The 288,358-nt window shown below is 41.1% G+C and overlaps 6 protein-coding genes and 1 non-coding gene across 14 annotated transcripts in view; 3 read left to right on the top strand and 4 right to left on the bottom strand.

Annotated features, from left to right (window-relative positions):
- Window positions 1-27,173, bottom strand: part of LOC149317996 (zinc finger matrin-type protein 3-like) — a 36,476-nt gene extending 9,303 nt beyond the window's left edge. The window contains exons 1-6 of the mRNA XM_089508802.1: window positions 27,112-27,173; window positions 23,589-23,918; window positions 21,413-21,532; window positions 10,353-10,519; window positions 10,110-10,213; window positions 1-1,550 (exon numbers count right to left, since the gene is read on the bottom strand). The exon at window positions 1-1,550 is cut by the window's left edge and continues 9,303 nt beyond it. Coding sequence (XP_089364928.1) covers window positions 1,339-1,550; window positions 10,110-10,213; window positions 10,353-10,519; window positions 21,413-21,532; window positions 23,589-23,918; window positions 27,112-27,159 — 981 coding nt within the window. The 5' untranslated portion in view covers window positions 27,160-27,173 and the 3' untranslated portion in view covers window positions 1-1,338. The remainder of the gene's footprint in view (window positions 1,551-10,109; window positions 10,214-10,352; window positions 10,520-21,412; window positions 21,533-23,588; window positions 23,919-27,111) is intronic.
- Window positions 27,174-38,039: 10,866 nt separating this feature from the next.
- PIK3CA (phosphatidylinositol-4,5-bisphosphate 3-kinase catalytic subunit alpha) lies at window positions 38,040-104,400 on the top strand. Of its 2 annotated transcripts, XR_016279958.1 has the most exons (23): window positions 38,040-38,154; window positions 56,677-56,936; window positions 58,749-59,163; window positions 60,720-60,929; window positions 61,684-61,934; window positions 63,186-63,431; window positions 65,214-65,299; window positions 71,314-71,419; window positions 71,658-71,810; window positions 72,012-72,146; window positions 72,286-72,410; window positions 78,971-79,052; window positions 81,500-81,664; window positions 83,998-84,101; window positions 84,802-84,973; window positions 85,201-85,307; window positions 85,611-85,732; window positions 89,686-89,764; window positions 90,418-90,588; window positions 90,951-91,068; window positions 91,562-91,713; window positions 93,450-94,414; window positions 103,738-104,400. XR_016279958.1 is itself a non-coding variant. In XM_089508800.1 (22 exons), the coding sequence occupies exons 3-22, from the start codon at window positions 58,812-58,814 to the stop codon at window positions 93,718-93,720; spliced, it is 3,207 nt and encodes a 1,068-aa protein (XP_089364926.1). In that variant the 5' UTR covers window positions 38,040-38,154; window positions 56,677-56,936; window positions 58,749-58,811; the 3' UTR covers window positions 93,721-96,275. The 2 variants fall into 2 exon arrangements, 1 of the variants encoding a protein (XP_089364926.1); XM_089508800.1 differs by lacking the exon at window positions 103,738-104,400 and having other exon boundaries at window positions 93,450-96,275.
- On the bottom strand, window positions 53,630-53,735 carry LOC149317995 (U6 spliceosomal RNA). The gene has a single exon (XR_016280355.1). It is a non-coding gene; the product is annotated as a U6 spliceosomal RNA (small nuclear RNA).
- An 8,923-nt stretch (window positions 104,401-113,323) lies between the features above and the next one.
- LOC149317993 (uncharacterized) lies at window positions 113,324-114,490 on the bottom strand. The gene has a single exon (XM_089507567.1). The coding sequence runs from the start codon at window positions 114,488-114,490 to the stop codon at window positions 113,324-113,326; it is 1,167 nt and encodes a 388-aa protein (XP_089363693.1).
- Window positions 114,491-129,807: 15,317 nt separating this feature from the next.
- On the top strand, window positions 129,808-143,690 carry LOC149317992 (zinc finger protein 639-like). Of its 3 annotated transcripts, none has more exons than XM_089508797.1 (7): window positions 129,810-129,933; window positions 131,679-131,770; window positions 135,437-135,523; window positions 136,755-136,842; window positions 139,147-139,254; window positions 140,893-141,024; window positions 141,971-143,690. In XM_089508797.1, the coding sequence occupies exons 4-7, from the start codon at window positions 136,785-136,787 to the stop codon at window positions 143,119-143,121; spliced, it is 1,449 nt and encodes a 482-aa protein (XP_089364923.1). In that variant the 5' UTR covers window positions 129,810-129,933; window positions 131,679-131,770; window positions 135,437-135,523; window positions 136,755-136,784; the 3' UTR covers window positions 143,122-143,690. The 3 variants fall into 3 exon arrangements, with proteins under 3 accessions (XP_089364925.1, XP_089364923.1, XP_089364924.1); XM_089508798.1 differs by lacking the exon at window positions 129,810-129,933 and adding an exon at window positions 131,342-131,357; XM_089508799.1 differs by lacking the exon at window positions 140,893-141,024 and having other exon boundaries at window positions 129,808-129,933.
- A 2,246-nt stretch (window positions 143,691-145,936) lies between these two features.
- On the top strand, window positions 145,937-185,417 carry MFN1 (mitofusin 1). Of its 5 annotated transcripts, XM_089508793.1 has the most exons (20): window positions 145,939-146,084; window positions 151,175-151,245; window positions 151,442-151,514; window positions 151,849-151,970; window positions 153,880-154,015; window positions 155,143-155,305; window positions 159,105-159,229; window positions 161,427-161,535; window positions 162,527-162,634; window positions 163,191-163,344; window positions 163,489-163,556; window positions 169,673-169,794; window positions 170,679-170,805; window positions 171,444-171,548; window positions 173,670-173,772; window positions 174,506-174,735; window positions 175,567-175,722; window positions 176,682-176,878; window positions 179,906-180,040; window positions 185,072-185,417. In XM_089508793.1, the coding sequence occupies exons 3-20, from the start codon at window positions 151,456-151,458 to the stop codon at window positions 185,139-185,141; spliced, it is 2,289 nt and encodes a 762-aa protein (XP_089364919.1). In that variant the 5' UTR covers window positions 145,939-146,084; window positions 151,175-151,245; window positions 151,442-151,455; the 3' UTR covers window positions 185,142-185,417. The 5 variants fall into 5 exon arrangements, with proteins under 5 accessions (XP_089364920.1, XP_089364919.1, XP_089364918.1 ...); XM_089508794.1 differs by lacking the exon at window positions 151,175-151,245 and having other exon boundaries at window positions 145,937-146,084; window positions 171,444-171,488; XM_089508792.1 differs by lacking the exon at window positions 151,175-151,245.
- A 1,935-nt stretch (window positions 185,418-187,352) lies between these two features.
- Window positions 187,353-248,877, bottom strand: LOC149317990 (guanine nucleotide-binding protein subunit beta-4-like). Its single transcript, XM_089508791.1, has 10 exons — window positions 248,687-248,877; window positions 212,760-212,866; window positions 211,445-211,483; window positions 209,750-209,856; window positions 207,985-208,048; window positions 206,090-206,252; window positions 201,795-201,861; window positions 201,501-201,702; window positions 198,831-199,047; window positions 187,353-194,187 (listed from the first exon to the last, which is right to left on the bottom strand). Exons 2-10 carry the CDS (start codon window positions 212,814-212,816, stop codon window positions 194,081-194,083), a joined length of 1,023 nt encoding a protein of 340 aa, XP_089364917.1. The 5' UTR covers window positions 212,817-212,866; window positions 248,687-248,877; the 3' UTR covers window positions 187,353-194,080.
- Window positions 248,878-288,358: the final 39,481 nt, after the last annotated feature.

Raw genomic sequence — 288,358 nt, 5'->3', positions numbered from 1 at the left:
GACACCAAGTGCTACCAAAATGCAGCATACCCTGAGGACAGCCATTAATGTCAAATTAAAGAGATACATGGGAACAAAAACCTTTTTTTTCCTGCATGTAAACTGAAAAGGCCAGCCACAAGAGGCCAGGGATCCTGAGATTACATGATCTGAAAATACACACACCAAATTCTGTACGGAAGATGGCTCAAATCTACAGGAACATGTGCAACTTTGCATACTGATTTGGGTTCTCTTTTGCTTTAGACTGAAGATGGACAAATGCAGGGGGGGCAGAGGACAAATCACACACACCCCACAACCTTCCTGTGGACCCCACAACAAATGCCTCCATTTTCCTTTGCAGTTCCTCTTAAAATAATGACAGAAGTGTTTGGGGTAATAGAGTTTTGGAGTAAAGGTAGGGTGGGGTAATTTCACCTATTTTTACACAATTGGTGGGGCTTTCTGAGTTATTGGTGAGCAAAAAAATGCTCAAAAATAGTAATTGGCAGTTCAGGGGACTTCAGGAGCCATATAAGTAGAGTTCAGAGACCGCATACTATGAAGCAAAACTACTCCCCATGCTCACCAAAATCAACTTTGTAGGATGGCAGGGCAGATAAAAGGAAAATAAACTGACAGTTGACAGGGGGTGTCTGTCAGATCTTTACTAAATCAGAGGAAAAGATACCTCTGAAAGGTTTGCGTAGATTACAAATATAGCTTTCTAAGTCCAAACTGAAGGACCAAGGTTTCCCCTGTATACCAGTTTTCCCTAAGCAGAGTGCTTCAAGGTATGATGGACTATGACCCCCATCAGCCCTAAGCAGCATGACCATTCCTCTCCTATCAAATGGATATTTCTACAGCTGTATTGCACATGTGCCACTGTGCAGGGCAACAAAAAAAAAAATATCTAAAGAAAGAGAAAAACCTAAAGAAACCCCAGGCTCTTTATTAGGGTTTCTCAGACCAAGCTCACTCATGCAAAGGTAGGGCAGAGATAAAGAAGGGTAGGAAAAAGAAGAGGCAATGGCAAGGATTTCCCCTACTCCCAGCCCCACAAGGCAGTGAAGAGCCTTAGCTAATGAACAGATATAACAAGAACACTTGGCCTCCTTCAACACATACGCCTGCCAAGTGGGAGCAAAATAAAACCTCTGACTTCCCCAATTCACTGTCAGGTTCACAGGCTGTTAAAAACATGGGAGAGTGCCTGGGAAGCAAGCCTCCTAAGGCACAGAGCACGAAAGCAGGGCACACAGCAAGCAGCAGGCAAAAGAAGCCGCTCCATATCAGGCTATTGGAGGCTGGGGTTGCAGGGGAATGACAAGAGCTGCTAGCAGGAATCATGTCTCATTGTACATAGCCAAGGTTCTCCATCTCGTTCTTGTACCGCTGTTCAGACACTTTACTCTTGTGCTGTTTGCTCTCCAAGTGCTGACGAAATTCTGCCTCCTCGCTGGCACTGGCATTGCACATGGAGCAGTAGAACTGGCCACTAGGAGTGACGCACATGGCGAGGTCACGCGGAATTCGCTGACGAGATCGTGGGTTGAAATATGGGCCTAGAGGAGGGAGAAAAAATGAGAAAGAGCCCACTTAGAGCCAGGGAGTCAGGGAGAAAGCTTAGGGCCTGTTCATAACCATAACTACAATCCATCCACCACAGAACACCTCAGGAGCACATGGACCACTATGAAACTGATGCTCAGAACAATAACATCAAGGTTTTTGTTGATGAAAATTCCACAACTATATTATACGTGAAGGTGGCTGTTATCTCCATAGCAGAAATAGATAGTTTTGGTTGGTTGGTTGGTTGGTTGGCTGGCTGGCTGGCTGGTTGGTTGGTTTTGCCTTTTATTTTCCTTGTTCTATTCTGTACTGTTTTGTGGGGAAGGATTCTCTAATGAGTTGGACCTCTGCCACTAGGCAGATGAGTTTTGGATACTTTCTTAGCATCCTAGCCAAATGTTAACAGCTATCCAGTCTAGATACAGAGTTCACTTGTTTTAGTAACCTTGTTGGATACTTTTGCTTTGCATTCATTAGACAGTTTGAGGCTGGGAAAGGCCACCCACAAGAGGCCAGGAATCCTGAGATTACATGCTCTGAAAAAACACACACCAAATTCTTTATGGGGGACAGTTCAAATCTACAGGAGCATGCACAGCTTCACATACTGATTTAGACTGAGGACAGACAAATGCATCGGGGCCAGAGACAGTCCCCCCACCACCATCCTGTGGTCCCCACAACAAATACCTCATTTCCCTCTACAGTTCTCAAAATAGTGACAGAGGTGCTGAGGGCCAAGGATGGATGGAAGAAGCGAATTTTCTTCAGTTGCTTACTTGCTTGTACAGTTCTCATAGCTATGAGGGGCAAAAACAGATCACACTTTCTTTGTTTGATTCTGCACTATATAAGCCTTGGAAGTCCATCTTCCATCACTTTCAGCCTGGGAGGGATGCACTCCAGCCTAGGCACCCCATATACCAGTGACGGGGACTTAATTTGATTGCCATCCAGTGGATAATCTGGGCAGAACTAGTTTGGGGGCCCAGTTCTACAGTCAGTTCTACTACTAGCTGTGAAAGGATGTTGGATGCCATTAGCAAAAGGCTGGAAAGCTTTGCTGTTGTACCAGCTGCTGCATCATTTCCTGCCAATAAACTTTATGTCATAACAATAATGCGTGTAAATGTTCAACATTAAAAGAACTCTTGGAGGCCTAGAACTACACCCAATTCCAGAACAGAAGTGCAGAAATGCAAATCACGACAGTCTCATACACAACCGTTTGGGGAGAGAAATTTTTCACAGAGAGAGGCTCCGTAACTATTTGTTGAGGCTCTACATCAGCAGGCAGGTAGTTATTAATTTTGTCTATTTGCAGACAGTTATAGGGAGAGAACAAATTACTTTTCCCATCCATGATCACTGAAACATCCTTATATAATCAGACTCTTACAAGCGCAAGAAGTGCCCTCTGTGTGTCCAATGTGGCTTACTCCTAAGCAGGTGTGCACAGGATAGATTCCAGGCAGCTCTTATTATTCCTAGGAGAGGTTAGTGACAATAGCTATCATAATATTTCTTAGCATTTAGTACAATTCTGATTTATAATTCCTGAGAATTCTCAATTGCACAGAATTCTTAGTGGTACAATTTTGCCAGATCATTTCAGGGGGGCTTGGCCTTACCTCACAAGGGATTCAAATCCCTCTGCCCTGCCCCCGTTCTAGAACCCAGGTTCACAAAAGTCACTTCCATTTAAGTTGTATCAGGCTCCAAGCCAGATGGCCCCCTACTAGATCGAAGCATATGCAATCTGTTTAAGGACGAACCTCAATAAGACAGTAGTTACAACATAGTGAAATCTGCCATCCACATGCAGCAAATTGCCACAGAGTGGCTCAGGGAGCTGAGAGGAAAACAGGCCACAAAACAGAAGGAAAAAGTTGCAGTGCTCCGCAGGATGTCTACAGAGCAGACTGTGACAAATGAGACAAGCCAGGGAACAGAATCAAGGCACTACAGGGGAAAGGAAGGAAAGTAGCCAAAGTGGTTTCCCTGACTGAAAGAAAATCTAAGCATTTATAGCTGCTTTTGCTTACATTGCCTCTGAGCATTGCTGGCTTCACAGCAGTCCAAAGAAAATGTTATGCCCTTGTGGTGTTCAAGTTTATACATCATGTAACAACTGTATCTTTCTGAGGTTATCCCTGGAAGAGTATATAAGATCAGCATAAGCCACATTAATAGAAACTTCCCACAGCTTGAAAATCAGTGCCCATGCTGGCTCAAATATTCTGGGAGTTATAATAATAATTTCAAAAGCAATTTCTCCCTTCGTCTATACTTCCGTACTGATTTAGGTGCATAAGAACCCTGCTGGATTGGACCAATGGCCTATGTGGTCTAGCATCCTGTTCCCACAGTACCCAGCTCAATCTCCCAAGCAGGACATGAGTGCCAACACCACCTTCCACTCCTGATCAGGAACTGCATACAATGCATGCTTCACCACAGCAGGGAGCATTCATGCAAACAGGAGCCTCTCCTCTTCAAATACCTCAGTTTCTACATGAAGAAAGGAACAAGGGAGGCTAGACATTTCCTTGGTCCCAAGCTGAAGAAAGAGTGGCAAATAATGCCTGAATAAGGCTGCTGTCTTATATTCCCCAGCTCACATTTCTCAGGCTATCATGATATCTAACCATTCATAACTTTATCCTTCATTAATCAGCCACATTTCCTTTTAAAGGCATCTGAGGTGGTCCTAAATCAGAGTGAATTCCACTGAAGGTTTGCACCCTAAGGATTCCTGGAATTTGTAGCTTTCTCTTGCTAAAGAACTCCCATTCACTCTCTCGAACATTTCCCAAGTGGCTGTCTGTTCCCCAATTTATCTCTGTATCTCACAAAATTGCAAACCTTAGGAGCCCTCACGATGAAGCTAAGGCATTTAAAGTTATATACAATTGATATATCTTTGTAGTGCAAATACACCTCAATCACTTAATCAAAATAATTCACAGGGTAAGAGTACTGCTTGGAACAAAGGCAGACAATGCTGCTGAAAAGTAATAGGTGAGTTTCAGGTAAACTAATGACCTTCTCTCCAAGGCCACATGCAGTGATACACTTCTCACTAGGGTCTCCAGATAGCTCATGTGCAGATAGCCTTCGTACATTTATTTATTGAATTTATTGAATTTATGTTGCTCCTTTCTCCCAGGATGAGATCCAAGGTAGCATAGAATCCATATGCAAGACAATTTCAACTCTGTGTATGAGAGATAGATGGTGCAGTTCAGCCTATGAGGTGGGTTTTATCCACATATTTATTTAGCACTATCGATGTACACGCTTTAAATGTACTACATGTTGTATTTGTTGTGTGCAAGCTCTAGGTGTATCATCTAGCAGACACACAGGCAAATGAAGTACTCCTAGTAGGCCAGAAGGCACCGTTTTAGTTCCTTGCTGCATAATTCATAATACTGTCATCTTCTGGCCTGAGAGGGGAGTGATCAGGCAGGCCCAGCTCCACCAGGGCTAGCCTGAAGAAAGAGGCTCCTCCCTCCTTAACTGTCATCTTCCGGCCTGAGAGGGAGTGATCAGGCAGGCCCAGTTCCACCAGGGCTAGCCTGAAGAAAGAGGCTCCTCCCTCCTTAACTGTCATCTTCCGGCCTCCTATTCCCCTCCAGCTATGCTCTGACTGTGTGGGGGAGAGGCTTGCGTACCCTAATGAAGTTGTGAGCTATGCTGGCGGTGGTATAACAGCCACCAGTAGGGCCTCCCATGCCAGACAGGTCACAACCGAAGGGTCTGACCAAGAGCGCCAAAGGGCAGGATGGGCTCTCTAGCCTTATGGCAACCATCCTAGGAGAAGGAAAACTCTAATCCCAAACCCGGGCAGATGGTGCTCGTCTAACCCTGTAAGGTCAACCATCTAAGAGAAGGAAACTCTAATCAAACCTACGACCCGAGGACCTCGCTGCCACTGTCCATGCCTGTCAAGGCCTCAGCAGACGAACCTCTGGTTTAAAGGGTGAGGCCAGTTCTGTGCATGCTGCGCTCCACCAGAAAAATCCATTGCGCAGGCTCAAAGGATACATCCAACGTCATCAACGCGCTTGTAGAGAGCACAGATGAGTCCTTCCTGAATCTTTGTTCACAAAGTAAAACCAAGAAGAAGAAGAAGAAGGAGCATAATTCACAATCTCTATTTGGGGAAGGAAGTTAAAGAAAGAGGGAACAAAGTTTTCTGAAGATATGTAGGTTACTTTTCAAGCAAATCAAAGCATGTCTTGAACCATTCAAAAACAAGGAAGCAGATTGTTTGTCCACTGAATTGCTTCATATTCAGCATCTCAAATGCCAGGGAAAAAGAAAATCAGGATTCCCACAACAGATGGTGTTGGACAGCGGCTAACCTGTCTGCCATTCTGAGCAACAACCATGCAAAGAGGATTCAGAAGCAGTTCAGCAGGAGTCAAATGACCTGAACTCAAGCCAAGGAAACAGAGCAGAAAATTGCCCCCACTTGAAGCAGTGGCAGAGAAGGGCAGATGGTAAGTGAAGATGTGAGGTGAGGAACCAAAGATATTTTGGATACTGAGAAAATGAAGGCAGGAAAGCAGAGGTCAACAGCAACAACAAAAATCAAACAAACACACACACACACACCCAAAAAAGAAAAAGAAATCTGTAGTGCTTTCAATGCTAATTTTCTACCAAAAATAAAAACACTTCCTGAATTCTTTAAGCTTCATAACCTCAGGCCAAAAACTTCAGATAAGCCACAAAATTAACTACTAAACCAAACAAGACTCCAACAATAGCTGCTACCCTGAGAGACTGGGTCTAGCAAGCTGTTGTTTGATGATTTCTCACAGTTCCCTGACCTGTACCTGGTCTAGCATTGTTCCGGAGCAAAGAAGGAAATTCAAGTTGCAGCTTCCCAGCCAACCTCAGCTGCTACTGAGTTAGTCTCTAGCCAAGGGCAGCCCACTAACATGCAAGTGGACCAGCAAGAACCAACTGGGATTTGCCTTGATCAGATCCCCCAGTTTAAAATGAGCAATCCCCCAGTTTAAGAAAAAAATACAGAAGAGTGCAACCATGGAAGAACTGGAGCCACAACTCTGGTGGGATGGAGTAAACATTTTCCCAAATAAGACTTGTTCCTTTGCTATTAGCCACAAAGGCTAACAGAATACTAATATCCATATTGCACTGGATTTGACTCTGGAAAGGTGTTTTTTTTAACTATTTCTCCACCATCACAACCATGATAAAAGTTATCCCATATCTCCATAGCTGCTTTTAAGTCTGCTTAAAAATGCAGGAAACTATAGACCCCTCATGTTGTACAGCATGCGGTTGGTCTTCCGCCTGCAGCTAGGGACTCCCATCCATTCATGCAAAATTAAAAAATACCTGTATATAGAACTAAGCATGGCCTTCTCCCTCACAATTTCACTTTTTATATACAGCAGGAACTGGGCAACTATGAAAAGTTAGAAGGCTCCATTAGCCCCTCTTCCCTGGAGACCTTGGAGAGCTGCTCACTCACCCTGTTGTACCTACACTGCAAAAAAAATAAAAATTATTTTTGTGCCCAAAGACCCCGTACACCTTCTAAGGCAAGGGGGCACTACTTCTTGTCAGACCTAAAATCTAACTCAACCCATCTTTGCTCTCTTGCCTTTCTTTATCTTTGGAACATTCTGCCTTCTGACATAACATCTCTATCCACTTAGATTTTTAAGCAGTTGAAGTGTCTTCTTGTCCTCTATTTGCCTTCCCCAAATAGAGATTGTGAATTATGCAGCAAAGAACTAAAATGGTGCCTTCTGGCCTACTGGGAGTACTTGATTTTCCTATGTGTCTGCTAGATGATACACCTAGAGCTTGCACACAACATATACAGCATGTACATTTAAAGCATATTCATCGATAGTGCTATATAAATAAATATGTGGATAAAACCGACCTCATAGCCTGAACTGCATCATCTGTCTCTCATACACAGAGATGAAATTGACTTGCATATGGATTCTGTGCTACCTTGGATCTTATCCTGGGAGAAAGGAGCAATATAAATTCATTAAATTAAATAAATAAATGTACAAAGGTGTTGTCTGCATATGAGCTATCTGGAGACCATAGTGAGAAGTGTATCACTGCATTTGGCCTTGGAGAGAAGGTCATTAGTTTACCTGAAACTCACCTATTACTTTTCAATGGCACTGTCTGCCTTTTTTCCAAGCAGTGCTCTCACCCTATGAATCTCTTCCAGTGGGTGTATCCATCTGACCTGGTATAGAACAACCATCCACTCTTATGCTCCACCCCTCTGATTATGATTACTGAGCAATTTTAATGTTAATTATCACTGTATTATGATACGGTTTAGCTTTTTATCTGAATTATTGTTGTTTGTATTTTACTGATTGTACTATTGTGTGTATTTTATCAGGTTGTACTCCCGCCTCGATGCACAGGGAGAAGTGGAAATCCAAATATTATTATTATTATTATTATTATTATTATTATTATTATTATTATAGGTATTTGCTATCAAGTCGGATTCAACATAATGGTAATCCTATGAATGAAAGTCCTAGCCTCTTGTCTCACTGGAGCACACAATCCCACCACCACAGAAAAGTAGTGCCATGGTGGGCCTTGATGTCTAACCATTATTTTAAAGTCTGCCTTCACTGTCTTTCCTATTTTGTCATTTCCTTATCTTTTAAAATCCATTTGATTCTAACCTTATGAGAAAAAACTGCCTTAAATTTTATCTGATGAAGTTAGATTCTGCCTTTCAAAGAATTTGATGCTCCCCATCCCTGGGGGGGTTTAACCTCCAAACAATCCTATGAGGTAGGTAAACTGAGAGACTGTGACTACTTTAGGGTAACCGTGTAAGATTAATGCCTTAGGATTTGAAATTTGTTCTCCATAGTCCTAGTCTGATATTCTCACACTATTCCACACTGAAACTGTTTAGGAAGTGCTTTTGACACATATTAGGAAGCATGTCAACCGGATGTGTCCCAGGCTCCCACAGATCTGACAACTACAGTGATTCTGGAGGTGGAGAATCACGCATTCAGGGATAACTGGATGTTATCACATTCAAAGATCATGTTCAAGAATAACCACACAGTTACAGCAGTTTGATGATATACCTAGAATTATTATTATTATTTATATAGCGCTGTAGATTTGCACAGCGCTGTACATAAAAACAATAAATATAAAAGAGTAAACCTGCTTATGGTGTACAATCTAAGAAATAATAGGATAATACATATAAAAATACATAGCAATACAGGAAATGGTTCAATAAAACAGGCAACAAAAAAGAACATCAAATAGCAAGTGACAATCATACAATGCCTGGGAATGCTTCTCTGAACAGGATGGTCTTCAACTCCGTTTTGAAGCTGGTTAAAGAAGTGATGGCCCTTGCTCGTGGGGGAAGAAGGTTCCAAGAGTGAGGGGCAGCAAGTGAGAAGGGGTGAATCCAAGATGGGGCAGAGGAAATCCTGGGCTGGGACAGCTGACCCTGACTACCAGAACGGAGGGCCCGAGTGGGAAGGTAAGGAGAAAGAAGGTCAGATAAATAAGGAGGGGCCAATCCATGGAGGGCTTTAAATGTCGACAGCAGAAACTTATACTGAATACGGAAAGGGAGAGGGAGCCAGTGAAGGGATGCCAACAAAGGAGAGATATGGTCAGAGCGGTGGGCAGAGGTGATAATGCGTGCAGCTGAATGCTGGACAGAAATTAAAGGATGGAGGTGAGAAAGAGGAAGCCCAGCCAGGAGGATGTTACAGTAATCAAGTCGTGAGACCACTAGGGCATGGACCAGGATCTTGGCAGTAGAGGCGGAGAGATATGGTCAGATTTTGGCAATACTGAATAAAAAGAACCTACAAGCCTTGGCTGTGGTCTGGATCTGAGGGATACACGACAAAGAAGAATCAAAGATAAAACCAAGACTACGGGCTTGCTGGACTGGTTGAATAGAAATGTTGTCCACAGAGACAGAAGAGGAGTATTGAAGGGTGGACTTAGGAGGAAAGACAAGAAGCTCCGTCTTGGACATGTTGAGCTTCAAACGCCGATGGCACATCCACTGCGAGACAGCCGTGAGACAAGACAAAACTTGCTGTTCAAGTCTTGGAGAAAGGTCAGGGGTGGAAAGATACATCTGGGTGTCATCAGCATACAGCTGGCAGGAAAAACCAAAAGAGCTAATGAGTTTACCTAAGGACAGTGTGTAGAGAGAAAACAGAAGGGGACCCAGAACAGAGCCCTGGGGAACTCCAACAGATAAGGGAACAGGAATTATGTGCTAGGGAGCTTTAATGCCACAACTCAGTGGAGTGCACTGAAGGTCTCTAGCAGAGAATCTTAAGTAATGCGCTAAACTACAGATCCCAGAATTCCATACAATAGAGCCATGAAAGTTAAAGTGGTACCAAACTGCTATAACCCATGTAATACAGATGCACTCCTTGATATGCAAAACAAGCTCTGTTGTTAGAGTTGCGGATAAAATACCACAAATAATAGGAAGCAAGCATGGAAAGTACCTGTGTTATTCTGGGCAGCATATACATTTCTTCTGTTCTGCATCATCTTGTATTCATTCCCTTCTTTCCGAACCCTTCTTTTGCCCACAGCTTCCGATAGCTCCCTGATAAAGAAGAGATTGAACAACAGAATTGGGAAGGGCATCAAGGAAGAGATATGTGTTACATGGGACGGGGGAAGGTATAGCAGAAGTTACAGGAATCACAAACCAACTACACTCAAGAAAGTTCAGCAATACCTACGAGAATGAGTTGTTCTGCGCTTCAGCCAGACGCAGCCTCTTGGCATGATTCTTCCCTTGATAGTGAGCCTGGGCCACAGCTGGTGAACTAAAGGATGCATCACACAGTTTACAGTAGTCATTCTCTGTGGCCAAAATCACACGCCCTCCTGGTTTTGAGAAAGTCCCCTAGACAGAAAGAACAAGATATTAATCCTCATGCATCAGAATTTGCAATAACAATTCTAAAGTACTGAAGGTTTGCCATTGTGGTTTGACTTAGCAGTAAGGTTTAATACGCACTTCTTGTTATCTAATGAACTCCCAAATAATTCCAGCATCCCACCCCACCTTGATAGGGCCCAACATACTGACAGCTAGAGTTATGTCACTTCTGGGCCCATTCCCACTACCTAAAGCCTCAAATCCAAACTCGAGTTAAAAGGCCACAGTTCCCAGTGAAAATCGATTCAGATCCTCATCTGATCGATTCCAGTGGGGAAAAAATGGGGTAAACACAAAAAAGCCAGGGTATTTTGTTAGCAATTATTTTACACTCTTTTTGGTAAGAATCGATTCCAACCCGCATCCAACATGTGGATACATCAGATTGGGATTGATTCTTCTCCTTTTCCCAGCTCCCTTTCTTCCTATCACCAGTGCTTCTGTCCCATTCTCTCTTCTTTCCCTCCCCTCCCCTCCCCTTTCTTTCTTTCTTTCTTTCTTTCTTTCTTCCTTCTTTCCTTCGTTTCTTCTACATCCCTCCTCCCTTCTTCTTCTTCTCCCATCATACCTTCTTCTTCTTCCTACTTCCTCCGCCGGGCACCCGCCACTTTCCTGGGGCTGGTGGGGCTGCCGGCGCTTCAGCCGGGCACCCGCCGCTTCCCCGGGGATGGCGGGGCCGCTGGCACTGCTGTCACACCGGCCAGCACGGGGCAAGTGGTGGCAGTGCAGCAGCAGCAGCGCCGGCAGCCTCACTAGTCCCAGGGAAGTGGCGGGTGCCCGGCGGAGGAAGTAGGAAGAAGAAGAAGGTAGGATGGGAGAAGCAAAAGGGGGAAGGGATGGGGAAGGAAGGAAGGAAGGAAGGAAGGAAGGAAGGAAGGAAGGAAGGGGGGAGGGGAGGGGTCCGGGGCCTTTTGGAATCGATTACAATAGCAGGGCAGACCCAAATCAGGACGCAAGTTATTCCTTCAGTGGGAATGGGCCCTCTGTTTCATGATATCCCAGTTTGCCAAAAAACTGGCATGTCCCATTACAGTTGTTAACACTGTTTAACAACTTTTCAGGTGACAATGGAGAAGAACAACTCTACTGTCTCCGGGAGACTAGGTAGTGTGTGTGTGTGTGTGTGTGTGTGTGTGTGTATTTGGCAAGTACATAGGTGGTGACACTTGGGCTTGAAAGGGCATCTATGAAGGGATCAAATAAGATTTCCAAATTCAAAGATACAGAATTCAAAATCAACATCAGGATGGTCCCCACTAGAGTATTTCTGATTCCTATATACTGATGTGAAAAGTGGATAGTGAAGAAATCTGACAGGAAGAGAATTGGATCATTTCAGATTTGGTGATGGAGGAGAGTTCTACCCACACCATAAACTGACAAAAATACATATTAATAGGTCCAAGTACAAAACAAGCCTGAGCACTTCCTGAACACAAAAATACTAAACTGAAGCTATTGCAATTTGGATATTGCTGTCTGGTAAAGTTTAAGGCAATAGGAAAAGAAGAAAACCACATCACAAAGGATAGACTCAATCAATGAAGTCACAGTACTAAGATTACAGGACCTAAGCAGGGCAGCTGATGACCAGGGCTCCTGGAGGTTTCTCATTCATAAAGGTCACCACAAGTCAAAGTCAAGCAATTAACAACCAAAGCAAAAACAAAAAACAATGTACAGACATACACACACACGCACATACATACACATACAAGTTGACAGATGCACACATCTAAGAGACAGGAACATAGATACACGTTCCCATGTATTGTAGCCTACATTCACTGGGACATCAGAATCTAGCTCTTCATAGAGCTGTACACTTTGTAAACCTTAATATATATGATAATGTATGCAGCATGTAAAGTATTCTGCCGCACCTTAAACAGACAAACAAACTGAATGTGGCTATATTGCAACAAAGCCGTTAGAACTCGAACCAGAGATCACTGTCCAGTACAAAAATAACCCATATAAAAGCAGAGTAGGGAGGGATTTCTGTCCTTACAATGGGACTGCCATAATGAATTTTCTTGATGAATTCTAGCCAGTGCAGCAACAGCAACAGCAACAGCAACAGCAACAACAACATGGCATCCCACCAGCCAAAAAAGCCATATTTAAAGAACCTCTCCCTATATGAACCTGCCCAAATCTTAAAATCCTCAGGGAGGGCTTTTCCTCAGTCCCAGCATTATCATAGGCCCATCTGCTGAGGACATGGTAGCTTCAGTATTTTTTTCCCACAGAAACCAGGCTGCCTTCCTCTCTGCTCTCCTTCTGCTGGCAGGAAAGGACCTGTTTAAACAGACATGCCATGATTAATTGCTTGTGCAGAGGAGTCTTCCTATGGGGGAGACATATTGTTATCTCTGTTGTTTTTGTGTGCCTTCAAGTTGTTTCCTACTTATGGTGACCCTAAGGTGAACCATCACAGAAATTTCTTGGCAAGATTTGCCTTCCTCTGAGGTTAAGAGAGTGTGACTTGCACAAAGTCACCCAGTGGGTTTCTATGGCCAATTCTGTACAGGGATTCATACTCTAGTCTCCAGAGTCATAGTCCAAAGCTCAAAACACTACCATACTGACTCTCTTTTTTCTTTCTTTCTTTGGTGTTATGCTTTTAAATTATTTCGTACTTTTTAAATATTAATGAAATTTTAATATGATAGCTAGTTCAACTGTGTTTTAAGGTTTTAGTAATCAGATCTTTAGGTCTATTTTGTTTCAGCCTTGTGGTAAGTTGTCTTGCATCCCAGGCCATGGGAAAGGCAGGATAGAATTAAGTAAATAAATAATTCTGGTATATTCATTGTTGTTGTGGTGGTGGTGGTGGTGGTGGTTGTGTGCTTTCAAATGTTTTTGACACTAAGGCTCTATCATGGGGTTTTCTGGGGCTAAGAGTGTGTGATTCGCCCAAGAGCAGGGAATCAAACCCTGATCTCCAGAGTAATAGTCCAATGCTCAAATCACTACATCATATTGGCTCTCATGAACATACCAAGAACTATAATATATCAGAAGGGCATATATATGCCAAAAGCACCAGATTCTGTCTTATCTTGGAAACTAAGTAGAGTTACTCCTGATTATTATTTGGATGGGAGACCGCAAAGGAATACCAGGTGCTGTAAGTTATATTTCAAAGGAAAGCAATGGCAAACCACCTCTGAGAAATACTTGACTAAGAAAGCCCCATGAAATTCAAGGGTCAAAACTTGAAGGCACATATACATATGCACACTATATATCAAGATAATATAAAGGACTGATTTGGCTTGGCAGCTGTTCGATCCTTACAGACAAGAAAATGTCAGAGACATCATAGGGTTTAAACATTTTATATGCATATATAGAAGAAATTGTCTCCCCCAAGTGGCTGACCTCATCCATTACTCCAATTTTCAAAATCCAAGATACACATTGGAGATCCCTTTATTAAATTAGGAGATCCAAAAAAAAAAAAAATCTGTAAAGCAGGGAAACCCTAACCTGAAGACAGTTACCGTAACTGTTCATCATCCTATTGAGAAACTTTATTCTCCAGACGAGATTGGCCTTAGTGGCAAACTCAACTCTCACAAAACTAACATTTTCCTCCAGATCTGACAGTTCTCCGTTCTCAAAAGAAGATATTTCATGGTTGCTTGGAAAAAAGAAATGCTATTGCCTTTGAGGTGGAGGGGTTTACTTTGTTCCTGTCACTTCTCTGCCTCTTTTGGGAGTGGGGTGGTTGGATCTGCTGGCTTTTTGTCTGTTCATACACTTTTCCCTATAACATCAAAACAAACAAAATGTAGACCTGAAGTCTGTGACTTCAATATTACTTCTCTTCCCCAGTGAGCTATGAAAGCTGGCATGTTATTTTTATGCATGTGTTTTTCTTGGGCTAAGAAAGGACTCATCAATGTGTGTTTTGGATTTTACTTAAAGGTCAACATAGCTATAACTGCATTTTTCCAAACAATTTTCACACCCAAAGTACATTCCTTTAGATCAGTGGCCTCAGATATTTTGGACCAGTTCCCAAAAGCCCCAAACAGGATTGCTAATGTCCAGGGATTCTAGGAGTTGAAATACAAAATGTCTGGAAGGCTAAAGCTTGAAAACTATGGCTTTAGTTAAAGTAATGAGAGGTCTATATCCTTTTCTTCCCCAAGTACTTGAGACTAGAACTTTGTGGTCTGTGACACAAGGATGCACCAAAAATGAAATCTCTATCATGCTGTCCTCCCTCATCCTAGAGGGAGAAAAGTGTGGTCTCAACCCATTTTTATGTTTTCCTCAATCCCACAGATCACCCAAACATTTTTGCAGGAAATAAATTACTCCAAACAGTAAATTATGACTTCTAGTATAGCAGTTTGCCTCCCAACACACCCTGAGTTGACCACCCCAAAACCCCAAAACAAAACAGCATCAGAAGCTTTAAGTGAACTGAAGTAGACTTCCAGTCACTTCTGGATACAGTCAGCCCTCCATATCCATGGATTCTGCATCTACGGATGCCACCATCCATGGCTTGAAAATATGCTCCCCTTGCCCTGCAAAAAAAATATGAAAAGCAAACCTTGATTTTGGCATTTTATATGAGAGACACCATTTATTACCCCACTGTATATAATGCAACTTGAGCATCCATGGATTTGGGTATCTACAGGAGGTATTGGAACCAAGTTTATACCAAGGAGCCACTATACAGCAGGCCCTTCATATCAGCAGAGATTCGGTTCCAAACCCTCTCATGGATATAAAAAACGTGGGGCCTCAGGTTTCATTAGTGTCAACAGATGTACATGTGTTAACAAAACTGTGTGTGCGTGCCACCATTGATGATGACGAGTTGAGGTCATCCATAGATGCTCCAATCCATGGATGGCTAGCCCAGTGATATGAAGGGATGACTGTACTACTTTTAACCACCTTGAGGCCAGAAATAGAAGAGTGTGGCCTGCCTCAGTGCTGTGGGGGTGAAATCCCCTCCCATATTTTAATATATAACCATACCAGGGTGGCTTTTATATGGGGTGTATGTTTTAGTTATGCTTTTTAACTTCTATACATTTTTATACTGGTTTGAAATTATTTTAATTGTTTTACATTTTTATTGTAAAGGTGTTTTTTTTAAGTTTTTATCGGTGAACCATCTCGGGTCCCCTTCTAGGAGAAAGGTGGAATAGTAATGAAATAAATAATATAATATAATATAATATAATATAATATAATATAATATATCTGCCAGAATGGCTAGGCCTTGAAGAATCATTTCCTCCATGCGATACCACTATTTTGCAAAGTTCCCCATTCCTTCATCACTGGTTGCTTTCAGTTAGTGTAGAGAAACATGCAGATTCATCATTTCACATCATAAAGTAAAGATTCAGTTCCTGCCTATTTTTCTTCATCGATTTAATTAAAAGTCAGGCAATCCAGAAAGCCCTTTTTTACACCCCAACCCATACAGAACCTTTATGTGAGCAGGCTCCCACATGGGAGGACAAACTCCACGCAAGCATGCCTTGGGAAACCGAGCTTCCACATCCATTGAAATGAAAGGGAAAATATTTTTTATAAGTTGGGACTTTGGGTGAACCCTCAGAAAGACTTGATGATACACACACACTGTTTGCAGCTCAAAAGACTGCAGAATATCTGACAACCTAGGTTACCCAGCACTTCTTTGCAAAATATAAATATTGCCCAGGAAATTCATTCCTCATCCCCATAGCCACTTTGAACCTGTAGCTCAGATGTGCTCAGATATTGCACCTTGAAGTATGCAGAGCTGCAGAGGAAATAGCAGCCCCAACTGCATACTCTCAAGTCAGCCTACTATTTTGCATGTGACCATTTTCAAAGTAGCCATGTTAGTCTTTTGCAGAATAAAACAGAGCACTCTAATCTAATGTCAGATAAATTTCAAAGATATAGCCATGCTAGTCTGTAGAATCATAGAATCATAGAATAATAGAGTTGGAAGAGACCACAAGGGCCATCCAGTCCAACCCCCTGCCATGCAGGAAATCCAAATCAAAGCATCCCCAACAGATGGCCATCCAGCCTCTGCTTAAAGACCTCCAAGGAAGGAGACTCCATTACAATCTCCAAGGAAGGAGTGTGTTCCACTGTCGAACAGCCCTTACTGTCAGGAAGTTCCTCCTAATGTTGAGGTGGAATCTCTTTTCCTGGAGCTTGCATCCATTGCTCCGGGTCCTAGTCTCTGGAGCAGCAGAAAACAAGCTTGCTCCCTCCTCAATATGACATCCCTTCAAATATTTAAACAGGGCTATCATATCACCTCTTAACCTTCTTTTCTCCAGGCTAAACATCCCCAGCTCCCTAAGGCGTTCCTCATAGGGCATAGTTTCCAGACCCTTCACCATTGTAGTTGCCCTCCTTTGGACACGCTCCAGTTTCTCAATGTCCTTTTTTAATTGTGGCGCCCAGAACTGGACACAGTATTCCAGGTGGGGCCTGACCAGAGCAGAATATAGTGGCACCATTACTTCCCTTGATCTTGACACTATACTTCTATTGATGCAGCCTAGAATCGCATTGGCCTTGTTAGCTGCCGCATCGCACTGTTGACTCATGTTCAACTTGTGGTCTACTTGGACTCCTAGATCCCTTTCACATGTAGTTTCATTCAGCCAGGTGTCCCCCATCTTATATCTGTGCATTTCATTTTTCCGCCCTAAGTGCAGTACCTTACATTTCTCCCTGCTGAAGTTCATTTTGTTAGCTGTGGCCCAGCTTTCTAGTCTATTCAGGTCATTTTGAATTTTGATCCTGTCCTCTGGAGTATTAGCTATTCCTCCTAATTTGGTGTCATCTGCAAATTTGATAAGTATGCTCCCAATTCTGTCATCCAACTCATTGATAAAGATGTTGAACAGTACTGGTCCCAGGACAGAGCCCTGTGGGACCCCACTGGTCACTTCTCTCCAGGATGAAAAGGAGCCATCGTTGAGCACCCTTTGGGTTCATCCTGTCAACGAATTACGAATCCATGTAACAGTTACCTTGTCTAGCCCACATTTTACAATAATAATAATAATAATAATAATAATATTTATTTATTTATACCCCGCCCAATCACTAGGAATCCGGGCGGCTTACAACAGTAGGGAAATACAGAGCAATAGCAATAAACAATAACAATACACATAAGATAATAAAGAAATATAACATAGCAATACATAGCAAAAAACATAACAACAACAATAACAGTAATATTGTAGCAATTCAATAATGACAATAGCCTAACACTGATTATTACATTCAAATCAATAATTATCAAAAAGAATTTACAAGCTTGTTTGCAAGAATATCATGGGGAACTTTGTCAAAGGCCTTACTGAAATCAAGATATATTATATCCACAGCATTCCCTTCATCCAACAAGCTGGTAATTTTATCAAAGAACGAGATAAGGTTTGTCTGGCATGACTTGTTTCTCTGAAACCCGTGTTGACTTTTTGTGATTGTGCCATTGCTTTCTAGATGTTCCCAGACTCTCTGTTTAATGATCTGCTCCAGTATCTTTCCTGGTATTGATGTCAGACTAACTGGACGATAATTGTTAGGATCCTCTTTTTTTCCCCTTTTTGAAGATGGGGACAATGTTTGCCCTCCTCCAGTCTACTGGGACTTCTTCTGTTCTCCAGGAGTTCTCAAAGATTATTGCCAATGGCTCCGATATTACATTTGCCAGTTCTTTTAATACCCTTGGATGTAGTTCATCTGGTCCTGGAGACTTAAATTCATTGAGATTAACAAGGTATTCCTCTACTATCTCTTTACTTATTCTGTACTGAAATTCTCCTATTCTGTCCTCTGCTCCATTATCCTCAGGTTGAGCTCCCTTTTCCTTTTCTGAGAAGACTGAGGCAAAGAAAGTGTTGAGTAATTCTGCTTTTTCTCTGTCTTCTGTTAGCATTTTGCCATCTTCTCCATGCAGTGGCCCTACTGTTTCCTTCTTCTTCCTTTTGCTGCGGACATATCCATACAAGCCCTTTTTGTTGTTCTTAACCTCTCTAGCAAGCCTGAGTTCATTCTGTGTTTTAGCTTTTCTGACCTTATCTCTACACATGCTAGCTATTTGTTTGAATTCCTCTTTGGTGATTTCCCCATTTTTCCATTTCTTATACATGTTTCATTTAAAATTTAGCTGAGTTGAAAGTTCCTTGGTCATCCATCCTGGGTTCTTGCGACATCTCCCATTTTTCTTCCTCACTGGAACTGTTTTAATTTGTGCCTTCAGTATCTCCCTTTTGAAAAAGTCCCATCCGTCCTGAATGCCCTTCTCTCTTAGTATTCCTGACCATGGGATCACCCCCAGTATTTCTCTAAGTTTTCTTCCTCACTGGAACTGTTTTAATTTGTGCCTTCAGTATCTCCCTTTTGATAAAGTCCCATCCGTCCTGATTGCCCTTCTCTTTTAGTATTCCTAACCATGGGATCACCCCCAGTATTTCTCTAAGTTTACTGAAATCAGCTTTCCTAAAGTCTAGAATGTGTGTCTGACTATGCCTGGCTTCTCCTTTCCACTGTATAACAAACTCCAGGAGAACATGGTCACTTCCACCTAAGGATCCCACCACTTGCACTTCATTAATCAAGTCATCCTTGTTGGTTAGGATCAGATCTAAAATAGCTGACCCCCTTGTTGCCTCTTCCACCTTTTGGACAATGAAATTGTCTTCAAGGCAGTATGTAAAGAGATCTTGTAGCACTTTTGAGACTAACTGAAAGAAAGAAGTTGGCAGCATGAGCATGACTTCAGAGGAAGTAGATTATGCTGCCAACTTCTTTCTTTCAGTTAGTCTCAAAGGTGCTACAAGATCTCTTTACATACCAATGTCAGATTAAGTCATTTGCATTGCTTACAGGGAATGCAGAACACTCTTGTTGCAAAAGCTTTACTGGTTACCAGTCCATTTCCTGGCACACTTGAAAGTGCTGGTTACAACCTATAAAGCCCTAAACAGCACCAGATTGTCTGAAAAAACTGTGTCTCCTCACACAAGCCTGGTCAAGTTTTAAGGGGAAAGGCTTTCTCTCACTTCCACTATTGCCAATATAATTCCCTTTTCTATAAAGAAAAGCAATGTAGTTTACAGCAGTACTTCTTAAACTATCCAATGTGGGAGTCTGAGAGGTGGATATTTCCTGTGAATGATCATTCTAGGAAGACTGAAGAAGCAATTCTGCAGCCAGGAACAATCCATCAACTAGTATAAGCAAATCGTTCACTAGTTATGTGTTGCTCCTTCAGCCATCCTAAGGCAGGCCTCCTCCCTACCACCACTGCCCAATGTGTCAGGGACTAGTATTACACCGGTATTAAAATCTTTACACTGGCTGCCAATTAGCTTCCGAGCCCAATACAAAGTGTTGGTTATGACCTTTAAAGCCCTACATGGCTTGGGCCCAAGTTACTTGAGGGAACGCCTCTCCCTACACAATCTGCCCCGCACTCTCAGAACAACTGGGAAGCTCCTACTTGAACATCCCAAAGTGAGATTAATAGCCACTCACCAAAGAGCGTTTACAGCTACAGCCCCAACGCTTTGGAATAATCTCCCAGAAGATATTCGACTCATTTCCACTCTAGATGCCTTTAAAAAGACACTGAAACCCCATCTCTTCCAGAAAGCATACCCCCCTGACCCTCTATAAGGGAAATCACCCCAAATATATATCTACCTCAGGACGTTTTTAAATTGTATTTATAAATGGTGTGTTTCTTAGGTATATGTTATTTTTTGAGCTGATTTTAAATGATTGTAATTATGATGTATCATTGTCTTGATACTGGCTGTAATCCCGCCTCGATCCGTAGGGAGAGGCAGGAAAATATAAATAAAAAATTTATTATTATTTTATTATTACCATATATACTCATTTGACCCCAAAATCCCAGGTCGACTTATTTATGAGTCACTATGGAAATGTGATAGCAGCTCTTTCAGATTTCCCCATGCGGTTCAGAGCAGAGTTTATTTCTCTCTGAAGCCAAGCAAAAAGAGTCCTGGGTGATTGACTCATATTGTTTAAGAGTCTATCTCCCACCCATGTGTCTGGCTGAAACAAAAGCTGAAACAATGAAGCAAAAAGCCTCCATGAGAGTCTCTCTTGCTATACACACACATACACATACTGAAGAAGCCTCCAAGTTTTACCTTTGACCTATCCACGGGTCATGGCAAAATCCATAATTTTGGCCCCAAAACCTGACCTCGACTTATACATGAGGTTGACTTATAATTGAGTATACAGTTGTCCCTCCATATTCACTAGGGTTAGGGGAACAAGACCCCCGTGAATATGGGGAAACCGCAAATAACAAAAACACTGTTTTTACCTGAGAGGACACCTCTCTAGGAATCTCTAGATCCTCCAGTGCAACTCTGTGGTCAATGTCCAACATACACTGACCACAAAATGGCAATGGAATAGTTACAAATGGTCCTTCAGTGCAACTTTTAGTTAAAGTTGACCACAGAGTTGCACTGGAGGACATAGGCAGTCCTAGAGAGAACATATTAATGAAATCCATGAATAATCAAATCCGCAAATATCAAAGCCGCAAATATGGAGGGATGACAGTATATGGTATATTTGTGCACATTGGCTACTTTCCTTTCTTTCTTTCTTTTTTCTTTCTTTCTTTCTTTTTCTTTTTCTTTCCTGGAGGTTCTTCAGGGATCAGCAGCAAATAGCTCAAGAACAAAGTGGACTACCAATTTGAGTAGCACTGGCTTACAATAAAACAGAAGAAATCAATGTGAAATAGATACACACACACATATGTCAATCTAAAAAGCAGGCCACAGTCCTCTCAACACTTACCTGAACTTGAAGGGAAATCACTGGTTGCGTTGCTGGCTCAAGGGTGTCACTCATCCTGGTAGGAGCAGGGCAGCTGTTAGCAGCATAGTAATTCCGAAGTTTCTTACTGTGGTTTTTCCCCTAGAAAGAGAGCTTGTGTTAACAAGTGTTGTGAGCAGCAATGTCAACACAAAAAGGGTAGGTTTACTGTGACAGTTGATGCAATTCTTAATTAAGTAATTAAGTATTACGCAAACAGCTTCCTTGTGAATGCAATGGTAGTTATGGGTCACTAAACTTCCCTTTACATATTTTTATAGTTGTAATATATGTTTCTGTCATGTGCCTCAGGCTATGCATCTTCTGTACTGTTAATCTTCTTGGGGACACTTTCTTTTCACTCAGTGCATCGTATCTCACTCTGATGGTCAAGCATACTAGGATGAACTTCTTCAAGGAAGGATCATGAATTATGCCAGACAGGCAAGCCATACTGTGGAAGTAGGGAGGGGCAGAAAACACAGTTAACTTACTCTCTAATGAGAGGCAGAAGATGACCTTGATAATATAGAATCATAGAAAAATAGAGTTGTAAGAGACTACAAAGGCCATTCAGTCTAACCTCCTGCCATGCAGGAACACACAATCAAAGCACCACTGAGAGATGGCCATCCAGCCTCTGTTTAAAAACCTTCAAAGTAGGAGCCCCCACCACTCTCCAAGGGAGTGTGTTCTTATGTCGAACAGCTTTTACTGTCAGGAAGTTCTTCCTAATGTTGAAGTGGAATCTCTTCTCCAGTAGTTTGAATCCATTGCTCTGGGTCCTATTCTCTGGAGCAGCAGAAAACAAACTTGCTCCATCTTCAATATAACAGCCCTTCAAAATATTTAAATATGTGACTCTTAACCTTCTCTCCTCCAGGCTAAGCATACCCAGCTCCCTAAGTCTCTCCTCATAGGGCATGGTTTCTAGACTCTTCACCATTTTGGTCACCCTCCTCTGGTCATGCACCAGCTTGTCAACATCTTTTTTGAATTGTGATGCCCAGAACTGGACACAATATTCCAGGTGAGGCCTGACCAAAGAAGAATAGAGTAGCACTATTACTTCATTTGATCTAGACACTGTACTTCTATTGATGCAGCCTAGAATCACACTGGCTTTTTTATCTGCCACATCACACTGTTGACTCATGTTCAACTTGTGGTCTACTAGGACTCCTTGATCCCTTTCACATATAGTGTTGTCAAGCCAGGTGTCCCCCATCCTATATCTATGCCTGTCATTTTTTCTGCCTAAGTGCAGTACCTTACATTTCTCCCTGTTGAAATTTATTTTGCTAATTTTGTCCCAGCTTTCTAATCTATTAAGGTCACTTTGAATTTTGGTTTTCTCCACTGGGGTATTAGCTACTCCTCCTAATTTGGTATCATCTGCAGATTTGATAAGCATGCCCACTTTTCCTTTATCCAAGTCACTGATACATTGTGGGGGTGGTGTGCCTTCAAGTCATTTTTGTCTTATGGTGACCCTAAAGAAAACCTACTATGGGATTTTCTTGGCAAGATTTGTTCAGAGGGAGTTTGCCCATGTCCTCCTCTTAGGCTGAGTGAATATGATTTGCCAAAGGCCCCTCAGTGGGTTTCCATGCCCAAGTGGGGATTTGAATGTTGTTCTCCAGAGTTGGAGTCCAATGCTCAAACCATTACAGTCTGATAATATGTACCACTTTGATCATATATTCTGTATTTGGAATACTTCACATAGATTGCCTCAGAATTTGGGAAATATCGAAAGTGCCATACACAAGGTCTAGCTTGTCTCCTACTGGTAGGATTACTTCTTTTATACATTTTTAAAAATAATTTAAAAATATGTATTTTTTTAAAAAAAATAGATTAACTTAGAAATCCTTATAAAAGCCCCACAAGGTAGGAGAGAAATATCACCCCCAGTTTGCAGATCAAGAAGACACCACACAGTCAATTCAGGGCTAAGGTACAGTCTGAACTACATCTTCCTGATCCACACTTTAACCTTTTGGCAACCACATCATAGCAGAATTGCTCCCAGACACTGGAGTTCTGTATGCCCTAATCGAATTGGATTTCCTACAATTTCCACCATCATATAGAGAAGCAGCACCCCTTGGATCCTGGAACTGGACATGTCATCTTTCCACAGCTTCCTACTTACCTGATAATGAGCCTGGGCTTGCTGCGCAGAATTCAAGGTGACGTTACATAGCCTGCAACACAAAGGTTTACAGAGTTCCTCCAGGACCGAGTCCTGCTCTGCCCCTGGAGCAAGTTCCTCATCTTGTGTAAGTGGCAGGGATGGGCCTAGTCCAAGTGGTTTCTGTGGGGAGAGTCGCAAGTTGGCTGTGGGCCTGGTGGCCACTGACATAGGAAAAGGTGGGAGCTTCTTAGGAGGAAGAGGAAGATGAAGTCCACCTTGCTGCAGGAGAATCATTGGCTGAGAGACTTTCTGGCATGCTTCTTCTGATGACAAAAGATGACGTCTGACCTGGACCAGACAAAAAGAAGAAAATAAATTCAACTAAACAGGAGGGGCTTCCACAACTTACTTCTGAGAAGAGCTTGGAGAAGTTACTTTTCTGGATTACAATACTTTGGGTGACATTGGGGAAGTCATATGCTCAAGGGAAGGCAATGGAAAACCTCCACTAAACAAATCTTGCCAAGAAAAACTCATGATACGTTTGTCTTAAAGTTGCCATAAGCTGGAAACAACCTGAAAGCACACAACGACAAACCCAGAACCCTCTGCTAGCTACTTTCCATGCTCTGTCTCAAGCAGCACAAGGAAACTTGACAGAATGTTTTACTAGAAGCTGACAGGCCAAGAGTTTGTTGTTAGTTCTCTCTTTCACTTGTATCCCCTGTGGACTGTCCTAAAGAGGGCTGAGACAAATTCATGGATGATATGGCTATCCAAGGCTATTTGTCTTCATGACTATATATTACCTCCAGTATCAAAGGCTATATGCTATTTTGCTCAGTTCCTATTTAAAGATTTTTCATTAGCATTTGGCTGGGCAGTAGAAAGCTGGACTGGGTAAGAGATGAGGAAGCTATAGCCTTCCAGACATCACTATATTCTCCATGTTCTAATCTACAAGACATTCCTTCAGATATTTAAAGACAGCTATCAGGTTACCTCTCAATCTTACCAAATATAAATATATCTAGTTTTTTTTACCCATTTCTCACAGGGATTTGAGTCTTGGTCACCCTCCTCTGTACATGTTCTAGATAGATCTGACTACAACCTATCAATCATGTACAGCAGTATGGCAGGATTCCTATGGATCTCTTGCTTTTGCTGCCTGTTAGAAACTGCAGGAATGTACTGTGACATATACCAAGCAAGGAAGAAATGATGCGGAACAATTCTTTTTGTCAAAATTATTATCAGAATGAAAGAAAGTGGACTGCATTGGGATTGTTTCATCCAAATAATTACACAGTGTTTTACTCTGGAAATGGCAAGCTAAAAAGAAATGGGGCGGGGTTAAGAGCAAGGGGTGATGTAGCAAAAGCAGTCACAGGTTATAATGCAAAATCTGACTGAATGGTATCAGTGACTGCATGGAAAATCTAAAAACCATTATCCAAGTCAAGTGTATATATGGACATCATTGTATAACCAATATGAAGATCAAACAGGCAACACAATTATAAACAAAAGATGTAGAACCTCCATGCTGTCTTCAAGACCAGGATCAGACAGACTATGGCACAGACCATGAACTGCTAATATCAAAAATTAAGATTAAAGATAAAGATCTGCACTCAATCAACCATAGACCCAAAATATAATCTAAAATGAACATACTTGAAGAATTTAAAGAATAAAAACATATGACCCTTGGTATTCACAGATTCTGCATGCACAGATTCAACCATCCACAGCATGAAATATTCCCCTAAAAAATAAAAAAAGTAAACCTCCGTTTTTATTTCCTTTTTATATAAGGGACACCATTTTATTACTCCACTGTATATAATGTCATCATATTTCCCATTTCTATGTATGATTGTGAAAACTGGACAGTGAAGAAAGCTGACAGGAAGAAAATCATCTCATTTGAAACGCGGTGTTGGAGAAGAGATCTACAGATACCATGGACTACTAAAAATAAGCAAATATTTAGACCTTAGGGGGCAAATCAAGCCTGGATCCTCCATAGAAGGCAAGATGACTAATAATAATAATGTTTATTTATAAACCGCTTTTCCAAATTAGATCAAAGCGGTGTACAACAGGAAGTACAATACAAAGTTAAAATAAAACATAACAGGCCTCTCTCCCCCTCAAGATGGTGGTCGGAAGAAGGACTTTTTCTTCTTTCAGGCAGGCAGTTGGAGCTAGCCTGCCTCTCTCCCCCCAAGATGGTGGCTGAAGGGAGGACTAAACCGAGCCTATCATATTTTGTAGATATCTTGATATGACATCTCTCACTTTATGTCATCACAGTGATGTTATGGATGGATTGGTTCAATAAAGGAAGCCACTGCCCTGAGTTTGCAAAAACTGAGCAGGATGTTAAGAGTGAGGACTTATTCATAGGGTCACCATAACTCAAAGCTGACGTGATGGCACATAACAATTGTCATATGCCTGAACAGAGAAGCATGTAACAGCAATTACCTTTGTAGTCCACCTATCTTCCATGAAGCTGAAGGTAGTATATGTGGTTCTCACCACTTCTTTGTTATCCTCAGGCTAGAGTGAGACTTGCTGACTGGCTCAAGGCCACTCAGAAGTGAGCTGGGTTTTAAATCTGAATGTCCCCAGTTTTAGTTTAACAGTATTTAGAATGCATTCTTAAGACTACATGTCTGGTTGAATCCCCATTTGTTTCAGTTAGTGGTACATGCTCTAGCTATATTTTTTCAGTACCCAACCCCAATATTCAACAACATTCTTATCTGTTTCCACTATTTTGCAGAACCACAAGGTGTGTGTTGTGTGCCTTCAAGTATTTTCTGACTTATAGTGACCCTAAGGCAAACCTATCGTAGAATTTTCTCAGCAACATTGGTACAGGGGAGGTTTGTCATTGCCTTTCCCTGAGGCTGAGAGTGTGTGGACTTATTTACCCAAAGTCACTCAGCAGTTTGCATGGTCAAGGAGGAATCAAACCCTGGTATCCAGTGTCGTCGTCCAGTGCTCAAACCACTACACCACACTGATCCAATACAGATTTCAAAATATGTCTTGCAGTTTAGAAATTACTGTATATATCATGTGTAAGTCTGGACATTTTAGTCAAAAAATTGACCCAAGAAATCTGAGTTGACTTATTCACAGGTCAATGTAAGTACTGTACTTTAACACACATATATATATATATATCAGGAACTATCCCCTGGTGAAAGGGAAGAGTGTAATCTGTCCTGGAAGCATTGACCACCTTCAGCTCTCTCATCCACCCAGCATTTAGTGTGAGCACAAAAGTTATTCCTCCTGGAATTTTGTAAGTTCTTTGGCATTGTTTTCCTTTGCTTCATAGATCTTTTGTTACATGCCCCTAAATTTTACCCTTGACGTATCCACGGGTCATATCAAAATTTTGGCCCCTAAACCTGCCCTCAACTTATACATGAGGTTGACTGACACTCACGTATATACAATACACCTGAAATGCTTTCACCTAGGCAAGGGGAAAAATTAAAGAAATAGAGATTAAAACCTCGCCTGCTGAGCCAGAGATGTAAACCATGACAATCTGAATCTGCATAGTAGCCACATGGATGTCACATCTCAGAAGTGGAACCTCGCAGAAAGATAAATATAAACAGTTATAATAATCACATTATATGGGGTTAGGGGTGAGTGTGTAAAGAAACCAAATAACAAAAACACAGCTCTTCTAATCTAAGAGAACACCTCTCTACGAATCTTCAAGACATCCGGCGCAACTCTGTGGTCAACACCTGCCAAACTTTGACTACAGAATCATGCTGGAAGGCCAACAAATGCCTAGTGGGGTGTTTTCTCTAGGAATTTCTCTAGGTCCACCCAGGGGACAAAGGGGCGGTCAACTTCCCGTGGAATTCCTCTAGTGATTCCTAGTGTGGATGCCTTCATCAAATCTGCAAAGAATCCAATCAAGGCCGCAGAGGTGTTGGGCCAAACGTGCACTTTGAATTCTAAAAACACATGTTGTCGTATTCATATGGTCGGTCCAAGAAGCAGCGTGCAAACTGCAATGCCTGGATTTGGACAGCCTGGAGACATGACAATTGTAGGCTGTATCTATATTGTTAAAGTAATCCGATTTGACACCACTTTAACTGTCCTGGATCAATGCTATGGAATTCTGGGAATTGTAGTTTGTTGTGGGCCCACAACAAACTATAGTTCCCAGAATTCCATAGCATTGAGCCAGGACAGTTAAAGTAATGTCAAACTGGATTATTCCTGCAGTGTGAATGCAGCCCAAGTGGGGTCAAACTGGATCAATCCTGCATCAAGGAGAACATCCAGGACCTACCAGCTTCCCAAACCCTGGAGGAGGAGGAGAGATGGAAGATGGAAGGGATGCAGACTCCAGGGATGCTGCTTGGAGGTGATGGAGGCTGGTCCTCTTTCAGGGCTGCCTCTCCATCATCTCTCTCTGCACTTGGAGCCCTCCTGGGTGGCAAGGGCTGCAGGGAGGCTGAGCATCAACCGGACTCCGATGGAAACAGCTGCAGGAAGTGACTGCAGAGCAAGCCAAGCCGGGAAGGGAAGGGAGGAGACTGGGGAGAGCTGCCCTGTCACGTCTTTCCCAGGGCGCATGAGTCTTGCGAGCAACAGCTGGTCCTCCTCCTCCTCTTCCTGGCTGCTGCTGCCAGCCTCTTTCGCTTTGCAGAGGCAGAACAAGCCCTTCCCTGCCAAGCCCAGGGGACCCTTCCTCCCACCCCCAACAGCCTACTCCCTTTGCCTTGTTTGCACCCCACGTGGTGGGAAGGCATGCCCTGATAGGATCCTACAGTGGGAAGCGTACCCCAAGGGGTCATCCAGGCCAACCCCCTGCCATGCAGGAACTCAGCATCCAAGCATCCCTGACAGATGGCCATCCAGCCTCTGTTTAAAAAGTCTCCAAAGAAAGAGACTTCACCACCCTCGGAAGGAGTGTGTTCCACTGTCAAACCGCTCTCACTGTCAGTTCTTCCCAATGTTCCAACAAATGCACCATCCAACCCTCTGTCATGCAGGAATACACAATCAAAGCACCCCTGTTTTAAACATCCAGCCTCTGTTTAAAAAGTCTCCAAAGAAGGGGACTACACTACTCTCCGAGGTGTGTTGGGAGTGTTGTTCCATTGTCAATTATTATTATTATCATTATCATGCATTTACACAGCGCTGTATATACAATCAATTAAAATAGATCAAATGAACCCGCCTATGGCGTACATTCTACAAAAATAATACATACTGACACATCCTAACATTCAAACAATAAAATATAGCAAACAGTTCTCACTGTCAGGATGTTCTTTCCAACGTTCCCAACAAATGTATCATCTAACTCTCTGCCATGCAGAAATACACAATCCAAGCACCCCAGCAAATGGCCATCCAGCCTCTGCTTAAAGACCTCCAAGGAAGGAGACTCCACTACACTCCGAGGGAGTTTGTTCCACTGTCAAACAGCCCTTACTGTCAGGAAGTTCTTCCTAATGTTGAAGTGTAATCCCTTTTCCTGTCACTTGAATCCATTGTTCCGGGTCCTAATCCCTGAAGCAGCAGAAAAGAAGCTTGCTCCATCCTTGTTTGATAGCCTTGTTAAAATATTTGAAGGGATGTCATCTTAAAAGTATGGAGGAAGCTTGTTTTCTGCTGCTCCAGGGAATAGAACCAGGAACAGTGGATGCATTAGGAGGAACTTCCTGACAATAAGAGCTGTTCGACAGTAGAATACATTCCCTTGGAGTGTGGTGGAGTCTCCTTATTTGGAAGTCTTTAAGCAGAGGCTGGATAGCCAGATGTTGGGGATGCTTTGATTGAGAGTTCCTGCATGGCAGAATGGGGTTGGACTGGATGGCCCTTGAGGTCTCTTCCAACTCTATGATTCTATGATCCTCAATCTGACACCCCTTCAAATATTTAAACATATCACCTCTTAACCTTCTCCTGGCTAAACTCCCAGCTCCCTAAGTCTCTCCTCATAGGGCATATGGTTTCATTGTTGATAGCATCTAGTTCACAGGGCACATTATGTCCATAGAATCATAGGGTTGGAAGAGACCCCAAGGGCCATCCAGTCCAACCCTCTGCCATGCTGGAATACACAATAAAAGCATCCCTGACAGATGGCCATCCAGCCTCTGTTTAAAAACCTCCAAAGGAAACTCCACCACAATCTCCGAGGAAGGAGTGTGTTCCCCTGTCGAACAGCCCTTACTGCCAGGAAGTTCTTCCTAATGTTGAGCTGGAATCTCTTTCCCTGTAGTTTGCATCCATTGCTCCATGTCCTAGCTCCAAAACACACTGCAGAAATAATCCAATTTGAGGCCACTCGAATTGCCCTGGCTCTGTGCTAGGGAATGCTGGGAATTGTAGTTTGTTATAGCACCAGAGCTCTCTGACAGAGAAGGGTGAATGTCTCACAGAACTACAGTTCCCAAAAAACACAACAACAACAACAACAACAACAACAATCCTCAATATGATATTACTTCAAATATTTAAACAGGGCTATTGTATCATCTCCCAGGCTAAACATACCCAGCTCCCTAAGCTGCTCCTCACAGGGTATGGTTTCCAGACTGTTCATTATTTTGGTCGCTCTCCTCCAGACATCATCCAACTGTCCAGATTTGGCAGGGACACTTGTGATTAATTCTCTACTGTCCTGTTTTTAGTCACTTTTAAAATGTCCCAGTTTCTGGACAATTCTGGACACAGATTGTTCAATTGATGTCAGACATCACTAAGCAAAAGGTTCAACCCAGCCCAGAATTGCTTCTCTTGTCAATATTTCAATTTGACAATAAATTTCTCCATCATAAAGAAATTATATCCTTTTCAGTTGCTATAGCTAGATTAATCATTGCTAGAAACTGGAAAACAGGTCATCTGTCCATGGATCAATGGTGGATGAAGTTCTGGAAAGGATGGTTAATGGAGAAGCTCGCAGACGATGCCAGGAGAACCTCTGAGGCAAGGAACTGCAACCAGTTCAAGGAAAAGTGATTACCTCTTATAGATTATGTTAAATCCAATTCTCATGCTCATGATCCACCACAGCACCACAGGAGATTTTGGTTTGGAGTTTTGAATGAGACCTCAGCTCTGTAAATCTGTAAAAAAATAAAATAAAATGTCCCAGTTCCTCGGTCCTCCTACTTTCCCTCTGTCCTCAGCTTACTTCAAACTTCTGCAAACTGGGCTCAAAGTGGTAAACGGAATTTGCAGTCAAATAATTCAGCCGGGGGGAAAGAAAGAAGTGGAATCTTGCCCTTCCTAGCAGGCTTGGGTAAAAACAAACTGCTGCAGCCTTTCCTAGCCATCGCTGTTGTTGTTTTAACTGCCATCAAGTCGACTTCCACTTACGACAACCCTATGAATAAAAGACCTCCAAAGTTGTATTTGCACTGCAGAAATAATGCAATTTGACACCACCTTAGTTGCCTTGGCTGAATGCTATGGAATCCTGGGATTTTGTAGTTTGTTGTAGCATCAGAGCTCTCGGACAGAAAAGGCTAAATATCTCACAAAACTTCAAATTCCTGAATTGCATCATTTCCAGTGCACTTGGGGCATAAGGATTTGACCACATAGACGTAGGGGAGTTCTGGGAGTTAAAATTGATCCTCATCCTGTGCAGAGCTGTAAACTCTTTAACATGTCTGTCTTAAATGTGTGAATTAACATGGTACTGAATGCACAAAAAAAGAGCTAGACTGTCCTTCTTGAGACTACAGATGCCTGCCAATAATGTCAATGTTCCTTGGAGAGGGTTTGTACGTGCTTCGTGCCCTCTTCTTATCTCAGCATTTTCCTTGCCGGGTGGACTGTTGTTACCGATAACTAGACTTTCTTTGAGATAATGGACAAAAATGAAAGCAGAATATTGATGGATACAGACAAACACTCAGCAAGGCACACCATCGTAATCATAATAACTTCATTAGGTCCAGCTAAAAACCACAATAAGATTAGCTAACCTATGGTGCACTTTGTGTTAAAAGCATGAAATTTGGCACAAAAACTGATATTTATATCACTACAAGATCTTGATGTTGTAGCCACCAAGTTTAACTCCACCTTTAAAGGAAAATACATTTGTTGCCACTATAATGAAATATGGCAGGTAGTGCATAGTGCGACATTGTCCTTCAATGCAACTGTTATCTATAAAAACAGGAGGGTTTTTTTTAATCTCCTGGGAAGCCAAATTGTTATCCACAAAAATGGGATGTGACATTGTAAGCTTTGCAGGCCATGTTAATAAAACCGGCTGGTTTATTTGGAACATGTCCTCAGAGGTATCATAAGCATTATTGGAGGTATCCTTAGCACCAGTGGCATCATTGGAAGGTGCAGGGTGTGTGGGCTGCACCAGGTAACACTATAGAGGAGTGATGACAACTAGTCAGGCCATCCTCCTGCTCCATGGTGCCAGCCCCTTTCCCACTGACTGGCTCTCTCCCTTCAGAGGAAACAGAGCAGCAGAGGAACAGGATGGGTGAACCAGGAACAGATGGCATACTAACAGAGCTGCTTCAAGCTACAAAGACAGAATCTAATAATAGTTCTAACTGAAATCTGTCAACAGATACGGAAAATGTAACAATGGCCGGCAGATTGGAAATGCTCAATATACATTCCACTCACCAATAAAGGGTATACTAGGCATTGCAGTGACTGCAGGACCATTTCATTAATTGCCCGTGCAAGCAAAATGATGCTCAAAATTCAACAACAAAGACTTTTGCCATATATGGAGCAAGAAATGCCAAGTGTCCAAGTTAGGTTCAGGAAAGAAAGAGGCACTAGGCATTATAGTGGAAACATATGTTGGATAATGGAGCGTGCCAAGTAATTTCAGAAGGAAATCATTTGGTCCTTTATACATTATAACAAAGCCTTTGTGTAATTATGAAAAATTATGGATCGCTCTTAAGGAAATGGGTGTGCCACAACACTTGATTGCCTAATGAGTAACCTGTATTTAAGACAAAAGGCTACCATCAGGACAGAATATGGAGAAATTGAAAGGTTTCCAATTGGCAAGGTAGTTAGGCAAGGCCACATTTTATCACCCTATCTGTTTAACTTATACACTGAACATATCTAGGGATGCCATATCCCGGTGGCCGCCGGGAAAATCCCACTTTTGGGGGGCCCTCCCGGTCCCGGTCTGGTTTGGCCCCCAGCCATGCATTGGTCCCGGTCCGGGGCCCGCTCCTGTGGCCATTACCACTGCCGCTAATGCGGCTGGCCGCGGCGCCAACCCACCTCCTTCCCCTTCCTGGAGTGGTGGGCAGCGCCCACCCACCTCCTCCTCCGGCTCCGCCTTCCTCCTCCTTCTCACCCGCAGCAGCGCCGCCGCCACCACCACCGTGCCTCCAGTGCCAGGGCTTTCCCACCCACATGTGCGGGGGGCTCTAAAGCAGGAGCTCGTCCCCTGCTTTGACCAGCCAGCCATTGGCCGGCTGGCCAAAGGGGACGGGCTCCTCAGCGCGCGCCACCCGGGCCTCAGCAGGGGCCAGCGGCAGCGCATGCACCTGCCCCGCTTCCCTGCACGTGCGCGCCTGCCCTGCTCCCCTGTGCGCGCGCGCCTGCCCCACTTCCCTGCGCAAGTGCGCGCGCGAGCCTAAAGAGAAAGAGGAGGAGGAGGAGGAGGAGGAGGAGAAGGAGGAGGAGGGGGGAGCAGAAGGAGGAAAGGTGAGTCAGTGGCCATTAGGTCTGCCTTGGGTTTTTGGGGTTTTTTAAATTAATTTTAAAAAATATAAAATACTCATTTTATTTTATTTTATTAATTTTATTATTGCTTGTTTTATATTTTATTTCATTAATTTTAATTATTTCTTAGTTTTATTTTATTAATTTTTATTATTGCTTTTTTCATTATTTTTATTATTAAATATATACACCCCTGTCTTGATTTTTATTTATTTTTTCATTATTTTTATTATTAAATATATACACCCCTGTCTTGTTTTTTATTTATTTTTTCACTATTTTTATTATTAAATATATACACCCCTGTCTCGTTTTTTAATTTTTTCATTATTTTTATTATTAAATATATACACCCGTCTTGTTTTTTATTTATTTTTTCATTATTTTTATTATTAAGTATATACACCCCTGTCTTGTTTTTTATTTATTTTTTCACTATTTTTATTATTAAATATATACACCCCTGTCTTGTTTTTTATTTATTTTTTCATTATTTTTATTATTAAATATATACACCCCTGTCTTGTTTTTTATTTATTTTTTCATTATTTTTAGTATTTTATAATACAGTGGTACCCCGGGTTACGAAATTAATTGGTTCCGCTGCCGCTTTCGTAACCCGGAAACTTTCGCTAGCCGAATAGCCCATAGGCGCTAATAGCGAAAGCCGCGATTTCGTGTGAAATCGCGCCGAAAAGCACCAAAAAATTTTTTCGTAACCCGAAAAAAAAAACCGTAACCCGGAACAGTTTTTTTCTTTGGAATTTTTTCGTATCCCGGGAATTTCGTAAGGCGGTGCTTTCGTATCCCGGGGTACCACTGTATATAAATATGGCCAGAAAGGGAAGTCCATTTCTGCCATCTGTCTAGGAATAATGCCAAAATGTCCTCCATTTTGATCATGCCTTAGAAACATGCATTTAGATTAACATTTTTTAAAAATCATCAAATTTTTCGCGTGTCCTCCATTTTTATAAAAACATGTCCTACATTTGAAAATGTTGTCCTGCATTTGTCCTACATTTGTCCCGGTTTGGAGGTCCTGGTTTATGGCAACCCTAAACATATGTAAAGCGGGATTAAACTTGAAGGAAGGAGACATTCTACTGATTAATTTCTTGATCCTTGACAGAATTCTCCTAAAATTTTTGATTCTGCTCTAGTTCCATTCTGCATTCCAGTTTCCGATGACTAACAAGAAGTCCTGTTTTGGATGTGTGATCAATTTCCTCCTCAGCTCCAGCACAGAATCTTTTACTTTCTTCTTTTGCCTCTGTGGTTGCAGCATTAACTTGGATTGTGGTTATGGTTATTGTTGTTGTTGTTGTTGTTGTTGTGTGCCTTCAAGTTGTTTTCAACATGGTACCAAGCAAAACCTATCATGGAGTTTTCCTGGCAAGTTTTGTTGAGAAGGCACGCACAATAAAACCCCTTTGGTGCTTTAAATTCACTTTCTAAATGTTCGGTAGATTTAGATAGCTATTATCAATTTTAACGCCCATGCTAGCCAATTCAGCAACTTGACATTACTCTGAAAAATACAACCGTCAAAAAGAAGAGTCCTTGAGAACATCACTAGATGGCAGTCATCAATTAGAACGCAAAAGGCAAAGAGGCTTCCGCTAGAGTGGAGAGACATCTCAGAAAATCTATTTCCAGAGGAAGATAAATCCATGCATTGATAATAATGTATTCTTAAGGAGGCAGAAGGGGGCTGAAATATTTATTAACATTTTCTTCTTGGAGAAGGTTTGTAGAGGAAGTGACTGATTTTTCATTTTGTACAAGTAGGCTCTTGAAGTTAAGAGCGAAACAAATTTATCATATACCAAGTGGTATCTAGCAACGTCAGGGAGATGTTCCCAGATGGAACATCATCCTCTTCAAATCTCATACAGCATAACTATATCTAACTGCAATATTATTTCACGCTATTACTCATAATAGGCCATAACATTACACACAAATGGCATTAGAGTATGTCTATGCTTGATCAACAGCATAGAATGAACCCACAAAGAATTCTAATCTATGCAGAATTAATTTCTGAACCCTACTGAAGTCAAAGAGAGCCAGTGGTATAGTGGTTTGAATGCTGGACTATGACTCTGGAGACCAGGGTTCGAATCCTCGCTTGGCCATGGAAACCCACTGGGTGACTTTGGGCAAGCCACACTCTCTCAGCCTCAGAGGATGGCAATGGTAAACCCCCTCTGAAGAAATTTGCCAAGAAAACCCTGTAATAGGTTCGCCTCAGAGTCGCCACAAGTCAGAAACGACTTGAAGGCACGAATAAAAACAACTACAATCTGAAGTCACTGGAATTAGACAGGCCCAGCCAAAGCAGTCCCCAAAGTGTCTTGACTCCTCAGACATAGCAGTTTCTCCCAACCAATTCTGTTGGAACAGATCAAGGATTAATCTACTCCAGAATTTTGTTTTCAGCAGCTGTTAGACAACGTCACTATACTCCAGGCATTGTTATTAGCTTTAGCATCTGGTATTTTAATACCCCATTTACAGAGGTGTGTTCCTTTATTTATTTTTTATTGAATTTACATCTTGCCTTTCTTTCTCCCAAGATGGGATTCAAGGCAGCTTTTGAAAAAAGGATTTGTTTTTATTTAATTTTTTATTCTATTTTTAATTCTACCCCATCCGATCATATGTCTGGGCAGCTTATAATAAAGTTTAAGTTTAAACAATAGCAAAATAATTTAAACATTCTAAATCACTTAAAACAATTTAACAATATAAAAAGTTGAAATCGTGCAGATTTGAACAAAACCATTAGGCCTCAAAGGCTTCAATAAAAGCTCATATTTTGCCCTGGCAAGAGAATAAAAAACATTGTAGATACCTACTGGGCCTCTAAGGGGAGGACATTCCATATATATAACTATCTATCATAGCTGTGGCATATTGAAATCACGAACAATCAAATGAGGAATGAGTGGAAACCTTAAGCTTCCTCTTCTAGCAAGTGCCCCCAGCATGTTTAAGCTTCTTAGAAAGGCGCAACCTACTATTTTTAGGCTGTGTAGTAAGCTGCTCTTGTAGAAATGGAGCAACCTCATATTTTCACCCTGTGTACAGATTCCTTTAAAAGCCTGGTCTTTTGTAATTCTCCACGATTAGATAAACACTTGATATATACATGAGTAATTGCTCTATATTCTACTAAGTGATGGCAACAGTCATAAGACGATGCGCTATTGCAAATCATTACCTGCCAGGCCCTCCCAAACTTGGTGATATCACACACACAAGCACACAGGATTGTTTGTTTAGAGGATGACAAGTAACAACCCTTGATGACTCAGTAGAGAATAATCACTTGTACCCATTTGATATTTCAATGGTGTCAACAATTGACTGGAATTGACTGAACGTACCCCAACCTGTATCGTCATGCACCTAGGTGAAAGTGCGCCTACCAAATTATTGCCCATCACAAGGACATTGAGAGACTGGAATGCATCCAAAGGAGGGTGATGAAAATGGTGAAGGGTCTGGAAACCATGCCCTGAGGAATGACTTAGGGAGCTGGGGGAGTTTAGCTTGGAGAAGAGGAGGTTAAGAGGTGATATGATAGCCCTGTTTAAATATTTGAAGGGATGTCATATTGAGGAGGGAGCAAGCTTGTTTTCTGCTGCTCCAGAACAATGGATGCAAACTGCAGGCAAAGAGATTCCACCTCAACATTAGGAGGAACTTCCTGACAGTAAGGGCTGTTCGACAGTGGAACACACTCGTTCCTTGGAGATTGTAATCGAGTCTCCTTGTTTGGAGGTCTTTAAGCAGAGGCTGGATAGCCATCTGTCAATGGGGATGCTTTGATTGAGAGTTCCTGCATGGCATGGGGTTGGACTAGATGGCCCTTGTGGTCTCTTCCAACTCTATGATTCTGTGTATTAAGGGCATCAAGAATGTAAAACAGCAGACAGGACAGTGCCACATTAGGAACCGAGAAATTTTATTTGGCAGAAACTTCCATGGACTAAGATTATATAACAAGAGCATTTGCTGGTTTTGCCATAGCAGGGTGCCTTGTGAGGGGAGGCTTAGGCTGCTGGGCATGTTTAGCCTGGAGAAGAGAAGGTTAGGAGGTGACATGATAATCATGTTCAAATATTGAAGGAGTGTTACAGTGATAGAGACTGAGAATCCATCCACACTGCAGAAATAACCCAGTTTGAGACTGCTTTGGCTGCCCTGGTTCGATGCTAAGGAATTCTGGGAACTCTAGTTGCGTGAGACATTTAGCCTTCTCTGTGAGAGAGACCCAAAAACACACTGCAGAAATAATCCAGGATGACACCGCTTTAACTGCCCCAGGGAACTCTGGGAACTGTAGTTTTCTGTGAAGCATTTTTTTAGACTTCTCTGTCAGAGAGAGCGCTGGTGCCAGAACAAACTACAATTCCCAGCATTCCCTAGCACTGAGCCATGTGGCAACGGTTGGTATAACAACAGCCTGCAGTTTAAAAAAAACCCACACACAAGGCGCCTCAGGGCACTCCTCCAGTGCGCATGCGCCAAAACAATCCCCGCCCACCTACTCCCCGGGAGTTGCGCATGCGCCTTAGAAGCCCGGTTCTGTTTATCTAGCGCTTGTTTTCCATCCCGAGTCGCCGCCACCTCCAAGAGCATTCTGGCGGGGATCTGCTTCCGGGGTCATACCTTTTTAACTTCCGGTTCTGGGCGTGTGGGTGTTTTGTTTGTGAGACAGAAGGAGTGGAAGAAGGAAGGAAGGAAGGAGCGGGGCGCGAGGAGGAGGAGGAGGAGGAGGAGGCCGCCTTCCGGATGTCAGGCGCCGAGGGGGGACGCGGAGGTAAGTAGCCCCCAGGAAAGAACGAGGGCTCTCCTCTCTCGCTCCCTTTTAAACCTCAAACCTCGGTGAGAGTCATCAGGTCCAGAGCAGCACACTGCAGAAATAATAACCCGGTTTGAGACCGCTTTAACTGCCCCGGCTCAGTGCTAGGGGATCCTGGGAGTTGTAGTTTCGCGAGGGAGAGCTCTGGCGCCACAACAAACTACCGTTCCCAGGACTCCCTAGGACTGACTCAGGGGCAGTTAAAGGAGTTGCGTCCAGCACCGCTTATACTGGCAACCACTGATAGAGACCCAAGGCATGGGAACCTATGGGAGCTTGTGTTAAGCAGATATAGGAAGCACACACAGGTCGGTCACTCATCCAGACGACCAACACAGAGCTAACTAAATGAGGGGGGTGTGTGAGTGATATGAAATAGCAGAAGCATGATAGGTTCTCTTTAGGGTCACCATAAGCCAAAAATGACTTGAAGGCACACAGCAACAACAACAGCAACAACAGATGTGAAGAAGGAAAGGCCTCTTGAGAAGAAGCTCAGAGGGTGTGTCAACATTGTAGGAATAATGGAGTTTGACACTGCTTCCAATGGCCTGGGAGTTGCAGTTTAGTCAGGCACCAGCACTGTTTGGCACAGAAGACAAAACAAAAAACTTGTAGCACTACAAATCCCAGGATTCCATAGGATGGAGCTCTTGAAGCCTTTTCTGAGTTGTGGTGACCCTAAGGCAAACCTAACATGGCATTTCCTTGGCAAGTTTCTTCGTAGGGAGTTTGCAGTGGACGGCCCTGTGAGGCTGAGAGAGTGTGACCTGCCCAGGTTCACCCAGTGGGTTTCCATGGCCAATGGGGATTCAAAACCTAATCTCCAGAGTCCTGGTCTAGCGTTCAAGCCACTAGCTCCATCACTTGAAGTGGTGTCAAACTGCATTATTTCTCCGGTGTAGATGGACCCTCACTTTTAGAGTCCCCCTTAAGGCTCTGGAGAAACCTTGGCCCCAGTTTTGGGTGTCGATATTTGAGTTGGGAGGGAAGCTCTGTTCCTTTCACCTGTAGGAGGGGGTCTCCATGATAGGTTCAGGAAAGGCAACCTCAGTTTGCCTTCAGTGGGATTTAATTTCAGAACTGCTGTTCGTTAAGAGTGGCCGCTTATGAAGGTGCGGTCAGGTAGACATATATATCCTGGAGTAAGTTGTGTTGAAACTAAAATGGCATGTATATTTGTGTTGTTCACAACTGTTTAGGAGGGAGGGGTTGTGTGTGTGTGTGTGTCCATCCTCGTCCTGAAAATCCAACAATCACAGCTTCCTTTATGGTTCATGCTGTTTGCTCACGGTTTGTCTCTGTTTTCCCTCTCCTAGTTTCAACTTGTTGTCTACCTTAAGTACTTTCCTACTTATGGCGAACTTATCATGGGGTTTTCTTGGCAAGATTTGTTCAGAGGTTTGCCATTGCTTTCCCTTGTGGCTGAGAGCATGTGACTTGTCCAAGGTCACCTAGTGGGTTTCATTGCTGAACTCATAGTCCAACACATTTAATGGTGTCATCCCTTTTCAGCCCCCAGTGTGGGAAGCCGTCTCTCAGCCCCCTCCTCTTTCTTTCCATTTCTGACCCCTAAAATTCCCACTCTCTCTCCCTAGAATTATACAGCCTGCCCTCCCCAACCACGGGCTTGTCATCTGCAGACTTAAGCATCCATGGACAGCAAGCCCCATTGATGCTAATGGCCACATGCGGCCGCACATGACGCCATTGAAAACCATGGGACTTGAGGCCCTGTGGGGTTCTTCATCCATGAAGAGGTCCGGAACACTATAAGAAGGGCCCACTATATTGTGTTGCCTCTCCTTCTGCTGGCCTAAATTACCCTAAATGGATCAGATATGACCTGATCTTAGAAGCTAAGCACTGTCAGCGCTGGTTAGTATCTGGATGGGAAACCACCAATGAATATCGGGTACTATGGGTTCTGTATTTCAGAGGGAGGAACTGGCAAAAGCACTTCTGAGTATTTGTTGCCTAAGAAAATTGTGAAATTCATCAGGTCACCATAAGATATGACAGGTGACTTGAAGACATGTAAAAACACAGATAACGTATCTTCCATTCAAAGCCCACCTACTCCCATAGCTCTTATTATTATTATTACACTTTTCTCCCATTCTTTCGCAAGCAACACAGGGATGTGAAAATGATCCCCTCCCTTTTACTCTTACAATAGCACTGTGAGGTGGGTGGTTTCCTTTCCTTTGCATCTCCTGTGTGCATATTTTAACTCTTCTTCCTCATACACAAACATTCTTAGTTCTCTCTGCCTTTGAGAAGATTCCATCTCTGTCGTCTTCTTCCACGATATTCTGTAGGGTTATAACAATATTCTGTTGTAGGGGGAAACAAGAGAGACTTTTGTCAGCTTAAAAATGTACGCCCTTTGTTGTGGATACATTTGAGTGAACACATTTAGTGATCTTATTTGCATCACAGGATGCCTATGAAAGAACATGCTCCATTACACATGTTGCAGCCAAATCCTAACCATGGTGCGTTACAGAGCGACCAAGAAGGGCGCTCTGCCGCCGCCGCTGGTTGCTGGGTCCAGGAACCGCAGCGGCCAAACCACACGGTTCCCGGGCACAGCAAGAAAGAAGCGCCAAAATGGCGCTTCTTTCTGCACCCCGGAAGTGGCGCCTCAAGGCACTAGTCACGCACTCGCAATGTCACTTCCGCCGCACGACGTCTGGACGCTACGCATCCGCGTCGTCAAAATGGCGGCCCCCATATGGACAGGTGCTGCCATTTTGTACAGACTCGGTCCGTACTAGGGTTGAGGGGCATCCAGAAGGGATGCCCCTTCTCAACCCTAATACGCCCCTTCCTAACCCTAGCACGCCCCTTCGGCGCATCTGTAACGCGCCCATGTTAACTCAGACATAAATCTGACTATGTTCTATTGTACTCTTGGTGCACATTATGTACATCAAATCCACCCACCCCACCTATATTTCTTATATTTAATATCCTTCTCAATTTTGTTTTAACTCATCATGTGTTCTTTCACAGCTTTTTGGCAAACTTTATGAAGAAGCTTTTTCTGACCTCTTTACACATACTGGGTTTGTCCCATTTTCTTTTCTTATTCCCCCCTCATGTAAACAAGGGCCTGCATGTTTTCCTGTTTCCTCTACCTATGCACTCTTCCTCTCTTCCCACCCATCCCACCATCCTGTTTTTCTGTCTCCTCCCTTGTTCACCAGTTTTCAGTCTTGGCCACTACAGCATTCCTCACCAAGTGCCCCTTATAGATGAATGAATGAATGAATGAATGAATGAATGAGATAGGGAGGGGTTTCTGTTCCCTTCATGGGATGTTTACATGGTTGCCTGTGTGTTGGGGCTTGAAAGAAACAATAGAAATGTGGTTGGAGTGGTTTAAAAACCACACTGTTCCTGGCCACTACCCTTTCTTTCCCCTTTGGTATGTTTGTGTCTAAGCAAGCAATAGAAGCCGTTTCAAACAGACTGGTGGAGAGTAATAGTGTTGAGAACACCTTCTTGCATTTGTTGTTCACTGTTGTAATTTAATATAAGATTAGAGGGAGGCTGTTCATGTAGTAGTTGGGAAGCTAACCATTTTGAAAATCAGCGTATTGAGTTTTAGAAAGGAGATATCCTTGTGATAGGCTGATCAAAGGCAGATCATTGTCCATGAGTGTATTCGTACATAGCTTGAAGCCATGCAGCTTCCTCGTTTTAAATTTTGTTTCTGAGCGCTCTGAAAAACAAATTGTATAATTTCTGACCTGAAAAACAAATTGCATAATTTCAGTAAGTTTATTTCATGCAGACATCCTTGAAAAGCTCCAGTACCAGCAGCATGGCTGTAAATCGGAAGATAAATCCTTTTAAATCTATTTCATAAGCATGTTTTACATTTTACAAAGCATGCTTTGTAAGGATATTTATTTGAAATGAATTGATTATAGCACTAAAAAAGTTGCATTCAAAAGCTGCCTGCTTAATAGCACTGCATTTGTGGAGAATGTAGGGGATAAAATAATGTGTAGGACTTGTTGTCTTGGTGCTTTAATGTATGTTGCATTGTAATTAAAATAAATGCTACTGTTTTAAACTAGCAAAGCCAGTGGAGAATGACTGAATATTCAAAATGGTAGTGCATTTAAATAACTATGGTAATATTTATTTAAATTGTTAAAGCATGTGATGTAAGAATATCTGTGTCTGTTGAATAATCTAAGGCAAAGCAAAATAAAATAGACAACAGAATCTTGGAAGAATGTGGATTGGTTTAGTAAACTCTCAACAGGTATCTTGCAAAACAATTCCTGAATATATGTATATTGTACTTTGCACTGTGAGAAATATACATTTGCATGTAAAGTTTCTTCTTTCATCACCACGAAACTACCTCATCCCCCACCCCTGGTGCTATATTAGAAACAATTTGTGGGCAAAATCTCTGCTATGTGTGTATCTTCTTGATACAGACATAGTTGATTCTGACTGTATTAGAGGAGGAACTTTGGAAGGCGTGGGGCCCAGATTCCACCCTGCCACAGGCCATATACCATCAGAAGGGACCTGACCATTAAATCACTTGCTGAAGAATTGGCCAGAGCTTCTCAAGTTAGTATCACTTTGTTACTACTTCACCTTCACACCTCAAGGTGGACTTCGGGTGTCAGTCAGTGTGCTGACCATGTTTGCTGAGGGCACAAGCAGCTTCACTTGTCCTTGGCCTTTCCTACAGGGGAAAGTGAAGGAGAGGACATTTGGTCTCAGAAGGCATACCGAGGAGACATTTGAAGACACCTGCCATTGCTTCATTCCACTCTGCCATTGCAGAGCAGAACTGACTTTGGGAAGAAGTGAAGTGCACTTAGATGTGATTTTGTGAATCAGGCACTCCCCTGTTGCTTCTTCTTTCTATGGAGGTGGGCCTTTGGGAAGGGTGAGAGCCTCATTCCAGGGCCAGAGGGGCCAAGCCAATGGGTCAGATTTTGCGTACAGGTTGAAAATTCCCCATCCCTGATCTAGTTCATCATCTGTGTAAAAATGTAAATGTGCAGCCAGGAAAGTATAGCAAAGATGAATGCAGTGTAGATTGGATCATGTGTGTGCAATGCAGTCCTACATGTGATTATGGAAATAGCTTCCAGTGATTTCAGTGACATTTACATGTGATGTTTGCATGTAAAATTACAGGCATATTTCCCAATCCTGTGCATGTTTGCTCAGAAGAGCACTGTATTTATCAATAGTACTTGCTCCCAATTAAATGTTCATAGGACTTTATTTGCCTGCTTATCCATTATCTGAAGACGCATATAGTGAAAAGCTAAAGTGACAAACAATTTGGAAATTAACATAACCCTTGTTTTTGCTACACTCACAGAAAGTTTTGTTTTTGTATAATTTGGAAGGCACATATTATTTGATAACAAATTAGCATCTTTGCCATTGAAAGATAAAATATGTGGTGCTGATGCCTTTCTCCTTAAGAAGACGTTATGCAATGTTTTTGGGTGAAACACAGTGTTGCATCAGCAAATGTGTGCTTGGCTAAGATAATAAGAGTGTGGGGGCAGGTGGTTTGAGGCTCAGCAGGTGGGAAGGGCACTTATTTATTTCAGCACCCACTGATAGTTCCCCAAACCTACAAATCTTATTTGGACAGAGGGGAGTGCCAGTAGGGGAAATTTCAGGAGAAAAAGTGGGAGCTGGAGAAGGGTTAAGTACCCACTTCTAGGTTTCCATAGGAAACTTGAAATTGGGTTCATTGTATTTCTGTCATAATGATTTAATTCCATTGCCAAAAATTTCTAGCATAGATGAGTATAAGATATTAACTCTTGTGAACTTACTTGTAACAAAACATATAAAGTAGATTTATATGGAGTCACATGCCAAGGAGTCCACTGGATTCCAGAGTGGCAACTTCCGGACCTACAGTCACATACAATGAGGTTCCTTGGTTTAAACTTGCTTTTGAAATTAAAGGTAGAATTGTATGTGGATTCCTTGGCTGTGACTCCATATAAGTCCATTTCATATGTCTTGTTACAAGTAAGTTCACTAGTTAATATCTCATACACATCTATGCTAGAAAATTTTTGGCAGTGGAATTAAATCATTTTTTTAAATTACTCCTATTTAGATGATATACAGAATTTCTCTTGTGAGTTCATAACATTTCATTGTATTGTAAAAAAACATTTTTTCTTTATGTATTCCATAATGATAGTGAAGTTCCCCTATCAGAATCACCCATACTACTCTTCACTGCTCTTCAAGGTGTGTAAATGCCTTGAAATCTTCAGCTGTGTATTGAATGCAGCAGTACTTGGTCCAGGGTAAAGATATGAAGCTTTTGTAACCCAGGTTATGCAAATAGTCATTGTATTGGGAAAGTCAGAAGCTTTACTCTGTGTCCTCAGTTTCATATAGACCACAGTTTGTTGTTGATGTGTTCCTTCAAGTCATTTCCAATTTATGGCAACTCTAAGGAGACCCTAGCATGGGACTTTCTTGGCAAAATTTGTTCAGAGGATAAGTTCAGGATAAGCCTTCCTCTGAGGCTGAGAATGTATGACTTGCCCAAGGTCACCAGTGAGTTTCATGACCAAGCTGGGGAATTGAACCCTAGAATCCAAAGTCATAGTCCAACGCTGAAACCACTACACCACACATGCTCTCAACATTTTAAGTGGAATACCAAATAACATCTGAAACATACTGCATTCTGAAGGGGTTTCAGCCTGCAATGTCTCTTAATCACTGGGTAAACTTTTGATTGAGAAGACAAACTTTAAAAATGTTACATAGAGGGAAGAATATCGAGGAGGCTTTTTCAGCAATAAAAACAAGGTAATTACAAATCCCTGATTTTCAAAATACATATGTAGATATTTGAAATTATCAAAATATTAAAGTTACAGAGTGGTGGTAGCACTTCCAATTCCTCTTAGCAAATTTTAATTTGCATGTTTTAAGAACAGCATTCTGTTCCACTTCCTCCACCCACACAATTTTAGGTGACAGTCACAATATGTTACTTTTGGCCAGGAAATAAAGCTTGTAGTCCATTTTTTTGATCATAGAATCGTAGAGTTGGAAGAGACCACAAGGGCCATCCAGTCCAGCCCCCTGCCATGCAGGAACCCTCCATCAAAGCATCCGCAACAGATGGCCATCCAACCACTGTTTAAAGAGCTCCAAGGAAGGAGACCACCACACTCCGAGGGAGTGTGTTCCACTGTCTAACAGCCTTTGATGTCAGGAAGTTCCTCCTAATGCTGAGGTAGAATATCTTTTCCTGAAGCTTGCATCCATTGTGCCGGGTCCTGTTCTCAGGAGCAGCAGAAAACAAGCTTGTTCCCTCCTCAGTATGACACCCCTTCAAGTATTTAAACAGGGCTATCATATCACCTCTTAACCTTCTCTTCTCTAGGCTAAACATCCCCAGCTCCCTAAGTTGTTCCTCATAAGACATGGTTTCCAGACCCTTCACCATTTTAGTCGCTTAATAGTATCTGCTATCGGTATTATATATAAATGGGTGCTGGAGGCTGGTACTTGGACAGATATCCCCTCCCACTCTAGCTTGCCTTGGTTGAACATCATCATTGGAGGTGGGGGAAGCGCGGAGTAAGGTGAAAGGGCTTTGGACATTGCTGCCTTGGCAAATGCCTGCTCCTTTTGTGTTGCCCCATCTGCCCTCTCAGTGTAGCTGTCTTTGGTTTAGCATTGGCATGGGGGTGGTGTGGGCTACACGCACTATGGGCTGGAGGGGGCTGTTAGAAGGAAAGGAGACAGAGAAGAGAAGGACAACAACACTACAGGAGGTTTTTGCAGCAGTGTTGTTGTTCTAGAAGGTGGAGTGGGGAAGACTTGAAGACTGATGGCAGAGACAACTACAAACTCACAAATACAGTGGTACCCCGGGATACGAATTCACCGCGTTACGAAATTTCCGGGGTACGAAAAAGTTAGATTTAAAAAAACTGTTCCGGGTTACGAATGATTTTTCGGGTTACGAAAATCTTTTCGGCGCGAAATTCAAACCGCGGCTAGCGGCTTTCCAGCGGCTTTTTCGGGTTGCGAAATGTATCGGGTTACGAACGGCGCCGCGGAACGAATTAAATTCGTAACCCGAGGTAGCACTGTAATCAAATCTGCAAAAGTAAAGCCTGTGAAAGTTGAGGACTGACTGTAAAATCAACCAGATCAAAGCAATAATTGTCCATACTATGGAATCTACATATCTCCTAAATAGTCATCACCATAATACATAATATTAACAGGATGGGAAGGGGATCAAACAATTCAAAGCGCTAATTTTTCTCACAATGAGAGGAGCCAGGTATCTCCTGAAGTCTCCAGAATCAATCCACCTGTGAAATGGCCTCCCTAGGATGACTTACCTTGTGCACATTTCAGATACCAAACACAGTCTTTTTATAACTTACTACCATTAATTATTACTTGCGTATATTATCATAGATATCTGTAATTCAACCACGGTCTTTCCTTCAGTTTTTATAAAAGAATCCATTTCTCAGCTGTAGTCTATTTATGGGAACTTCTCTCTTTCCAAAGTGCAAAGTCCTAACTGTTCCAGATTATATTAGAAATGTTACAGAATCCATTCATTTTCAGCAAATTTAATTCATTTTGAGTCATTTTTATGTTATTGTTTTTGTATTGTTGTGGTCATTGTATTGTAATTGTAATGCAATTTTATTGTATGTTTTTTAATTCAATAAAATTAATTTAAAAAATGAACAAATAAAAATTGTTGGCTGGCTTTAATAGCTAGCTTTATTACCATTGATCTCACTCATTTCCCAAGATTTCTGATGTGGATTTGAATGGGACAAGAGGTTATCTCTCATTTCATGCTGAGTTTCAGTCATACTTGAAAGAAATGTATACTTTTGAGTGTTCCCCAAAGTCCATTGTGAAATGAGACATGTTTCCTTTCCCTTATGTTCTGTCTGTGCACAAAAACAAGATATTGCTTCTGTCTCAGATTCCACATTTATGGAGAGCTCAAGAAATGGGATTAACTTCACACACCTCGTTGGGCAAGCAGACATAAACAGTAAACATTGTTAGACTTGTGACTGCTGGCTGGCTACCTAGTGAGGGTTTTGTTTTGCTTTTGGGTCCTCTACCTGAAATGTTTGCTCTTAGCTGCACAAATATGCCATTGTTAAATACACAGGTCTTCTGTTTCTTCTGCTCTCTCTTCTCTCAGCCTCTGTGATGAAAGAAAGGAGGAGTAACATTGCAGCCAAGTTATAGCAAAACTCACAAAGTTTTGAGTAGGGTCTGAAATTTGAAAGCTTCTTTTTGCGGCATCTTCTCCCCTGCCCCCACATGCTTTTAATTCTTTGTTCCAGTCAGTCTGTCCCAAAGTCGTGCTGCTCCAAGCCACAGAAGCGATGCCCTGTGTCCAGGTTTTCCAACCACCACTACTAGCAAAAAACAATGTTAAGGGGGTGAGCTTGCTTGGGCAGGTGAGGAGTGGGAGACACCACCACGTGAAGTGATCAATGAGGCTTCACAGTGGTTTTAAGGGATCCTGACAAAAAGTTTCATGCAAAAAGTATTCCCACCATGGCCCTAAAGGCCACTGGTTCTTGTGCATCAGTACCTTGACTGAAGACCCTTTGCCACTCCTCTTTCCTTCACCACCACCACTCCGCTGTTCCCTTTTTCCCTCACCACCCCCTAGATCTTTTCATTGCCCTCCAAGGGGGTATATCACTTATTTTGAGTATCACTGGTCTAAGCAAACGATGGGCAGTCTTTAGGCTTATGGGATCTACTTTTTAAAAAGAAAAACCACTAAGCTCTAAATGCAAGCCACTAATTCAGGTGGGCAGATGTGTGCTAAGAAACAAGAAAGCTGGTGCCCATGAGACATGCTCAGCCCAGGAATTTATACTTGGTATTGGAATCAAGCTCATAAGTCTTTGATGAAAAAAAAGTTACTCCAGGTTTTACCCTAGTGTTCTTTTTCAGTAATTTGTCTTCTGAGAGAAAAATGTTTAGCTATTGCTGTTGTGAAATAACTGGATCTCATCCAGAGATTTATAGCTAAATCCCAATTGATTGTCTTCCCATCCCAGATCAAAGCAGTTACCTCTTAGAATGGAAACAATAACTTCAATGTTATAAGTGCCATAGAGGTGAGAAGAACTATGCATGGAAGGTGAAATGTAAAAACATTATTTTGGCCATTTCAATATATGCAGTTCAGAATAAACAAGAAATGCTACAAGTCATTGCACACAGAAAGTGCCATAAATTCATATTTATTTTAGTAGATTTGAGTTCTTTCCTGTGATGGATTGAAGACTTGTGTCTTGACTTGAGGTTAGCTTACTGGCTCATCATAGAAGGTGCACATGGAAACAAAATGTACAGATGATCAGTACTAATAAATAATAATAATAAAAGTTTTATTTCTATACTGCCCTTCTTAAAATCAGGGCGGTGTACAACATTATATAACATTATACAAACATATCACATACTGTTAAAAACATTACAATTAAAAATCACATTAAAAAACCAATTCTGGCCAGCTTGCCACTGCTGTCAGAGGGGGGGAAGATTAACTGGAACCTGGGTCCGAGAATGCTAGCTTGAATAAGAAGGTCTTTAATCCCTTCTTAAACTGGGCCAGGGAGGTGGCCGAGCGGAGCTCTACAGGCAGCGAATTCCAGAGGGTCGGGGCCGAGGTGGTGAAGGTCCTCCTAGTTGTGGAGGCCAATCTTGCCCCTGGGACCCTCAATAGCTGCTGCCCAGATGTTCTGAGAGTGCGGGGCGCATTATATGGGGAGAGGCGGTCCTCTAGGTATCCTGGGCCCAAGCCATTTAGGGCTTTATAGGTTATAACCAACACCTTGTATTGCGCCCGGAAACGAATAGGCAGCCAGTGCAGCTCTTTAAGCACTGGTGTTATATGACTGGCCCTGGATATGCCAGTGACCAGTCTGGCTGCCATATTCTGTACCAGTTGTAGCTTCCGGGTTTGGTACAAGGGTTGCCCCATGTAGAGCGCATTGCAGAAATCCAGTCGAGAGGTTACCAGAGCATGTACTATCGTTTCAAGGTCCCTCTGGCCCAGGTATGGGCGCAGCTGGCGAATCAGCCGAAGCTGATAACAGGTGCTCCTGACCGTCGCATCCACCTGAGATGTAAAGTGGAGTGACGAGTCGAGGAGCACCCCCAGACTGCGTACCGAGTCCTTCACGGGAAGCGTGATCCCGTTCAGGACAGGTGGAACCACCGCCATCCCCGGGCCAGGGGAACCTATCACAAGTACCTCCGTTTTCTCTGGATTCAGACTAGAGCTATCTGCTTGAACTTTCCTCCTTGAAAAGCCTTTATCTTATAGCATTTTCTGCAAAATATTTTTTGTTCTGAATGTCTTCCAGGAATTGTCAAGAATAGATACCCAGGGGTATATGTAGTTCTATCCTTTCAGTTTAGGACTGGAAAGTTAAACATCTATGTTTTATGACTAAAAAACACATTTACTTAAATGCAAAGCAAGTATAAAGGGGAAATGTGAGTTCTGTTTCCTTTGAAAGCAGTCAGCTCTGAGAAACGGTGTTTTGGTTGGATTGTACAGTTGTTGATGTCTTAAGATGTTGTCTGTTGTACAGTCTGGAAGAGAACAACAGTGCATAGAAGCATTAAGACTTCAAGCAGTGCCACTGTCTCTATGCAACAGATTTGAAGTGCCACAAAAGCAAGCAGGTTAGCAACCCTGCCAGTTCTTGTGCTGAATTCTGGAATGACATCTTTAAGAAGGAAACGAAAACATTTTGTTCTTCGTCTTTTACGGTTTGCGATTTCTAGGCTGAAATGTTGGCATCCAGGGACAATAGTTTTCTCAGGCAAGTATTTTGTACCCTTGGGAAAGTGACTCATGCTCTTCCCAAGACTTGGGTTTGGGGAAATATTCTTGAATCCACTAACCACAAACTGATGTTGAAAATACAGTGGTAAAAAATGAAGAGTAAGTACAGCAGTATATGGGGATCTATTTTCTGCTCATTATACAAATGTCATATGCCTTCCATGTGAGGCATAGTCATTTCTTGAATGAGTTCCGGACAAAACTAGGATGTCTTCCTGTTGTCATTCAGATTTTAGTTCATATACAGTAAGTAGTAGTATGATGTAGAAACATGACAGCATCTTTGTGAGGAGTTCACATTGTGGTAAATAAAAATTTAGTGGTAGTAGTAGAAAATAGCCAGAAACAAAAGTGCATAGGAAAGAATATTGTAAGGCAAATGCTAACGTGTAGCATCTTGTGTGTTTAAGAAAATGTACAGAAGTGATTTTGATGAGAAACTTAAAGGACATGGGCTTTGGACTGAAGAATAAAGAAGGAAGGCTATACATTGGAGAATGAGTTTTGGCAAAGAGAAGTCTGCATTTGGTAAAATACCTGCTTGAGATACTCTGCAACAGAAAAAGCTTGTACCATTTCTGATCCCTAACAAAGCGTCTAAAATAACATCTACAGCTGGGCAATGCCTTTATAAGATCCATCCCAAATGCCACAAAAATATGCAAGCTTAAGGCTTTTTGAGAGTTGTCACAAAGCTATATAGTTCAAATAGTAAACTATGGGGTATGAAACAGAAACATCCAAAAATTGGGCTTGGTGTTGGGACAATGCAGTCAGCAGTTATCTTCAGATAGAGACTGCAGACTGTATGAAGACACTGATGCATAAGTATCAGATTACACCCATTGATACAATCGGGGATGAAGAAGCAATGGCTCTGCTCTGTGCTTTGCCACAAGAGAGGCAGGGGTCTAGCAAAACTTGGAACAAAAATAAACAGTATTTTAAATAAACAATTGAAATTAAATACAGCGCGCCCGCACCATACGCGGGCACGCCATACGCGGCTTGAGCATACGTGCTCAAGCCGCGGGGCGGAAGGGGCGGTGCGTCCCATTCAATTGAATGGGCGCCCGTGCCCGTTGCGCCCTGCGCGCCGCCGCACCCACTGCACACGAGCCCCATTGGAAACAATGGGGCTCGAGCGTAGGCGGAATTTGCCTTACGCGGCGGGATCCGGAATGGATCCCCGCGTAAGGCGAGGATGCACTGTATATTGCCTTGGGTCTTAAGATGTTAATTTGCAGAAGTTCACATTCTTTCCTCCCTTTGGCAACTCTGCTCTCCATAACTGCCATCCACCGGCCTGAGAGGAAGGAGACTCCGCCCTCCATAACTGCCATCCATCGGCCTGAGAGGAAGGAGACTCCACTCCCCTTAAATGCCATCCACTGGCCTGAGAGGAAGGAGACTCCGCCCTCCATAACTGCCATCCACCAGCCTGAGAGGAAGGAGACTCCACTCCCCTTAAATGCCATCCACCGGCCTGAGAGGAAGGAGACTCCACTCTCCATAACTGCCATCTGCCAGCCTGAGAGGGAGTTCACCAGGCAGGTCCAGCTCCATCAGGGCTAGCCTGGAAGAAGGAAGAACCCTCCCTCCAATCCATCTGCCTTGGTCCAGGCCTCAGAGGGAGAGAAGAACCACTGGACCTCATCCCCTTTCCCTCCACCATTCCCTTCTCCTTTTGTGTCGTGTCTTTTAGATTGTAAGCCTGAGGGCAGGGAAATGTCTGATTAAAAATAATTGTAAGCCGCCGTGAGAGCCATTAGGGCTGAAGGGCAGGATATACCTAAATAAATAAATAAATAAATAAATTTCTGTCTGAGGATGGTTGAAAGTCCCCATGAGTAGGGTTACCATATCCCGCCTGTGGGCGGGACTTTGCCGGGCTTGGGTGTGTCTGCACGGTCCCGCCCCGGGTTGTCCCCGCGCCCTGGGCTTTGTTGCAAAGTGTGCAACAGCGGTGGCGGGGGAAAGAGAGAGGCCTCTGTAGGCCTCTCTCCTTTGGTGAGGTGGGCTTCCCTCCCCTCTTTGGCTCCGCTGGAGCCAAGGGAGGGAAAGAAGCCTCACCGGCCGAGGCCAGACTTCTTTCCCCGCCTGAGCTCCGCTGGCAAAAACGGAGCCCAGGCAGGGGAAAAAAGCCTCCCTGAGGGGAGGATTCCTTCTCCGCCTGGGCTCTGTCCTTGCTGAGAACTGAGCCCAGGCGGAGAAGGAATCCTCCCCTCAGTGAGGCTCCTTTTCAAATGTAGGGCACCAAAAAAATGTGTCCTACATTTGAAAATTTTGTCCTACATTTATCCCAGTTTGGAGGTCCTGACTTATGGCAACCCTACCCATGAGCAATGTGAATTGGGACATGAGGATAAGTACAGGAAAAAAGACAAACACTCAAATGATCCTCCCAATTTTGAGTGCTTTCTTTCTCTCCCAAAAGCCACCCTCATAGAGATTTGAAGGCCGTTACAGGTTTTTGGTTTTTTTCTGTTTTTGTTGTTTGGTTTGGTTTTTTGTGTGGAATTGAAATCTGCAGAACACCAGAAGTAGGACTGGAAACCTCTTTTGCAAAACATTTTTCTCTTTCAGAGTGAATAAAATGCTTTTTCAAGCAAGGTTTTGGATGTTCAACACCTCACCTGTTTTTGTGTTTTGATTTTTGGTATGGTGATGCATAGAAGAATTAAATATTCTAATATTAATTTTTTTAAATCTTACTGTAAATTTAACAATAAGGTGTAATATCTATTTTCAGCATCCTTTTTTAGTGAGCTTTATGTTGTCTATAATGTGATGGCATGTTACTGAATTTCATATATATGTAGCTGTCAATACCTTTTTTATAATTGGGTCAGGCAAATGAATGGTTATGGAAGCAAAATCTGAGTCTGTTTTCTGGACTCTTATACAGAGGTGGAAGAATTAGTGAGGCAGTTTTCAAATTTACGTTGTATCAGCTTGTCTTAGAATCAGCATAAAGGAATTGTGCTTTAATTGGTAGCTTAGCCAACTATTGCTCGAATAGAGGGAAGTAAATTTTACTTTGGCCTGTTACAGACTGCCAAAATAAAGCTGCTTCGGGTCTCTTTGGAGGTATGCTGTTTAAATGATGCATACGTCCTAAGAATCCGGAAGCTGCACCAAAGCTGCACTCCAGTGCTTAGGAATGGAGTGTGGCTTTGGCGCAACCTCCAGACTCTTAGGCCTTTGTCTGGTTTTAATTCAAAGGCAAACTTACTTGCATTTTGTATTTTGTATATTACTGTAACAAGAAATAAAAAGGAGCCCTGGTCGCACAGTGGTTAAATGCCTGTACTGCAGCCACTCACTCACAAACCATAAGGTTGTGAGTTCAATACCAGCAAAAGGGCTCCAGAGTCCACTTAGCCTGGCATCCTTCTGTAGGTCGCTAAAATGCGTACCCGGATTGTTGGGGGCAATTACCTTACACTTTGTAAACTGCTTAGGGAGTGTTTAAGTGCACTGATAAGTGGTATAGAAAGGTACTTGCTATTGCTATTTAAGAATTTTTAGTCTACAATTTGAGTTTCTAAGGCCTAAGTGCAGGGCCATGCTAATCTTCTCTGTATTGTTCCAATTTTAGTATATGAGTTGCCAAAGCGAGACCTAAGCTTGGTTGTTGATGACCCAGGCACATGGAGGCAAATTTGATGGCAAATAACAAAGTCCACAAGCAGTAGCTTTAGGGGACTTCAGTCATATATAATGATAGCTATTTTCATCTCCTCAGTAAGTTATTTTCATCTCCTCAGTAAGGCATCTTTACAGATGCCATCTTCTCTGAAGATGCCAGCCACAGATGCTGGCGAAATGTCAGGAATAAACTCTTTTATCAGACCACATAACACCGGTGTTAAAATCCCTTCATTGGTTGCCGATTAGCTTCCGGGTGCAATACAAAGCGTTGGTTATTACCTTTAAAGCCCTTCATGGCTTGGGCCCAAGTTACTTGAAGGAACACCTCTCCCTATACACTCTCAGAACATCTGGAAAGAACCTACTGGAGTACTCAAAAACCAGGCTAACAACTTCTTACAGAACATTTGCCACCGCGGCCCCTAAATTGTGGAACAGCTTGCCAGAGGAGATCCATCTTATCACCACCTTAGATGCCTTCAAGAAGGCACTAAAGACGGATCTCTTCTGGCGGGCTTACCCGCCTGATCTTTTATAAGAGATCTTAAATACTCTACTTCTGATTTGATTGTATGAATGTTAGTGTGAATGTTAGTTGATGATCTGTTATTTTAGTGAATTAATAGTAATGTCATTGTTTTAACGATTGTATTTTATATGGAATTGTTTAATTGCTGTAATCCCGCCTCGATCCGCAGGGAGAGACAGGAAATATAAATAAAAATTATTATTATTATTACTATTATTATTATTATATCTAGAACATGGCCACATAGCCTGAAAAACCCACCAAAAACAAATTTACAGAGATTTTGTTAACTTCTGCATTTGTTTTCATTTAAGGCATAGAACCACAGAGTTGGAAGGGGCCTCATGTGCCGTAGGCTCCAACTCTCTGTTCATAACAGGATCTCCAGCTAAAACATTCCCTCCAGGTCCAGTCTGTTTTTGAAAATGTCAAAAGAAGGAGACCCCACCACCTTTCTAGGCAGTTACAGTGCACCTGTGTCATACGCGGGCGCATTATATGCTGCTTTCAGCATACGATGGAAGAAGTGGCACCACGCACCAAAAGGAGCAATGGCTCGCACCGCCGTAAGCATGAGCCCCATTACTTCTAATGGGGCTCAAGCATACGCAGAATTTCTTTTACTGTAGTTCAACTGCCGAACCATTTTTCCTGTCGGTTAATTAATTATTTAAAACAGGAGATGAAGTACATTAGGCTTGTCATCCCAGTCATATATTTGTATGTTTTAAGTGCTGTGTCATATTTCTAATGTTTCACTCAAACACAGCCAAGAAAAAAGAATTGAGGATAGGGGGTGAAGATGCAGGAATGCTTCATTCTCAGTGGTTATTGAGATTTTTTAATTGTACCCAAAAAGTTAATTCATCTGTTATTAATAACTGCATTTGAGTCAGCCTTGACTCATGACAACCCTATGTATGAGACATCTCCAAGACCCTCTGTTCCCCCATTGCTCTGATTAGGTCTTGCAACTTCAATTGAGTCTAACCATCTGGTTTGCTGTCTTCCTCTTTTTCTACTAACTTCTACCTTCTCTAGGATTATTGTCTTTTCTAATGAGTCATACATTCTCATGATGTGGCCAAACTATGACAGCTGTGGTTTAGTAATCTTGGCTTCCACTAGGATATATTTGTTTGTCTTTCTGGCCGTCCATAGTATCCTCAGCAGTCTTCTCCAGCACCACATCTCAAATGCATTTATTTTCTTTCTGTCAGCTTACTTCACTGTCCAGCTCTCACATCCATAGATGGTGATGGGGGAAATAATGGCTTATATTATTCTAACTTTTGTGCTTCTGTGTATTGTTTCCCTTGTCTTTTTATTGCTTCTTGATATTGTAGTATGTTTCTCTTCTGATCACAGAGGATGCTCGCTCTTGGTTTGAACTTTACTTTCTCAGATCTTGTGGGAAAGGTCTTCCATTCTCCCTTTTTTGTTGCTGTCTTCTATTTCTCTGCATTAATTATTATAATAGTTTACTTTATCTTTGCGCACTAGTCATTGGACAGTTGCATTCATGGTATTGTTGTTGTTGTTGTTACTTTTCTTCTTTACTGCTTGAAGCATTTCATCTGTTATCCATAATAAATTTAATAATAAATTTTATTTATATACCGCCCTGTGGCAAACCAATCCGGGCGGTTTACAACATTAAAATAACATACAGCATAAAACAATATATTTCCCTCCCCCCTTAAAAAGTTATTAAACTGCATATCTAAATTAAAACCACAATAACCAGTTAGAACAACAATAAATTAAACAAAATAATACCAACCGATAAACCACTGCAACTCCAGTTCTTTTTGGCCACCATTAGTGACTTTCTGGATTCTTCCATGACTTTGGCTTTGGCTTCTGGTCAGTTATGCTTAATAGTGCAAATCTATTTCTTACATTGCCTGTAAATTCTATTGATATATTGTTCAGATCTTATTTTGGTATGGTGTCTGTCTTTCTTCTACATTCAACCTTTTGGAGACAGTCTTTGTGTGGTGTTATTATGTGCCGTCAAGTCATTTGTGACGTATCACAGGGTTTTCTTGGCAAAATTTGTTTTCAAGGAGCTTGCTTTTGCCTTCCTATGAGGCTGAAAGAGTATAAAGTGGCACAATGAGTTTCCATGGCTGAGCAGGGATTGAAACCCTAGACTCCCAGAGTCCTAGTCCAGTACTCAAACTGCTACACTGGTTCACACTGATTCATACTGGCTCTCCTGTATACAGCCTAGTAAAACAAAATAAGATATAATACTGTATAATCCTTTAAGGAAACTCCCCATCTCATTCCTCTCAGTATTCAGATCTCCCTGTCAAATTTTTGTATATGTTGAATACCTGTTGAGTTGATTTTTTTTCTTTTTCTCTCCCTTTTCCAGGTTGGTCATGCTTTGTGAGCCTCAGAAATAAAAATGTTGAATATAGTTGTAGATTTAAGTTTCTGCAGTAAAGATTCAAATAATATGGTGTCCCAGAGTTGGGAAAGAGTTCATGTCAGCAATGTTTCTGGATAACGTCAGAGACCTACATTTTTGCATGGTACAACATGTGGATACCACAGAACTTTCAATAAAGTAACATCATGTGAATTAAGAGACTGTGTTGGATCTACCTGATCCAAGAGGACAAGAAATTGCAGGTGGGTAGAAGCTGTTTTATTTGCAGTTATTCATTTGCGTCCACAGATCGGCAGAGGGCCCTGCAAATTATTTACCTTGGAAATGAAAGGCTGGATCTGAATCCTTTGTGTGTCTCCTGGGTGCAAAGTGAAAGACATGTCATGTACTCCTATGCTAAGTAGGGAATATTTTTAACTTCCCAAAAGATGTTTCAAAGGGGGGTGCCAAAGTTTTAAGTGCTGTTTTCAAGGAATCCTTTGACCTCTTGATGCTGTGACAACTTTTAACAAAGACTGACAAGCGTAAAGCTGGAGTTACTGTGTATCTCTATAACAGGGGTGTTTAAGTATGCATTAGCCCCAGGTGACTTGGCACCTTCCACGCACCCCCATTACCAAAACTTAATTTCTGTCCCCAAATGCCCAGGAGAAGCCATTTTTCAAAACAGGAAGAATATCCAAGAATACCTTTTGATTCTCGTTCTGTTTTGTTTTGGTTTTTTCTGTTTGTTTAGAAATGTACTTTGCAAGTTTTTAAAGTTCATTTGCTGTGTTCATTGATTTGAAATAAGGAACAAACTCATGTTTGCTGGAAGAGTCTGTACATAGAAGAGGGAAGCTAAACACTTATTTTCTCAATATGTTAGTATTACTAAAAATGTTCTGCTGTAACCTGGTCTACAGGCTATAGTCATATTAAAAAGACGCGGAATAAGATTCCCAGAAGTACTGGAAATAAAACATGGATCTCTTGTAGCACACATAGTTTGTCACTTAGTCTGGTATTTTCTTATTGTATAACAGAAGCATATTTACTACACAAAGCTAGATACTTTAAAGAAAAATACCATTCTCAAGAAGGTAGTAAGGACTGTGTAAACAGTGCACTTGGCATGAGACAGGTGTCATTTTTCAAATTTGGAATATGAAGAGCTGCTCAATGATGGTTATAGGGTCTGAATGCCAAACTTTGGTGATAGAAAGCCAAGTCAGTTGGTGGAAAGAGTACAGTAACTTTAAGTCTCAGTTCCAGAAATCCCTTGCAGAGAGCAAGGGTTTTATGTTGACTTACGGGTACAAAAAGATTAAAATAAAATACAGTAGACTGTGAACAAGGTTCAGAAGTTTGTAAAACTTGCATATTTGCACACAGCAAGGGGTTTCCTGGGATACCAGAAAGTTTATATGTCTGAGAGCTAATAGATTTTTGCCAAGCAAACACAACACTGTTTTCATGTCACTTTGCAAAAAACTTTTAGAAAGATTATTCCCAGGAAGGGAATATATAACTGCCGATATACTCTGAATCATTATGTAGGAGATTTGCTTCATTTTAGTTATAGCAAAATCTTTCCAAATAATGTCAGCCAGAAATTCCCAGAAGGAGCACCTTTTCTGTGCTTTCCCCCCCTCTGCTAACACCCAGCCCAACTTGGTGGTGGCTGCTGGCTTCTCCCTGCCTCTCCTCTCCCCCCCCCCCCCATTTTTTCTTCTCTTTGCTTTTCCTTGCCTGTCTCCAAATATTTAGAAATCTAATAGGGCCATGGACTTTTTGTAGGTGTCTGTCAGGCATGCTGCACACTCTTGAGCTACCAGTACAAATATACTTCTGTTCCAAGTTCCTTTGCTGTATCTCTGCTCATCCTATGCTGAACTGTAGCTGGTGTGATACCTTTTGTATAGAAGATGATGGGACAAAAAGTGGTTAGAAAATCATTCACATTTTGTGCCATGGTAAGTGCTGAAAGTCTAACATCACTGGAAAGAGTGGAAATCATACCTGATTATGAGATTCTTATTTGATATTTAAATATTGCTTTTATCTTTTTTTAGATTTTCCTGCAGGAGACTACAAATTTAATCTTTTGATAACCTTTAAGAGAAGATACCTACAAAATGCCTCCAAGACCATCATCCGGTGAATTATGGGGCATCCACTTAATGCCACCTAGAATCTTAGTGGAATGTCTTCTACCAAATGGTATGATAGTGACTTTAGAATGCCTCCGTGAGGCCACTTTGTTAAATATTAAACATGAACTCTTTAAAGAAGCTAGAAAATACCCTCTCTATCAACTCCTTCAAGATGAGTCTTCTTACATTTTCGTAAGTGTTACACAGGAAGCAGAAAGAGAAGAATTTTTTGATGAAACACGGCGACTGTGTGATTTGCGGCTCTTTCAGCCTTTTCTAAAAGTTATAGAACCAGTAGGCAACAGAGAAGAGAAGATTCTCAATCGTGAGATTGGTGAGGCTTGCTATAATCATTTACTGTAAATATTTACAAGCATATACTGCCAGGATGGGGAACTGCCCAAACAGCATCTAGAGATCACATGGACTGCCAAAAATGCCAACAAACAAAAACAAGTCAAAGTCCACTTCTGGTCTTGAAAATCTGACATTTCTTAGTGTTAGAATGGGGGACAGGGGTCAAAATCTATTTAAAAGAGTGTTGTTGCTTCTAGAGGCTTCCAGGAGTTCAGCTGGGGTGGGAGGAATGGGTGATCTAGAGTGGTTGTGGACCACAATAACAGCCTTGGCAGCAGTGTACAATCCCAAGGCTGTGCTTCCCCCTGTAGTTTGAAAACAATGAGAACCGAGGATATAAAATGCATAGAAATATTTTTCCTCCAACATTAAGAGCTAGTCATGTGATAATACTTCATATAGTAAATTCACTGTCTAGTAAATAGAGCTGTGATTGGGTGAATGAGCATTCTCTGTTTTCTGGATATTCAACAAAACCAAAACATTGGTTTCTGTTGTATGCAACAGTGGTTTGATGTGACAACCACTAGCAGTGATGAGTTATGAGTTATAGCAAGACCTAGACTTCTACATGCAAATTCCCAAGCACATTAGAAAAGCAGAGCATTTGCTTGCAGCTACTGCATTTGATCATGTTATATGAACTATAAACTTGTACTTCCGTTAACTATGGCTAGCTTCTAACAAGACAGTATCACACCATGGCTTCTGAAGCTGACTAGATTGCACACGCATTGGGTTTTTCACCAAAGTTAATAAATATCTGTTATACTGATTAAAACATATAAAACTGAGACATATAAAACTTAGAACAGAATGATGACATTTTGCGATGCAGTGTGGAATGTGCACATATTTGATTTATATTATAGAAGAGCCCAGTGGTAAAGCTATTAATGCTATTGGATTGTTGTTCATAATCCAAAATTAATAGTGGGATATGAAACCCAACGTAGGCGCTACTTGTACAGCCTGAGTATTTTAAATGTATATCTTGCATCTGTACATTATTATTTAACAATAGCAGTTTAATAAGTGCAGTTAATTGATAATATCTTTTCTTTTTTAAAAAAAAAGGATTCCGCCACCACATTCATTCTGGCTTTATAACTTGTGGAATGCTGCTGTTGTAACCATGGATTTGGAAGCCTATGGGGCAAGAGTAGGGGGAGGAAGGAAAAACAAAGTTTTCCTGTCATCCTGTTCCCCATTTACCTTTATCCATTTTACATGCTCCATGGTGGCAACTTTGGTCAGAACTACTACTGTACCCAGCTTAAGCTCTCCCACCCACCTTGTTCAAGCAGAATGACTAAAATGGTCATTCTCAAAGTCACATCCAGAGAATGGGCTTCACTGCTGCAATCCCTGAGAGTTGATCTTTAGTGGTAGCTGGTGAAGAATACATGTCATTCAAGACAGGAAGAGCTGAGCTTGGGCAGAAGGTTTTCAAGAGGGTTTGGCACCTAGGAAGACGAGTGCTTGCTTTTTCTGATAATATATCAAGGATCATTGTTGTTTTTTCTCCTTTAGGTTTTGCTATTGGTATGCCTGTCTGTGAATTTGACTTAGTTAAAGATCCAGAAGTTCAGGACTTCAGAAGAAACATTCTTAATGTTTGTAAAGAAGCAGTAGATATGCGAGATGCTAATGCACCCCATAGTAGAGCATTGTACGTCTGTCCTCCAAATATAGAATCTTCGCCTGAGTTGCCCAAGCACATATACAATAAACTAGATAAAGGTAAAAATTAAAAAGGTTGTAGCAATTCAGTACACTTGTCAGTTTGGTACTTGGGTGAATGGGACAGTTCTTAAAAGAGTAGAATTTGATGTGTGCATGTTCTATAAGTGTAATCTGTTTAGTACAAATCAATGTTTTTAAGAACGCATCATAGTTTTCTTGGTATAGTCACTTTTTTGTAGTTGAAAAGATTTTATTTGGGCCTTTTTTTTTGTATCATTGGCCCTTTACAGACCGCCCGAAAAGGGCAGTCTGCCGGCGCCTCCGCTTGCTCCACGAGGGAGCTGCAGCTTCCATACCGTGCAGCTCCGTCGCGCAGCAAAAAGAAGCCACTAAAAGCGGCTTGTTTTTGCACCATGGAAATGATGCCTCAAGGCACCAATGGCGCACTCACAGCATCATTTCCGCCGTGCAGCATGCGGACACTAGAAATGACGCCCCTTTCTAACCCTAGTACGTGCTGAGCACGTACTAGGGTGCCCGTCTATAATGGGCCATTGTTAGGCTTTGCATAAGTAAATTACTACCAAAGCAATCTTATTGAAGTGTCTCTAGTTTGTTGCTTCAGTCCTAAACATTCATAAGTAGGGCAGAGTACTGAATTGCTTTTGGGATGTAATCATTTTCAATTGCCCCGGGAGTGTTTGGGGTTTGTGGAAAGGGGCAACAGATGGGACATGACTTTCTCTTTTCTACCTGTTGTTGTGTGAATATAGCCACTGATGTTACCTCACTTAGTTTCCTTCTATTTCAGGGCAAATAATAGTGGTGATATGGGTTATTGTCTCCCCTAACAATGACAAGCAGAAGTATACCTTAAAAATAAATCATGACTATGTACCAGAACAAGTAATTGCTGAAGCAATCAGAAAAAAAACACGAAGTATGTTGTTGTCATCAGAACAGCTAAAACTCTGCGTATTAGAATATCAGGGGAAGTATATATTAAAAGTATGTGGTTGTGATGAGTATTTGTTAGAAAAACACCCCCTGAGTCAGTATAAGGTGAGTATGATCATTATATTCTAAAGATGTTTAAATTCTAGAATATAATGTTGTGTGTTAGAGCGTTTCTTGTTATAGGTAGATCAGTGCTTGATATGGAGACATTTGTATTTAAAAAGTGCAGAAGAGGAAGCACTGAAGCTAGTTGGATGTGCATGTGTGTGCGTAAAAGAAGAGAGAGAAAAGAAGAGTGATTGAGCACTTGTGTATAAGAGGGAATTGTGTAGAAGAGATTTGGTGTGTTTTAATAAGAAATACTAATATTTTTGGTGCTTTTGTAATGTTTACCATACTGGTACCTGGTAGGCTAAATTTTTAAATCATATTTCTTTTTCAAACAGAACAATTATTTCCTTGAAACTATTGAGGTATGATCAGATGTTGTCTTGTGTGAGGCATGGAAAGTACAGCTGGACAGATTCACCACACATGAACTGAGCCTCGATCTGAGGATTAGAACAAAGGCAGAGGATTGGACACTTTATGCTAGTACTGGAACTGTAATGCTGGATTCCTGTGTTGTTCTATTATTCTACAGAACCCAGAAAATCCAGGTTGCTAGTGTCATGTTGAGGATGTGATCAGTATTTGTCCAAAGGCCTTTAGAAATAAGAGGTGTTAAGCTCATTTGTTCCAGTTTTACGAACTTGGCCATAATTAGTTGGACATCAACTTCAGTGAACTCAGCGGACTTACAGCCTAGTGCCATGTATGTTTCCTGTAGAGATTTTCATGGTTACAGCTAACTGGCATAACCCATATTTATGTGCCTGATCATAGTTTTTCTAAAGTAAGTTCAGTTGGAGGTGATGATATTACTAAATAATACTACAATAAAGGAATAATTGAACAGTTCTCACTTCCAAAAATTCTGCATTCTTTCTCCTTCCCCCATGCCCAATTTTGCTTTCTTTTTCTCTTCATAAAGAAAAGACAGGGGGATATGTGCTTCTTCCTTTTAACAAGGAAAACAATCTGTTTGTGAGGAATATATTTTTACTAACATAGGACCAGTACAAGAGGGCAATATTGACCTTTGGAACTCCTTGTGAATATCAGCTAGTAGAGTAACCTGCCATTACTCCATCATTTGTGTGCTAGCTAGTGTCATTAGAAGCTTACACTATTGTGCCTTTTTGTTTTTGAATAGCAAAATGTTAACAGTGCTGGCCTTGTAATGTTTGCAATGAAGCCATGATGCTACAGAAGCAACATTCAGGATAATAATTATGTTTCTCCCACCTATTTCAGTATATCCGGAGCTGTATCATGCTTAGTAGAATGCCCAACTTGATGCTAATGGCTAAGGAAAGTCTTTACACCCAACTGCCGTTGGATACCTTTACAATGCCATCTTATTCTCGGCGTATCTCTACTGCTACACCATACATGAATGGAGAAGCTTCTGCCAAATCTCTTTGGGCTATTAACAGTAATCTTAGAATAAAGATTCTCTGTGCCACCTATGTAAATGTAAATATTCGGGACATTGACAAGGTAAAAACAAACTCTCTATAGAGATGTCATTTTGTGATATATGGGAATTACACTATGAGTAACATTAGTTCAAAAAATTTTTGCAAAGGATTCTGTATGGTGTGGTATGAAAGGAGTTCAGTGGGGAGTGGGGTGACACCATGCGTTACCGCACCAGGTGATACCAACCTTAGTGGTGCCAATGCCTCTATATAAGACTTGTGCACATGTGCTTTGTGGCTAATGAATGATTCTTAAAAATACTCTGCTTTCAGTATTTTGCATTACCAGCTAGGACCCTCTCAATCTTGAACTTTATCTGGCTGTGGTCTACATGTAAGCAAACTAGTCAAAAATAACATTGTCTCCTAATGAACAGGAAAGTGAGCTTTCTGGTAGTAATAATAATAATAATTATTATTATTATTATTATTTATTTATTTATTTATTTATAGCCCACCCAATCACAAAGAATCAGGATGGCAGCCACACCTTTCATCAAAGGTTATCCACTTGAGGTGGCTCAGAGTCATAACTTGTGTTGCCTTGCAGTGGCTGTTCCACAGTTACAGAATTATCCTCTGTACACTCTCCAGAGTCTGGCATATTTATATATGGGCTCAATTTCATTAATTAGAATTAATCAGATAAAACATTATTTTAGTCAGGAATTTATGAATAGACATACATTTTTGCACCTTTTGTTGCTTGGTTATAGAATCACATTGAATCAGCTGCAAATACAAATAAATAAATAATAATAATAAAAATTTTATTTATACCCCGCCCTTCCAAACGATCAGGGCGGCTTACAAAGGCAGCAAAGTGCAAACATCATACAAAGTTAAAAACACCCAAAACCATAAACATAACAACAATCCTTAAAAACAATAAAAAGCCCCTTAGCCCAACCTCACGGCCACGAGAGAGGAGGGAGGCCCATAGGATATTTAGTCGGGGAATGCCTGATTAAATAGGAAGGTTTTAAGACCCTTCCTGAATTGGGCCAGGGTGGTAGATGAGCGGAGCTCCATGGGCAGCGTATTCCAAAGGGCTGGGGCAGCTGTGGAAAAGGATCTTTTGGCAGTAACAGCCAACCTGGCCCCAGGCACCTTCAGGAGTTGCTGCCCAGATGTTCTGAGGGTGCGAGGCGGAATGTACGGGGAGAGGCGGTCCTTCAGGAAATTTCATAAAATGAAATTTTATGTTTGAGTTATATCTAAGCAATTTGTTTCCTACAAATATGAATACTACTCTTGCCAGGGAGGGCAAGGGGCTTTCTTTAAGCAACCAATTGGAGATCACTTGTCTTATTTGGAGCAAAATAATACTGACTGATCCCCATAGCAGTCTTTGAAAATAGATTGTGACTCTTTCTTTGTGAAACTAATACTTGTCATGCAACTCATATTTTTATATACTTTTAAAATGTACTAGTTATACTGTATATACTTCTGTATAAGTTGAAAAATTTATACTACAAAATTGACCCAAAAAACCTGGGCCAACTAATGCATGAGTCAATACAATAATAAGTTGGCAGGAAGAGTGATGGTTCACTCCCCAAGACTTCCCAGCCTGGTTGCCTCCAGAGTGGGGAGGTGGGCTGGGAAGACGCAAGAGGAGGGAGCAGGGCATCCTTTACATCCATGGTTACATGCCCTTAAATTTTACCCTTGACTTCTCCACAGGTCATATATAAATCCAGAATTTTGGCTGCAAAACCTACCCTTGATGTATACACGAGGTCAACCTATGCATAAGTATATACAGTAATTACATTTCTTAATGTTCTTCTTTTAGATCTATGTTCGGACTGGTATATATCATGGAGGAGAACCATTGTGTGATAATGTGAATACACAGAGAGTACCTTGCTCCAATCCCAGGTAAACAATACTTCTGAAACAGTTGAAGTAAACCTAGTGATTAAGTTCATGGCTGGCATCTTGTTGATAAGTTATAATGGTGTAAGTCAGATTTATGCCATCATATCTCATATTTTGGTCATTGCAGAGGTTGCCATTCTGTTCTAATATGCAATGACTGAGATCCCTCCAAATGCATCTTGTCAACAGTCCACCCCGCCCACAATACAGCCATTTCTGTGTTGCCGGGGGGGGGTGTGGGGGTGTGAATCAGCAGGCGTACATCTAGCTATTTTTCTTTTAGCTGGATGCAAAGACATTGTCTGTATGGACCTCTGAAGGACCTCTGGAGGTTCCTGTGGATATCTATGAAAGCACATCCAACCAGAGGAAAATAGCTGAATGTGTTCCTATTCTCTAACAACTCAGAAATGGCTGTGTTGAGGAAACTGCACTGTTTACAAGATGGTTTGAAGGGGTAGCATTGAGAGATGTAAACTACGTGATATACATATGTCTTCCAATACAGAATATCCACCCATGTTTTCAAAAAATAAAGTGTGGGAGGTCAGAGATCTAAAATGGTCAGCAATCACTTTTATGTCTACAGTATGGTGAGTGGTATCCTCTTAGTTTGAAAACTAGCTTAATTTTTTAAAAAGGGAATGTGTTACATCATTTTCTTTATATTTGTGCTTTTTTAGATTAACAAATTAAAGGGACAAACATTTTCTTGTGGAATGCTATCTGAGCAACAGAAAGTCTGCTTTAGATCAGGGGTAGAAACCATGCAGTCTCCAGATCCTGTTGGGCTACAGCTTCCAGCATTCTCCATCATTAGCTATGATGGATAGGGTTTTGAGGATTTGTAGTCCATTAACATCCTGAGGATCATATGGTTTCCCAGCCCTGCCTAAGACAAACATTTTTTTCTTTCATTAATAGTAAAGCTCTGTGTGAATCGCGTAGGATTGTCTTAGGCAAGGAATACTCAAGAGATGTTTTGCTGGTTCCTTCCTCTGAAATATAGCTCACAGCACGTGGTATTTATTGGCAGCCTCCCATCCGAGTACTAATCAGGGCTGACCCTGCTTAGCTTCCAAGACTAGAAGGATCTCATGCCTATAGCATTATCTGCTACTAAATATTATATCATAGGAAATGACTAACCCCCTATAACATTCTATAGTTTAAAAGGTGAAAAAATGAAAAAATATATTTTTAAAAATACTCTGCTTCTTATTACAACGTAAGAAAGGCACGTAGTGGCTCAGTGGTTAAGATGCAGACTCTGACAATTGCAAGATCAGAGGGTAAGCAGTTCAAGACCCAAGTGCCACGTGAAACTGAGCTCCCATCACTATTCCCAGCTTCTGCCAACCTAGCAGTAAGAAAGCACATAAAAGTACAAGTAGACAAATAGGTACCACTTCCGTGGGAAGATAACAGCGTCTGTGCAGTCAAGCTTGCCACATGACCGTGGAGTTGTCTTTGACAACACTGGCTCTCTCAGCTTAGTAAAAGAGATTACGCCCCTACAGCCGAACACGACTAGACATTCATGTCAAGGAAAACCTTTATCTTTACCTTTACTACTTATTAAACATTCTATTATGTGAGTGCAAGTTTACTTCATATCAGAACAGACTGAACTCTTGTATTCACCTCTAACCACCTTAAGACACTTAGAATTGGCTTCATGAACAGCAGCAGCAAGATTCACCAGGAGTATTCTAGGTTTGCTAGTTGTTATGCTATGGTCCAGTAGGAACTGTATTTATGTTCAAAGTGTGTAATGTCAGTGGGAAACTGAAAACATTCTGACAAAACTCAGCAGCCATGAAAGCTTCTCCATAGTCAAATGTTGAATCTTACTTTCATTGATTAACACCTTGATTTATTGGGTGGAGAGTAGTTAAAAATACTTATCAGTTTCAATTCATCAAAGCCTGATATAAGGCCTATTCATTGATCAAGGTCTTAGAGGCCTGTGTGTTGGATGGAGAGTAGTTAGAAATATTTACCCATTTCAGTTAGCCAAAGCCTGATATAAGCCCTATTTCCATATGTAAAGTAATATGAGGAAAGTTCTGGAAGATGAGAGGCAAGACCTGTTTAGCCTAGCATTTGGTTTCCTGTACCAGCCAATCAGAAGTTTATAAGAAGTCAAGAAATAAGTCATGGGGACCCTACAGATGAGAGTGCTCAGGTCTTGCAGACTCAGGGCAGTGGCTTCCTTTATTGAGTCTATCCATTTGGAATGTGGTCTTCCTCTTTTCCTACTGTATTCAAAAGCATGTTGTGTTTTCTAGTGAGTCATATCTTTTCATGGTATGTCCAAAGTATAAAAATTTCAGTTTTGTCATATTGGCTTCTAGGTAGAGTTCAGTCTTGATTTGCTCTAGGATCCATTTATTTCTCTTTTTAGCAGTCCACAGTATCAACACAATTCTTGTGAAGCATCACTTCTCAAATGAGGTTAATCTCTTTCTGTCAGCTTTCTTCCCTGTCCAGCCTTCACAGCTATACATAGAAATGGGAGATACAATGGCATGGACAATCCTACTTTTAGTATTCAATGCTATATGGTGACACTTCAGGATCTTTAGTTCCTTCATAACTGCCTTTAGTCCTAGTCTCCTTCTGATTTCTTGATTGCAGTCTCCATTCTGATTGATTGAGCCTAGGCAAGGAAAATCTTGAACTATTTTTATGTCTTCACCATATATTTTCAAGTTAGGTAAATAATCTAAGGTCATTATTTTTGGTTTTTTAATGTTCAACTGTAAACCTTCTTTTGCACTTTCTTCCTTGATTTTCTTCAGTAATAACTTCACTAGCATTCCCTGCTACTAATATGGTGTCATCTGTATATCTTAAATTATTGCTCTTCCTTCCTCCAATTTTCATGCCACCTTCCTCTCAGTCTAATCCTGCTTTATGTATGATATTCTCAGCATATAAATTAAACAGATATGATGATAAGATGCAGCCTTACCTTGACCCCCTTGCCAGTTAAAAATGATTCCATTTCTCCATAACCTATTCTGACAGTTTTTTTCTTGTCTTGAGTACAAGTTATTCATCAGGACGATCAAATGTTGTGGCACATCCACTTCCTTAAGAATGATCCATAGTTTTTCATGAGCTACACAATCAAAGGCTTTCCTATAATCTATAAAGCACAGACTGATTTTCTTCTGAAATTCTTTGGTGTCCTCCATTGTCCAACGTATGTTTGCGATATAATCCCTAATGCCTTTTCCTTTCCAGAACCCAACTTGAATATCTGGCAGTTCTCAATTCATATATACTGTATTTTCTGGCGTACAAGACGACTTTTTGACCCTCTAAAATGGGGTCAAAAGTTGGGGACCGTCTTGTACGTCGGTAACAAGAGAGCCCCAGGAACCCAGCGCACTTACCTGGTTGTCCTGCCAGCTTCCAAAGGGCTCCGGAGCCCTTTGGAAGCCGGCGCGGGGGTGCCTCCCTGGCTGCCGGCTTGCAAAGCCCTCCGGAGCCCTTTGGAAGCCAGCGTTTGTGGGCATCAGGCCCCCTAAACTTGGCCTATAGTAGGCCAGAGCACTGCCTGCATGCAAGGCAGGCTTTGCAGGCCTTAGCAAAGGCCTGGGGTAAATAAAAATAAAAAATGAGAGAGAGAGAGAGAGAGAGGGAGGGAGATAGATAGATAGATAGATAGGAGAGAGAAAGAGAGAGAGGGAGGGAGGGAGGGAAATAGAGAGAGGGGGGAGAGAGAGAAAGGGAGATAGATAGATAGAAATAGATAGAGATAGAGATAAATAGATAGATGAGAGAGAGAGAGAAAAATAGATAGAGAGGGAGGGAGAGAGAGAGAGAGAAAGATGAGACAGAGAGAGAGAAATAGAGAGAGAGGGAGGGAGGGAGAGGGAGATAGACAGAGAGAGAGGGAGAGAGAGAGAGAGAGGGAGGGAGATATATATAGAGAGAGAGATAGATGAGAGAGAGAAATAGAGAGAGGGAGATAGAGAGATAGATAAAGAGAGAGAGAGATGAGAGAGAGAGAGAAATAGAGAGAGGGAGATAGAGAGAGGAGGGAGAGAAATAGAGAGGGAGAGAGAGAGAGAGATGAGAGAGAGAAAAATAGAGAGAGAGAGAAATAGAGAGAGAGAGAGAGAGATGAGAGAGAGAGAGAGAAATAGAGAGGGAGAGAGAGAGAGAGAGAGAAATAGAGAGGGGGGAGATAGAGAGATAGATAAAGAGAGAGAGAGGGAGAGAGAGAAATAGATAGAGATAGATAGAGAGAGAGAATTAGAGAGAGAGGGAGAGAAAGAGGGAGGGAGATAGAGAGAGAGAAAGAGAGAGAGATGAGAGAGAGAAATAGAGAGAGAGGGGGGGGAGATAGATAGAGAGATAGATAAATAGAGAGAGAGAGGGAGAGAGAGAGAGAGAGAGAGAGAGAGAGAGAGAGAGATGAGAGAGAGACAGAGAGAGAAGCAAGCAGGCAAGCAAGCCAAGATTAGAGAACGAGTTGGGGTAAATGCAGTGATGTTTTTTAAATTTTTATTTGGTGTGCATTGGAAGAGGGGTGGTCTTATACGGCAAGTATATCCCAAACTCTATATTTTAACTGGAAAAGTTGGGGGTCGTGTTATACGCCCAGTCGTCTTATACACCGGAAAATACGGTAGTTAAAAAAAACCTGGTTGTAGAATTTTGAGCGCCATTTTACTTGCATAGGAAATTAATGAAATGGTCCTGGGGTTACTGCAATCCCTGGTGTCCCCATTCTTATGGACTAGAATGTGTATTGAATGTTTCCAAACTGTAGGCCATTCTTTTGTTTTCCATATTTGTTGACAGATTTAGTTAGCGCTAGAGCAGATTTTAACTCTGGAGATTGAAGTAGCTCTATTGCTATGCAGTCTGTTCCTGGTCATTTGTTTCTCCCAAGTGCCCTTTCTTATTGATGCCCTGAGGAACTGGTATTTAGTGACACAATGCCTCTATATTATATTTATTTATTTACTGTATTTATACCTCACCCTTCAGCCCTAAAGGCTCTCAGAGTGGCTTACACTTATTATTTTAATTAGACTGTCCCCTGCCCTCAGGCTTACAATCTAAAAAAACGCAACACAAAAGGAGAAGGGAATGGTGGTGGGGAAGGGAATCAGGTCCAGCACTTCTTCTCTCCCTCAGAGGCCTGGACCAAGGCAGATGGACTGCAGGGAGGGCTTTTCTTCTTAATCAAGACCGGCCCGATGGCATTGGACCTGTCCTTTCACTCTCCCCGAGCCAGAAGATGACAGTTGGCAAGGAGGGAGAGCTCTTCCTTTTCCCTGAACCTGAAGGTTCCATTTAGCTCTTATGTTGTTACCCTTGTTCATATATTAGCATGCCCCTACTAGAACTGCTACCTTGCATCAGGCAAGGCTTCAGTTCAGCATAGTACAGGCACACTTTTGTCAGTTACTTTTAAAAAAATACACACGCTTGAAGGCATATTATGGATAATATTTCTTGTCACATTGGGAATGGATAGGAAAAACTGCTTTGTGCATCCCTAAACTTCATGTTTAGAGTTGTGTGGAAAACTCTGGCTAACACTGGCATTGCTGTATTCAAAAAGGAAGATTTTTTTAGGAGAGCCCCAATATTCTTTTGAGCCAACAGAGGTAGGGGATGGGAAATAATACAAGGACTGCCTTGTTAGAATGGGCCTGGGATTTGAGCATGACCTTAGAAGAACTAGTACATGCAGTGTTCAAGAGGCCTTTGTTTAGATAATTCTTTTACAATGTGCTTTGTAGCTTTCCCTTCTCCTCTCTACTTAAAGTGCATGTGTAGTTGTGCTGGTTTTTTAAGTGCAGAAATATTTTATACTGGATATTCATACTAAATCTCAGTATTCAAAAAACAGTTTGTTACCAAAACAAAAACAGAACGCTAAAGAGTCCGTTTTGAAACCAAAATGTTGCTTATTTAAAACTGCAGTAGCAATTGTATATTTGGGTCAAATTTTCAAGTAACCCCTCTTTTTTTGTCTCTTGCAGATGGAATGAATGGCTGCAATATGAGATGCATATTCTTGATCTTCCACGTGCTGCTCGGCTTTGCCTTTCTATCTGCTCCGTTAAAGGCAGAAAGGGTGCAAAGGAGGTAAAGTTCTGATTAGCTATTATAGTCATTTGAAAAGTAAAGAGAGCAAATGGATTTAAAATTATTCTTCAGTCTTGTACTGCATCGATCTCTAAACCAATAGTGACAATTGTAATTTGCTTTGTGATCCCATTTGTAAGTTTAAAGTACCCCCCCTTAATTCCTTTAAATCTGAGCTTGCCTATGTAGTGTGTTACTGATAGCTGAGACTAAACAGTGATTATTTGCTCTTTTTAAGGAGCACTGCCCATTGGCGTGGGGGAATATTAACATGTTTGATTACACAGACACTCTTGTTTCTGGCAAAATGGCTCTGAATCTGTGGCCTGTACCTCATGGGTTGGAAGACCTGCTAAATCCCATTGGAGTTACTGGATCAAATCCAAACAAGGTAAGATAATGGTCAATGTCTCCTGTCCCTTTTTAGCTTATTTATACACTGTGAAGTTTATTTAGAATATTCCTCTGTACATTAAATACATTTTTAGCTTTTTAAGGATCACCTCCTAATATATCTTAGCAACTATGTCTTATTTTTTAAAAATGCCTACCTTATTATAATATATATAATTTTACTTTTATTTTTTCTTAGGAAACTCCATGTCTAGAGTTAGAATTTGACTGGTTTAGCAGTCCTGTAAAGTTTCCTGACATGTCAGTAATTGAAGATCATGCCAATTGGACTATATCTCGAGAACTAGGATTTAACTACAGTCATGCTGGACTGGTAAGGGAAATTGTTCTTCTAGGTTTTGTTGTAAAAAAAAGAGCATGGTTCTAATGAGATGGTGCAAAACATAAAGTGTCTGCTACTAGTTCTGAATAATGTGCCCATTGTACGAATCATGTATACCCTTGTTTTACAGAGTAATAGACTAGCTAGAGACAATGAATTAAGAGAAAGTGATAAAGAGCAGCTCCGTGCAATCTGCACTCGAGACCCTCTGTCTGAAATAACTGAACAAGAAAAGGATTTTCTTTGGAGCCACAGGTATGACAGCTCTAGTTAAAGCACCCTCCATCGTGATATTATATCACAAGTGAGTCTGTGAAAAATAGGGTGGGTAGCAGTAGGCATATTGCAGCCAGTGCCCTTAGTATTGCCTTGTCTGCATTTTAAGTGGGAATCAAACTGGAATAGGTGGCTTAGTCTGTCTGCTACTGTATTTAACTCACCACAGCACCAGCCCTTCAATGAAGTCTTCTGAAGAACCTTATCTGTTTCTAGGTGCAGTTCAGAGTATTGGCTATCACTTCTAAATTCCTTGAGAAAAACTACTGACGGAACATCTCTCATGTGAATATTTTAAGACCATCTGATATGGTCTTTAATGCAGGCTATAGCATATAAATTTTGAGGTCAATGGTGAGAAGATCTTCCCTGTGCCAAAATATTCACTTCTTCATTTGTATTCTGACAGTTTACAAAATTCTTTCCAATAAGCTTTTAATTCTCTTGCTGTTTTATGTTAGCTCCTTCACAGGTTTTACTGTATGCCTGTAACATAATAGTACTTATTTTGTGATTTAAACATAATGGCCAATTGTTTTCATTTTTGGCTGGATTTTGTTAGCTGCTTTTTCAGCAATGTGGGAGAGGGTTTCCTAGTGAGTGGGAGAAGTTATTTCCCAGCAGACAGGGTCCTAACCGCCTGTATTCTGGGTTTAGCTCCTCCTATTCGCTCCTGTAGGCAGGGACAATAAACAAAAGACCGGCCCCTATATAGGGAGAAGCTAGCCCCCCTGAGCCTCAGTCTTGTTCCTGCCTACGCTCCTAGCAGGATGTGTCTCTTCGAGCCAGCAAGGTTTTTCCTTTCTCCGAAAGCGGTTTGAGAGTTTTCTTGGCCTTCCCTTCTTCTCCTCTCTCCTGCCTTTCCCCCCTTCTTTGGTGGTGGCTGTGGCAGAAGACCCCAAGAGCACTGGCTAAGGGTCATCCTTAGCTCAGGCTTCCCTAGCTCAGGGTCTGCCAGCTCAACAGAATGAGCTGGCTTCAGAGGAAGAACCATTGGGATGTATTTGCTGTTGCTCTGCAGCTTCTTCACTACTGCCACTCCAGTCCTTCTCTTCGTTTCTCTTGATGTCTTGGAAGCATGAAGAAGGACTTAATATGGCAAGGGCTCTCAGGATTGAAGAAAGGTCTTGGCTTTGCCCATGACTCCCCCTCTCCTCCAAAGCTGCCCCCTTTTCATGGTGGGAGCACAGGATATTTCTGCAAACAGCACTGCAGCACATGGAAGCCGTGGGAACAGATGGTGAGGGGTATCCCCTCCATGTCTCTGTTTCTCCACATCACCTCTGCCCAGCCTGTTTAAGGCCCAGGATCAGTAAGGAAACTGGCCAGAAGTCATGGAAACTTTCCTTCTCAGCATCTCTGCTCAGCCCATTGGGGCCAGAGTTCAAAGGACAGGCCAGCCAAAAGCCATGGCAAGGGATTTCTCTGCATCACCTCTGCACAGCCTGAAACAGAGCCAAGGTCAGAGAGGCAAGCCAGCCAGAAGACACAGGAGAAGGGTGAGTACCAGGGTCCCTCTCTCTCGAGCTCCCAAATAACCTTTGCCAAATCTAATGCCCTCGCTCAGGGCAGGCATTGCCATGAGGCCTCTGCCATGGCCATTGCAGGCACTATGCCTAGCATAAGGTTTAGGACTCTGCCAGGAGGGCAGATGGGGGCATAAACCCTTGGTCTCCCCCTTCCTTCCCATCTCTGATCCCAATGGCACCCAGGACACCAACAGGTGTGGGGGATCCTTTTGCAGACTGGGAAACACATGGTGGTGTTGCCAGGGCTCCTGCACATTCCTTTTGAATTCTTATAATGAGATGGCGTGTAAGGAGGCAGAGGACTCTTCCTTTATGTTGTACAGCTGTAAAGGAAGCTAGACTGGGCCCAGCAGGAGCTGAAGCTTCCAACTCTAAAATGGTCTGTTTTGGCTGCCACAGAGCATCCCACAAAAAAGCACCAAATGGCTTCATGTCCTCCCCAGAGAGATCATGGCCTCTGCCACCCACTTCTAAACAGAGGTTGGAGGGCCATCTATCGGGTATGCTTTGATTGAGAGTTCCTGCATGGCAGAATGGGGTTGGACTGGATGGCCCTTGGGGTCTCTTCCAACCCAGGGATTCTATGAGAGAGCACATGGATACAAATCCTCCTGTGTTCCCTCCCCAAAAATTACAACAACAAAAAGGAGGAAACCACTTGCAGATATCATGGGTGGAGAGTTCCCTTCACCCCCAATTGTGTTTGGCTGCCCCAAACTATGGCACTCTTGAGAGAGCAGTTTGAGCGCTTGACCTCTCCTTTCCATCAGAGATTATCCTTTCTCAGGACACAGACATACCTCAGGTAAATGTAGAACCATGTCCCACAGTAGCCCCTCTTCCCTTCCCAGCTACCTATGCAAGTGGGAAGGGAGTTGAGGACCAAGCCAGCTTCTATCATGCAGCCAGGTTACTATAAAGCCTGCCTGAGATAAAAGGGCTAAGCTTGTAAACCCCAGCTTGAAGTTGGGGCTGTTTTAAACATAAATAAAACAAAATTCCCTGTGAGTATCAGGGCTACACTACAGGCCATATGCAGCTATCTACCCATGATTAGCAATGGTCTTCAGTCACTGCTAACTTGAGCAGTTTCCTCAGTGCCTGGAAGAAGCTACTGCCCAGGCAACCACCCTTGATGGGGCAAATAAAGGAGAGGAGAGCCACCACAGCAACAGGTCTGGGGGCTCAGATTTACAAGAGATACTGGCTAACTTTTTCTGGTGTTCATTTTATTACTGTTAGCCCATGAGATTTGAGTTGTGCTGTTTCTGCTCACCCTCCTCTCCTTTTTCCAGGCCAGAGAAGATGCCTGGAAACTAATTCAACAAGGAAAGGGGCTAGCCATAAGCCAATATGATGACTTTTCTTCCTCCCTCATGGGCCTCCATCCTTGTCTCCATTAGGACCAGAGCCTTTTTGCCTTAGCTAGAACAGCCTAAGACATAAGATGAACACATGATTCTACCTCCTTTGTGCAAACTGTTATCAGCCATAGCACTTCTCATTAAGAGCATAAGCTTTAACAATACAGATTCATTTAAATGCTAATAAACAGGGTGACTCAAGCAAGGAGAAGGCCTCTGGCTACTCAGCAGACCTCTAATGCTTACATGCATTGAGGATCTTTGGTAAAAACATCTCATATGAGGTGATAGATATATTGGATTAAGGTGACCAACCAAGCTCCACTTTATTGGCAAAAGGGTTATGTTCCTGTTATAAAACACCGGGAACCTCAGTCAGCTAGCTTCAGAAGAGGTGGCTCCCCTTGCCTTCCCTTCTTTCATAGGAGAGATGTCTGTTAAAGGGAAAAAAACTAAAAAATACAGTTTCTTCCATGAGATGGTTCTCACTAATACAGGGGGTTAAGAAAAATTCTTATCAAAAACAAACAGACAAACAGGCTCCTCTCCATGGGGGGGGGGGAGAAAACCCCCCTTCCTCCATGAGTGTTTTAAAACAATATAATCAGGCTTTTCTGCTAAGGGGTTGCTTCAAAATCCCATTCAGACATCCTACAGAGCCCTGAGGGGTCTGCCACAAAGATCACAATTACCTCTTACCTTGTCTAGATAGTTACATTTTAAATAAGAATGCCTGCTGATGGGCTTGCCATTCAACTGCTCCTTGCCTTGGATAGGCATATTGTAACAAGGTCTATCATGCATATGATGAGTTGGGCTCAAGGTTCATGCTGCCAATCTCTTTCTTTTAGTGGTCTCAGGGTGCTACAAGATTCCTTTGCATACTGTTGGGCATGCTTTGATTGTGATTTCCTGCATGGCAGGGGGTTGGACTTGATGGTCCTTGTGGTCTCATCCAACTCCATGATTCTATGATTTTAGTGTTATAAAGTTAGCTGCTGTGTCTGACTGGATTTTCATGCCAAGGTCTGGCCCAAACAACACCATTGTCCACTACCTTCTTAGGCTGGGAAAATGGACTTCCTAGTGCCTATGCCTTGTTTTTCTGCTAGCACATGTGCTCAGATGTAATATACCATACAGCACCATATAGAGACTTACACCAGCCACCTATATGCCCACAGCTTGTAATATATATATACACACACACACACCCCAAAAAAACCAAAACCATGAAAACCAAACTGTGATTTTACTATTTTATACAGGACACTCCATTTTACTATGCCATTATATTTTATGTGACTTGAGCTTCCATGGATTTGGTATCCATGCAAAGTCCTGAATCCAACTCCAGTACATATTGAGGGCCCACTATACTATTTAAAATTTAGGTTTGTGTTCCTTTGACAGATCCTTTTTGTGGAGAAAATTCTCTCCTCGAAATTCAGTACCAGAGGGCTATCCTTGCCAAGCCCTCTGTTCCTGTTTCATTACTCCTTAATCAGCAGTTCATTCAGCCGGGAGACCCCTCAGCCTTCATACAGGTTGATGATAGTCTGCTACATGGAGTTGGGGTGATTTTTGAAGCCTCTAGACAAGTTCATCCTCAGATGAAATCAGACTTAATTCTGACCACAGGCCCTGTTAACACAGAGTGCATCCACGCTTCTGCATGGACTCACCAATGTCTGCGAGGTAAAGGTTAATCCAGTGTCTCCCTTGCCTAACCATGGAATTCGTCTTATTTTACACAGGTTCACAGATGTTCCAGTAAAGAACTGCACATTGTTTTGAAATTTTAATTGGAGGTCAGACATTAACATTCCTCTTTCAGAGCGTTAAGTCTTAATTGCTACACATGAAATCACCTTCATTGCTATAACCAGTTGACAAGGTGATCAGTGATAGGCTGGAAGCTGCCATAGGTCCAGATTAGATCAGGTTCTATTCTGATTGATCACATCATCCACCATAATCCACCTTTTAGACAACTTCTCATCAACTGCTTCAGGTTTTCAGTGGCTGCCCTGCTATAGTCCATCCAAGATGACATTAAAAAGGGACTTAGACCCAACATGATTATAAGGCAGGTGTCTGCCGTCACGTTGGTTCTGCTCCATAAGAGAGCAGCTAGAATGGCGGCCATCCTCACATTAAGAGGCTGTTGAGGGGAGTTTCCAACAGGGCCAGCCCACCAGACATCGTTTTCCATCTTGGGATGTGAACACGGTCTTAAAGGCGCTGATGGTTGGGCCAATCAAGTCCCTTCGGGATGAATGAAAGATCATTCCAATGATCCCTCAAACACCTCTCCCTCAAGGTCATCTTCCTCACGGCCATTACCTCCACCAGATGGGTGTCAGAGCTGGGACCCTGTCGGTGCATAAAGACCTGTGTATTTTTAGGCCAGTCTCAGTGTGCCTTTGTCCAGACCCTACCTTCATGCCTAAGGTCAACACAGCCTTTCTCCTGCCTTCATTCTGCCTTGATCCTAAGAAGGACTTGGAAAAGACCTGGCACACATTGGATGTGCGCAGAGCCCTCAAAATCTACATCAAGAGGACTTCAACCTTAAGGTCATCTGAAATGTTCATTTCCTTTCTCCCAGGCTCTTTGGGGTACAAGGTATCTGCCTCGATTCTGACTAGGTGGATCAGGTCTTGTATTGAAGAGAGCTACCAAACTCTTGATCTCACTCCACCCGAGGGGGTGATGGTGCACTCAACCAGGAGTGCATCGACCTCTGCGGCCCTGGCCACTAGCGCCTCCCTGTCAGACATTTGCAGGGCGGCCACATGGAAGTCGCCTTCCACCTTCATAAGACATTACAAACTGACGTGTCTCAGTCCGCTGAAGCATCATTTGGAAGGAGGGTCCTCCAACAGATTCTGTCGGGGGCCACAGTCTCCTAGTAGCACTTCCCTCCCAGTTTGAGAGGGCTTTTGTAAATCCCAGAATACAGGAGGTTAGGACCCTGTCTGCTGGGAAAATGAACGTTGGTACTTACCCGTGATACATTCATTTTCAGCAGACGAGGGTCCTAGCATCCTGCCCACCCGAGTGCTGCCTGCGGCCTCCGACCCTACCTGCCTGTTGGTGGACTTGCCTTGTTCTTCTTGTTGCTGGATTGGTTTTTTCTGAGTCCTTGTTTGTTCTTGGACTAGTTTTTTCTAAGGTGTTCTAGTTAACCCTTTGCTGAGTTTACTAAAGTTCAGTTCCTTGATTTACCTTACTAGTCACTTGGCTTGTTATTAACTGAGGTTCAGGGGGCTAGCTCCTCCCTATATAGGGGCCGGTCTTTTGTTTATTGCCCCTGCCTAAAGGAGCGAATAGGAGGAGCTAAACCCAGAATACAGGATGCTAGGACCCTCGTCTGCTGGAAATGAGTGTATCACGGGTATGTACCAACGTTCGTATCTGCGCTAGGATACCCTCTGCTTGTGAAATAGGATCTTCATAGTAAATAACTGGCATGTAATCTTCAGATATGGAAATGTGGGGTAAAATCATATACTAAATTAATGCATTGACGTAAACAAGTTTTTGTTTACCAGCCAGTATGCTAAATAGTATTGTATGATCTGAAAATAACACCCAGTGTGTGTGTTTTTTTCCCCAAAATGCCTTTCTTCTTTCTTTTCAGGCACTATTGTGTAAATATGCCAGAAATTCTACCTAAGCTGCTTTTGTCTGTTAAATGGAACTCAAGGGATGAAGTAGCCCAGGTAACACATTCATTGCAGAACAAAATTTTAAATAAGCAATGACTTTTTAAATTTTCTGCAACAGCTTTCTTTATGATAACTTCCATACTGAATGTAGAATGGAAGAAAATGAGCTTATCTTCCTCTCCAGAACATTTGTACCAGTTCCTGCTACAGAGAGGAGGAGGAGAGAGGTAGCTGGGCGGCCATTTTGAGTGATAACTGTTTTGATTGATTGATTGAAATTTTATTTTTATACCGCCGTTCCCACGATCACGGCGGTTTACAAACAGTACAAATCCAATACAATACAGATTAAAAGAAAACAGATTTAACAATAACAATTACCCTAAACAAAACCAAGCATAACTATACCTCATTAAAATCCATCATAGAAACAGTTAAAAATTACTAATCAGTCTTTAAAATACAATACAATACAATACACAGGCAATACAAGACAATACAAGACAGTCAGGGCATGTGAAGGAAGGCTTGACAAAATAGATGAGTCTTCAGGTTCTTCTTGAACGACTCCAGGGAGGGGGCTAAGCGGAGCTCCTCAGGGAGAGCGTTCCAAGATTGCGGGGCCGCAACAGAAAATGCCCTTTGCGCCGTTAAAACAAATCTTGTCTTGGGAACGCTCAGAAGATTTTTCCCACCTGATCTGAGTGTGCGGGGCGGATTGTATGGGGAGACGCGGTCCTCCAAGTACTCTGGGCCCAAGCCATTTAGGGCTTTATAGGTAACCACCAACGCCTTGTATTGGGCCCGGAAGCGGATTGGCAGCCAGTGCAGATCTTTCAATATCGGTGTTATATGGCTGGCCCTGGAACTACCAGTGACCAGCCTAGCGGCCATATTTTGAACCAACTGCAGCTTCCGAGTTTGGTACAAGGGTTGCCCCATGTAGAGCGCATTACAGAAATCAAGTCGAGAGGTTACCAGTGCATGCACCACTGTTTCAAGGTCCCCCCGGTCGAGGTAGGGACGCAGCTGGCGTATCAGCCGAAGCTGATAACAGGTACTTCTAACTGTCGCATCCACCTGAGGAGTCAGGTGAAGCGACGAGTCAAGAAGCACCCCCAAACTGCGAACTGAGTCCTTCACGGGGAGCGTGACCCCGTTCAGGACAGGTGGACAAACCTCCTTCCCAGGACCGGGAGAACCTATCACAAGCACTTCCGTTTTCTCTGGATTCAGGCTGAGTCTGTTTTCCCTCATCCATAAACTCTAGGGAGAGTGTGCTTCTTGCAGAGGGGGTGGAGCTTCAGTGAGTCATATCTGTGAGTCACTAGGGGTGGAGCTAGCAGACTAGCTCTATATCACTCCTCCCAGAGTGATGTAGAGCAGTTCCTGCTACAGAGAGGAGGAGAGAGGTAGCTGGGCGGCCATTTTGAGTGGTGACTGTTTAGTCCTGGTTTTGGTGACTCAGCAAATGCAAATGAGAAACCACTCAGGGTCAGAGGCTTTCCCAGCAAATAATGATCACCAATTAGCAGACCTAATCTTTTGCATATCCTCCTACCCTGAGGATGCTATCAACAACAGAACAATACACAGATTAACATGGGAATCACTCCTCCTCAACCAGGGTCACACAGTGTGTGTGTGTGTGTGTATACCCACTCTCTTCCAGGTTAGTATTCTCTGAAGATGCCAGCCACAGAGGCTGGCAAAACTTATAGAACATGGCCACATAGCCCAAAAAACCCACAAAAAACTAATACCCGTATATACTCAACTATAAATCAATCTCATGTATAAGTCAAGGGCAGGTTTGGGTGTCAAAATTATGGATTTTGATAAGACCCTTGGATAGGTCAAGGATCAAATTTTATTTAAATTTTAAATAAGACTTAAGATACAGTACTTACATTGACCCGTGGATAAGTTGACTCAGGTTTTGGGGGTCAATCTTTTGATCTAAATTTCTAGACTTATACATGAGTATATACAGTACTTACTTCTCTCTTACTCCATTTTGCAAGCCTTGGCTTCCTAAGTAAAAACCTCTCCATTTAAATCCAATTACTTCTCTTTTGCAAGATCTGGCTTTCCATGGAAAAACCTCTCCATTTAAATCCAATTGCTTCTTTTTTGCTCCCTTTTGCAAGACCTGGCTTCCCATGGAAAAATCTCTCAATTTAAATCCAATTGCTTCCTTTCTCAATCGGATGTTAAAACCTCTCCTGCAGCACCTGGGAGAAGTCCAGAGAAGGAGGGACAGAAGTGGTATTTCCCCCTTTCCATTCTTCCTTATAGCTCCCTAGGTTTTACCCTTGACTTATCCATGGGTCATATCAAAATCCAGGATTTTGACCCTGAAACCTTCCCTTAACTTATACATGAGGTCGACTTACACACGAGTATATACAGTAGGTTGAATTTGGTCTAGTACAGCAAGGCCATTCATGTATTTTCAAGACTGTAGCTGTGATGTATTCCCATTGTTCTGTATTGCCCAGATGTACTGCTTGATAAAAGACTGGCCTCCCATCAAGCCTGAACAAGCAATGGAGCTTTTGGACTGCAATTACCCAGATCCAGTGGTGCGAGCATTTGCAATTCGGTGTCTGGAAAAATATTTGACAGATGACAAACTCTCTCAGTATTTGATTCAGTTGGTACAGGTATTATATTCTGTTTTAAACAACAAAGTCTTTATTGTGTATGCCTATGTTTAAACATTTTATATTTGAACTAGATATGCTGAGGAAGAAAGGATGATTTAGTAAGGGTGTTTTGTGTGGGAAGAATATGGTCCCAATGTCCCTGAAAGGTTACAGGTAACCAGGTATACTGCATTGTTTGGCGACTTGATTTAAACTATTATCCTCCCCCTCCTCACAAATTTAATACTACAAACTAAGTGAACAAAGCTATGTCCCATCATACTTCCACACCTGAAAAAAGATAGGAAAGTTGGCCAAAAATGGCTTTGAAAATCTAAAAATAATCTTGAAAAAAATTGCTAGCCAATCTGTGCATTCATGCATAGATTGTTTAAAAAAATAAAATATTTTAATTTCATATACTTAGAATATACTGGTATATAACCAAAATACACAGTTGTGCTATGCATTTGCCAGGACTGATTAAAAAGGGAAATACAGTACCACAAAAATGTGCTGCAACCTTTTGAATTTAGTAGAACCTTTTATCAGGCCAGGTGGTAAATAAATACAGGACATTTTATTAATAAATCTAATTTTTCAGAATGGTATTTGACCATCAAAGGACTGTTTACTTCACAAAGCTTCTATTTCCAAAACTTAGGTCAGGTTTTACAACCCATCACTGTGAAACCATGCCTACAACTATGATCAATGGCAGATATTCTCATAACCCTTTGACCTTTTTTGTGTGTGTATTTGTGGGGGCCTCACAAATTGAGGATTTGCTCCATTATTTGTTTTTGTTCTTTATATTCTGAACCAATAAATGTTTAGGATCTATTCTGTCTTACCTACAATTGTCTGTGTGTATGTGCTTTCCAGTTGCCTGTCAACTTATGGTGACTCCATTAATTCATTGGATTTTCTTAGGCAAGAGGTGGTTTTGGCAGTTGTTTCCTTCCTACAGCACCTAGTATTCATTGGCAGTCTCCCATTTAAGTACTAAGTACCAGGACGCATGCTGCTTAGCTTCCAAGAGCAGACAGGATCAGATACCTTTAGAGTATTCAGGCCTACACTTAACTACTGTTCAAGGAAATATTTTCTATCTCCTGCCTGATACTGGCTCTTCAGTAACTTACAAGGTTTCTCTTTTTTTATCCTGGGAGCAATGAAAATTCAGGCAAGATTTATTGTTAATATTGCAACTGATTGTTCTAATCGTACAATTTTGTTCATATTCAAAGTTTTGTAATCTTAACTGAATTTTTAAAGTACAGTATCCTAAATCTGTATACTATTTATTTCATGTCGTAGTTGTTAGTGAGCCCATTTGTTTTGTATGTGAATGAATAGCCTATGGTCTAAGCATTAATAAACTACTTCCACTTTAAAAAGTGGAGGAGGGTATGGAGAAACAAACATGAGAGTCTAAAAATTAGGCCAAATGAACTGTAGAATGAAATTCGGTTCCAAAATGGGGACTGGGACTAAAATCAGTCACAGATCATTGAGTAGGCATCAGATTACCTAGACATTCCAGAGCCAGTCAGTATACACAGACAGTCAAAGCAGGACAGGCCTATATAAGCAAAGCTAGAAATTAATTTTAGGTGGTACACTGAATAAAAACAGTGCATTTTAAGGATGAGAGAATTGGAAGGGAGATAACTGTTTCCTGGGGAAAGAAGAAATGATTATTTCCTCTTTTTAAAAAAAGACATCTGTCCCCCCCCAAAAAAAAAACTTCTCCTAAAGCATATTTGCAGGGGGTTTCAAATTGCCATTGATCTGAGAACAAATGTAATTATCAACAGAGGGGTTACCTTCATGTGAACAGTGATTATGTGTGCACATACTTGGAAATAAGAAATGTCTTTGAAATCTTCATGGAACAGGGATCCTGGAAATAAACTGTAGTCCTCATAAGAGATAAATCACTAGAAATGCATGACCTATTTGACTTCATCTGACTTTTCTATGAAGCACATAATGGAAAATAAACAGAAGAAAAGATAAGCACACACTGTGAAACCAGTGCAGGAAACCAAGCCCACATTTGAGGCAGAGGATGGGGAATTACCAGACAGCTTCACTGATTGTAAAACAAAACAAGAACCTTTAAGGGCTAGATACTGCTAACGATAAATGGGAAATGGGGAAATCGAACCCAGTCCACCCTGGTCACCCTATTCTCCTGGGGCCAATATGTAGTCATCCCACATGACCAAGTCAGTGGTTAATTTTGAAACCTGGGATAATGTCTAATGTCAGGAACAATGACATGATTTTGACAGTAGAGAAATAGAGCTAAATATCAATTACAATTCAGTTCTTGCTTCATCTAGGTTCTGAAATATGAGCAATACTTGGATAATCTGTTGGTGAGATTTTTACTTAAGAAGGCTCTAACCAATCAGAGAATAGGACATTTCTTCTTTTGGCATCTGAAGTAAGTTTGGATTTCCACTTTAATATGCATCATATTATTATAAAGGCCTGAAAGTTTAACCATCTTGTGTCTAAGCAGCTGTTTAGTTGTGAAGACTGTTTTAAGTTTATTTGTTAGGAGATTTTTACTGTACTGTGTAATATTGCTGATGTAATGGATATTTTATTGTATTGCTTGAGTGTTGTATTGTTTTGTATTATATTGTATGCTACTGTGAACCGCTTTGATCAGACGGAAAAGCAGTATACAAATAAAATTTTTATTTATTATTTAAGTGGCTGAAAATAACTTGATTCACATCACTAGAATTTTTTTGTTTTCTTTTCAGTTACGTCTTGTATTTTAAACCATGTTTACGTTACCAACACAGGAATGTACAGTATATGCAAAATATTTCTGTTTATATTCTATTTCTTTAGAAGAAATAAAAGTTATTATACAGTAATTGTATCGAACCATTAGAAACATATCTCTTTTGATATTCATGCAAATATCAAATCCTTTCATATGTTAAGACAAGTTCCCCAGTTATCACCAAACTGTCTGTATTGACCTTCCCAGATCCCATGTATATTTCTTTCCCATCCTTCTAGAGGAGATTTTTTAATAGGTTGTCTGGGTGGGTGAGTGAGTGAACAATTTTTTTTCCTTGACAAATTTATTTATTTAAAAATTGCCTATAAATAATCTCTGCTATTAGATCTGAAATGCACAATAAAAATGTGAGCCAGAGATTTGGTCTGCTTTTGGAGTCCTTCTGCCGAGCATGTGGGATGTACCTAAAACATCTGAGCAGGCAAGTGGAAGCTATGGAGAAACTGATTAACCTCACAGACATCCTTAAACAGGAGAAAAAGGATGAAACACAAAAGGTAAATCTGAGAAACAGAGAGTCTAAAATGTGAACATAGTAGAAATAAGAGAGCAACTTCTTTTATAATCAGTTCTATTCTTCAATACTTCTAGTTTAAATACTCTGTTTAAATGATGTTTAAAAGAACATTTTTATGTAAATTAAAGACTGAAGCTAGTCACAAAACACGGCTGCCATTGGCATATGACTGAACCTTTAAATGCTTGGATGTTTTTTATCCATTAGGTACAGATGAAATTCCTTGTGGAACAAATGAGACGGCCAGATTTCATGGATGCATTGCAAGGTTTTATATCTCCTCTCAATCCTGCTCATCAGCTTGGAACTCTTAGGTATTGTCTTCTTTTGCAGAACTTATGACAGTGGTAAACAGTGATTGATATAAAGAGCTTTCACAGTAGTCTTCTTGTTCAAAAAGTACATAAACCAGTAATCTTCAGTCCCAGGGCACCCAAGCAAACTAGTTGTCTCTGTTGTTATTCTTGTAGCATATGTTCTTTGTAGTTGCATCATATTTGGAGAATGTCATTTGGCAGTGGTGACATACTGGTCTCTCTAAAGGGTCTACAAAAACATAAATATTTCTGTTAATTTGAAAATACACTTGTCAAACCAGCAATCTTCCTGTTTCATAGGCTTGAGGAGTGCAGGATTATGTCATCTGCTAAGAGACCACTATGGCTGAATTGGGAAAACCCAGATATTATGTCTGAGCTGCTGTTTCAGAACAATGAGATCATCTTTAAAAATGGGGATGGTAAGTAAGAATATTTTTATGTAATGCAGATGTTTTTCCAGTGACTAGACCATCTTATACATCCCTCTTCAAATTATACCTGCCAGTGTAAAGTTTTATTGAACTAAACTTATAAATACATATAATACTCTTCTTTATCCACAGCTTGCTTTTATTTAGAATGTGGACAACTAAGTAATTAGTTACTGTTAAGGCACCAGTACCTTCTGAAAGTACTGATTATTATTATGGTTGCAGATTTTTAAAAGGAGGCTTTTGCTTTTCATAGAATCATAGGTGCGTTACAGACCGCCGGATTGCGGCAGTCTGGCTCCGCCTCCACTTGCAGCATCCGGGAGCCGCAGCAGCCAAACCGCGCGGCTCCCGGATGCTCAGAGGAAGGAGCGCGCGGAAGAGATGCCGCGAGGCGCTAGTCGCGCACTCACGGTATCATTTCCGGGGCACGACATGCGGACGCACAGCGTCCACTACATCAATATGGCGGCGGCCATGTGGAACGGCCGCCGCCATTTGTCACGGACTCTGACCGTGATAGGGTTAGGGGCGTCTGGAAGAGACGCCCCTTTTTCAAACTGGGACATCCTCAGGACGTCCCTAATGGCGGTCTGTAACCCGCCATAGAGTTGGAAGAGACCACAGGGGCCAATCCAGTCTAACCCCATTCTGCCATGTAGGAAATTACAATCAAAGCATCCTCAACAGACGACCATACAGCCTCTGTATAAAGACCTCCTAGGAAGGAGACTCCACTACAATCTCCAAGGAAGGAGTGTGTTCCACAGGTGAACAGATCTTACTGTCAAGAAGTTGCTCCTAATGTTGAGCTGGAATCTCTTTTCCTGTAGTTTGCACCCACTGTTCTGTGTTCAAGTCTCTGGAATAGCAAAAAAAAAACAGGTGTGCTCCATCCTCAATGTGACACCCTTCAAATACTTAAACAGGGCTCTCATATCACCCCTTAACCATCTCTTCTCCAGGCCAAACATACCCAGCTTCCTAAATCTTTCTTCATTTTCTGAAAAGTACTGAAAATAGTTACTTTTTAGTAACGTTCCTTTAAAAATCTGAGTGGTACTTCCCACTGACCTGTAATACAAAACAGTCTTCTCATCTCAACCCAACACCCGCTCATAACAGAGCACAAGACATGGCAAGAGCCAGCACTTGGACCATGTTATATTCCTCCTCCACCTGTCAGTAATTCTACACCTTGGTAACTGTAAACATAACTGTAAAAGATGCAATTATAACTACAAGAGGAGTGGTCCTAGTTGTACTGTTCCTTTTGGAAGAAACTTTTGATCACAAATAACTGGTTATTTGGAATAACTTAACTATTTGTGAATTAATTATTTTTTTTCTGTATTTCTGATTACAATAGAAGAGTGTGCATGTGAATTCCTATTGTTTTCTAAATATGCAACTTCTTTCCCACCACAACTACTGCCACCCTTCTAAAAGATATAGGTATTTTCAGCATGCCTCTTTTTTAGAGAGGATATTTAATAGCCCTAAATTTACTGATGTTTGTTGTCAGGCAGAAAAGCTTAATGCAAGAAAATTTGTTTTCCTAGAGTGGAGGAGGGTTGCTCCTCTCACTTACTGCAGGGGCAGACTGATGTAAAACAGTATTGTGCATTCTATCCTCTGTCAGAGGTTCCCTTTCTAGTCTTTATCCTGCCTAGTTGCAAGCAACAGAGCTTTTCTGATTTTTCTTGATATGGGCTGGCATATTTTATTTCCTTCTCTCCTCCTTTTTGGATGATTTGTTAAGGTGGGAGAAGGTTTGGTGAGGCAAAAAAAGATTAAGAGAGAATTGCTTTGCTTCTTGGTCACTGCAAAGCTGCATCAGGCTCTCATGGTACAAAGTTTTTGCTGATGTGGAAGTAGGTCTGAATCCAGCCTGTTGGATTATTTTGTTTGAGAGACATGAGATACTATGTCTTGTTAGTGATAGAAAGCTCTAATGCCTCATGTTGTGCCACTGAATTTGGTAAGTGTTGGCAAAGGATCTGGGTGCAACAAAGCTTAAAGAGTGATGAAAGACAAGCTAGAGGAAGATGGGCATTCACTGCCTCTTTTCCAGTCCCCAAAAGGGAATGGTTTCCTTTAGCACCAAGCTTTCTTCATATGGTCCTAAAATTATATTTTAATTATATAAGAAGCAGAGTCATCAAAATATAGTAGTGAGGATCAGTAATATTTTGGCCAAACTTAAAGTTACATTGCTGGAGTGAAAAAAAAGCTATTGTTCTAGTTATGCCAGATGGGAGAGGCCTCAGCCCAGACAAGAAGGGTAGAGCCATCCAGCTGATGGCAGTAAAGCATTCTCTTCCAGCATCCAAAATGCCTGTGGAATCCACTTTACTCCCATTCAGTAACCATCATGACTCAAGGGTAGAGGCAGAGCTGTGCCTAGGTAGCCAACTGACATTTAAGCCCCTCTATTGCTCCTTGTGATTTCTGTTGTCACATGGATGAATGGCAAGTATTGGATTTGTCCTTTTACAAGTTGGTGTGGCAATATTGACATCATTAGGTCCAAGTCCCTGTTCTGAGCACTGAACCATTTTAGACAGTTGAACTATTATTCTGAACTTTTCAGAATCATGCATCTGGAATAAATACAGTCAGTCCTCCATAGCCACAGATTCTTTATCCACGTATTCAACAACAACAACAATAATAATAATTTTATTTCCCGCTTCTCCCAAGGATTGAAGTGGGATTACATCATTAAAAATATAATACTAATACAGATACAAACTATAAAATAGTAATACTGAATTACAACATTCCTATTAGTTCCTTAAAATATCTAATCATCAAGAATCCTATAGTCATCATCAGGGTGGAGCATTTATCATGGTCATATATAGAATCAGGTGGGTACACCTGCTGGAAGAGATCCGTCTTAAGTGCCTTCTTAAAGGCATCTAAGGTGGTAATAAGACGGATCTCCTCCGGTAGACTGTTCCACAGTTTAGGGGCTGCGGCTGTAAATGCTCTATGGAAAGTTGTTATTAACCTGGTGTTATAGTGTTCCATTAAATTCTTCCTGGATTTCTGAGTGTGCGGGGCAGATTATGTAGGGAGAGGTGTTCCCACAAGTAACTCGGGCCCAAACCATGTAGGGTTTTAAAGGTGATAGCCAACACCTTGTACTGCGCCCAGAAGCTGATTGGCAGCCAGTGCTTGACTTTTTTTTTAATTTAATTTATAAATTCCATGAAGCAAACATTGATTTTGCCATTTTATATAAGGGACCATTTTAGTAACCATTATGTTTAATGGAAATTGAATGGATTTTGGTGTTGGGGGGGGGGGGGGGGGATGGGCTGGAACCAAACTCCAGCAGATACCAAAGGTCCACTGTAGCAGTTACCTAAAATTGATGCACACATGCTTGCCCATCTTTGCAGTCTTACTCATGTCACCGTGTTGCTGTGTGGTGTCTCTCCAACAAGGAGACATAGCAGAAAGGAGTACCTATTGCATACCTGCAGTGGTTGTCTTGTAGCAGAGGGAGAGTTCATACCCACACTCACAGGTTGATAACAATTTTGCTGTGTTTGCCTGGGTAAGAAGAGCACGGGGAAATGCCATAGCTCCTGAAGATGCACCTTTTTCTGTTGTTGGTGGATGGTGGTGGTGACAGGGATTAGGGTGAGGAAGGATGGGTGAAGAAGCCAAAGGATTTAGCTCATTGCAAGTTGATCTATTTTACCTGTAGACTTGAAGCAAATTAATTAATCATTTCCTGAAACTTTTAACATTAGTTTGCTTTAACAAATTTGTCACAGACTGTGTTTCATTTTTTAATGCCAAAAGCATAGTTAAAAACAATGCCAAAGCACAGTAACCAGTTATGAAAAACTTTGATCTCTTGAATTGAAAAGAAAGTTGTTAAAAGTGTATTTTTACAGCACTTACATTCAGTTCCATGTTTTCAGATCTGCGTCAGGATATGCTCACACTTCAAATAATTCGAATTATGGAAAGCATTTGGCAAAATCAAGGCCTTGATCTTAGGCAAGTATTCTTAAATTGTCCTGGTATGCTCCAGCTTCTGTCTTTTATTATGTCTGCCCGATTAGGAACCTGGTTGGATCAAGTTTGCAGCTAATTTTAATCTCTTAATAATAGTCAATGCTATTTACTCTATAAACATTTTGGATTTTCTTCTGTATCTTTCCAATGAGTTGCATTACAGTTTAGCTTTGCAATGTTTGTGCAATGAAGATGCAAGAGATGCCAAAACCAAAGTTCATTACAGTTTGATGTATGTTTGTCTGTCATACTCTTGAACAGAGATCCAAAGAGCTACTTTCAGCATACCCAAATGAATATTTGACTTTGAAGAATAGAACTCATACTACATAGCATTTCAAACTCTTTTCTGTTTCAGGAATAGCTTATTTGGCTTGCTCCAGAAACACAAGTTAAATGTGTGCCTTGGTCTTCTGGAACTACTTGTATAATTCTTTAAATCTAATTTCTGTTGGTTGTGTATCCAAATGACTTGATTATTTACTGGATTTCCAGGAGAAAAGCAAAACTTGATCATTACTCTTACTGAGGTTTCTGAGCCTGTTACTTCGGCATATTTTGCTTACTAGTCAACTTGATGTCTTAAAGCATACATTCTGTATTGACAAAAGAACTTTCTCACATTCTGTTTCTAGGATGTTGCCATATGGTTGTTTATCTATTGGTGATTGTGTGGGACTCATTGAAGTAGTGAGAAATTCACATACAATCATGCAGATCCAATGCAAAGGTGGCCTTAAAGGTGCACTGCAATTCAACAGTCATACTTTACACCAGTGGCTCAAAGACAAGAACAAGGGGGAAATGTAAGTCAAATTTTCTTTTCAAGTTCCTTCCCCTTCCGTATATACAAGTTTCTCCCCTGTATGAAAGCTAAGGATCTTACATTCTTCCTCTGTTAATATTCTTCCTATGTTAAGCCGTGATATTTTTATAGTTGTTCAGATGTTAATGGGCATAGTTCAGGCAAGAGCTGGTTAATTCCTAGATCAAAAAGTGGCCTAAAATGTTTTAAATAAAAATAAATATTTTATCTTCTTTGTAATATTGTAATGCTTAGAGAATTCAGCCATATTGTAACCATCTTCTTTGTTTATGGAGATCAAAAATCAATGAAGCATGTAATATTCCATTTTTGATAGACATGTTTATTCTCTGTTTTTGATAGGTATGATCCTGCTATTGATTTGTTTACACGCTCTTGCGCTGGCTATTGTGTAGCTACTTTCATTCTTGGAATTGGAGATCGTCACAATAGCAATATTATGGTGAAAGATGATGGGCAGGTAGAATATTTCCAATCTTTCTTTGTGTCTGTATTTGTGAAATTCAATAATTTTCCAGCTTTCTGTTTCGAGAAGCTCTTCACACATTTGTTTGCGGAAGAACCCCTGAGCATTTCCCCTAGAATCACTGTGCTTTGTGAAGAGGCATTTGTCTATGGTTAATATCCACACTAGAAGCAAGCAGGACATCACCACCACCACCCAGAAGATTTGAGAGTACACCCAGTATTCTTCTGTGGTTGTGGAAAATGTATAGTGATGGGCAAGCTGTCCTTATGGAACGCTTCCTCTCATTACTAATATATTTGTTGAGGGACCCTGAACAAGCTTTTGAGGAATCCCATGGATCCCTAGAACCGATGTCATGTTTGAATAATTAATTATGCTGTGTATTGACATGTTTGAAAAATCAGTGCAGACATTTAAGAGGCAATTTTCTCTTCTTCTGTCTTTTCCAATATAGTAATAGCCTAACAATGTCTTTTCTTCAAAGCTGTTTCATATTGATTTTGGACACTTCTTGGATCACAAAAAGAAGAAGTTCGGCTATAAACGGGAGCGTGTGCCATTTGTGTTAACACAAGATTTCTTGATAGTGATTAGTAAAGGAGCCCAAGAATGTACCAAAACTAGGGAATTTGAAAGGTGAGCTCTCCTGTAACTCAAATTTTAATTGTGATAAGCAAATTAATCAAAGAAAGTTCTTTACAGTGCGCCCGTGCCATACGTGGACTTGAGCGTACGCGCTCAAGCCGCGGGGCGGAAGGGGCGGCGTGTCCCATTCAATTGAATGGGCATGCGCGCCCGTTGCGCCCCGCGCACGCCCGCACCGCCACGCCGCCGCGCACGAGCCCCATTGTTTCCAATGGGGCTCGAGCATAGGCGGAATTTGCCTTACGCGGAGGGATCCGGAACGGATCCCCCGCGTAAGGCGAGGACGGACTGTAGTTATATTTTATTGCGATGAAATATCGGGGGCGTGGAGGAAATTTCAGATAGGGGGAAATCATACTTTGCTTTCACTAAGCTTTCTTCAGAAAAACCATATAAATGTACATACAGTGGGGCCTTATTATCTGTGGGCTTGCCATCCTCTGGTTTAAGCATCCATGGATAGCAAGCCTCATTGTCCCAACAATTGTGCACACACATGGCTGCACTACCATTTTTTGGTATCCACGGGGGGGGGGGGGGGGGGGGCGGCCCGGAACAGATCTTCCATGAATACCAAGGTACAAATGTAACAATGACCGTGTGGCTTATTCTTTTCAGTCATGCTTTATTTTATAGAAGTGAATAGCTATAAGACTCTCTTACTGTATTATATACACAAAACTTCTTAGAAACATGATGAAAATCCAAAGGGCCAAGGGAAGCTACTGTATGTGCACATGGGAAACTGTATTTCCCTACAGACAGACACCTTTTCCAAGAAGCTGTTCCATGAATGTCAATACTAGCCATTTCATGAACCACCCAGTCAAAAAGGAAAACATGCATTTACTCTCCTGTGCCCCAGCATAAAGTCCTTTTTGGACCCTAACCTACATTTAAAACATTACATATTGTTATTCAGGTGGTCCCTAGTCCTGAACATACAAAGCTTTGGACAATTTGCAGTATAACATTTGGGTCTTATTGCTGGAACATGATAAAGTGCATGCTTACTGCTTCCCTACCCTCATCAGATGGTTCTGGGAGGCCCATCTCTTATTTGTCACAGTTGTGAAGTAAAGTAGATGTTTGCATTGCTTTTTGTCCTTAGCACACAAAAACATATTCGGCTAACTAGTTATTGACACACAGGGAATAAAACATTTGTAACCCTATAATTCGTAAAAGTAAACTAATGTGCTTTTTTTAAAAAATGGGCTACTGATTGTAAGGATATTGGGTATACATAGATGGTAAATTCCAATTTGTAATTTGATAGGTTTTGTGTCTTGAATCCTCAGTAATTTATACTTTTATACTACCTGCATTTTTCAGAAAACATTAAGATAACATTGGCCTGTTACAGACTGCCAAAATAAAGCTGCTTCAGGTCTCTTTGGAGGTATGATGTTTAAATGATGCATGCATCCTAAGAATCCAGAAGCTGCACCAAAGCTGCAGTCCAGTGCTTAGGAATGGAATGTGGCTTTGGCGCGACCTCCGGACTCTTAGGACCCATGCATCATTTAAATAGCATACCTCCAAAGAGACCCGAAGTAGCTTTATTTTGGCAGTCTGTAACAGGCCATTGTGACCTTTTTAAATAAAAAGGGTTGGCGCCATCGTTTTTAGATTGTCATTTTTTGTTGTACTGATCCTCAGTCTTTTTTGTAAGTCTGATAGGATGGCTTGGGGAAATTTTTTTACTTTCTTTTCTACTTTTCAAGATTCCAGGAAATGTGCTACAAAGCTTATCTCGCAATCCGACAGCATGCCAATCTCTTCATAAACCTCTTCTCCATGATGCTGGGATCAGGGATGCCAGAACTACAGTCTTTTGATGACATTGCATATATTCGCAAAACTCTTGCTTTGGACAAAACTGAACAGGAAGCACTTGAGTATTTCATGAAACAGATGAATGATGCTCATCATGGTGGCTGGACAACAAAAATGGACTGGATCTTCCACACAATCAAACAACATGCCTTGAACTGAGACAAAAATAAAGACAATGGAAAACTGACAACCCATTTTGTGGATATTCCACTGCACTGCTGATTGTTTGGCAGTAAGGAATTCATTGTGTTGTAATTGCACAAACCAAGAACAGCATTTGAACTTGTAGAAGATTAAAAACTTAAAAGTTATAAACCAGGTTTTTGAACACTACAAATTGTGCATTTCAAAATATAACTTTCTTATGTGTACAGTCATATTATGCCTTAAGTCCACAAACTTTGAAGATTTGTTTATCTTGGTTTGTTTAATTAGATAATCTGTACTAGCATTAAAACCAGTCTTTCACATGTTCCATTTAGCCTGGTGAAAATTGGATAAATGTCAGTTGCAGAAGATTGAAACAAAGAAGGTTTAGCAATACAGTTTATTGCTCCTGAATGAGCTCTACTCAGCAAATTATAGGAGATGATGCCTTTTTAATGTCAGATATAATTGGTGGATTTAAGAATAGCAATCTTTCTCAGTTTTTGACTGACCATCTAGTCCTTAGGAATAGATTTTAAGATTCTGCTGGACAGTATTAAAAGGATTTTAAAAGTACCTCCCTTTCACCTCAAACATCTGGCTAATGGGGAGGATTGGGTTTAGTGCAACACTTTGCATTTTATTTTATTTTTTAACCTGAACCTCAAAACATTTTTCATGCATGTTTTCCAGAGCCTAAAAAGAGGTGAGTTGTTAGAATTAAAGATTATTTTTATAAAGGTTATTTATATAACAGAAACTATTAATATATAATATTTCTTTACATTGATTTGTCCATTTTTCTGTCATTTTAATGCTACAGACCACTTCTCTGTCTAACAACCTGATTACATAAGCCACTTAAGTTGATGCATTGACCTGTAGGATCAGGTATTATATTCCCTGTGCTGGTCCAGGGTGTGATGTCCATGTGTGTTGAGACTTGACTCTAGAGCCATTGTAGGTTCAGCTGTCCCACAGACCCTGAATGGCATAGTTTCCTTACATCAAGGTATTTGTTCAGCACTGACAGAAGCAGATTTGGGGCCTTTTAAATGGCATTGGACAGAACTATGTAGGCATGCCCACTTCGCATGTTTAAGATGCTGCTTGAATACAGTAGCACAAATATGTGCTCCTGCAATTGCCCTATAGGAGCAAGCCACTGCCTGCTGTCCCAGTTCACTTGCCCAGAAGGGTGTTCTACTGAATTCAGTGAGACTTGCTTCCAAATAAATGTGTTTTGCAATCCATGTATCCAGTTCTGTTGATTAAAGCAACCTTGTCCAACCTTGAGCCCTTCAGAAGTATTCACCTACAATTTGCTTCCCTCTCAGTCAGCATCACTAATGGTTGGGGAAGGATGGTTTCTAACAGTGGTCCCCAACCTGTGCCCCTTAAGAGATTATGGACTTCAGCTCCCAGAAGCCTCAGCCGTGTTGGCCCATAGTCTGGGATTCTGGATGCCGAAGTCTAAAATCCCTTAAAGAGCACAGTTTTCGGACCACTGGTTTATAATAAAATGTCTCAAACTCTGATAGTGATTTTAAGTCAAGCATCAATCATTTGATGAAATTCAGGAAATTAAAGAAAGGAAAAATGGATTTGGGAATAGATCAGTGGAAATCAAAGCAGATCAAAGACTTCAGGCTTGATGCACAGTATACTAAGGAAGAACTCCTGGAAGATGTTGGCATTTTGCAAAAGGCAGGAAACTCTTGGATTGGTTTTCAGTACTGTTGATTAACACAATCAGAAGAGAGACTCACACGAATTGGGAATTAAAAAGAGGAGAAGCAGGGGCTTTGTTTCCTGACCTGGTGGCAGCACAAACTGAAGCGGCTTGTTGAAAGAGCTTCACTTCTGCTGATAGTTGCTTGCATTGCTATAGGAAAATCGGGCTGTGGAAATTCAAGAAAGAATATAACTAGTACTTCCATTGCCAGTATTAGATCTGGTAGTGTGAGGCTCTTTGGATCTTTGTCCAAACACACTCTGGCTACATTTTTTAAAATGATATTCTGGGTTATTTACTAATTCCTAATTTTGCAGCCCACAGCCCTTTTCCTTGGACTGTTAGAAAGCGATACCTTAATCATGATTATTGAGAAATAAAGTATCTTTTCAGCCAGATCATTAAATAGTCCTTGTATTGCAAAATACATGGTAATTTCTAGCATGCAGAGCTAACCAACCAATATTTTATAATTGGGGTAGGTATTCATGTGTGTACATATCTATATGTATATTTCTGTATAACAATATGAAACTGATAAAATTGGCGTAAACTAGCAGACCTGCTGGTTCAACTTGTTCCAAATATATAACACCAAATATTTTGAACCCTGCATACACAAGGTGCCATTTTTTTCCACATTAATGTTGTTGTCTCACTTGACTCATAGAATCTGAAAATGCTTTAGAGATCTGGATAATTGAATACACTTGCCTTTTCTTCTGTCCCTCAAATCTAGGTATGACTCAGAGTGCAATACCAGTTGGAATATAATGTGCTGATGTTAGTGTTAGAATATAAACATTACAAATAAATTTGTATAGACTGTGAATGGGTGAAAGGCTATATTTCTTGAGAAAACTAAACTTTTGAGTGTGAAATCTTAGAGCAAGTTTGAATTGCTTTCTGTAGATACAGAATTGTCTATTCTGTAGGTAACATGACTGAATGATGAGTTGACACTGATCTTGAATACTGATCTAGGAGTAGATTATGTTGTCAGGGTTTGTAGAAGCTTGAGGCAAATGGGGAAAAATTGTGAAGCAGTCTGACCGTGTTCAGATCCATGTCCTGAAGTCCAAACATATATGTGCTCAAACCACCAAGGTTAAGCTCACATCTTGGGTTTGATGTTTTCCAAAAAGCATCTTCCCATGTCACATGGAAAACCATGTTTGAATCTGAGTGGTCTTTCAAAAACCATTTGTAATAGGGCATGTTAACAGTTTTGGTGAAGAAGGTGTTGATCAGATGTTGCATTGGGGATATCTAAAGTTGCTCTCTGGACCACAGACGGTTTCTTGGGTTTATTTTTTAAAATTCATATTTGCATACTTACTGTCAGATTATAGCAAGGTTTTGTAGCTTTTTTTTGGATTCTGTTCACTAATAACAAGATTTTTCCAAAGTATCTTTTTATAAGAACCATGGTACCTTTATATTATTTTATAAAAACATGAAATTGCTTTATACTAACAGAGTATTAGTCTGTCTACCTTAGTACTGTCTACACTGACTAGTAGTCCTCCAAGTCATATCTGGAGGAGATGGCAGAGACTGAAGCAGGGGCTTCTGTATGCAAACTGTATGTTTCACTATGGAACTACAACCCTTCTTGATCACAAGCCATCTTGAATTAATAATACAGCAGTTCTAATCTGTTTCATTGTAAGGATGAGCAATATCTTCAGTTACAAAATTTTACTTACTACTGTTCTAGTTCTCTACATTCACTTAAAAGATTAGTGAAAGACCTTGTATCATCACATAAACTATGGCTTTCTTTCTGAAAAGTATTCATTACATTTCTAAAGAGGAAGGAGATTATGCTTTTCTTGGCTGTGTATGAATATCAACTGGAAAAATATACAGTGTCTGCTGAAGATTCAAAACCACTGCAAGGCTTGTCAGAAAATAACAATTCAGTTCTTAGATCTGTGTTGCTAACAAACATAAGTCCGTAAGAAAGGTATATGGTATACATCTTACAAAAGACCCCACATCTTTTGGGAATGCTTTAACTGTATATTCCTAAATGGCAGCAAGTTGAATTAGATAATCCTTGCACTCCCTTTCTGCTCTATAACAAAGCGAAGAGTCTCCTACAAAAACTTAATATTCTATTTATACTTCTCTGGTGATTCCCAGGTACTATGGACCAATAAAATGTTACAGAAGTTGAAGATCAACAATATAAGAAATACAAAGTCAAACAGGTTTTTCCCTTTAAATCTCATGGCCTAAATTCACATCTTTTCCCCATTATTTCAATGGGTCTACTCCAGATGACATTTAAGATTGAATTTAGGGCCAAAGCACACTGCAGAAATAACCCATTTTCAGACTACTTTAACTGCCCTGGCTCAGTGCTAGGGAATTTTGGAAACTAGTTGTTGTGGCACCCAAGCTCTAACAGAGAAGGCTCAATGCCTTATAGAATTCCCTAGCAGTGAGCCAGGGCAGTTAAAGTGGTCTCAAGCTGGATAATTTCTGCAGTCTGTTTTCGCCCATAGCCCCTTTTCAGACAGTAGCTTCTCTGGAGGGTTACTTTGAGAAATGCAGATTGTTACCTAACAGTAATCTTTGTGAAGTCAAAGGCTTTCATGGCCGGCATCCATAGTTTTTTGTCGGTTTTGGGGGCTATGTGGCCATGTTCTAGAAGAGTTTCTTCCTGACATTTCACCAGCATCTGTGGCTGGCATCTTCAGAGAAGGGTTTCCTCTTTCCTGTTGAAATTGTCCAGGGGTTTGTGGGTTTCAATGGCTTCCCTGTGCATCCTGATAAGGTAGTGGCTGGCATGGCCCAGAATTTCAAACAGTATTTTATGCCTAGGTTTGTGGCATGTTCTGCTACTGCTGAAACCCTTAAAGTAAACAAGTTTGGCTACCAGTCCTGAAAAATAGCAAGATAAAGACTCAACAAATGCAAATGAGAACTCTCCCAGGGTCAGGGGGTTCCCAGCAGACAATGAGCACTAATCAAGCAGACACTCATCCTCTTTTGCAGACCCTCCCACCCTGGGAGCAACAGAACAATACACATGCAAATCACTCCTGCCTTCCCAGGTCACACAACATATATACCCAACTCCTTTCCAGGCAAGCATTCTCTGAAGATGCCAGCCACAGATGCTGGCGAAATGTCAGGAAGAAACTCTTCTAGTAATCTTTGCCATACCTTGACTCTGCAGGCTCTTTTCCCCCCGATATTGTACCTGCTGTCCACCAAGTGGGGTGACTTGCTCACCAAACGAAGCACTTTGGCTACACCTCTTCTCTGGATTGACAATTTAGATGGTTGGGCCTCACTTTACTATTATTATTAGATAATAATTTTTCACTCTTAACATTTTTGAATATATTACATTTGTGCTCCGAATATGGATGGTGATAAGAAAAATAAAAGCATTTTGTTGTTGACTGTCCTCAAGTCAATCCTGACACATGGTGACCCCATGAATGAGATATCACCAAGCCTGTCTATATTCCACTGCGCTGCTCAGGTCCTTCAGACTTAGGCCTGTGACCTCCCTAATAGAGTCCAGCCATCTGGTGTGCAGTCTTCCTCTCTTTCTCCTACCTTCTACCTTTCCTAGCATTATTGTCTTTTCTAATAAGTCATGCCTTCTCTTGATGTGGTCAAAGTATGACAGCCTCAGTTTCATCATCTTAGCTTCCAGGAAGACTTCAAGCTTGTTCTGTTGAAGGGCCCATTTGTTTGTCTCTTTGGTATCACATATTTTACATTTTCTATCCAAATCTCCACGCAAATAAATCTTCCATTTTTATCCTTGTTTAACAGTTTTGCTTCATATTTTTTATTTACAAAGATTGCGACCCCTCTTTTTCTTTTGTTTACTGTTGCACAAAATAAGGATCCCAGTTTATTATTTCTCAGGTATTTTACATCTCCATCCCTTGTCTTGGTTTCTTGCAAGCAGAGCACATCAAAATTATTTTTCTCTAAATAATGCATTACATGCTTTCTTTTTCTTTCTTGGCTTATCCCTTTTACATTCCATGAAATAATTTTAAATCCCATTTTCCTTTTCTAATTTCCTTAAGTGTCTTTATTTCTTACAGACCTCTCAACAAACTACTCTCAACAGGCTATTCAACCCCTCCTGGGGTCACTCCTTTGTTCCCCTGATTATCAGTAATTATCACCTTCGCTTCTTGTTTATCCTTCTCTCCCTGACCTTTCTTTTGAGTCTTTTCTTCTCTTTGTCTGGGGGTACCTTCCTCTTCCTTTTTATCCCTTTCTTTCTTTGCTTGTTCTTGTTCCCTGTTTTTCCTGTTTAGCTTTTCATAGAAAGTTTTTGCTTGCTCTACTGTTATTATTTTATATCTCTTTTGATTGTAATTAAATATTACTCCATCAATCTTATCTCATCTGTAAAATATTCCATTTTTCTGTAACAATGCCATCAAAAACTTGTATTCCTGCCTTTTCCTGATTATTTGCAATGGTAAATCCTTATAGATCTCAATAATCCTATCTTCCACAATAAGCTTTTTTTCATAATTTCTTTGCAGAATTAATTCTCTCATCCGTGAACTCGTAAAACAAACAGGAATATCTCTATCCATTTTTTCTCTCTTGCTATCCTTGAGCTGACTCTAAAAATTTTATCAACTTGAGCTTCCATTAAATCATCCTCAATGTCAATATAATTTGCCAATATTGGTACAGTGCGCCTGCGCCATACGCGGCCTTGAGCATATGCGCTGAAGCCGCGGCGCACGCGCGGGGCGGAAGAGGTGGCGCATCCCATTCAATTGAAAGGGCGCGTGCGCCCGTGCCACTGCACACGAGCCCCATTGTTTCCAATGGGGCTCAAGCATAGGCAGAATTTGCCTTACGCGGAGGGATCCGGAACGGATCCCCCGTGTAAGGCGAGGACGGACTGTATAATTTTTTCATATAGGTTCTCATCTTTTTCTTCTTTAAGGCCTCGGACCTTAATAGCGTTTTCCCTATATCTTACCTCCTGTAGAAGGGTACTTTGCTGTTCTCTTTGCTGAACTCTCTCTAACTCTTCTGTTTTCTTTTCTAGGTTTTCAGTCCTTTCTAGTACCTCCTCTATCTCCACTTTGATTCCTGAAAATTCTTTTGTTAAATTATCAATTTTTTCCCCTAATCCATCTAATTCTTTCTGCAAGTCTTCCCTTATCTCATTCCTCGTATCTTTCAGTTCATCCCTTATCTCTTTCTTAAAAGATTTCTTAAATTCCCTCAACTCTTGCAATATCAAGGCAGAAATATCTGCTTGCCCCATTGATCCTCTTCTCGCTGCCATACTTCTGGTTTGCATTCACCTGCAAATTGTCTAGGTTTTTCCTATCTTTCCCTTTCTCTTTTACTTCACTTTATACAATTACAGGATTTAGCAGTTACAATGTTTCAGAAGTTCCGTTCCCAACAATTTCCAAATATACAAACTTCAAGTTATACAATTTCCAAATATACAAACTTCAAGTTATACAGTTACAAGATTCAGCAGTTACAGTGTTTCAATAGTTCCGTTCCCAGTAAATCTCAGTTATGCAAACCAGATCCTTCTCAAATATATTCTTTAGTAATCAGTCCTCAGAATTGGATTCCTTCTAATATATCTCGTGTCAATTTTCCTCTTCCTCAGTATCTGTCCACAAATTTTATGTCCAGGTGTTGTCTTTAACTTTATTTTAACTTTGTTTTAATTTAGTTCATTCCAATAGTAAAATCTCCTCCTTTGTTCTATTCTTGTTTCCTTTCTTATATTTCTTTAAGCCTTTAGTTTCACAGTCCTTTCAATTCACCAGCTGTCCACAGTGTATCAGCTTGTAATAGATTACAGCTGCTCTTAATTAGTTTAGTCCCATCCTTTGTGATCGTTAACCTTCCAGTGTCCTCAGTATTTTATCAAATATCCAAATTTTGCCAAGTCTATGAAATATATTTTCATTCCTTCAAACTCAGGCTGCCAGCTTAAATACTTTCTAAACCAATTCAGGTCTAATTAACACTACAGCCATTCAACAAACATGCCAACACATTCAGCTCTTCTTCCTCTTCAATTTCCAAAACAAAGGCAACACAGATCAAAGTCTGTTAAGTATCCACAAACAAGTCTTTTGAGACTTCTTCTTTACAGCTTAGAGTGTCAGCAGTTTCAAAGTATCTTATATGGAGAGCCTTGAATATTTAACTCTTGACATTCCCCAAAACTCCTCTCGAGTATCCTTTGGTGTTTCTATTGTTAAGTAAATATAAACCCTTTGGCTTTTTTACCCTTCAAGGTTATCTATTGTTGTACTCTCGCTGAATTGGGGATATTGCTGAGAACTTAGGCGGGTTACGGACCGCCTATTTGGGGCGGGCTGTACCCGCCCCTTTCCCCGGTGTATCGGGGCCTCAGCAGTCAGAACGGCAGCCGCTGAGGCCCCGATCTGCCGCTTTTCAGGCTGCGGGGAAGCGGCAAAACGCCGCTTCCCTGCAGCCTGAAAAGGGGTTTCCTTGGGGCTTCAAGCCCCAAGGACACCCCGCAGCGGTGGGGAGGGGGAGAAAGGGGCCACTTGGCCCCTTTGTCCCTTGCTTCGCTGGGCGCAGCCGTCTGAAAGCTGCGCCCAGCGAAGCAAAGCAGCGCCGCAAACCAGGAAGGAGCTCCGAAATGGAGCTCCTTCCTGGTTCGCGCTAAGGGCGCCCTAGGCGTCCTGGCGCGGAGCGAGGACGTCACGTCCACGCCGCCCCGTATAGAGGCGGCACGGCCGTGACGTCCTCATGGCGGCGGCCGTCTGGAACGGCCACCATCATTTTTTACGTGCAGAGCGCGTATTAGGGTTAGGGAGGTGCGGAAATACCGCACCTCCCTAACCCTAGTACGCGCTCTGCGCGTACTTTCATGGCGGTGTGTAACCCACCATAGTCTGTAACTCAGCAAACAAAAAAAGCTGCTTTCATCTTCTCAAAAACCAAAGTAAAGTTTGCCGAGTCAGCCAGTGCCTTTCGGCAACAACTACTGTACCAGATGCCCTTTGACTCCCGTTCCTCCTCCTTCGGATTTTCCTCTTGGGGATCCACCTCTGTCAGGAGGGACGTGGGGTCTCTAACGGGCCCTTGTACCCCAAATCTCCCCAGTTGGGGGTATCCTTTTGTTAATAGGATTACAGCAGTTGAGAGTTTGTGATGCAGAACTTCGTCTCACACCCCCGAGCACCTCCTCGGCGAAACCGGAAGTTTTTTTTCTTTTAAATGGCATTGGGCAGAACTATGTAGGCATGCCCACTTCGCATGTTTAAGATGCTGCTTGAATACAGTAGCACAAATATGTGCTCCTGCAATTGCCCTCTTTCTCCTACCTTCTACCTTCCCTAGCATTATTGTCTTTTCTAATAAGTCATGCCTTCTCTTGATGTGGCCAAAGTATGACAGCCTCAGTTTCATCATCTTAGCTTCCAGGAAGACTTCAAGCTTGTTCTGTTGAAGGACCCATTTGTTTGTCTCTTTGGCTGTCCACCATATCTTCAGCATTCTTCTCCAGCAACACATCTCAAATGAGTTGATTTTTATCCTATCTGCTTTTGTCACTGCCTAGTTCTCACATTCATACATAGTGATGGGGAATATAGTGGCTTGGACAATTCTAACTTTAGTATATCTTTGCACCATAGGGTCTTACTTAATTCTTTCATAGCTGCCCATCCCATACCTAGCCGTCTTGATTTTTTTACTACAATCTCCATTCTGGTCAATATTTGATCCAAGGTATGGGAAATCTTTAACAATTTTGATTTCTTTGTTATCTAGGTTGAATTTATGTAAATCCTCCTTGATCATTTTGTTTTCTTTATGTTCAACAGTATGCCTGCCTTTGCACTTTCTTCTTTAACTTACCTTTATAATTGTTCTAAGTCTGTAAAGTTTTCTGCTAGTATTATGGCATCATCTGCATATCTTAGGTTGTTAGTGTTCCTTTTTCCTTTCTTCACTCCTCCTCCTTCTAAACCTGCTCTTCTTATGATAGTCTTATGATATTTTTTGCATGTGAGTTAAACAAATATTGAAAGAATGCAACCTTGCGTGAGCCCTTTGCCAACGAGAAAAAGGGCAAAAACCCAGGTACTGTACGGTAATGAATAAAACTTAGATGCATGTGTATGACTTGAGACAGGATTGCCCTTTCAGTTTGTACTTTGTTATTTTAATGTAAAGTTGTTTTAAGAGTGTTCAGTAAATGCTTGCTAATATTCTTTCTTTCATATTACTACATGTATGTTCAATGTTTGAACTCTGTGTATTTTTCTCCTTTACAGGCTGCAGACCAGGGCTGGACCCCCTCATAGGGAAAAAAACATACAAGAAAAACACTTGTAATGTATTATTTGGTGTCTAAAATCTTTTTTTTTAAAGGACTAAAAGAAATTATTATTGGATGGGATTGTATTGCTTTTAAAGTCTTCAGAATTCCAGTTTTAGATTTAAAATCAAAAGATAAAGAATCACACCTTGAAAAATGTTTAATGTGTCAAAATTATTTGTTTGCTTTCTGCATGAATGTAATGGTTAGCACTCTGGATTCTGAATCCAGTGATTCGAGTAGCCCTCCCTTCATCCACCATCTTGAGGGGGAGAGAGGCAGGCTAGCTCCAACAGGCTGCCTGGAAGAAGACAAGTCCTCCCATCCACCATCTTGAGGGAGAAAGAGGTTTTGGTGTTAGATTATAACAATTCTCTTCACACTGTATGTATATCATTATAGACAAAAGAGGGTTGAGTAAGAAAGTGACGGGTGCTAATGTTAAATACTGAGCATAGCAAGATGTGTTATAGACTTGATACAATATGTCTGTGTTACCATGTTTTAAAATGTAAACTGTTTAACCCCGTTTGCTGTGCTGCTCAAATACCAGGTGAAGGTTAGTCTGTGCATATGTTAATCAACCACTGTAAATAATTGTTAACAGTACCATATTGCGTCACATCATGTTATGGATCTAAAAAAATACTTTGCTGTTTTGAACATCTTGAGAGTATCAATGGATATTTTTTAAGAAGTAAACTTTTATATGGCTGGTACATTTTGGCCAAAAAAAATTTTTTAATCAGTTCACCTTGTGAAGTTGCCTTTATAAACTGAGCCAAATATTTGGTCCCTCTACCCCAATAGTATCCACTTTGGCAGGAGCTCTCCAAGGGTTTAGACCAGGGATGGGAAACTGACGGGGGCCAGGGGACTGAATTGACTCACCAGTGGACACTGGAGAACCACCCCTGTAAAAGAAAATAAATGCAATCTTCTTGTTTTGCTCCCAGATGTCTTCTCACCCATTATAGGGCTAAGAGAGGCCTTTTTTCCAACAGTGACTCAGAAGTTACCTCCTGTTGCAAAAAAAAGGACTTCTCCTAGGCCTAAAATCATCTGCAGGTGGCAAAAAAAAAAAAATGCAGGGTCAATTGGGACAAAAATAAATAAATAGCAGGTTGCACTTTTTCCAACCCTGATTTAGACAGAGGCCCTTTTAGATGGATAAGTGTTGTATTGACTCTCAGATGTTCTACATGTAAGCCATGTGCTCTGTCACTGAGCCACAGACTTGCCCAAAGAGATGGGATATGGAGGATATATGCCTCATATTCAGACGTGATCATATGTTACAGGAAATGGCACAAAATTGGACAGAATAGAAGAGCACAAACACTTTCTACAGCCTTCATTTTAAATGGGTATATGCCTATGAAACTGAGGGCACATCTACAACCCATAAACTAAAACCAGAATTCTTAAAAACTGAAACATAAAAAGCTATGCATGAAAATAGCCTTCTAATTCTGTTGTAACAAATTTTATACTATTTTATAATAGATTTGTTTTGGGAATGTCAGCTGTTGGCTGTGGATGTTGGCCTAATTATTCTGTGACACCACATGTATTTTAATATTTCTCACGATTGCGAATCTGGTGTGCAAAAGTGTGGTGTATACCTTAGGCATGTTATTGTGTGGCTCTTCCATTACCAAGAATGAATTCTGTGAGATACACTCAACCTTGTATCCCCACTCTTTTTTCTTTTTGAGGGGGGGTTAGATCTCAAGGTAATTCTGCTAAGCAGAATCTCCTGCTGCTACCTTCACTGTTAAAATCATTAGCTTTTCCCTTCCTGTTGCTTGTTAGCAATGGAAGGGGTGAAAGATGTTCTGCTAGATAGTCTTGCAAGAATCTTGGGTCACACTCTTTCTGAGACAGGATCCCAGCCCAAATTGTGGCAACTGCAGCATTGGTCAAGGGATGCATGGGAACTAATGCATGCTCCCCCAGTGCCACAAAGGTGGCCATCCTTCAATTAGAACAAGTTTGAGTTTCAATCCCTTGTTCCATGAACTTCAAGGAATGGATGATCTATTGGAGACCAGTATTAGACTGAGTTGTACCACTTACTGTATATACACTACTCAATTATAAGTCAGTCTCATGTATAAGTCGATGACAGGTTTGGGGGCCCCCAATTATGGATTTTGATATGGCCTGTGGATAAGTCCAGGGTAAAATTTAGGGCCATGTACCAAAGAATGTAAAAAATGAAGCAAAGAAAAATGATGCCAAAGAATGCCGCCCCAGGCACTCAAAAAGGTCAGAAGCAGATTTGCAGCAAGAGTAGAAGAGGATGGTGCTTTTTTAAGGTTCTCCCAGGGTGGGCTACACTTTCGCTTTTCACCACGCTGTATAGAAAAGGGGATTGTTTCTATTCCAAAGTACAAGTACTGAAAGGTATAGTATTTATATTGTCCCATGGACAGGTCGACCCAGGGTTTTGGGGTTGATTTTTTGACTAAAATTACTAAATCAAATTTCATGTATGAATATATACAGTATGTAACTTATATATATCCAGGCAAATAGCAACATCGAGGAGACAATTTTCATCATGAAATGGGAACAAGGGTCTCCATACTAGCATCAGCATGACAGTCTGAATTGAGAAATCGGTTTTGGTTTGTTTGTTTTTTAGCTGCTTTTTCCCCCCACAAAGAAATTAAAGAGTCAGAAGATCCAACTGCATTGCCTCATCCAGCATGGCTTCTGTCACATGCACCTTGATTCAGAATCATCCATGGCATTTTTCAGAATTATCTTAGTTCTCTTTGATTTGCGTTGAAATCTTAAAATGTCAATTATTCTTTAAATTGACTAGTGCAGCTTACCAGTAATCTTTTGAACTTACTTGGAGAACCAAATAATTTGGCAGTTATATGCTGAATGTAAATCATTCCAAAATTGAAATACAAACACAGAAAGTCTGGAGGGAATAATCTGAATTTTAAATGATGTTCCAGTGCTGAGCAAAAACTTGCGTGTTACTGAAGAGCTGTTTAAAAAGAAGGAAAAGGACAAAACCAACTTAGTAAGAATATTTAAAGCAGACGTTTACTGATAAAGATTTATGACAGGAATGCTATTCTTATAAACCTTAATTATATATTTTAATATATAATACCATCTTAACAATTTCTATAAGTCTAACAACATTGTACAAGATTGTATTTTTGGTCCAGAACACACGGCAGAAATAATCCAGTTTGAAAACAATTTAACTGCCTTGGCTCAATGTTAGGGAATTCTGGGAACTGTAGTTTTGTGCGACATTTAGTCTATCAAAAAATCTCTGGTGCCACAATAAACTACAATTCCCAGGATTCCCTAGCACTCAGGGTAATTAAAGCAGTGCCAAACAGGATTATTTCTGCAGTGTGTTTTGGACCTTAGACAATTTATGAATTAGGATAATGGTTTAACATATATAAATGTTTTAAACACCATAAATATTATACAGTTACTGTTGATTTAATTAACTTTATTCCTTGAGCCATTTTTTATTTATTAATATCCAGATTGTATTTCTGATTCAAATTCTGAAAGGAGTTTCCAGTTGCTGAAGCAAATTACTTTCCTCATTCTATTTGTTCTTATTTGCTCACTAGTTTTTACTTTTTCACTATTTTTCATATTTCCAGTAACTAGATTTTAATATTATTTCTCCAGTGCCCACATCCTTTTTTCTTAGCCTCTATCTAGTTTGAAGTTTTTAGCAGCATCAGCATTAGGAAGATGAGGAAGGAGAGCTAGAGGAGTACAGACTATCAGTCCCAAATTGCAGCAGTATGTCTGTATTAAGAGTGGGATTCTACTCTGGCCAGTACTAAATTGTAACCATGTATGCCTGTCTATAACAAGCAGCTGTCTTCAGCATCCCTTACTGCACATGCATGAGCAGCAAAACAGAGAAAATTAGAGAACAGATTGGCCTGTTATTTCCCCATCACTTATTCCCAGCATGCTTTTAAGCACATAGATCAACAGATCTGGCCACTGAAATGTAAATCATAAGAAAAGTGGAGCCTGGGGAAAGAAAAAGCAATCCCTGAATAATATAGAAACGAAATGAAATGAAATGAATGCATTTTTAAGAAGCCTTGATGTTCTCTCTAGAAGGTTCAAAATGTTTTTGTTTACTTGTGCAAGGCTTACCTGACCTGGTTGTTTCATTTTACATGTTTATACTTTTAGTTTTGAATTTAAAAATTGTAGACACATGCTGAACTGTTCTTTTTTTGTGGTGAAGGAACCTTTCCCTATTCTGTGTATGTTATTTCTGTCTGTGGTACCAATCTCTCTGCCACGGAAGCACAGAGTGCATCTCCATCGTCTCAGCCACCAGTGAGCTGCATGAGTTCACCTGCCTAGGAACACATCGACTTTATTAACTGAGGTTTGCCTGTAATGCAGACTGTAGCTCAAGACAGCCGCTTATTTCAGTTAATTCCTGATGTTCAGACAAAAGCTAAATATTTATTTACTGTACAATGGCAAGAAGGAATCCAGCAGCACCCTTGAAACTGGAGGGGGGATTCTAGCAGATTAGTTCTTGGACAGCAGCCCACTTCAGGTGCAATTGTATCAAATGATTCTTGGATTTGTTTACTATTGAACAATGTATACAGCAGCCACTCTGCAGTCAAAACAACCCAGACATTTGGACTTTCAGCTCCCAGCATCCTCAGCTATTGATAAGGGTTGCTCAGAGTTGGTGTTCAAAACATCTGAAGGGTCCAAGGTTGAAAACGTAAGAATTTACACGAAAATTCAATATACTAGAATTTGCAGGGGGTTTTGTATTCCTGTTGCTTGCACCTGTAGGCAGGGTGGAAGGTAAGATATCTACATAAACCCATGGCTTCCAAAGTGTGAAATATTTGTGTGAAACCACCATAATATGCTTGTTTCTAGCTGCATTTCCATCCTCTCTTGCAGTGATGCATGTTGCAGCTGCCCTTACACACCCAGGAGAGGAACAGCTCTACTCAGGAGGGGAGAGAGAGAAATGTGGCAGCACCTTTAAGACTAACTGGTTTTTAACATGAGCTTCAGATCTTTATAGTGTTCAGTTAGTGTTGATGTGTGAAAGCAACAAATCTGTGTACCAAACTCTCTCTGAGATGATTCCTTTTGTTATATGTGCTGTAGCGAGGGCTCTTGTATTAGTATAGGTAGTGTGTCATGAAGCCATTGTCTTTGTTCACGCCTCTGCTAATGCATTAGAATTTGTGAATATAATAAAATTCAGCTGTTTCTCTTTCTAGTCTTTCTTTGTAATTTCATTGTTTCAAGGACCACAACCTGAAAATCCCTTACTGTATGTCCAGGAAGATTGACATATTCTGAACCTGGTTTTGAGTACTGCCATTTCTAATACTATATTTGTGTCCATTAATCCATTAATTATTGGGGGGTGGGTTTGCCTCTTTGTGCACAATTTTACAATCACTATCATGCCCCCCACACCTCTTTACTATTTTCTTACACTAAGTGGTTCCATTTTTTTTAAAAAGTATTTACTAAGAAGTAATGTTTATTTGATTACACTTATCATAAACCTATTTGTCATGCAGTTTACAGTGTGATTACTAAACTAGCATTGGAGACAGGTTGCTATCTGTTCTGCATCTCTTCACATGATGGCCTTTGCTATTGGCCTTTTTGTAAAACCTGGCCTTAAAGGATTAAACAGCACTGCAACATGGTTTGTTCAGGCATACTTTGCTAATATGGCAGGTTAGGTTCCAGACCACCATCATAAAGTGATAATCACTTTAAAACAAAGCACAGCCCTTTTTCTCATTTGCCAGGGCATATAAGAACCTAAAATATATTTATACTGTTGCTTATTAGTGCACAATAGCCACAATCAAAAAAAGAAAGATGCAAAATTTAACATCATAGATTTAAAAATTTCCATATAATTTCTATATTATTATTATTATTATTATCATCCTGTAAACAGAGAGAGCACAGATAACAGAATGGCACTGCACTGTATAACTGAAAAGAGGTGTATTAGCAAAGTGCTCTAAAGTGAAGCACCTCAAGCAAAGTATGCCTATCCCTGCAGCCTTCTCCTGACATTAGTGAAATGTGACTTAAGGCAGTTTAAAAAGCTCTCCTGCACTGCTCTAGATCAGGAGTGGGCCATTTGTGGCTGTCAGATTTATATCTTTTTATATATATATAAAATTACCAGCTTGTTAGATGAAGGGAATGCTGTGGATATAATATATCTTGATTTCAGTAAGGCCTTTGACAGGGTTCCCCATGACATTCTTGCAAACAAGCTTGTAAAATGTGGGCTAGACAAGGCAACTGTTACATGGATTCATAATTGGATGACTGGATGAACCCAAAGGGTGCTCAACAATGGCTGCTTTTCATCCTGGAGGGAAGTGACCAGTGGGGTCCCACAGGGCTCTGTCCTGGGGGTAGTACTGTTCAACATCTTTATCAATGACTTGGATGACAGAATTGGGGGCATACTTACTAAATTTACAGATGGCACCAAATTAGGAGGAATATCTAATACTCCAGAGGACAGGATCCAAATTCAAAATGACCTGAATAGACTAGAAAACTAGGCCACAGCTAACAGAATGAACTTCAACAGGGAGAAATGTAAGGTACTGCACTTAGGGTGAAAAAATGAAATGCACAGATATAGGATGGGGGACACCTGGCTTAAGAAGACAACATGTGAAAGGGATCTAGGAGTACAAGTAGACCACAAGTTGAACATGAGACAAAAGTGCAATGTGGCAGCTAACAAGGCCAATGCGATTTTAGGCTGCATCAATAGAAGTATAGTGTCTAGATCAAGGGAAGTAATAGTGCCACTATATTCTGCTCTGGTCAGGCACCACCTGGAATATTGTGTCCAGTTCTGGGCACCACAGTTCAAAAAGGACATAGAGAAACTGGAGCGTGTCCAAAGGAGGGCAACTAAAATGGTGAAGGATCTGGAGACCATGTCCTATGGGGAACGACTTCGGGAGCTGGGTATGTTTAGCCTGGAGAAAAGAAGGTTAAGAGGTGATATGATAGCCCTGTTTAAATATTTGAAGGGATGTCATGTTGAGGAGGGAACAAGCTTGTTTGCTGCTGCTCCAGAGACTAGGACCCGGAGCAATGGATGCAAGCTCCAGGAAAAGAGATTCCACCTAAATATTAGGAAGAACTTCCTGACAGTAAGGTCTGTTCGACAGTGGAACAAACTCCCTCAGAGTGTAGTGGAGTCTCCCTCCTTGGAGGTCTTCAAACGGAGGCTGGATGGCCATCTGTCGGGGATGCTTTGATTTGGATTTCCTGCACGGCAGGGGGTTGAACTGGATGGCCCTTGCGGTCTCTTCCAACTCTATGATTCTATGATGGACTACCAACTTCCACAATCCCTTGCCACTGATTGTGCTTTCTAGAAATGATGGGAATTGTAGTTCAACAGCATCTGGCAGACCACAGATTGACCACCCTCTTATGAATAGATGCTTCTAAGTCAAATCCAACTGTTAGTTCCAACTAGAGCAGAAATAATAGAATTTGCACACTTGTTGGCTTCTCGGTCTATTGTTGTTGGAAATAACAACTGGATTTAGATCCTAGGTTTTATACAGAGAAAAAGGTATTATATGTCCTGGTTTGTTGGTTTGCATCATAGGTTCATGTGCTATCCAGGGGATTGCTCTTAGCCTGCAGCTTCAAACCCAGTTGCCAAAGCTGAACAGCCAGCAGCATCAACAACACACAATTTCTACTATAGACCTCAACCATTCAGTGCAATTGTTTCCCAAAAACCTGATAGTCTTGAGCTTGGCTGAGGAATTAAATCCAGCACATTCTGGATTTATTCACACAACTGCTTCCTCTCCTAGGCCTTGACTGCAGTGCAGAAATAAAGCAGTCCAAAGCCACTTTAAGTGCCATGGCTCAATGCTATGGAATTCTGAGATTATTATTATTATTATTAACCTTTATTTATGAAGCACTGTAAATTTACACAGCGCTGTACATACAATCTTTTAGTTAGACCATTCCCTGCCCTCGGGCTTACAATCTAAAAAGACATGACACAGAAGGAGAAGGGAGTGGTGGAGGGAAAGGGTAAGAGGTCCAGCAGTTCCTCTCTACCTCTAAGGCCTGGACCAAGGCAGATGGACTGGAGGGAGGGCGAGGCTTCATAATGGATGGTTAATCTTCTTCCAGGGAAAATACATACTCTCAAGTAGGATAATGCATATACATTACATAGCAATACAGGAAATGGTTTGATAAACAGGCACCAAAAGAACATCAAATAGTAAGCAACAATTATGCAATGCCTGGGAACGCTTCTCTGAACAGGATGGTTTTCAACTCCGTTTTGAAGCTGGTAAAAGAAGTGATGGCTCTTGCTTGTGGGGGAAGAAGGTTCCAGGAGTGAGGGGCAGCGATGTGTATTGAGATGTGTATTTTTGTGAGATATTTAGCCTTCTCTGCTAGGGAGCTCTCGTGCTTTACTAAACTACAAATCCCAGAATTTCATTGGGCCCTGGCAGTTAAAGTGGTGCCAAACTACATTATTTCTGCATTGCAGATGCAGCCCTAGAACAAGCAATAACAGCATGCATCATTTCAGAAAAGGGACTCTTGGAAGGCAAGTTAAACTTTATAACATACACTGAGTTTGGGAGACATGTCTGACTCTACTTTATGTTTCTTGTTTCCTGCTTTGTATATTTCATAATGCTCTTGTGTGCTGAAGTTTTGTTCCATTGATCTCAATACACAAATCTGGTTTCTGCCCTCCCCTCACATCCAGACGTCCGCGTATAGAATCATAGAATCGTTCAGTTGGAAGAGACCACAAGGGCCATCCAGTCCAACCCCATGCCATGCAGGAACTCTCAATCAAAGCATCATTGACAGATGGCCACTCAGCCTCTGGAGCTTGTCACACAGCCCCCTGGGACGCTCCTGGTGCTTTTTGTTAGTTCAATGGTTCCTAACCTTGGAATCCCAAATTTTGTTCAACTACAACTCTTAAAATCCATTTTCATTGGCTCTACTGAATGGGCTTTTGGGAGTTGGGGACCAAAGGTTAGACTTTACATTATTTATTAATACAGTCAGCCCTCTGCATTTGTAGCTTTGACTTTTGTGGCTTTGATTATTCACACATTTAATATGTTCTCTCTAGGAATCTCTAGTTCCTCCATTGCAACTGTGGTCAAGATCCATCAGAAGTGGCATTGGAGGACCTAGAGATTCCCAGAGAAGAAGACTTCTTTAGGCATTTGTAGGTAATGTAGTGCAATTCTACAGTCAGCTTCTGGAAGATTTTGTCCATAGAGTTGCACTAGAGGAACTAGAGATACCTAGAGAGGTGTTCTCTCAGGTAAAAAAATACATTGTTTTTTTATTTGCAGTTTTTCCACTTTCATGGGGGTCCTATATGCCTAATCCCAACAAGTGTGGAGGGCCCACTGTATCACTATATGCCCTTAAGTTTACCTGATGTGAGACTGGTCCTCAATGGTGCCTATTCAGAATTTCAGAGCTGCTCGTATTGCCTGACATGCTGCCCTCTTGACTTCCAAAGCGCGCTCTGGCTGGCCTGACTGATAGACAGCTACCTGAACCTGAACTTCTGGCTCTGTCCCATCATGGTCTAACAATAAGTCACAGCAGAAAAATCCGTCTAGCAAACACCTTAGCCAGCGGCGTGCCCGAGCCTCCTGTTCTGCATCCAAACTTGGATCTGGATCCACTTGTACAATGACCCCAACCAGGGCCACTGGATTATAATAGATGCAGCTCTTCAGCTTGTGCAGCATTTCCGCCAGTCGGTCCAGTTGGTCCCAGGACTTTAAGAAAGGGGCTCTGCACAGGAAGAAGATGAGCTGAGAGTAGATTCTTTCTTGTTGCCTGGAGCAGCCATTTTCACTTGAGAGCTGGGTTCTTTCAGGCCTTTGGCTTGCTGCTTGGTCGCAGCAGATCACTGAGCTAGTCACATGGAAAGCTGGGATGGGGAATTTTGCAAACACTTCTTGGCGGAAGTTCTCCACCACTGCTTGGCTTTGCAGCTCCCCAAGCAAGTGAACATTACCTCCCATCATAAACTGAAGAGTCACAAACTCCAGCTCCAGCTTTTCCTCCAGGGGAAGGTCAGATCTGGTGACGACTGCCAACAAGTCCCTGACTAGTTTCAGGCCTGCTTCTTGGCCTTGGCTGTCCTGTTCTGCCATCTTCCCCTGAACTCTTCCCACTCTCTCTGTGACTTCTCCCCAAGATCTTCCAACCTGCTTCAGGATCTTCTTGTGGGTTCCTGTTGCCCACCCTCTGAACACATCCTGCCCTGCTCCAACTTGCTCTGTACTTCCCATCAGGGTTTCTGTAGATGGAGCAATAAAATCATCTTCTTGTCCTCCATGATGCTGCTCCTTGATCTTTGGCCGGGCTCCTCCAGCTATATCCATGACAAACTCGTACTCCCTCCCAGTCTCACCTGGGATTTCCTCCTGAACGGCTCCATCAAGCACTGTGATCTCCTCTTCCTGTGGTCTTCCAGCCTCCTCTAGAATATCGGCTGGTTTGCTTTCCTCCAGCTCTGAGAGGATCTCCTGAAGTGTTCCATTGAGCTCTATGATGTTCTCCTCAGCATCCATCTCCTGCTCTGTTACGTCCTCTTGGATTACTCCCTCCAGCTCCATTCCTCTTGAGGTGCCTTCTTCCCCCTGGTTCATTCCCCCAGATCCTCCCAACTCTGACTGACTTCTTGTTGCCTTGACCTGTAGCCTCCCTTGTGTCACAATACGCATTGACCTGACTCACTCAACACACTTTGACTTGGATTCTGGTTAACCTTGTGAGAGTCAATGTTATCATGGCTACTACCTTATTCTTTGAAAGAATAAAAACAAAGCTAGTAGACTGGGGTTTTGAAGAATGATTCAGTCAAGATGCAGAGAGAAGCTAGGAAATCATGGAACATGGGCAGTGCATAAAAGAATTCTATATTATCAACTGTAAAGGGGGAAGCAATTGAATCTATGACCAGCCAAGAACCAAGGAGAGAAATGTACAGATGATGTAGGTTCAGCTCCATATACAGTTGGGTCAGATATAGGTTTAATACTACAGCAGTAGAGAAGGGAATAGCAAACCTCCTCTGAACAATTCTTGCCAAGAAAATTCCATGATAGATTTATGCCATAAGACAAAAATGACTTAAACACACACAACAGTAAGTTGGGCCAGTGAGTACTACCTGTTGTAGTGCAGTGCTTTGGCCTATCAAAGACCTAGAGAGAGGATTAAGGTTTTTATTTTAAAACTGAGGCATTACAATGACAAATTAATTTAAAATAAGAGTGGACAACATGTGGCCTCTGAATTTTGTTGGACATCTATCAGACCTTCAATAGTGAAGGATAATGGGGGCTGCAGTCCATCAAGATCAAGAATTTATTTATGCTTGTTTAAATACTTTTTTAAGGGAACAAAATTAGTAGTTGTTCTCAAAATATTCTGACTCAAGAATGTGTGAGGTTTTTATGATTACAGTTTGCCCTGTGATTACTTAAGTGATCTTGCAGAAATAAGGCTTATACATGTTTAAATATGAACCTCAAAGAGGTTTTTATGTCACTCACGAGTTCTACTCCACTCCTTGTACTTTCCTTTGCTTTTTGATTTAAATTGTGTATTCTACTGACAGGAGACAGCAAGGCATAGTGGTTTGGGCATTGGACTATGACTCTGGAAACACACTGGTTGACTTTGGGCAAATCAGACATTCTCTACCCCAGAAAAAATTGTGATAGGTTTGCCTTTGATGGCATGCAAGAAAAATTCTGCTGGCAAAACTACCTCTGTATTCCTTGTAATCCTTGTGTATGAGAACACTTGTGAAATTCATCGGCCCTGCCCAATTTTCAATCTGGCAACCCTACCTACATAATCATATTTTTGAATGCAAGGAAGAAACACAAAAACCAAACAAAAGGGAACTCACTGGGCTAAAAAAAACCTTCCTGTTGTGTGTGTGCAGCATTACAGGGTTTCCAGGTTAAAAACTGGACAGTTTAAAGGTTGGATAAAAGGGGTCACAAAACAGGTGTTGCTTTTTATCTGGTAACAAGAAGAGGTAGCCCTGGGGCAAGGATCCATAATGTGACAGAGAGGCTGACAAGACCTGTCAAGCCAACTGACCGTTACCCCTTCCTTTTGGTCCATGTGGGAAACAATGACACTGCAATGCACAGCCTGTCAGGGATGATGGGAGTTGTAGCTCTTCACCTCTGGCTCTAACTCACCACCTTGTTATGCAGCAGAGCTGACCAGCTTTGGTCAGTGGTTAGTGCTTTTCTTCAAAGCAGCAGAGTTTCAGAAAATAGGCTGAAGACCCTGACAAACTCTCCAAGCCTTCTCACTCTTCTTCCTCAGATGTCTCCAAACTTCTCCAGGATTCTGTTGGCTCTTGTATCTTCACTCAAGACACCAGACAACTCAGTAGTCTTATATAAAAGATCTACTTTATTCTACTATATACAAATACTATATGCCCTACAAAATCACAATCTCCAATACTCCACAATATCTCCAAACTACTCCAACTACCCAACAAAAAACATTGGCAAACATTGCAATTATTATAGCCATTGTTAATCACCACCCACTAGTCAGTTTCCACCCAGTGGGTGTGTACATTCATTTTGATTGGTTCACATAGTTCAACCCACACTTAAGACCAACCCAAGTATTTCATCATTTTACCTTGTACACTTAATGAATCTCAGGTGTTTCCAATTGTACATTCTATAATTCTGTCCTTGACTTTCAAGACTTCTAAATTACATTAGCTTTTTCACCTGTGTAGCTTCTTAATTGCTTTTGCTTAGTCATTGTGACTTTCACATACATATTTTATTTCTATTACTGTATGTCCCATGTTGCATTTTCCTTAACACAGCCTTCAGAATATCATCAGGGATTATGAGGCTCTGGGTAGGAAGCTGACAGAGATAGATGCACAGGTTGTCATCTCATCTCTTCTCCCAGTTGAAGGACATGGTCCAGGAAGGGAGAGGAAAATAGCTGATGTGAACAACTGGCTCCATAGATGGTGTCGCCAAGAACGGTTTGGATTCTTGGATCATGGGCTGCGGTTCCATGAGGAGGGACTTCTGACAAGGGAGGGGTTGCATCTCACACCAGTTGGCAGAAACATTTTTGCCAACAGTCTCAAGAATTTGATCAGGAGGACTTTAAACTGAATTATGTGAGGGAGGGAGACAGTATTCTGGAAGGCAAAAGGGATGGAGAAAACTGTCAAACTGTCATAGAGGAAACAAGGCAAACAGTGCAAAAACCCAACAGGGGGAGGGAAAAAATCTTGCACATGCAGCAAGTAGGGGGGGCATGGTCTGCAATGTCTCTACACTAATGCACAGAGTGTGGGAAATAAGCAAAATGAATTTGAAGTTCTAGTACAACAAAGCAAATATGATATAATAGGCATCACTGAAACCTGGTGGGAAGAATCTCATGATTGGAATGTAGAAATAAAGGGATATAACCTTTTTCAGAGAAACAGGCCAAACAGGAAAGGAAGAGAAATAGTATATGTCAGGGGCATTTACACCAGTGAAGAGATTGAGGACATAAATCCTGAAAGGCGAGCGGAGAGCATCTGGATAAAAATTAAAGGTGAGGGAAACAACAGGGATGTGATTGTAGGAGTCTGCTATAGGCTCTCAAGTCAGATAGAGGAATTGGATGATGACTTTCTAGAACAGATGACCACACACTCAGAAAGGAGAGATGTAGTAGTGATGGGTGACTTCAACTATCCTGATATTTGCTAGAAGTCAAACTCAGCAAAATCCTCAAGGTCTAGCAAATTCCTCACTTGCCTGAAAGACAGTTTCATTTTCCAAAAGGTGGAAGAGGCAACAAGGGGGTCAGCTATTTTAGATCTGATCCTAACCAACAAGGATGACTTGGTTAATGGGGTGCAAGTGGTGGGATCATTAGGTGGAAGTGACCATGTTCTCCTGGAGCTTCTTATACAGTGGAAAGGAGAAGCCAGGCATAGTCAGACACACATTCTAGACTTTAGGAGAGCTGATTTAAGTAAACTCTGAGAAATACTGAGGGTGATCAATAATAATAATAATAATAATAATAATAATAAAGATTTATTTCTAGCCCACACAATCATGAAGAATCCGGGCGGGTTACAACAATAAAATACATCAGATTATAATAGAGTTAAAAAATCAAACCCTAGACCTACCCCCCCCCCCATCAAGATGGGTGGGAGTTTTGCAAAAGGGAGATTCTGAAAGCACAATTTCAAACAGTACCAATGAGGAAAAAAAATGGGAGATGTCTCAAGAAACCAGGATGGATGACTAAGGAACTTTCAACTGAGCCAAGTTTTAAATGGAACGTGTATATGAAATGGAAAAAGGGGGAAATCATGAAAAAGAAATTCAAAGAAATAGCAGGCATGTGTGGGGGTAAAGTCAGAAAAGCTAAAGCACAGAATGAGCTCAGGCTTGCTAGAGAGGTTAAGAACAATAAAGGGGGCTTTTTGTATATATGTCTGCAGCAAAAGGAAGAAGGAGGAAATGGTAGGGCCACTGCATGAAGAAGATAGCAAAATGCTAACAGGGGACAGAGAAAAAGCAGAATTACTCAACACCTTCTTTGCCTCAGTCTTCTCAGAAAAGGAAAAGGATGCTCAACCTGAGGATAATGGAGCAGAGGACAGATTAGGGGAATTTCAGCACAGAATAAGCAAAGAGATAGTACAGGAATACTTGCTTAATCTAAATGAATATAGGTCTCCAGGACCATATGAACTACATCCAAGGGTATTAAAAGAACTGGCAAATATAATATTGGAGCCAATGGCAATAATCTTTAAGAACTCCTGGAGAATGGGAGAAGTCCCAGCAGACTGGAGGAGGGCAAACGTTGTCCCCATCTTCAAAAAGGGGGAAAAAGAGGATCCCAACAATTATCGTCCAGTTAGTCTGACATCAATACCAGGAAAGATTCTAGAGCAGATCATTAAACAGAGAGTCTGTGAACATTTAGATGGCAATTCCATAATCACAAAAAGTCAACATGGGTTTCAGAGAAACAAGTCATGCCAGACAAATCTGATCTCTTTTTCTGATCAAATTACCAGCTTGATAGATGAAGGGAATGCTGTGGATATAGCATATCTTGATTTCAGTAAGGCCTTTGACAAGGTTCCCTGTGACATTCTTGAAAACAAGCTTGTAAAATGTAGGCTAGACAAGGCAACTGTTACATGGATTTGTAATTGGTTGACCAGCCAAACCCAAAGGGTGCTCAACAATGGCTCCTTTTCATCCTGGAGAGAAGTGACCAGTGGGGTCCCACTGGGCTCTGTCCTGGGCCCAGTACTATTCAACATCTTTATCAATGACTTGGATGACAGAATTGGGAGCATACTTATCAAATTTGCAGATGACACCAAATTAGGAGGAATAGCTAATACTCCAGAGGACAGGATCAACATTCAAAATGACCTGAGTAGACTGGAAAGCTGGGCCAAAGCTAACAAAACACAGGAAAATGTAAGGTTTTGGATCAGAAAAATGAAATGCACAGATACAGGATGGGTGACACCTGGCTGAACAAGACTACATGTGAAAGGGATCTGGGAGTCCAAGTAGATCACAAGTTGAACGTGAGTCAACAGTGTGATGCGACAGCTAAAAAGGCCAATGTGCATTAATAGTTAGTGTCCAGATCAAAGGAATAGTCCCCCCTATTCTGCTTTGGTCAGGCCCCACCTGGAATACTGTGTCCAATTCTGGCCCCACAATTCAAAAAGGATGTTGAGAAACTGGAGCATGTCCAGAGGGCAACTAAAATGCCAAAGGGTCTGGAAACCATGTCCTATGAGGAACGACTTAGGGAGCTGGGGATGTTTAGCCTGGAGAAAAGAAGGTTAAGAGGTGATATGATAGCCCTGTTTAAATATTTGAAGGGGTGTCATATTGAGGAGGGAGCAAGCTTGTTTTTTGCTGCTCCAGAGACTAGGACCTGGAGCAATGGATGCAAGGTCCAGGAAGAGAGGTTCCACCTCAACATTAGGACTCACCTCCTGAAAGTAAGGGCTGTTCGACAGTGGAACAAACTCCCTTGGAGTGTAGTGGAGTCTCCTTCTTTGGAAGTCTTTAAGCAGAGGCTGGATGGCCATCTGTCAGGGATGCTTTGACTGAGAGTTCCTGCAGGGCAGAATGGGGTTGGACTGGATGGTCCTTGTGGTCTCTACCAACTCTACAATTCTATGATTTTATGGACCTACAGCCACATACAATGAGGTTTCTTGGTTTAAACTTGCTTTTTAAATTAAACGTAGGAACCTCACTTTATGTGGCTGTAGGTCCAGAAGTTGCTACTGTGGAGTCAAGTGGACTCCTTCGCCTGTGACTCCATATAAGTTCACTTCATATTCCTTGTTACAAGTAAGTTCACAAGAGTTAATATCTCATATTCATCTATGCCAGAAATATTTTGGCAATGGAATGGAAGTGATCAGCAAGCAAATGTTTTCCAGCAGGAGGAAAGAAGTGGAACACACTCCTTCCTCAGAGAGTGGTGGAGTCTCCTTTCTTGGAGGTCTTTAAACAGAGGCTGGATGGTCATCTGTCGGGGATGCTTTGATTGTGATTTCCTGCATGGCAGGGGGTTGGTCTGGATTCCCTTGTGGTCTCTTCCAACTCTATCATTCTATGAACAGTGAATGTCAGGCTTTGTTTGCAGAGTGCATGTTAAATAAAGCTTTAGAAACGGTTCATCTGTGGCTTCAATTCCTCCAGTACAAGTAAATTTTGACATGGGAAGGTGTAAGAGAGAAGAAGTGGTAGCATTCCATTGGAGTCCTGGAGGAGTTTATTCATCACATTCCAGGGAGAAGGAAAGGGAGATGAGTTTGCTTAAGAGATAGATAGGTACGCCTTTTTACACTTGATATCAGTTTAGTTTGCAGGGACAGATGGAGTTATGTGCATTTTCAAAAATTACACCTATGTAGATGATATACAGAATCTCTCTTGTGAGTTTGTACATATTTCATTGTGTTGTAAAAACATTTTTTTCACTATGCATTCCATAATGCAAGTGAAGTTCCCCTATCAGAATTACCCATACTGTACTACTCTTCACTGCTCTTCAAGGCATGCGAATGCCTTCAAATCTTCAGCTGTGTATTGAATGTTGCAGAACTCTGTGAGTCTTGGAAATAAAAATGTTGACTATTGTTGTAGATTTAGGTTTCTGCCTAAAGACTCAAATACTGTAGTATGGCATCCCAGAGTTGAGAAAGAGTTCATGTCAGCAATGTTTCTGGATAACGTCAGAGACCTACATTTTTGCATGGTACAACATGTGGATACCACAGAACTTTCAATAAAGTAACATCATGTGAATTAAGAGACTGTGTTGGATCTACCTGATCCAAGAGGACAAGAAATTGCAGGTGGGTAGAAGCTGTTTTATTTGCAGTTATTCATTTGCGTCCACAGATCGGCAGAGGGCCCTGCAAATTATTTACCTTGGAAATGAAAGGCTGGATCTGAATCCTTTGTGTGTCTCCTGGGTGCAAAGTGAAAGACATGTCATGTACTCCTATGCTAAGTAGGGAATATTTTTAACTTCCCAAAAGATGTTTCAAAGGGGGGTGCCAAAGTTTTAAGTGCTGTTTTCAAGGAATCCTTTGACCTCTTTATGCTGTGACATCTTTTAACAAAGACTGACAAGCGTAAAGCTGGAGTTACTGTGTATCTCTATAACAGGGGTGTTTAAGTATGCATTAGCCCCAGGTGAATTGGCACCTTCCACCGCACCCCCATTACCAAAACTTAATTTCTGTCCCAAATGCCCAGGAGAAGCCATTTTTCAAAATAGGAAGTGACCAGAAATTCTGGTTTATTTCCATTTTTTAAAAGCCCTTTCCTGGACCTAAAGTTGCCCAGAAGATCCCAAAACCTGGCAAAAAAGAAATAAAGAAGGAAAGGAAAAGAAATTGACTCCTGGGCCACAAAAATGGAATTTGCAGCCTGCATTTTGTCCCCTCCTGCTCCTTAAGAGCAAGGCCCATCTTTTAGTTGGCACACAGAAATTTAGGAAGAGTGCGGATATAACATTTGGTAGCTAACAAGTAACATTGACTCTACGAGGTCAATCAAGGCAAAACTCGAGTAGGACAATTGAATAGGACAGTGCAAGGGAAGATCTGTCCTGGAAAATGTGGACTTAGTAAAAGTAGAGCAGAGAAACATGCTTTGACAGAATGAGAAGGAACATCAGTTAAAGCCAGTCAAATCCCAGGTTTCTTCTTGAACTTGAAACACACAAACATGAGTGATGTCCAAGCAGAGAAAATGAAAAACTGCCGAACTTCCTAACAATTATAGTTTGAAACAAAGTAAAGTGACTGGATACAGAATGGGTCAAACCAAACCAAAGTCTAGTTTCAGTTGCTACATCAGAGATTCCTTGCTGCTTGAATGTCTAGTTAGATATTCACCGGTAGCTTAGCTTAATATTTAAAATCAAAGGAATCATGGAAGGTACTTGTCTTCATGAGGTTAGACCCTGCTGATCTGTCCAGGAGGTTGAAGACCATGGAGAATTGGAACATTTTTCCCACCAAGTGCTTTTGATAGGCCAGTGCAAGGATATTATTTCTCTTGGTCTCCAGGAAATACTTTCCTTCATTTAATCAAGGTGGAGTTGCATAAACAATTCTTATTTTACATCTTTGCTTTCTCTTAGTATGGAACTCAAGGATTTTACATCTTTGCCCTATTGCACTGTATTAACAGAGTTTCTGGCAGTTCTTCAGGCTCTGAAGAACACATGGATTCCTGATAATAAATCCATAATACACACTCCACATGAACTGTGAGTAAGTCTGTCTAAACCTGCTCTGTATTATAGTTCATCTGATATGAGAAATACTGCATTTATATTCAAACAACTACTATGGCATTAAAACAGTGTCTGTTTGATGTATTAAAATATAAGAAGTATTTTGTTCTGTAGCTCACTAAAATTTATCTTCACAGGTTCTCTTCAGTTCACCAGAGTATAATCCCTTCCATTCAATTCAAGTTGCTACTCTGGAGTCAGGTGGACTCCTCTGCCTGTGACTCTATGTAAGTCCACTTCTTCTTCTTTTTAATAATCTTTATTGGTTATATATAATAAAAATTATGCTACAATAATACATTTGTATTCTTGTCTTAACTGGTTTTTGTCGATGTTCCTCTGGGTCTTAGAGTTTTAAAGAGTACTCTTCCCAAAACCAACTGTCTCATTATTTACTGTACTCTGTATACAAAAAATAAAATAAAGATCAGCTAAGATTCATTTAAAAAGCAAATCTCAGTACTTCTTATCTTAACACAAAGTCTTGCCCTTGCTTAATTATTTAAATACATATTCAATTTTTAAATCCTCAGCTCTTATTCTTGTATAAAATGCTTTGTTGGAGATGCCATCTGTTCATCTACAGACCTGCAGTTATAAAGGGTATCATATTGAATATAGAAGAGAAGGGAAAAAGGAAAAATTGAAAAAAAGAGTTCATTAAACAAGTTGTCATCATAGAAGTATAAACTATTAACATCCAATATATTAGTTTTCATTTTCCATCTCGATTCCCATACCACCAAAACTTTTTTCCAATCCTTTTTCCTTTTTGTAATATCTTGCTCTTGTACATGGCAGGATATCTTGTCTAGTCCTCTATATTCATTCACCTTCTGCATCCAATCATCCCATGTTGGCCCCACTTCCAATTTCCATAATTTAGCTACTGAAACTCTAGCTGCAGTCACCAGATATAATATTATCCTCCAATATTTATTTTCATCCTATACATTCAAAATTGAGGTCATATTAAGTAAATATAGGCCTGTTACAGACTGCCAGAATAAAGCTGCTTCGAGTCTCTTTGGAGGTGTGCTATTTAAATGATGCATGGGTCCAAAGAATCCGGAAGCTGCACCAAAGCTGCACTCCAGTGCTTAGGAATGGAGTGTGGCTTTGGCGCGACCTCTGGACTCTTAGGACCCATGCATCATTTAAATAGCATACCTCCAAAGAGACTCGAAGCAGCTTTATTCTGGCAGTCTGTAACAGGCCATAATTTGGGGTTCATTGGGAAGTTTATCCCAAATATCTGCTGAATAGTCTCGTGAACTTCCCTCCAATATTTCTGAATCTCTTTACATCGCCACCATACATGAAAGATCGTCCCTTTTTCCTTGTTACACCCCCAACATAAACCTTGTTCTAACTTATACATCTTTTTTAATTTCCAGGGTGTATAGTACCATCTATTCATTATTATTTTTGTGAGTGTGTATAGGTTTTTATTGAGTTTTGACATAATACAAAATAAAAAAAACTAATTATTAATTACGTGTACATTATTTTGCTCTTTACATTGACCATTCCCCCCCATATCCTTCCTCTGCTTTCTGTTGTTACTATGTTTACCTGTATACTTATACTGTCACTTTCTGTTTATCTATCTTATCTCCAAGTCTTCTTTACATGCAGATTTCTATATCATTGCCTTTTCTGTACATTTCAGTTGCTTACAATGACGCTTCTTACTTTTTTAATCACATATTCTCATATTTTCCTCTGATCCCAAGTAGAACTGATAGTATTCATACAAAATTAATTAAAATATAATACCTGTATATGCACCTTCATTTTCTCTCAGATAACATATCTAAGGTTCCCAATCTTTCTTAAATGTATTTATCGATCTCTTATTTATGAAACAAGATAGTTTGTCTATCTCCATGTAGCTGTACATTTTTAGGGTCCAGTTTTCTATATTGGGAATCTTCTCTGATTTCCACATTGATGCCAACAACAGTCTTGACGCACTGATCATATAAAATAAGAGTTTTCCATGTTTTCTTTCTAAATCCTCGTTATCGATCATATTTAGCAAAAATATTTTGGGGTCTTTATTTAAACTTATCTTGAGGACCTCTTGTATCTTTTGGTGTATTGCCCTCTTGCGTATGGATCAGGCCACTTTGGCTACATCAGGTTATAGCTCTTACACTCAAGACATTGCATTTGCTATTAATAAATATGATTTTATAAGATTAGGATCCTTTCAGACTGGTTACTGGCTTTCTCAACCACTTATCACATACCCAAGATTTGATACAATACTTTAGCCAAGGTAATTTGCAAGCATTTGCAGGACTAGTACCCTACAAACCAAACTGTGGAGCAAATAAAGGCAGACCCTCAATTTTTCCTCCTATAAACTATATTTAGGCTTCAAAACAAGGCCCCAAACTTTGGTGCTATATATGCAGCTTCACATTTTTGACATCATGTAGCACAAGATTCTGTTCAAATCTATATATGCTTGGTTTCATCTATATTTGATACACACACACATAAACATTTCCCCTAAATTTACAACCGGGTACAGATATTTTAAAAGGCTGCTAACTTAAAATGACTTTCTCATTCTGAAGTCTGCTCATGAATGATGTGCAAATAGAAAAGTTATGCAAAGAGTGGAAGAGGAAACCTATTGAGGCTGAGGTCTTTCAGCTGCAACTCTGGGGCTAAAACGTTCCCCAGGGCCTTCTAATGGGTCCCAATTTGGGAGGAAGGCGGGATAAGAGTCAATAAAACGAAAATGAAATCATGAATAAATGAACTAAAGAAACAAATAATAAATATTATTTATTTATTTATTTATTTATTTATTTATTTATTTGTATAGCGCTGTACATAAAACAGCTCCAAGCCAAGCTGAGGCTTTTTGTGTTTGTGCCTGTGCCTTTACCATCTGGGCAGCAGCTGAGGCAAGGAACTTGGACAGGGGGCGGGGCCAAGGCCTCTGAGGCTTCTTCTGCCCTGCTGCATTACCACCAGCCAGCTCCAAGCCAAGCTGAGGCTTTTGTGTTTGGGCCTATGCCTTTACACGCCCCCTTCTGCCTCTCGCCGGACCACCGACGCCACCAGAGCTGCGCCTTCGGCCGGGCGGCCTCCTCCCGGGGTGTCGGAGGTGCGCATCTGCGCACCGCCCCGGGAGTGCCGCCCACGGACTGGGGAGCTCCGCGGCGGGACCCCCTTAAGACTCTGGGCTTGGCTTCTGGCTTTGGCGTTTGGCGGCCAGGAAGCGAGTGGGCCTTTAAGGAACACCTGGGGGGAAGCAGGGAGGAGCCCGCCAGGTGAGAGCGGCGGGTACAAAAGCCGGGCAACCGGTCCCTCCTTGACACGCCCCCTTCTGCCTCTCGCCGGACCACCGACGCCACCAGAGCTGCGCCTTCGGCCGGGCGGCCTCCTCCCGGGGTGTCGGAGGTGCGCATCTGCGCACCGCCCCGGGAGTGCCGCCCACGGACTGGGGAGCTCCGTTGTTGCGGAGCTGCGCAATTGCGCAGCTTTTATTGGGCGAAGAGGCTTTGGATTAGCCTGGGAGCAGGGGATGCCTGTGGTGGCTAACCCCTGCTCCTTTAATAGCCATAGGAAGGTGGGGGGAGGATAGGGAAGCGGGGGATGCCTGGGCCGGGGATAACATCTTTGCGAGCGGGGCTCCAATTGAGGTTGTGTGGGGCAGGGGGAGGTATGGCGGTGGGAGAAGGGACTGGCGTTCCAGGGGAAGGCGTGATAGATGCATCATATCTATCCCGCCTTCCTGTCCCCCTCCCAACCAGAAGGACCTGAGGGTCACTCCAACCGTGCCACAAACCCTGTCGCTGCTCCTGTGCAATGCCAGGTCTGTCAACAACAAGACCCACATCCTCCAGGATCTGCTGGAGGACTCTAAGTGTGACCTGGCTTGCATTACCGAGACCTGGCTGGGGCCTGAAGGGGATGCGGTGTGGGCTCAGGCCCTGCCCGCTGGGTTCTCGGTGAAGGATCAGCGCAGGTTAGGTGGGCGGGGGGGGTGTGTGGCCTTGATACATAGGAACACCGTGTCCCTCACCAGGAACCACATCCGACAGACCTCCTATATCGAGTGCATTTACCTGACCCTAAAGGCTAGGGACAGTCTAGGGATTCTGTTAGTGTATCGGCCACCCCGTGCATTAGCGGACTCCCTTAACGAGCTGACACAGCTGGTCGCTGAGCTGATGCTGGAGACGCCCAGGCTTCTTGTCCTGGGCGACTTCAACATCTCCCTCACGGCCAGCCATGTTCCACCCGGTGCGGCTCGGGAATTCATGGATACCATGGCGGCCATGGGCCTGTCCCAGCTGATACAGGGTCCTACGCATTGTGCGGGTAATACTCTCGATTTGGTCTTCTGTTCGGATGCGGAAAATCCGTGGGTGGAAATAACTAATGTTTCCCCCCTGTCATGGACGGATCACTTCCTGGTAGAGGTGAAAATCAAGGCTTCTACCCAGATCCCCCCCGGGGGTGGTGGACCTGTTAGGATGGTCCACCCTCGAAGGCTGATGGAACCTGAGAGGTTCCAAGAAGCCTTAGAGGGGCTCACGGTTGGAAATGACGGCGACTCTGTTGATGCCCTTACCGGTATCTGGAATACCGGACTTTCTAGGGCTATACACAGGATCGCTCCCAAGCGCCCTCTCAGGCCCGCTTCCAAATGTAAGCCCTGGTATACGGAAGATCTCCGGGCAAGGAAGCGGGTCCTGCGACGGCTAGAGTACCGTTGGCGGAAACACCTTCGCTTAAACGACAAGACTCTCCTAGACCAATTGTTAAAGGACTACGGAGAGGCAATACGAGCAACAAAGAATTCGTTCTATGGTGCTCGTATTGCGTCCGCTGAGTCGCGTCCGGCAGAGTTGTTCAGGGTGGTTAGGGAGCTAACTCAGCTCCCTCCCACCCTGAACCAGATCCTTGAACCTTCTAAGGCCTGCTGCGACATGTTTAACGACTTTTTTGCGGATAAAACTTCTCGTATAAGCGAAGGTCTGAACGCCGACATTATAGCAGAACCTAGAGTAGAAGTATCCAGAGCCTCTGTGGACTATGTTAAACTGGATCAGTTTGAGTTGGTGAGTACCGAGGATGTGGACAAGATCATCGGAAGTGTTCGGAAAACAACCTGCTCTCTTGATCCCTGCCGCTCGTGGTTAGCAGCCCAGGGGTGTCCGGCGGTAACACTGTTGTTACGCCGGATAATTAATACATCTCTGAGGGATGGGCTATTTCCATCGGATCTTAAATTGGCCATTGTAAAACCGATCCTAAAAAAGCCCTCCCTTGACCCCCTGGTTCATAATAATTATCGGCCTGTTTCGCTGCTACCGTTCTTGGGAAAGGTGATCGAGAGGGCGGTTGCGATCCAGCTTCAGGCGGTTTTGGATGAAACGGATTATCTGGACCCATTTCAAACTGGCTTCCGGGCGGGCTACGGGGTTGAGACTGCCATGGTCGCCTTGGTCGATGATCTCTGTCTGAGCATCGATGGGGGAAGCGTGTCCCTGTTGGTGCTCTTGGACATCTCAGCGGCTTTCGATACCATAGACCATGGTATCCTTCTGGGGCGCCTGGCAGAGGTGGGGATCGGGGGCACTGCGCTCCAGTGGTTCCGGTCCTACCTCTCCGGGAGGTCCCAGATGGTGCAGCTGGGAGACGTGTGCTCTGATGAGAGGCCCCTTAAAACTGGGGTCCCTCAAGGAGCCATTCTGTCTCCCATGCTATTTAACATTTACATGAAACCGCTGGGAGAGATCATCCGGAGTCATGGGGCGCGGGGTTATCAGTACGCTGATGACACCCAAATTATTTTCTCTATGTCTCCGACTGATGCAGTGACCGGGGATGGCGTCTCTCCCCTCGTGGCCTGTCTAGAGTCAGTAATGGGCTGGATGAGGGAAAACCGACTCAAATTGAATCCAGAGAAAACGGAGGTACTAGTGATAGGCTCCCCTGGTCCAGGAATGGCGGTGGTTCCACCTGTCCTGAACGGGGTCACGCTCCCTGTGAAGGACTCCGTGCGCAGTCTGGGGGTGCTTCTTGACTCGTCGCTTCACCTGACTGCTCAGGTGAATGCCACGGTCAAGAGCACCTGTTATCAGCTTCGGCTGATTCGCCAGCTGCGCCCATACCTGGCCCAGAGGGACCTAGAAACTGTTGTACATGCTCTGGTAACTTCGAGACTGGATTTCTGCAATGTACTCTACATGGGGCAACCCTTATACCAAACTCGGAAGCTGCAAATGGTGCAGAACATGGCAGCCCGGCTGGTCACTGGTGCTCCCAGGACCAGCCATATAACACCGGTTCTGAAAGACCTCCATTGGCTGCCCATTCGCTTCCGAGCCCAATATAAGGCGTTGGTAATCACCTATAAAGCCCTAAATGGCTTGGGCCCAGGATACCTGAAGGACCGCCTCTCCCCGTACATTCCGCCTCGCACCCTCAGAACGTCTGGGCAGCAATTACTGAAGGTGCCTGGGGCTAGGTTGGCCTCCACTACACGGAGGTCATTCTCCACAGCTGCCCCAGCCCTTTGGAATACGCTGCCCACCGAGCTCCGCTCGTCTACCACCCTGGCCCAATTCAGGAAGGATTTAAAGACCTTCCTGTTCCAACAGGCATTCCCCGAATAAAATCCTGTGGGCCTCCCTCCTCTTCCGTGGCCAAGAGGTTGGGCTATGGGGCTTTTGTTGGTTATTTTCTCTGTATGATTATTGTATTGTATTTTAACTCTTAATGTGTATATTGATTGTATTTTAATCCATGCTGTAAGCCGCCCTGATTTCTAGAAGGGCGGGATATAAATAAAAATTTTATTTATTATTATTATTTATAAATATGAAAGAGTGGACCTGCCAATGGCTTACAATCTAAAATATAGATAAACGAGCTAAATTACAGCGAATAAGTGACTCTGGGGCGGAGGAGGAGGAGGAAGGTGGCCATGACATCCTCCCACAGAGGAGCAGGAGGAGCAACAGGAGGAGGAGCTCCTTCCTTAGGCCGCCATTATGGCCTCCTCCTCCTCTTCCTCCTCAGTGCTGCTGCTCTGCCTCAGCGGCGAAGGGGCGGGGAAACAATGGCGGCCTCCCTCCCTCCCTCTCTCCCTCCTTCAGCTCCGCTTGGGGCCTAGTAGCGAAGCCGCCTTCGCCTGAAGGTGAGTCCTGCCCTGCCTCCCTCCCTCCCTCCTTCCTGGGGCCGGGGGAGAGGGAGGCTGGAAGAAAGGAGAGGGCGCCCGGTGGAAGCCTCCGTCCTCGGTCCCTCTCCGCCCCTCTCCCCACGCCAGGCGCCGCTGACCCGCCGCCAGGAGAGGAAGGAAGGCCCGGCCCGGCCCTCCTCTCCTTCTCCAGGGCTGCCCTTTCCCTCCCGGGCACAAGGCCGGACCGCGCCGCTCGGGATCCAGGCAGCCCTTTGGCCCCGGGATGCCTGCCTGCCTGCCTGCCTGCCGGCCTCCTTGTGCCTGGGCTCTTTGGGCATTGCATTGGGACGTTATATATATATAACGTTATATATATATATATATATATATATATATATATATATATATTAATGCCCCAATGCAATGCCCAAAGAGCCCAGGCACAAGGCCCAGGCCATCTTTTGTCGTTATTATATATATATATATATATATATATATATAATAACGACAAAAATTAATATGTAATATATTACACACATATATATGTGTAAAATATTTAATATGTAATATATTACATATATATATATATATATATATAATATGACAAAAAATTTAATGTCCAAATTCAATGAAGAGGGATAGAGATGTAAAGGTCTAAATAACAATCATATATATATATCTATATACACACACACACGCACGCACACACAATTGTATTGTTCTTTAGACCTTTACATCTCTATCCCTCTTCATTGAATTTGGACATTAAATTTTTTTGGTCATTATTTGCACATTGAATTTCTGTCCCTCTTTGTACATCACATTTGGACATTGGTTTTTTGGGGGGGTCATTTGCACATTAAATGTGTCATTATTTGTATATTAAATGTGAACATTACATTTTTGTAATGGATGTTATATTTCTGCCAATTTGGACGTTACATATTTTTGTCATAATTTGGACACGATGACATTGCTGTCCTCCTTTGTACATTAAACGTGGACTAATTGTTTGTAATGGATGTTACACTTCTGTTCCTCTTTGTACGTTAAATGTGGACATTACATTTTTTGTCATTATTTGGACATTACATTTTTTTCATTCTTTGCACATCAAATTTGGACATTAATTTTTTTTGTCATTATCATCTGTACATTAAATTTCTGTCCCTCTTTGTACATCAGATTTTGGGCATCAAATTTTGTCATTATTTTTGGACATTAAATTTCTGTCTCCCTTTGTACACTAAATTTTTGTTATTTGGGCATGTGAATTTGTTAATTTGTTCATCATTAATTAATTAATTTGTTAATCATCATTGTTAATTTTTAATTTCTATTCATGCTGCCGGTGATATTGATTCTGTGGTTGGGGTGATTCTTCTTATTTTAATATATCTTTTTCAGCTGAGGCTGTGTAACCCTTATCTGTGAATTGTCATGTAAGTCAGAGGAGCTTATTAGTATTTATTATCATTATCATTGTCATTAATAATTGTTATTGCTGCTGGCAATATTTATTCTGGGAAGTCATCGAAGTCTGAAGGGCTTAATACTCTTCATCGTTGTCATCATCATTATCGTCATTAATTGTTGTTATTGCTGTTGGCAATATTTATTCTGGGAATTGTCATTGACGTCAGACGGCCTTACTTTTATCATCATCATCATCATTAATTATTATTATCATTATTATTATTGCTACTAGTGATATTGATTCAGTGATTGGGCTGATTCTTCTTATCTTAATATATCTTTTCCAGCTGAGGCCATGTAACCTGGAAATTGTTATTGAAGTTAGACGGACTTCTTCTTGAGTTACTACATCCAGCCTTCTTTCTGTACAGCTTTTAAGGTAGGTAACTGATTACACAAAATTGGGGATCATAAAAGGTTTTTAAAATATTTTATGGATTTCGTAGGAATTGGCATTCTAAATCAAAAAGTGGCCTCAGATTTGCTCCACTGTGTAGAGTTTTTTACACAACTTGCTTTGGCATTTCTTTGTCGTAATATGAAACTGAATGATCTCTTCCTACAAAGAGTAAGGAAAGGGTAAAGTCTTCTAATAGACTTTCAGTCTTGCCTTAGTGTTGCCATAAGTTGGAAACAAATTGAAGGCACACAGCAACAGCAACAACTCGGCAGTGGATCATAATGTGAAAGAAACAACCCAGCAAAGTTATCTGTATGTAGTTACTCGGGAGTAAGGTCCTCGTCCAGGGGAGCATACTCCAAGGTAAAAGTGCATGAATGCAGACTTAATGCATATCAAAGCCCTTATACCTGGAAATCAACCACAGGGGATAGGGATGGCAAATAAGGTTTGCGAAATTCAAAGGCATAGCCATGTTAGTTTATATTATCATGCAAAGGGATCTTGTAGTACTTTTGAGACTAACAGAGGTATAAAAACACACTGCATAAATAATCCAGTTTGAGACTGCTTTAACTGCCCTGGCTCAGTGCTAGGGAATTTTGGGCACTGTAATTCTGTGAAACATTTAGTCTTCTCTGTCAGAGAACCACAATTCCCAGGATTCCCTAGCACTGAGACAGGGCAGTTCAGCTGCACTTAGAACTTCCTGGGTTGTGTTCTCATTGGTTTTGAGAACTGATGGGAAGCTTCCAATATATTAGATCTATTCTCCCCTTTCCCAGAGAAAATCAATCTCCCTGTGGGATTTTTTTGAGGTAACACAGATTATTGATTGTAATTTTCAACCGAAGTGGTTTGACATAACATTTCTTCAAGCCTTTGCAGAAGACCCTCTGTCAGGACCTTGCAGCCTCCTGGAGTCTGCAGACAGTAGGTGAAGAACCATTGCTTTAGAACATTGATTCTGGAATGTTTTGAACAGAATGTGACTCTGTGCTACACTGATAGAGCCAGTCCTACTGCAGACATTCATCCTGAAATGCATGGAGAGTGCTAGTGATAGATGCCTTTGTGGATGAAGAGAATAAGTCTTAAATCAGGGCAGAACAGTGCTGAAATTTCCAAAGATATGCCTTTGAACAGATCTGCAACTCCTGTCTGCCTTATTCAGCATGGCCAAATGCCTGGGATTGTTGTAGTTGGAGGCCAAAATATCCGAAGGGCTAGAGGTTCCTCATCCTTGTTTCTGCTTTCATTATCAACAAGACTGATTTGACTATTTTGAATGATCATGTTACTGTAAAACATGGGGTCATTGAGGACTTTTGCACAAATGTTAGCAATCTGAACATCTGCTTATTTTCACTGACAGAAGCAAGTCTCACTAGGTTCTAAATGAGAGATGTTATCCTATCTCCACTTGGTAAATTACTTGTTTCTTGTGTAAAAGGATAGTGTCTTAAGTGGACAAGGATAGTATATTAAGTGTTCGCCTACAAGCAAGATAAGCCAGCTAACATAAACCTATGCTGACTGCTTCACTTTTATTTAATAAGCAACAGGACATTTAATAAAGTCTACAACTTTTAATACTGCATATGCTGAAAAATGAATAGTGTGTTGTAATGGCTTGAATGTTGGGCCCTGGCTTTGGAGACCAGGGTTCAAATTCTTTCTCGGCCATGGAAACCCACTAGGCAGCCTTGATTAATCATATTCTGTCAGCCTCAGAGGAAGACAGGGGTAAACCCTCTCTGAACAAATCTTGGCAAGAAAAAACCTGTGTTAGGATCACCTTAGGGTCATCGTAAGTCAGAAACAACTAAAAGCCACACAACAACAACAGATAATGAAAAGAGCTGTAAATTATTAGGTGTGCTAGAGTGGGGCAGCCTTTGAAAATTATGCAAATCTTCAGCACAATGATTTCTAATTAAAATCAGATATATGTAACCTATCTTGCAAGTTCATAAACAATTCCATTGGCTTCAGATCTCCTGGGTAAAATTCTGAATGTCTTAGGGCCGGAACAGACAGCCCTTCAAAGCTCCTGTCCAGGTGGCTTGGGAGAGTGGTGTTTGTTGCCACACGCTCCCACACTGCCCAGAATTCGGGCAGCCTCAAGGCGCTCCAGTGGCGTGGCATTTATGCACCGCACACCAGAGCTGCTTGAAGCCGCTGTGAGGCCAGGGTGGGGCGGGAATAGTCACCTTTTCTCTAGCCAAAAAAGGAGTGGATCTTTGCCGCTTCTTTTTCAGCTGACTTCAAGGCAGATTGGGGCCGCAGCATGTGTTTGCTGTGGCCCCACTCTGTCTTCAAGTTGCCCCTTCTGCCCATCTGTTTCACCCCTTAGATGGCGTAGTTCAAGGTTCCTTTAACAACCACTTGTTTTTCTTTGTTGAGATTAGTTTCCAAGAGTCTGTTCTAGGTCTTTTAACCCTCTGAGATAGCTCATTAGAGATAAGGCTATTTCAATTTTGTGACCTTTTTCTCTGAAATGCCATCATCTGAAAGATGCTTCTGGCACCATCCTTGGGTTTGTTTTTGCTTTTTTTTTGCTTGGTGCCATGCAAGAACCATATTTGCCAATCTGTTAAGTATTGGAGGTTTTATTGTGACTGTGCTCTGACTTGTGGCTTTAGTTCATTATTTTATTGTAAGTCCTACTTATTATTGACCAGGTGACTGAGTCTTATTGGAGTTCATCTACAAAATCATGGGTTCTCCAGTCCTGTTTTGGAGCATTCAGAGTTCTTCATGTGTGTTATGTATTGTCTTTTAAATATCTCTGTAAGGAAAATTGGTATTTTATTATCCCCATATAGCAGATAGTTCACTTTCCTAAAGATATCTATTGAGTTCATGGTATAAATGAGAGTCAGATCTCAAAAGGCTTTGTGATTTGTAGTCCAGTCTCATAGCCATTGTGCTACATCAGTTTATGGCACTTAAGAGCATCTTAGAATGCCTCTCTAGTTAAACAGAATTTTCCTGATGAAATACTTCCCCCGGGAAGAGCACATTATTTTTACCCTTTTCCAGTTTTTGCAGACTTTTTTGTATTCTGCATTTTTTAAAGTTTCTAATGAACCTCTACCCATTCTCCCAACATCCTTGTAGTTTATCAACCAAGAAATTTCAATTTCCCTCACTGACCTATAGGAGAGTTCAGCCTCTGAGGAGTTCTCTTTCTCAGCAAATGAATTAAAGAACAGATGCATTTGTACATATACAAGGTAGCATTTGTTCTATAAACCAGTGCCTGTGTTGTCTCTGCAGTGAATCTAGTAACTGATCTGATAATCTCTCACATTCAGCTTTTCTTTCAGAGCAAGGGGAATCGAAGCAATGGCGCCTTTACCTTTCCTAGATGCTTTTCATGGTTACTAATCTGTATTTTATGTCTTCTACATTGCCACTTCTCTGTAGCTGCAAAATGCTAAACATATATAAATACCTCAAGACAGAAAATATTCTTTTTTGCATGCTTATACAGATGTTTATGTGCTGCATAAATTGTTCTAATCTGAATTAAACATTTGTGTTTGTTTGGGTGGTTGTGTTTCCCCCATTTTTAGATGCTTCCTCTGTTGTCAGAAGCTTTGTAGTCAGCAGTCCTTCTGTTCTTATTTCACTTTGCAGCAGTGAAGAGTCTATCGAGTTGAAAGACCTGACTATGGAAATCTAAGAATTCACAGCGCACAGTGATATGCAGTGTTTTTTAATCTGGTATGTTTTCAGTTAAGTTTCTGAATTTATTTCATGTTTTTTCAATGTATTTTAAACTATTTTAATTATATGTTTTAATACAGCTGATACTTGTTTTTTCAACATTTCTAATAGAACATTTTTAGCTGAACTTTTATTTTATTTTCAATTTTATCAGTCATCTTGGGTCACTGGACAGTAAAAAAGATGGTTGTAAATCGAAATACACACACACACACACACACCAAAATTAATTAAGATGGCATAAGTTTGTAGTTTTGAATAATGCCTTAAAATGTGTGGACTTCTCCGTTAGGAATTGGAAGCCTTCTAGATGGGATACTGTGTTGGCAGAAGCAATGTTTTTGAAAATTAAATAACAAACCATTAAATAATATCTGAGTTGCAAACTAGTGGCAGACGAGAAAAAATAAAAAGGACATTTTGTTCCAGATGATTTTTCAAAATTATTATTTTAAAATCCCAGAATGACAGATACTCTGAGAAAGCTTTAATGAAGGCTTTGGTTAGCTAAATTTCTTAACTCCTGGAGCAACTATGTTTTGCTGGAAATACTAAATTTAAATAGTTTCACAGATTTTATTGTTATTGTTCCAGGTAATTTATTTGCATAGCTAAGCTAAACTGCACCAATACCCAAGCTTTTGGGCATATCTTCATTATACAGATGCCCAAAGAGAAAGATACTAAATTTAACACTCTTGTTGTTGTTACTGCTGTAATTTCCAGGACTCTAGCTCTAGTTCCTATGTATTAGCAAAGCTCTAGCTCCTACATATCAGCAAAGGACTGAGGTAGACTAAACCCGTGGGCAGTTACTACACCAATATTTATGTAGACTCCATTGATTCATTCAGCTTGCTCTAGTTGGGACTGACAGCCCAATATTCCAAAAATCCAGGTCCTCCCTGAATGTATGATGGTTTTCAACTAGTGCAGTGGTTCTCCCAGCCTTTGGTCTTCCAGATGTTTTGGACTTCAGCTCCCAAAATTCCTGATTGCTGACCAAGTTGGCTGAGGCTTCTGGGATCTGAAGTCCAAAACAAATGGATGCTCAAAGCTTCGGAACCGCTGTTCTAGTGTCTCATTTTAAAATAATCCTAGTTCTTGCTAGTAGTCAGATTCAGCTTGTTGATACATGGCACAGAGGGGCTTAATTACCAATTTAAGTTTTTGGGAGAGCTGTCTCCAAATTAACAGGAAGGGCATTAACAAATATATCTTTTGACAGCTACTTTCAGTTCTTTTATACCGAAGCAAAATGAATGAACATCCAAAGAAGAGGAAAAGGAAAACTCTACATCCCTCACGTTATTCAGGTTAGTTAAGAATACATACATTTGCTTACTCTTGTGGAAATAAATTTTACATTTCCTAGTGAATACACTTGTTAAAAATGGCGCACAGTAAATTTTGAAATGGAAACCTTAAATGAAGATTAACTGTTCAAACTGGGGGGGGGGGGGGGGCAGTTGCACTATATTTTTCTTTAAGACGCTTTTGTAGGACTAATAAGCATCAGGGACCACAAACATGGGGTCCAAGGGCTTCATTCAGCCCATGGACCACACTTTTCTCTGGTGTAAGCTAAGCACTAGTTTGGATGTGCATGTTTCTCTGCTACACTCTTAAAATGTAAGTTGATTGAATCTGTAATACATATATAGAAAGCTAGTGTAGTGTAATGGTTTGAGCACTGGATTATGACTCTGGACATCTGAGTTCAAATCCCTAGTTGTCCCTTGAGTGAACTCGGGCAAGTTAAACTCTCTCGGCCTCAGAGTAAAGTAGTGGCAAACCAAATGTTAAACAAATGTTGGCAAGAAAACCCCATGATAAGTTCTCCATAGGTCAGAAATTACTTTATGACATAAAACAAAAGATTGTGTATGCGTTATTATATATACAGGCATATCCTGCTTTAAAGCTCTGCTTTAGTGCACTACATTAATACAGCGCTTTTTGATTATACAGTAAAAAAAGGTAAAAGTTTCCCCTTTGACGTGGTTATCAAATCGTGTCCAACTGCAGGGGGTGTTGCTCATTCCGGTTGCTAAGCAGAGGGAGACAGCTTTGGCAAAGACGACTCTGGTGGTCATGTGGCCAGCATGACTGCACAGAACGTTGTTTCCTTTCCACCAAAGTGGTACCTATTTATCTACTTGCACTTTTACATGCTTTTGAACTGCTAGGTTGGCAGAAGCTGGAACTAGTGATAGGAGATTACTCCGTCACACAGCATTTGTGTCTCGAACTACTGACATGGAACCTGTGGTTGTCGGAGTCAGCATCTAAACTGCTAAGCCACTGCACCATTCACTACAGCACCATTTTGTTACCAACGCCCAGTCTGTTTACAGCATTTATACACTTCATGTCTCAATGTTGTTTTCTGGGAATTTTTAAATGTGTAAGCTAAGCACTATTGCATGCTTAATAAATAATGGTGTATATATGTTTTTAGATCTTAATAAACACTGGCAAGTAAAAAAAAGGCTTTGGTTTGCTTTATGGTGGTGTTTCTGGAACCTAACCTGCTGTTTTAGTGAGATATGCCTGTTATATAGATATAGAACCGTCCAATTAAAAAGATTGTATGTACAGCGCTGTGTAAATTTACAGCGCTTTATAAATAAAGCTTAATAATAATAATAATAATAGAAGCTGTTATCCCTGTAATTTACGTTTCTCTATAACATTGTGGAACTCAGTAACAAGTTGTCCAATAAATGTACAGCAGTTCATGCCCCAGTGTTTCTAAATACCACTGCTGCTGCCATCTGATGTATCACTTCAATAACTGAAGGCCTTGATCCTTAAGTTTTGGAAATGGACACGGGCTGTGTATTTTCTAAATATTGTTTTACTAATAATGAAACTCCCTGCATTAGGGAATAGTAATGTAAAAGTTATGCAGTAGAACTACAATACATGTTCCTTCTCAACTCCTCCAAGACTCAACTTTCAGCTGCTGCAGTCTTTACTTCATGGTCATTTAGTGCCCAGTCGAGAGCCAGGGCCATCACTGAAGCATCTGGCTTTGTCCCTATAGCCAAATGCAGAACAGTGATATTGATCCAAAACACAATGCAGATATAATCCAGTTTGAGACTGCTTTAACTGCCCTGATTCAATGCTAGGGAATTCTGATAACTTGTTTTGTGAGACATTTAGCTTTCTCTATCAGAGAGGTCTGGTGCCACAATAAACTACAATTCCCATGATTCCCTAGCAGTGAGCTAGGGCAGTTAAAGTTGTCTCAAACTGGATTATATCTGCAGTGTGTTTTGGACCACAATCTTCTGAAACTTCCATAGGAACATTGTCAGATGTTTCTCTAATGCCACCCGCTTACCAGCCTTAAATGGCTGTTGGTTGGAGGTTGCAACAGCTAAAAGCTGAATCCTGAAGGGCTTTTGCTCAAGGTCAGTATAGAATTCCAACCTTCACAATGACCAAAAAAAAGAACTTAGAATGATTGAGCTTATGCCATAGTAAATCCCTAAGAGGATGCCAACTATATTATAGCAGTTCTGATTCTTGTGCATTACATCAAAAGGCTGCAACAATTTGGATGTGCTTCTGTTGTTATGTATGTTGATGTCTGCCCTTTTTCTTTGTAGTTTCTTCTGGGGTTCCGAAATACATAGACAATAGTGGTATATTTTCTGACCATTGTTACAGTGTGTGTTCCATGAAACAGCTAGACACAAAAGTTTCTGATAACCGAGGTAAGATTTAGCATCTTGCTACATCCATTCACGGTTATGCTGAGGTGGGAATATGTCTAGGAGAAACATCCTGCAAACCATATGGTATCTGCACACAGTTTTCAGAGATCCTCCTTCCTATCATTACAGCACATATGGTACATTGTAGACTCTGCACAGATGGTCTGAGCACACTCTGAAAAGGCATAATGTTAGACTACATCAGTTCTTTCTATTTTTTACCTACTTGAGGTTTTTTTATTGTATACTTTTGGTTTTTACTAAAACATCCTTTGTAGGCATGGCCTAAATCATGATTGTACAAGGGACAATGGATAGATAATTCCTAGTAGGCAGCCAAGTCCATTTGGTTCACTAATGCTAATGAGGTCAGTCAGAGGTGGCATGGCTGCATGTGTTGATTTTTAAAAATCGGAAAAATCTGTCAAAGCACAGTCCTCTTTCGGGTCCATGGTCAAGCTGTCACTAGCAACATGAAAGCCAATATTATACTTGAATAATTAAATATGAAATCTTTTAATAAAGGAGTTTTAAAGATAATTAAGGATGCACTCCAAAACAAACATCAACCCTAGTATATCCCAACTGAATTTGGTAAGACTTCTAAATAGCCATGCATAATGTTGCACTGTGAACAACATGCCTAGGATTGCATTGTTAAATAATCAGATACTTTGCATTTAAATACTTTAAATTTAAATACTTTAAATAATCAGGTACTTTAATCAGGTGCTGTGTAAAAATACAGATTAGATGAATTTGTTAAAATGTAAATAAAACAAGGGGAAATATGCTATTCAACATAGAAATGGTATAAGACCATATATCTAAGGGATATACTATTTTAATGAAGAAATTAAAAACCATGCATTCTTCAGATGTTGTAAGATTGTAGCTCCCAGCTGCCCAAGCTAATGACAAGGGATGCTGATGGTTGCAATCCAACATCTGAATGGCTCCATAGTTCCCACCCCTGTAATGAAGACAATATTTATTTAAAAGAAACCATCATAGCCCTTGCAGCACTTTTTTTCCATAAATAGAAAATTATCAGTAATACACAGTTAGTTGACTTTTCCCTGGATTCATTCCATGCAACTGGCCACATGCCCAAGGCTTATCAGATGTTTTGTCTTTTAATTCTTCTTCCCCTCCTTAATATGCAAGACAAAGATCCTGAAAGCTTCTATCCTCAGCACAATTCTCAGGGAGGAAGCCAACCAGAGCACATTGAGAATCATTTTTGGGTAAACATATAGTATGTAGACAAGCTTACCTATAAGTGGATCTATAGGAGAATCCTGTGCATCTTTACTCTGAAATTAATCTCATTGTTTTTGGTGTGCTTATCCCCTTAGCATGTAAAAATTTTTATTCTCATAAAAAAACATCAATATATAGTTATACTATCCATGTGTAATGACATATGGAGAAAAATGTTCTGGATGTTTAACCTGCTGTATAAGTCACTTATGTCAGACAAAGCCAGAATGGATTCCTCGCTATTTTTAAATAACATGTTAGTAATTCATTACTGAGACTAGACTGCAAAATAAGCTCTTGGTATGTGATACTGGGTTACTGTCATGTATAAATTGATTTAGGATAAAACCACCAAAGCATCCCTTTTCTCAATAGGGAGATTTCACAATACAGTGCACACCACAGATACTGATGAGGATGGCAGTCCAGTGTATGCTGGGATATCTCAGTGGAGTGGGACTCAGAATAATGTCATGGGGTTATATTTCATGGATCCTAAAAAGAAAGGTAAATGAAAGTGTTTGTGTAAAGATGACTGCATGTGACTTGAGTTCTAGTTATATTTACTTTCTCTTTTTAATAAAGAATGTTGAAAGAAAAAACAGTGCCAGCTGTTAGAGATGTTATTAATAAAGTTCCATATTGAAAGTTAAAATGTCTTGCTGCTTGAAATCTGCTGTGATCTAGTAGTATTGAGCTTAGATGGGAAGACGTGGATTCAAATCCCTGCTCAGAATGTGATCCTTAACTGCTCTCTCTCACTTATTCTGCCTTAAAGCAGGGGTGGAAACTACAGTCTGCAGAGACATGTGACTTGTGGGTTCCCATGGAATGTGAAAGTCAGGGAGTCTGGTAGAAATATTGGGGTAAAAACAGGAAGCTTGATTTATTGGAGGACTACTATTCCTGTTATTGCAGGAGGGGGCAAAACAGTCCCACCTCCCAGATGTTGAAAGTATTTTACATACAGGAAGGTCCTCTTTTAAAACAAGAAGTGACTTCTGGGTACTTCCTGTTTAGAAAAAATGCCTGTCTAGAGCCCAGTTGTCTTGGAGGGGCTGGAAAATGGCAAAAATGCCCCCTACACTTCTTAGAGGGTGTTGGGGAGTATTTGGGAACACAAATATTTGGGAATATTTTTTGGCAGTAGTGGAAGGGGTACAGGCTCAAGATCTCCTGTGGAGCTAATATTCCCCCCTACTCTGCCATAGTTGCTCATCCCTATATTATAGCATACAGTATGGAGTCTGCAAATTGTATCTGTACTTGTTTATACTCAAGTTATTGTAGGGAGTCAGGCCATTCTTTCCTTCTTGATGACAGGAAGAAACCCAGGCTGACCTTGTCCATCTAGTGAACTGATAAATTTTATCAAGCAGATTAAAATGGGAAAAGGAGGAAACAGAATTGGTAACTCTTTATAACTTTGGCTTCACTTATCTCCTTTTTATAGATAAACTGTCCAACAATGGAATTTTTAAAGATAGGTGTGAATCACCTATTTTCAGTGACAGCTTAACTGAAGAGGAGAAACCACTGGACATTCAAACGGTAGAAATTTCCACTACAGAAGTCCAGGCTGTGGAAGTCCATGACATAGAAACACAGACCATTTCTCCAGAGAAGCTTGAAGCAGAAGAAGCTGAGGAAATTCCAGTGGAAAGCTGCAAGGTGCTTGGGAAGAATCCTCCTTTGAATGTTACCATTCAGCCAAAATGGCCTTTGCTGCGGGCTAACAGCAGTGGTTTGTACAAATGTGAACGATGCACATTCAACAGCAAGTACTTCTCGGATTTAAAGCAGCACATGGTTCTGAAGCATAAGACATGTCCTGAGGGCAACATCTGCCGGGTGTGTAAGGAGAGCTTCTCCTCCAAAAAGGTGCTCGTTGAGCACTTAAAAATCCATGAAGAAGATCCCTACATTTGCAAATACTGTGACTACAAAACAGTGATGTTTGAAAACCTGAGCCAACACATTGCAGACACTCACTTCAGCGATCACCTTTATTGGTGTGAGCAATGCGATGTTCAGTTCTCCTCCAGTAGTGAGTTGTATCTCCATTTCCAGGAGCACAGCTGCGACGAGCAGTACCTTTGTCAGTTTTGTGAGCATGAAACTAGTGACCCAGAGGATTTGCACAGCCACGTGGTAAATGAGCATGCAGGCCGGCTGATAGAGCTGAGCGATAGCTACCATAGCAGGCAGCAGCAAGGGCAGTACAGTCTGGTCAACAAAATCAGCTTTGACAAGTGCAAGAACTTCTTTGTGTGTCAAGTCTGTGGCTTCCGTAGCAGGCTTCATACCAATGTCAACCGGCATGTGGCAATCGAACATACCAAAATATTTCCCCATGTTTGCGACGACTGCGGGAAGGGCTTTTCTGGCATGCTGGAATACTGCAAACATTTGAACACTCACGAGTCTGAGGGGATTTATTTGTGTCAATATTGTGAATATTCCACAGGGCAAATTGGAGACCTCAAAACTCATTTGGACTTCCGACATTCAGCTGAGCTGCCTCATAAGTGCACTGATTGCTTGATGAGGTTTGGTAATGAAAAGGACCTTTTGAGTCATCTTCAGATGCACGAAACTGCTTGATTGTTGTAGTAGTGTAGGTTTCCCCCTTGATGTAGTTCAGAATATTAGAATTGATATAATTCCCACATATGTTATCTTAAGGTCAAACTATAAATGAATTTCCCCTTATGTCACTTGGAGACAGTCACTTCAGCTACAACCACACTTCTAATGTTGCACTACCGGTGTTTGATAATAAACGACAGTGAAAATGGAAGCCATTGCATTGATGGGATAGTGATATCATGGGATAATTAATGTAAGTTGATGATAGATCTGAAACACCAGTATGTGCACAACCACCCACACATATGATCCCTGGCCTTTTGGGTTCATTCATAGAATCTTCAAGGCATATCTAAACTTGAGCACAACAGAGTGTTTCATCTCTACAAAATTTGGATTCATTGATCAGGTTTTCTGCAGGTAAAAGCTAAGTGCACTGGCAGAAACAATTTGATTTTGCTGATTAAGGTCGAAATGTGTATGTCACTGAATCTATTACTGTACAATTGATTTCTGAAGACAACTTAGTATAAATGAATGTCCTTTTGTTAGCTATGGAGGGAAATAAAAGTATCCAAGATAAAGTTGTGCATCATTTGTATTCATAGTGTTGTTACTAAGTAAGCAGATATGGGCATATGAGGGAGCTTATCTTGAATTTCAAATTTAACTAAAGATATGTATCATTCGAAATGACCCACTGACAGATTTTCCTCCTCCATGCTAATATCCATATTAGTACAATAGTTTTATTAGTGGAACTCAAAAGTCACAGAATAATATGAAACCTCTTGAGTTCTTTAGAAACTTTCATCAGTAGCTAGATCAGAAACAAGGGAAGAGAAAAGCTGAAGCTCAAGCCATGGATTTCTGATTACTTTAAGATAGAAAGTGGCAGGGCACCACATTCAAATCAAACTCTGCAAGGTACAGAGGTAAAGCCTTTGACTTCACATTGTACCGAGGTAAGTTCAAAGTTCACAATTTAAATTGGATAAAGAGATGAGAAAAATTCAGATCCTGGTACTGAGTGATTTGGACGTAACGGTTTTAAACATTCAAGGGTGATATCTAAATTTCTGGCAGAAAGATTGGGCAAAAAATTGTAAAAACTTCAGACGATACAATGTGAAGCTGAAGGCTTTCATGGCCGGCATCCATAGTTTTTTGTGGGTTTTTCGGGCTCTGTGGCCATGTTCTATATGAGTTTATTCCTGGCGTTTTGTCAGCATCTGTGGCTGGCATCTTCGGATGCTGGCAAAACGTCAGGAATAAACTCTTATAGAAAGAACATGGCCACATGCCTTCATCATTGACATCATGTAAATGTCAGTTTGAAAAATAGATTCTATCTTTAAAAAACCACTTTTCCGGTCACTTTCCTATTTCCTCCTTTCCCAATGAGTGTCATGCATAGATGACCCATTTTTAGCTTTCTTTCTCTCAGGTCAGGGTGCCTGGTAGCTGCATTGCAGAGTTTAAGATAGACTTTCCCCTGAGGACAAGAGACATCAGTGGTGTGGTTAAAGCACTTTAGACTACAAAGATGCCAACATTATTATGAAGATTTGGGGAAAGGGGTGGGAATCATGCAGCCATACAGTTAGTGTTGGACTGTCACTCCCAGCATCCCTCAAAACTGCTAGCAAAGACTGCTGGGAGTCCAATAATATCCAGACAGCTGCATGGCTTCCTTCTGTGTTCAGAATCGAAAATACCGTAACTAGTGTTTCTGAACCATTAGTATCTCAGTTCTTTGCAATAGCTATTCCTAGAGGAAATTGAAGTGCTTGTTAATAGCTCACTGTGAAGTTTTGAAATTAAGAATGTGTTGATTTTATACTTCTGAACAGATAAAGGCTACAACTGCCTGCATCTCAGTTTTATTTAAGCCTCATATGTATGTAGTATAGAAGGATGTATGAAATATTACTAGCATTACCGAGAAGCAAGTCCCATTATGTCTAAGAAGTCTTATTCCAAGGGAAATGTGTATAGAATTGCTGTGTTAAATAATAATACACAGAATATTTTCTCTCTAAACTGAACCCAAAGGTGTTAAAAATGTTTACAGGTGACATTCTTGTCCAAATGCAAAGACGAACATACTTTATGCTTAGCCAGATGAAACGTGGGGCAGGGCAACTTATGGAAACTAAAAATGGAAATTTGCATCTTCATTACACATTAGTTCTATGGGCCAGAAAACTTAAATACTTACCATTATCAATTTAAATCACTCTTAAGAGGAGTGAACAAATCAACCCAAAAAGGACCAGCTTTTAAACTTGCAGTCTTCAGTGATGCCAAAAAGGAATGGAAAGACAATGGCTCTCCCAGATGAAGACAGGATTGCTAATGCTGAAGGCTGGAAGGAATAATTTCAGGCAAGCGGAGCTCACGCAAAAACAGCAGCCATAATATGCAATGCCCCCCCAAAAACAAAAATATATGTTTTTAATTTTAATGTTTTTTTAATTTAAAAATTAATTTTAATGTGATTTCATTTGGGGGAAGTCCTCTTTTCTCCTCCCATTGGGCCTCACTCAATTAAAATGAATTACATTTGATTTTATTTAGGGCCACAACAAAAAACCTTGGGGGTTTCCTCTCTTTTCTCCTCTTGCTCTCACCGCCTCTTCGAATGGCAGCCGGCAGTGTGCCCTTGCGGCGCATCGCTTCCTAACTCTATGCGGAAGGCGGCGGTGGGGGCGGGGCTTCCGAATGGAACGCGAGGAAGGCGCTTCCTGGGTCTGTGACGCCGCTGCTCCTCGTGGAGGGGAGGAGAAGGGGCGTGGTCAGGTTCGGCGCAGGCGCAGAGGAAAAAACGAAGCCGGGGTGTCCTTTTTTCCCTCCCTTGCCCTGAGTAAAGATGGCGGAGCGTGTGAAGGTTTGGAAGGAAGGCGGAAGTGAAGGCTGAGGGAGAGAAGGGCAGGGAAAGGGGCCAGGCCCAGCGAGCCTTGAGGCGCCGTTGCCAGGTGAGGGTCTCCCCTTCCTCTTATTGGAGGAGGGTTGCTGTGGTGGAAGGGGTGCTGCTTCCCAGTTGTGGAGCCCCTGTCCTGGTGTGTTTCTCCAGAGGGGATTTGCCATTGCCTTCCTCTGAGGCTGAGAGAGTGTGACCTGCCCAAAGCCACCCATTAGGTTTACATGGCAGACCCAGGATTCGAACCCTTGGCCTCCAGAGTCATATATAGCCCAAGGCTCAAAGCAGTCCACCGACACTGGCTTCCCTTTAAAAAAAGAACAGAATTTAATTTAAAAAACATAAAAAGCTCTTTAAAACACTCTGGATGCATGTCTCTGTATGTGGAGGGAGGAATGTGTCATTATTATTATTATTATGCTTACTTATATCCCAGTACAGTATTTATTTATTTGTTTGAGGGACACCTGGCTGAACGAGACTAATAATAATAACTATTGCTTGCTTGTTTGTTTGTTTGTTTGTTTGTTTATTCCCCACTCTTCAGCCAAAAGGCTATCGGAGCGGCTTACAAACTATTAATTACACGAGTCCAAGTAGACCACGAATTGAACATGAGTCAACAGTGTGATGCAGCGGCTAAAAAAGCCAATGCGATTCTAGACTGCATCAATAGAAGTGTATAGTGACTAGATCAAGGGAAGTAATGGTGCCACTCTATTCTGCTCTGGTCAGGCCCCACCTGGAATACTGTGTCCAGTTCTGGGCACCACAATTCAAAAAGGATGTGGAGAAACTGGAGGTGTCCAAAAGAGGGTGACTAAAATGGTGAAGGGTCTGGAAACCATGAAGCCCTATGAGGAACTCCTTAGGGAACTGGGGATGTTTAGCCTGGAGAAGAAAAGGTTAAGGGGTGATATGATAGCGCTGTTTAAATACAGTACTTGAAAGGAGAGAACAAGCTTGTTTTCTGCTGCTCCAGAGACTAGGATTCGGAACAATGGATGCAAACTGCAGGCAAAGAGATTCCAGCTCAACATCAGGAGGACCTGCTTCCTGACAGTAAGGGCTGTTCACAGTGGAACACACTCCTTCCTTGGAGATTGTAATTGAGTCTCCTTCTTTGGAGGTCTTCAAGCAGAGGCTGGATGGCCATCTGTCAATGGGGATGCTTTGACTGAGAGTTCCTGCATGGCAGAATAGAGTTGGACTGGATGGCCCTTCTTGGGGTCTCTTCCAATGCTAGGATTCTGTGATTCTACCTGAGCTCAGAGGAGGGTTGCACAGGAGTATTTTTATTTCGTGTGTATCTGTGTTTTGCTGTATTTTAACATATGTTTTAAAGTCATTATTGTTGTTCTATTTAGATTGTTCGCCTTAGGCAGGTTTTTTATTCTGTTTTGTATACTCACTTGGTACAGCACTGTGCAAATTTACAGTGCTTTATAAATAAAGTTTAATAGTAAAAATAATAATAATAATTTATTTTGATTTATTTATAGTATTTATACGCTGCTCTTCAGCTACAAAGGCCCTCAGAGCAGCTTTGTGTGTGTTTTTCTTCAGATTGGACATGGGTTACGTAATGCCACTTTGGGCTTAAGTTTTAAACATTGGCTAGGTAGTCATTTGTTTTTCTGTACAGAACCTGGCATGTTGTTGTTGTTGGGATGTACTAAAACAAATGACAGTACTTGGCCATAAGGAAACTATACTTGACCATAGAGAATTGTTGGAGAATACTTGCACATAGAGAATCATAGAATACTTGCCCATAGAGAATCATAGGAGGATAGTTGCCCATAGGGAACCATTGGAGAATACTTGCCCATAGAGAATCATAGAATACTTGCCCATAGAGAATAATACCCCATAGAGCATAATAGGAGAATACTTGCCCATAGGGAATAATTGGAGAATACTTGCCCATAGAGAATCAATGGAGGATACTTGCCCATAGGGAATAATAGAAAAGTTACCCATAGAGAATCATAAGAGAATATTTGTCCATAAGGAATAATAGAATACTTGCCCATAGGGAATAATCGGAGAATACATGCCCATAGAGAATCATAGAATATTTGCCCATAGAGAATAATAGGAGAATAATAATAGGAGAATACTTGCCCATAGAGAATAATAGAATACTTGCCCATAGGGGATAATAGGAGAGTACTTGCTGGTAGAGAATATAGAAGCTGGGTTTCTAAAACATTCAACACCAAAAAAAAGAATAAAAAGAATCCATAAGTGATTCTTCGTGGGCAAGTATTCTCCAATGATTCGTTGTGGGCAAGTATGGTTTCCCTATGGGCAGGGCAAGTACTGCCATTTGTTTTAGTAGGTCCAGTTGTTGTTGTGTGACTTGAAGTCATTTGTGACTTATGGTGGACCTATCAGGGTGGTTTCTTGGCATAATTTGTTCAGAGAGGGTTTGCCTTTGCCTGCCCCTGAGACTGAAAGAGTGTCACCCGCCCAGGGTCACCACCAGGTTTCATGGCTGAGCAGCAATTTGAACCTGGTCTTCCAGTGTCCAGTACTCAAACAGCTATGGTTTATGGGGATCCTAAGGTGAACTTATCATGGGTTTTCCTTGGCAATATTTATTTAGAGAGGGTTTGCCCTTGCCTTCCCCTGAGACTGAGAGAGTGTGACTTGCCCAAGATGACCCAGTGGGTTTCCATGGCTGAGCAGTTCCTGGTTTCCTTGGATCCACACTGCAGAAATAATTCAGTTTGAGGCCGCTTTACCTGCCCTGGCTCAGTGCTGGGAAGTTCTGGGAATTGTAGCTGTGTGAGAGGTTTAGCCTCCCTGTCTGAGAGCTCTGGTGGCACAGCAAACTACAGATCCCAGGATTCCACAGCATGGAGCTGTGGCTGTTAAAGTGGTGTCAACCTGGATTGTTTCTGCAGTGCAGTTGCAGCTCAGTGTCCTAGTCCAATACTCAAACCACTACACCATGCTGGGTCTCTTCCCTGGCATAATTATTTGCTTTGAATTCAGCCCCACTAACCTCACTGATTTTTATATGTAATAAATGTTGTATAATGTTGTAAACATGTAATAATTTAGAGAGGAAAGTACAGTGTGCTGTGTCATACACTGATATGCCATATGCAGCTTTCAGCTTACGCTGAAATTCATATGCCGGAAAAGGCAATGGCGCACGTGCCGAGGCACCCGCAAGCATGAGACCCATTGTTTTCAATGGGGTCCAGCATATGCGGTATTTCCCTTATGTATGTGTGGGGGTCCAGAATGGATCCTCCGCGTTAGAGAAGGGTGCATTGTATAAGCTTAATGTATTTGGTATCTGGAAATGCCACAGTCCTGCTCCATCCACTCCAGGGAAATAACCTCAAAAAGAGAGATCTTGTAGCACCTTTGAGACTAACTGAAAGAGAGGAACTGGCAGCATGAGCTTTCATAAACTTATGTCTACTTGCTCAGATGCATGTTTTGGAATGGAGAATCCAGAGACAGACCTATATGAGAATAATGGATTGTGATTTTTGTGATCTAGCATGACTGTATACATGCATGTTGAGGCTAAAGTCTATGAAAGCTCATGCTACTGACTCCTCTCTTTCAATTAGTGTCAAAGGTGCTACAAGATCCTTCTGCGTACTGATTTTCCAGACTAACACAACTGTGTCTTTGAATTCAGCCTCAAAAAGAGTAAGCGAAACTGATAATTAAAGGACCGTCCACTGACTAATCCATCCCAGAGATGCTTTAATAAGCAGAGCTTGACACATAGACAAACCATTTTCTTCTCCTTGCACCAGAAAGTCCTAAAGCTCAAATGTGATACATTTTTCCTGGCTGGAAACCAGCCTTAGAAACGACTCAGCTTATGTAGTTGGGATCAGATTGGGACAGGTCAACTATTTTCAGGCCTTCATTTAAGGGATTGAGTGAGTTTGTTGGAAGGAAAGCAGAAACAGAGCCTGGCAGTATTTTAAAAGTTAGCAGACTGGACATTGCTTGACCAGGATAAAGGGAGAGTCCAGCAGAAAGCTGCTGAATTGAAATTCTTAGGCAAATTTGAAACTTATCAGATGCCTCTCTATATATTTGGGGTTTTGTTGTTGTTGTTGTTGTTGTTAAAATTATATCTTGTATTTTCTCCAGCAATGTATGTAGCTCTTCTCCTCCACACTTTGTCCTCTGGACCTTCCTGTGAGGTAGATTAAGCTAAGAAAAAGTGATTTGGCAATGACCACTCAGTAAATTAAATGGCTTGATTGAATTTGGCATCTGAATCTTCCAGATCCCCAGCCACACTTCTGATTACTACACTACACTACACTACACTGGCTAATTTCCTCAGTAAAGTAGCCTCTCCTCTTTAAATTCTACACTCTTACTAGGGATGTGTGAGTGGGTCATAACCAGTTGGGAATTGTCTGAATATCTTCTGACTAGACCTCTTAACCTTTCTGCATTGGTCTTATTTGTAGTATGTATTGTAGGGTGATGTGGGACGTGGTGGCTCAGTGGTTAAGACACTGACTCTGACAATTGCAAGATTGGCAGGTCGGCACTTTGAGACCAAGCACTTTGGATGGAGTGAGCTTCCATCATCAGTCCCAGCTTCTGCCAATTTAGCAGTTCAGAAGCATGTAAAAGTACAAGTAGATAAATGGGTACCACTTTGGTGGGGAGGTAACAGTGTTCTGTGCAGTCATGCGGGCCACGTGGCTACTAAGTCATCTTTGACAAAGCATCCTCCTTGGGTTAGTAACCGAGATGAGCCTTGCCCTCTACAGTCAGACACAACTAGACAATCACTTCAAAGGGGAACCCTTTACTTTATCTTTATAGTAGGCTGATAGACTCTGTATTCACTGCTGAGGGCTGCGGCTTCACTTTGGCTGCACATACATCTGTCAACTTCAACCAACTGTGGAAATGACATCTGGATCACCCAGTGTGTTGTAGTGGTTTGAGCAGTGGACTATGACTTTGAGGTTCAGGGTCAATTCCCTGGTGGGCCATGGAAACCTACTGGATTATCTTGGACGAATCACACGTGCTCAGCTTCAGAAAACCCCACAATAGGTTCACTCTAGGGTCACTATACGTTGGAAATGAATCGAAGGCACACAACAGCAAAAATCCAATAAATGTAATGTTTTACAGAGTACACAGAACTCTCTACTGTTTGAGATTGCCCCTCCGATATTGCTGAACTGCAACTCCCATCATCCCAGGTTAGTATAGTCAATGATAAGAAAATCTGTGACTCCCATCAGCCCAGGTCAGTATAGCCAATGGTAAGGAAATATTTAGAGGTTCACATTTTGCCCAACTGATAGGTAAACTATATACGCTAGGTTTAAAAGCAGTAACAACAGTTGTTGAACAGCACATGGCAAGCATTATTCCAATACAATCCATTTCTTGCAGAACGCAGATTCCTTATGTTGCATACAGTGAAGAATACAAGCAAACAAGGGACAGACACCCAGTGCTTTTCTAGGTCAGTAGACCCAGTAGGAGTGAGCCTGTTATTACCAGATGTTATTTAGTACTGATGTTTGCTTTTGGTTTCTTTCCTGCATGGAGAAGGTTAGTTCACAAGCCACTAAATATCATTTTGCAGTTGACATTCTGGTTAATGCCTTGCAAATGTTATATAAAATGCACATGTGTACAACAAAATAATTAAAGTTTACTAGTGCTTTAAGCTCTGATTCAAGAGCTCTTGTATATATAACTTTCAAGATTTATGCCTTATTATCAAACCTGTTTTGGTTTGCTTAGATTGGCAGGTAAATTTTGATTAGTAATACTGTATGATTTATTTTTTTCAGCTGCATAATGGCAGACATCAATCCCTCTCCATTAAAACACTTTGTGCTGGCCAAGAAGAAGATTACAGCCATTTTTGAGGAGCTGCTGGATTATGTTACTGAAGGAACACATTTTGTTGAAGGTTGGTTTTAATTGGTGAGGATGGGAGATCTGTTGTTTGGCAGCACTAAGAAAGTGTGGCTAATCATAGTTTCCTCTTTTGAAGCATTGATTAGGTTTTATCCTAAGAAATTTCACTGTCATGTGTTGAGAATAGGTTCAGTTATACAGGACAGTCCATCCTGTCTGTCTTGAGATATGGCAGGATTAGTGCCAGTTTGATCATTTGTGAGAAAAACGGCTGGTGGATATTGTTTTGAGGCACACAAAATGGGCTGTCATTCCATAATACCAGTTGTTTGGCTTCTGATTTCTCTACATGCCCTTCTTTCCTTGCTTTGTCAGTCCTTGGCAGGTAGCAGGGTGGCAGCCTCATTGACTGTCATTGATTAGCTACTCTGATGTTGCAGAAGTTCTGGGCAAACTTTGACTATAATGTTGAATTCATTTGATGACAAATTCAAGCAGTGAGGTCCTTCAATATTTTTGGATAAATTGAACTTATTTACATCAAAGATGGCTGAATTGTCACCCTGGGGCTATTTTTGTGGCTCCCAACTCTCAATGTGCCTGGAACACTCTTTCCTGGATTAACCTTTTAAATAAGCCACAGAACCCTCTTGCACTTTTTTAACATGAAAAATATCAATTTTTTTGGATCTAGAGGGTGTATTGTGGTGCCCTTAAGGGCAGAAAAAATGACCTACAGACCTGCCAAAGTTGCCCATCTCTGGTTTAATTATATGTTTAGTGAGCCTTCCAGAGTTGATGCTTCTGGAGCCTTCCAATGAAGACAGACACACAACATTCATGGCTTATTTAAAAAAATGAGAATAATACTGGGAAATTCCCAAGTGTTTCACTATAAGGGAGAGAAATCTAGAAGATTCTTTCTCCATGCATAAATGAAAATGAATAATCGTCTGTCTTCCTCATCTTGGGAGTGCTAGGTAGGAGTTGAGTAAAATGATACAGTGTTGTCTGGCACTACCCCTTGAAAATCATGCTGTGATGTAGGGGTAAGGTGCAGAAGGAGGTGTTGCCTCATGAAAATGGGGGAAATTGCATTTCTGGGGGATCTTTGAATCATAATAGACTCAACTTGCAGCTCTTGTTAATCTTCTAAGCAGGCATGTAGGAAGATGTGTGAATTCAACATATTATCATGTGCAGGTCTGTGATTCAGTAGGTCAAGGTTAATCTGCTAATTAGTGCAGTACTATGTCATCAGGCTTGCCAGCAATGAGCTTTAGCAATAGTATAGCACAATAGTCTATGGGTAAGTTGTGTTGCTGGGAAGAAAAACTGGCTCCCAAACCCTACCAACAAGATACAAAATCCACAAAAGAGTGATATCTTTAATACAGGGAACACTGAATTTCTCAAGAAGTCTCTGTACTGCTGCATCTGGAAAAACTTTTAGCTGCTGTATAGGTAAAAATCAGTCAATTATTTTCCAAAACAAAACAAAACCCATTGACTTTGGAAAGGAACCTCAAAGAGTAAAGTTCCAGTCCTTAATTTCCTTTTGTTTAGGATTCCCCTTTGCATCTAAATATGGCATCTTCAGATCCAGGAAAGATATTTAGGGGTAGCCATTTTGACCATAACAGCAAAAAACAAACAAAAATACCCCAAATCTGCAAAAGAGTGGTACCTTCATTAGCCAGTCAAAATTCACAAAACTCATAATGCAAGCTTTCACAATTTCACTATTTAACTTCTTACTGATTTTTTAAACCTCTTTCACCTGATGCATAATTGCACTATGTTTTTTGTGCATTTTGGCTTGCCAGTGAAGGTATCAATCTAAATATGTACCCTGAATATATTTTCCTCCAACAAAGTTACCCTGAGTTGTTCCACAGAATTGATAATATACTGCTGCAGAAAATAGGCTGTTAATATATCATTGTCCTATCTGATGACAGAAACATACAAAAATCCAGAACTTGAACATATAGCCACTAAGGATGAACTGGGAGAAATACAGGCATATAAAAACAAGTTGGCGATCATTGGTGAGGTTCTTGCACGACGACACATGAAAGTAGCTTTCTTTGGCAGGTAAGGAATTTAAAAAATAAATAAATGGGTAAGTGTGTCACTGTTATGCACAATCTACTGAGCACATGCTGATGAAATGAATGAACTTTCCTGAAATGAATGTGAAAAAAACATGATGATGGATGGCACTTAGCATTTATATGCACCTTTCAATTGCTCAAAGAACTTCACATATACAGTGGGCCTTTGGTATCCATTGGTAGATGGTTCCAGAACCCCCCTGTGGATACCAAAATCTGTGGATACTGAAGTCCAGTTATATACAGTAGCATAGTAAAATTGTGTCCTTTATATAAAATGGCAAAACCAAGATTTGCTTTTTTGGATTTGTAGCACCTTTGAGACTAACTGAAAGAAACAAGTTGGCAGCATGAGCTTTCATAGACTAAAGTCTAATGCATCCAAGGACTTTAGTCTACAAAAGCTCATGCTGCCAACTTCTTTCTTTCAGTTAGTCTCAGAGCTGCTACAAGATCTTTCTACATATTGATTCCACAGACTGCTATACAGTATCTTTGAATTCTGCAAGGTAGGTCAGCATTATTATCCCCTTATTGCACATAGGAAACGTACAGCCTCTCAGAATGTGCCATACTCTTTATTTGGTGTTCATGCTTTTAACAACTTTTTATTAAATATAATTAATGAGTGCACCATTTGCGCACTTGTGCGTCGCAAGCACGGCGCGAAAAGAAGCCGCTTTTTGCAGCTTCTTTTTCCACCGCCGGGATGCCTCCCCGTTTGGAGGCTGCAGCTTCCTGGCAGTGGAAATGGAGGCGGTGGCAGACTGCCTCTTTCAGGCGGTCTGTAACACGCCAATGAGTCTAGTAAGATCTTAAAAGAGTTGCTCAATATAAATATAATGTAAAGTTGTTGTGGCAGGGTTTCAGTGTCCTGATCCACATGTTGTTCCTCTCATGATTAACAAAATCACAGTAAATAATGCAAAACTGTACAAATTGTGGGATAATGCAAAATAACTCATGCAAATGTGCTCACCTTTTGAAACTGAATTTAAATTTCAAATTCACACCTCCTTTTATTGTAGGGGCAGTACACTCCACATCTCTACCTAAAACTGCAAGGGTTAAAAGTGTGTTAACATTGTCCTCCCTTCACCTTTGCAGGACCAGCAGTGGAAAAAGTTCGGTTATCAATGCAATGTTGTGGGACAAAGTGCTCCCAAGTGGTATTGGGCATACAACCAATTGTTTTCTCAGTGTAGAAGGAACGGATGGTGATAAGGCTTACCTCATGACTGAAGGCTCAGATGAAAAGAAGAGTGTCAAGGTATGGAGTTCTTGTGGCTAATAAATTCACTTCTGGTACATCTTACTAAATGTACCACCTGTTTATTATTCTTGTGAGCCATACGTCATTTCCAGTCTCTGGCAACCCTAAGGCAATCCTATCTTGGAGTTTTCTTGACAACATTTCTTTAGAGGCTGAGAGAGTGTGACTTACCTAGAGTCACCCAATGGGTTTCCTTGGCCAAGCAGGGAACAGAACCATGGTCTCCAGAGTTGTATTCCAGTGCGCTACTTGACACTTGCTCTCTTAGCACATTTTATACTGCTCGTATATTCTGTAATTGCTGTGCATTACTTTTACAAATGCTTTCTGATTTTTAAAAATAGCTGTCCATCAAATGGTATGCTGAGCCACATTGAGTTTGTTCATCGTGGTATGGGACATAAAGAATGGAAGATTAATTTGGGCCAGTTTTTCCTTTCAAATATTTATTTCTGGAATTTGAAAAGGAGCCAGAGAAGGAAGATAGGACTTGCACAAAAACTGAGCAGCTTCCAGAACAGATCAGGACAGAACATTGCACAAGAAAGAAAACATGAGACTGATTTAGTCATGTTTGATGAAAGTAGTCCTGATTTTTGGAACTGTGTGTGTAAGCTGAGGAAAAGCTAGTAGAGCCTCTTTTATAGGCTAGAAGGCCACCCTTCTTCAGTCCACACTGGGACAATGAGAAGGTAAATGCAGATCAAGATTATTTCTGCCTAGGAGTGCATCCAGACTGCAGAATTAAAGCAGTTTGATACTGCTTTAACTGCCATGACTCTATCCAACAGAATCGTGGGATTTTTAGTTTGGTGAGGTATTCGACCTGGTCTGTCAGAGAGCTCTGGTGCCTCACCAAACTACAAACCCCAGGATTCTGTAGGACAGAGTCATGGCAGTTAAAGTTGTGTCAAACTGCTTTAATTCTGCAGTGTGGATACACCTTTGTTGTCGGTAATGGGCTGGATGAGGGAAAACCGACTCAGTCTGAATCCAGAGAAAACGGAGGTACTCGTGATAGGTTCTCCTGGTCCAGGGATGGCGGTGGTTCCACCAGTCCTGAACGGGGTCACGCTTTCCGTGAAGGACTCTGTACGCAGCCTGGGGGTGCTCCTTGACTCGTCACTTCACCTTACATCTCAGGTGGATGCGACGGTCAGGAGCACCTGTTACCAGCTTCGTCTGATACGCCAGCTGCATCCCTACCTGGGCCAGAGGGACCTTGAAACGGTAGTACATGCTCTGGTAACCTCTCGATTGGATTTCTGCAATGCGCTCTACATGGGGCAACCCTTGTACCAAACCCGGAAGCTACAATTGGTACAAAACATGGCAGCCAGACTGGTCACTGGCATATCCAGGACCAGCCATATAACACCAGTGCTTAAAGATCTGCACTGGCTGCCTATTCGCTTCCGGGCACAATACAAGGTGTTGGTTATAACCTATAAAGCCCTAAATGGCTTGGGCCCAGGATACCTAGAGGACCGCCTCTCCCCATACAATCCGCCCCGCACACTCAGAACTTCTGGGCAGCAACTACTGAGGGTCTCTGGAGCTAGATTGGCCTCCACAGCCAGGAGGACCTTTACCATCTCGGCCCCGACCCTCTGGAACTCGCTGCCCGGAGAGCTCTGCTCGGCCACCTCCCTAACCCATTTCAAGAAGGAATTAAAAACCTTCTTGTTTAAGTGTGCATTCCCAGATTCAGGCTCCAGCTAGTCTCCCCCCTCCGACAGCAGTAGTTATGCTGGCCAGAATTGGTTTTAACTGTGATTTTAATTGTATCTATTGTGTTGAATATTTGCACTGTGTTGTATTGTCTTTGATAGATGCTGTTCACCGCCCTGATTGAAAGAAGGGCGGTATACAAATAAAATTATTATTATTATTATTATTATTATTATTATTATTATTATTATTATTATTATTATTATAGAATCACCGAATTTAAAGAGACCACAAGGGCCATCCAGTCCAACCCTATGCCATGCAGGAACACACAATCAAAACACACCTGACAGTTGTCCATCAGCCTCTGTTTAAAGACCTGCAAAGAAGGAGACTCCACCACATACTGATGGAGTGTGTTCAACTGTCAAACAGCTCTTACAGTCAGGAGGGTCTTCCTAATGTTGAGCTGGAATTGCTTTTCCTGTAGCTTGCATCCATTGCTCTGGGTCCTATTCTCTGGAGCAGCAAAAAACAAGGTTGCTCCATTCTCAATATGACATCCCTTCAAATATTTAAACAAACCTCTTAACCTTTCTTCTCCAGGCTAAACATACCTAGCCCCCTAAGTCTCTCCTCGTAGGGCATGGTTTCCAGACCCTTTACCATTTTGGTTGTCCATCTCTGGACACACTCCAGCTTCTCAACATTTTTTTTGATTTGTGGTGCCCAGAACTGGACACAGTATTCCAGGTGAGGCCTGACCAAGGCAAAATAGACTGACACTATTACTTCCCTTGATCTAAACGCTATACTTCTATTGAGGCAGCCTAAAATCGCATTGACCCTTTTAGCTGCTGCATCACACTGTTGACTCACGTTCAACTTGTGTTCTACTAGAACTCCTAGATCCCTTTCACACGTAGTCTCATTCAGCCAGGTGTCCCCCATCCTATATATGTGCATTTCATTACCCCCCCTAAGTTCAATACCGTACCTATCTCAAATATTTAAACAGGGCTATCATGTCACCCCTTAACCTAGAATCTTTCCTGGTATTGATGTCAGACTAACTGGACAATAATTGTTGGGATCCTCTTTTTTCCCTTTTTTGAAGATGGGGACAACATCTGCCCTCCTCCAGTCTGCTGGGACTTCTCCTCTTCTCCAGGAGTTTTCAAAGATTATTGCCAATGGCTCCGATATTACATTTGCCAGTTCTTTTAATACCCTTGGATGCAGTTCATCTGGGCCTGCAGAGTTAAATTCGTTTAGATTAACAAGATATTCCTGTACTATCTCTTTACTTATTCTGTGCTGAAATTCCCCTATTCTGTCCTCTGTTTCATTATCCTCAGGTTGAGCACCACTGAGGCAAAGAAGGTGTTGAGTAATTCTGCCTTTTCTCTGTGTTCTGTTAGCATTTTGCCATCTTCTCCACGGAGTGGCCCTACCATTTCCTTCTTCTTCCTTTTGCTGCGGATATATCCCAAAAAGCCTTTTTTATTCTTTTTAACCACTCTAGCAAGCCTGAGTTCATTCTGCGCTTTAGCTTTTCTGACTTTACCCCTACACATGCTTGCTATTTCTTTGAATTCCTTTTTGTGATTTCCCCCTTTTTCCATGTACCGTCAGCCCTCTGTATCCGCAGATTCTTTATCCATGAATTCAAGCATCCACAATTTGAAAATATTCCTTTAAAATATCAATTCCAAAAAGCAAACCTTGATTTTCCCATTTTACTGTATGTAAGGGACATCATTTTGTTGTGCCATTGTATTTAATGGCAGTTGAGTATTCACAGATTTGAGTATCCACAGGGGGTCCTGGAACCAAACTTAAGCAGATACCAAAGGCCCACTGTATTCAAAATGTGTTTCTGAAACCTGCAAATGGGAGTGTGTGTTTTTTCCTACCAGTTCCTTGTTGGTGGATCATGGAGATTATAAGTTGTTTTAAAAAAAACCAACCAGCCAACCGCAAAGTAAATCCTACAGACCTGAAACTTGCCCAGTCCAACATTGAAAGCTTGCAAGTAACAGCTCAATCAGGAAGTAATATCTTTAAGTTGTCATTCTGCCTTAGCAGACATTGACCTTTTTTTAACACGTCAATTTCTTTGCAGACTGTTAATCAGCTTGCCCATGCCCTGCATATGGATAAAGACTTGGAGGCTGGTTGTTTGGTGCATGTGTTTTGGCCGAAGGCCAAGTGTGCCCTCCTGAGAGATGACTTAGTGTTAGTGGACAGGTATGGTTGTTTATTTTTCTTCAATGTATAAATGTGCCACAAGGCAATAGAGTTTCCTTAAATGCAGCTTCCCTCTTGGCTGTACTCTTGAAATACTAAGCCTAGTACATTGGCTGGGAGACAACTGGAACAAGAGAAAGTCCCATGATTGAGCTTTAAAAAGGGTATCTTGTATTTGGCTGAATTTCAAACTTGTTGCTTGCACAACAGAAAAAGGAACAATGCAAGAATGGCCTCTGCCACTTTCAAGTAGTCCATGCTTTGCTTTTATAACACAGAAGGTTTGCCAGATGGGTCAGGAAGGAGGACTTCCTGAGAAGAGCTTTCCTGAGAGGAGCTTACAGGAAAACGTAAAAAGGGACAAATTCCAAAACTGTGTATTTGGCGTCTTTAAAGTCTAACAAATTTGTTATGGCATAAAGTATTGTGTCCTAAATTCTACTTGGCAAGAACTGCTGTTTAATCTTTATCCAGTATTTTTGTTTTACTACTGAATTCTGTTTTCTGTTTTCCTAACAATTTTTCAACATGGCATTTTCTTTCCAGTAAGTCACTGGGGGATTTTTTTTGTTTTTTTTGTTACTGCAAAAGTAATTACTGATGCCAAACCAATTTTTTTTGTCACATATAGAAAGCAGTTTAATGAGAAGAGGCATCTGTAGGAGTACAGATTTGGAACAGAAATAATTTTGCACAGTGGGCTCAAAAGGCCAAGTCAGTGACTAGAGATTTGTGTAAGAGTGAAGACAAAGCCAAGATCAAGTTGGAGCAGAAACATGTTTCCTGTGCAGTGAACACTTGCTCCGATTTTGATCATTGTTACATCCTTGACAATACAGTGCACCTACGTCATACATGGACACACTATAGGTGGCTTTCAGCATATGATGAGAGCCGCGTGGGAGCGCTTGGGGTGCCGCGTCCCATTGAAAGTAATGGGGTGGGTGCCTGTGGCGCACGTACACCGCCGCACCATCGCGCCATGCCCGAGCCCCATTACTTTCAATGGGGCTTGAGTATACGCTTGTTTTTAATGTGGGGGGCGGGGGTGGAACGGATCCGCCCCAGCGAGAAAGGGCGCCCTCTATGAAGGAATCTATAACATGTTTCTGTCACCAGGATATTTTTTCCTTGTTTCACAGGAAGTAAAGGAAACTTTTCTTCTGTGTGTGCACGCATGCCTTCAAATCACCTGCCAGCTTATATCATCCCCATGAATTATATAGGGTTTTCTTAGGCAAGAAATACTCAGAGTTGGTTGCCATTTCCTTCTTTCGAAATATGGCTTATAGTCCCTGGTATTCATTGGTGGTCTTCCATCCAAGGACTAATCAGAACTGGCCTGGTTAGCTTCCAAGATCAGACAGGATCTTTTTTCTGTACAGTTGCTGTTTTTCCTGGCCATGTTAACAGTTGGCTAGTTTGGGGTTGCTTTGGTCTTAGGCAAATCACTCTGTCCTGGCTACAGGTTTCCATTTTTAGTGTATGTGACATGCTCTTATGTCTTCAAAAGTTCTGTATAAGTACATACCAGCATAAAGCAGTCCTCACTTGTTCAGACATTGCAGGAAGCCAAGTTCTGGCTGATCTTTAGTGGTTTTGTGTTAGGAAGTCAACGTATGCACACTAATTCTTGAAAGATTCTGCATGCGTGGACATGTCAAGTAAAAATTGGGCACCTGATTACCAAAATGTGGCCTGAAAAGAGGCTCTGTGTTTGAATTATTTCTTTATTCACATCTTAATAATCCTTGGCTTTTGACAACTGCTAATTATGTTGCTGATTTTAGGATGATTACATTGACCTGGTAGAAAGTAAGTTTACAACACTTTATAGTTTCTTGTTTTATCTGAACCCACAAAAACTATTATTAACAACTTTGGAAAATGTTAGGATATCATGTTAACTTTAAACCATGGTTTATTATCATGTCTTTGTCCAGAGCTGTTAACTATAGGTTCCCATTTAAGACCAAATGGAAACGGTAGTTAATGGATGATGCTCAGATTTGTGTTTTGTTCATGGGAATGGAGGACCACTACAAGATGAAAAGACGCATTTCTATCTTAGCCTAATAAGCGTGTATGGTTTATTTCTGGCTTAATAAGATGAGATATAGATATCTTACCTGTTTGTAATTTTAAATTGGAAGAACATTGCCCTATGGCCAAGTAACATTCTGAATTTATTACACAGCCCTGGTACTGATGTCACCACAGAGTTGGACAGCTGGATTGATAAATTTTGTCTAGATGCTGATGTCTTTGTCTTAGTTGCTAATTCAGAGTCAACTCTCATGAATACAGTAAGTCATTATTGTTTAAAGGTGCTGTTGATTTGTCTTCCTTGTAGTTTAACACTGAATTTTTTTAAAAATGCTGTTAACTGTAATGAATATCCAGAGCTCTGTCTATAAGATGGGACTCCTGAGATATATGATGCTGTTCCATTCTATTTATTATTAAAGTTGGACAAACTCTGTTTGCCTGTGTAGAAACTGTAGTACATCACCATACCAGTATCTGAAGAAAAATGCTCAGTATAACTGTGCTCTGTACTTTATAAAAGTTGTAGGTAGAATGTAGATTACTTTAAGCCAGTATAAAGGAGAGCTCCATTTGCTGGTGGAGTCCATTGTGAGGAAGTTATTCGAACAGCACCATCAGAGTGGTTGCACTTGCTGTATCATTCAATGGCTTGCTTGGCTTAATGATGCTTCAAAGTCAGAAATAACTACTGAAATTACAAGAGTGCTTGTTAGGATCTTCAGAGCACTTGGATTTTTGCATGACTGCTGACATTAAAAAAGAAGTATGTCGATTAAAATTCAGCAGTCTCTGTTTTTGAAGTGAGGTTACAAATTAGAGGCCAAAGGTGGCTTGTCATTCCTATTAATTTCTGGAAATGAATTATTTAATGATTTGAATGGAGAGGAAGAATGATAACAAGAGTTGTACATCTGTGAGCAGCCAGTGTGATTCTTTGACATCTTTTGTTAGGGTAATTTTTAAATTTTCTGTGGAGATTTCCAGAGGTGTATACATTGTGTGTACTAGCAGAATAGGGAATGGGAGAGAGGTTGTTAAAACCAAGATCTCCGTAAGTTGAAGCTTCTCTGCTTTCTATCTCTGCTACTTCTGTGGAGTTCAATGAAATTGCCTTTTCAGCAAGATTGATGGTATGGCTCTGCTTCCCATCTTATTTTCTGCTGTAGGAAGATCCTGGAATTAGTGTGCCTTTAGTGTGCTGTAAGAAGATCCTGGAATTAGTGTGCCTCTTTCTTCTTTTTCTTTTAGGAAAAACAGTTTTTTCACAAAGTAAATGAGAAACTTTCTAAACCAAACATCTTCATCCTTAATAACCGTTGGGATGCTTCTGCAGCAGAGCCTGAATACATGGAGGATGTGAGTTACAATTCTTCCATTATTGTTCTGAAGGAAAAGTGCAAATGTGCTGGGCCAGTATTTAAGAATATAACTCACTTAAGGAGTCTGCTGAGTTGTTGAAGTGAGTTCAGAGGTCTTCCCAGCTTAAGCCACCATACTAGCCGTAGAATCATAGAATCATAGAGTTGGAAAAGACCACAAGGGCTATCCAGTACAGTCCCCTGCCATGCAGGAACTCACAATCAAAGCACTTCTGACAAATGGCCATCCAACCTCTGTTTAAAGTAGAAGTTGTCCATGTCCTGATGACATCACAGTATACATTGGCATTGTTCCATGCCAATTAATAATAATTGGCATGGGTAAGGATCCCATAATATGAAGACATCAGGCATAAAGACTTAATATATATCCAAAAGCAGAAGGCAGAAAAAAATTGCAAACTGTGTTTGGCAGCTACCCTGTTTCTTTATGTACTGCTACCCAGAAAGACTTTATAGCTGAATTCACTATTTCCTTTCTGTAAATTAATGAAAGAGTGTCCTGACATGCTTCTGCTATTGCCTTTCTGCAGGTACGCAAGCAACACATGGAGCGCTGTCTGACGTTCTTAGTAAATGAACTCAAAGTCGTGGATGCTTCTGAGGCCCGGAACAGAATCTTCTTTGTTTCAGCCAAGGAAGTTCTTAGTGCTAGAAAGCACAAAGCCCAGGGCATGCCTGAGTCAGGTATGTATGTATCAGATGTGAGGTCTTCTTTATCCAGTGTTGTATTTCTTGGCAACTCATCTTTTTTAGAATGTCTTCAATTTTAAAGAGTAGGCATTTTCTTCAGAACTTCTGATAATTTATGTTCTGTTTCATGCTTTCTAGGTGCTGCACTTGCTGAAGGATTTCAGACACGTTTCCAAGAGTTTCAACATTTTGAGAAGATATTTGAGGTAAATTTTCTGAGCATCTAAACCAGTTGTCTTTTGGGAGTGGGGTTAAAACAGTGACATTTTTATATCAGGGCCAATGTGAAACATTACCTCCTCCATAATGTAGCAAATCCCAATAAGCACTTTCCTGTATCAGTGTTACTTCCACCATACTGAGCATTGCCATAGGCAAGCACTTCTTGGTGATTTTGGTGTGAAGACTGTACGATTTCAGTTTTTTTAAATGTTAACCATATATGGTAACCATAAAAAACCAGCGAGGGTTTTTAAATACCACTTTGTTTAATAGGAATTGCTAGTTATGATTGCTTAAACACACTCACCTTATTCCAGGATTTCCCTAAAGAGGTGCCTAGACTGGGCTTCAGGTGTCTCCTTTCATCCTGGGAGACTAAACTCACAGGGAGGCTCTGCATTCAAATAACTCTGATATATCTCTTTAATTCTAACTACATTGGTTAAAGCAGAAGGGAGCATTACATACTGTAGAACTGTGATGGCGAACCTGTGTCAGAGATGGCATGTGATGCCATTTTCCCCAGTACGTGGCAAGGGGAGGAGGAGGAAGAGGTGCATGCTTGTTCCTCCTCCTTCCTGGCCTCCAATTGTCTCTTCATAGGCAGCTGGAAGCCAGAAATGGCAGGGGGAGAGGAGGAGGAAGAGGCACATGCCTGTTTCTCCTCCTTTCCAACCATTCCCGGCCCCTAGTTGACTCTCTGGAGCCAGCTGTAGACTGGGAACGACCTGGGAGGGGAGGAAGAGGCATGTGCCTGTTCCTTTTCTTCCCCCTGCCCCCCAGCCCCCCAGTTGTCTCTGGAGAGGCAGCTGAAGGCCCGGGGGGGGGGGGGGGGCAGGGGAATACCACCCTGGGAGTCCTGACACATGGAGCACAGAGGTCACATGCCCAGAAGGTGGAAGGCACACCTCCAGAAAGTGGAAGTCTTGCCCCCAGCATTGGGTAACACCTGGTACTGAAGACCTTTTAGTTTGGGCACTTGGCCCCTAAAAGGTTCACCATCATTGCTCTAGAGGTTTTCCTGAGGACAGTCTTCTGGGGTAGAAAATAGCTTTCCCTCCCTCAACATGAACATTTCTGGTTAAGAAATGGAACTGTATCTATGGTATGCTTCCTTTATGTTAATGGTTCTCACTCTTTGTTGTACCATATTTTTTAGTCTTCAGCTTCCAGAAGCTCCAGCTGTGGCCAGTGGGGAGAAATTCTGGGAGCTGAAGTCCAGATCATGAGCAGGGCCAGAGACTGAGAACCACTGCTTCATGTAGACACATATTGGGCAAGGCTATTAAAGCTCTGCCCCTTAAAGGACTAAACCTTTTTGGGGGGAGATAACTGAGATTATTTTCAGAGTTCTGCTATAAAATAAATTTACATCTGAGCGTTCTTTTTGTTTTCCCTAAGTGTGTTGAACTGTTTTTCTTGTTCTGAAAAGACATCCAGAATATGACTTAGAGCAATAAGTGGGTGTTGTTTCAATGTAAGAGTTACTGTAATGTATTATTATGCTTTATTTATATAGCTCTGTAGATTTGCACAGCGCTGAGATTGTTTTAACTCAGAGGTGGGCAAATTGTAGTACTCCAGATGTTGTTGGACTGCAGCTTGAAGCAACCTGAGCTATCATGGCCAATTGTGAGGAGCTAATTACAGTACACAGTTCTTCCCTGTTTGAACTGGAGATGCTAGTCACAGATTCCAGGACCTTCTTCATATGATGTCATGTGTTGTCTGGCTGCATTATTTATTGGGGAAAGGGCAGATTTTGGTATGGTCACCCATATGTTCTGATAATGTGGATGACTGAGTTTGCTTGAATCAAATTCCTCTCTTTTTACATTTTCTATCTCTCTTCCCTAGACATTACTAACTTTTGTACTTCTTATAGCTATCTACTACGGATTTTCTGATTGTGTAGTGCGTGGGCATGAAATCATAACCCTTTCACCCTCTGCCTTTTTGCCTGTCTGGAATATGACTCTCCTACACATCTTGTCTAGCTCTAACAATGTGCTGTTTATATTTGAACCTCTTGCTTTTTCATTGCTGATTTCTAGATCTGCTTCATCGAGGATCAAGGAGTTTTTATTAACTATTATTTTGCATTTCTTTTTTGTTTACTTTTTATTTTATCTTTCTGCCATCAACTGGATAGAGTAGGACTAAGATCCCAAACCCTGAGTGCGGTAAAACAAGATAGGAGCATTTGAGAATTGTCACTCCCTTTGTCAAATGGGCGAATCATAGAATTATAGAATCGTAGAGTTGGAAGAGATCACAAGGGCCAGTCCAACCACTGCCATGCAGGAACTCTCAATCAAAGCATCACCTGATGGCCATCCAGCCTCTGCTTAAAGATCTCCAAAGAAGGAGACTACACTACAATCCGAGGGAGTTTGTTCCATTGTCTAACAGCCCTTACTGTCAGGAAGTTCCTCCTAATGTTGAGGTGGAATCTCTTTTCCTGGAGCTTGCATGCATTGTTCCGGATCCTGTTCTCTGGAGTAGCAGAAAACAAGCTTGTCCCTTCCTCAATATGGCATCCATTCAAATATTTAAACAGGGTTATCATATTACCCCATTAACCTCTTCTCCAGGATAAACATCCCCAGCTCCCTAAGTCGTTCCTCATAGGACATGGTTTCCAGACCCTTCACCATTTTAATCATCCTCCTTGGGACATGCTCCATTTTCTCAATGTCCTTTTTTAATTGTGGTGCCCAGAACTGGACACAATATTCCAGGTGGGGCCTGACAAAAGCAGAATACAGTGGCACTATTACTTCTTTTGATCTAGACACTATACTTTCATTGATGCAGCCTAAAATTGCATTGGCCTTTTTAGCTGCCACATCACACTGTTGACTCATGTTCAACTTGTGGTCTACACGGTCTCCTAGATCCTTTCACATGTAGTCTCGTTCAGCCAGGTGTCCCCCATCCTATATCTGTGCATTTCATTCCCCCCCCCCCAAGTTCAATAACATACCTACCTCTGTATTGAAATTCATTTTGTTAGCTTTGGCCCAACTTTCTAATTTATTAAAGTCATTTTGAATTTTATCTTGTCCTCTGCACTATTAGCTATTCCTCCTAATTTGATGTCATCTGCAAATTTGATAAGCATGCTCCCTATTCTTTCATCTAAGTCATTGATAAAGATGTTGAATAGCACTGGGCCAAGGACAGAACCCTGTGGCACCCCACTAGTCACTTCTCCCCAGGATGAAAAGGAGCCATTGTTGAGCACCCTTTGGGTTCAGCTGGTCAGCCAATTACTAATCCATGTAACAATTATTTTGTCTAGCCCAAATTTTACAAGCTTTTTTGCAAGAATGTCCTGGGGAACATGAAACCGCTGGGAGAGATCATCCGGAGACATGGGGCGCGGGGTTATCAGTACGCTGATGACACCCAAATCATTTTCTCTATGTCTCCGACTGATGCAGTGACTGGGGATGGCGTCTCTCCTCTCGTGGCCTGCCTAGAGTCAGTAATGGGCTGGATGAGGGAAAACCGACTCAAGCTGAATCCAGAGAAAACGGAGGTACTAGTGATAGGTTCCCCTGGTCCAGGAATGGTGGTGGTTCCACCTGTCCTGAACGGGGTCACGCTCCCTGTGAAGGACTCCGTGCGCAGTCTGGGGGTGCTTCTTGATTCGTCGCTTCACCTGACTGCTCAGGTGAATGCGACGGTCAAGAACACCTGTTATCAGCTGCGGCTTATTCGCCAGCTGCGCCCATACCTGACCCAGAGGGACCTAGAAACTGTTGTACATGCTCTGGTAACCTCGAGACTGGATTTCTGCAATGTACTCTACATGGGGCAACCCTTATACCAAACCCGGAAACTACAGATGGTGCAAAATATGGCAGCCAGGCTGGTCACTGGTGTTTCCAGGACCAGCCATATAACACCGGTGCTTAAAGATCTTCACTGGCTGCCTATTCGTTTCCGGGCCCAATATAAGGCGTTGGTGATTACCTATAAAGCCCTAAATGGCTTGGGCCCAGGATACTTGAAGGACCGCCTCTCCCCATACATTCCGTCCCGCACCCTCAGAACATCCGGGCAGCTATTACTGAAGGTGCCAGGGGCTAGGCTTACCTCCATCGCAAGGCGGACATTTTCCATCGCCGCCCCGGCCCTTTGGAACACGCTGCCCGCCGAGCTCCGCTCGATTACCTCCCTGGCCCAATTTAAAAGGGAGTTGAAAACCTTTTTTTTCCAGCTAGCATTCCCCGCATAAAAAATCCTGCGGGCCTCCCTCCTCTTCCGTGGCAATGAGGATGGGCTATTGGGGTTTAGTTGGTTTTATTTTATTCTTGTATACTGTATGGTGTTGTTTTTAACTATTGTATCTGCACTGTAATTTTATGTAAACCGCCCTGATCTGTGGAAGGCGCGGTATATAAATAAAAGCTTTATTTATTTATTTAACTTTGTCAAAGGCCTTACTGAAATCAAGATATACTATATCCACAGCATTCCCTTCATCTACCAAGCTGGTAATTTGATCAAAGAAAGAGGTCAGATTTGTCTGGCATGACTTGTTTCTCTGAAACCCATGTTGACTTTTTGTGATTATGGAATTGCCATCTAAATGTTCACAGACTCTCTGTTTAATGATCTGCTCTAGAATCTTTCCTGGTATTGATGTCAGACTAACTGGACGATAATTGTTGGGATCCTCTTTTTCCCCCTTTTTGAAGATGGGGACAACGTTTGCCCTCCTCCAGTCTGCTGGGACTTCTCCTATTCTCCAGGAGTTCTCAAAGATTATTGCCATTGGCTCCAATATTACATTTGCCAGTTCTTTTAATACCCTTGGATGTAGTTCATCTGGTCCTGGAGACTTAAATTCATTTAGATTAACAAGATATTCCTGTACTATCTCTTTGCTTATTCTGTGCTGAAATTCCCCTATTCTGTCCTCTGCTTCATTATCCTCATGTTGAGCATCCTTTTCCTTTTCTGAGAACACAGAGGCAAAGAAAGTGTTGAATAATTCTGCCTTTTCTCTGTCTTCTGTTAGCATTTTGCCATCTTCTCCATGCAGTGGCCCTACCATTTCCTTTTTCTTTATCTTGTTATGGGCATAACCAAAAAAGACCTTTTTATTGTTCTTAACCTCTCTAGCAAGCCTGAGTTCATTCTGCACTTTAGCTTTTCTGACTTTACCCCCACACATGCTAGCTATTTGTATGAATTCTTGCTAATCAGATTCTTTTACCACTTAATTAATGGGAATGGATTTAGTATCATTCTTCTTTGGACTGGCACATCATTCCTGTTTTATTTGCTTGTTATATTTCTATGAATCCAAGGTAGCATACATGGTGTTTGTATATTTGGGGACAGACTAAGCGCTGTGATAAATATCATGCATGCAGAAAGCTCTGGCTCATTTCCTGGTTTTCCAATTAGAAGGGTCCCAGGTAAATGATGGGAGAGGTTTTTTTTCCAACACACTACAGAGCTGCTGCCAACCAGAACAGAGTTCTGGGCTCAGTGCACAAGCAATCTGATATAAAGCAATATCCTCTGTTCCATATAAGCTGACATCTAAAGTTTCCAGATTCCTGCAGCATATTACCATGATCAGCAGGTTCATTTCATATATTAAGCAGAGACAAGCCTGTATTTGCTAAGGCATACATTTCCATGGGAGCTGAAAACAGTCAGAGCTGTCTGACCAGAGTACCTATTTTACTACACTTATATATTACAGGTGTACCTCTACACATAAAGCCATTATGTGCACAATAACTCTTGTTGAGAAACCCATCTGGAAATGCTGAGTGACTGGTTAATGCCAGTGGATCTACATTAATCATAATGCCTTGCTTGTGTAATTCTTTTCTTTTGCCCCTTGCACATTACTGTAGCTAGACTATAATGGATAACACTCACTTACTGTTTAATAGAGTTATGACTTTGCTTTCCATCTTACTTTGTTCATTTTGCTTTTGTTCTCTTTATCTTATTTCATTTTTAAAAAAGTTGATTTAAGTAGCAGCAGAATGGTTTCTGACATAGAAATTCCAGATTGTTTTGGTGATGGAATTGCAGTAATGTGTATTGTGGCTTGGGCCTCTCGCAGGAGTGTATCTCGCAGTCAGCAGTGAAAACCAAGTTTGAGCAGCACACTATCAGAGCTAAACAGATCCTAGATACTGTGAAAAATATTATGGACAGCATAAACGTGGCAGCAGCCAACCAAAGGTAGGCCTCTTCTGTTGTGTTCACCTTGTTTAGCTAAGCTGGAAAAGGCCCCTGGGTGGCACTGACCTTTCTTCCTTTATCAGGATGTATACAGCCCTTAACCCAATGCTGGCAAGAGGTGGGTACAGTATCTTTTTTGGTTTGTCCCTTCACATACAGAATAGGAAAGTTTTGGCTTTTCCAAATAACCGTTTGATTTTACCTTAGCTGAGATCCCAGGGTCCCAAATAATGTGAAACCTTTGTTTTTAGATCTTGGCCATTTGCTGTCTATTTAAAATTCATGCATCAGCATCCAAGCAAACCGTTCTGTTCCAATTTGAGAATAGGCGTTTAAATGGAGCCAGCAGAGTATTCTGTGTATACTGCCACACTAGTTTAAACTTTAACTTAATTGATCTTTAACTAAAGGCCAGGATTCACAAGTGGGCTGTGCATAAGCTCAAGGTGAGCATTACAAGTGGCATCACTTGCTTTGTCTTTTTATTTGCATGGAGTTTTTATTTGTTCTGTAGACTTTAAAAGAGAGAGAGAAGGCGATGAAAGGGAGGGCAAGACTCCCTGTAACTTGTTGCATAGAACATGGACTGTTGGTGGGGGCATCTTTATACAAGGGGGAGATCCATACTGTCTGTCATAAAGGAGCCCCTTCCTCTTCCCTTATCATGGTATTGTGTGTTCATTGCAAGACAAGGAAGAGATTAACATATATGGTAACTAGTCAAAGCCTCTTGTTCTAGTTTGTATCCTTGAGCCTAGCTTCGTGTTGACCCTGTCAAGCCAGAACGATAACAGTAATTATGTGCTCAGTTGGCCTGTACAACTGTATTTTTGGACTATTTAATATATAGATACAGGCTGATGGCTGCCTTTCTGCTACTTTAGAGTTCATTCAATGGAAGAGCGAGAGGATCAGAAGGACAGACTGGAATTTGTACGAAACCAGCTCAACCTATTAACAGAGGATATAAAGAATAAAATCAAAGAGGTTACAGAGGAAGTTGCAAACAAGGTATGTTGCTGATTCCTCAGAAACTGAATAGTTAATGAATAAAATCTTAGTGTGACATTAATGAACTTATCAAGTCTTTAAAGACCTCTGCTGCTGGAACTGAAATTAATAAGTACTTACCACTTCCGAGGAGTAGAGCAGAGTGGCTATAAATGGGAACTATGAGCTGGGATTCACAGAGAAACCTAAAACAGTCCTCTGTTTCAGACCAAAGTGTTTTGTCACATCAATAATAGAGGAGCTACTATTGATTGGTTTTATGGGGTTTTAAGGAATAGGGGCAGACTATAGAATGGAATAAATATCATATGGAGTAGAGCTTGGGTTCAGTTTGTAGTATTCTAGTTGAACAATCTTGTGTACTACATCTGGGACTGATCTGTCTGGGATGCCAGAGAGAAGATATTAAACAGTTCTGGGCTAGACAAATGAAACATCTAAATTGGTATAAAGCAGTTTCATAACTTAAAGGTTACTGAAATAGTTTATATAAAGGACTTTGAACACACTTTTTAAAAGCATATATGACAGAGAGGCATAATTCTCCAAAATATAGTTTTAAAATAACCACCACATAGGTTTTTTTAAAATATCTTTTTCATGCTGCTTTTGTCCACTACACATTTCATCTTTTCCAGGTGTCTTCTGCCATGACTGAGGAAATTTGTCGACTTTCTGTTTTGGTAAACGAATTTAACTCTGATTTTCACCCATCCCCACAAGTCTTGAAACTATATAAAAGTGTAAGTTCTGTCGCAGGTGGAAGTTGGTTTCAGTTCTGTGCTTCCCTAGCATCCTAATTTTTTTTTTTTACAGTAGTTAATTTTATGTGTTAGCTACCCCCTTTGGTTTGAAGTCCACATATTGTTGTTGTTATTGCTTTAATACAGAGTTGGTCAGAATGGTAATGGGGGGAACACATTATGTGAACCCATCTATTTTTTATGATTTAGAAAAGAATAAATTATTGCTTTCATATTTATTTGGTTCATATGCTATAAAGAAATCAAGGAGTAAAACTAATAATCTCAAGGGGTTTTGCAAAAGGGTCAAGAAACCATTTTTGCCCCAAAGGCTACATTGGCTATGTGGAACTTGAAGGTTCACCGAAGGCAGTGATGTGTGTGGTCAAGATGGAAATTGGGTAGAATTACAGAGTTGTTATTTTTTCCAATTTCAGTCCTTGCCTTTCCTCCTCTCACATATCCACACATTTAAGACACCACTGAAAGCTTCAAAGATCTACTTCTAAAGATTAACACATATCCCCTGCTGAGGGATAAAAAAAGATTTCTGGATCTGCATGAACTCCAAGCTCCTACTACCTTAGTTCTTCACTCTGCTAAGCTAAATATTATTAGGTTCTGTTGTTCTCAAATGCTTAGCAGGTGACCAGAAGTTCATTTAGAGAGCACAATGAAGCTGGAACACAAATATCAACCACATTCCAATAGTTAGCTTAGAAAGAAAGCAAATTAGCTAATCAAAAACTAAAGACAGGAGATTAAAGGAAGGAGGCCATAGTAATGGAGAAAGAGTGTGGTCAGTTGAGATAGGTTTGTGGGCCAAATTAAGCTGGAGCCAAAGGTCATCTATCTTTGCTCCTCTTTTTTAAAAACTGTTTGAGATTTCTGTTGGTTTTAAATCATTTTAATAATGCCAATTACTACCCTTGACCTAAATTAATAATATACAGTTAATTTTCACTTCTAAACACAGACAAGACAATATGTAACAAATGAATACTGGCAGGGGAGGAGACTGATTAAAAAGCAGAGTGTCAGCTATGACTCAATTATTGTTTTGTAGAGAAGACAGTTGCATTTTGAGGAAGGCAAACATTGTCTTATGAGCAGGAAAAAAACGACTACATGCCTGACATCGTACACACACATGCACACACTCCAAATGCTGCTTCTTTGATCAGGGAGAAATTGTGAATTACACGGCTTCCATTGTCAGTTTAGTCAGATAGAGTGGTGAAATTAATGTCAGAAAAGGACCCCTAAGAAATGAAGTTGTGTGTGAAATGCTACTAAGCCTAAAATATTTACTACCTAGAAATTGGTTGTATTATGTTAGGACAGTACATGCAAAATAATATAATGTTATTATATCAATAGTTTATTATGTTTGTACCTTGAGATATGTCTAGGGAAATTGTAGGTGTTCTAATGACATGCTATTGGCTGTTCACCACTAAAAATTGTTGAGAGTACTCAGCGCTCAAACTACTACTTAATGTGCCATTTAGAGACTAGAAATCTCAGGTATGCAAACAGCAGAGAAGGCAGTGGGAAATAATTGGCCTGCTGGCTACTCTTAAACCTGAATTTGGGGAATTTTTTTTTTAACTTATGTACTTTTAAGCAGAGTGAGACAAACCCCTCCGGTTGCAGTTTTTCTGTGTCATAAAAAGGATAGTTATTTACTTTATTATTGTATCTTAGTGCTAGGAAGGGGGCTTCTGGGATTTTCTGTCTCGGGTACCAAATTAATTTGGCTAGCTTTGGGCACGATACCTTTTGGGAGCGGGACAGTATTTGGTGTTGTGTCAGAACAAAATGTTTGGAGCCAACCCTGCTACAGTGGAGAGGGACATTTGGGAGGCTTCCATCAAATGAAAGCTTACTAATTATTTTTATCCTGCCCCTCATGCAGGTGAAGCAGTTCAGGAGCTGAGTGGTTTTGTGCATTACCAGGCAGTTAGGAGACTAAAGATGGGCATACAAATAGGTGGTGGTGGTGGTGGGGGGGGGGGGGAATCACACGTTGTTGCTTGCACTTTTCTGTGTCTGACTTTTCAGTAGTGAACCTTGGCCAGGCTGCCTGCTTAACTGCCTGCTTTCTCTGTCAAATGCTAGGAACTCAACAAGCACCTAGAAGAGGGCTTGGGGAGGAACCTGGCTGACCGTTGCTCCAGTGAAGTCAACAAGTCTATGCTTCAGTCACAACAGGAAATGATTGGTAATCAACTCTCAGAATGCCTACATTCTGCTTGCACTGTCTCTCCCAACCACCCATCTCCAAACCTCTAGCTGCATACTTGGAGTGGGGATGTATTGATTACAGTGCTTCAAATCCAAACATCTTAGGAACAATAGGGCTGCCCCATTGTTTATTCCTTTGTGTACAGATTCAGAAATAAGATCAGTTCTAACCAAAGAGTTCCCTTTTTATTTTCTTCTGGCTCAGACCTCTTTGTCTGGTAAGCAGCTACATCACATAGATGTCCTCAGTTCTCTAATCCTGGGGTTCTTACCAGGGTACTAGTTTCCCACTGTATGAGCTCAGTGCTGATGTTCTCATTTCACATCTAGCTACAGGTGCTTCTCAATTCCTGCTTGCTTTCCACAAGGCATAGAATGGCCATATGCTGAGGAGGCATCAGAGATTGTACAGTAAGTCTGGGGGTGGGATAGTTCATTGCTCAGCTTAGTGTAGGACCTCATGGGGAACTACTATGCTGCATTGAAGCATGCAGGATTGCAGCCATAGTTTGCCTTGTTTTAAACAAAATTATTCTTTACCTTTTAAAACTGATCTTTCATAAGACAAGTTATTTATTTTAAAAATCTTATGCCATCTAAAATGCATGCATTGAATGAGCACACATGAATATCAGACATAGCCAGAACTCAATGCAGAATGGTTTGAAATCAGTCCATCTTTACTTTTTATTTGCCTTTCTCCTTTTTAGAAAACCTGCAGCCCCTGTTGCCTCCATCTGTCCAGAATAAGCTCCACGTTCTAGTTCCATGCAGGAAATTTGATCTCAGCTACGATTTGAACTGCCACAGCCTTTGTTCAGATTTCCAAGAAGATATCACATTCCGATTTTCTCTGGGCTGGGCTGCTCTTGTCAGTCGTTTTTTGGGGCCAAAAAACACCCAAAGAGTCCTTTTAGCCATGGCAGAGCCAGCGTTGACAGTGAGTACTTCAATGGATTCCTCTAGATGGCTTCAGCTTGTTTTGCCCCTTGCACAAAATGGAACCTAATCCACCAAATATAAGTAGTATTATCTGTGCAACTGTGGAAATCTTTTGTGCACAAAAGCGTAATTCCCAATTCACTTACACGGCAGAACAACTACATTACATTGTGTGTGTGTGTGTGTTCTCAAAGATCCCTCAGACAGTGGTGATTAACCATCCATTAAGAAGCCAAGCCCTCCCTCCAGTCCATCTCCCCTGATCCAGGCCTCGGAGGTGGAGAAGATCTGCTGGACCTGATCCTATTCCCCACCACCACTCCCTTCTCCTTTTGTGTCATGTCTTTTTAGATTGTAAGCCTGAGGGCAGGGAACCGTCCAATTAAAAAGATTGTATATACAGCGCTGTGTAAATTTACAGCGCTTTATAAATAAAGGTTAATAATAATAATGGTGACTGTTCACCTGAATTGTATAATTAGCACATTGATTTTTTGACTGAGCTATGTCCAATTAAATAGCACAATAAAAATTGAAGACTAGCAAGTCCTATAAAATTTGTATAATGATCTTAGAGTTTGAATTACATGATGCAAAAAAACCCCAAACAAACCCTATTTTACTTCAGTGAAGCACTTGCAGGAAACCATATTAAAATATGTTAGGAATGATGCTTATGCTTTTTCTGTTCACATCAGTACCTATAAGTAGTTCAGTCCCTTTGAATTCTGCTTTCGGATCATGGCCACATTAAAATAAGAAATCCTGTCTTAAAACCCAGCTATTCCCCAGGTAGATTTGTCTCAGAGTTTGCATTCTTCTCCCCTAGATTCCTAGGTCTCTTGCCTCCACCCCTTGTGCCCCCAGTGCTCCAGCTCTGACAGCAGAGAATGCATCACAGGAGGAGCTCATGGTCTCTCTGGTTACTAATCTGGCGTCCCTGACATCCCGGACCTCCATGACAGTCATCATTGTTGGAGGACTGGTGAGTACCCTGACCAAATCTGCTTTATTGAATAGTGAATTGAGGACAACTATACAGGAGCATTTTCACCTCTCTCTCCATCTCTTCTAGATTTATCATCAAATCACTGAAAGCAAAGACCTGTTTATTACAGGGGGGTAATCAGAACCTAAATCCCTTGCTTATGCTACTCAGTAACACACTGGCCTGGTGTGCAGTTCTTGTTTATATACATATTTAAAACTTTTTAAAAATCTGCTGCTCCAAGCAGTTTACAAAATTGGAAAAGAACAAAACAGCCTAAAAGTGTTCATACTGAATGTAATAAACTGGTTTTTGTTTTTTAAACTAACACAACATGTAAAAAGCAACAGTGTCTGCCTTTCAATAAAATGCTATTCAGGAACAATAATAAAATAAGATGCTCACTCAGAGGGGCATTTGAATATTTTAAGGAAGTAATTCCATAGTGTCAGAGCTTTTTCCAGAAGGGCTGGATCCTTCCAGTTGCAGATATGGTCCTTTAAGGAAGGTGGCTATCTCTGAAGATCATAACAGATTATGGTTGCTCCTACAAAGAGAGGCAATTTCACACTCAGCAGTGAAATATTTTTGTCTCCCAGATGCACTTTGGTCCTACAGAAGGTATGCATTGCCAGACTGACAGTATATGTCCTTGTAGAACATTGCCACCTGCACAATAGTAAAGCCTATCCCCAAAATTCAGTAATGTGCTATGTAATTCCCCCACCCATCCCCAAAATAAATTCAGTGACTTGTCATGAGACATTTACACCCTGTAATATATTGGAATTCTCACTGAGGTCAAAAATACCCAAAGGTCACACCATGAGTTCTTGTAAAAGTTTGTTTGTCCTAGTTTCCTATCTCCAAGGAATGCTTTCTAACATATTTTCACTTGTCTAACTCACATGTTTGATAGCTCCTGTTCAGGTTCTGATCTTGGTGCTCTTTTGCAGATTTGGAGAACTGTTGGCTGGAAAGTCATCTCCCTTTCTTTGAGTATGTACGGACTGCTGTATCTCTATGAGAGACTCACTTGGACAACCAAAGCCAAAGAACGAGCCTTCAAGCAGCAGTTTGTAAACTATGCCACAGAAAAACTGCAGTTGATTGTCAGCTTTACAAGTGCAAACTGTAGTCACCAGGTGCAACAGTACGTCTTTGCTGTTTTGTGATTTCTTTTGGAACTTCTCTTCCAAAGAGAGAAGTTCCTTTCATACTTGCTGCTCAGCCTTTCTGCACATATTGCTCAGATGTATATCGAGATGATTCCATTTCTGAATGTTAAGTGAATAGAAACGTTTCTTTAATCAATACCAGGAAAGATTCTAGAGCAGATCATTAAACAGAGATTCTATGAATATCTAGATGGCAATTCCATAATCACAAAAAGTCAACATGGGTTTCAGAGAAACAGTCATGCCAGACGAATCTGATCTCTTGATAAAATTACCAGCTTAGTAGATGAAGGGAATGCTGTGGATATAGTATATCTTGATTTCAAGAAGATCTTTGACAAGGTTTCCCATGACATTCTTGCAAACAAGCTTGTAAAATTTGGCCTAGACAAGGTAACTGTTAACATGGATTTGTAATTGGTTGACTGGCCAAACCCAAAGCCCTCCCTTCAGCCACCATCTTGGGGAGAGAGAGGCAGGCTAGCTCCAACTGCCTGCCTGAAAGAAGAAAAAGCCCTCCTTCTGACCACCATCTTGAGGGGGAGAGAGGCCTGGCCTGAAAGACTAAGAACCCTCCTTCTGACCACCATCTTGAGGGGGAGAGAGGCCTGTTATGTTTTATTTTGACTTTGTATTGTACTTCTTGTTGTACACCGCTTTGATCTAATTTGGAAAAGCGGTATATAAATAAACATTATTATTATTATTATTAAAGGGTGCTCAACAATGGCTCCTCTTCATCCTGGAAAGAAGTGTCCAGTGGGGTCCCACTGGGCTTGTCCTGGGGCCAGTGTTATTCAATATTTTTATCAATGACTTGGATGAAAGAATAGGGAGCATGCTTATCGAATTTGCAGATGACACCAAATTAGGAGGAATAGCTAATACTCCAGAGGACACGATCAAAATTCAAAATGACCTGAATAGACTAGAAAGCTGGGCCAAAGCTAACAAAACTTGGCTTGGGCCCGAGTTACTTGAGGGAGCGCCTCTCCCTACATAATCCGCCCCGCACTCTCAGAACAATGGGGAAATTTTTACTCAAACACCCTAAGGTGAGACTGGTAACGACTCACCAAAGAGCCTATACAATGACTGCTCCAACTCACTGGAATGCACTCCTGGAGGAGATTCGACTTAGTTGTACATTGGAAGCCTTCAAGAAGGCTCTGAAAACCTATCTCTTCCAGTTAGCATATCCTCCTGATTCTCTTTAGAGAAAGTATTCCCCAACTAGATTAAGACGACTACCCATAACTGATATCCCGACTATTTTTAACTGCACTGTTTTTAAAAATTGAATTGTTCATAACTGCTTTTAATCTGTTTTTAATATTGCATTTGACATGTGTCACAGAGTTTTATCGTATGTACACCGCTTTGATCTGGAGGAAAAGCGGAATATAAATAAAAGCTTTATTATTATTATTAAAATGAACATCAACACGGAGAAATGTAAGGTACTGCACTTAGGGTGGAAAAACGAAATGCATAGGTATAGGATGGGGGACACCTGACTGAACGAGACTACATGTGAAAGGGATCTAGGAGTCCATGTAGACCACAAGTTGAACATGAGTCAACAGTGTGATGTGGCAGCTAAAAAGGCCAATGCAATTTTAGGCTGCATCAATAAAAGTATAGTGTCTAGATCAAGAGAAGTAATAGTGCCACTGTATTCTGCTTTGATCAGGCACCACCTGGAATATTGTGTCCAGTCCTGGGCACCACAATTTAAAAAGGACATAGAGAAACTGGAGCGTGTCCAAAGGAAGGCAACTAAAATGGTGAAGGATCTGGAGACCATGTCCTATGGGGAACGACTTAGGGAGCTGGGGATGTTTAGCCTGGAGAAAAGAAAGTTAAGAGGTGATATGATAGCCCTGTTTCAATATTTGAAGGGGTGTCATATTGAGGAGGGAGCAAGCTTGTTTTCTGCTGCTCCAGAGAACAGGACCCGGAACAATGGATGCAAGCTCCAGGAAAAGAGATTCCACCTGAACATTAGGAGGAACTTCCTCACAGTAAGGGCTGTTCGACAGTGGAACACACTCCCTTGGAGTGTGGTGGAGTCTCCTTTGGAGGTCTTTAAACAGAGGCTGGATGGCCATCTGTCGGGGATGCTTTGATTGAGATTTGGTTGGACTGGATGGCCCTTGTGGTCTCTTCTATGATTTGATGATACTGAAAGGTTACATTTCCATCCTGGCCTTTTCTTTTCTTCCTCTTTGGATTGTCTCTTTTCACCCAGTTCTTTTCAGTCATTTTTAGCTGAGTTCTGTCTGTGGCATTTAGAGTGTTTCTCTCCCCCTTTCATTTCCCCAAAGGAGGGTAAACCAAGTGTTGTCAGGTCGGCATGTTAAGTGCACTGAGACACAGAGCCATGATACTTGCAAACTTGCCTAACAAAGCATTGACACCTTCCCAGTCTTTCTACTCATCAAAGATGAAAATTTCCACTTTATATTTTAGACCACCCTTATGGCTGACTAAGCTCAGTGGGTTTCCATGACAAAGTGGGGAATTGAACCCTGGCCTCAAGAATTCTACTCCAGCACCCAGACTGCTACTCCATATTGCTCTCAAAGATGCTCTGTTGTGGTATAAATTGTGCAATTGGCCCTACAATTCAGATTTTGGACATTATCTTTAAAAGCAGGTTTCTTGTAGGAATGAAAAAGATTAGGATCTGCTATTTTGACAGTTAATGCCTCAGTGCTGTCATAATAGACCCCTTTTGTTTATTCTAGCATTGTGTTCATGTGCCATGAAGTTTTATTTATATCCAACTTTTCTCCTGATGGGGGTTCAAAGCAACTTACAATGTAGGGTGCTGCAAACAGGGTGCACAAGTAAAATTTTCAGTTGCAGTACCCACACTCCAGCAACTACTAGCCATTCTACAGAATTTTGTAGTCTAAGTAACTCTTCTATCCAGTTTGCCCTTGGGAGCTTCCAAGGAGAAACAAGTTGATCAATTGAGTTTTGTGATTTACTCTTAGGGAGATGGCCACAACATTTGCCCGTCTGTGCCAGCAAGTAGACATCACTGAGAGAAAGCTGGAAGAAGAGATTGCGAGATTGTCCAAAGAAATTACTCAATTAGAAAAAATCCAGAACAACTCAAAGCATCTACGGTAAATAAATAGCTGTGGGAAGGCTGCCTTGCAGTGACTGGGATTAGGGGTTGGTTTTTTCCCCATTTTTAAATATTTATTGGTAGAATGAAATTAATAAATGTTATTATAATAAATCGATAAAACAAAATATTGGTTAATTCGCCTTACAATAATATATAAAAACTTTTACATAATATCCCCCATACATATAATATATCCCTTTATATTCCATTATTTACTACTTTATCTAAATCTAATTCATATTTCTTTTCATCATATACTTTTCATAATTCCCCCGCTCCCCCTGTTTCCCCCTTCTCCCAAGTGCTCCCCATCACCAGAGCCTAATATCTTCTTATTACTCTACCTCCAGAATTGTAGCTCTTCCTCTGGTGGTAAGACACCTCCTTCTTTTACTAAAACCTTTTGTACAAATGTTTTCCATATTGCTTCGGGAATCATTTCTCTTGATTATTCCTCTTCTAAACTTAATTCCACTAGTTAACTTATCATTAATTGCTGTTTGCCATATCTCTCTATACCAATCTTGTATTTGTAAATCTCCCTGGTCTTTCCACTTTTTTGCTATCATTAATCTTGCCGCTGTTAATAAATTTGTAATTAGATCCTTTATAACTTGGGTGCAGTTAGTTTTATCATATAAAGATAATAAAGCTATCTTTGGACAAAATTCTAAATCAATTTTTGTTATTTCTTTTATCTCTTCAAATACAATTTGCCAAAATTTCCTTACAGTTCTACAACCCCACCACATATGCATATAAGTACCTATCTCTTGACACCCTCTCCAACATGACTTTGAATAATTCTTATTTATATAACTTAACCTTACAGGCGTTAAATACCATTTCCAAATTATTTTATAATAATTCTCCTTTATTCGTATAGAATAAAATTTTAAATGGCGTTGATTCCAAATTTTCCCCCATTTGTGGACGTTTATTTTTTTTGCTAAGTCCTCCTCCCATGTTGTCCTAAGATCTTCTTTCTCATTATATTTTAATAATAATTTATATCTTTCACTTGTGACCCCTTTCAAAGTTTCATTTGCCTGTATACTTTCTCTTTGCCTGATCAAATGTTCAAATTTTGTATATTCTCTAATCTCTCCAATATTTTTCTCATAATTTTTTGTCCATTGTTCCAATTGAATACAATTATACCAAGTTAATTTTGATCCTTGCGATTTCTCCTTTATTTTCCCTTTCTCCCTCATTATCTTCATCCATTCTTTTATCCTATATATTTCTTGACCTTTTACCAATTTCCCTAATTCTTCCTTTAAATTTATTGGAAATTTTTTTAGCATTATAACTGGTGTTAATGGTGAGATGGCTGGCATTAATTTTTCTTTATTTTCCCCCCCAAATTTCTTGTATATTCTTTAAAAAGGGGTTTTCTATTTCCTTCATTTCTTTCATAGTAAATTCTTTAAAAATATATATTTTCCAATTTTTCCTCTATTCCTGTTGTTTCCATCTCTAACCAATCTAATTCCCCTTTCTCTATAATTCCATCTATAATATATCTTATTTGGTTTGCAGTATAGTACAGTTTTAAATTTGGGAGACCCAAACCACCTTCTTTTGGGGGTTTATACCAATATCTTTTATTAATCCTTACTTTTTTATTCCTGTTACAATAATTATTCACTAATACTTGCCAGTTTTTAATTTCAACATCTGATATTTGTATTGGCAACATCCTGAACAAAAAGTTGATCTTAGGCAGAATTTTCATTTTTATTAATGCAATTCTACCGAACCATGATAGTTTAATATTTTTATATTCTTCTAATTTCCTTTTAATTTCTATTTTTAATTTTTTATAATTCTGATCCTCTAATTTTTGTAAATTTTTTGTAATTTTTATTCCTAGATATTTAATTGTATCTTTTACCTTTACATCTATCTTTTCATCCTTTAAAACATTCTGTTCTAACGTTTTTTAATAATTAAACAACATTAGCTCTGATTTATTCCAATTAACTCGTAATCCTTTCATTTCTCCAAACTCCTTTAAATGGTTTTTCACATTATTCATTTTTCCAAGGGGTCTCTAATTGTTAATAAGGTGTCATCTGCAAATAAACTTATCTTATTCAGTTTTCTCATCCCAATTCCTTCCAGATTTTCATCCTCCCTAATAATATTTGCTAATATTTCAATAATTATTGCAAATAAAACCGGGGAAAGAGGGCATCTTTGCCTTGTACCTCTAGAAATTGAAATTTGTTCTGTTATTCCATCATTTATTGTTACTACTGCTATATTATTTAGATATAACTGATCTATCAATCCTCTAAACTTTTCTCCCATACCTAATTTCTTTAATGTTATTTTTAATGCTGGCCATTCCACACAATCAAAAGCTTTATAAATATCTAATGCCATTATTCCTGCTTTCTGATTGACTGGGATTAGTTTATAAGAATACTTAGCTACCAGATACCTGAAAGTGTTGCCTAGTAGTAGATACATCAAATAGCCTTTTCATATTTGGTTTGGAGTGCTTTTGGGCATCATAAAATCACGGGCATGTGTTCAGTCAGCCAAAGAGTGAGTGAGTGAGTGTGTGTGTGTGTGTGTGTGTGTGTGTGTGTGTGTTTGATTGATTGATTGATTGATTGATTGATTTGGAATGCCCCTTTTTATTTTGTTGTAAAGGTTTATTAAAAAAAATTATGTACCATCAGAAAACAGAAATAATTCAATAAAATAGAGATCAAAGATAAAACAACAAATGTAAGAAGCTAAAAACATTGAAATGCCCAGGGAACGAAATAATGTTAAACTGTAAGTGGTTTGGTGATAAAAGTAGATATCCATTCAAATGGGCACCAGGCCATAGACTTGGCTTTTAAAGCCCAACAAAAAGCCCTGAATCCTATTGATAATCCTGTTATTGAATGGCAACAGCAGTTTCTGAATGGCAATACACAGCACATTATCGAAGTACACTCTTATAGCACTATTTCACTTCTACTGTTCTGGCTGCCTGCTGTTGCATTCTGAGGCTTGAAGTTCAGTAAGGGCTAAGAGCTCTCTTGCTGAGAATGCTAAATGCCCCTCCTTAAACTGCAAATCCTAGAATGCAACTGGAGGCAGCATTTAAAGTGGAATAGCAGTGCTATAAGAGCGTAGTGCGGTAGTGTCAATAAATTTCATTGATTCAGTCGGACCTACTTTATTCAGCAGTACCAGTGGGATTCAGGCTTTTTAGATTGACCTCAGTAGTGAAGAGGGTAACCATTAGAGCTCCTTGAAAACTGATGTCATGTGAACAAGGTGAAATATACTTGTTGTGCGAACCACTTGGAGCTGCTAAATCTTCAGAAGCAGTCTTGCATGTGACTTGCTGAAATGCGTATTACTTGTAGGGAGCTATGCCCATTCCTTGGGGCCTCTTTAGATACTTTTAAGAGCAAAAGCATATTTAGGTCACCATACACTCATTAAACCTTTTTTGGTTACATACTGCTTACATTACACTTCTAGATGTTATTATTAGCTTTATTTATAAAGCACTGTAAATTTGCACAGTGCTGTACTTACAGTCAGTCAAAAATAGAATAGAATAAACCTGCCTATGGCATACATTCTACAAAAATAATTAAACAAAATACATATTAACATTTAAATAATAAAATATAGCAAACAACAAATAAAATTAAACCTAGGTTAACAACAATATTGTTGTGTTTAACCTGCCTTGAATTCTCCTTCCTTCTATTCTCTCTACTATTGATTTAAAATCCTTGTGCTATAAACTGCTCTTTAAGGCTTCTTATGTGTGGATAGCTCTGAAGAAATAGTGATTTTAACAACATGTAAAAACTATGTGAAGCATAGAACCTGGAGGAAGTACCCTTTTGACCCATAGTTCCCAAAAACCCCAGCTAGTGGAGCCATTAACTATGCTGGCTGGGAGATTCTTGGAAATATTAGTTTCTTCTCCACTTTCAGGATTGCATTTCAGATGCTGGGGACTGTTAGTCCTGGTTACCGTTGACAATGGCTAAAACTCTAAAGGACTTCTTGTATACCATGGCTGTGCATGCTCCGGAATCCAGTATGTCACACTGACTCATTTTTGGCTCATCTGAGGCTGCATCTGCATTGCAGAAATAATCCAGGTTGACTCCCCTTTAATTGCCATAGCTCAATGCTATGAAATTCCGGGAACTGTAGTTTGTTGTTCCGCCAGAGCTCTCTGACAGAGAAGGCTAAATGTCTCAAAAAACAAGTTCTCAGAATTCCATAGCATTCAGCTGTGGCAGTTAAAGTGGTGTCAATCTGGATTATTTCTGCAGTGTGGATGCAGCCTCAGAAACCAAAGGGCTTAAACACAGCTACATGACTGCCACTTTGGGCAACTGGAAGTGATATCACATTGCTCGTGGTCACGTTTTGGACTTATTGTTGGCTTTTCTCCACATGTGGGGTGGGGATGAGCTGAAAGCCCTTTAAAGCCTTTCTATAGCAATGTTTTTTCCAGCCAAAAAATATCATAGAATAATGGTGGCTTTGGGGGTTGGTAGGTCCAGAGGGTCATACTGGACCCCCAAAAGGGCTGCATGCAGCTCAAAGGCCACACAATTCTCAGCTTAGTTGCTTACCTTTTGGGAAAGTGCGGAGTAAAAACTTCCTGTAAACAAATTACACATACCCATCACACATGACTGTGTCTTCAGCAGTTTCCATAGGTGCTGGCCTAACACTACCATCCTCTGACTCTCAGTGTCCTGCTTACGGTGTACTGGACTACCTGCGATGGCATTAACACAGGTGTAAACTACACCGAGTTGTATTGAGTGGTAGCAGTTTTCCAGAGCAGATTTGCTAGGGAGTGGGGAAGGATAGTTTAACATCATCTGCCTCTCCTTTCCATTTGTAGAAGCCTCTTCTCATGGAGATAATGTCACTGATTTTGTTTTGTTGCTACAAATTCTTTGGGTTTGGGAGGGATGGTGGAATTGTATCCAACTGGAAAATAATGATTTCCCTCTCCTTCCTCTTTGTTTTGTAGGAAAAAAGCAGTTCACCTTGAAAATGAATTTGATTGTTTTACCAAGGATTTTCTCCAAAAGAAGAAATGAAACCTTCACGCTTTTCTGATGCCGTAGGTGCAATTTAGAAGACGATAATGTCATACCATCCTCTCGTCACATGAATTTTTCAAGCCCCCTTTCTCACCAAGTATTGCCTCTCTCTCAACATTTAGGTTATGAACTGTGCCTGACAACAAGGAGAGCTAAGCAGTATTTGCTGCTGGGTGAATCAATTTTGCAACTTTTCGTAACAGAGAAATAACTTATATTTATTGGCACACATGAAATTTGGCGATGTGGAGAAATAATAAATGAGCAAACCTATAGTATTTTGTATGTGTATTTCAAAGGGTCAACCCTCTCTTTCTGGCATCCAGGGAGAGAAATTAATGAAATTAGTACCCCATCCCCATGATTCCTGTGTCAAAATCTTCTGTTCACTGGAATTGTTTGTGGGAATGTGATCTACTGGCTTTTTTCAGGACTCTTAAAGAGAGCTGAAGTATAATGACAGATTTTTACATGGGATGTATCAGGTACAAAGGCAAAGAGACTATCAGTTGAGCTTGGCAAGAGACAAATCCATCTTTCTCATCTGACTGAAAGGAATGAGACTTTCAGCTTTTGCACTGCATTTTAAAAGCTTTAACATGCACTCAAGTAGTCCCTTAGTTAAAATTAGCTAGCAAATTGTTTTAGCATGATAAATTTAGATACTATGTGGGTGCGTAAATTCTTTTTCCAGTGAGTAATTCTTTCCTTGAAATCCAAAGCCATGTCACATTGTCAAGTAGCAATACGGGTGCTAGATGTGTGTGTGCCACCACAAAAGTTTGTGCAGTAGTGTTCAGTCACATACATCCCCACCTACTTAAATAGGTATGAGGTACTGTTTTGAGGTCCCTTCACCTCCAAATTTCATGTGCATCACCCAGCTGAAGTTCTTGTAGGTTACATAACTAAAATGGAAGATTCTGAATTCCATCTAAATTTTAGATATTCTTCAGTCCCAGGGATGTAGATCTGCCAGCTGTTTCATGTATGAAAAATGGGGGGGGGGGGTCTTATGCTGCATTTTCGCTGCCGTTTCTAATTGCAGTTAACTATATATATTGCAGTATAGTCAATATAAGGAATGAGCTGTGATATGGGGAAAATGCATAGACAGAGCATGCTTGTTGACTCTGAAAATGATTTATCTGTGTCTGCCCAAATAAGGGATTCTCTGGGATTTGGTGAGATTTTTTTTTGGGGGGGGGGGGGTCTTCCCATTGGAATCTTTGCTCAAGGATTTCTGCTACAAGCTATCACAATTTTAAATTGCTCATGTCTCTGTAACTTGGAAGCAGAGTAAGAACAGGGAGTGTGTGGCCTTCTAGAAGCTTTTTGATTGTGTCTTCCATCATCCCTCACTTAAAATGTGGAGTTCCCCATCTTCTCCGCTCCTGAAGCAGTGTTAACTTATGTATTCCTTTCTAGGAAGTGTTTGAGGAAAATGTGAACTTGCATGTTTTTATAACCAAGATATGGAGTAACTTTAGTTGTGAAAGAAATCCTCTTGCTTGTAATGGTGTTTGATAATGAGAAGTCAGACTTTTTAAAAGGGCTAATAAAAATTGCTCAGTTCCTAATCTTTTTTCATCAACAAGAAAGGAATATACTGTTTACTATCTTTTCTCACAGTAAATTGGAGCAGGAGATACACACACACCCCTGGGAGCCAGAAACAAAACCTGCAGGTCACTGCCCTAGATGAAAACAACTGAAATAGACTGTAAACAAATGGAAAAATGGCTATTCATAGAGTACAGCTTGGACTAAACTTTTACACTTGTCAGTGTAGTTTCTCCAGGTATATTATGAAACTGGTCAGGTTTAGGGAAGACACAAAGAAATTGGTAGAGTATGCATTTTAAGCTGTTATTTGTCAATTTCTAGAATGCACATTTCAATCAATGTATAATATCTAGGACTAGTTAATATGTGTGTATTTGCCTTCCATTTGCCTGTGGACCTCAAATTTCATAGGGTTTCCTTAGGCAAGGAATATTTGGAGCCAAGCGAAGTATTATTTTTCCCGCTGTTTTGCAAGATATAAGTTTGTTATATGACATAAGGCAATGGAATGATGCGTCTGTGGAATTCCAGTTCTGACAACCAGCTATTTAAGGCACACTTTCAATTTTTTAAAAACTACCTTTCATAGTAAGTCACTACTTTGAAGAGGCAAGAAAGAGAAAATAAGATGAACCACTACAACGAAGGAAATCCTAATTAAAAGCAGTTGTTTATTGGTTACAATGTCAAGTCAGGCAACATTTTTCACTGAGCCACTGTACAAAGGAAAGCTTATGGGGAGGGGAAAATATAAACAGTTCATAGCAAGTGATTTTTCTTCCACAGGGAAAACTTTATATAACGGCACTGTTAAAGAACAAAATGGCACAAGTCCCTGGGTATTTTGTTTTTAATTAGGTTAAAGAAAAGGGTAAGACTTTCAGAAAACACAATCAAAAAGGCAGTGCAGAATCACTTGGTACCTGGAAATGTTTTGGAAGGTTTTTCCTCAAGAGAAACTGGCAACAAGTGAAGATTTTAAAAAAGAAAAAACACCACACTCACAAACATCCTGGATGGGAGAGGCTGGAATAAGTAATTAGTAACAGAGAAAGTAAAAAGAACATCCATTTCCAAAAACATTTTAACACAGTTCCTTTGGGTGACAATGCAAATATACACACGTGGAGATGTGTCGCAGTGAGGAGGAAACCAAGAGAGCACCATTGTGTTGTAAAAACAAAGGCTTGAAATCTAAGATGCCCATATTACTCAAAATCAAACACGGTGTGGCACGAGGAAGGTCAGGCACATTTCAATTTTTCCCCATCATTTATAAATCATTAGTAACACTCCACAGACTCACCATAACATTACTGAGCATTTAACAGTCTTGCATGTATTTTACATAACTGGCAACTGACTAGAGTGCCTCAATGTGGTAGAAGTGCCAAATTTGTGGTTGGAAGGGTAACACACAGTCCACAGATCCCAAGGTCAGAAACTGCCACCTGGCACTTCTGTCATCTCCACATGTGCTAGTGATTTTCCTTTACAACTGTAGCCACACATGCTTCAGAAAGTCACCTAAGAGTCTACTACTTTCAGGGGGACTTTCCAGGAGGCAAGGAGCCTGCAGTCACAGCAGGAAGGGCAATAAAACACTGAAAAGCCCCAGCATGTATGTAATAGCAATAGCAACTACATTTCTATACTGCTTATCAGTGAACTAGTGTTCCCTAAACGGTTTACAATCTGTAAGACAACTGCCCCCAACAAGCTGGGTACTTATTTTACCTAACTACAAAAGGATGGAAGGCTGAGTGGACCCTGGAGCCCTACCTGGGATTGAACTCACAACCTTGTAGCTGCTGTACTGGCATTTAACTACTGTGTCACTAGGGCTCTGTTGCAGAGCTTTCTATTCTATCCACAAGGAGAACTGGGCACAGTGAACCTTACTGCAGCCACAGAAGTGGGAGATGCTGGCTGAGATCCTACATAGCGGCACACAGCATGGGAATTCTGCATGCATGGCTCCCACACAAGACCTAGGACTCACTATGTCCTTACAGAACCCCCTCCTAATGGCCATTTTGTGACAGGCGGAGAGTAGGAGGACTGGCTCTGGGAACACAGCCAGATGCAGACCATGGGTATCCACCAGGGACTACATGAAGTCGCAGCAGATGACATCACTGGTTTGTGTCTGGTTACAGAAACATAGCCAAACACTGCTCCAATCCCTTCCACTTTCCACCAGCCACAGAATGTCTGCAGTGTCGCTGGAACAACGCAGCAAGTGTGAAGCAAGGAGACTGGTTGTGCAACCTCTGGCACAACCAAAAGAGTATGTACACAAGCAGAAGGTGGAACTGTTTGCACATGTCACTAACAGGCTGCCAGCCATTGTGTGGCTTGGTTTTGTTTGCCTGAGACTGGACCTTACATAAGAAGCACTTTCCACACATCCTTATGGGATGGTTTTGACCAACACTGTGAAAACGGCTACACACTTTCATTCTCTGGCACTATAAATAATGTTTTGGTTTGTTTGTTAAAAAAACTTCTGCTGTAATGTTACTGCCAGCCAATACGTCACACCACGAATTTTACGTTTCACAATTGATTATCTAGTCATCCTCCTATCTTCACAAAAACCTGGTGAGAAATAAGGGGGAAAGAACAGAATATTCTATACTCTGAACAACACGGACCTTTGCTGGAGAATAAAATGGCTCCGGAAACAGCGTTGAAAGGCGACATATTTATTTATTTATTTAAAGTATGCAATATCTTTCAACAAAGATACTTTGCCAGCTCATGGACAACCTCTCTCTGCTCCAGTTTTTGTAACTCAATCTGGGACAATCATACAACCTTGATGCACTGGTTGACACAATCATTTTCTCTATTTTTGCCACAGGTCCTACAACAACTATTTCTCCCACTAATCCTTCCCTATGCAATGTATTGGAAAGAGATGTAGAATTGCAGTTTGGGGAGTCATCAAATGGTTGTAGTCTGCATTTTATGATATAACCTAGTCTTTACTAACTTTGCTATACAACCCCTGCCCCCCCTCCAATCACATGAATCAGCTGTGATTTACATAAATGCCCAAATGCATTAAGCTTCAAAAATATGCCCTGCCTCCATCATCTAGTACAATTCAACATATTAATTGGGCTATTCTATATATGGTAAATTTTATTACCATATACTAGAAAACTCCCCACTCAGAATGTAACACAAAAAGCAGCCAAGAATACTGAAAGGAAAATGCTAAAGGACCCCTCTGGGGAGGCATACATCTCTGGTATCCAAACGTCAGAGTCAGATGGGGCCCTTCTTGAATCATCAACTTGGCAAATCCATCTCAACTACTTGAACCCAAAGAACGTTATGCTCTTAGAAATGAAAGTAATCCTGTAATGGGGCAGTAATAACATGGAGAGTTTAAAATAAACGGTCGAAATCCACCATAATTCTATATTTTACTTCCTTTCTCTCTACAAGGGCTATTAAAAGGAATGGAAAAAACTCAAGACCAGAGATAACCTTGTGGGGCCACACAGTTGCTGGTAGAACATAAATTTTTGCCAGCATTCTTCTCCTGGACTTCCGCTGAATCACTGGTCCTCAGACTGCACCATAACCCATCAGCGGCTAGTAAGGAAGGAAACATTCAGCCTGGAAAAAAGGACAGTTATCACTCTCCTGGACACCCAGTGAGCAATAGAGGACTGGGAGGGCTATTCAACTATTCCTTTTTTCCAGTGATGAGACTGCAGACGGATGGTGTCCAACAACCACACACCCACACTGGCCACCAACTGGCTATGAAGGTGTACTACAGTGTTGCCAAGCTGCATTGCATGGGGGGGGGGTCTGTTGTGCAAAGAGGTACTAGGCTATCTCCTTTTCCAATTACTGAAATGCTAGGGCCGTGATAGCAAACCTGTGACATGCATGTAAGAGAGGACACGCACATCGTCACCTTTAGCAAAGGCCAGGAGGAGTGCTCCGTTTTCCCACACTTCCCACCCTGGAAATGCTGAGAAAGCCTTTCTAGGGTGGGAGGAGTGAAGGAAAGGAGGGCTCCATTTCTCCATCCCTCCCACCCTGGAAAGCTGGGAGAAGTACCCCCCGGCACCAGTGGCACCTGGTGAAGGAACACCACTGAGTTTGGGCACTCGGTCTCTAAAAGTTTTGCCATCACTGTACTAGGGAAACTAGAGGTTATGCCTCATATATCACCCAAGAGGGTTGTGGCCTGTATATCCCATTTTATTTCGGAAATGTTGAATAAGTTATGTTCAACAAAAACGATGCAAGAATTACAATGATGCCTATATGATGATTTCTATGTTGCTGAACAAATAGCAGGAATCTAGCACTCTAACAGATGCCGCTCCCTTTCAAGGAAGCAGTAAATACCTTCCAATGTGTGGTGGAGCCAAAACATCACATACATGAAAAATTAGCATCGCTCAAGTAGAATGTAGACTACTGTCAATACACTGTAGAGTATATACACAAGCTAAGAATGTAACACGACATCTTGGGATCTATAACGCAAACACAGTGAATACAGTCAAAAGTAGGGAGGGTATGCATTTATCATACTGAAAACCAATTTCATTTAAAATGTGGCTGTTTAGACCAATGGGACAGCCCTGGCTCTCAGATATACACACATGCTTGAAAATGTATTAGTGGATCAGTCAAGTCTCACACGCTGAAATTAGGACTGTTAAATCTAGCCATAATTTACTGCCTATTCTGCTATACTTTTCCATGTATGCCTATCCCCTGAGCATTATTCCAAAATCCAACACCTAGACATTACCTTTCAGCTAGGAGAAAACATAAACATCATCTTTCAAAAGCCCTGCATAACATCTCCCAGCTGTGTGGCTTCATGAACCATTCATTTTTAATTTCAAAGATGTCTTCCTACTGTACTCTGTTTTTCATTCAAGGGTCATACGCTTTTTGCTAGCATAAGGCATTGCAAAAGATGTTTGCGTTGTGATAAAGGAAACCAACAAGAGGGTTAATGTAGAACATGATTCACAGAATTCAGAACAACTGTCTGAACATAGATCTCACCCAAACAAAGCAGCCAATACTATCAGTAAATCCTAGGACATTACTGACCTCTACATCTGTTCCAGATAGCATCAATACTGGATGTGAACAGAGTGATCCATATGAAAACCCCCCAAAAATTATTAAGTGCTTGTAATTCTGGTCCTGAACAGCCCCTCCACCCCACCCTGGAAAATGATTCTTTCTGCTATATCATTAAGAAAGTATTAGTGCTTTTTGTGGCTTCTAAATCCATTGTTTGGCACATGGATTGGCACTTTTACTACTGTAAACACAGGCAAACAGGAAAGGCTGAAACTGAGGATAAAAATTTGGCTGAAACCTGACAAAACAGATGGTTTAGCAACAACTCTGTCTTAATATGCTGACAGCAACTGCTGTTTGCCAAGAAAACTAGGGTTACTTTTAACAGCTCCACATTCTCCTTACAGACTTTGGAAAGGAGGCACCCCAGATACTGCCATAAAAAATGAGATCACTTAATAGCTGGCATCCTATTGATTAGCTTCAACAAGAGTAGACCCATTCAGTCAATTGTTGAATGGTGAGCCAACACAGAGATAAATTTAACAGATTCAGTGGGTTTATTCTGGTTCAGCCTAAAAGAATTTAGGTCAATGTGTACTACAAACACAGGGAACATTTGCCAGTACCAAAATTTGATTTCTGTTTATAGCTGACCATACTTTTTACCACACTTATGTGATCAGGACATTTCTTATGAGTTATTGTTGGAGAAATTTCATTTCACTTCAAAATTTAAGACAGCAGGAACTCAAAGAGGGTTTACAGTTATGCTTTTCTACAATAAAAAAACAGAGGCTACAGAAACTAATGGATCAGGATCTAAACTGGGAGATACTCTTGACAGATACACAAAAGGCAACTCTGTTTTGCTGTGGAATGTCTGGGCAACCCGAACAACTATCCTGGCAGTATCAGAATGAAATTTCAGCACTTCCTGTCATGGCTGGCTGGCGCAACTGAATTGATTTCAGGAGCCAATTGAAATATTGATGTGGCATATGCTACAGTCCACACAGATTGCACAGTGGGAGAAGGGTACATTTAAATGGACACCAATTTTTACAATTCTCTGCATGTGCAAATACGTATTCCAGGAGAGGTCTTCTACCTGAAACACATTAAACTTCTGCCTATATAGGCATATTTTAATACATGTGAGAGGAGAAAACTAATTGTGGTCCACATGCATTTGGAGTGGTATAGTCCAAAGGAGGAATAAAAGTCCTTGCTAGAAGTCTGAAGCGATTTCATATTCGTAACCTCACACCAAACAGGCCAATGATATTACAGTAGACCTAAAAACAATACATTTACATCTATCCCACCCACCTCAAATATCCATTCATGATTGGCTCAAGCATGCAGCAACAAATGTCTGTCCTCTGATTTACATGCTGAGCCAAATCATATAAAGGCTGTTGGAAGGAAGCTCAAAATCTGACACCAACATTTTCAGTTCTTATTTTTGAAGGGTGCATCTGATGACCTATTTACATCTGTGGGGTTTGGTGCCTCTAAATGCCAATGGACTATCCAGTAACTATTGGCTCAGAGGGAACCAACTTCATATTTCAATAAATAGGTCACATAGCAAGTAAGGCGCTAGGTGTCGCAAGGAGTCATCAGGACTTTTTAAACAGACACAGAAATAGATCAAGCAATAATCCAAACACCTTCTGTTATAAAACCTACAAACATCTCTTCAACTTCACACATTTATCTACAGTAAATTCACCAAAAAAATAAGAAAAAACATTTTAAAACAACAATCTAGTACATCCACTGTGGAACTCAGGAGAGACATCTCAGATTAAATGTAGAGCTATATAAATGCCGTTTCTTTTAAAAAATGCAAACATTATTTCTTTACTTACAGACAAAATGTTACATGATTGGCTGCTATGTGTATATTCAGTTATGTACAAAAAGGTACAGAATTAGGACAAGGGAACAAGCAGAAATCCTTCCAGGACAACACAGGCATACCAACTGTAAGATGGACTGGTTCTTTTAGCTTCAGTCACCATGAATACATGTGCTGCCCTCTGCTTTTCTTTGCTTTGAAGAAAAAAGTTACTGATTTCTCCCACCCACCACTTCTTCACTTGATTTATTTTAAAACTTCATGTACAGAAAGCCTATTTATGCAATAATCAGTGAGTAGAAAAACTTCACCTGTAAATACAAGGTAGAAATATTATTTCACAGCAATAGGCTGCAGCATTGATCTCTCCAGATCTCAATGGAGAAGGTGTGCGTGTCTATCCAGGTGTATTTCAGCTGCTAAATTAATTCCAGATTCTGAGAAAACTGTCCCAAGACCCTGTAGCTACTGCCATGCCATCATCGGTAACTCCTAAGCAGCTGACTCTGTTATCATGGCCAGCAAGAACACCTGCAGGAATAAGAGGATAATGTTAAAACACTCATGGTATACGGATTCAAGAAAGGCCAACAGAAACAAGTTTTTACGTCTGATCAAAGTCCTTAACTAAATGTGTAACGTAAAAAGCAGCACCAAGGACTTCTGTAACTGAGGGACCACCATCCAGAAAGCATTATCCTTTGCACTCCCCAATCTAGATGTTCTTACCAACATGCATGTCAGCATAACTCCAACAATAACGTAAATATACTGGCAGAATTGTATGGATGGAGGTAGTCCAGCTCACTACTACTCACATGGTGATCTGTGGACCAATGCCAGTGAGCTGCAAGTGCACAAAGAATTTTCAGGAACAAAAGAAACAACTATAGCAAATATGGCGCCAGTTCTTGGGACCCTGAGCAGAAAAAACTGCCAGTCCCCCACATCATATATTATGAGAAACACTTCTTTAGGTAACATGGCCCCAGGCCCCTTTTAAAAGTGAAATCCCACTCTCTCCATTCTGCCTAATTTATTGTATTCATTGCTAAAATTTATCTGTTACCTTATCGATAATAGTTCTTAGGACAATATACAAAAATCATGTTAATCAAATAAAACACAACTAAAAATCAATTACATTCAGTAATCAATTTGTGGAGGCTACAATACGTATGACAAGGAAACCCAAACATCCTGATGATCACCAGCTGCTTCCAAGTTGCTTAATGAGTGTCAAAGGAGACCCTCATATCACACATTAAAATTACACTGTTTTGGGATAACTAGCAAAGAAAGGTTACTAGGTCTAGGTCCAACATTTCCATGTAGGGCTGCAGTTGGCATATCAACCTTAGCTGAGAAAAATGCATTCCTTGTCAATGTTGCTACCTGGGTTTCAGCAGACTGTGCCAAGTCCAAAGTGTACAAGAAATTTTATATGAGGATGAACTGAAAGTGGCAGGCCCCCCAAATTTAAAACCACTGTTGTTTCAAAGTGTTTGATCTTAAGCCCTTATGCAACTTGTCCTGCAAAACCTGCATAACTTCCATTTGTTCCACCCATACTGCTTTTGAGCTACACCATCAAATGCCTTCCAAGTCATATACTCTGAACTGACTTTGTCCTAGATGCCATAATACGGTCTGCCCTTCATAACCACAGATTCTTTATCAAACCAGTTTGAATCCAGTTTAACAATCCAGTTTGAAAATATTATTTTTTTAAAAGAAAAAGTCCAAAAAGTAAACTTTAATTTTGTCATTTTATGTAAGGGATACCTTTTTACTATGCCATTGTATTTAATGGGACATGAGCATCCAGACTTTGATATCCCGGGGGAGTCCGAGAACTAAACCAAGCAGATACCAAGGGCCCATTTTAGTGTTAACTATGCCTACTGAATATCCCTGCAATTCTATTTTTTTCTGCTCAATACTCATGCAGTCAGATGCAATCAAGAACTGGATAATACAATGAGCCTTGGTTTAATAGGGTTTCCCTCAAACCTTCTTTTCAGAAGGTTTGCTGGACTACCCTTATGGAGAGCAAATACAGCGCACCTGTGGCATATGCGGGTGCCCCATATGCGGCTTTCACCTTATGCAGAAAGCAAGCCCAAGAAGCAATAATGGTGCATTTGCCCAAGGCACACACACCATGCTGCGCACAACCATTTTTTAAAATGGGGCTTCAGCATATGCATTTTTCCTTTACGCAGGAGATGGGTCCGGAACAGATCTCCCAGATATTGGAAGGGCCCACTGTAGTTGAAATTCTATCACAGATTTTGTTTGCCTGTGTTTTTTTTATAACCAATGTTGTAACCAGTTGATTGCCCCCTTATTGAGATGCAAGCCAGGCTGTTCTGAATTATTTTACATGAAAATGTTGTTGCAAGACAAATGCATGAGTTGCAAAATTTTTGTCAATGGCTGTAAAATGGGGTCTGACTAATCTATATCCTAGTGCTGTAACTACATAATCAAGATAATCTCCAATGTTGTAATCCAATCTGACAATTTTATTCTTAACTTTATGCATTTTAATGAAAACTTTCTATTTTATATTGGTTTTATGATATATGTAATCTTTCCATTTATATGTCTGAAGTTATTGTATGCCTTGACAGGTCTATTAACCATAAATAAAAAGTTGTTGTATAATAGACAGTTTTATGGAGGCTCCCCTAATTGCCTCAAGAGTAGTGGGAACCAAGGACCTCTGGGCCAATATGGTGCTATTTATACTACATGTGCTCTCCTGATGTATTTTGAAAAGCACTTTCTAAAGAATTTGAACCAGTGGAAAAGCATACAGACAAGCCTTTGGCCACCATACTCCTTGAGTATCATAATTCTTCACATTTCTGCTCCAACCTATGGGAAAGTATCTTTTTAATCTGCAGTTCTTTGCTCATGCAAATAAGTCTACTTGAAAAGGTCCTAAGAAATTGTGTAAATATTGAAACGCTTCCACATTCATTTTCCCAGATGTACTGTGTTGCTGCTCAAATAATCTAATTGTACATTTAACTTCCCCTTCAGAGAGATTGCAGAAATTGAAATTCCATTGTGCCCACTGGAACAACTTGTTTGACTGTTATCAATGGGAAGGAGTGTAGACCTCCTTGATTGGAAAAGTAAGCTCTTGCAGTCAGATTGTCTATCCATATTTAAACATGACACCCCCATACCAATGTTATGAAAGCAAGCTGTGCCTAACTTCATAGTTTTCAACTCTGAAATGTTTATATTGTGTATTTTGTCCATTACACTCAGAAGTCCCCGAGCTGATAAATTGTCGCAGTAAGCTCCCCCACCTGTTAGGACTCAGATCCATTATAATTTGCACTTGATCTTCGACTTTGTCAAAATTCTTGTCTATTAACCACCACCTCTACTGTTTGATGGATTGGTATGCTCACTGTATAACTGGATCTGTTTTCAATTGCTTGTTGATGCAGAATCACTAATTCCTGAAGTTCTCTTGGGTATTCTTCTCCATGGTACTAATCATCAAGAGCCCCATAATTCTGACTAGAACCATTGGATTTCCAAACCCAGAATTATCATAGAATCAGAGTTGGAAGAGATTACAAGGGTCATCACTTGTGTTACTTCCTGTTTGGGTTTGATTTTCCTTTCTTTCAATAAACTCAAACAATCCAGCTGAGTGTTTACCTGAGCCCTCAAATGTGTCATTGAATTTGTCAGTTCTAACTGACTCTTCTCATAATTTACGATAAACTCATAATGCTCTAAAATCTGTAGTGTCAAGTGCAAATCCTTCATACTTTTATCTTTCGAATGTGCTTTTAGTAAAATGTCGGAGTATGCATATAATTGTACTCCTTTCTGTCTCAAAAATGCCACAGAAATATCAATACCTTCTTAACAACCACTTCTTATACCACTAGGCCAAATAGTAGTGCTTTGAACTGGTAGTGCCTCACGTGATATTGGAATCTCAAGTACTTCCTGTCTGCTATAACCTCTGGAACACCAAGATACACTTCCTTCAAATCTATTGAGACCATGAGGTCTCCATTCTCAAATTTTATTTTATTATTTTCAGTGTCTCCATTTTGAATCTCATAACTGAGATACCTGAGATTAAAAACAAGATGGTATGACCCATTGCTTTTAGATAAAGTAAACAGAAGTGTAAACCCCAGTAAAAAAATATTCAACCCAAACCTCTGCTTTCCCACCTATATCCAACAGACGTCATATCTCTACCAGCATTATCTTCTGCTTGCTCAATCAATCAATCACTGGTGAAAGAAACCTGCTCATGGTTTTCTGTGAAACAATACTGTAATCTGATGTTTTACCCACTAATCTGTTATTATCGACCATAAGTGCCCAAAAAGCAGTCAATATTGTGTTTTTCTTTTAGAGGCAGATCCACCTCCTCATCCCTGATTTGGTCTAGTGATTAATACTTGCCTTCCAAATTGTGATCAAGGCCTATATTACTGCTGTCTTTGAAAAGCTTTATTATATCACTGACTGTATCATATCCTCTGACACCACAAAAGGAAGGGGAAAAAGAATAACCCCTCTGTAAGGTCTCCTTTCTCATCTCTTTCTTTGCAAAGTTGGCATAGCTTGGTCCCCCCCCCCCCAATTTTGCTTTGAACTAAGTTCTTTTCTAAAGTTTGCTCTCCAAAAAGTAATTCTCCTCTAAATAGAACACACTCTAAGTCATTTCTTGATTTCTGGTCCACCTCCCAGTGGTGCAACCATGAAGATCTTAAAAACATAGTGGTTTTTTATTTGCAGTTTTTCCACTTTCACTGGGATCCTGTGCCCCTAACACCAGCAAATGTGGAGAGGCCACTGTATTTCTGTAAGTTTGGCTATGATCACATCTTTCTTACCTTATCTATAATTTCTTTATCCTTTTTATTTTCACACTTACATATACACCTATGCTTGGGTGTCTTTATGCATGTCATTCCAGAATATCTCTTTCTTTCTTCCCATCCTCATTCCTATTCACACTGGCAGTTTAAATCGAAACACAATGTCAACCCAAATAGATCAGGCTAGTAAAGATTTCAAAAATAAACAGCATCTACAGCTCCAATATTGACTTTGGGGTGATGCAGTCCTTAGAGTCAGCATTGGAGGAGATGCTTCTTTTTGTATGCACATAAACTAACCTGCGCGTTCTCCCTTTAGGGCATCCCAGACGTTGCAGTTGAAATCATCATAACCTGCCAACAAGAGGCGGCCACTTTTTGAGAAAGCAACTGAAGTAATCCCACAGATGATGTTGTCATGAGAGTACGTCATAAGCTCCTGGTCTGCTCGCAGATCAAAGAGTCGACAGGTAGCATCATCAGAGCCAGTTGCAAAAGCATGGCCATTAGGGAAGAACTGCAAATTAAACAAGAAGTCAGTCACATTAAAAAGAATACTGATGAGAAAAAGCTCAAGCAAGATTCCTGGCTTAGGAGTTATTTCATTTATTTATACTTTTAGTACACCCACAAAGTTCTGTAGTTTTGTTTATAAATCTAATTTCTTCTAGTAACCAGGATCAAAGTGACAAGGACAGGTTGTTTACCTATAATTGTATTTCTTCAAGTGGCCATCTCTGAAATCATACAAATGAGTTTTGTTTGTTTATTTTATATGCCACCTTTCTCCCTGGAGGGACCCAAGGCAGCTCACAGACAAGTTAACCTGCACAATGTACCATCATAACCTTCTAGAACTATTAGATAAGTATTTGGGTGGTAGCCAACCCCACTCTCTGTACAACCTGCTATCTTGTTTCCCACCTAAGCCTTCAGTTCCATGGATGCCAAAGCAGCAGCCCTGGATCTAAGGAGAGGCAGGACACAATGAGGGGAAGATGGGCAGGATTGTGTGATTTCACAGATAATCATTCAAAGCAATACAATTATAGGTAAGCAACATCTCCTCCTTCTTTGTCATTGCTGGGAATCACACAAATGGGACACTAGCAAGCTACCAACCAACTATGAGGCAGTTTAAATTCTCGCAGAGGATTCCTTGTGAGAGGGTGGGAAACAGAGTGAGGCAGGGGCTTAAATTTTGGCAACAGCTTTGTGATGTGAAGGTGGGTAAGAGAAGAAGAGGTTTAAGTACTGACTGTGGCTTTGTGGTGGGACTCGTTTAAATGAGGGAGAGAGGCATCGGCTTGCCCAGGTCTTGCTGCAGCAGCCTCTGCTATCATCCTGTGACCACTTGTCAGCTTGGCCATTTCAGAATTTGTGGCCAGCAAAGCCATACAACCAGCATGGTAATACACTTGGTGTGTACACTGCGCATGCACTAAAGGGCGGAATACAGAAGCAAAATATGTGTCTTCCCAATGGAGCAAAAGAGACTCATATGATGAAGCGAAAACACATCTGCTTCATGTCCAGTATAGTGACCAATCAAAGTAACGCATCAAAGTAGCATAGTGTTGGTGTAGGAGTAGATGGCAATCAGTCCAACAAGTTCATGAAGTCGGAATCAAAGAAGATAAAAGTGGGTGGGGAATAAGAAGCTGATGATCCATCAAAGTAAGCTATTTCCCAACCACCCCAGGAGCCTCCAATAAGTTTTGCTCATACAGTAGAGCTCATACAGTTAACCTTACCTCTGTATTACAACCAGTCTATGCCAACCACAAAAGGCAAGGCAAGTTGTCATTTCATCCCAAGATTTTGCCAGACATCATAGTACACCTTCATACACAGGTGAATGAAGAACTACTCACCAACATGCAAGACAGACTGTGCCAAAACAGAAATAAAAGTCTGACAGGAAAATTAAACTGAAGCATTTCTGAGACACTATTGCTGCAGCAGACAAAAATGAACTGAGGACCTAGGCAAGAAGTGAGTGGGTAGGTTGCTAGGTGAGTGGGTGCGGCTGCTGCCAAAATGTATATATAATAGCTCTAGAAGGTTCCAAAGATGCACTTCACAGGCACAGAATCACCCATTTGTGTGATTCACAGAAACCATGAAGACAAATAGGAAATGAAGAAATTTTTCGTTCCAGGACTGCAGCAACTGGACGCCGTAGTCCCGAAGCCAGCCACTGCTGTGGTCTTGAATGGGCCACCAGCAGGAGCAGTGTTTTGCCGCTCCTTTACAGGGTGGCTTCAGACCGCCTTAGGTGGCCTTGAAGTGACTTTTGGGCATATTGGGGGAATACGTCATTTGAATGCCAGGCCCCTAAAGCACCCAGTAGGTGCTTTATTTGGCCTATGTGTTTCTGATCTAAGGTAAAGAGTGGGAAGACACAGCATATCATTGTGTGGCTGGAGTAGGGCTATCGCCAAAAAGCAAACTCCAGAAGTTTCCAAAGATGCACAGAATGACCATATATGTGAGTCACAGAGATCATGAAAGACACATGCTTTTGAATCTGTTTTTAAAAGTATGATACAACACTATTCTACTCAGCACATATTTTCTTCCATTATTTAATTCTTGAGGTTCACAGTACTATAAAATGTTTACTTTGATCATGTGAAGGGATTAGGAACTCAGCTATTTGCTCTGAGACACTTGCCTAACAAAAATGTCATGTTTTCTAACAACACTAGCAGTTTCCCAACCTAGAGATCCTGGGGAAACAGCCCTGGTCCCACCACTCCTCCTATTCAAATATTTTTTCAATGGTACCCTCACAGAAGCTATAGCACCTTCTTCCACAGGCTGAAATGTTTGAGAATATTCATGCACTCATAACAGTTCCACAAATATCTAGTCATCTGTTCTGTTTGTGTGACAGAAAATATGAATGGCCATTTAAATCTATAATCCTTTCTCTCCCTGCATTTACTAACATAGTTAGACACTTACACACACTGCATTGATGTCAGACACATGTCCTGTGAAAGACTGCCTGCACATCCCATCTCGAATATCCCAGAGCTTGGATGATGCATCACATGCACCTGAAACAAAAGTGCTCATGTCTGGACTTAGAGAGAGACTCATCACATCTCCAGTATGCCCAGTGAAAGCAGTAGTCTGTTGCCCAGTCTCAATATCCCACAGCGCACTGCAAATTAAAGAAAAACATTGGAACACAGCAGGTTAAATATCTAGCTATAACAATATTTAAGGAAGAAAAAAAAACATCCAGAAACTCACCAGGTGGTGTCTCCTGAGCTTGTGACTATTTGGTTGTCATCTAGAAAGCGACAACAGGAGAGATACCCTAAAAAAAGAAAAGAAAAGAAAGAAAAACAGATGAGTAAATCCATCACTTTAGGAAGAGATCCAAAATGCTTTCATATCAAACCAAATATTTTCAGTCTGTACTCCAAACATTAATTAATTAATTCAGATGTTAAGGCTACAAAAGCTTAAAATCTGGCAGGCAACTTCAGGAGCTGGATAGAGAGGGTACTGAGTTCACAGGGAGATAAATAAAGCAAGCTATAACACTAAGCCCATATGCTCAAATATATTTCAAGCAACTGACACTAAGATTCTGTTCAAGTTCACACAAAGGGGTTTCTTTTCATTCAATCACAACCAGGGGTACATCTACACTGTAGAAATAACACAGTTTGATACCACTTTAGCTACCATGGTTCCATTCTACAGAATTCTGGGATTTGTAGTTTTGAGGCACCTTCACTCTTTGGCAGAGAACTCTTATAAAACTACAAATCCCAGGATTCCATAGGATGGAGCTACAGCACTTAAAGTGGTGTCAAACTGCATTATTTCTAGTGTAGATGCACCCCAGATATTATTTTTTAAAAGGTGAAAGACAGTCAATAATTTTTTATTTATTGTTTTAAAAAAGAAAATGAAGAAAGTATACAAATTAAAGTCTTCACAGAAGAACTAACCTACAGCTACAGAGTGGAGATAGGATGGCTAAATCGGCTGAAAAGTTGGCTACTTTTTTTTTTAATGCTCGAGCAACATATATTTTGCAAGGTAAGGAGTCCTGAAAGGCATGGGGGGGGGAGTAAGAGTCTGCACTGTAGTTATAGTTAAACACCTTTTGAGCCAGAAGCCCTAATTAAAGCAACTCAGTCCAAATTATAAGATATCTTCTGCCCTCCCTCAGAAGAAAGCACAGTGGGTTGGGGAAAACTACAAAACTACAAGGTCCAGATCCCCAATTAGACTTCAAGATCACTGGAAAATGCCTGACAAGTCACATTCTCTCAACCCTCAGGAAAGAATGGAGGGAAATGAGTTAAATTTACCATGAAGGTCCATTCTAGAATGCAGAGAAGGTGACATCCAGGAAAGTGTTAACTTCCACAGCTACCAAAGACCAGCAGGATGTCATATCCCCAAACATCTGCTTTAACTTACTTAACCCTTATTTCCTTCCCAGTTCTTTCCAGAGCCAAACACAGAGAAGAAAAATAATACTCAGGAAAAGGAAAAGACAACAAAAAGCAGCAACTTATTGAACAAAGGTGAACTGGACATGTCCAAGGGAGAGGACAAATGGTTGAGAAGTAGACGAACGTTTCAGCTACTGGCCTCAAAAGGGGGGGGGGGGGTCCGAAAGTCTTCTTTTTCGTGGTCTAAAGCTGATAATCAGATAAATAATCAGCTGATAAAAAGGGGTGCACTGTAATAGAACTGAAAGTAAGTAGAACTGAATGAAGAGCTTCAGGGGTGGCATGAGGAAGAACTGGGAAGGAAGCAGTGTTTCCTCAGGGCAGAGTATGGAGTTTATCAGACGCAAGTTTTTGGCGATTTTTCCTGCCCAAAGAGTCACTTTTGCGCAACCAACATTGTGCAATAAAGCGATAAAGCGATGTTCTTCCAGACGTCATTCATTTCTATGGGAGCCCGTTGCGCAACGCTTCCGTAGTTTTAGCATCATTCCTCCCCTTTTTGGACATTACGGGAAAAAAGGGAAATCTGGCATTTGTCTCCTGTTATCCTTTCTGATGCATTGCGAAATGGTTTGGTGTGGTAGGGAGTAACGCAACGCGACGCAAAAGTTACTGATTGCAAAGTTCCCATGATGCTGAGCTGCTTTTTCACCCCATTCCCTTCCGGTGGCCTTCCTTTTTCAGGGCAACCCCAGGGGAGAGGGTTTTGAGTGTGAGTGTGTGTGTGTGTGTGTATATATAAATGTGTGTTCTGAGTGAATATGTGCAGAGATACATTCTTTGCGCGAATGCAAACGTGAATATGTGTGTGTGTGTGTGTTTTGCCTTGATGTGTGATGGAGGAATACATAGGATGCTATAAATTAAGGGGACCCTAAAGGGTCATCAAGTCCCCCCTTCTTCTGAAGGAATACATAGGATGCCAGAGAGATGGGCGGTACCTCAAAGGGTCATCCAGTCCAGCCCCTTCTTCTGTCCTGAAGGAATACATGTGAATATAAAAATGCGTGTGTTATCAGCTATTGTGGATACTGTGAATATGCAGAGAGATGTTTATTAGTATGTGTCTCTGACATATATGTGTATATATATGTATATCTGTCTTGTCTGCCTGTATTTATAAAGAGGTGTGTGTGTGTGTGTATATATGTGTGTGTGTATATATATATATATATATATATATATGCGCGTGTTCTATATGTATATGTATAGGTATAGGTATATGTGGGGGGAGTGGGGTCTGTACCTATAGGTAAATCTAATCTACGCAAGGGACCCTAAGGGCCATCCAATCCAGCCCCTTCTTCTGCCCTGAAGAAATACATAGGATGCCAGAGAGATGGAAGGGACCCCAAAGGGTCATCCAGTCCAGCCCCTTCTTCTTTTCTGAAGGAATAAATAGGACCCTAGAAATGGAAGGGGTGCCAAAGGGCCATCCAGTCCAGCCCCTTCTAACCCTAACCCTTTCCCCCTCCTTTTTTTTAAAGAGCCAGGCACAAAATGCCCCAAAGTGCGCACATTTTGTCAAATAAACCTCTTATGATCTGCCCTTGGCCCCATTTTCAACCCCAAAATGCAAGTTAATGCATCCTGTATCCCCCACTCCTTGCCACCCCAGAATGCCTCTTGCACATGTAATAATAATAATAATAATAAATTCATCACCGTGTAAATGCCAGAAAAGGATGCATTCTTTTATGCATTTAAAAGCAATTCAGAGCTATCCCTTCCCTTTCATTTGCTGACTTCCAGCAAAGGGAAAATGTTGCAAAGGGCAAGAACATATATATTCCTCAGGAAAAAAACACAACAAAACATGCACTCATTTTGCCAAAAATAGTTTATTTAAAAAGGGAGGAAAGTGCCTGATGGGAGCTCTGTTCATGCCCTGCCTTTGACCTGACCTGCCCCCTTTCCTCCTGCTTACACTTTGCCATTGCCTTCCACTGAGGCTGAGAGAGAGAGACCTGTCAATTCCAACTGACCCATGCAATCAATTGGGAATAAAAGGGAAATGCAGCGCAGGCATTCTGACTGTAGCTTCCGCATATAACACAAACAACAATAATAATGCTCTTAAGTTCCAGGAGCAAGAGGAAAGCAAGCACCCAAAAAATCATGCGCATAAATTGTCAAAAGAGGCTGCTTCTGCTACATCCATTTCCCTACATCCCCAGCTTCTCTCCACAGCCCTATTTCCCTGAGCAATCCTCCTTCTCCTCTTCCTTCCTTCCAACCCTCACCTCCCTCTGAGCTGCCCTGACTCCTTCATCCTCCTCCTCCTGCTCCATTATAGGATGCCCTCCATGGCTCCCTTATTCCCACAGCTCCTTCCTCCTCCTCCTCCATCACTTTCTCCATCCCCCTCACCTCCCTATGACAGCCCTTTGCAGTCCTAAAGCCACCCAGATTTCCCCTTTTGCCTTCTGTCACCATTTGCATCAAGATTCCCCTTTTTCCTTCGGCTCTTTCCTTCTCCCCCTCCCCTCCGCTAAATAGGATCCTAGAGATGGGGGGGACCCCCTTGCTCCCCCTGAAGCACAAAAGTCACGATACGGCCAAAACCTCCAAAGGGCATGCGCAAAGATTTTGATGCGAAATGCTCGACAGAAACAGAAGGCGCTGGTGTAGTAAACAGATCCGCTGTGCATGGTTTCGCATCACGCAAATCGCCTTGTATAGCGCTAACGTCACGTTTTGGGGGAATGACGGAAAAGCAAACAATGTGGTAAAACATCGCGTTATAAGGTCAATTCGTAACGTTCGTTTCACTTCCTTAGCGGAATTGAGGGTCCAAAACTTGCGTCTGATAAACCTCTATATTTAGGTCATGGGATCACCCTACCTGGTTCAAGAGACATTTCTGAATAACTCCTTTTGGCAGATTGGGAATAAAAAGCAAAAACAAAATCTGAAATTTAACTACTGAACACAGAAACTATTTCAATAATTCTGCTTTAAGACAATGTATTTTTGCTGTTGGCCATTCCTCTTTTTAAAAAAACAAACATTTCAGCAAGCCAGCATTTCATCAGAACTGAATAACGAAACAAAGAACAGATGGCAGCTGACCAGTATGGCCGGGTAGCTCTCTGCTCACTCGTACGTTGCCCTCTCTTGTCTTCAGATTGTAGATAGAGCAGATATTGTCCAATCCACCACAAGCGACGTAATTGCCAGATGGTGCATATGCACAGGTCATTACCCAGGAAGATCTCAAAGGAATGGCGTGCATCTTGAAAGAGGGAGGGGAAAGAAGAAGAAACCGCATGAGAGAGGTTATTTTCCCTACAGAGGGTTCAGACACATCCTAAACACTGTGGATGTACAGACGAAATTAGCTATCACTGAGGCTGAACTCTACGCTAAAAGATGTGATTAATTCACACGTTTCCTAAATAGATAGAATTTTCAAGTTATCTAAATAATGTGAGAACACAGCCAAATGAGACAGTGGTTTCAGACACTGCAGCCTATTTAAAAGCAGCCAATATTACAGGGGCCTCTTGGGATCCACTGGGGTTTGGTTCTAGCACCAACTGTGGATGCTCAAGCCCGATTATAAACAATGGGGTAGTAAAATGGTGTCCCTTATATAAAATAGCAAAATCAAGGTTTTCTTTTTGGATATATATATATATATATATATATATATATGTTTCAAGCCTTGGATAGTTGAATCCATGGATACAGAGAGCCAACTGTACATATTGTCCAAACAGCAATATCATCATTTTGCTCTTCTTTTCACTGTTTGTCAAAGTTTCCTGCATCTTCTTCACCTTCCTGGTAACCTTGAATCCCACAATACAAATAAAGTATTGTTTAGATCTTACTCTTTCTCCATGAGCATGAAAAAAACTGTACAGGTCTGCCAAACTGCAGCCATTTCTACTCTTCTATTTAAAATAGCTGACACACTTCAGCTGTCCTTAATGTCTGGTTAAAAACCATCAGCACCAAGATGTCACTCCTCCAATGGACAGTGTGCCTGAACCAGACCATGAAGTAAGGAGAAAAACCCACACTCTTTTAGCCTGAAGCTTGGGGGAGAGAGGGGAGAAGATGCAAAATAAGCCTGTTATTTCACCTTCAACAACTGAAAAAATAAAACTTGGGGATAAGACTTGCTCTATGTGTCTAAGTATTAAAGGAACTACAAACTCAGGAGCACATCTTGGACAGAGAAGAAAACCAATATCTATCTGTCTATCATCTATAGTTCTGATATGAAGGGGAGAGACAGAGTCATGTTGTGCATGTAGGTCTAGGTTCAGTCTCATCCCATTTGCTAGAACCAGGCTTCCCTCTCACTCGTGGCAGGGCTGAGAAGTTGAGCAAGACTATGGAACTCGGTGTGTTTATGATCCCAAATGACACCAAATGGTTCCATAATTGAGTCAAAGCCTCCCCAATACTGACCACCATTGAAAAAAGTCCCACTTGTATAAGTTGTCCTTAACAAGTACCTTCTATAAAGTAAACTTTTTAGGAACTTTAGTACATGCCATTTTTGGAAAAAAGCTCCATATTTCCAGAGATTAATGCACCCAATTTGTTTAATTTGTAAAGGAAGCCTGCTGCTATCACAGGATTTCTGTAACCCATGCCAGATAACCCCATCCCCTCAGAAAAATGTTAAGACCCATCAGTCTGTATTCACCAAGCAAGTGAGCCACATGGTTAAGAGCAATGAGATGGAACAGTCAATGGAATGCTCAAGTAAATAGGCTATTTTTCAAAATGAAGAAAAAGAAATGAAAGCAGAACAAAGAACTGTACTGGAGCTGGAAAAGAAAAACACTCAAGAAGCAAAAGAGTTGATAAAGAAAAAAAATTGAAAAGTAGTAGTGTTTCAGGTAGAGAACAACCACAAAAATTAAAAGTAGCAGTGGAAACAAAAAGCAAAGACCACTATCAAGAGGCACATAAATATGCCAAAAAGGATTATTTTTTAAAAACTCTACCTTGTTTGTTGTATAACTATCCCAAATAATTAATTTTCCATCTTGGGAAGCACTCACTAGTAGCCTAGAGATAACCACAGAAAACAAAACACACACATACATAGAACACATGTTAAAAAGTTAACTTTGTGCCTCCTTCTTCTGGATTTCAGAAGTGACAATCATCATGCACAAGTTATTCATGAAGATCCTCCTTTTGTTTCTTCCTCTTTCAAGAATATAACTTTGGGTATAAGCAGAGGATATCTAGGCCACGTCATACAAAGCCAATCATTCTTTTCATTAATTAAATACTAGCAAAATGGCCAACAATTCAACAATGAGGGGTAGGGGACATGGAAGAGGCCCACACTGTTTCTGCCCCGAGAAGGAGCCTAACTACACAATATCAGCAGGGGATGCAAGTTCTTCTCACTATAATCCTTTGCTTTTACCTCCATAAGACCCTGCAGCAGCTGTTGGGTTATATGGGAGAATGTGAAGCAGAGTTCTACAAAACAACTTTCTGTGGGAGTAAACCTAATTTCACCATGGCAATGACACTTTCTTAATAGGGAGGAAGAGAGCACACCCATGTCGTTTTGCTGATTATAGGCTGTTTACTTTTGATTTACCAAATTCTATGGAAACCACTGAGCCAACTTCATCTACAGAACGCTACTATTCCACTTCTTGGTGTAATGCTTCCACCCTCAAGATACTGCTAGATTACAACTCACACCACTTTTCCACAGCGTCTCTGCTGGCTAAGGCTACTAGGACTTGTAATCCAACACCATCTAGAGGGCCACATGATTCACACATGGAATAAGGGCTTTATAAATACTTTTTTATTCAGCTCCGAAAAACTGGATAGATCAATTCACCTATGGCAACCTGGAAGAAAGACTCATATGTTTCCAAAAATCCTTTCAGTTACTGAAAAATGTAATAGTCTATTGAAGAAGATATAAAATGATTATATATGCATTTTTAAAAATTAATAATAAAGTTTTAGTAATCAAAGTGACTGCTTATAGAATTCAAAGATATAGCCGTGTTAGTCTGTGGAATCCGTATGTAGAGATCTTGTAGCACCTTTGAGACTAACCGAAAGAAGTTGGCAGCATGAGCATTCATAGACCTTAGTCTACTTCCTCAGATGCATTTAGTGGTTATAGATTGTGACTAAAATATTGTAACTAGTGAGTAAATACTATATAGAAATAAATATTGGAGGTATTTACTCATTAATCAAAATCTAGTATTTCAAAAGATACATCTAAACTGGTTCCAAGCACTCACCGAATTCTTTAGTTTTAAGAGCTACCTTCAAGACTTACGGTGGCTTCACACATAAGTAAATTCTTTTTTGTTTGTCTCAACATGGCCAAGATTGGGAATGAGAAATTTTCTGCCCTGGGACCTTCCATGGGTCTCACACACACACTACCCTCTTTCCCCCCGAGCCCCAAAATGGAAGTGGCTACAAGTCTCCCTGGGGTTTAGAAAAATTGTTTTTTTAAAAAGGTCCCAAGTGAAGCATTTCAGTTCACCCCATTTTTGTCAGAAAAAGGGTGATTCAGAAAGGTCTCGGGCCACATGCACCCAGGGCTGCACTTTGCACCCCCCCTGCTTTATGTTAAAGCATTTCTACATTCATACCTTTCTTTTCCACAGAGGTGTTCACATGAACTTACAGGAAAAGTGCATTCAGAGACCGTCTGAATACAAACCTCCACTTTAAAATACAAACCTCCACTTTATGTCAACTAATTGTACAAACCTTGAATCGGATCCCCAATGCATGGCATAAATTTTAGCTAAATGGCCTCTCAGGGTACGTCTTGTGCGCATCTGGATTCGACCCACTGAGTCAAGACTTGTGGTGATCTGAAGAGAAGAGGAAAACATTATTTCAAAACATCTTCTGAATGGAACAGACATACAAGAATCTTGAATATTAATGATACTTTCATGAACAATACTTATAAAAACATTTCTTTACTCTTTGAGTGGAGCGACACTGATCTAGAACTGACACTTATCAAATTCTGTGTCAACAAAATGAAAGAACAAGAGGAAGATGCTTTGATGAGGTAACTCTCAGCTTCTCTGCTATGTTAGAAACCACATGCAAACCCCATACCAAGCACCTCAGACAAAACCAATGCCACAGGGAAAAAAAATGGGTACAGTCCTGATGACAAGCATCAAAAGAGAACTGGATGTTTCTTGGCTCTGGAACTGGGTCAATCAGGGCTTACTCACAAAGGGACCTGCTAGGTTCCTACAGTGTCTTTAATAAGGATCTTCCACCCAACAGGAACCCCTCCCTATCAGCCCAGATGACATAATTTAGCTACTTTCAACCTTTCTCCTTTCAGATAAAACTTTCCAAGTTGAATATGGAATTGCAGCATATAGCACAGGATTGGTGGTGGATGTTTTAGGATACACATTGTAGAAATGTCCTGTAATAATTCTGCAACTTGTGCTGGAACTTCAATGTACAAATATACTTGAACATCTTAAAGCCCCTCCAATTATGGTACAGTTGGCCTCCATATCCACACATTCTGCATCCACAGCTTGAAAATATTCCCCCCAAAACCCAAAAAGCAAACCTTGATTTTGCCATTTTACATAAAGGAAACCATTTTCATAGAATCATGGAGTTGGAAGAGACCACAAGGGCCATCCAGTCCAACTCCTTGCCATGAAGGAACTCTTGATCAAAGCATCCCTGACAGATGGCCATCTAGCCTCTACTTAAAGACCTCCAAGGAGGGAGATTCCACCACTCTCTGAGTGAGTGTGTTCCACTGTCGAACAGTCCTTACTGTCAGGAAGTTCCTCCTCATGTTGAAGTCGAATCTCTTTTCCTGTAGCTTGCATCCATTGCTCCAGATCCTAGTCTCTGGAGCAGCAGAAAACAAGCTAGCTCCCTCCTCAATTTTATTTTAGAAAATGATATATAGTATATAGAAATGTACTTGCTGTTGTTATTATTATGCCATAATGAGACTTGAACATCCAGGATTTTGGTATCCATGGGGAGGGCGTCCTGGAACCAGCCCCAACCCATTGTACTTCCCTTAATTCCTTGGTGTTTACTAAGTGATTATCTTTTTAAACAGCAGGCACAATTTCCTTTATATGAAAGCTATCAGAATTAATCAAATATATTTTATACATATGTTCCCATAGAAATGCATCCAAAATCTTATGCTATCATAGGAACTGTTCACTTTTAAATAAGAACTTAACACTGCATTTGTGTAATTACCACACATTCCACTCCCAATACAGAAACAACCATCTCACAAAGATTTCTAATACCCAGTTTTTCAGGTTGCTCATTTTATGATTTTTTATATGGTTGTTTTACATTATATTTTATTATAAGCCTATTTTGGGGACTCCAATGTAGGAAAATGGAATGCAGATTTTAAATGAATAAACAAATAAACCAACATACCTGACCAAGAGTTGTATCACTACATGCTTTTCTAGCATCCTTTAAAATAAAGCAAAAATAAGATTAGTCTCTAAAACAGTAACGAAAATTAATGTTGCATACTGTTGACTGCTACTAATCTATTAGGCTCTCTGCCCTAAATCCGTTTGTCCCAAATAGAGCTGATTCACTGATTCAATGAGAACTTAGTAGGTCAAACTTCACCTAAACTTTACTAATTCAATGGGTGCACTCTCATTAGGACTAACAATTGAATTATGTAGTATATTCTTTATGAAACCAATGCATTTATAGAGGAAGAACGTCACCTCAGCAGAGTAATTCTGGAAGCCTACAGACATGGCTCTCATCCTTTAGTAACACAGAAGGTACAGGTGACAGACTTAACTAAAAATAGTTCTCATAAACCTTTACCATGCACCTCATTGAACTTATAAAAATCAACAGGCTACTTAAATACGTTGCATCCACAGAGAGGCTGTGCTTTTCTTATCTGGTCACAGCTCTTTATGAGGAAATGGAACACACTGACAAATGCCAAGTGAAGTGTAGTCCATAGACAAATTGTGGTTTTGTGTGAACATACTAAGCTTGAGGAGCTTGGGATTTGGTGCTATAGAGCAACACAAGCATGAACCAATTCTGTCCATAAATGGAAAGTTTTTTATCATAAGTAGGACTGATAAAGCTTTTCTGGGAATGTGGCACCCCTGCCTATCAGGGAGTTACATACTGGAATGCTCACATGTAGGGAAAACAAAAACTCCTCCCCGCCTTAGAAAAAACACATTATCAGAGAGACTGGTTCTAGCTGTCATCTTTTTTGCCATGTCAGCTTTTTACAGGTAGCAAGTTTGATCCTAGCAAAGAATTTTCAAACATGTCAGTGCCCACCGACAGCTTAAAATTGTTCAAAACATGAAAAATTCTCACCACTGACAGTAAAAAGTGGTACTAGGCCCCCAAAATGAAAGAACAAACCTTTTCTTCAGTGAAAACTGCAGCTGTTGGAGGCACAGCAACTGCTCTTGGTTTTCATTTACATTAGTTTTACCTGGGATTGACTGGTGGAGATAACGTGGGCCCTGTGTATGTGCAGAGGGGGCAGGATAGTTTCACTTCTGTATCTAGGGAAGGTGATGATGCACTTTGATTCACTATATGTGGTTTGGTATGCGTATGGGAGTTCCCAAGTATGTTTACTCCCCTTGAGGACAGACAAACGTAACAAAAATGCTAGAGAAAAAGAACAGAGAGGAGGGAAACTTCTTAATATTTGAGTTAGCAACAGAAATATGTTAAGATGACACCTTACTCTGATTTGATTCCGGAGTTGTTCTGCCTCCTGCCGTAACTGTTCCAGTTCACTCATCCTCTTGAATTAGTCTCTTTCCCACAATTACAGTATTAATGAAGAGAAGTCTGCAAAACAAAGAAAAGGGGGGGAAGAAAAGAAAATTATAGTGCAAAGGATGTATCTTCCCCCATTCAAGACATCACAAAAACCAAAGTAGGGCTTAATAAATACACTTCAATTTGCATTTGCTAATGCATTCAGTACATTATAGACTGTTAGCACCACCCCAGTGGGAGTCAAGATATTAATATCAATCACAGGACACACATGTGGAAACATAACATGGATTCACTTAGTTTAGCATTCTGTTACAAGAGTAAATAACTAGTTGTTTCTAAGAAGACCATGGGCAGCACAAGGAAATAGCTTTTCCCTGCTGTTTCGGGTCCAAGATGCTTGTGAACATGGATGCTCACATGCCCATTGCACATGATGTTAAAACTTAAGCAGACTCATATACAAAGATAAAGTTTTTTAGACAGTCTGGATTTCAGACGTATACAGCTTTTATAGGTTATACCAGCACTTTAAATTCCCTTTTAAAGCTACATAAACCAGTGGACGTCAGTTCCATCGCTAGCTAATTATACACTAGAAAGTATTACTGTATATACTTGTGTATAAGTTGAGAAATTTTAGACAAAAAAATCAACCCAAATAAACTAGTGTCAACTCATCTACACATCAACATAAGTACTGTACCTTAACTCTTATCAAAAAAGGAACCAATCCTTTCTCTGAGTGGATTGGTGAAAGGTAAGAGTCATCCGGGGAGAATCTAAACAAACCACCAACCCTCTCTGCTGCAGAGATGCTTCTGTCCTTTTTGAATGCCTGGGTGGGGAAATGGCAGTGGTGGTGCCTCTTTCCTGTTTCCACTCAAAGGGTAGTAGATGGGAACTGGTGCTTCTTTTAGGCTCCCCCAGGACGGACTAAGCTTTCGCCTTTTGCAACTTTATTCAGAGAAGGTGATTCCAGTGATGCTTCTCCAGTGAAGAGCAATCAGGATTGGAAGGATATTACTAAAACAGTTGTGTATGTTTGCCAACTTTTGTGAGTTAAAATTAGGCAAGTTATCACATTTAAGTTAAAGGATGTAATCACTACTAATTTAGTCATCATTTTCTTTGCTTTGCCTTTACATCCTTTTTGACATGTGCATGTTTTCTTAGCCCTATTCACACCTGGTTGCTTCCCCCACATATCGCACAACCATCATTCCTTTCTCATCCGTGCAGCCTTCCCTCCTCATCCATCCATCCACAAAAAGTTATGCCTGCCAGAATTTTGTATGTTCTTTGTCAATGTTTTGCTTTGCTTCATTCTTTAAATCCTTTGTTATGCGCCTCTTACGTTTTCCCTCAACTTATCCATGGGTCATACCAAAATCTGTAATTCTGGCCCTCGAGCCCACCCTTGACTTATACATGAAGTAGACTTATAATGGATCATATACAGTACGTTTCATCTGTTCTGAATCTATTTACCATATGATCCTGTTGTACTGTCACCAGAAAAGGGTTTTTTCCCCTTTCTACTCTTTTGCCATACCATATGAAATATAATGAATTCTCTATCATACTTTCCCTTTGTCTTTGCTATCTCTTCAGATTTCAACCCCCTTTAAGCAGACGATTGTAAAAACAAAATATATTATTAATCTAATATTAAATAAAAATTTAAAATACACACCCCTTTTTATTTTCTTTCCTCCTCTAAATTTGTTTTAAATTATAGCCCTAGCAATTGCAAGTACATTTCTATACTGCTTATCAGTGCACTTAAGAACTCCCTAAGTGGTTTACAGAGTGTAAGCTAATTGCCCCCAACAATCTGGGTATTCATTTTACCCACCTCAGAAGGATGCAAGCCTGAGTCGAGCTTGAGCCCTTTCGCTGGTATTGAAGTCGCAACTGTATGGTTTGTGAGTGAGTGGCTGCAGTACGGGCATTTAACCACTGCGCCACCAAGGCTCTCTCTATATACATATACTGCATCTCTATTTAGGCAACTTAAAGAGAATCATGCTATTTCGAATAGGAACATATTCCAGGAGAACATTTATAGAAAAAAGTTATTTTGTACTCCAGACTTGAAATCTCACACCGAACCTAATGTTACACAACTAATACTCCCTTACTTTGATTAAGTATTTTATGTTTTCATCCCAAGGCACATAGGCTGAAAATAACCAACTGAGTCTGGACATAGATGTTTCATTCGGAAGGTTGTTTACTACTGGAAGTAGCTAGGAGTGCTGTGGTTTCTTATCAGCGCTCTTTTGGGGTTAGAAAATAACAAAGAAATCTTTTGGTGTTTGCAAAGCCTTTTGTTTTTTTAAAAAACAATAAACACAGGAAACATCCCTAGGTGGGTGCTTGATCTTTAAGGTTGAAGGTACTGTGCACATTTTCAGAAGGTTCTTGTAACAATGTTTCTCTACTACAGATCAGCTACAAAACAGGAAACACAGGGTGTGCACCAAACGCTGGCTCCAATCTGTCTCATTTGAATTGGGCTGTTTGTTTTTTAATTGTTGAATCAGGATCTCAATGAAATGCTGTGATTGGTGCACATCACTACACAAGTTTATACTCTTTTCTTCCCCTTCCCCGCCTCCATTCCCCTTATGTCGTGAGCTTGGATGATAATATATCCATTTTAACTGTGTTCCTTGAAACCTTCACTTTCACTTGCAAAGCTGTGGAAGGACCAAGATTTACTTGGAAACCATTCACTTCACTTCAAACCTCTGACTCTCTCTGAATTTGGCTCAGGGTTTATCTGAAGACATGTACTCATGGGACCAGCATGGTGTAATGGTTTGAGCACTGGATTAGGACTTTGGAGACTAGGACTTGAGTTCCCCTCAACCACAGAAACCCACTGGGTGGCCCTGGGCAAGTCACACTCTCTCTGGCTTAGAGAGAAGCAAAGGCAAACTTGCTCAGAGCAAATCTTGCCAAGAAAGCCCTGTGATAGGTTCACTTTAGGATTGTTTTACGTCAGAAACAACCTGAAAGTACATCATACACACAAATAGCTACTCCTATCACAGTATGACCAAACTTGATCTCAGGAGCAAACTAAATTTTCAATTACTGTACACAGCTTAATGAAACAAAATAGGTGTCAAAATAGGTAAAATTGTTAGAAAGGTTTCAAGGCACATGATGCAATCATATTGTTTCAGGATCTTGCTCTTAGTGAAACTACAAGTACTTCTGTTTATCACTTTTCTACTTCAATACTGTCGTGGTATCTTGGTAAACCAAAATATCCCCATCTGATCAACTGGCTTTAATAATCCAGATTATACTGGAAACAATGAGTTGAAAGTGTGGTGTAGTGGTATGAGTGCTGGATTAGGACTCCAAGAAACAAGGTTCAAATCCCCGCTCAGCCAGGGAGAGCCACTGGGTGACCCAGGGCAAGTCACACTCCCTTGGCCTTAAATGAAGAAGGCAATGACAAAGCTTCTAGGAATAAATCTTGCCAAAAAGCACCATACGCTAGAGTCATCTTCAAGGCACAAAGCTGTAAATTAGGAGGCCAAACCAAAATTCTGATTTGAGCTACATATAATCAACCTTTGTACAGTGGTCCCTTGGTATCCGCTGGGGATACCCAGGACCCCCATGGATAACAAACTAAATGTCCTCTATTCTGAGCATGGCAAAGAAGCACAAATTTATATTCATATAAGTGTTTTTAGCTTTTATTTGGTAATGTCCTACATTTTACAGTGCCTTATCCTCCTTTGCAGTTAGGACATCTGGTCTCCCTGAGCACATGGAGCTTTTAATGAGGTAATGCTGTGCTCGTGTGTTATTACGTTTATACATGTTTTAAAAATTGTTTTATCTTTTTTTAAAAGCTGCATTTTTAAAAAACAAAAGTTTGGTTTAATTGGTTTTTTTAAAAAAAATTGTATTAATAGGATTTTTTAATTGCACTGTGTTTTTAAATTATTGTGAGTTGCCTTGAGTCCTATGATGGGAGAAAGTTGGGATATACATTAAATAAACAAACAAAACACATTTGATATCCTTGGGCATGTTCAAAAGCATCAACAGATTGTGACCTGTCAACTTCTGCCTTGCAGTGTGCTCACAAACATACTACGGCATATTCTGTTGTGACTTCAAGTGTTGGTGCTATGTTTCCCAGCCAATACATATTATAAAGAAAAGCATTTCTCTTATTTAGGAAGCACTTGTTTTGCCTTCCATGTAGTTTTGACAACATTATTAACATTTACTCAGTTTAAAATCTGAGTGGCAGAAACTTCCTCAGCAGTTCCAGTTCCACAACAGGAAGAGAGAAGAGTATCAAAACATTACAGCTAGTTCTGTAAAATTAAGATGCATTTCTAAAGCCTCCAAAAGCTGTCCTCAATCTACATGACTCCAACACTTACATTAAAGACAATATTAAGACAATTTGCATCATCATGCAGCTGTGATATTTAGTACACAGCTGCAACATCTCATAGAGCACAATGGGAGATACAGAACTCTTGTAGTTCTATATGCCAGAATTTCCCTTATGCATACTCAGAAAGACATAAGGCACCAACGTTTGGTTTCATCATGTAATCAGCATCTAAATAACGCTCTCATCATTAACATTTGTCAGCATTAATCACTGTAGAAGGACCGCTCACTAGACATTGAAGAGAATGGAGAAAACTGGTAGAAAAAGAACGCTGTGCTCAAATCAACTTCCACATGAGGATGTACTAGCTTGATTTCAGCACTGACTGCTTATGAGCAAGTGTGTAGCTTCATGCTAAACTGGTTGCTTTAAACCTATACTCAGGCAGAAGCAAATTACCCATAGCCATGGGACTTGTATTCAGTCACAAAACTATTCATGTACATAACCAGATTTTGATAAGGATAAAACTGTTGCAGAATACAAAATACGGCACTCAAACGCACAGCTGCGTGTTCTCAACATCCAATTCACATTGCTATACAGAGTGTCCAGCTTAAAGAAGCTATGAATCTAAGAGCACCTGTACAGCCTCCTGCTATAATTCTATTTCTTTGCTTTAGGCGAGTGTGAATTTAGGTTTAAGCTACAAGGACCAAAGGTTGAATAAGTGGTTAGTTCCAGGACCACCCATGGATACCAAAATCTGTGGATGCTCATGTCCCACTGAATACAATGTCATAATAAAACGGTGTCCCATATATAAAATGGCAGAATCAAGAAACAAAAATTCTTTGGAATTTGTATATTTTAAAAATATTTTCAATCTATGTATGCTTGAATCTGTGGATACAGAGGGATGACTATACTGTATATACAGTTGGCCCTCCACATTTGGAGCTTTGACCTCTGTGGCTTTAATTAACATGTTCTCTCTAGGAATCTTTAGGTTGTACTGTAGAAACTCCTAGCAAGGCATATTCCCAGGTAAAAAAATGGTAGTTTTTTTTTGTTAATTTGCAGTTTATCCACTTTCATGGGAGTCCTCCATCCTTAACCCCAGAAAATATGGAGTAAAAAGGATTTTTTTTTTACTGCATATAAAAAAAAAGAATTTGTACATGAGTTGGGAGAGGGAAAATAGAAAAACTAAGAGTCTCCCTTGCAATGCAACCACAATCTGGATTAGACAAGTATTACCGTAGTTTAAAAGTGTCAAACCCAGTACATGTAACTTTATTACAGATGTGCTTGCCAGTTTGGCTATAAAGCAAAGTTAGACACTAGAAGAGCACACAGATAATTGGAACAAAGTCTCCTGAGCCTTCCCATGTGCCACTACTTGACAATATTTTCCTCAGTACAAATCTGCTATTAGAAATGAGATGTCAAGGAGAAAAAAAAACTTGAATAAAGACATCATCTGATTTGATTTGACCCTATATTTTTATAGAAACTTCTTTAAGTAGTGATAATTTTATAAATCACATCCCAAATACAGATGTGATGTCACCACTTTCTTAAACGTGGTTAAGAGACATTAATTGCATGAGCATGCTGTTCAACCTTTCCTTCTCCAGGATGAAGTTCCCATTTTCTTGCCCTGTCAACTTAGTGCTACACTTATACAGATGCTAATGATGGTAAATACTAATCAAGTTAAATTTAATTAGAATTTGCAATGCAGCTTGGCCAATGAGCAGCTAATTTGTTTACAGTTTTATAAGGTGCTTTAAGTCTCAGTTCTTGGAGGAAACAAACAAACAAACAAACAAGGAGGTAGAGGAGGAGGAGTGTGTGTTATCTATGTGCCTTCAATACTCCAGTCAACTCACATTAATTTCATAGTGTTTTCTTAAGCAAGACATACTCAAATATAGTTTTCCCAGTCCCTTCCCTGTACCTGTTAATGTAGTCGCTGCTGATTTCTTATCCCAGTACTAACCAGAAGTGACCCTTTTTAGCTGAAGAGAAGCAAAGTGATATGGAAGTGGAAAACAGAATGGTCCACATCTGCAGTTTAAGTCATTTGTATGGGCAGCACATTGTATTTACGATCCATTTTGCCAGAGTAAACTTATGCTCTTTCATAGTAAATTTTAGATAGTATAAATACAAGATTAACATTTAAAAGTGCAAAATGAAGTGAGTTTTTCCTTCCAAGCCAGTATGCCACATCCAAATGAATCACAGTGAAAACATGACAAGGAGAAATTTTATTGGTATAAACAGCATCATGACTCAGGTTCTTACAAGTCATTTGAAGATAACAACAACTAATCTAGCCATAAACTGGAAACCAACAGATTTTGCCATAGCTACATATTCTACCTATGGGTGGAGGGCAAACACTAAGCCTTGTATCTTTCACAGAGCTGAATCATAAGAACATTATTAAAGAAGAAGCAGGAGTCTGAATGTTAGCACCACATTTGGGTTCTTCCTCGTAAGACAAACAAAAGCAAAAGTTAATATAATGAGAAAAATAACTTCTAATGGACCAGGATACAAAACAGTCACAACTCACATATGAATAAGAAAACTCATGCATATTTGAAACTTTAAAATTCTCTGCCATATCTCACTCTCAAAAAGGCAACCTATATGCTCTTGACTTGAGTGTTTGGGATTTTCTGCAACTCAGAAACTCGAAAGCTTTTCACACCGTTTGAAAAAAGCACTTCCCGTTCAACGTTAAAGCAGCTCTGGAAGTGTGTTTAACAGCACTCTGACATTTCATATAGCAAACCTGTTTGGAAACCCAGAAAAGAGAAATTTCAAAACCTACTAGTGGTAGTGCAGGAGAGCCTCTCTACAAGAGACCACAAGGGCCATCCAGTCCAACACCTTGCCATGCAGGAACTCAGCCCAAGACCACCTACCAGTCTCACAGCAAAGGTGATATTTGAACCAGGTGCTTCCTGGACCACTATTTAACCTACTGGCCACTATAGTAGCATCTAGGTACACATTGTTTGAACTTTGGCTTTGAACTGCATGCCCAGAAGATCCCTTAAAAGAACCTGAAAGCTTATGAGTGCAATTTCTAGACATCCTTCTGGTTTAAACCTTAACCAGAGTAGACCTACTGAATAAATTGTTGAGTGGTAAGTCAATATTTAGGTAAATTCCATTGATTCATTGGTCTGCTAAAGTCAGAATTAACAGTAGGATTTGGGAAATGATTGCCACCAATTTTGAGATACCTGTTCAAATCTCTTAGTAGTTGCTCCAAAGTAATATCTAGCAAAGAGACCACCACCAAGTAGTTCAACATAACAACCTGTTTATTTCAGACCTCAGATAAACAGAACAAAAGAATGGCAATAACAACCTTTTCACTTAAAAACAAAATTCCAATTCATTTAAATGGAACAGAAGGGTTAGCAATGTGTCAATGGTTTCATTTCTTATAGAAGAAAAAGCAATCTGCTTTCCTGAAATTATATTTTGTAGGTACTTTTGGTATTTTCTTTTCTAGTTCTACGCTGCTGACTCTAAGTGATACCACAAGAATGTTTTGAAAAATAGTACAGGCATAAGAATCTTGGTCAATTTTCCAAAAATCCAAACAACTAGGGGAAAAACATAGTATCTCCGAATACTCTACTAGAACAATCTCCAACAAAACAAAAGGTGCTTTCCCTGAAAAGATCAAATACATACTTCAGGTATATGAACAAAGCAGCTATGAAATCCCCTTCCTGTTCAAACCATTAAGCAAACCATTACTATATCCCCATAACATACCTGGGAAAAGTACATGAAAGAAAAGCAGCCTCCCTCAAACAATGCCAGTGAATTTATGGCAGTGATGTTATGAACCAATCTCTTTCATTTTAGTCTCTTGGCTACCGTATTTCACTGACAATCTCAGCCATATAATAATAATAATAATAATAATTATTATTATTATTATTAACCTTTATTTATGAAGCGCTGTAAATTTACACAGCACTGTACATGCAATCTTTTTAGTTAGATGGTTCCCTGCCCTCGGGCTTACAATCTAAAAAGACATGACACAGAAGGAGAAGGGAGTGGTGGCGGGAAAGGGTAAGAGGTCCAGCAGTTCCTCTCTACCTCCAAGGCCTGGACCAAGCATTTTCATAAACATAACTAACACTGAGTGATTATTTGGATTTCTTTCTTTAAAAAAATTAGGCCATGATCATTTAACTGCTCTAGAAGCCATTAACAGAACATTTCAGCAACATCAGAATGAACTGGCATCATCTAAGCTTTTTTCCCACTTTTGTGATTATGCTTCACTAATTGAAGAAAGGCACACATTATTTCACAACATCTCAAACTGGAGACCTATGACAATATTTGACTATCAATTTTCCCTTTTTTGCTTGCATTTCCAGTCCATTCCATCTGATAAATGGAACCCTACTGAACCATAAACTGATTGGCAGTTAGCCATGGCAGAGCTGCTATATATAAATCTTCCATATGATCCATGATTGCAGCAGATACTAAAGGCTTTTGCATTACTCTACACCTTCTAATGTTGCACTGTTATGAGCAGATGTTCCTTTCGTAATGCCTGTCTTGAAACTAAAAGGACACTGCATGCACTTGCTGGGACACAGCAGGCCTGGCAAGATGCTTTGTGTGGTAACACCATGCAGCAAAGAAGTCAGCCTGCTGAAGCCAAATATGTAACATGGGATGATAAAACCTAAGGCAGACCTCAAAAGAAATAGCAAGTCATCAGAGACCGACTCACGTGTAATTTTTAAAACGTTTTTTAAAAATCTACATAACAGAAAATTGTTTGCAAAGTCAAATCTAAGTGCACCTGTTAAAAGCAGTGTTTATATGAACTTCCACAATTAAACTAATACCATTCTAGACTTCATTCATTTTTATCACAGGAAGAGAGTGTGAAATAGCCAGCCTGTTCTGGACAACTGCCAGCAAATAGCCCCTGCCATGTTCCACTGCATACAACAGGTATTTCTTGTGGTATGGCTATCTTTTAACAGTGGATTCTCATGGTAATTAACAGCAGAAGAAAACCCTACAAAGGTGAAATATATGAAGAAAAGATGAAACTGATTAAATGCCAGACAAAAGGAAAAGAAGTTTGCTTGGGTGACAGCAGCACACCCTCCAAAGAAAGGAAAAGTCTGCAGAAACTGAAACTACTCTATATATTCATATACAGTCAGACCTTCATATCCACGGATTCTTCACTCACGGATTCACAGCCTGAAAATATTTAGAAAATACATAAATTCCAAAAAAGGATTTTTATACAAGGGACACCATTTTACTACACCACTGTATTTAATGGGACTTGAGCATCCACTGATTTTGAGATCCATGGGAGATCCTGGAACCAAACCCCAGTGGATACCAAGGGCCCACTGTATAAATATAGGCATTTTAGATAATAATAATAAAAAAAAGAAACTGACCCCAAAAACATGAGACAACTTATCTATGGATCAGTGTACATACTGTATTTTAACTCATATTCAAAAAAGAACCATCTCCTGGCGAAAGGCAAGAGTGTCATCTGTCCTAGAAACACTGACCTCTCTCTACTCCCATCCATCCAACCTTAAGAGTGAGCACAAATGGTTATGCCTGCTGGAATTATGTAAATATTTTGGCATTGTTTTCCTTTGCTTCATCTTTTAGATCCTTTGTTACATGCCAGTAAGTTTTACCTTCAACTTATCAATGGATCATCCATAATTCTGACACCAAAACCTGCCCTCGACTTATATGTGAGATTGATGTATACACAAGTATATATAGAAAATACCTTGCTTTGAGATTCATCTGCATCTTGTGACTGACCTTTTCACAGATGCAATACTAAAGGAGACTGTAAGATTGGCATAGGGAAGAGACCTCTGTTACTTAGTACAGATATTAGTAGTAACCTTTGTGAACCTTTATTCTAGTTCCAGCCTCACCTTCCCAACATCAATATATTATAATACTAGGGAAATGGGAAACAGTGGAAGAAGAATGCCCTCAAATGAAATGCTTCTCTGAAAAAAGGGGGAGAACTGATCTCCAGATCCTGTACAATATATGACTATCAACTATACAACTGTTCAGTGATTAATAAGCTAGAAAGAAAAGCCTGCAAAAAGAAAACATGTTATTAAGTAAACCTAAAGTTATTATTGTATTTTTTTTTTTTTTGCCTTAAAGTCATTTCTGACTGATGGAAACCTTAAGGCAACCCTATCATGGTGTTTTTTTGGCAAGATTTATTCAGAGGAGGTTTGCCATTGTCTTCCCCTGAGGCTGAGAGCATGTGACTTGACCAAGGTCATTCAGTGGGTTTCATGATACAAAAAGTAAAAATATAATAAAAATATATAGTTTAGAATATTTCAAAAGCATACAAAACCAAAGGAAAATGATTTTTTATGCTTCACATAAGCAATTGCAAGACAGCTATGTTGATCAATGCTTCTGTGGTATACTCACCTCCAAACTGTCATACTGCACAGGACACCAAATGTCACCAACTATAGCAAGTTGAACATTATTAATCAGTGGTTCTCTACTTTTCAGTCAATGACAAGGAAAAAGAAGTCTCAGTACAGACAACATACTTCATAGGAAATTCTAGACAAGAAGGTACATACCTTCAAATATCTCAACTTCTTCAACTCAGATTAAACAGCAAGATCTTGACACAAGGCACCACTACCATCCCACTGGTTGTGGAAATAACTACAAACTCTCTGTGTAAGACAAGACCCTCACACCTATTCCCACTGATAAATGTGTTGATTTGAAAGACAGTGACACCCACCCACCCACCGCTCCCTTTATAAAATGCAACATAATTTGAAACGAGTTTCCCTATACAGTATTTAGATCTCCTGTGAGTAGTCTGTCAACTTGATTCTATTGCTTTACTCTTTCCTCCTTCTCCTCCTCCTCTTTTTCCATGACTGTGATCTTGTCTGTTTCTGGCTCTCTTCCCAGGAACCATCAAAACATCCTTGGTGGCAAGTATGTTTTCCATGAGGGTCCAAACCTATGTAAAGGAAATAACTGCTAAGCAAAAGAATCCCCGTTAACTTTAAAATTAGGGTCCCACTTTAAATAAGCAAAATCCTTGTGCTAAATGCTCAAGTATAGTATACTTCTCTAGGCAAAACATGGTCATGTAGACAGAAAGCTGACCTAGGAACCATAAGACTCATGATGCAACACATGTGACGGACAGGAATTTTGCTCTCCATGTTCATCACCAGTGCAATATTTAAAGCATGAAGTCAGTCTAAAGATCTCAAGAAGAAAGTGTTTGCTTGTACATTTAATCATATATAACATACTACCCTAAAAGAAAACAATTTGCAATCAGGCATGACAAAACTAGTAGGGAACATAAAAGATGCAAAAATCATGAGTAAATCATAATTTCACTGGGGGAGCATGGGAGCATTTGTTCTTGCGTCACTGGAAGGTAATGTGGTGTCTGAAAAACATTACACATAGCACAAACTCCACAAAGTAAAAAGCCACAAAGATTTTTAAAAATACTAAAATGTTAGCTCAAAAAAAGGCTAAATGCATAAAGCAAAACTTGACATCATAATCAACATAACAAACTTGTACCAAATGTCATGTCTCAAAAGGATGTGCTTCTCCACAGACACAATTAGATATTTCACATATAGGAATGCTGCTGAAGTGAGGCAACTTCCATGTACAGGGAAAGTGTGCCAATATACATTGTATGCAAAGCCTATTTATTACAACTATCAGAATTTGGAAGAAGACCAAAGATTAACCACTGGATGCAATATAGACAACAGACTACTATACTTTTTTCTTCTAAGACCAGGCAAATTCTGCAAGTCACTCCTTCACACATACATACACTTGCAAGCTATTACGAGCTCAAAATGGTATAGGATATTGTCTCTCCAACCTAATGTACTCCAAATGTTTGATATTGCCACTCCCATCAGATCCAGCCATGAACAGAATATAAAGGTGAATTATGCCAAGGAAGTCCTAAATTGCAGAGGGCACTAGTTTGGGGACGACTGATAATGTGAAATTATATTGCTCACTGCCAGGGATGCCAAAGACAACTTACTCTACATGTGTCAATGCTTAATTTCACCGATGCTAGACAGTTTAAATTGCAATCATACATTTCCCCACCATTAATGAAACAATACATATAGCACAACCATCTCTTGGCACAGTATTGTAGGTGAGATCTGAGCAAAGCAGAATAGTGTGGTACTATTACTTCCCTCTATCTAGATACTAAACACCCACTGATGCAGCCCAGAATCACATTGTCTTTTATTAGCTTCTGTATCACAGTGCTGACTCATGTTCGTCACCTACTAACACACCTAGATCCCTTTCACATATACTGTTAAGCCAGGTGTCACCGCTCTGTCCATTTTAAATTTTTTTTCTGGCTAAGCGTAGTACCTTACATTTCACCCTGTAGTACTTTACATTTTGCTAGTTTTGATCCAGCTCTCTAATCTGTTAAAGTCATTTTGAATTCTGATCCTGTATTCTGGGGTATTGGTTAATTTGGTTTCATTTGCAAATTTGATAAGCATGCCCTCTATTCCGTCATCCATGTTACTGCGCTAATCACTTCTTGCCCTTTTGGTTCAGCTTCTCAACCAATTACAAATGCACCTAACAGTAGCTGTATAGCCAACATTTTACTAGCTTCCTTGCAAGAATATCACAGAGGACTTTGTCAAAGGTGAAATCAAGGTGTGCTACATTCACAGTATTCCCTTCATCTACCAAACTTCTTATTCTATCCAAAAGAAAAAAGAGCAAGATTAGTCTGGCATAACTTGCTTTTCAGAAACCCATGTTGACTCTGAGTGATCATTACATTCCTTTCTAAGTGCTTAAGGACTGTCTGTTTAATAATCTACTTTAGAATCTTTCACGGTATTGATGTCAAACTGACTGTAATTGTTTGCCCCCCGCCCTTTGAAGATAGGGGTGACATTTGTCCTCCTCTAATCTACTGGGACTTCTCTATTCTCCAGGAATTCTCCAAGATTATTGCCAGTGGTACTGATATAACTTCTGCCAGTTCTTTCAAAACCTTGGGATATAGTTAAAATGGCCCTGGAGATCTGAATTCATTTGGAGTAACCAGGTATCCCTGTACTACCCCTGCCTATTCTATGTTGCATTTCCCCTGCTGCATCATCTACTCCATTTTCCCAAGATTGAACACTGATCTTTTTAGAGAAGGCTGAGGCAAAGAATATGTTGAGTAGTCCTGCCTTTTCTCTGTCCCCTGTTAGCATTTCGTCAACTTCTCCATGCAGCAGCCCTATCATTTCCTTCTTCTTTCTCTTGTTATGGGCATAACCAAAAAAGACCTTTTTATTGTTTTTAACCTCTCTAGCAAGCCTGAGCTCATTCTGCACTTTAGCTTTACTGACTTTCTCCTTACATATGCTGGCTATTTGTCTGAATTCTTCTTTAGTGATTTCCCCATTTATATTTCTTGTTCATGTCCCTTTCAAACCTTAGCGCAGTTCTTCAGTCATTCATCCTGGTTTCTTTAGATAGCTCCCATTTTTTTTGTCCTCATTGGAACTATTTGAAATTGTGCCTTCAATATAAGTTTTTAAAAACTCCTATCCATCACGAGCTCTCTTTTCTTTTAATATTGCTGACCACAGAATCACACCCAGTATTTCCCTAAGTTTACTGAAATCACCTTTCTTAAAATCTAGAATGCATGTCTGACTATGTTTGGCTTCCCCTTTCTTCTGTATAACAAACTCCAGGAGAACATGGTAACTTCCACCTAAGAATTCTGCTACTTCCACCCCATTAACCAGATCATCAGTTTTGGTTAGGATAAGATCTAAAATAGCGTATCCTCTTGTTGCCTGTTCCACCTTCTGGACAGTGAAACCGTCAGCCAGGCAAATGAGGGATTTGTTGGACTTTATATTCTTGGCAGGGTTTGACTTCCAACAAATATCACAATAGTTGAAATCTCCCATTACTACTACACCTCTCCTTTCTCACTGTTTGGCCATCTGTCCCAGGAAAGCATCATCCAGGTACTCAATCTCATAGAAACCATTTCATAGAATCATAGAGTTGGAAGAGACCACAGGCTTGGGAGTCTGTAGCAGACCTGAACAATGACATTTCTGTTGCTTCTCTCCCCCTTAATTTTTACCTAGATGCTCTCAACCTGGTTTCCAGGACTTAAGTCATGGATCTCTTCATATTTGTTATAATCCTTGACATATAATGCTACTCCTCCTCTCTTCCTGTTTGGTCTATTTCTCTGAAATAGATTATACTCCACTATTACTACTGTGCTATTGCTTTATGCTATTACTGCATTCAAACATGAGACTCATCCCACCAGGCTTCATATTCGCCATGCTTTAGTAAGAGTTCGAGTTCATCTTGTTTACTTCCCATGCTCTGTACATGGGTTATTCCCCCAGCTGCTTATTTAAGGTTTTTTTCCTCTCACTGTTGGATTATGTACTATTTGCTCAGTTCTCTCTGTAACATTCAGGCTTTATTATCTCCGGCATCGGATGAACTCCTGCCCTGAAAAATACTGTCTCCCTCTTCCACATAACTCAGTTTAAAGCCATCCTGACTAGGTTTGTGAGATTTTAGGGGAAATGTTCCTGCCAAATGTTGTGAGATGCAACCCGTCACTTGACATAACTCCATCTTCATGAAATCACAGACCAAGGTCCAAGAAGCCAAATCGTTCCAAGTAGCACCTTCTGCAGAGCCAGTTGTTCACCTCTACTATTCTTCTCTTCCTTCTTGGGCTGTGTCCTACAACTGGGAGGAGAGACAATCTGTGCATCAAGATCCTTCGGCTTCATACTCAGAGCCGTATAATCCCCTGTAATATCCTGAAGGTTATGCCTTGCAGCATCATGGGTTCCCACAGTGATCAAAAGGAAGGGGTAATGGTCAGTGGGCTTGATGAGTATTGTCGGCCTTTCTCTTGCACACTTCTTGAGTCATCCTGCCAGGCCCACAAACTACTGCATCTCTACTCTTCTGCAGGGATTTCTCTACCACCATCACACATCTCTGTGGAGACCTGGCAGGGGCTATTCCATGTGCTTAATCTTCCAAAGTCAACTGAACATTATCTGATGACTGACACTGTTGTTCCACTCAACTCAAACAAACAATCAGCCTCACTTCAAGCAACGCAACAGCCTTAACCCAACAAACTCTCCCCAAAGATTCTTTGGGACTAGGAGGTTTAACCCAACAGACACAAGCTCACTTTATGCTATCTCTTTCACCATGGCCATGCAAAAAGCCTGTTGGCCTTGCCTGTTAGTGGAGTTCCTGTTCACCTCTTACTGATATGACTACGTGTGCTGCTGACCCTCACAGACCTAGCTTGTAAGACTGAGGTAGCAGTTATACAGCACTAATGGTACTAGTTCCACCCACAAGCAAATCAGTGACTCAGCAAATTCCCCTCTCACTTAGATCATGTGCTCAGGGAGGGCACATAGCCAAAACCAAAAGCCCCCACACAACACTTTAAAAAAGTCAGCAAATCAAGAATGATACTCAAGAGAAAATAGTTGTCTCTCTCTGGAAAACTGAAGGTTAATTACTATAACCTACTGTCCATGAAGTCAGCTATGTTAAAATTCTAATCATCTACGGCAAAAAAGGTACACCTAGGAATCAGTGTACTTCCAAACACTGATAATCAGGATTGGAACAACACCTATAGAATTAAGTAGACCTGCCAGGTATATGGTCACTGCTCAGGGGCAAGGGACATACTGCCAGCTAAGAGGCAGACTGGCAATGCATAGAGTTTTGCTTTCGGAATGTGTGCTTTTGTCCCCTTACAGATGAAAATAAACAAGAGACTTCTGCAATAGTTTGACTGAAAGAAAATTATGACACAGAATTTGCTTTCGGAATGCAGCAAATCCAGTCTTTCTGTTTGGCTTTCCCTGCTCCATAGTAAGCCATGAATTACGAGTAAAACAATTATGACGTTGGATGCACAGCTATGTTCTTTACTACATATCCTAAAGGAATTTGATCCCATCTGATTTGGGAAGCTACGCAGGGCCAGCCCTGGTTAGTAATTGGATGGGAAACCACCAAAAAATAGCAGGTGCTGTAGGCAGTATTTCAGAGGAAGGAAATGGCAAAATCACTTCTGAGTTTTCCTTGGCTAAGAAAACCCTATGAAAAATTCATGAGGTCTCCATAAGTCGACTTGAAAGCACATACACACATACGCAAGTGGGAAAATATTAAAGGAATATACACCTCATTGATAACAAATAAGATTTTTATAGTTATCAAGTAGCATATGTGCAAGTTAATTATTATGGCTTAGCTCACATCCACCTATATAAGAATACAACAGCGTAAGTATAGAATCACAGACTCATAGAATCAAAAGAGATCCCAAGGGGCATCCAGACCAACCCCCTGCAGTGCAGGATGATGCAATCAAAGCATCCCAGACGGATGGCGATCCAGCCTCTGTTTTAAAACCTTTGAAGGAGGAGACTCCACCACACTCCAAGGCAGCGTATTCCATTGTCAAACAGTTCTTCCTGCAACTTGAATTCACTGCTCTGTATCCTAGTCTCTGGAGCAGCAGAAAAAAACCAGCTTGCTCCATTCTCAATATGACATCCCTTCAAATATTTAAACAAGGCTATCATGTCACTTCTTAACCTTCTCTTCCCAAGACTAAACATGCCCAACTCCCTAAGCTGCGTCTCATGTGGCACGGTTTTCAGACCTTTAACCATTCTGATTGCCCTCCACCGGCCATACTTCAGATCTATCAGTCAATTTTTGCTCCTTTTTAAAGCTGAAGCTAGAACAGAATAGATGAGCAGAAAAATTTAAAGGTATGGAAAAAATTCAAATTTCTAACTTTAATAGCAAAACATCCAGGACCTCTCAGCAACAAAACAGGCCATCCCTCCCATTATCTTTTCTGTTTCTGCCAACAGAGGGTCTACAAAGTGTTTGCTTTTGTGAGGTCTAGGAGCTGGGTGGTTGAGAAACAGAAAACCTCTTCCAAACCTCTGATATTTAACCTGCTGCAGAGATGGACAACGGGAAGCACAGCTGCCAATATGATCTGTATAGTAAGGTATAATAGCATTTCCATTGGCTCAAGTATGGCAAGGCATCAAGTATGGGAGAGAGGCCTGGCCTGAAAGACTAAGAGCCCTCTTCCGACCACCATCTTGAGGGGGAGAGAGGCCTGTTATGTTTGTTTGTTTGTTTGTTTTACTTTGTATTGTACTTCCTGTTGTATACCGCTTTGATCTAATTTGGAAAAGCGGTATATAAATAAACATTATTATTATTATTATTATTATTATTATTATTATCATATCCCAATTTCTGCTTTCGCTACTCACTTCCGTACTTTGCTACTGACTGCTTCCCAGAGTAGTAGACTAACAGCAAGGGAATATAACACAACAAGCAGTTGGGGAGGATGGGAATCATAGTTTCACTTGCTCTGATATTTTTTAAAGTATAGATTGACTGCTTTAATACACATTGGTTTTACATGTTATTTAAACTAATATCATGTGTTTTTAACTGGTGTTATGTATTTTTAACTGATGTTATGTCTTGTATTTTTACTATCAATCTGCCTTGAATCCCATCTTGGGAGAAAGGCAAAATATAAATTCAATAAATAAAAAAAATAAGGAGGTAGGGAAGATATTATTATTATTATTATTATTATTATATCAAAAAATTGAACTCCCAAATGATGCTGACAATGAAATTTTACAACCATAGTAAACACTGATGATTTTGTTCATTTCAGGTGCCAGGGCAAACTACCTCATATAGTACCTTTGCCAGCTTCCTTAGCTGGATCTACAGTATCTACTCACTGTAAGATTAAGCACAAATGCAGTATATCATTCCCACACAACTGATGTACTGTATTATTCTTTCAGCTTAGTAACAGCTAAGTTTTTGCATGACTTAGTTTTACAGTAAACCAAGGGCAGTTTACAGCTCACAACTATTGAACCTTACTTATCTGGCTTTCAAAACCTCAGGTACTGTTTTTGTGAATCCTTGTTCTGCACATACAGTAAATAGGCCTTGTGCCAAATATGTGGTCTTCCTCTCACTTTCCCCTAAAACTACTTTTATTCTGCATTAAAAAATGAAACAAATAACAGAGGTGGGCATTGTTTTTCTGCCCATTAACATATATCTGACAGAAAAATACATTCCTCATATGCACATACATCCACTAAATGGGCTTCTCTAATTCTGGCTGTGATAGGAACGATGTTAAACTATGACCAAGAGAATCTTACTCATTTTCTGCCCCCTCGCCATGTTCCATTTTTTTATCTGTCCACTGAAATTAACTCCAGATATAGATAATAGCTCAATAAATGTGAAACGTCTCCAAAACCATGGAACTACATGAAAGCGATTATTCCAGACAGTTCTAGAACATGACTTTGTAAATGCATCAAAAAACTGGTTAAACAAATGGAGAACAGGTGAGACCATCCTTTCCACATACACCTATATCTGGACATGAATATATCCCATATGAATAATGCAGTATTTTAATCAACTTATTTAAGGCATGTTACTAGGGGGGCAGGGGAGAGAACAGAAGAATGAGACCCAAGTACAATTACTCTGTGTTACTGACATAATGCTCTGTAATTGTTGTCAGAACATTCAATAAATCTAGCCAAATATAACAGCTCTTCCATGTTCACCATACACAGATTTACTACCTGGTCAGTTACTTCGATATGAAGGCATCAAGGTAAAATCCGAATCCTGCTGAAGACAAACAGCAAAAGCTCTCCCACAAGGCCATCTTATGGATCTTTTTTGTATAGCTTCACACCACAACTTTTTGAGCATTTTCTTGGGAGTACCAATCAAACATTACGTGCATTTAGTCAGAATTAAATCTCACTGTATAAAATAGGGGATACATGCTGTCAATTTATATCTTACCCATGCCTGCAAAAAAGCACAGGCTAAATTATGGAGGAAAAATGGTAGCCCAGTTCCCCCCAGCCCAAAAATAACAGCCAAGGGCAGGGTGTTATGGGAATGGAAGTCCATCACACCGGGGCGGGGGGGGGGGGGATGACATTCACAATACATTCACAATACACACCAGAAGCCCATGGGGTTTAAAGACAGTAGTTACCCCAAAGTCTGGATCATGTTTTAGAAGAAAGGGGGGATGTTAATCTAATAAACAGACCACCCGTAAATGACGTGAAAAGAAAGGTTTAATCGGAGGATCTTCCCCACCCTAATCCAAACATTGCAACTACAACTCTACACCATCTTGGACTACAGCATAACACCATCTTAATGCAAAAATAAAAATAAAATGCTGACACTTTGGATAAAACTGCATTAGGTTGAGTTGGAAGTGTCACCATTAACACTGTTGAACATGTCAAATTCCAAAATCTAAACAGGGTTGTGCCTTGTACAGACTTGGGTAGAAGACACCAGAGGAAAACCACAGATCTCCAGGTCAGGAAAGACTCCTGTATGAAGCCCTGAAGAGGTGATGCTAGTCAGGGTTAATATTGATTAAGGCATGATACATAGCGCCAACAAGTGGCATACTGGCGCCGATTCTAGGTTTAGGGACCGCGCGGCAACCACAATGTCCCTAACCCTAGAATGTACGGTCAGCATAACAATGGTGGCATGCTATGTAGATGGACGGCACCACTGTTACATAAGCGACGTATGGCGTCCACACGTCACCACGCAGCACTTACGTAATGAATGCACCGTTGCCGCACTTGTTACATCCGCCCTGCGGCAGAAAAAGAACCCGCTTTTCCCAGGTTCTTTTCCCCCCAGAGGGAAGTTGCGCAGTTTGGCCTAAGTTACATAGGGAAATGTATAGAAACTTAAATAATGTCTTTGATTTGAAGGTTGGGAGTGCTTTTATTAGTTTTTTTAATATTATATTATACACTACAATGTATCAGACTATTGTTCTTGCTGTTGTGTGACTTCAAGATGTTTCCGACAACCCCAAGGCAAACCTATCATGGCGGTTTACTGGTAAGATTACTACTACATATAACCTACCGTTATAGTGCATAAAGTCATATAATAAGGGTTTTTAGATATATATATTAATACACATATTTCATTCCCACACACAAAAATATAATACATACTGAGATAGATAGATCAACGACCCACATGAGAACAATTCAGGTTCCTTTTTAAAAATATAGTCAGAATATTAGTAGTGGTTTGAGGGTTAGATATGACTCTGGAGACCAGGGTTGGATTCCCAGCTCAGCCATGAAACCCACTAGGTGACCTTAGACAAGTCACACTCTCTCAGCCTCAGAGGATGGCAATGGCAAACCTCCTCTAAACAAATATTGCCAAAAAAATCCCATGATAGGTTCGCCTTAGATTCACCATAAGTCGCAAAAGACTTGAAGACACTCAGCTAGAGACAACTACCTTTTTCTCTCTCCCCCTCATGCACACTCCCCTTTTTCTTTCTCCTCTCCTTTTCCTAGTATTTCTAAGGCTGTACCCGCAATGCAGAAATAATCCAGTTTGACACCCCCTTAACCTCCATGGCTCCACATTATAGAAACCTGAGATCTGTAGTCTGTTGTGGCATCAGAGCCAGTGACCAGATGTCCCAGATGCAAAGGAGGACAAGACACCTGTGAAATGTAGAACATTCAAAAAGAAATGTAGGCCATTACAAGATGGAAGCTAAAAACACTAATATAAGCATAAATCCATGTTAGTTAGTCGTGTTCAAGTTGTGACATCTGGGGTCACTCTGCCTTGTGCAAGTCATACTCTCTCAGCCACAGAGGATGGCTATGGCAACAACAACAACAACAAAACCCTACTGAGGAAACCCTGCCAAGAAAACCCTGCCTAGGGTCATCCTAAAGTGGGAAAAGACACTCACAACACTGACAAACATACACACCCCTCCAGCAGTCACCCGGGGCTTGGGACGGAGAAATGTAAGGTACTGCACTTGGGGATGAAAAATGAAGTGCACAGGGATAGGATGGGGGACACCTGGCTGAATGAAAGTACATGTGAAAGGGATCTAGGAGTCCCAGTAGACCACAAGTTGAACATGAGCCAAGAGTGTGACGTGGCAGCTAACAAGGCCAATGCGATTCTAGGCTGAATCAAGAGAAGTATAGTGTCTAGATCAAGAGAAGTAACAGTGCCATATATTCCGCTCTGGTCAGGCCCCACCTGGAATATTGTGTCCAGCTCTGGGTGCCACAATTCAAAAAGGACATTGAGAAACTGGAGCGTGTCCAAAGGAGGGCGACTAAAATGGTGAAGGGTCTAGTAACCTTGCCCTATGAGGAACGACTCAGGGAGTTGGGTATGTTTAGCCTGGAGAAGAGAAGGTTAAGAGGTGATATGATAGCCCTGTTTAAATTCTTGAAGGGATGTCATATTGAGGAGGGAGCAAGCTTGTTTTCTGCTGCTCCAGAGACTAGGATTTGGAGCAATGGATGCAAACTGCAGGCAAAGAGATTCCAGCTCAACATTAGGAGGAACTTCCTGACAGTAAGGGCTCTTCACAGTGGAACACACTCCTTCCTTGGAGACTGAGGTGGAGTCTCCTTCTTTGGAGGTCTTTAAGCAGAGGCTGGATGGCCATCTGTCAATGGGGATGCTTTGACTGAGAGTTCCTGCATGGCAGAATAGAGTTGGACTGGATGGCAACTCTATGGTTCTGTGATTCCATGTTTCCCTATGGACAAATAATCCCTATCTTTCCCTATGGCCAAGCCATCCCTATGCTTCCCTATGGGCCCCCTAGACATTAACGACAATGGCAACGTTGTTATTATTCCCCTTTCCCACCCCTCCTCCTCCTCCTCCCCCGCCCCCTCGAAGAAAAGGGCGGGAAAAGGGGGCTCCGAGGGGCCCCTGCTTTACCTCTGGAAAGACAAACGCGGAAGACGAGGCGCCTCCAGAGAAAGACGAGGAAGGAGGGGCGCAAAGGGCGTCGCCACCAAGCCCTGTCACTCACCCGCGACGGCCCCGCCCCCAGAGGGCGAGGCAGCCAATCGAAGCGCCGCCCGCGGCTACAAGTTCGAAGGCGGTTCAAACGGTCTCCCTTCCTTCCCTCCTTCGTCATTACTACGCGTTCTGTTTGTGAGCCTCAGGCTCCCCCCGCGGCTCCCTTCTAATGGAACAGTCCACAGGCTGAAAGGATGGAAGGGAGGGCGAGGCAACTCTGGGAAATAGGGGGGGGAGGGGGATGTGGGTGGCTCTGTCCTTTTTGCTCTCCCTGAAGACACTTCAAGTGCTCTCTCTGTTCTTCTTCTTCTTCTTAATACGTAATGAAATTGACAATGGCAATAATAATAATAATAATAATATAGAGTATTATACAGTATATATACAGTATTATATATAATATATAGAGAGTATATACAGTATTATCATATACTTTATATATATATATGTATGTATTATATGCAGTAGTATGTATATAATAATATATATACAGAATTATTATATACAGTATTGTATATATATATATACACACACACAGTATTCTTATATACAGTATTATTAAATATATATATTCTATACAGTATTATGTGTATATATAATATATACAGTATTGTACATATATTATATACAGATATATATATAGTATTATATATATATATACTATACAGTATTATGTGTATATATAATATATACAGTATTGTACATATATTATATACAGTATTACATATATATATACGCACACAGAATTATTAGATATATATTATATGCAGTATATATATATATATATATATCCCATATTCTATACAGTATTATATACATACATATATATATATATATACACACACACATATGCATACAGTATTATGCATATATATAATAATATATACTGTATTATTATATACAGTATTATTTATATATTATATACAGTAATATATAGGTTATTCTATAACGCTGCAGAAATAATCCAGTTGAGACTGCTTTAACTGACATGCCTCAGTGCTGTGGAATCGTGGGAGCTGTAGTTTGTTGTGGCACGAGAACTCACTGTCAGAGAAAGATTAATGTCTCACAAAACTACTGTTCCCAGAATTCCATAGCACTGAACCGCCGCAATTAAAGTGGTGTCAAACTGGATTATTCCTTCAATGCAGACTCAGCCTAAGTGGCAAAACTGCAATCAGTGCCTCTGAGATTTGGTTTATTTGAGACAAGGGCTGGGTCTACACTACACAGTGAATGCAGTTTGATGCCGCTTTAACTGCCATGGCTCAATGCTATGGAATTCTGGGATTAGTAGTTTTGTGAAACATTTAGTCTTCCCTGTCAGAGAGCCTTTGGTGCCACAAACCCCAGGATTCCATGGGATGGAGCCATGACAGTTAAAGCAGTGTCAAACTGCATTAATTCTTCCTTCCGAGAGAAAGGCAGCATATAAAAGAAAGAAAGAATGAATGATGCAGTGTGCCATTAGATACTGAACTGCAACTTCCATCAGCCCTGGCCAGCACAGACCTTGCTGAGGCCTAAGAAAAGCTGCCCTCCAACACAGGGTGACCAGGCATCCTCCTTTTCCAGGACAAGTCCTACATTTCAACCTTCTGTCCATTCCAAAATGTCTTCCATTCTGAGCGTGAATGAGAAGCATTTACATTTATATCAGTGTTTTTGGCTTTGATTTGGTCATGTCCTACATATTCCTTGAATGTCCTACATTCTGCAGTGCCATGTCCTCCTTGGCGGTTAGGACACCTGGTTACCCTGCCTCCAACAGCATCTCCCTAGGGAGGTTTGCATATGGCCTGTTGGCTCATGGCGACCCCATGAATTTCATAGGATTTTCTTAGGCAAGGAATGCTCAGAAGTGCTTTTGCCAGTTCCTTCCCCTGAAATACAGCCTACAGCACCTGGTATTTGTTGGCGGTCTCCCATCCAAGCACTGTCCAGAGGTCACCCAGAGTGAAAACTGAAGAAGGCTCCTGTATACCTTTAATGACTGTGTAGAAGAAGAAATTTTAGCAGGTGTTGCTTGTTATGCAACAGGTACAGCAACACCTGTTGAAATGCCCTCTTCTACACAACCATTCAAGGTACAAATGCCCTCTCCATTTTTCACTCTGGCAGTTTTAAAGCGCGTAATGAAGACATTGGACGTTATCAGACAAGGGAAATTGGAAGTATAATCCAATGACAATCCGAACGCAATCATGGCGTTTAAAGTTATTGCATGATAGACTACCACATGCAATTTCAGGCAATGGGAAGTCAGTCCGAATGCAATCATGGGGTTTCATGTTATTGCGTCAGACTACCACACGCAAATTCAAGCAATGGCAAGCTATTTTCAGGCAATGGGAAGTCAGTTTGAACGCAATTCGAATTCACGTAAATTCACTGAACCAGCGAATTCACGTGAATGCGTTCTGGCCCCACTTTCTTTCCATTCGAAATTAAGAGAAATTCCTCCCGTGTGATAAACTCCATTGCAATGGTTAATAGAATTCAAACCTTTCGTTATTCTTCCACTGGCACGCTAAAACCTTTCTATTTGGATGGGCTTTTAAAATAGAAAGTCTTTTGAGAATGGGCTGGGCTGTTGCACTGTTTTAAACTGTACTGTTTTAAACACTTTAACTTTTGAAACTGTATTTTAATCTTTTAATGAGTGATCTGCTTTAATATTGTAATAATTTAATTCTATTTTAATGCATCACTTTTGTATGTTTTATTTTTTAAAATTTTATCAAGTACATAAATCGTTTCCAGCCACATACAGGCATAGGCACGAACCCATAAAACATTCTGTTTAAACATTACATACCACTACAGTCCCCATAATCTTCATATCTTCAATCTTCACATTCCATTCATTTAATATCATCCCAAATCATTCATCTACTTTCTTTACCTTCTACAATCCTTATCTCCCCGCCCCATCTTCTTCATTCTTGTTATCATAAAACCTCTTCTCTTTCTACTCTTTTGATTAAGTTTTACCTTTTAAACATCTTCCTACATACTCATACTTCTTCTCCGCATACGCTTACTCTCTATTACAGTTTTACATCCATTCAAACTTCCTTCCCTTTAGTGCTGGTTTTGTCGCATTTCTTTTAATCTTACCCATTCTTATGATCCCATCTGCTCTTCAATCTCTGCTTATTACTTTCAAAACAGTATTTTAACATTTATGCTTATATGAAACAAATATCTATTTTCTATCATCCTATCTCATCCAGATAATTCTTTTAGGTACTCAATACTGCCACTATACCCCATTTCCTCCTTCAAAAATTCATATACTAAGGACTATTCCGTTTTGAAGCTCTCCACTGAATTTTGTTTTAATATTTGTGTCATTTTATCCATCTCTATTATATCATACACTTTGAATAACCATTCCTCTTGACTAGGAATGAACTCTGGTCTCCATTTTTGTGCTAATGTTATTCTTGCAATTGTAACTAAGAGCTGGTACAGACAGGCCAAAATAAAGCTGCTTCGGGTCACTTTGGAAGTATGCTGTTTAAATGATGCATGCATCCTAAGAGGATGAAAGCCATGCCAAAGCCATGCTCTAGTCCTAAAGGCTGGAGCATAGCTTTGGCGCAGCTTCTGACCTCTTAAGATGTGTGTGTCATTTAAACAGCATTACCTCCAAAGTGACCTGAAGCATCTTTATTTTGGCCTGTCTGTACGGGCCCTAAATAAAAAATATTTTTAATTGTACTGTTCTTTTAAATTTTAAGCCACTCTGCGTCTTAATTTTGGGGGGAAAGTGGGATACAAATAAACATTATTATTAACACCATCGTTATCATCATCATTATTATTCAAAGTCATAGCTATGTTAGTTTGGAAAATCAGTGTGCAAAGGGATCTTGCAGTACATTTGAGACTAAGGAGATTATCACACCGGCAAAAAAGACAGGCGCATAGCAGTATGCTCCCATCAATATTGCACGATAACGCAAAGATTATCACACAGCATCATGCAATGCTGCAATTATCCTGTGAATAAAGAAGAATTCTAGTGCCGCTTTTTATTCACAGGGATTTTCCATGAATAAAAAGTGGCACTAGAGTTCCTCTTTATTCATGGGATAATCACAGGATAATCGTGACGTCGTGTGTTAATCTTCGCGTAATCACATGCTATTCACAGGAGCATACCGCTATGCTCCTGTCTTTTTTGCCAGTGTGATAATCTTCTAACTGAAAGAGAGAAGTTGGTAGCATGAGCTTTGGTAAACTTGAACCTTCTACCTCAGATACACATTTGGAGTAGAAAGCCCAAGAAGAGACCTATAAAGCTGTGTGTGGGAATGTCCACAGGAATGCTAAACTTTGTGAGTGTTGAGAAGATGTGACAAGTTCAGTTTTAACAATAGTCACATTGGGGGAGAAGGCAAGGATGTTGCCTAAAGCCAAGGTTAGTAGATACTCATATGGATGGGTATTGTGATGTAGTGAGGGAACCAAAAAAAAAGATCAGATGAACTGGCCCAGAGATTCCCCCATGAGTCTGTGGGTTAGTTAGTGTTATAAATGTGTCTAGTGTGCCAGGAAACAATGAAGACAACAATCATACAGGGTCATCACAAGGACAGTGAAGAAAGCTGATATGAAAAAGATCAACTAATTTGAAACATGGTAGAAGAATGTTCAGAAACCATAGAGCGCCAGAAAGATAAATGGGTTGGAGAGCAAGTCAAGCCTGAACTCACTAGGAGCCCAAATGGCGAAACTGAGGATATTATACTTTGGACACATCATGAGACAGCATGATTAATTGGAAAATGTAATGATACAGTGGGCCCTTAGTATCAGCTGGGTTTTGGCTCCAGGTCCCCTCTGGATACCAAAATCCGTGGATGTTCAAGCCCCACTAAATACAATGGATAGTAAAATGGGGTCCCTTACATAAAATCGAAAAGCCAAGGTTTGCTTTTTGGAATTTATATACTTTGTTGATATTTTCAGGTTGTGAATGCTTGAATCCGTGGATAAGGAGCGCTAGCTGTATTGCTGGGATAGGTGGAAAGCAATAGGAAAAGAGGGGACGGAGTTACATGTGGATTGACTCAATCAAGAAAGCCAGGTTCCTGAGTCTGGGAGACCTATGTGTGTATTGTGTGCATTCAAATCATTTTTGACATATGGTGACTCTTTCCTAAAGCTTTCTTGGCAAAATTCGATCAGAGGAGTTTTGCCATTGCCTTCCCCTGTGGCTGAGAGCATGGTCACCCAGTGGGTTTCATGGCCAAGCTGGGAATTGAACCCTCCAGAATCATACCCAACACTCAAACCACTATGCCACGCTGGCTGTCAAAAAAAGTGTTTCTCATCCATAGGCTCATTATTAGTTCAAACTGATTTGATAACACATAACAAATTCAGTTTTACTGATTAGTCTCATAGACATCAATGGAGCATCCTTTCAGTATCCCATCAATTCACCTAACCAGTAAAAATTGAATTTGTTTTCTTTATTATGAAAAATCACTTGACTGCAATATTTTGGATTTGCACGACTTTGGAAAAGATACTTTCCAGACTACAGTTTCTGGTATCACGAGTCAGCTAGGATTCTGGGAATTGTTAAAAAGTAACTTTTTGACCTTCGTGGTTGCATGCCATTTTTCCATATAGACACGTGGCAAGACAAGAACAGCAATACAAGATCAGGGATACGCTTTGAGCTGCAATTACAATGTCATCAGTTCAAAATTTGATTTTGTCCAGAATCTTCTTCTACATAGTTAAGCCCAACTCGCTGCCACTGTAAAGCCCCTCAAAAAAGGGCTTGAAGGCAACAATACTGAGGCAATGTCTTTGGAAATGGACATTAAATATCCTATTATATACATATATTGTATGTTTCTTTCCTTACTTGGTAGTCCAAGTTTCACTGAGCTTATTTTTGAGCATGACTGCAATGTCGGCACCACAGCCCTATTCAATGGGGCGTTTGTACCAATGCATTTGACTGCAGCCTCTCACAGTTAATCAAAGTCAAATCAAAACACTTTTAATTACTAAAAATATCCTCCTTTCTCCCCCAAATAAAGGCACAGATTTCTATCTAATTTTAAATTGAAGTGTAGATATGAAAGTTGTTCTTCAGTTCAGAACAGAAAAATTAATGCCTTTTTCATCATGACATCTACCAGAAATACAAGGGAGCACAACTAAAGAAAACAGCTTTGCTTGCATGTCAAAATGTATTTGTGCTATAGGAAATATTTTCATTTGGAAATTTGTTTTTCTAATATGCAAATATATGTAAATTAATAATTTTATTTTATAATATATTCAGTTAACTAAGATTTATTTAACTGGGAGAGAAAACTACTACCAAGATTTAGGCTTCTTGTTTAGCATTTGTTACTTTACTTAAGAGTAATCCTTTAATCTTGTGAATGGTTAACTTGTGAATAAGCATAACTAAATTTAACAGCTTGCACTTGTCAATAAACAGGCATCGACTTGGAATGCATAGTTGCACTCTTATGCACACTTACATTAGATTAAATCCTACTAAAATGAAGTGGGACTTACTTTTTATAGTAAATACACATAGGATCAATTTGTACATTTTAGCTCCTTATATAACATGCTGCTTATATGCTCTCCGGTGACATGTCTAGAAAGGGAAAGTCTGCATGCATACAGTTCTCAGCATACATGCTCAGCTATAAAGTTGACCTCATGTGTAAACTGAAGGCAGATTTGGGGGCAAAAATTATGGATTTTGATATGTCCTGTGGATAAATCGAGGGTAAAACTTAGGGGCATGTAGCAAAGGATCTAAAAGATGAAGCTAAGGAAAATGATGCCAAAGAACTTACAAAATTACGGCAGGCATAACTGTTTGCACTCACAGTAAAGGTTGGATGGATGAGGGAGAAGAGAAAAAGTAATAAGAGCTATAGATTGACTTGTGGGTAAGTCAACTTAAGTTTTTTGGAGTCAATTTTTTAACTAAAATTTCTAGACTTATACACGAGTATATACTGTATTCCTTGGATTTAGTAAATTGAGAACTAGAATATGAATTCTAATTATGAGGAAGCTTATGCAGATATAGAGCTGTATGTACAGGACATCCACAATAAATGTGTGAGGACTGTAGATGGAGTCAGCACGATGCCCAGCATTGAGAACAAAGCTAAGAATCACACCTATGCACCCTTCCTATATTCATCTGCCTTACATGTATGGAGTCCAATAATATGAATTACAGTTATGCAAATGTTTTAGTTACAGAGCCTTCCTTGGTCAGCAAAATGGAAAAATAAAATGAAAAATATATCAAGCACAGCAAGAACAATTTGGAAGTACATTCCACAACATATTTTGGTACTGAGACTCAGGTAAATGTCCATAGTATTGCAGATTAGGCTAGTATTTTTTGTTTTATTAAATTAGTGGGTTAGGTATGGCGGGGGGAGGATGGAGCATTCATGTTCAAATCTCCACCTAACCATAACGCTCACTGGGTGGCCCTGAGACTGGCATACATTCTCAGTCTAACCTCCTTAACAAGGCTGTCGGCAGAATAAAATGGCAGCTGGTGGTCTGTATATCAGCTGAGTCCCATGAAATTAATAGTGGGGCAAATGTAGTAATAATTATAATAATATGATAAAAGCAGTAGGTAAGAACCTTGGACTTACAAGTTAATATTTTTAAAATAAATGACATCAATATGATATCAGCTCTAACCCTTGGGCTAACAATAGCTTTGAAGCAGGGCTGGCTGATTTAAACCATAGTTTAATCCTTGGTTTAAACCAAATGACTTTAAAAAATAACTAATTTTTAAAAATTGATTCTTCTTTTTTTTTTTTTAAGTCTATTACTATTTTTATTGGGATCATGTTGCATGAATGAATTTAAAATCCCTCGCTGCAAACTGTGGTCCTGTTGTGGCCCAGGAGGCCTCCTCAACACTTATTTACATTTTCATATTTATATTTACAACAGTTTATTTTATTTATTTATTTATTGTTTACCAAATTCGCATGACTACAACTGCTGCACATATGTCATATGTACTTTTGTCCTAGTGCATGCTAACTTGTTTGCATCATTGTTATTCACATTGGAAATATGGAGAATGCTATTCCAAAGCACAGGGCTGCTTTGTAAGAGACGGAGGAAAAAGAATCTACAAAATTTTGAGGTGGGGATTGCTTCTCAAATGTTTAGTGCTTAGCAAAGGTAGCACCTTCTTCACTCTTGGAATAGGAACAGCTAGTTGTGTAAAATATATTTTAATGTAGCACCACATTTGCCTGAAAATGGTGCACTTCTTGCTCAATAAAATAATCACCTGATAAGACCTTTAGAGGCCTAAATACCCTGAAAGCAACAGATGGCATCTGATCTTGGAAGCTAAGCAAAGTCAGCCCTGGTTAGTACTTGGATGGGAGATCGCCAAGAAATATCTGGTGCTGTAGGCTATATTTCTGAAGAAGGAAATGGCAAACCAGTTCTGAATATTCCTTGCCTAAGAATAGCTTGCCTGTGGGATTCGTAGAGTAGAGATGCAACCTGAAAGTGTGTGCACACATACACACAATAGACCTTTGTAGATATTACAATAGAGAATCAGATGGGAGATTTCTTTAGGCCTTTCTTGTAGCTACAGAATCACAAATAGCAGGTATATTCTCTGGAATCAACGTGGCAGAAACAACATTCATCATAGTAGGAATGGCATGTTGTAATCTCCCAGCCAGCCAAATCTACTGTACTAGACCTGCAACCAACTAGAAGTGGTTGTAGTTCAGAGTATGGCACCATATTATCTCTGCATTTTGAAAAACACTTATGGTCCCACTCTTTTACAGGCAGTTCTGTTTATAAGATGCAACAGGCAAACTTCGTTGCCTTTTTTAAAGCCTATATATACATCTCATGTAAATATACTAAGCACACTTTCATGCCTGAGCTTGGGTATAGTAATAATTCTGTAGGCTAGGGTGGCAGACATTAAGGAGTATATCACACAGAGCTTTTGGGTGGTTTTGTAGCTCAGTCCCAGCTCACTTCCGAAGTGACTGCACTTCCAACGATGCGGTTTCATGTCATAGAGGGACTGTTTTATCAGACACCATTGATTTCTATGGGAGCCCCTTGCGAATTGCTTCAGCAGTGTTTCTGAAGTCACCCCTCATTTTGGTAAAAACGGGGAAAAAGTGGCTTCACAGAATTCGCTTCCAGGCTGCCTTCGATTGCCCTGCTATTTGTTCTGGTGTGGAAAAGCACTCCGATGGCCCCTGCATCCTGCTCCGTCATCCCCCTCCTCTTCCTTCATGCCATCTCCTTCTCTCTGCCAACCAACCGATCCCATCATCCCCTGCATCCTCCTAGACCCCGATCTGCTCCCCTCCTTCAGCCTCCCACCAATCCCATCATCCCTGCCTTCTCCTAGACCCCATCTGCTCCTCTCCTTCACCCTGACACCTAACCCATCATCCCCTGACTGCTCCTGCATCCCCATCTCGCCCCCTCTGCCACCTAACCCACCATCCCTGCTGCTCCTGCATCCTGATCCTGGCCCCAGGGACCCCCAGCACCTATCCCATCATTCCCTGACTGCTCCTGCATCCTGATCCTGGCCCCAGGGACCCCCAGCCACCTATCCCATCATTCCCTGACTGCTCCTGCATCCTGATCCTGGCCCCAGGGACCCCCAGCCACCTATCCCATCATCCCCTGACTGCTCCTGCATCCTGATCCTGGCCCCAGCAACCCGCAGCGAGCTATCCCATTATCCCCTGCCTTCTCCTAGACCCTGATGAAGGATGACAGCTAAGGAGGGGGCAGGGAAGGAGGACAGCATCCAGAGCCCCACTGAGCATGTGCAAGGGGGCCGATTCGAATCGTTGACCGCTCACAGTATGCTCTGGTGTGGTAATACAATGTGCACTCACTCCCCATTGCTTGAGTCCGCATCACGTGACTTGCTTGGAATCGAACTGACTTCTCTTCTCCCTCACTTCGGAAGGACAACAGAAAGGCAAGCAGGTGTGGAAAAACATGACGTTTTAACCTCAATCCGAATTGCTAGAGAGGAGTGACTGGATCTGGTGTGGAAAAACATCACGCTTTGCATTGCTAGAACAGGAGTGACTGCGGATCTGAGCTGCAACCCGCCCCCCATGTGTGATAAGGTCCTTAAAGAGGCTTTCATTGGAGACTACAGCAGGATGCTCACGCTAGTCAGTGCTAGCTAAGTATTGTTCTAACAGTAGAGTCCAATGTTCCCATACTTAAAAATACATTCTTTTTCATATCAGTGGTATGCAGTCACAATCTACAAACCTATTCAAAATATAAATCGCTGCATTCTCCAATCTCCACACTTGTACCAACTAAGAAAATAGCCAGAACCACTGTTTCTACTTGTGTCTGTTACATGTTCAGAGACAGAAAAATGAGGGAACAGGAGGATGCAGGAGACTGCGGTGGGCCATACTGTTCCCTATGGAAGGAACTGGCAAAACCACCTCTGAGTATTCCTTGCCTAAGAAATTCATGAAGTTGCAGTAAGTTAACAGGCAACTTGAAGTTGCACACATACATACATGCATGCATTGCAACGTATCCAAATATATTAAACATCCCCACAGCTTTATGGATGTGGGATTTCCACGCACACACCCTGGTGCAGTACCCTTTTGCGCATGAAGACCACATCTTGCAAGGTAATCACCTAGCAGAAACATGGTCCTATCTATGGAAAGATGGTCCCTGCTGGGTTTGGTCACTTAGATGATAAGATAACCGCTCTGGCTGGGTTTTTTTGGAGCCTGACCTTTCAACTACAAAAGTGGCTGGATGCAGAAGACGATGGGAAGGAGAAGCAGCATGTCTTCAGAGGAGCTATGCACAGGTGGCCAGTTTGGCCAAACGGACCATTCGAAAAGGTGAAGTTAGGGTTTAAAAATGTGGCATAGTGGTTTGAGTGCCGGACTAGGATTTTGGGAGATCAGGGTTCAATTTCCGGCTCAGCCATGGAAACCCGCTGGGTCACCTTGGGCAAGTCATGCTCTCTCAGCTTCAGAGGACAGCAAGGGCAACCCCCTTCTGAAGAAACCTGCCAAGAAAACTCTGTGATAGGTTCCCCTTAGGGTCGCCATAAATCAGGGATGACTTGAAGGCATGCGAGGACGAAAGAACTAACCCGTTTTCAGCCTCTGCAGCTGCCAGGAAACAGGGGCACCACCTACAACCACTTGCGGGGTCATTCCCATGTTGTTTTGGGGTTTGTTTGGGGCAACCCCACTCAAAAAAAAGAAAAGAAAAGAAAATCTTAATGGGATGCATTCAAAATGCATGTGAACAACAAAGATACAACCCTGATTCGACCTGGATTATTTTCACCGTCTGAATAACCCTGGGTTGTTGAGCACACAAGCGCACAGCAGCCATCAAGCAGTGCAAGCCAGTCACCTATGTTCCTTTACCCCTTAAACGCCAAGGAATTTGTTAAGTAATGCTGATCCACCTGAATCCAGGTCCTATAGAGGCGAGGGAAGGAGGGGGCCTAATCTGGGCTACCCAAAGCACCGTCATCCTCATCCTCCTCTAGCTCTTCATTGCAGCAAGGCGATGGGTGCCACCACTGTCACACCCATGTTCAAAGAAAGATAATGATTTTTGGGGGGTGGAGGGGGGTCAACCAACTGTGCCCGTCTTTGCTCTGCAAGGAAGCAAGGGCTGCAAACTGGCTGCTGCATGAGGGCATGGGGACCAGGTGTCCTAACTGCAAAGGAGGACCAGGCACTGCAAAATGGAAGACCTTCCAGCAAAAATTGAGAACCTGACCAAAGAAAAACTGAGACCACTCCTTCTCAGTCATGCAAAATCCCTAATGTAAGCCCAGCATCTCCTGTCTGGCAAGGATCCTTTTGGATTCACCTTGACTTATTTGCTCAGCAACGGTGGCCTTGCATCCACACGGGAACACTAATCCGGTTTGAGACCTCTTTCACTGCCACGGCTCAAGGACTATGGGATCCTGGGGATTGTTGTTTCCAGCATAATTGGAGGCCCTGCCCAATAAAAAGTTCCCAGCGCTCTTAGAAATTAGAAAAGTGGGCTTCTCAGCCGTGCCCAAAATGGAGGGCATTCTGGCCAAAATGGAGGGCCCACCCATAGAAAAGCCCAAAACGCTCCTAGGAATTAGAAATGTGGGCTTCTCAGCCATGCCCAAAATGGAGGACACTCCAGTCAAAATGGAGGACCTGCCTAAAGAAAAAGTCCCAAACACTTCTAAGTGTGTATGTAGTTTATATATTATTGTGTATTTTTATATTGTTACCCACCTCGATCCTTTTGGGAGAGGTGGGCTATAAAAAAATTATTATCATTATTATTAGAAATTAGAAATTAGCAATTTGTGCTTCTCAGCTATGCTCGAAATGGAGGACCTGCTGAAACAAAACCTCCAAACACTAACTTCATCCTTCTCAACCATGCCCCGAATGGAGGACATTGTGGAATGCCTCCTGGGACAGAAAATTGGCATGGAGGACGTGTCCTGGAAAAGGAGGACGTGCCTGGTCACTCTCTTGCTTCCCTCCATTCCAAGGTGACCAGGGACAAGGCAAAAATGGAGGACCTTCCAGCCAAAAAATGGAGGGCATGCAAAAGCTCCAGATCTAGCTAACCCCTGCTTCTTCTTCTTAAGCCATGCTCAAAATGGAGGACGGTTTGGGAATGCCTAATGTGGGGCAGAAGGCTGGAGTGGAGGGCGTGTCCGGGAAAAGGAGGACAGCCCGAGTCAAGATGGAGGAAGAGGATGGAGAGGGGAATCCTATGGGATGAAGAAGGCAATGGCTTTCTTGAGCTGCTCTGGTGGAGTCTTCCAGGGGCGTCTCCCTCCCTTGCAACAATGCCAATCATCCCTTTTGTTCTGGTCAGGATCGGGAGGCGTCTACACTGCAGGAAGGATCCGGTTTGGCACCCCTTTGACTACCACTGATTGCTACAGAGCCTTGGGATGTGCAGTTTGGAGAGAGGCAGGGGAGCCCTTGCAGAACTACAAAGCCTGGGATTCCCAAGAGGAGGGAGAGACAGAGACATCCTTTCAATGCTGCGTGGGTTTGGACAGTGCGGATGCACCCCTAATCGCGCGTTCGATCCGGATTAGATGCTCACACATGCAAAATCTCTAATGCAAGCTCAGCATCTCCTGCTTTGCAAGGATCCATTTATGCCTTACCAAACTACAGTCCCCAGAATGCCATAGCCTTGAGCCATGGCAGTTAAACCAGTCTCAACCCGGATTAACCCTCCAGTGCAGATCCAGGCAAAAGAAAACCCACACTTCTCATCTATGCACAATACTTGCGTTTTTCTCCAACCTTTCTTAAGGTCTCCTTCCCGTCCTTCTGCTCTGCAGGCTGGATATTGTGTTGAATGTAGTAGTAATGATAATAATACTAATAGTTTGCAACTCTTGGTAATGTCACAAAATAACTGCTCCCATTGTGCCTTTGCAGAGCTCCGAAGAAGCCTGGCTTTTGCAGACTGGAGCACTCCTTCTTCCTCCTCCTCCTCCTCCTCCTCCTCTTCCTCGTGTGCTCATCCAACGTGATGATGGACAGTTGCTATGGTTCCCAGGCTCTGACGTCAAAGGACATGAAAGGAGAGAAAGAGAGAGCTTTCCTTGGGGCTGGGATCACTCCCTCCAAGGAGTCACACACACACACGAGAAGGAGGGAAAGAAAAAGGGAGGGGTAGAGAAAGAAGAAGAAGAAGAAGAAGAAAAGGGTTTTCTCTTTTGCAGCTGAGGCTGGCATCAGGGCGTTGTCCAACATCTCCAGCTTCAGCCCACTGCAATGTGGGGGGTCACCATCCCTTCCAGAGATGACATCTTGAAGGGCTTTTCCTCTCTTTTTTTAAAGTAATTTATCTATATCTATATGTATAATATGAGAGAGAAAGAGAGAAAATTTATATATATATATATAATTTTTTAAAAAAGATGAAAAAATGATAAAAAAGAAAAACTGTTTTTTATGCCTATATATAGATATAGATATTCTATCTATATATCTCTATATATATACATACAATTGCTCATGGTTTTTATCATTTAATCTTTTTTTAATTGTAATATATATATATATATATATACTATACAGACAGACAGAGAGAATATTCTATATATATACATTTTTAGAAAAGATGATAAAAAGATAAAAAATTGTATTATATGTGTGTATATATATATATATATATATATGAAAAGCCCTTAAAGATGTCAACTCTGGAGGGGATGGTGACCCCCCCTCCCCCATTTCAACAAATGACCAGTTTTTATCATGCAAACAATTTTGGATTGCTTTTGTTTTTAATTTTATTTTTGCTGCAAGTAATATACAAAAGAATAGCCTACAAAAGGATCATCCAACTTGGTTTTCCAAATGTACACATTTACAATGGATTTCGTCCTGTCTGCGTAAACCTTTGTCATTTCAATCTTACTTTCTTCCATTCAAAAGCAACGTTTTTCACGATTCTTCTGCGTATGAAAGTCCAGCTTCACGCCCCGACTCTGCCCCCAGGCCGGCCTTAATGGCCAGTCTGCACAGCCCCTGAGTCCCCAATTTTGGGGAGTAAAGCAGGATGTGGATGAATTTTATGGTGGTGTGCCTTCAAGTCATTTCTGACTTCATGGCGATTCTAAGGCAGCAAACCTAAAAGCACAGCACAATTGCAAGCATCCAAAAGTTGCAGTTCTGATAAAATTAAACTGTTGACAGTGTTAAAACTCATCACTCATTTTAATATATCTATATCTATATATCTATAGTCCATATAATACAATTAAAAGAGAGAGATAAAGCCCTTAATGTTGTCTTTTGTGACTTATGTCAATCCTAAAGTGAACCTATCATTGGAATTTTCTTGGCAAGATTTGTTCAGAGGAGATTTGCCATGGCCTTCCCAACAGGCTGAGAGCATTGGTTTCATGACCAGTGGGTTTCATGGCCGAGCTGGGGATTGAACCCTGCTCTCCAGAGTCTTATTCTGACACTCAAACTACGCCATCACTTTTGTATGCCAGTATGGCATAATGGTTTGAATGTTGATCTAGGACTCTGGAGAGCAGGCTTTGAATCCCTGCTCAGCTGTGGAAACCCACCTTGGGCAAGTCACACTCTCTAAGCTTCGGGGGGAGGCAAAGGTGACCCTCTCCCTCTGACCAAATCTTGCCAGGAAAACCCCAAGCCTTAGGGTTGCCATAAGTCAGAAAGAACTTGAAGGCACACAACAAGGACAAGAACAACAGTTGTGCTTTGCTTTTACGCTGTAAGCTGCTTTGAGCCCCAATTTTGGGGGAGTAGGATATAAATAGATATAATAAGAGTGATATTAAGAGAGTGGGCCCTCCACAGGACCCCTGTGAAAGTGGAGAAAAACACAAATAAAAAGAAAAAGCACTTTTTTAAAAACTGAGAGAACACCTCTTTAGAAATCTCCAGATCCTCCATCACTGGCCAGAAGTTGACCATAGAATTGTGCTGGAGGACAGACAAATGCCTGGAGAAATGTTCCCTCTAGGAATCTCTAGATCCCCTAGTGTAACTTCTGCCAAATGTTGACCATAGAGTCATACTGGAGGAGTTAGAGATTCCCAGAGAGACCATATTAATCAAAGCCACAAAAGTCAAAGCTGAAAACTGACTGTAATAATCTTTAGAATTTTTTACCCACAGGAAGTAACTAGCCCCCTTAAATATAGGGATAAAGTGTGCCTCTGCACTGCAGAGGATCCAAAATACAGGACTACTTTTGTATGTTTTTTTGTTGTGTGCCTTGAAGTCATTTCTGACTTACGGCGACCTTAAGGCAAATTAATCATGGGGTTTTCTTGCAAGATTTGTTTAGAAGAGATTTGCCATTGTGTTCCCCTGAAGCTGAGAACAAGTGACTTGACCCAGTGGGTTTCATGGCTGAGCTGGGAATCAAACCCTGGTCTCCAGAGTCATAGTCCAACATTCAAACCCCCACTACACCACACTGACTCCCATTGCATATCTTTGCCTTTTGTCCACCATGGAGGTCAAGGGGGTGTTCCTGCAGGCCTTTGTGGTGGTAGTTGTTGTGTGCCTTCAAGTTATTTCTGACTTATGGTGTCTCTAAGGTGAATCTATCGTGGGGTTTTCTTGGCAAGATTTGTTCAGAGGTTTGCCATGACTTTCCCCTGAGGCTGACAGCATGTGACTTGCTCAACTGGGTTTCATGGCCAAACTCTGGCCTCCAGAGTCATAGTCCAACACTCAAACCACTACACCATGCTGGTTTGTACAGGCCTGGTCAAAGGCATTTTGCTGCTGAGCTAAAAAGAACATAACATCCAAACATATACAGAGAAAAGAGTATGCAAAGGGATCTTTTGGCAATTTCAATTATGTGCCGTCTTTCAGTCTTTCAGATATGCATGACCTTATACACTGGATGCATTAAGAGGCAGAAGGGCCACAGTGCAAATGGACACTTGACTATTTCTCAGTTTAATGTCTATGAAAGTATATTTCCTATGATGATCCTCAATATGAACAATTAAACATGTCCTCTGTATGTTGGAGTGTCCTGAACCATTTTCCTCACAATTTAGTACAGAGATTGTGGAAGTCACGCAATGAAATAAAATCCATAATATGAAATAAACCCTGTCAATAATTCTGATCAAATTTTGTCATTATTTGGTATATTTTGCTATAGCCAAGTGTAAGTAAAATGGATGAATTAATTGATCTCCTAATGCTTTGGTGACATTTGTGATAACTTACTGATCTCTGGCAAAGCAACCTTTCATGCTGAAACAAAATTTCAACCCATACTAAATATGAATATGAAAATATAAATCTGAAGACAAATCCACAAACCCAAGAGGCCAATGTAGTTTTGAAACACGGACACAACTGAGCTAACAGAGACATGGGTAGCAGTTACTTGAGGGGACTGGTTACAATAAAAGGATGGGGGTTTGTGCCAAATACTTCACTGAAAAATTAATCTTATTTTTCCTCCTAGCATCAGCAGACATCATCTGTTCCTGTCCCCTTGCTCCTCTCTTGCCCGCCTAACCCTGATGCTTGCCCAAGATGAATGAACACAGGCTCTGCCACCAAAACAAGAAGCACAATTGTTACCAGCACTTCTCTGATTCAAAGAGGCCATTTGTTATTAATTGCAGCTGCTGTTTATTCTATTCCATAAGCTGTCTGCCCCATTAGCAATTAATACCTGCTTGAAAGAAAAAAATAACATATAACAAAACAGCCGTGTTTTGTTTACATTGCTTGGTGACAAGAACAGATATGTTAAACACATGACGCTACCTTTATTTCCTCTAATTATAAGCTTTTCTAAAAAAGCAGAACTTGACAGACTCCGGATATTATTAGAGATGAAGAAGCAGTGAGGACCTCTCTGTGCATTATACTGGTTTGGATGGGGATAGAAATGTGTGGCCAAATCCCCTTTATGGGCATGGAGCACAATGCTAGGCCAGTGCAGTTGTGAAACCATAATAGGGCTGCAAAAGTGCTGCACCAGGCTAATTTCATGCCAGTGGAGGCCCTATACCAGTGATGGCGAACCTATGGCATGCATGCCAGAGGTGGCACTCAGAGCCCTCTCTGTGGGCACATGTGCCATTGCCCCGGCACAGAGTTTGCCAGAGTTTGTTACGAGAAAGCCAGAGGGACATGGCACTTTGCAATAAATAAGTGGGTTTTGGGTTGCAGTTTGGGCACTCGGCCCCGAAAAGGTTCACCATCACTGCCCTATACCAACGGAATGACCTGGATGGAAGTGGAATAAAGTCCACATAAACTATTAATGCAACAATATGATTCTATATATAGGCAGACCTGGAACTGGGCTTGATATTGTGTTGGCATTACTGGAGGAAAAGTTGATAAGACGGCTTCATTAAATCTACAAGGCACAACACCTAATTCCTATGGAAGGAAATGGTTTGATCGGAGGGGAACTGGCACAATTCTTTAGCACCACTGCCCACCTCATGCCTTTCCAAAGACAGAGCAAGGCATTATGGAGGCACCGCAGGAAAGTGACTGGCAAGGGTCTCCAGAGCAGTAGCGTGGTGAAGGCTTGCAGGGTTGAAACCCTAGAACTCTTATCATGTTATCTGTAATACACCGCATTGGCATCCCCCTAGATCCCCTTCTGAGCTTAGCTGCTATCTCCATAATAGTTGGAGGAGGGATCTTTCCTCAGCAACAATTAATTGTTACGAGTTATCCCTTTGGTAAATGAGAACGAAAAAAAGCGATTTGGAACGCAGGATAACACCCGTTATATTTTGAATCGGTTTAACCAATACCGGTGTATTTTAAACCGTTGTAAATCGCAAGTGAGAACAACCCCCAAAAGGATTTTGCAGTGGCCTTAGTCTTGAATGGGCAAGATCCACTAGCTTTACAAAATCCTAGTTCCTAGCATGCCCTCCAACCATCCCAGTTTGGAATGAACACAATTCCAAATAATCCTCTGTTGTTGTTTTTTCCAGAGGCTTTTTAAATGCCCCTTTTCTCACTCCTCCCACTTTTCCCCTTTGTCTTCCACTTACTTCAATTGCTGAGAACTAAGTTCAAAGTCCAAAAGTAATTTGCACTCAGTTCAGCAGAGGGAAAGAAGAGGAGAGGGCAGAAGCTTGCCTTTCCTATTAGGCTCAGTCAAAAGCAAATTACTATAGCATCTGCTAGCTTACGGTCCCCCCCCCCCCCCCATTAATAACTTTTGCCATATTAACCCTCCTCTGATGTTTCTCTGCCACACAGATCCCAGTTTTAATTTGTGAAAGGTTGGAAACTATGTTCTACTAGAGATGAAAACAGCTAGAAATTGTGTGATGTCTTTTTAAATATATAGATACCTGCATTTTTAGACTATCCTTCAAGGCATCCCTATGGGGGCTATCTTTATGAGGGCCTCAATTTCAAATTTTATCACTACATACTGCTCCAGAAAATCCAGCCAACTGAAAATGCTTAATTCTGAGGAGTCTCTTCAGGTCAGACTGAACAAACAGTCTGAACCCATAATGGCCACCCAACGCCTAATGCCTCACTTTCAGGAAGGACCCTTTACAGCGAACCCTTGCGACAGGGAAGAGCAGGAGCAGATGTTTCCTATGTCAACAAATGGATCGCAGCATTCTTCACCAGATGCAGCCTCAGAACCACTTTGAAGGGAAATTCCACATATATAGAGCATGACAGTGGTTCATGCAGGAAAATATCAAAACATGGACTACCATCATCAAGTTATCCTAGATCTCAGAACAGTTGTATCTCACAAGCCAGCTACAGCTGGTCACAAAACGTCCTCACCACTTTTATTTAATGTTGGACATTTTAAAAATAACATTCCAGAAGAGACTAGAATTTTATTTTTCGGGAGTAATGGAAGGACAGATTGAAAGGAAATATGGAAGAATTCTACAGTGTATGATTACAACAAGAATCATGTATATCCAGAGATGAAAAAAAGTTATTCTCACACATGGAGACTGGTTGCTGAAGATATATGAGCTTGCTGGAATGGATGAACTTATGATGATAATCAAAGAAAAGTCTTTGGTTAACTTTCAGAAAGACTGGTATATATTTATTAATTTGAAATTAAAATGGGGCAACATAGCAGTTTTGGGTTATACAGTACAAGGTAATATAAAGACAACAATACATGCTCTTTTAGTACAAGTGTAACTTGGATATGATATTTAGGAAATTTTATATGGTATGTGTTAAAGTTTTTCAGTTGGAAGGAACCCATATCTGTGGCTATTATTTTGTGTGTGCATTTATATTTAATATTGGGGAAATTATGTTTTTCTCTCTGTGTTCATTGTTTTCTATAAAAGTCCTTACAACTGAAATTACCTGTCATAATGTTCACCCCTGTCTTCCATAATCTAATTCATCCCCCTTTAAAGCCACCTTGGAAGCTTCTGGACTGATGGCACTCACTGGAAAAGGGAGTAATACTCAGAAAAGGGGAAGGCAGCTGGAAAAGAGGAAGATTCCATTACAAACAGTTTGATTTGATTAAGGAAGCCATGGCCCTGAGTTTGCAAAACATAAGCAGGGCTGTTGATGACCTAGGGCTCTTGGAGGTCACTCATTCATTGAATCACCATAAGTGAAAGCCAGCCTGACCGCAAATGATAACAACAAGAAGTGGACTTTTTTGCACTAAGTGAAGAGCAAAATAAGCCACTGGGGAATGTGGGAGGGTTACAAATAAAGGGTTGTGATGCCTGGACCTCCTGTACAATTCTGTGAATGAGGTAAGACAATTGCACTATGAGTTCTTTGCCTGAAAACACCCTAGTGGTCATCATTCACCACATCCTTAGGAAGCATGCTCTGTCGGTTAGCTATGCAAGTATGATCTATTGTTTAGAGGACTGGGCTAAGTTGGAGAGACCCAGGTTCTAATTTCACAAACTGCTATGGAGTTCACTGGATGATTTGGGGCTACATATGCTTTCTTAATATATCTTTCTTACACACATATACACACCTTACCTCAGGGTGTGGTAAGAATAAATGGGCTGGGGACATCAACATATGCTGCTCTGTTCTCCTCGTGGGCAGGATGGGGCAAAAAGTAATAGTTAACTTCCAATGGTGTCATTAGGGTTGGTATCACCCTAGTGCAGTAACTCATGTTATCACTCTCAGTCACCCCCCTCTGCCAGCCAGGTCTTCTCTGTCATGGTAGTGGTTGGATGCTGCTGCCACCACCCAGCAACCCCTTCCAGGTCTGTATGAATGCTAACCAGCAGCCCTATCAGACCTGGAAGGCAGCCTCTTCCCACCAGTGGTTGCTGGTTTGGGTATGCTGCTGCCCAGCAGCCCCTTGGGGGTCTGGGCAAGCATTTGCCAGCAGCCCCACCAAATCTGGAAAGACTGTCAGGCAGCAGCAACACTTCACCCCAACTAGCAGCTGCAGCCTATGAACATCAGAGGTGCTGTGGCTGGCGGAGGTGGACGGCCAGGGAGGTATTGGAATGGATGGCAGAAACCACCCAACCAAGTATTCACACCTATCACAGGTGTTTCCTGGGAGATTATTAGATGGGGGACAAAATGTCCTTGTCCCATATTTTTCCCATTTTCATAGTGCAATAGCTAGGAGATTTTCATATGCTGTCATGATTATCCAGACATTATACCATCTGTGTGATTGACCGTCATCACACAAAAAACTTCCAAATGACATAAAATAATAAAACTTTTATTTGTATCCCACTTTTCTGTGACAAGACAATCAAAGCGGCGTGCAACACATTAAAATCCACATTTACAAATTTGTGTCCCAAATTCCCCCCCTTAAAAAAGGATTAAACAAGTTACAATTAAAACATTTATTAAAAACACAATAAAAAATACAGCGAGGACAGAGCGGTGGGCTGATACATGATGTGGGGGGCAGTCATTCTGTGGCTGGGCACTTTTATTCAGGAAAGGCCTGCCGGAAGAGATCCGTCTTGACAGCTTTTTTAAAGCTGTCTAAGCTGGCAATTTGATGGATCTCGTGTGGTAGACCGTTCCATAGTTTGGGAGCAATTGCAGAGAAGGCCCTCTGGGAGGGAGCAGTTAGTCTGGTTTTTAAAGGCTGCAATAGATTCCTTCCAGAGGACCTGAGGGTGCGGGGCAGATTACATGGAAGCAGGCGATCCCTCAAATAGGTTGGACACAAGCCATGTAGGACTTTAAAGGTTATAACCAACACCTTGTACTGTGCCCGGAAACTAATAGGCAGCCAGTGAAGAGATTTTAAGACGGGTGTTATTCGGTCACTCCTAGTTTTTCTGGCAACCAGCCTGACTGCCATATTTTGCACTAGTTGAAGTTTCCGGACTAGGTACAAGGGTAGCCCCATGTAGAGCGCATTACAGAAATCAAGTCGTGAAGTTACCAGTGAATGTACAACAGTTTCTAGGTCCTTTACTTCCAGGAAAGGGCGCAGTTGGCGTATCAGCCAAAGCTGATAACAGGCACTCCTGATCGTCGCATTCACCTGATTTCTCATGTGAAGCGACGGGTCTAGGAGCACCCCCAGACTGCGAACACAGTCCTTTGTGGAGAGCGTGACCCATCTAGGACTGGAGGTTGCAACCCTATACCTGGTTTGGGGGGCCCTACTGCAAGTACCTCCGTTTTGTGTGGATTCAGCCTGAGTTTGTTTTTCCTCATCCAGCCCATTACCGCTTCAAGACACTGATTGAGGGGAGAAATGCCATCTGTTGTCATAGCTGCTGATCGGGACATGGAGAAATATATTTGGGTGTCATCAGCGTACTGATAACACCCTGCCCCATGTCTGCGAATGATTTCCCCCAGCGGCTTCACATAAATGTTGAATAGCATCGCACAGATCCCATCATTGAAGCCGCATTGCCCAGCATTTTGCATTAATGGGAGTTCACGTTAACACAATGATGGGACAATAGTTCTGCAATCTGAAAACATTTCATGGGATTGCAGTCAAAGATGGGATATGGATGGGGGAGCAATCCTGTCCTTATACCGTCCCTGTGTGATAATCTCCCTGGTGTGCGTCATACCCCTGCTCCCTCTTAATGATACCCCCATTAACCTCTCAGCAGCATATAAACCATTCCTGTGAAGTAGAGCTGCCCAGTTAGAATCCATCTCCCAGATGCCAGGGACCTCAGCCAACAATGGACTCCATTTTCCCAGAAAAGGTCTTCATATTAGTATCCATTTTTATAGCCAATTCAGCCGCCTTTAATAGAGGATGGTAAACAAGACTCAAATGGTAAGTTTCCTATACAAGGTACATATATTTACTAAGGGAACTGAAAAGGGGCCAATAAGTAATTTCACATACAACCTGCCAATTATTTTTGCACATGGTAGAAATTTTAAGCCAGTAATTACATAAATTAGCTTTTAATGGGCAACATGCTACTATGGAGAAAGGTTCCCTCAAACCATCACCAATTCCCAGAACTCTTCAAGTTTCCAATAATGTTGTCATGGGAAAAGTATTCTCATTTGCTGCTCACAGCTGCCTTTGGACTATCCCTCACGCTATTTCCAAATAAGACATCTTCCCTTTCTTGTTCACAGATCTCAAGAGAAGGAGACCTAAAATCCTGAGTCAGAGGTATCTAAAGGGAAATAGTATATTATCTACATCTTATTTCATAACCCAATTCTGATGTTAAGTTTATTTCTCTATATAATTCAGAGATCATGTGTTCTTTGGTTTCAAACCTTCAGAATAAACACACTCACAAAATAAACCATTGTGTGGGAGAAAGAGACAGAGAGAGTAAACCTAAGAGATTGGTTAAGTCTGTTGCCATACTGCAGAAATAAAACAGTTTGACAACACTTTAACTGCCCTGACTCAATACTATGGAACTCTGGGATTTGAAGTCTTGTAAGATATTTAGCCTTCCCTGACAGAGAGATCTGGTACTCCATCAAACTACAAATCCCAGAATTCCATAGCACTGATCCATAGCAGTTAAAGTGGTGTTCAAACTGCTTTATTTCTGCAGTGTGGCAACAACCTCAGATTTGGTAGGTGTCAGCATGATCCTGGGAACCTGAAATTTGTACAAATACAGTGTAAACACCTGGAGGGAGGGGGAGAACCCCAGACAGCCCCCCCCAAAACAAGTAGACTGTCTTACTATTAAGCAGTCAAGGCACAGATTGAAGCAGCGGCCTTAGGCCAATGATTTTTAGTAATTAGTTGAAAACAACTAGTTAATAATTACTATTTCCTTTTTGCAATAGCTAAGTCAAAGAATCAGAACTGCAGAATTGGAAGGAAAGTAATTTTTTTTCTGATGGGTGACCATCCAAACTCGGTTTAAAAAATCTCCAAGGAAAGAGAACCTACTACCTTCCCAGCTAGTCCGTTCCTAAAGACATCCTTTCTCATGTTTACCTAGAAACTCCTTTCTTCTAATTTGAATCCATTGGTTCCGGTCCTACTCTTTGGAGCAGCAAAAAACAAACTCATCTCATTTTCTGCATGATAGACCTTCAAATGTATGAAGATGGAAGAGGAATATCACAGGATTCAAGCATGTTCATGCTGTGTTTCACGCTGCTGCCTTGTATTCTATTGTGGGCGGTGAGGCAATGATAATACAACAGAAACATTAGTTTTTTTCTTATAGGCTGTTGGCAAACATTCCATTGTTATTTTTTAAGTTTATTAAAACTCCTATTATAGTCACTTGTGATAGCCAAAAAAATAGTTACAGTGGGTTCTTGATATCCGCTGGGGTTTGGTTCCAGCCCAGGACCCACCGTGGATATCAAAATCTGTGGATACTCAAGTCTCATTACATACAATGGTGTAATATATAATTTTCAGGCCATGGGTAGTTGAATCCATTGATAAGGCATCTGTGGCTACTGAGGGCTGACTATACTTTTTAAAATAATAACTTTAATTGTAACTACTTTTTGAAAGCTTGGAACTTTATTTGTAACTAATTACTTTCAGACTTCTTTCCCTAAGGTTTTACTATGGTCCAAAACACACCACTTTAACTGCCCTGGCTCAGTGCCGGGGAATTCTGGGGATTGTAGTTTTTGTGGCATCAGAGCTCTGTGACAGAGAGGAGGCTAAATGTCTCACAAAATTACAGTCCCCAGAATTCCTTAGCATTGAGCCCGGGCAATTAAAGCAGTGTCAAACTGGATTATTTCTGCAGTGTGGTTTGGGACTTAGTCTGCAGCTGCTGAGGAGGGAATAGCTATATGTGGAACAAAAGCAGGATTCAACTGTGATAAGAAAACTATTAGGACAGAACAATCTTAGCAATAGAGAACAGAGTACATGCTTCAGCAAGTCAGGGTTAGTATTTTGATAAAATAAGAATATATCTATACTAGTTACAGCATTATAAGCTACGTTAACTGTAGTGTCTCCATCGGTCATAATTTTTATATTTGTAGTTTATTGACACAGTGGGCCTTTAGCATCTGCTGGGGTTTGGTTCCAGGACACACACCCCTCAAATCTGTGGATGCTCAAGTCCCGCTAAATACAATGGCATAGTAAAATGGTATCCCTTATATAAAATGGCAAAACCAAAGTTTGCTTTTTAGAATTTATATTTATTTTGAATATTTTCAAACTGTGGATGGTTGAATCCATGGATAAGGAGGTCCAACTGTACAGTACTTGGAGTTCTTTGGTAAATCATTGCTTTTCCTTTATTGGTCTCCCATGTGTTTTTAAATCTTAGCAAGCATGGCCAAGGGAACAGAAATCCAAAACATCTTAGGGACCAAAGTTTGAGAATCAATGGAGTTGGAGAGCTCTAGTGCTATAGTTCAGGGGAGAAGGCTAGAGCAGTGGTTCTCAATGTTTGACCCTCCAGGCATTCTGGACTTCAGCTCTCAGACCATTGGCCAAGCTGTCTGGAGCTTCTAGAAGTTGAAATCCAAAACAGATGGAGGACCAAATTCTGAGAATGACTGAACTCTCTAGCAGAGAATCCCAAGTATCTCATGAAAAAAACGTTGGCATATCTATCTACAAATCCTAGGATTCCATGGGATGCAGCCATATCCGTTATATTAGCCCATTGTAAGAGTTCTTCCTTATCTGGGACTTTGCAATTTGTCACAGGCAAATGTTCTGCTTTTCAGTACTGCCTGAGTGGACTTTCGACTCAATATTAAATGGTCAAAGGATTAGTCTTGAGTCTCAGAGTCCAATTTTCCCTCCCCTTTTACCAGTGAGATCAAGCTACAAAAGCAGATGGATAAAGAGTGACTGATAAGTGCTGAAGGCAAGTTATACTTGTGAAATTTCCAAGAGCTATGCTGGTTCACTTGTAAGGCCCTGATACTCCTTGTCACTCTATGCCAGACCTGAATGCTCAATGGCAAACTTGGATTTGCCTCTATTTACAACTTCAGCTGAGAGAAACCTTAATAGTGTCTAGGTCCCATTGAAACAAATACAACAGCATTGTTATGCTTAAATCATATCTCATTAATTTCAATTTGGCCCAAGCACAAAGTGAGGTGGGTGACATTTTAAACATAGCTTACTGGGGAATGAGTTCTATTGAACCCAACGATTGATTTGTGGATGAAACAGGCAGCTTAAGACTGCAATCCTATGCATACAAACATAGACATATGCCTTGTTCAGCAGTGTTGGACTGTCTTTTTGGAACAGACCTGTCACTTTCTCTGGTTTACAACCAATGCATTAAAAAGGTCCTGTGACAAAATGCTAACAATCTTTCAATGGCTTCAGTTCAACTGACAAGCAACATGATGATGAATGATAGCCAGCACCTTTCATGTTGGATGCCACACTTATAGAACAGCAGTTGAAATTATCAAGGGCAATAATCTGATGATGCAAGTAGCAATGATGGCTGCTTCTAGGCTTGCCATATCCCGCCTGGGGGCGGGACTTTCCTGGTTTGAGGCGGGTCCGCACGGTCCCGCCCCGGTTTGGCGCCACCCCCGGGACGCCCCCCCAGCAAGGCCCTGGAGGCGGCTCTGCGGCAGCAGAGTCCTCCAAGGCTTCTCTGGGGCTTGGGAGACGCTGTCTCCCAGGCTCCAGGGAGGCCCTGGAGGCGGCTCCGCAGCAGGGGAATCCTCCAAGGCTTCTCTGGGGCTTGGGAGACGCTGTCTCCCAGGCCCCAGCCAGGCCTTGGGCAAAAACGGAGCCCAGTCGGGGGGGGGGGGGGGAGAAGCCTCCCTGAGGGGAGAATTCCTTCTCTGCCTGGGCTCTGTCCTTGGAGAGAATGGAGCCCAGGCGGAGAAGGAATCCTCCCTTCAGCAAGGATTCTTTTCCTCCTGGGCTCCGTTGGCAAAAACGGAGAACAGGGGGAAAAGAAAGCCTCCCTGAGGGGAGAATTCCTTCTCTGCCTGGGCTCCATTCTCTCCAAGGACAGAGCCCAGGCAGAGAAGGAATCCTCCCCTCAGTGAGGCTCTTTTTCAAATGTACGACCAAAAAAAAAGTCCTACATTTGAAAATTTTGTCCTACATTTGTCCCGGTTTGGAGGTCCTGACTAATGGCAACCCTAGCTGCTTCACACATGACATAATACTTATGATCTACATAATGTGTTTGTATGTGCTTTCACATCACTTTGACTTGAGCCCATGATTTTCACAGGATATTCTTAAGAAAGGAATACTCGAAGGTGGTTCACCACTTCTTTCCTCAGAAATATAGAACTTTATTGCACAGGGCTCCAGGCAGGGATGAGAAAGAGACAAAAGGGGCCTGGAAGGGAATGAAATGAGTGGGGGACACATTTTACTGCACACAAGGAAGTCCCTCACTCGTTCCGTTCCCTGCCCTTCCATTCTCAATCCGTCCCCAGAGGAGGAGATTTTTGAGTACTGTTTTGAACAGTTCTCAAAAATCGCCCCCTCTGGAATGGATGGGGAACAGATGGGGAACGGAATGGAATGAGTGAGGGACTTTGCGTGCAGTAAAACGCGTCCCCCACTCGTTCCACACTCGTTCCTGACCCCTTCCATTCCGTTCTCATCCTGTGCCAGCAGCCCATGGTGCGACAAAGTTCTTAGTCTACAGCACCTGGTATTCATTGGCAGTCTTTCATGCAAGTACTAACCACAGCTGACCCTGCTTAGCTTCCAAGATCAGACAGGATCTGGTACCTTCAGGACATTTAGGTCCAACGTACATCATTGTTGTGTGTCTTCCAAGTCATTTCTGACTATCATGGGTTTTTCTGGGGTTGAGTGTATATGACTCACCCAAAGTCACGCAGAATTGAACCCTGATCTCTAGATTCCAAAGCTTAAAAAACTATGCCACACTAGCTCTCAGAATATATATAATACTATGCATCAATTGGCTGGGAGTGACCAGGAGTGAATATCACCACCTGAGATGAAGGACAAGATGGCATACACCCATCCAGAAGACCTAATCCTCTATTGTACCAGGCAAGCTTAGGTGGTTCAGGGACAGGTATATAGTATACACAGTTTTGTACTCCAACACAACACTACCACTGACTCACTCTGCCTAATTATAGTGCCGGCCCTGGAGTTATTTACTTGTAGGTCAAAAGAACCACAGAGCTGGCAGATTGGTGTAAATAAATGCAAGATTGATGGATCCCATTAGTTCAATCACAGCTATATGCTATTGGTGAAAACTACGAAGGAAGAAATGGATTGATGTGGGGGAATATCTTGCTCTCTGCTGCTGCTAAAACAAACTTTTTAATCTATTTAAATACTTACTAGCTCTTCCCCACCCTCCCCACAAGCCTGTCAGTTTGACAGTTACATGAACAAAACCCCGTTCCCTGACAACTTGATTATCATATGAAACACCCAAGGATATAACTGCTAATCTTTCAAGCTGAGAAGTAGAAGCTGAAGCTGAATATTAAGTTTTAGCCACATTTAATGATATTCTCAAAGCTGGCACATATATTAGCTCTTCAGAAATCTACCCAAAATGTCAACTTGGATTGAACTTCTTCACATTAAAAAAAAGGAAAAGTAAAATAAAATGGCGATATGGTTCAGTCATAAATATGATATTGAAAAGTTCCCTAGAAGGGTGTAAAAGGATTTTGTAGAATTTCTGAAAGTAACCATGCAAAAGAAGTTGTAGCATATGTCATAGTCTTGGTCTACTTTCTCAGATGTGTGGCGTGAAATGTTGCCTTTATAATAAGACTACAGTCATCCCTCCACATTTGCAACATTGATTTTTGCGCATTTGATTATTTGTAGATGTGATTCATATGTACTCTTTAGGAATCTCCAGGTCCTCCAGCGCAACTCTGCCAGAAGTTGATCATAAGGTTGTGCTGGAGAACCTAGAGGTTTGTAGAGAAAACACTTGTCTAGGCATTTGTAGGTCCTCCAGCATGGTTTTATGATCATCTTCTGTCAGATGTTGACCATAGAGTTGCACTGGAGGACCTGGAGATTCCTAGAAAGTGTTCTTTCAGGTTAAAAAAAATAACCTTTTTTATTTGCGGTTTTTCCACTTTCATGGGGATCCTTTACCCTTCGCCCCAGCGAATGTGGAGGTGCCACTGTATATGAATAGCCATAGAAATGCAAAACCTGTGGGTATGGTGGTGAAGAAACAAGTTCAGTTTTAGCCATGGTCATTGAGGGACAAGGGCAGGTAGAAAGATGTTGCCTAAGGCCAGGGTGAGTAGATGACCATAGGAATGGAGGAGGGAGTTTTGGAATGTACAGTTGGCCCTCTGTATCCACAGACCTTTATTCACAGATTCAATCATCCATGGCTTGAAAATGTTCAAAAAATAATATAAATTCCAAAAGCAAGACTTGTTTTTGCCATTTATATATAAGGACACAATTTCACTATACCCTTGCATTTAATGGGACTTGAGCATCCACGGATATTGGTATACACAGGAGATGGTGGTCCTGGAACCAAACCCCAGCAGATACCAAGGGTCCACTGTAGTCTGTGCAGGCTGGGAACTAGAAAGGAGATATGATAAACGGGCGAAGAGTAGCTTCTTGAGGCTGAAGCAGTCTTAAAATACGTGTTCTTGAGCAAGTTGCACTCTCTCAGTCTCAGGGGAAGGCAATGGCAAACCTTCTCTGAACAAAATCTTGCCAAGAAATCCCCATGATAGGGTCATCATAGGGTTGCTATAAGTCAGAAACGACTTGAAGGCACACAACAATAACAAAGTGTGTCTCTGTTCAGTCCACTGCTGATGGACTGGAGTTTGTAGATACATTGTAATTCAACTGTTTCTCTTCCCAATCTTCCTTTGTAGTTTTTGTTGTTGTTCTTTGTTCAAGGACCATTGTCCTGAGTTCAGAGATGGGATGCTGAAGAAAGACTGAAGTGTTCTGCAATGAGTTTTTGTGTACACAAAACCTCAGGACCTCATTTTTGCAGCATCTGATGTAAACCAAGGAGAAAGGGAGAAAGTGGGAGGAGGAGAGAGAAACGGGGGCATTTTAAAAGCAGCTGAATATGTGGGGTGGCAGAGGATTAGCTGAGGCTGACCTCACCAAACTGGGACAGTTGGACTTGGACAGTGTGTTGCTCAAATAACTACGGAGTCTGATAGGTGAGAACAAGTACATAGAAGCCGAGTGATCAGCAGGAGGGTGCCTTGTGAATAAAAATGTGTGCCTGGCCCTCAGGCTGGCATTTAGAAAACAGAGCAGTCACTTGTATATAGGAAAAGTTGTGTATCTCTAATAGCATATCTCATATTAGCTTAATAACAAAATATAAAGCCAGCCCTGGAGTGCTACGTACAGCAAACATTCCCCTTGTGGCCTGAGGACAGTTCCTGCACTCCAGTGCATGCTGCTGACAGGGACAGGGATGGGAGGAATCTGCATTAAAAATAACTGCTCTTAATGAAGTTTGTCGTGTAGTGCCAATATTTTGTAACTCTGACTACCTTCCAAATGCCCGCTAAACAATTTAGCACGGATGCATTAATTACTCACAGTTCTCTATAGCTGTATGCAAGCTTATTTGTGTTAGCTTGTGTACGTCTCAGGGAGGATACAATGTGTGCGTTGTTTCTCTTCGTTCATGGCTAAATACTCTACATCAATAGGAGGACGTTCCTTTGAAACATGTGACTAGCAAGAGAAGCTAATGCTTTGCCTTTGCAGAATACTTCCCAGAGCAGAAAATTCTAAACTTATTCCAATTGGTTTTAATGATTAAAAAAATACATTTTTTTAAAAAAAAATAATCTATATTTGCATTAACCTCAATTGAGTGTCAGTTTTACTGTAGCCCATTTCCATTTGGTTGAGGAGAAGGGTAACCTTTCTGGTACAAACTAGAGAGGGAAATTGTTGCATTCATATTCCCTAGGTTTAATGAGGGTCAATTGTCTACTGTAGCACTGAAGAGGGAGAAACCAAAGCGCATTCTCCAAATAACTTTACCCTATCCTCCCCATGAACTGATTTATTTTAAAGCAAACTTTTAATTAAAATAATAGAGTGTCATATTGCTGTTAAGGGGTATTTTGAAATGGAACAATGGACTTTATCACACAGGAAAAATTGGGGGTTTAAACAGCGATTATCCCATGAAAATCTCACAATCATAATTAACATTCTTACACTATGTTGCAATTAAAGTGCCATTATCCTGGAAATAAACAGGCAATAAACAGCAACAAATCATTCACAGGGGAATCCCATGAATGATTTGTAGCAGTTTATTACCTGTTTATTCCCGGGATAATGGCTCTTTAATCGTGATGTGTCTGAAAATGTTAATCGTGATTGCTTGATTTTCACGAGATAATCACTGTTTAAACGACCGATTTTCCCCATGTGATAATGGGGAGAGATTGCCAATCGGAGAACCTTTTAAAATTATGCCACTTTTTTAAAGGGATGCACACTGGTCAGCATGAAAACTCCAGCTAACATACACTCAGTTTTTAAAGTTAAGGCATACTTTTAAAAATGGGGGATTACAAAAGGCTGTAAAATGAACCTTACGGGTTTTTTTCTGAATGGTGCCAGCTGGACTTACACAAGGGAAAGAAAAAAGAGCGAGAAAATATCCCATTGCTAACGTTCATCTTGGTGAAAAGGAAGCCCAAAGAGGAAGGAAGGTAGGACTGTAAAGTTAACAATAGAAATCCTTTTTCCTGAAACTGCCAGGGATGTGACTTTTGTTTTGTTTTAAAGAAAAGAACATGTGTCTTCATATTATAGCAGAGAGAGTATTTCAGACAGAGTGTGTATCAGTTATTATGTTCACTGCTGGCAGATTAGCAGATATAGCTGACTGTACAACACAATTAAAACAAAACAAGAGACTTTGTCCTAAATCCATTTGCTAATCTCAGCTCAAGTAGACCCACTGAATCATTGAAATTTACATCAGTACTGATCAACCATTTAATCAGCCTACTCTGTTTAAGACTAACAGCTGCATTTAGGCCTTTATTTTAATTTCAATGACACTATATCCGTAACTTGTTTTGCCCAATATAGACTTTACCACCTGAGAAAAGAAAGCGAAACTGTTTGGAAGAGTAGTGGCTTTATTATTATTATTAACCTTTATTTATAAAGCGCGGTAAATTTACACAGCGCTGTACATACAATCTTTTAGTCAGACAGTTTATCTGTGCCATTCTGCATGCACTCATAGCACTTCCATTCCCTTCCGGAGGGGAGATGATAATAAAAGCGTGTCTTTTGTCACATTTGAAAAATTCATTTGACAAAAGGTATGCCTTGATTACTGTCTTCCCTTGGGTAGAGAATGGAAGTGCTACAAAGGCAAACAGAGCCGCAGGGAGAAAGCCACTACTCTCCCAGTTTTGTCCTTTCTTATGTGGTAAAGTTCTTAGTTTAAAAGGTACGACAAGATCCTTTTGCATACTACAGTCGGCCCTTCTTATACACGTATTTTTTATACACGGATTTAAGCATACACGGTTTGAGAATGTTCCAAAAGAGTATAAATTTACCTTGATTTTCCATTTTTTATAAGGGACACCATTTTGCTATGTCATTATATTTAATGGGACTTGAGCATACACGGATTTTGTTATACACGGGAGATCTTGGAACCAAACCCCAGCGTATAACAAGGGTCCACTGTACTATTCTAGACTAACATGGCTATGTTTCTAAACTATATTGTGACATAGTGGTGACTGTTCTCAAACTGCTCTAATCTGTCTTTATCTAGAGAGAAAGGGAGAAGTAGTACTAAGTCATCTGAGAGGTGGATATTCTTAGTGTTTCTCTTCCATCTTGGCCATGAGTTATACAATATTTTTTATTTGTTTTACATATGCAATTATGAATTTGACAATTAAGTTATTGCTCTCTGTGAGATATGTTTTTTAAGTACCAAAATACCAAATCAGATTAATCAGGACAAATCAAGTGAAGCGGCAATATCCAATTTATTACTTACAATCTTGCAAGAAGGGGTGTCCTAGGCAAGTATGGTAGGTATACTCCAAACTTGAAACAAGTTTTTAACCCCTTTTCACAGCAGCATTTTCCCTCCCTTTTGATGTTATTGGCTAAAGCCATCAAACTGTACAACAAATCTTGAATGCCTAAAATGAATGATCTCTGCCCCTGTTTACACCTTCCACCTACTCACATTTAAAATCCCCTAACCATTATTTACAGACCTCTTTCTAAAGTACTTTTTTAAGCTTAATTTTAATTATAGTGAAAGCTATGCAATTGACCAAAGCTTGAATTGTGATTTCAAGCCAAAGTCTCATTATTAACTATACCTTCTTCCTTTCATGTTTCCATTATCTACTTTCTACCTCATTATATTTGCTCAAAAAGCTTCCTCTGCCATATAGGACGCCTCAGAGAATGACATCTCCTGCTTGGTTAATGAGTGCTTCTCTTCTAGCAAGTGGAATGGAATGTGCAAAATAACTAGATGCTTCTAAGACACATCTAAAATCTTCTACCTTCTCTACAAAGATTGTGTAGAATTAACCTTTTACAGAGTGTGTTTGTAAAGTGTGCATTTTAAAAACCATATCTAAACTCTTTATTCTCTTTCCACTAACTCTCTCTCTCTCTCTCTCTCTCTCTCTCTCTCTCTCCCAAATATTAACAATTTCTCTCACTCTCCACACACCTGCACATTTATCAGTATGGTGGCCATCACCAAGCCATTTTTAAATTTTATCAAGTTTTTATTGGAACCAAAACACTTTTACAACTATATTAAAACTACGAAAGCAAGAACACTCAAATATAAAGGCCATTCTAGTCCCAGTTATGTAAATTTCTTTCCCCTGAACACCACACCCTTTGGGTCACAGCTGTTTTAGCAACTTTTCTCAATTAATTCCAACAATTGAAAACACTTCTGATTTAAAAACACACCTGCAGCACTTTATTTCTAAAGCATCATGTACAGGCCATGGCAGCCACTGGGCAATCACACAATAATTAATGCCATATAATGCAGATGAAATAACTGATTAAAACCTTGGTTTTCTTTAATGGCCTCTCAGGTTAATTTCTTCTTTCACTCTACCTGCAAAGTTTAATTAGATGTTTCCTCTATTTATAGCTGATCAGTCCTAATTCCTTGTATCTATGGCTGCATCAAGACTGATTAGAAAGGCCAAAATTACCAAGATTTTGTTCCTGTTCTTTCCAGTTTTATTTTGGAGAACCATAAACATTTTATTTATCCCAGAATGTTTTCTGCCAGCTCCCAGTACAATCAGAAACCTTTTATACTAGGTTTCTCGTTTATTTGACTCAGTATAAAATCAAACCTTATCTGAACAAATCTTGCCAAGAAAACCCCATGATAGCTTTGCTTAGGGTTGTAATAAATCAAAAACAACTTGAAGGCACACAACAACAACAAACATAAAATCAGAAAAAAACAGGAATGTTTCAGTCAGTCTGGATACACCCATATATGGTTGGTTGGTTGGTTCTTACAGATCTCTGGCTTTGTTCTCCTCAGGTTTAGCTGATTTTTGATGTCTGAAGGGCCTTGTCCATGCACTTCTTTTTTTTCCCCCTTGTATCCTTGCCACGCATCCTCCCATGTCTCATAGACATATCGCATGACAAAGGAAAATGAAATGGAGTGAATCACAGAATCATAGAGTTGGAAAAGACCACAAGGGCCATCCAGTCCAACCCCCTCCTGCCATGCAGGAAATCTCAATGAAAGCATCCCTGACAGATGGCCATCCATCCTCCGTTTAAAGACCTCCAAGAAAAGAGACTTCACTGGGAGGACAGCAGCTTTCTCCAGGCCTTTCGACATGCTGTCATAGTCCTTTCATTTTCTTCTCGAGGAAGATGGTTGTAAAAACATGTCTTTTGTCAAACAGATTTTTCCAGTGCAATAAAAGTTATGGCTGTCTTCCTCCGTAAGAGAATGGAAGTACTACAAGGGCATGCGGAGCAGTGCAGAGAAAGTTGCTACTCCTGCTCCATTTCGACTTTATTTTCTCAAGCAATAAGGTGGCTAATCTTCCTTTTAGTTACTTTTCTTAAGATCAAGAATAAAGCTCAGTTTTCAGTAGCTGGATGTGAGTTGACTGTCTGGACAGACATATAGCTACACACCAACCATGCTGAGGCCCAAATTTGATTTCATCCAGAAACAAACAGAAGAAAACAAAAGTGTTTCCAAATGTAGACTTCATCACACTAATAACAGTTGCTTGGGGTCCATGTTGGGAAGAAAGCAGGATATTTTTTTAAAAAATAATAAACAATTGGAAGGCACTGTGTAGGTATTCTGTATTTTTCTCCTGACAGGAGTTTCTACAGAAAAGGAAAAATTAAAAAACAAAGTGTGGGAAGACAAGGAGGAAGAAGAAAGAAACGATAGGGCCACTGCGTGGAGAAGATGGCAAAATGCTAACAGGAGATAGAGAAAAGGCAGAATTACTCAACACCTTCTTTGCCTCAGTCTTCTCAGAAAAGGCAAAGGGTGCTCAACCTGAGGATAATGGAGCAGAGGACAGAATAGGGGAATTTCAGCACAGAATAAGTAAAGAGATAGTAGAGGAACACCTTGTTAATCTAAATGAATTTAAGTCTCCAGGACCAGATGAACTCCATCCAAGGGTATTAAAAGAACTGGCAAATGTAATATCGGAGCCATTGGCAATCATATTTGAAAACTCCTGGAGAACAGGAGAGATCCCAGCAGACTGGCGAAGGGCAAACGTTGTCCCCATCTTCAAAAAGGGGAAAAAAGAGGATCCCAACAATTATCGTCCAGTTAGTCTGACATCAGTTCTAGGAAAGATTCTGGAGCAGATCATTAAACAGAGAGTCTGTGAACATCTAGAAGGCAATGCCATAATCACAAAAAGTCAACATGGGTTTCAGAGAAACAAGTCATGCCAGACAAATCTAATCTCTTTCTTTGATAAAATTACCAGCTTGGTAGATGAAGGGAATGCTGTGGATATAGTATACTGTATCTTGATTTCAGTAAGGCCTTTGACAAGGTTTCCCATGACATTCTTGCAAACAAGCTTGTAAAATGTGGGCTAGACAAAGGAACTGTTAAATGGATCTGTAATTGGTTGACCGGCCGAACCCAAAGGGTGCTCAACAATGGCTCCTTTTCATCCTGGAGAGAAGTGACCAGTGGGGTCCCACAGGGCTCTGTCCTGGGCCCAGTGCTATTTAACATCTTTATCAATGACCTGGATGACAGAATTGGGAGCATACTTATCAAATTTGCAGATGACACCAAATTAGGGGGAATAGCTAATACGCCAGAGGACAGGATCAAGATTCAAAATGACCTGAATAGACTAGAAAGCTGGGCCAAAGCTAACAAAATGAAATTCAACACAGAGAAATGTAAGGTATTGCACTTAGGGCGGAACAATAAAATGCACAGATATAGGATGGGTGACACCTGGCTGAATGAAACTACGTGCGAAAGGGATCTAGGAGTCCAAGTAGACCACAAGTTGAACATGAGTGAACAGTGTGATGCGGCAGCTAAAAAGGCCAATGCTATTTTAGGCTGCATCAATAGAAGTATAGTGTCTAGATCAAGAGAAGTAATAGTGCCACTGAATTCTGCTTTGGTCAGGCCCCACCTAGAATATTGTGTCCAGTTCTGGGCACCACAATTCAAAAAGGACATTGAGAAACTGGAGCGTGTCCAAAGGAGGGCGACAAAAATGGTGAAGGGTCTGGAAACCATGCCCTATGAGGAACGACTTAGGGAGCTGGGGATGTTTAGCCTGGAGAAAAGAAGGTTAAGAGGTGATATGATAGCCCTGTTTAAATATTTGAAAGGATGTCATATTGAGGAGGGAGCAAGCTTGTTTTCTGCTGCTCCAGAGAACAGGACCCGGAACAATGGATGCAAGCTACAGGAAAAGAGATTCCACCTGAACATTAGGAGGAACTTCCTGACAGTAAGGGCTGTTCAACAGTGGAATGCACTTCCTTGGAGTGTAGTGGAGTCTCCTTCCTTGGAGGCCTTTAAACAGAGGCTGGATGGCCATCTGTCAGGGATGCTTTGATTTGGATTTCCTGCATGGCAGGGGGTTGGACTGGATGGCCCTAGTGGCCTCTTCCAACTCTACGATTCTATGATTCTATGATTCTATTATTCTAAGGAAGGGTAAAAGGTGAAAGTTGATGCCCTCTGGATCCCCTATAAAAATATGGTGAGTGAGACAAGGCAATGGTATCATAAAGGTATTATCAGGAAATGCACTAAATCTTTCACTGCTAGTTTCCCAAGCAAGATTTCCTTTGCATTTTTAAATATACCAGTATCTTTATATTAAATGGCATAGCCATGCCTGCCTGTTTCCCTTCCTGCTCTCTGTATGCCCCTGTTTCTCTATTGTACTGTACTGATGAAAGACTTTAAGTGTGTTATGCAGTGAGAGAGGGCTGGGCATACAAAACAACCAAGTGAAAAAATGCAGAAGAACATCCAGAAGGCTGAGAGGAGAGGGAAAGTGGGACAAAATCTTGGGGGCCAAGACTAATGGGTCTTGGATCAGACCAAAAAAGAGAGGCTGATTTGTACGCATGTGTGACCTACTCTGGGACGATGGCCCACTCACCCTGTAGAATCCAAGGAATCCTGTACAGATGATTCTCCCCCACAAAGGACCTTTCCACACAGGGCACAGAAGTAGGGTCAGTTTGCATTGGTCGATGCGTATTCGCGTTATATCGCATCGTTCATTCACATCCGTGCTCTCTGAATACGCTTTGCTGATTCGTATTCGCGTCATATCGCATCGTTCATTCACACCTGGGCGGCCTTCCAAATCGAGGTTTTGCGAATCGGCCAATGCGTATTCAGGCAAAGTGAGGCAAGTGCAGATTGGATTACCACACCAGCCCAATACAAAGTGTATTGGCCGATGCACATCAGCAGCCTTGCGCATGCTCTGTGGGGCTCTGAATGGGGTGCAACATTTTTAACTTCCGGGGTGAAGAATGAGGTCACTGTTTAGCGCGTAATATCGCAAGAATTGCTGCCTTTAGCCACTTACGAAAGGGGTATGCACCGTGTGTGTGTGTGTGTGTGTGTGTGTGTGTATGCACACACATAAATGCATACATACATACTTATATATATACACATAGTGGTACAGCCAAAAGTGAGATGCCTTTTTTTATGTGTACACACATATTTGTCTGTATGAGTGTTTATACACACACACACACACACACACACACACACACACACACACATATATATAGATATGCACACATATACACATAGTGGTACAGCCAAAAGTGTGATGCCTTTTTTATGTGAACACACACATTTGTCTGTATGAGTGTTAATATATATATATATATACACACACACACACACACATACATACATAGATATATACACACACACACACAAACACACACATATATAGAAAAACACACTGTGCCACAGCCAAAAGTGTGATGCTATATTTATATGTGTACACACACATCTGTCTGCTTGAGTGTTTGTATGTGTGTGTGTGTGTGTGTGTGTGTATACACGCACACACACAGATATACAAACATATATACATAGTGGTACTGCCAAAAGTGTGAAGCCGTATTTATATGTGTACACTCACAGCTCTGTGTGTGTGTGTGTGTGTGTGTACACACACACACACACACACACACTGTGGAGCAACCAAAAGTGTAATGCTGCATGTATATGCACACACACGCAAACTGTGGAGCAACCGAAAGTGTAATGCTGCATGTATATGCTTACACACACATCTGTGTGTGTGTGTGTGTGTGTGTGTGTGTGTGTGTATACATACATATACATATACATCCCCCCCCCCCCCCGACACAAAAGGTTTCTGCTTTATCTCCTCGGTCAGTGGAAAAATCGCTCCCCAACCCCGGCAGTTGTCCTGAAAGGGGAAAGGGCCAATGGAAGGAGATGGGGGAAATTCCAGCACAGCATCATGGGAAATTTGTAACCCGGTGGTCTTCAGGAGAACCAGCGGATTGGATGTACACACCAGCCAAAGCAGCAGAGGTTTCGCACTGGCCATCAATACAGATTCCGTGAATCCACTAATTTTGCGGACTCGCAAAAAGGAGGAGCCGGCTGCCTTCAGTTCAGAACTCCGCCATGAATATGCAATGGCCAAAGCGTATTCACGTTATATCACATTGGTCAATACGTATTCTGAGCTCACAGGTGTGGAACACCAATGCGATATAACGCGGATACGCATCGACCAATGCGAACTGACCCTACTTCTGTGCCCTGTGTGGTAAGGTCCAAAGACTCCTGGGAACTGCTGAGAAATTTATAGACAGCTTCCTATGAACACTAGGGGCTTGATGAGTCAGTGTTTCCTATTTAACAGATGCTGGGACACATGAAGCCTTCCTTAGCTTTTCTGTGAATCTCAAAAGTTGTAATCTGTCTCTTCTGTGTTCAGTTCTTCAGAGTCCAGGTGTGAATTATGACTACACCTATCCTTTGTGGAATGTTGTCATGATAAAGAATGTTGGTGGAGGAACCAGTGTCTCCTAAATAAGAAATGCTGAGCAATCAAGCACCTGACATCTCAAGCTCAAATGTCCTCTCAAAAGAGTAGAGAATGGAAGTAACATCTATTTGCAAAATCCCACTCTTCTGTAAATACCAACATTTCCTTAATAAGATTCAGACACTGCAAAATCTGACCCTTTATATCAGAACTGCTTGAACCTAGAACTACACCAAGCTATGCCTGAAACTTAAAACACTTGTCTAAGGATAGCAATAATCTTTTGTTTGTAGGAATATGAGAGATGGGTGATCATGCATCTTGCCTTTAGCCTGGTACCAACTGTCAGGGGCCTTGGAGGCCATCTACTGATACATGACATAGATCGGATCTGCACGAGCAAAAATACTCTGGGAGCAGCCCAGAATATTCTGGTCCCAAAGCTGCCCTGAGGTCCTCCCTTTACTTGGGCACTCCTCTGTGACACCAGTGGCTGTTCGTATACACATCCCACTGTGCCAGCTGCCACCATGGGCCCTTGTTCCCTCTGAGGCTCAAAATGAGGCACCCCCAGCCTCAAACACAAAGCTGGACACCTTATGTTTAGCCAGACAGAGTGACACACAGTGGCAGCAGCAGTGGGTGGCATAGCATGACATGGCGTGTTGTAAACAGCTGCTCGGTGTGACTCCATAGGGCTCTGAAAGAATTGGAGGAAAAGGTAACTTTTTAAAAAGTGGTGTAACCGGGTGTATACGGCGGGTTCAGAACTGAACAGGCTGGATGTTGTCCACAATCGGGAATTGAGCCCTGCATCATCAGGACTGCTTGGTGGGAAGATGGGAAGAGGATGTTTTATTTGGCCTGTGCAGACAATCCCATAGTGAAGACTTAATAGCACAAGGCACATCTATGGGTGCATAGCTTCCAACGTTTCAGAGATGGGATATGTATGGCCAAGCAACATTAGTGAGAGGTCAAGACGATAAAAGGTATTAATTATGAAGAACACACAAGCTAGAAGAGTATGCAGCAATTTGCTCTTGCCTGAGTCTATGGGGAAGAGTAAGAGTCCACCTCTCTTTGCCTTCTGCTGAGGTTTTGAGTGAAAACTACTTTTGCCCTTTGAGCTCAGCTTGCAGCAAATGAAGTAAGTAGAGGACCATGGGGGAATGGGGGAACAGGAGAGAGAAACTGACATTTTAAAGGCAGCTGAAAAGGTGGGACAGTGAAGGATTAATTAGGACTGTCCCTGACAAATTGGGACAGTTAGGTGGTATAAATATGTGCAACTGGAAACCATTATCATACATACATATCTCCCCGCTCTATTTTAAAAATTAAAAAGAGGCAATCATAACTAGCAATGTGGTTGACTCCCTCTCCTGTTTTCTACAGTTAGGTTTGCATATTTGTTATGGGAAGGGGGATTAAACAGGTTGTTAAAGGTGTTTCATCAGATAAGGGGGTGTTGCTTCTGAGTAGATCAAGTAAAAGCTGATTCTCTTTCCTGTTCATTGCCTCTTAGAGAGGCCTACCTAACCTCTTGGCAACTGACAGACTCTTCCAAGTTCTTAGGAAATGGCTTAATTCCTCTCAACTTTGGAAGTACTGTATACATTTTGCAGTGCAGCTCTTTTCCTGCAACAGGAAGGTGTGTGTGGGTGGGTGTGTATGTGTCGGTGTGGGTGGGTGGATGGATGGGTGTGCAAGCAGACTCCAGCGGTTGCCATGGTGAATGGTTGGCTTAAAGACTTAAGTATGGGATTGTACGTGAAATATCCAGTGTCGTGTGTTTCCCAGTAGACATGTCACTTATGAATAGCTTTACCTTTTCTTCCCTCTGGACATACTTATCCTTCATCCATCTGTCTATCTGGAAATTTATATTTCACCAGATGGCATGGCAGTGCCTTTGGGGAAAGATCCAACTGCCATACTACTTGGCTTTTCTACATGGAATGGGAGGAAGCACCATCTTATTCGCAATCTCAGGTGGCAAAATCTCTTGGGTCATCCTTGCTTTTAAAGAAACCAGTGCTGGCTTCAGCTTTGGACAGACACAGATGCTTTTAATTGGGACTCTCCTCCATAACTGTTCTGTCCTCACAACCACTTTTGTCAGTGTCCACTCACTTAGCTGTCCCTCTGACCCCAAATGACATTGACAAAAATTAGAAAATGAGATGAGGATTGCAGAGATTACTTCTGCTTCTCCCATGGCTCCAAGAGGACAGGTGAACAGGAAGCAAAAGTTAGGTGGTGGAAGAGGAGGGGGGAAAGCGGTAGTAGAGTCAACATGTTCCTGGGATTTACAAACCCTCTAACATTTCACAGATGAGAATAAAGATGCATGTGCCCAAGCAACACAGCCTATTACGTGCCTTTAAATCAGTTTATAGCAATGGCAATAGCAAGTACATTTCTATACCGCTTATCAGTGCACTTAAGCACTCCCTACGCGGTTTACAAAGTGTAAGCTAATTGCTCCCAACAATCTGGGCACTCATTTCAGCCACCTCGGAAGGATGCAAGCCTGAGTCGAGCTTGAGCCCTTTTGCTGGTATTGAACTCACAACCTTATGGTTTGTGAGTGAATGGCTGCAGTACAGGCATTTAACCACTGCGCCACCAGGGCTCCTTTATGGTGACCCTATCCTGTCATTTTCTTGGCAAGATTTATTCAGAGGAGGTTTGCCATGACCCTCCTATAAGGTTGAGATAGTATTACTTGCCCAGGGTCACCCACTGGGTTTCCACAGATGAGTGGATCTCTCAGAGTGTCCTATTATGGAGCCAACACAAGTCTGCATCCCAGAGAGAAAGGAGGCAACAGAACATAGGAGAATACCCAAGTGATGTGTGTGGCTCACTAGCAAGGATGATATAGTAGCATAGCCAGGCCACCCTTGAAATATCACTTAGGATTGCCAGGTCTCAAGGCCTATGCCCTTTTCTCCATTCCTCAAGGTGAAAGGAGGAATCTCAGGGCAAGAACTTCACCTTTAGGTTGTGTATGTACATTTCCATCCCCCCTCTCATTTATTCGACTTGGGCTGAGACATGTAAGTGCATCATAGCTACATCTCCATAGCTATATCTCCTGATCTCCCCAACCCACCTTTAAAGCAAAGCTGTTCTCCCAACACAACTGTTTCTATGTTGTTAGAGAGTGGAAGAAGTCAGCTGGAATGTGTGACAGACATCTGCAAGAGCCTACTTTCAGTGCAGATGATTACATCCATCTATCGCAGTGATTCCCAAACTTTGGTCCTCCAGATGTTTTGGACTTCAGCTCCCAGAATTCCTGGTCAAGCTGGCTGGGGCTTCTAGGAGTTGAAATCCCAAACACCTGGAGGACCAAGGAAAATAGAGGGACACATACCCGCTGATCCCTCTGTTATCCAACAAGATAGGAAATGCTGTGTTGAAGGGGGCTGCATTGCTTAAAGTGTAGGTTTGAAGGACATTTTGGTTGTTGCATGATTTGGAACAGGATTCCAGTCTCCACAATGATAAAAAAAAGCAAGTCATGATGGTATAAGCCTGAGCGATACTGTCATAATTCACCAACAGAATCTTAGACTCGTGAGGGGTTTTCTTTGAATGGCACAGTATGCAACTGTGGCTGATGCTGAATGTGTCATGGTTAATGACATCATCAGAGGATGCCCTTAGTAACATAATCTTTCTAACTTTACCAGTTACTAGGGTAGCCAGAGTGAAAAACGGAGAGGGTTCTTTAAACTGTTGTGTAGAGGGAATTTCAGCAGGTATTGCTTGTTGCCTAGTTGCACTATAAGTGATACCTACTGCAATTCTCCAGTTTTAATTCTTGCAACATCACAATGGGTCATCCTTAGGGCTCAGGTTTTGGCCTGGAAATCTAATCACATTTGATTACATTTTTATTTGACAAATCATTCCTCTTTAAACTTTTAGCAAGTCCTCACCTCAAGGCCTCAAAGCAGTCCAAAACATTAACATGTGGATGAAAAGCTTCCTTTGAACCATCAAAGATGACACCCCCTTGAGATGCTCCTGGTGTCACTTCTGCCCTTGCTTTTTGATAAGCTATATCAGGAATTCTTGCCTTTATCAGTCACATGAAAAATAACAAGCGCTCCTCCCAAAGTTGCATTGACGTCAAACAGACAGTTTGAAAAGGGTGGCTTGGGATGCTTAAAAAGGCTAGCAAGAGGCCCTGACAGAGGACAAACACCCACATCAGAGGAAGCATGGAAAGTAAAAATAAATGGCAGAACAAGGGGCTTCAGGGGCTGGACCCCAAGGGGGATTGCTCAAAAGAAGAGTGTGTTTTGAAACTGTCCTGCCCTTGTTTCCACATCAAAAAGACTGCAAAGGACTTCAAAAGTGAGTGGAAAGGTCACGACAGAAAGAACACGAGGGTGGTGGGTTTATTAGAACTAGCAGAGACCTGTTGAAGATAAACACCAGCCCAATCATTTGGGCAAATGTGTGATATTTATAATACAATCCTATGGGACACAATTAGTCCCATTATCTTTAATAGGATTCATTTCTGAGTAGAATAATTTGTCCATGCAGTGCGATTATAAGAAATTCTATTATACCAAATCAGACTAAGTCCATTTAGTTCATATATTAACGGGGGTGGAGAGAGAGAGAGAGAGAGAGAAAGAGAGAGAGAGACAGAGACAGACTGACTTTTTGGACTACAAGTCCCAGAATCCCCAGCCAACAAGATTTCTCTGATCATACTGGGGACTGTTGTCCAAAACATAACACCACTAAGCTCTTGCAGCAGCCTATCCAACCCAATTCTTTTGAAATGTTTGCCATTGCATCTCCAATACCACAAACAGCATGGGCAATAGTGAAGGATCATGAGGGATGGACGAGTGTCCAAAATATTTGGAGGGCACCATTTCTGGAGAAATTGTGTGCCATGATTTCTGTCTGGTGTCTATTTTCAGCTTTAGTTGAAGAAGCTGGGGATTGAAAGTGGGACATTCTGCACATAGGGCAGATGATCTGGGACAGAGCTATCTCACTTACCATCCAGAAAGGTTTATTCAAAAGTTGATTCAAAGTTTCACCAATGCTTATTTCATAGTAACTGTATTTAAGGTTACAATTGGTGGCGCAGTGGTTAAATGCCTGTACTGCAGCCACTCACACGTAAACCATAAGGTTAGAGTTCAATACCAGCAAAAGGGCTCAAGTTCGACTCAGGCTTGCATCCTTCCGATGTCGCTAAAATGAGTATCCAGATTGTTGGGGCAATTAGCTTACACTTTGTAAACTGCTTAGGGAGTGCTTAAGTGCACTGATAAGCGGTATAGAAATGTACTTGCTATTGCTATTGCTATAATCTCATCTTGTTGTCTCCACATACAGTACTTCTGAACCTAAGTCAGGGATGGGGAATGGGAAGTCACCTAGACATTGCCAGACTGCATTCTCCATTGTCCCTTGTCATTAGCTATGCTAGCTAAGGCTGATGGGCATTCCAGTGCAAGAACAGCTGGAGGACCACATGCATGTGAACTTTTCTGCACCTTCCTCCTGAATTATTTCCCCCTTTTTCCAGCCCTGCTGTTTCTGAAATCCCATCCAGACTTCTCTATTATAGCACATTACGATCATGTCCTGCACTTACATCATGTCACAATAGCTGCTGTAATTATAGTGGTTAAAATTGCTTTTCAGCACAGATACAAATGCACAGGAATGCATGAGGGCAATTGCGTGGCTTTGTCATGAACCCTCCTGTGATGCATAACTGCTGCATTCTTACCATCTGTGCAGCCCACTATATCTTCAGTATGACAGCCTTTCAAATATTTAAACGGGGCTATCATATCACCTCTTAACATTTTCTTCTCCAGGCTAAACATACCCAGCTCCCTAAGCTGCTCTTCATAGGGCATGGTTTCCAGACTTTTCACCATTTTGGTCACCCTCCTCTGGTCATGTCCCAGCTTATCAACATCCTTTTTGAATTGTAGTGCCAAGACCTGGGCATGGTATTCCAGGTGATGTGGTTGGGCTTTAACTCCCATCATTCCTCAACTCTGGGTATATTGACCAGGTCTGCTGGGATTTGCAGTCCTTAGGTCATCCACATTTAGCCCGTCTCTGCTCTAGCCCAGTCCCTGTTAATGTGAAGGAACTCTCCCAGCATTCATCAGTGTTAATCTAAGGATCCTTCACACTCTGGCTACAAATGTAAATGATAAAAGGTGTGTTGCTGTGTGCAAAGGTAGAGCTAATCCATGCAGTCCTGTCAGGAATGTAGCTGTGGGGCAGCGAGGATGATAGCATTGTTCCCCAAATAAGAATTCTACCTCCCTCATGAAATTTTTGTTCAGTTCTCAAAGGTCTAGCTTTGTAATTTAACACTTCAGTTGAGCATTAGAAATACTGTTGAGGCACCCAGTGCAAAGGTACAAGCAAATTACCAAGGGAAGGTGAATACAGGAAATACTAGAGTTCTAGATGTGAACTATTTTCAGTGTCTCGCTCTCTGCAATACTAGAAATTTTGGGACTGAATGAAAATTTTATTTTAAGATGCAAGCTTCTCATTTTGTTGTCCCCCCGCCCCCCCCATCCTACATATCCCTTATGTGTGTGTTCTTTTGTAGAGGCAGGGCAACAGCTGTTTGAACCCTCTACTATATGACTGAACTTCCCTGACCAATAGTATAATGGAAGGGAGGAATTCTGGAAAAAATCATGTCCTCCCAAATACACTGTTGGGCACCAAAAGAAAGCTGCCACTGGTGCAAAACAGATGATCTGTCAAATGCATGGATTCATTTAACATGTTTGCCCTTTTGTTTAAAAAATAGCACCCATCAGGAAGCAGGGTGCCATGGAGCATAGGAAAGTGAGAGCACCATGGTCTGATCAAAAATCTCCTCCTTTGAGGCTGTTATTTGTCCAAGGGGGGAAAAGTTGTTATTGATATCAATGAGTTTCCTAACCCATGGCAAATAGCAGCCTGCCAGCGTATGTGCGTATGTGAAGATTTTAATGAAGACTATAGCATGGGGGAAAAACAGAACTGGGGAGAGGAGTCACTCCTTTGAACTACAACTTTCAAAATCCCCTCCCAGAGCAGGGTTGGGAGTTAAAGTCCAGAAAAGTAACTTTCCCATGTACTGGGAAAGTGTTGACATCCATTTTTCTGCTGTCTCCACAGCTGCTGCTTGAAGTTAACCACACAGAGCACGCAACATTAAATTATCCATTTAATACATAGAACAGAATTCGACATGCACCATTCAAATAGGAACAAATTAATCACTACACCAGCCTATGCTGCGTTTTCCAATGTTAGCAGATACTGAACCATCAGTATGCAGGAATACTAAAATCTGCTCATATGAAGAATATATAATTGTACAATCCTCTTTGCCCCCATAACACACACACACTTGGAGGCAAATCACATATCACACAAATAGACTTTCACACTGTGCAGCTATGACCTTTATCCAATTTTATCCTTATTCAGGCGCCATCTGTGATCATTACAGTTTTTTTAAAAAAATACTGTAGGCTTTAGGGGATGCGCTGAGAAAAAGACTGTGCTGCTCTGTTGCTATATTAAGCTACATCTGAGGCTAAATATAGCTTGTCAGCTTGGAGATGCAATGCTACTTGCATATCAATGGCTCCTTTCTACTCCTTCTAACAGATAGCAGCTGCTATGCACTCTTTTGCTGCAGCAGATGCATTAAAGGAATAAAGACAGGGCTTGGGGAGAGCAAGGTGAATCTCTCTCCAAGTTTCAACCAGAGAAATTTCTCTCTTTCTCACCTGCCTCTCTTCTTCTCCCTCCAGTTCTCCCCATCCATCCATCCATCCATCCATCCATCCATCCATCCATCCATCCAATTTTACTAATTCAGGGGTTGACATTTGTAGGAAAATATTATCTGGTGGACTAAAAATGACCCCCACCCAGCTCAGCTCTGACCAGAGACCCGGTTCACTTTCTTCTATTCTGTATTGGTTGTGAATATCCAAAATGCAAAGTCAAGAACGGAGGCTGATGACAGTCTCAGAGTGGAGGAATCTCAGTGAGACAACATAAGATTTCCAAGCACTGATTCACATTTCCAATCTCCATTTTGCAGTGATCAGGTAGCAGTAGCATACCCTCCAACATTTCACAGATGAATACTGGGACATGTGTGGCCAAGCAATATCAAGAGTATGGTCAAGATGGAAAAAGTTATCAGTGAGTTAAAACAGACAAGCTAAAAGATGCTGCAGCAGTTTGCCTTTGCCTGAGCCTCCTGGGAAGGGAAATATTCCATCTCTTATCGCCTGTCCCTTTTGCTAAGTTAATTGAATGGGCTTTTGCATTTTGAAATAATTTTTCAGCAAATTAAGCAAGGATTGGGAAATCTTGTGTTTCTCAGTGGCTCAAGCAAAACCAAGCACTTTGATACCACTTTAACTGCCATGCTTCCATCCTATGGAGTCTTGGCATTTATAGTTTGGGGAGGCACTAGAGTCGTACTCATTAACAGATGAAAACCAGGACACATGTCGCCAAGCAACATCAAAGTGTGGTCAAAGTGTGCCGTGGCTCATTGGTATGGATTTCTGGGCTTTGCAGTTTTGTGAGATAGTTAGCCTTTTCAATCAGAGTGCGCTGGTGCCACAACAAATGACATATCCCAGGATTCCATAGGATGGAGCCATGACAGTTAAAGGCTGCATCCGCACTGCAGAAACAATCTAGGTTGAGACCACTTTAATTGCCATGGCTCAATGCTATGGAATTCTGGGATTTGTAGTTTGTTGTGGCACCAGAGCTCATTGACAGAGAAGGCTAAATGTTTCACAATACTGTAGATCCCAGAATTCCATAGTGTTGAGCCATGGCAGTCAAAGTGGAGTCAATCTGGATTATCTCTGCAGTGAGGATGCAGCCAAAGTGGCGTCAAAGTGCATTAACTCTGCAGTGTGGCAGCAATTTAGGTTGGCCTTTGATGAACTGTTTCTGAGCTTAGATGTGTTATCTGAATAGTTGCCTTGGAACTGAAAAGGGGGCAATCAATTGGTAGTTCTAATGGTAGTATTATAGCACATTCAACTTTCTCTGGGTGTCTATAACAATGTTCTTGTAATTTCCAGGAACACCCTCATTTGGAAGTGTAAATCAGATGACAACCCAGAAACAGGAACTAGTTTGAATGGCTAAGTGATTTGCTACCACTTCTCCTTCTGGGAAAGAGAGCATGAGCGCTGATGATGAGAATTGCACAGCCTGGCATTAGAATGCAAAAACACATATAAGGCATCAGTAAGGCCAAAGTTGTTTCACAAAGGATATGGTGACAACTCCACCTTTCTCCCACTATGGGACTCAAAGCCACTAATGTCAAGCTGCAGAAAAACTTAAGAGCTTCTTGATAATGACATGCTGGATAATTGATTTGATCATTGATTAGGAAATGAAAAAATAAGGAGGAGAGGGCTTTTCTTTGAACAGAGAATTACCATGGACAAATCAGCAAGTGTGGCATTTTATGTTAAGCTGCTAAACACCATGACCCCCTAATTGCTAAAGACTGCATGACTTCAAGTGTCCCTAGAAGGGTGCAGGGAGTGCAGACCACACCGGGTGAAGGCCCAGAAGGGGTGGGTACCTGTTGGGGCTGTTATTCATCATCCATCTTAAACTCTCTGCCGCCTCCTACCTCCAGCCAGAACACCTCTGAAAATGGGGGGAAGATGCCCCCATTCCAGAGCATTGCCCCAACCTCCCTTCCCTCCCAGGATTGTTTGCTTGCTTGCCTACCCACCCAGCCAGCCACCTGGGCCCTTCCAGGTCTGCCTGAGCAGACAGGCAACACAGGAGGAGGGAAGACAGAAGCTACACTCCACTGCCTTGCCTTTCCAGCAGGGAATGAATGGTGTGTGCTGCTGTGCCGCCGCACCCAAGCCCCATTATAATGGTGGCACTTAGTCTGGACCCCCCTTCCTAAAATCCTAGCTACGTCCCTGACCAGCCAGCCATTCAGCTGACCAGATCTTTCTGCACCTGGCCAGGTGGGCAGGCAAAGTAGAGGGAGGGAAGGGGGACATGGCTGTCCACTGCTTCATTTGCCCACCTGCCCATCCAGCTGCCTGTTTTTTCTGCAGCCATCCACTGCTGCTGCTGCCACCACACACTTGGTAACACCAACTGTTACATGTTGTATGACCGTTGCACGGATTGTTAGGAAGGTCAGTTGAAAAATTGCCAAGACTAAGGAATTTATCACATGAGTAAAGCGCAATTACAATAGAATAATAGTGTCTTTTGCAGGTATCTCTCACATGATTTTGTATCTATCCTGTTGCTGCTTTGCATTTCAATCATGGGTGAGAGCACCCTTTCATTAATGGTTTCCCCCTGTCGATGAAAAGGAGTGCTCCATCAATGACTGAAATGCAAAGCAGGAATAGGAGAGACACGATGTGTAAGAACCTGCCAAAGATGCTATTATCCTTCTGTAATTGTGTTTTATCAGTCCCGTGTGATAAACTCCTAATTGTGATAATCAGACATGTTATCAAAAAAGGAAAAATCGTACAGCACAGTCCTATATATACTTACTGAAAAAGAAGAGTACTTACATAATTTTGGGGTTTACTTGTTATATGCATTTGCAATAATCATGATGCCAACATGATCTGACAATTACTGAAGTTACTGTGTGTGTTTTAACAGGAAAATGTATTTTCATGATTTTTCTACTCTATAGGAGTTTATCAGACAAGGGAAATTGGAAGGATAATCCAATGGCAATCCGAAAGCAATCATGAGGTTTAATGTTATTGCATGATAGACTACCATTCGTAATTTTGGGCAATGGAAACTCAGTCTGAGCGCAACCATGGGGTTTCACGTTATTGCGTGATATTCGCAGTTTGAACACATTTCGCATTCACGTAAATTTGCTGAACTAGCTAATTCACATAAATGCATTCTGGCCCCACTTTCTTTTCATTTGAAATTAAGAGAAATTCCTCACGTGTGATAAACTCCATAGGCACAAAGGAGATACTTAAAAATGCTTAGATTGAGAAAGAAAAGGATAGAGTATTGGAGAGCTTAACTTGCTTGTCTTTAAAAGGATGTCTTTGCATCACTACATGCATGTGGATACATGCATTGTTGTGCGTCTTCAGGTAGTTTCTGACTTATGGTGACCCTAAGACATTTTCTTGACAAGATTTGTTCAGAGGTTTGCCTTTGCCTTCCCTTGAAACTGAGAGTATGCAACCTGCCCAAGGTGGGTTTCTTGACAAAGTGGGGAATCGAACCCTCGTTTCCAGAGCCATAGTTCAACACTCAAACCACTACACCAGTGCCATCAAGGACTCATTGGGACTGTCCCTGAGAAATCTTACACACTACAGTTATAGCGTTTTCATACCACTTTAAGCATACTTCCGACTGTCCGTGAGAAATCAGGACAGTTGGAAGGTATGCTTAAAGTGGTATGAAAATGCTATAATTGTGTAGTGTGTAAGCCAACCTGTAGAGCTGCTGCCCACTAATGCAGACAACACTGAATTAGGTGGAACAATTGCTCATCTTGGTATAAAACAGCTTTCTGCATTTTCCTGTTTAAATCAGTCCTTTGGGAGGTTTCACTAACAAGTATTTTACATCCAAAAGCTCAGTCCCTGGCCTCTCCAGACATGACTGCAAAAGAATACTGCCTGAAATCCTGGATGCCACTGAATGCAGATAATACTGAGTTAAACAGATCAGAGGTTTGATTCAGTACAGTGGGCCCTTAATATCTGCTGGGGTTTGATTCCAAGACCCTGTGTGGATACTAAAATCTGTGGGTGCTTGAGTCCCGTTAAATGCAGTGGCACAGTAAAACGATATCCTTTATATAAAATGGTGAAATCAAGGTTTCCTTTTTGGAATTTAAATATTTTTGGAATATTTTCAAGCCATGGATGCTTGAATATGTGGATAAAAAAACTCTGTGGATATGGTGGATCGACTGTATAAGGTACCTTTGTACATTCCTAACCTTAGGCCCAACATATGGACTACAGCATAATCCCTTTTACTACTTGGCCTGCTGGGAAAAGCCAACAGGGATTTTAGGGCTGAAGCTTTCTCACCCCACAGTGAGAACTATCACCATTGATCTCCTTAGCAAAAGGGGATTTCGCAAGCGATGTTCAACCAATGTGATATCGTTTGGCAGTTCTTGTTACAGAAAGATTTGGGAGAGACCTAGAGAGGTAATTTAGCCAAATCCCCTAAATGCCATAATCATATTAAGCCTGTCTTCGCCCTAATTATGGTAGGCCCCAATTGCCAGACAGGATTGCCAGAGTGAAAACTGGGGAGGGCTCCTGTACCTTTAATGGTTGTGCAGGAGAGGGAAATTCAGCAGGAGATGCTTGTCACACAGTCAGGTAACAAGCAATGCCAACTGAAATTTCCTTTTCTATACCACCACTAAAGGTACAGCAGCCCTCTCCAGTTTTCAATCTGGCACCCTATCAGTGTCAGGTAAATACAACGGTGCTTATATTTTTGATGGAACAAGGTCTCCACAAAATAGTATTTGATGATTGGACCTAGAAACATGATTCTAAAACATGCTAAGATGCTCTGTATTGTAAGAACTTGGGGAAAAATGACGCCAAACTTCCCGCAAAACACGCCCCTTCTTGTCCTACATGCTGCAAGACAGGAAAATCCCTCTGCCATCTCTGTGCAACATGGCTGCTCATTAGAGAGGATTCGCTATTTCCCCAGTAACAGCCACGACAGCAATTGACGTCAAGAAAGCAGGAGAAAGCACCATGAATTATAGATAACGCTAAGAACCTGTGCTCTTCTGCAACACTACATGGGTTGAAATGAGTGCGAGGGACCTTTATTTTCTCCAAGTATGCAGAGGCAAATAATGAACTCTCGTAATAAAACCTAACGGTCTTGTTATTGCTCAAAAGCAAGGTGGGAAAAGACCATAAAAGATTTAATTGCAGCAAAATGGACTCTATCGATTTCAGTTAATAATGTAGGCACTTTCATTCTCCTTGCAAAACCATTACCCAAATAGAAGCGAGCAAACATCACAGAGCTGAGTCTTGCAATATACATATTTTTTTAAAAAACCCAAAAGCTCCCTTCAAACCTTTATTATTCTGTAAATATTATTTCTCTATCCAACTGAGCAAAGGAGAAGAGTCAAGTACGAAAATAAATTAAAGCTGCACAGTTTATGACTAAAGACGGAGAAAACTTTCTTATAAGCAAAAGTGAAATATTTCAGGGTTCCAGACCTCAAATTATTTCTGTCCCCAGCGTGAAGACATGAATTTTGCAAAGAGTAAATTCTTCAAAACCAAAAATATTTGAAGCAGCCATTTGAAATGGCCAAATTCAATAGGTACAAGTATTTCTAACAGGGAGTGGGACTGTATTTTATCTACCTAGTCTCTAGGTATTAAAGATGAGAAAGCTGTTGTGTGCATA

The sequence above is a fragment of the Sceloporus occidentalis genome, unplaced genomic scaffold (assembly GCF_023333645.1).
Source record: "Sceloporus occidentalis isolate IW3139 unplaced genomic scaffold, rSceOcc1.0.p SCAF_2, whole genome shotgun sequence".
NCBI classification, from domain to species: domain Eukaryota; kingdom Metazoa; phylum Chordata; class Lepidosauria; order Squamata; family Phrynosomatidae; genus Sceloporus; species Sceloporus occidentalis.
This window is presented reverse-complemented; position numbering and strand designations above follow the sequence as displayed.

Excerpts from the sequence above, each read along its gene's own strand:
- PIK3CA (XM_089508800.1), top strand. The coding sequence starts at position 58,812 with ATGCCTCCAAGACCATCATCCGGTGAATTATGGGGCATCCACTTAATG. Across the intron at positions 59,164-60,719 it reads GATTCTCAATCGTGAGATTG|GTTTTGCTATTGGTATGCCT; the intron begins GTGAGGCTTGCT and ends TTTCTCCTTTAG. Across the intron at positions 90,589-90,950 it reads GACAAGAACAAGGGGGAAAT|GTATGATCCTGCTATTGATT; the intron begins GTAAGTCAAATT and ends TGTTTTTGATAG.
- LOC149317993 (XM_089507567.1), bottom strand. The coding sequence starts at position 114,490 with ATGGAGCTGGAGGGAGTAATCCAAGAGGACGTAACAGAGCAGGAGATG.
- LOC149317992 (XM_089508797.1), top strand. The coding sequence starts at position 136,785 with ATGAATGAACATCCAAAGAAGAGGAAAAGGAAAACTCTACATCCCTCA. Across the intron at positions 136,843-139,146 it reads ACATCCCTCACGTTATTCAG|TTTCTTCTGGGGTTCCGAAA; the intron begins GTTAGTTAAGAA and ends TTTTCTTTGTAG. Across the intron at positions 139,255-140,892 it reads AAAAGTTTCTGATAACCGAG|GGAGATTTCACAATACAGTG; the intron begins GTAAGATTTAGC and ends TTTTCTCAATAG.
- MFN1 (XM_089508792.1), top strand. The coding sequence starts at position 151,456 with ATGTTGCATACAGTGAAGAATACAAGCAAACAAGGGACAGACACCCAG. Across the intron at positions 151,515-151,848 it reads GACACCCAGTGCTTTTCTAG|CTGCATAATGGCAGACATCA; the intron begins GTCAGTAGACCC and ends TATTTTTTTCAG. Across the intron at positions 171,549-173,669 it reads TCTTGAAACTATATAAAAGT|GAACTCAACAAGCACCTAGA; the intron begins GTAAGTTCTGTC and ends GTCAAATGCTAG.
- LOC149317990 (XM_089508791.1), bottom strand. The coding sequence starts at position 212,816 with ATGAGTGAACTGGAACAGTTACGGCAGGAGGCAGAACAACTCCGGAAT. Across the intron at positions 201,703-201,794 it reads AGCTCAGGAGACACCACCTG|TGCGCTGTGGGATATTGAGA; the intron begins GTGAGTTTCTGG and ends TTTAATTTGCAG. Across the intron at positions 199,048-201,500 it reads CTGACATCAATGCAGTGTGT|TTCTTCCCTAATGGCCATGC; the intron begins GTAAGTGTCTAA and ends TTTAATTTGCAG.